The sequence below is a fragment of the Caloenas nicobarica genome, chromosome 7 (genome assembly GCF_036013445.1).
Source record: "Caloenas nicobarica isolate bCalNic1 chromosome 7, bCalNic1.hap1, whole genome shotgun sequence".
Classification (NCBI taxonomy): Eukaryota; Metazoa; Chordata; class Aves; order Columbiformes; family Columbidae; genus Caloenas; species Caloenas nicobarica.
Window position 1 is genome coordinate 3,671,292 of NC_088251.1, and position 226,697 is coordinate 3,897,988.

At 45.2% G+C, this 226,697-nt stretch overlaps 2 protein-coding genes across 5 annotated transcripts; one reads left to right on the forward strand and one right to left on the reverse strand.

Annotated features, from left to right (window-relative positions):
* Positions 1–10,861: 10,861 nt before the first annotated feature.
* CTBP2 (C-terminal binding protein 2) lies at positions 10,862–149,807 on the forward strand. Of its 3 annotated transcripts, none has more exons than XM_065638710.1 (10): positions 10,862–11,122; positions 88,633–88,793; positions 137,175–137,329; positions 138,648–138,792; positions 140,702–140,908; positions 142,517–142,731; positions 143,456–143,586; positions 144,311–144,438; positions 145,445–145,562; positions 148,359–149,807. In XM_065638710.1, the coding sequence occupies exons 2-10, from the start codon at positions 88,736–88,738 to the stop codon at positions 148,537–148,539; spliced, it is 1,338 nt and encodes a 445-aa protein (XP_065494782.1). In that variant the 5' UTR covers positions 10,862–11,122; positions 88,633–88,735; the 3' UTR covers positions 148,540–149,807. The 3 variants fall into 3 exon arrangements, with proteins under 3 accessions (XP_065494782.1, XP_065494783.1, XP_065494781.1); XM_065638711.1 differs by lacking the exon at positions 10,862–11,122 and adding an exon at positions 12,080–12,167; XM_065638709.1 differs by lacking the exons at positions 10,862–11,122; positions 88,633–88,793 and adding an exon at positions 103,843–105,532.
* A 1,778-nt stretch (positions 149,808–151,585) lies between these two features.
* On the reverse strand, positions 151,586–192,658 carry ZRANB1 (zinc finger RANBP2-type containing 1). 2 transcript variants are annotated; one of them, XM_065639313.1, is made up of 11 exons: positions 192,367–192,658; positions 179,783–179,879; positions 178,199–179,049; positions 167,974–168,161; positions 166,221–166,374; positions 163,701–163,772; positions 162,963–163,161; positions 159,375–159,495; positions 158,427–158,556; positions 155,424–155,653; positions 151,586–154,511 (listed from the first exon to the last, which is right to left on the reverse strand). In XM_065639313.1, the coding sequence occupies exons 3-11, from the start codon at positions 179,013–179,015 to the stop codon at positions 154,293–154,295; spliced, it is 2,130 nt and encodes a 709-aa protein (XP_065495385.1). In that variant the 5' UTR covers positions 179,016–179,049; positions 179,783–179,879; positions 192,367–192,658; the 3' UTR covers positions 151,586–154,292. The 2 variants fall into 2 exon arrangements, with proteins under 2 accessions (XP_065495385.1, XP_065495386.1); XM_065639314.1 differs by having other exon boundaries at positions 178,199–179,097.
* Between the last annotated feature and the right edge of the window lie 34,039 nt (positions 192,659–226,697).

A 226,697-nucleotide genomic window follows, 5' to 3' on the forward strand; every position in this document is an offset into this window, starting at 1 on the left:
CATAGAGGTTCCCCAGCCTGTCCTGCCCCAGCCAAACCCTCCCCAGCCTCCACCGTGGACCTTCCACCAAGCCCTCCAGCTCCAGTCCCGCGTCTCCTTTTATTTTATCTCTGTTTATCTTTTTATCGTTGCATTTTGCCTCTGTTTCCTCCCCCGGGGATGCTCCAGCAGCCCATAGTGTCACCGTCACGCCCGTACGCGTCCCCAGCCCGCGGAGCAGGAACTGGGGAAGAGCCGAAGCTGCAGAAGTTGCAGCGGGACGGAGGGAATTATCCATGTTCAAACTCCCAGGCTGCTCCTGCTTAAGCGTTGTGGAAAAAATCCCACTGGAAATGTAACAGCCAGAGCCAGCCAAGACCTTGGTAACAGCTGAGTGATTTTCATCAGACAAGTAGCTGTTTGCTGAAAAGTGTAATTTTGGGACAGCTGAAACTATTTGCAAATTCATCATGATTTCAGGAAATAGGCTCACGTAGAAGAAAAGGCCCATATGAAAAAGTTGCAGAGTTTTCCAGTTTGATATTTTCTAGATTAAGTGACTCTTTTTGTTTTGAAAATGAAATTTGATTTAGATGCTTATCTAAATTAAATGAAAACTTGCAGAGAATGAACACAAATGCCGGATTGCCTGACACAAACCCTTCTGGGTTGGCTCAGAGTAGTTCCTTTCCTTTTTGTACGTTCTGTTTATTTGTTCAAACAAAACCTAGGCTTTACCGAAACCATTTCCCAGGATTTTAGTTTAGTCCACAGGCTGAGCTATTCCCATGAGTTATTCTCTTACTTGATAATGCACAGAAATAAAGGGAGGACGAGTGAACTCCAGTAACGAGCAACTTTCTGCTTGGCTCAGTATCAATGTACTTCTCAGAGGCACAGAGAAACGTTTATATGGAAATATTTCATTGCATTTGTGCTTTTTAAAACTGCTGTTTGCTCTTGCTGCTGAGAGCCAATACAGCTCCAGGGCTGAAAAATGTCCCCCCCAGCTCCCCCCTCACGTCTTCCTCCATAAAACTGTGTCACCCTGTTTCCCCCAAAATAAGACAGGGTCTTATAATAATTTTTGCTCCAAAAGATGCGTTAGAGCTTATTTTTAGGGGATGTCTTATTTTTCCATGAACAACAATCTACATTTATTCTTGAACAAAAAAAATCAACATTTATTCAAATACAGTCATGTCATCGCATTCTGTCACATCCTGTCCTGCTGCATTCTATTGCCAATTAATTTTACTTTTTTACATGTATAGCTGCCTGGACACTATTTAAATTGACCTTTTTTATGAACTGTAACTAGGGCTTATTTTTGGAGTAGGGCTTATATTTCAAGCATCCTCAAAAATCCTGAAAAATCATGCTAGGCCTTATTTTCAGCATAGGGCTTATTTTTGGGGAAATGGGGTACCTACCAGTTTCCCGCAGAGCCACTAAACACCAAAGGCAGCTACGCTACTCGTACACACCTTTTTAAATTTAAAAGTTCTGTCGTACCTGTTTTCTCGTTTGCTGGGAAATGTCAGGATGGACGAGGAGGGATGGATGCGGGGCCAAAATCATCAGTGTTAGGTGCTGTGAAAAATCTGGCATCAAGGTGAGGTGTCTGATAGGACTGACGTTCATTTGCTGCCTTGACCAGGATCACTCCTGACTTATCTCCTATAGCTTTAGGTACCTGATTTTTAAATAAGATGGTTCATTACATGGATTAAAATGTCATTAGTGCTATTTAGCGCCCTTATTAAAACCTCTGAGATACAGAGGTACGGTGGCAGAAGCCATACAAGTACATGAGATGAAAAGAAGGATGTGTCCCAGACAAGGAGGCATCCCAAACCACGCCACAGTCTATATACACCTCAGGTACCTAAGACATATTATCTCAGCGCTATTAACTAAAAAAGTCACGAGCAGAAGGTTGGTTGCATCGTGTGCTTCCACAAAGATGCTGGAGCAAACAGGAGCATCCACCTGTTTCTGCCTTTTGGGAGATTTTTTCTTGACCGTAGATCCTGGGCATGGGGATTTCCTGGGGATTTAATGGTGAAGGTTGAAGGCATTTCTCTGACTGTCCTTTTCTGAAGTCTAATCAGGAAACAAGAACATACGAGACCAGATTTTCTGTGCCCTTGATCTTTCTCTTTAAAGGACTGGATTCCTACAGCTTATTTATTGCCAACAAAAACGTAAAAATTCTTACTTAGAAACTAAGGACCGGTCTTCACTGCGAAGGTCTGATGCTTTAATACCATTTCTGTTAAAGCAGCAAAAATCCTTGTGGGGACACAATTCAGTTGCTAGAAGAAATGCATACACCAGTGCAGATTGTTCCAGTTCGGAAAGCGAAATAAGCAAGACGGTACAGAGTGTGTTTACACCAGTATAATTATATCACAGTAGGACTTCCAGTGTTTAACTGTTTCAGTTAAAAACAACAAAAATCACGTCTCTAGCTGTCACTGCTATAACAGTAGAACTGTTGTCGGGTGGACTGTCCTTTGCTTCAACGCACATGATCTGGCAACGAGCAGCTTTTGGGAGGCCTGGCTGAGATTCGGCTACAGCGCTTTGTTTTCCCGTAAGCAATCCTTCCTTCAGGTTGAAGAAGAGGAACAGTGCGTGCAGATCACTCCCAATCAACCTCCGAGACGATGTCCCCTCTTTAAATCCCCCGTTGGAGACTGCGGCTGTCCCTGCCGGTGATCGTGTCCGTGTTTGGTCGCTCTGGGTTATTTAGATTACAGCGGCAGGTACAAGGCTCACACAGCTCCGGTCCCTTTGTGCTGTACCAGCACAATATAAACACCTGGCAACCCATGGGCGCTGCCTTATCTGCATTTACCTCTCTCGGGCTTGAGCTGACCCTGTGCTTAGTACATCTCTGGTGACCAGAGAGATTTAAGACACAATTGTGCTATCAATGAAATGCAACTTCTGCTTCCCAGGCACTTAAATCCTTGGAGGGCCTCATTCAGGGCTGCACTGCTTCAGTTTTATGCCAGTAACTTCATAATTAGCATAAAACCACAAAAAAGGTGTTCTGGTGAATAGGATGCTGGCCAGGGACTGCTGGAACGCAGCTTTGCCCTGACCTACCGAGGGACTTGGTGTGAGTCGCTTCATCTCTCTTTTCACCTGGTATTTCCTTTGAGTCTCCAGCCTGCAGGTGCTTTGGGACTGAGAAGATCTTCCCAAGGTCAAGGTCAGACCTGCTGTCTGTCCAGCTCTGGTCTGTCTCACCCCATCTCTTGTCTCTAACAGGGGTCACAGTGGATGCTGCAGGGTAAACTCTGAGAAACAGAACATACCCCTTCCAGCTTCCGCCAGTGGTACAGAATCATAGAATCATTTTGGTTGGAAAAGCCCCTCAAGATCATTGAGTCCAACCATTAACCCAACGCTGGCACTGCCCCATGTCCCTGACAATCTCATCCCCACATCTGTTCAACCCCTCCAGGGATGGTGACTCCACCACTGCCCCGGGCAGCCTGTTCCAGTACTTCGCAACCCTTTCCATGAAGAAATGTTTCCTAATATCCAATCTAAACCTCCCCTGGCGCAACTTGAGGCCGTTTCCTCTGGTCCTGATGCTTGTTCCTGGCGAGCAGAGCCCGACCCCCCCCGGCTCCAAGCTCCTTTCAGGCAGTTCAGAGATCAGAAGGTCTCCCCCCAGCTCCTGTTCTCCAGCTGAACCCCCAGCTCCCTCAGCCGCTCCCATCACCCTTGTGCTCCAGCCCCTTCCCCAGCTCCGTTCCCTTCTCTCAACTCGCTCCAGCACCTCAAGGCCTTTCTTGGCGTGAGGGGCCCAACACTGAACACTGAGGATTCTCCGAACCCAGAGCCTGTATCTAGATGGCCACGTGCCGTCACCACCGGTGGGCCTGTAGTCCATGAATTAATTTCAGCCCCATTTAACCCACAATATAATTTGGCTCCGCAGCGTTTTGGTGGCAGGATGTTGTGCAATTTAATTTCGTACCACAAGAAAAGACTCTCAGGTTTAAAATCCGATACCAAATGGTGATTTGGTACATTATCGTTTTATAAGTATTAGCGAATACTCATTCCCTATGCCCTTTCCCACACCCTTCAGGGTTTTACAGACACCTGTCATACCCCCTTTGGCCAATTCTTTTCTAGGGATTGAGTGCTGTGTATTCCCCAATAAGATAGAAAAGATAAAAAAAAAAAATGAAAGCACACTGAAAGTGCAGGCAATTGAAGCAAAACGGTTTTTGTGGAAGGTGAATGTTGAGGAAGCCCACGGCAGATAAGGGGGAGGCAGCGGGAAGGGCTCTCTGTGTCTTTATCTCAGAACTGTTTGTTTAGAAACACCTGGCACATACATCAAATTAGTGCATCCAAATGCCCTTCAAACTTTAAACCAGACGGATTGATTCAAGAACCTTTCATTAAACTTCCCTGGAAAGATTAAACATCAGCCACATGTTATATCAGGAGAACAATTCTGCTCACGTGGAGATGACATTAAGATGTTTTACAGAGGGCTATACAAATGCGTATGCACTCGGTGAGGCTTTTCTCCAGACCCGCTTAAGAAGATAAAATTAATAAAATGGGGAAAAAAATGTACCCCAATAGTTCTGCATAATGATTTCATACATATGCAGGGAAAAAAAAAAAACAATAGGACTCTCAAAAGGGAAATTTCTTGTGTGTTTGCATCTTTTTGGTGATGTTTGCAAAGGGAAATGGATTTGAGAATTTCCCATCAACGCTGAATTCAGTGTCTGTAGTAGGGCAGAAGTAATATGTATTGCCTCTTTCTAATCATCGATTCAATTCAGGAGTTCTCAGCATGTAGCTCCTTTTCTTTCTCAATAGGAATAAATTTGCCAAGAAGAGGTGACACCAAGAGATTATGAAAAATATCATCCCTAAATTTGTGCGACTTTGTGAAAATCAGTCAAAATCTATATTTAATTTAATGTGAACGAAGTATGATACCGAGACCACAGTTACATCACAAAACAACTGTTGCTATTACAATCAATGTACTATTGAATTAAATTGGTTTATGTGTTGTATTAGAGTATCCCATGTGTTTTGCTGGTCTTATAAGGCACTTGTTGCTGCGGTTGATGCCAGTGGAGGATTAATGTATTCCGATGATGTGGGTGGGTGTCCCATCCTCTCCAGCAGCCCCTCTGCCACCCCACACTTGCCTCCCCAACACAACCGGTATTTAAAAGAGAAATATTTAACAGATCCCGCAAAACGCAGCGTCATGGTTCTGAGAGTGAAAAACCCAGCGCTGTAACCTCTGCCGCACGCTGCACCGAAACAGTAATATATTAACACGAGGTCGTAGCCCGACAAAATGCTTTTAAGACGGCCTAAGCCATAAAACCAGCCCTGCGCTCCCTGCCCCGGCTGCTCCTTCCACTGGGAGCCTCTCCCTGCACCAGCACGTGGCCGGGGGCAGAACCAGGTTGGGGAACACATCCAGCTGAAAATAAGCCTTTTTTTTTTTTTTTTTTTTTCCCCCGCAGGATTAGCGTTCAGCTGGATCTGTTCCCTGATGCACTTCACCTTGCAGCTGCACAAGCGCTGGTGCCGGGGTCCCCGGCAGCCAAACGCTTCTCGAGGCACTTGCGGCAGCAGCTGAGCACAAGGCTCCAGAGCAGCGATTTTTATTTTAAAATACACTTAGTTTCCTTTCAAAATTATAAAGAACTGAGAGACTTGCCGCGTAGGCTGCAAATAACCCACACCTTTCCAGCCAGGAGCTCACAGAGCCCCATGACCCCGCGGTGGCACGTAACTGGGATGGACGTGCAAGTTCTCTGCCCACAGAGCTGGGGGCAGGCAGGACAAGCAGGACCGAGGAGGGTGATTTGGGGTCTCCCAGCCCACACACAACCACCCACATCAATTCAGGATCAGAGTTTGGGGTCCCAGCACCTTAAATTGCCGGAAAGGGCTGTCGGGCATTGGAACAGGCTGCCCAGGGCAGTGGTGGAGTCACCATCCCTGGAGGGGTTGAAAAGGCGTTTAGATGAGGTTCTCAGGGACATGGGTTAGTGCTAGAGTTGGGTTATGGTTGGACTCGATGATCCTGAGGGTCTCTTCCAACTGAAATGATTCTATGATTCCCTGATTCTAAATACCAAGGCAGCATCAGTATATGATAATAAATACTGGCTATCTTCTATAAGACACCTGCCCAAAATACCCCCATGTAAGCGGGGAAATAAAAATATGGAGTATTATTCCTGGTGACGTCTGAAATCAAAGCTGCCTTGATTTTTTTTCCTTTTTTTTTTCTATGCTGAGCAAGATTCCCCATGCTTTTAAACCAGAGAGAAAAAAGACAAAACCATTCACTCTTCTTTCTCTGGGTCCCCACGGAGAACTTGTGGCAGAAATGAGCCCTTTTCATTTATATTAAGCTAAATACTGTTGCATTATGAAACTTCAGGTCTGTAGTGCAAACCTTTTAAATGTGAAAAAAATAATGTTAGAGTAATTAAATGCTAAAAACTAAGTCTAAATAGGGGTGGGGAGGCGAGTTGCTGGCCTAATAAAGATCATATACTGCCTTTAGGAGCAATGTTTTTTCTCCTGGAGCAATCCTTCACATTGGATGACATCCTTAATGGTAAATTATACAAGAAGTGGTCTGAACCCCCCTCTTAATGAACTTACTTTTACAGGATTGATACCAAGTGCAAGATTTTTGACTTCCCACTAGAAGTATGATGCTGCTTTTATACCCACATCAGTCTGGTGTGAGATCAAAACTATACGAGAAACAACCTGTCTTGTCAATGTTTAGTTAGAGAACAGTTTACCAGATATGTTTTGGAACAAATTCATCCCTGGTTTGCGTCAATTACAGCGGTGAAATGAAGGATGCTTTTTCTCCCAGTGCATTTTAAATTTAAACTTGAGTACTAATATTAAAAGTGGAGTCTGCAGTAAAATAAACCAATTCATTTCTCTAGGCTCCAGATATACACACACAAAAATCTTTAAGGGAAATTCCTTAATGTGTTCATATTCCTGCTTATTGTACCTATATTACAGACGGTTAAACCAAATTCTAGGCTTAAGTTTCTAGATCAATAGAACTGGTAGAAAATGAATGTTTGCTGCCACCAATTTGTAAAAAAACATGAGCACCTTCTTAAACATAGATGATTATTTTAATGAATATCCACTATAAACTAGCCAGCCTATCTGTTCAAAACCAACTATGTTTTAAAAACTGGTAAAAAATTAATGGGATATTGACATCGGTGCTGAGTATGTGGCCTTACTCAAGATATAAATTTCATTTCTAATGATTGAACCTGCTCTGGCTGAGAAGGATCTGGGCAGGATTTGTGTCTGCCGGTTCCTACACAGCGCTGAGTAACCAAGTTGCACAAACACTCGGAGCAGGAAAATAGCTGGTCTATTCTAGTCAACACATACTCGCTCTAAATCTGCAGAGATGCACGCGCTGAAATTTATGCACCGAGAGTCACCCAGCTGAAGTCAATCTGACTCTCCCGCTGCACAGAATCCACGCGGGAGCATCGTCTTCGCAGGATACAAGGCCCACATTTGAGTCTGCAAATGAACCTCTTCGTGAAAACCAGATTGGAAATTTTATTTTATTTTATTTTATTTTTTTAGGTCCTTGCAAGGTCTCGAGGCGCAGCAGCGTAGCAGGAGGTGCCGTGCTCGGGCTGACGTGTCGGTGAAGCGCGGAGGGAAAGTGCGATTGTCGCTGGAGCCTCGCGTGACGTGTTCGGCTGCCGGGAAGCCAGCATGTGGGGCAGGAAACAATATCCGAACATCACCCTTTTCCTGAGGGCACCGCAAAGAGAAACCAAGGTACTCACAACAGAAAAATGTAATCCCTTACTAAAAATAATTATAAATTCATCAAACATAACTACTACAGACACAGAGGATACAGACTTTCTGTTATATTTTAGGAAGAACATCATTGCAGCGAGGGAGGGGAACCCTGCCCGTCGGGTAAAAGAGGTGCTGTGTAAACCTTGCACCCCAAACACCCACTTCCCATATTAGAAGGACTCATAAGAAGTGCATTTTTTTTATAGTTCATTTAATTTCACCAAGAAAAAAAATGATGCTGGGAGGGCTTGGTTTCTAAATAGTGCAGGTAATTTTTCAGTACAGCTACCGATAGTTTAAAACAAATGTAAGAGAGGGAGAGAAACAGCTTGGTTTTAGTTTGCTTTGCTTCACAAGCATCCCTCATAAACCAAGTTTTCAGGACTGTTCTTCAGGGATTATCTGCACAGCCACTCTCCATTAGTCCTTAAGGATGAGAGCCTTGGTCTTTTAAAAATATAGTTAGATGTGGGCAATCTGCCTTTTAGATGACAGCCTAGTGCCTGAAACATCTGTCCAGAAAGTGGAGAAAAAACAGAAATAATCCGGAGGAAAGAGGCCAGAGCAGAGCTCTGCCCCATGCCTGCCGGACAGCGGGACGATCCTTTTCTTTCGGTGCTTATGTCCTTCTCTTGCCCCAAAACTGCTGCTCCCCAGCTCTGAGAAGCCGAAATGCTCCACTCCAAGCACGTGCTGAATTTTGCACAAACCAGTGAGATACTGGAGGAGTCGAAGCTCCTTCAAGGTCGGGCAGCAGCTGAATGCAAGTTTTAAAAGCTGCAATTGGCAGTTAAAACCCTATCGTTTCAGGCCCCCCACTGAACCTACCATGTATCTTTTTTTCCCAGTAGCTAATTACAAAGGCTATTTCACACTTGATGAATGTTCGATTGCAATCCAAATAGTTTGCAGAAAAATCCACATGCCTGAGGATTGCCCCCTGCTAAACTCGAAGACGTTTGCTTCAGAGCTTGTTCATTTAACAACCTGTAATATAATTGCTCCGGTGATGAAATAATTATTTTTGTCTTTGCCCTCAACGTATGTCACTTACTTTGTTTATATATTAACTCAACATTTATTTATTAGAAGCAATTACTGTTTTCCATTCCGGCGTCCCCATACATTGCACACATAATGTTTAACAAAGCAAATCAGCTAAAACAGAGATGGCTTTAAAAAATCCCCACGGAAATGCCACGGGCAAGTCCTCGGCCAGTGCAAATGGCTGTTATTCACTGCAGCCCAAGTTCCACGTGCTAAGGAGCAGCCCATAATATTTTGACAGTTCACAGTGCCACTAACGATGGAAAGCCGAGAATTCCTGACAATACCGAGGCTGGTTTTCACAGTGAGGTTTCCTGCAGGCAGGCAGGGGTTTCTCTTCGGAGGGACTTCTGCCAAAGGGAATAGTGCAGAATAAGATGCGTCTTCCAGCTGAACGCTGCTACAATTTGCTAAAATCCACTCGGAGGTGCCTGGCTGGACACACAGAGCCTGGGTACCACGGGGGGGCCACGGCTGGGGCCATCTCAGCATCACACCATGGGGAACCCCTCAACTTCTGCGGGACAGGGGGAGCAGCTCCCGATAGCAGGTGCTCCAAAAACAAATGATGGACACGGTGTAAACATCCAGTGAGGGTCTAAAATGTGCCTGTAAGAATCAAGATCTTTAGGCTCTTCGCCATGTAATTTCACCCGCAAAAACTGAAGCTCGCTTATTAATTTTGATAGACAATTGATCTGGTTCAAGGGTTTTATTTGACTAGAAAAGGCATGCGCTTTTTCAGAGGCTGATTGAGGAGCGCGGGATATATATAATGCAGAAGGCTCGATGATTATACAACAAAAAGATGGGATCACCACCTGCCCACATTCTTGTGATAAGCAGATGAAGAACGTCTGTCAAAACATTAATTCCCAAATCTATGGGGGTAACGCGGAATACAAATACAAATAAATGCACGTTGGAGTGCGCTCTCGTTATCTCTCATTCAGCCGAACGCCCCGGCGTGATTATACGATAGTCACATCAAATTGGGCGCTCGGCGGGGATGGATGTGCCAGCCCCCTGGTTTTGAAGATGTCAGCGGTGGGGGCCCAACGCGCCTGGTGGCCTTTATTCCCCGGCCTCACCACATCCATTCCCATCCCTACGCGCGGCGAGCGGGGCTATGATATAATAATTGCCATGTCAAGCGGAGGGGCTGGTGGCGATACAAAGAGCCCGGGGGGCTCAGGCCGGACTTGGGGTCCGGATGCCGCTGGGTGCCCCGCTCCGGAGCACCCCCCCCCCCCCCGAGCCCGGCAGCGGCTCCCCGGGCCTGGCGCTGGAGCCCGGGGGGATGCGCGGAAGCTCCGCGGGCGCGCTGAGCGCGGGTGGCCGAACAAAGGCGGCAGCCGGCCCTGCCCGCCCCCCCCACCCCGCAGCTCCCCGGGCCGCCGCCGAGCGCAACAGGCGCCGCGCCCCGCGGAGCCCCTTCCGCGCCCCGCGGAGCCGCATCCCCGCGGGTGCGCTCGGTGCCCCTTCCTACCGCCCCCCCAACGCGGCGCCTCCTTCCCCCCCCTCCTCCCCCTTTCCTCGCTGCGTCTGTTTGTACTTTAGCTGATCCACTAATCCCCCGAGAGAGCCTATTTGTAGTGAAGAGTATCTATAGGGGGCGAGGCTGGTCCATGTGGGTTTGTGTCATTGGTTTGCAAGGAGAGACCCCGCCTATTGCCAAAAAAAAAAAAAAAAAAAAAAAAAAAAAGAAGAAGAAGGGGAAAAAAAAAAAAGGCAGTGAGAGCCTCTACCTCTCCCTCCGCTCACCCAGCGCGGCGAGGGGGAGCGTCCGCTCCGCCCAGCACCGCCCGGGCACTTTCTGGCTTAAAAAAAAAAAAAAAAAAAAGAGGAAAAAAAAAAAAAAAGGAGGAAAAAAAAATAGGAAAAAAAAAAAAGAGAGCCAGCGACCCTCCCCCCCAAAGTTGCAATTAGCATCCTCCCCGCTGCTGCTGCCCGGCGCGGCGGCTCCGCTGCCCCCGTCCGCTCCCGGCGGGCGGAGCAGGAGAGCGGGGCGGGGGGGGGAAAGGATTAAGTTGGGGTTTTTTTGTTGGTTTTTTTTTTTTAATTTTTTGTGCGGTGTGCGAACGGGTGGCGTTTTTAAGGTGGATCCCCGGCAGGCAGAGCCCGGTGGATGCGGGCAGGGATGCGGAGCTGAGGAGCGGAGCGGCGCTGCCGGGCCGAGCGGAGCCGCGGCGGCCGGGAGCAGGTAAGGGGCTGGCGGCGGCGACAAGCGGGCGCTGTCGCTTGAGCTGCGCGACACGAAGGACAAGGGAAAGGCGAGGACATCTTTGCTTTGGATAGCGATGGAGGATGAAAAGGAAGGCGCGGGGGGCGGGGGGGGGGGGGGGGAAGGCGATGCAAGTTGCGCGGGCGCGGAGAGCGGGGGTGAAGTGGGGAAATCTTTTGTTGTGCCGGGCTCCGCATTGTTTACTTAGTGCCGAGCGCCGCCGACAACATCTGCCGGTGGATTAACGGTAGGAAAGTTTGGGCAACGGGATCCCCGCCGCGCTGGTGCGGCCGCCAGCTCCGCGTCCCCCGGCAGCCGCGTCCGCGGCTGCCGGGGGACGCGGAGCAGTCGGCCGCAATCCGCTGGTTCGGGTTGTTTTTTTTTTTTAATTATTATTATTTTAAAAATAATTTGTAACATTTTAATTTTTAATTTTTTTAAATTTATTTTTTAAATTATTTTTACTTTTTTTTTTTTTTTTTTTTTTTGGCTGAATAACCAGGTTTCGCCCCGCAGTCCCCGTGCAACTCTCCGGCTCTCAGCCGCGGAGGTGCGCGGTTCCCGGTGTCCGCAGGGCAGGGCGGTGCTGGGGGGGCCGCGCCTCCCTCCTTCCTGCCCCACCCCGCCGGGCTCCCGCTGCGAAATTTTCCGAATATTTATATATTTTTAATGTATTTATTCCCCCCCCCCGCCCCGACTTGGGAATTCTAAACCTCGGCATCACTAGAAAGCAAAATCGGAGGAGCTGCGCGGGTACGCGGATTTACGCCGGCTGCTCTGAGGTTGCGCTTTTCACACCCCCCTGCAAAAAAAAAAAAAAACAACACCCCCCCCCACAACTTGCTAAGGGGAAAGAATAGGCTTTTGTCCTGCCGAGGGACGTGCCCCAAAGGTAAATCCTGGCTGGGGTTTAGTTTAGCGCTTGGTACTTTGCCGGGGAGGAGGAAAGTGGGAGATGGAGATCTCAAAGTAGGAGAAGTAATTTTCTTCGTTCAGCTGCACTTCTGAATTGCCTGCGATGAATGTACGTAGCTCTAATTGAAGTACTTTAATCATTCACACTTGATTAAGTATTACCGTGACCGGAGGAGAGGAATACACGGGGCTCCCTCGGACGGGAGGGATGGGATGACATTTTAATCCCGTGTTTTAAAAAACATTAGTGAAGCAGGAAAAACGATAGCCGGTTAGGTATAATAGACCGTTGTTTTCATACAGATGGTGCCTTACCGACGGGAATGAAATTGCAGTTACTGCAGATATTTTTTGGGGGGGAAAGGAAAAAAAGGCACGCACTTTTCAGTTTGTTTAAGCAGAGTGAAGAAAATAATGATAGACGAGACGCCTGGTGACAAAATGCTTTTGTTCCTGTTTCCATCAGTGCATAAGGGCGCCGACCTGCTTTAGCATTCTTTAAAGGTCTCTTTACCAAGGAAAATTGAAGACGGTCTCATTATAGGAGAGTGTGTTCAGAATACCATGAGATATTTATGAATTCAAAGGTGATTGTTGAATCGCAGACATTTCAATTACGCATCCTGTAGTAAAAAAAAAAAAAAAAAAGTGGCGATGTGTTCTGTAATCTGTTATTACCATAAAGCTGATTTGTGCTGGAGCTCCGGAGCTGGCCCAGGGAATGGGCTCAAATCTTAGACAAAGATTTGTATTCTTCGCCTTGCAAAACTTTCTGCTGCAGGGGCAGCCCGGAGTTCCCATAAAAGCGATTGTTTGGGAAACAACAGCTATCGTCAAGTATTCTTCTGGAAGATCTGGCGTTGCGAATGCAGGACGGTATTTTTAGAAAGGAGCTCTTTATTTTTGGCCGGGTTTGGGGAGCCCACCTGTTAGTCATTAGCGGGGACAGAGGTTGGCTTTCATCGTTAGCAAACCCGGGCGCATCTGGGTCTGCAGGCGGTTACTCACTTGGTCAGACACTTCCAGCCATGGACAAAGCATCGTTCCTTTTAAAAGTCATAACTAAGTATTTCTAAAAGTGAATAGAAGTGAAGATAGTTTAGTCAGAGTGCTGAAGCGCTCCTGTGGTTTGAAATGCAGATTGCAGGAGTGTTTGACTTTTCATTTTTCCCCTAGAATAGCAGACCAAGATGCCTCCTCGGACCACAGTCCTATTGCCAACTTTATAGCATACAAATCCTAGATGTTTTGTTCTTGCCGTCTGCTTCTTCTGGTTTTAAGGTAGTTTTGTCCCAGCCCAGCCCGTTGGGGATCCCCTCAATTTGCATCCCTGGAGCGCGATGCTCTGCAGAGCCGTAGCCCCATTTCCAACAGCTCCCTCTTATCCCTCTTTGCCCTTTTGAGGGCAAAGCTGCGCCCGTTTCCACTCCTCGTTCTCCTGCATAGAAAACGTTCGAAGGAATTTCCATATAGCAAAAACCGTAGCACACACTGTTGTCTGTAACACTGTCATTTCAGTGTGGACACTTGTCACTGGGGTCAGCTGATAATAATCCTCATATCAGGAAAAACATCAGCCTCAAAGTATGAGATCCTAGGCAGGAGTTGGACGTAGCGTCCCGAAACCTTTGGCTGGGAAAGTTGATTTATTTATCAGGCTGGCTGCAGTTCAAATAAAACTTCTTCGCTTCAGCTGACTCTTGTAAGAATGTGCACGTTCTACTTTAATGAAAAAAGCCCTGAATCTGGGTTTGCCCAACCTTTTGGAAAAGGTAGGTTAATTTTCGCTGCTCTTTTGACGGTGTTTATCAGCCGTGGGAATTGAAAGTGGCTTTGTCTTTAAGCAGAAGAAATGAAGAAGCTTCTCTGAACACAGCACTGGCAATTTGCAAGTGTTTTGTTAAAATCTGGTGGATGATGCTGTCTCATAAAATCTGATAGGTGTCATATTTACTCCGCACATCAGATCTAGCAAGTATTCCTTTCTCTGCTTTATATTCTACTTGTAGTAAGTTAAAGAAGTGGAGGGTGGAGCTGCTGGCAAGGAGCTTTTCAAACTGGGGTGATTGCACCTGCCCTAGAAATTTGGGATTTTTCAGAGTACAGGGACCCCTCAGCAACTTCCATTACCCCAAATCTGTTTGCAGCTCCCCCCAATAAAATCACCGCTTTTTGTACATTTGGTTATTCCAACAGAGAATAAGGAGATGACATATGGATCTTAGTAATTGCTATACTTGTTCTTCCACTCCATTAGGAATTACGGTTCTGTCCTAAGATGAGTAAAGCCCTGATATATCTTTTATTTCTTCTGCACAGCCTGCTTAACCCTTAAACTGAAAGTTACTGTTGCGCTGAAGATATTTAGATCCTGGGCTCTGACCGGGGAAGTGGCATCAGGGCTCAGAGGTGAATCAGGGGGGTCCTTGGGGTCCCCTCGTGCAGGGAACACTGAATGTTTGAGGGGACGTTTTGGAGGTCACCGGTGCTTTCGCTCTCGACTGAGATAACACAGACATTTTAGCCAGGAATTGGTGTTTTGTCTGCCCTGTATGAGATGCTGGAAGATGTCATTCCAAAACGTGGTTCGTCCCACCCAGGCACGCCTGGGCCTGCTCTTGTTCCTTCTCTCGTGTTCTTGTGGTTCATTTATTTGGTCCTTCTCCTTTGCCGGATAAAATAAAGATAAGTTTTAGGTGAAAGTATAAAATATGCCATGACCGTCTTTTGCCCCAGTGAGGGCATGGAAACCAAACCTTCTCGTAATGCCCCACGTCTTTTCCTTCTGCTCAGCCCCTTCGTGGTGGGGAGACCGCGATCTTTGGCATTTTACAGAGCACCAGCAAGGCACCAGGTAGCATCCTCTGGGAAGCCAGCCGGAGTTTTTGGTAACAGAGCACAGAAGAATCAGTTGTGATTTATTTAGTTCTACAATGACTGATGGTGCTTTATGAGTGTGCGCTCCCCTTTCTTGCACCCTGACCCTCGGTGATTTCTTAAGAACCGGGAATTGTTTTCACAGGAATAAACACCTGGAGTTTTAAAATTGTTTTTCATTTCTCCGCTCTGAGGTGGTAATGCTGGCGGGATGTCACGTTTGGGAAAAGTGATGGTGAGATTGCAAAGAGAATGTTGAAGAGTTCTTGTTCAGAACAGAGATACTGGGCTGTCGAGAAACAGAAATCCTGTTTTGTCATGTTTGTCTTCAAGGCAAGAGGGGCCCGAATCCAGATTTGCTCCAGTCTCGCCTCGATTTGACAGCCTACTTGAACTTTCTGTGTTCAGACTGTGAGAAAATCCCTGCTGCACGGGCTTTGGGGTTTGCTTTGCTTGGTTGGGTTTGTTATACGTGGTCTGGTGAGGGGAGCACGGTGGTGATGGGAGGGAAGATCTTGATGGTCCTTCTGGCAAAGTCAGTGGTGTTTTTTTTCTCCATAGTGATTTTTTTTTTAGTGCCTGGGTTATATTATTTGTAACTTCTATGGGATTATTTTTTTAAAAGCGCAGCTGGAATAGTGAGAGGGGGGAAAACGTGGGGTGGAACCAGAGTGACCTGATGAGGAGGTTTACTTCTGCGCACCTGCCGGGTCGGAGTTGGCTTTGGCCGCTCTGAGGGCTGTGCTTACGTGTCCTGCATGAAGAGAAGTGTGGCCTGGAGCAACACCGCTGTTTTCTCTCAAAATCAGAGCTGTGGAGTGATGTCCCTGCCTCTGTTCTGGGGGATGCTGGAGGCTCGTCCCCACTCTGCGGTTTTGCCAGGGGAGGACACCCCTGGGATACCGTCACCTCTCGGGGTGCCCCCACCCTACAGCTGACGGGAGCTGCGTGCACTTGCATTATGTGGTTATTTTGGATAATTCAGCTTTGTTTGTCAAATACATGGTCTTCTGGGCGGATCAAGGTAGGCATTTTGATAGGCATCCATAAAGTCCCATCTGTTCTGGGACTTTCCCGTAACATGCAAATAAAACCCAAGTTACTCAGATATATCAGTACTAGATTTTAATTATTAACGGCTTGCTCCTCCAACCTGATCTGGCAGTAATTTCATGTATGCTTTAAGCTTCCAAAAACCAGCAGTCCTGCTGAAAGTAGCTGCCCTGCTTCCTTCTGGGCTTCTGCCCACCCCTCCTGCCAGAAACAGGTTTTACATGGTTAAAACAACCTGCTTGCTTGTTGGATTTTGGGCTCTGCTTCCCCAGATCCTCTCCTTAATCCCCACCAGTAGCTGGAACAGCGGGACCTTAGGAAGGACCTTTGCCACCACGGTGGCCAAACCAAGGTTGACCAAATCACACCCAGGTGTAGAAATCAGGGTCCACTGTCTGTGAGGTTTTGCAGAGATGCTGGTAGGAACCTCGCTGAATTTATTTTTTCACGTGAGGACCACTGCGTTTGCTCCCGTGTACGTTCACTTGTGTAATGTTGTCAAACACTCAGCCACTATTTCCTTGCGGCAACACATACCAATTATTACTTAAATAGACCCCTGAAGCACAGCGCGGAGGGAGAATGTGTGGATTAGAGACATAATATTTACAACGAGCCAAGTCCTTAATGAGACCAGGAATAATGCAGATGGATTCGCTGTTGCTAAATATAACAGATATGAAATGGATGCTGACTATCATTTTATTATTATTTTTTTTTTAGCGACCCGTTCGCTTTGGAAACAGAGTGGCTTCTGTGCTGAGGAGATTGGCACGAGATTGTAAGAAACTCCAAAATCTGCTTGGCTTTTGGTTATTATTCTAATAACGATAACATGTGGCTCTGCAAGGTGTGAGTGACCCTGGCAGAAGGAGGAGATGGAAGTCCATTGGTTTCTGCACAGCTGACGTGCTGATGGAGCTGATAGCATCCTCGTTAGGGCAGAAATTAAACAAACCTGACAATTAATGACACGGCTGGTGCCTGCGCAGGCAGTGGGTGTTGTGCTGTGGGGTGTGATGAGCTTTGCAGGGCCTCAGCCCGACTTTATGAATATTCTGGGGAATATTTATGAATATTTAGGGGAAGCTGCCGGGACACGGTCTCTCCCTTCTCCATAAAAAAATTCCCTTTTGGCCCCATCTGTTCCTATCAGTGTGAGCACGAGGCAGCACTGTCATCTAGGGGTCCCCTGGCTTTTCTGCATCTTCCCTGTCCCAACATCCCAAATGTCCATGTGTACATCCACATACATACCTATTCGTACATCCACGTATGTACCAATGTGTACATCCACATACATACCTGGCCAAGGCTTCCCTAAGGTCTCCATGGCCTTCCCGTTCCTCTATGGGTGACGATTGGGGTGTGAGGAGCTCGTAGTTTATGCTCCAGATAAAGTTTTTAATTAAAACTTGGCCTTCTGGAGGCCCCTCTGAATAACTACATCTTGTCAGCTCTCGTCCTTGCTTCTATCAGCATACCCTTTAGTTTTACGATGATATATGTGTGTGGGGGGAATGTTCCTTATTTGTATTAGCTGGAGGGAAAACCCTGTGAATTCCCCTTTAAAAAGGCGCTAGGCCAAATATCCGAGATGGTTATGGTACCTGCAGAGCTGTCATAAAGTGTCGACTTCTTTATTATTTTTATGCGGAAAACCTGGTTCTTCATGAGAGGGGATGTTATAAGAAATCAGCAATTTAAGCAAAGTAATTAGGCTAAATACTAGACATTACACTTGAAAATTGAGAGGCTTGAGCTTTACTGTGATTAGTGGTGGATGAAATTAATTTAAATTCAATATATGGAAAAAAACCCTTTTCATCAGCTTTCGTCATCTTGAAGTTATCTGAAGTTTCACGATCCCGCAGCACAAGCTTGTGCAAGTTCTGTATTTGCCACTTGCGTAAGCGAGTAACCCTTTTCGTACAAAAATGGTAACAATGCGATGTTTGAGCCTAGAGTTAGGGTAACCAGAAGTTTAGTACTGGAATGCCTATCCTAACTTCACCTTTTACCCTTTGATAAGAACAACATTTCTCAGATGAAATACCTATTTTCTGTTCCTTGGAGGAAACCAGATATTTTAATACGATGTGATATTTTTCCTCCGTGGGAGCTGGGATGCCCATTTGTCTGGTAGCCCCGTAGCTGCGAGTGCAGCCGTGCCAGGACATCCAAAGTGGCGGCGCCTGTTCCTTTTTCATACAATTCTATATTATTCTGACATATTTTTCCCATCTGTAATGTTTGAAGAGCAGAAAGCGTGTATGTGTGTCTCTGTACCTGGACAACAAAAGTCGTGAGTATTAGAAAGAAGCAGCGTAGGCAGATTTGGGGAGACAAAGTGCAATTTTAGTTTTCTGTAGCTGAAAGTTTGACACGTTCTTTGAATTTATACTTTCCTGGAGGTGACCCAACTTCACTGATACTAGTTCCAGCCCTGCTTGGAGTATGAAATCTCACTCTAGTTTAGCTCCAGGCAGTGAGGTTGTGGCCAGTGATATTTTTTGTTTGTTTGTTTTGTGGTTGTTTCTGAAAGAATTTGAGTTGAATAATGTATCAGGAGGAAGAATCTGGCCAAACTTGCCTGCTTCACCTTCAGCCATCGCCCTCCCGGCCTCTTCTCGGGGCTGTTGGAGGTTCTGGATGCTGAATTGGGGTGCACACCCCTTAGGATACGGTAAACGTTGCACATCCGAGTGCCCGAGAGATGCGGCGAGTAGAAATCGGAGGAAAGAAGCAAAGGGATGCCCAGACAAGCTGTGACTGATGGTGGTGAGAACAACCAACGGTTTCTATAAAATGTTAGAAATGAAACTAGGTTACTAGGTAAAGTTAATAGAAAAGACAAAAATACTACACCTTTTTTTAGGGGGAAGGTAATGGTGTGTTTAGATGCTGTTATGATTGTGGTAGAAGTGGATTTTAAACAGCAACTGCTTTAGTCAGACTTCTGTACGTCAGTCCCAATGTCTCTCATTTGATGAGGAGACTGAGCCGTTAATGTGTATTTTTTATCAAGTCTTGAAATATTGGAGAATTCCCCACAAACTGCAGCAATACTGATGTTGTATTATTAGAGAAAAGCGGTAAACGGGCCAGGCTGAGTAACACGGACCTGTCAGCTTAGCGAGAGCCCTGAGCAAACGGTGCGAGGAGTCGGGACGTGTTCAACGAGGGAGGGCAGGACGGCGGTGCCTCGGTCTCCACCAGCACGAGTTTGGGGCAGAACATTCTCTACAACTAACTTTTCTGTTTTCCTTTAAAGAGCTCGTTGATGGGATTGATAAAGGTACCTGCGGGGGTTTTTTATTCACTTAAAATTCAGCAAGAAATGCAGCTTGGTGCAGCACCGCTGTTTTGGCTGAGAATGTGCAAAAAGAGTGGCTGAGACCCAGCAGAGTGTCAGCTCTCAAAATACAGTTGTAAAATCAGAAATAATTTCCAAACATCTATTTCTAGCAGCCTCTCTAAGCACCTTTTTTTTTTTTTCTTGGTGTCCTTCTGCTGCTTAACGTGTTTGTGAGCAACCTGTGATAAGGCAGAGCCACCGTTGCTAAAGCTGGAAATGTCACTTAAAGACTGGGAGAGTGGTAAATAATAAAAAGGAGTGACCACTGGCAAAAGCAATTTGTATTGCTTGAAGACAAGCAGGTAGTATTTCTCAGATGGCCAGCTGTAAATTTCTCTATCTCAGAGCAAACAAGGCAGGCGGTACCTCCGGGATGCTGTCTGGAGAAATCACGTCTTTGCGGAGGAGCGAGGAGTCACGAGCCAGCGCTGCTGATGTGATATTATGGCCAAAGGTCTCGTGTGCTCCTCGGCTGCTGCGCTGGCAGGTGGCTGCCGGGCTGGAGCGGGGACGTGGCACCCGCCGTGTGTCCCCATCGCCCAGCGAGGGGCTGCGGGGACACCGGAGGAGTCGGGAAGGGATGCAGGGGAAGGGCCTGGGAGCTCCAGCCGCTTGGCTTATCCAGGAGGGTGTTGGAAGGTAAGTTGATTAAGGCAATTAGCGTTGTCATGGGGAAAATAAATGGAATAATAAAGAGCTCTCGGGTCTAGCAGGCAGGGTTTTAACCAGAGCCCATAGCTGGGAGGTGAAGGTGGGGAAAGGCTGGAGCTCAGGTCCGTGGGTTTGGCACCGTCAATGGTGGAAGAGGAGGTGAAAGGAACGGTGAATGGTGGTTGGAGCATGAAGGGTGTTGGTCTCTTCTCCCAAGGAACACGCGACAGGACAAGAGGAGATGGCCTCAGGTTGTGCCAGGGGAGGTTTCAGTGGATATTAGGAAAAAAATCTTCCTAGAAAGGGTTGTCAGGCCTTGGAACAGGCTGCCCAGGGCAGTGGTGGAGTCCCCAGCCCTGGAGGGGTTTAAAAGGCGCTTAGATGAGGTTCTTAGGGACGTGGTTTAGCGCCAGAGTTGGGTTAGGGTTGGACTTGGTGATCCTCAGGGTCTCTTCCAACTGAAATGATTCTAAGAGGCTGCTGAAGGTGTTGGTGATTTCTTCACCTTTGGAAACGCTCAATTCAGGGATGTTTGTTCAAGCAGGGATTAATTTAGGGCAGTTAGTGTGCAGTGTGTCAGGCTGGAAAATCACAGTGGTCTCTTCTGACCTCAAAATCCACAAAAAAACATCTTTTAAATGAGAGCATCCAGGTATTTGCAGATCCCCAGCAGCAACGTTGCAGATTTTCTTCAAGAGGATGATCTGCAGAGAGGAGACCTGTATCTGAAGGTGGAGATTGCAGGACGTGACCTTTAGTGCTCAGGAAAGATCGCAGGTTCTTCATTTCTTACCATTTCCCTAAAAAATTCCTTGTGTCCATCACAGAGGTGAATTATCTCCAGTGTCAGCACCAGGTGCTCAGCACTAGGTAAGAGTTTAGCAGGGGCCGTGTCAGCCTGTTTTATGGCCAGTGCCTGGCCCAGCTGTGAATTAATTTAGGTGCAGGAAGGAAATGAGAGAAGATTACTTATTTTGGTAGTCATGTGCTTTATCTAATTGTGCAGAATTTATTGAAACCCCGAGTCATCTCTTGGGACATCAGAAATAACTTCTGAGCAGAAGAACACGAACAGGAGTGCAAACTGATCAAAACGGGTCAAACCCAGATTTAAAGATTAATTATACAGTGCTTGTGGTTGGCACAAAACCAATGCGTTTGTGTGCAAATTTATTTTTATTTTGAAGCGAGAGCGTACAGCTGAGCGTTTGCAGACTTGCTCCTCTTCCAGGTGAATTTTTGGATTGGTCCGTCCATCTCATCAATCATTTGTGGATGAGGTTTGTGGGATCGGCGGGCTCTGGTCCGTGTTGTGCTCAAGTATGCAGGAGCTGCCATGGCTGGAATGTAGTTTCAGATCCCCTTTGTGTGTGTGTGTATATATATTTTTAAAAAAGAAAAAAAAGAAAAAATACATATATCTACAGGTATAAATATCTGCTGGGTACACGCTGGCTTTGCAGGTCTAGAAGTCGAATATTTTAAAAGCCTCATTGCAAAGAAAACAGCACATGAACACATCAGGCAGTGCCTGGGGATGTTTAAAGGTTTCTTTGGCCACTCGAGGTCTCCGTGTGCTGGCCGAACTGGAGCAAAATAGGAATTTGTTGGTGCAGTCAAAAGCAGGATAGTAAGGCGGGCTCACATGGTAACACAGCCTGGGCTAATGCTGTGAATTAAGGACATTTAGATGTTTGGCTTTGTATGATTTAGGTTAGACAAACAAACAAACCGCATTAATCTCATTACTCACGCAAATGAAATAAACCTTTAAGGCACTTAAAACACGCCGATATTAGTGAGCCGTCAGACCAGCGAGACCCGTTTCCAGACAACGCCTCGACTGCTACACGTAAGGTTACTTGCATGTGTAAATGCTCGTGGAATGGGAAGTTACTCGAGGGTGACAGCGGGGCTGGCGTGGCTGGAAAGGAATTTAGTGGGAATTGTAGATGCACTGGGAATTGCATCAGTGGTTACTGGGCATCCATGTCTCTGCATCACTCCTTTATCCTTCCACTTTAAAAGATGCGACTACGGAGGTCCTTGTGGGGAATGTAATAAAAACCCCTCAAATTGTCATTAAAAGCAATGTATTGCGACGTACCGTGTCCTTACATCGCTCTGGTAGTGTAATGGATGTTGCAAACCTAAGCCCCGGAGAGGTTGGTGATTTTTTTTTTTTTTTTTTTTTGGTGTGTGTATCCTGCTCATCGCGCTTTCTTTAGAGGAGAACATTATTAACTTTGATGTGTTAGGCTATCCCAAGAATTTTCTGTTGTCTTCTAATTGCATTTGTTTGGGTATCGGTTAGGCGGAGAAATGACTGAATGACGTGTCGTGTTTATAAAATCAAGAGTACCTAGCTATTTTCATACAGATCTCTTAATAGAGATTAAACACAAAATAAAGCAGAATGCATCAACAGTGATATTCCCATAAGCAATATTGTAACTTGTATGCAGTGTAATTATATTTTGTACACTTGCCAATTAAGCAGTTACGCTTTAGAGAAAAATTACTTTCAAGAGAGGGATGAAAAGCACCGCAGTAAATCAAATAAAATATACATGTGTTAGAGGGTTTTGTGTATGTGGCTGAAATTTTAAATTTTTCTGCCGCGCTCAGGTTGCAGTACATGTAAGGGTGCTCTGCGTCCTGCAGCTTTTTTTTTGGGAGCAGAAAATAGCAGATGGGAGGAAAAAAGAAAGGCATTAGAAATATGTTGTTCCCTGGAATAGCTGTGTGGCCACTTGGAGCCGAGATGCTCGGGCAGCCCCGCTCTCCGTCCTGGCTCCTGCTCAGCTCCTGCCCCTCCGAGGACAAGGTGTGGGGACCAGCCAGGTGGACACCCCCAGGTTGGGTCTGGGCACCCCCGGATCAGGTCCAGGCTCCCCCAAATCGCGGGGCGGCCGCCCCAGAGCTCACAGCTGCCACTGCAGCCCCGGCTTACCTGGTATGTCGGGTCTTTCCCCCTTTTTTTGTTTTGCTCCTGTTCTCGGGACAGTCGTGTTTTCAGCCCACAAAACCTGCAGCAGCCCCACTGCACGGTGGCCGTGGGACCATGCCGAGCCTTATTTGTGATTAAAATCCCCCAATGAACCCTATCCTAACAATTCACGACTTTATTTTCTTCACCTCCATTGACAGCAGTGTCCCCTGCAGCGTGGGGCGTGGAAATGTCTGCATTTTGTTAACAAATGGATGTTCGCCTGTAACTTCAGTGACCATCCATGGGTATCGTGGATACCTTCAGCGGTTAGACCCACTTTGAGGAGTTGTGCGAACAATATTCAAGAAGTGATTTGACAACACCCTCAGACACCGGTGTGAATTTTGGGCTTGTCCGAGTTAGGGACAGGAGTTGGACTCAATGATCCTTGTGGGTTCATTCCAACTCAGGACGTCCTATGATTTTTACACCTAGGGGAAAACAGGTTTATTTTCCCCAAGCTGGAGGTGTTTGTACCTGCAGCGGTGGGATGGGCAGCCGGTTCCCAGCATTGTGTTGGGTGGATGATGCCAAGTTCATGTGCTGCAAGTCAAGACCTTAGCGCTGAAAATAACTTGCGTGGAAGCACAAGCAGAAACACCAGGTTTCCAGTGCGTGCCCAGGGTGGAAATTACAGGGAATTCTGTAAATCCATAAGAAGTTACACAAGGGCTGTTATTTGCTGAACAGGCATAGTGTCAGTTCAATATCTGGTTAATTCTCTTTCCTAATGTAAACTCCCTGCAAGGTGAGTGTTAGTTGAAGTTGCTGAGAGAAGCGACGTGAAATTTTTTTATTACACCATGAGGTTTTTATTTGAGGATTGCAAAACATTTTGTGGTGCATAGGTGGGTTAAATGAGCTGCCCAAGAGTGTGTTGCATGTGCGAAATACCAAAATGGGGAGAGAGGAGTTTTCAGTGTGATCCCCTTTTCTTTTAAGGGTTTAACCAGCCCAGAGCGTGGTCTCCTGTGATGTGCATCTTTTCCTCAAACCAGCTAATTTCTTTTTATAAAAGCTTTCCGATAGTCCTGATGTCCTTTCCTGAACTTGCCAATATAAAAATAGTCCCATAAGTCAGGTTAAGAAGGAATCCAGGCTAACCAGGTGTTTGCTTTTGAGGTGTGGCTGTGTTTGTGAGACACGGGGCTGGCAGGGACGGTGCTGCCGGAGCTGTGTGCGTGTGGGCTCCGTTCAACACATGGGCTTATGCACCTGCAGCCTCTGAAATAAGATGTTTATCATCTAAAGTGCTCATGTTTTAAATGTTAATGTCTGAGTGTGCCTGGCATGGTTTATTGTTTCAGTGTTACGAATCTGCGCGCTTTCAAAGACTTACAGAAGGTGTTTGCGCGTAAAAGCTTGTGATGAGAGTCTAGTTTGAAGATGACAAAATAAAAAGGTAAAATTAAAAAAAAACCCCTTGAAATAAGTGTGATGTAGAATAGAGTTACCGGCTGCCCTCTGTCTCTATTTTCCTGGACCCTGGCTTGTGGCATCACCTGCCCGTGTGGGTTGTGCCAACTTCTGCCTTTCCCAGCTGCCTTCTGGGGAGGATGAGGATGCTCTTGGAGAGAATGAGGATGAGGATGCTCTTGGAGAGAATGAGGATGAGGATGCTCTTGGAGAGGATCAGGATGAGGATGCTCCTGGGGAGGATCAGGATGAGGATGCTCCTGGGGAGGATCAGGATGCTCCTGGGGAGGATCAGGATGAGGATGCTCCTGGGGAGGATGAGGGTGCTCTTGGAGAGGATCAGGATGAGGATGCTCTTGGGAGGGGATGAGGATGCTCTTGGGGAGGATGAGGATGCCCTTGGTGCTGCTCACCTGCTGCAATTCCATACCCTGTCTCTGGTGCCAGTATTGAGTCTCTTACATTTTTGCTCCTGACACCGTCCCTTTGCTGTGCTGCACATTTTGAAGTGCCAAATGCAAATTGATGACTGCAGGGTTGTGGTGTTGTGTTTTGGGGTTTTTTTTCCCCTTCAAGTCCTGTGCATTTGGTTCTTCAGGAGCCTGGCAGCCGAGGAAAGTTTCTTTCTGTCGGCTTATTTTCATCCCGATGCTTCTGGCCCCGCTGCTGACACTGGCCGCTACTTTGCAACGCGGTGGTGTGGAGCGGTGTAACACAGCCAGTCCCTCTCTCTGCGTGGGTTCCTCTCTCCAAGGCATTCACTTGCTCGTCCTCGATGTGCCCGTGTCAATGGGTGTCCCCGAGCTCCGTCCCTGCGCGCAGCGAGCAGGTGGAGTTTGGGATTGATGAGGGATAATGATGGGACACAAGCAGCAAATCTCAGAGAGAGTAAAATAAAAGTTCGCCCCATATATCCTGGATGGGTGCATTTTGCAAAGTGTTTCTTGGCTTTGTCACAGAATAATTCCTGGCTTTATTCGCAGCTGCATTGCTTCCAGCAAGTCTGGGGGAATTGCCCTGGTATTGCAGTAATCTTTTACTGAGCTCATGCACTTCATTGCCTTGAAAACCGTACCGTGAATCTCACTAATATGAAGTGAGTCTAAATTGGATTTGGAATCATTTTTTCCCACCAACCTAGTGCTAGCATGTTTTCTGCTCAAGATGCAGGACTTTGGTCTAGTTGAAGAGTTCCTTTGTCATACCTTGAGTTTATCAATGCCTCATATGTAACTGTTCCTCTTCTCCCTCCCGCCGACCTGAGCCTCTCTGCTAATTTTAATTTGAGAAGAAATAAGCCAAGGTATGCTCTCAGTATAAGGAGATGATTATCACAATGGAATAATTACATTTCGGTACTTTATTTGATTTGTTAGCTGGAAGATTAGTCTGAAAGCACGGAAGAAAATGAATGCATTGTTGACTGCAGGAAGTTATTTATGAGTTTTTTACTTATGTTTAAAGGAATTCCCCCTGTGACTTAAGTAGCAGTGCGATTTATGGCCTTTCACATTGGATAGCTGAATAAATAAATAGAATAAACACAGGAAGAATAAAAAGAACTGGTACCAGGTTTTGTGGGTGTACAGTTTCTGTTGTGGAATGCAGGAAGCGATGGCTTTCAAAAACCCAACCAGACGGATCAACAGAAATAATGCACGCGTTGCATTGGAAAAAAACCATGATCCCAGTGTTTTGCATTAATTATGTTATGGCAGAAGAAATGCTTATGTACTCATACGCTCAGTGTGGCGTTTGTGTTATGTTTCTCTAATTTCTCCATTAATATCTTCATGTAATATTCCTTCCACGGCTGCTTCTCTTATTCCTGTTGCCACAAATCAAACCAATAGCACAATCTGGGAGGAAGAAGAGGTGCTGGTGCTATTTTGGGTGGTGGCACCGTGGCCGATGGAGATGGGTCTGCTGGGCATGGGCTGGGAAGCACTTGAGAAGTGGAGGAGTAACGTGGAGGTCAGGACGGGTTTGGACAGGACTGAGCCTTCCTGAGGGGACGTTGCAGCCCTCATTGGAAGGCTCGTGTGTGGAAACGTAACTGAGAAGCCAATCTGAGTGGAATTGTTTGTCTTCTGCTGCCATCGTGGAGGACGGGAGGTTGGCAAGGCCCTCCTGAGATGTGTCCCTCTGCCTGGGCTGCACACGATGGAGCAGTCGCTCAATACCCATCTTCCCAAAGCAGGCTCTTAGTGCTGAGCGTGCCTTATCGCTTGACGATTAAATCTTGCCACTCCATACTCGCTGTTGTCATGTCGTGTCCTGGGTCAGCAGAGTGCAGGAAAGTGGAAATAAAGGCAAACCTCCTGCTCGGGCTCTGGAAGACGTCGGTGACGAGTGCGCTGATTCTGTCAGAGGCGATCAGGGATGCTCCTGCGCCTTGGAGCGGCGACGGGGACCGGGCTCCGCTCGCTGCCGCTGCGGGGATGCTGATTTACATCGGCTGGTGACGTGGCCCAAAATTGGGTTTTAGAGTAGCTCGGACGTGGATCAGACTCGCTGTGCTTTCGGGAAGCCCGTCGGGCAGATTTCCTACATATTCAAGTGGGATGTCCTAATTTTGGCAGTGGCTGGGAAAAGGATGCCGGCCAGAAAGCAGCCCACTGACATCTCCCAGGGCTTCATTGCATGAGTACAACCTTCAGCGTTTGAAGGTGTTCTCCGCAGGGGAGAGGCCAGCTTGCAGGTACCGCACATCGAATGTTAGGTGATTGGTGCCCTCACTCTTTTTTTGGAAAGGCAGAAAGGGAAAGGAGCCCTGCCTGAAGTCCAGACCATTCCTTCTGTGGGCAAAACCTGTGAAAGGACCTTACAGAGGCTTGGAGAGTACCAGGCGCTGACTGAAGTTGATTTAAACATTAAGAAAGCTTAACTCTTGTGCTCCCCAGTGCTGCAGACCAAAGGAATTGGTGGGACTGAACTCCACAAATCAGTGGGGATGGAAATAACCCAAGCTGAAATGGTTCTATTTACATCTCAGGTGTTTGGTTGTTCTTGCATCTCTATTGCCACACATAAAAGTAACTGGATATGCAGAGAAGCAGGGGAAAAGCATGAATTCCTTGCTATCCCCACATCGCAGCAGAGTTTTGGTCAAGGAGCACTTTCCATATGCAAGGAATGGGCACAAAGCTATCCCTGCTAGCAGAAAGATTGTCTTTGTGGGAGCTGGAAGAATGATTTGGACCTTGGACAGGATAGAGAAGATGCTGTGCTGTCAGGGGCCGAGTGCCCTCACCTCGGGAGACGATGTTTGCCGTTTTGGTCAAGAGGTTATATGAAGAAATGAGCTTCCACGTGCGGTGTTGAGTTTATCCAGGTGGGGGATGTCTGGCAGGACCTCCTCCAGTGGCCCAGCTGGCCTGGGTTGTACGGATTATGTGATTTGGGGTGATTTGGGTACCTATGAGAGGTAGGAGGAGCTCAGGGGGGTGGAAAGGTGACTTCTTTTGTGTACTTGAGAAACCCTTCAAAAGTGATGTGGCTTGTGTTAAATTTTCGCTGGTTTTACAGAGATGACATTCATGAAACCCATCATCAGTGTTGTGTCAGCAGAAGGTGTTGGTAGATGCATAAAACATAGAGTAGCTGTTCACAGAAGGATTATTTATCGATATTTATTGTTCCAAAGGGGGACTTTGGGAACACCCAGAAGTCTTGGATGCCCTTTGCAATGGGTAGTGGAGGGAAGGGTTGGGGACTGGGGCAGTCGCTTGGTTGTCCCTCACAAGCTGAACCCACCAGAACCCACATTTTCCATGGTCCTGGGGATGAACACGATCACCTTGGAGAGACCATCGCTTGTCACAGGCAAGAGTGGGAGCTTGGGCGTTGAAGCCCAGTGCAAAGTTCCTCTTCGTCCTTAACTACATCAAATTCATTTATGGCATGATGACGGATGTCGGGCACGAATCCTCCAAGAAAATGCTGATTGTAGTCCTGGCTATTTTGGGACAAGCTTGCTTCAACGGTGTGATCAGCCCAGAGCGCTGCCGGTGGCTGCCTTGTGTCCCCGACGCCTGGCACCGATGTGCTTTCTGCAGTACTAACAGTCCCTTTAGTAATTTTCTAATTTTTAAATACTGAGTGTAAGCTTTAAGTAAGCCAGGCTTGGTGGTGATTGTGATTTATGTTACGATGGCCGTGCCGTAATTTGCTGTGTTATGCACCAGAAAGTTGAGAGCATTAGGATAAAGTCTTTCAATAACGTGCAACAAATTCTCATCATCAAGGAGTAACCGTTGTATGCATTGTGTTGAGTAATTACAGAGTACAAGGAAGATTTGATGGAGGAACTGTAGCTTAATCTCCTGCACTTCATTACATTTTCCCTGTGGTGGTAGCGAGAAATGGGAGGTATATTTTATTTTCCAATTTGAGTGTGCTTGCCCAGGATGGCCTTGTTCTTAATGTTGCTTCGCAGGGGAGGATTTACAGTGAGGATTTCCATTAATGCTAATGAGAGTTATGCCCATGCACCTGACTGGCCTGGTGACAGAGGAGGAGAAATAATAATTAAATTCTTTGTCTTCTAAAAAAAATAAAATGACCTTAAAATGTCCAGTGTGTCAGTGGGAAGTGACTGAGAGTGGGAGCTGCTGTTGTTGCTGCACTTGACCATTCACCGGTAGCTGAGAAGGTTTTAAAAGAAAAGGTTAAAAAGAATTAAGAGAATTAAAAAAAAGAAATCCAGGAATGCATTCTAATTGGGGAGAATAATGAATAATCTAAGGATAGATATTGTGATTATAAAACAAAACATACAGACTGCGAACATAAAGTTGTCTGAAATGAATTGCAGTAGGTTTTCTTTATGCTTGTGATTAATACACTCTTCCATTTAAAGCCATTAGGGATAGTGCTGCACTTGATTTAAAGTAAGTGCAGTTAATATTTTTGGTTATAAATTTCAGGCATGCCGGTAAGAAATCATCAAAAAGCACAATTCTTCGTGTAAAGCAACCACAAATTCCTATTAGTTCCCATACAAAACAAGAGGCAGGTTCTTCTGCAGCTGAATTTTGCGTGTTGGGGAATTACAGCGAATACGGCATTAATAGGAGCTGTTGTGACACATCTTCTGCAGGGGAGTCTATCGAAAGGGAGCGAGGAAAGGGCTATACTTAATCAGTATAAATGTCAGTAGCATGTTTTAATAAATTCTTGATTTTGCTTGGACTGTTTGCAATTGCATATTTAAAAGGGATCTGCCATCTCCTTTCGAAGGTATGTGACATTTAAAAGATCTGTAAAGAAGATTGGTTTGACAGCTTCAAATTACATTTGAAAGAGTTTTTTTCCTTTCAAAATAGAAAATGAATACTTCCTATTCTAAATGTCACTGCAAAGACGTAAACATGTTTAATCAAATTATATATTTAATTTATGTAAAATGTAATTTTTTATTCATGCAAGAGACTCACTTGTTACATTTTTACCATCTCCAAAGCTTCGCAAAGTTGGTGAATTGCTGAATCTCTTGAATAAATCACTGCTCAACCATTTTTCAGATTCTTCCAAAATAACTGTTGGCTTATTGTTGGATCTCCCCACTTCCAGGTACTTGTGTTTCATAGGATCATAGATTCATTTTGGTTGGAAGAGACTCTCAAGATCATCGAGTACAACCGTTACCCCAACACTGTCACTACCCCATGTCCCTGAGAACCTCATCTCTGGTCCGTTCAACCCCTCCAGGGATGGTGACTCCAGCACTGCCCTGGGCAGCCTGTTCCAATGCCCGACAGCCCTTTCCGGGAAGAAATGTTTGCTGATATCCAATCTAAACCTCCCCTGGCGCAACTTGAGGCCGTTTCCTCCCATCCTCTTGTTTCTCCTCGGGCCGCCGTGCTGCTTTCATGAGCAGAGGCGAGGAGTTGCCTGGGTCTTGTGGTGGTCAAGGGTGCAACTCCCGTGGAAGAGCCAGTGTGGTTTGGATGGTGGGGGGGATCTCTGGAGATGCCCTGGGATTGCGGAGCCACCGCTGCTCACCAGGCTGGTCACTTGTCCTCTGCAGCATCACGGAGGGTGAGGGCTGTTGACCATCAGCTTGTATCTTCTTGGGCAGTCATTTCATGGTGAACCAAAGCCACCGTGATGAAGCTGCTGTGCCAAAACCATTAAACCACTCCTAGGGGAGAGGCAAAGCTGTTGGATTTAGAATCATAGAATAATTTCAGTTGGAAGAGACCGTCAGGATCATTGAATTCAACCATAACCTAACTCTGGCACTAAGCCATGTCCCTAAGAACCTTGTCTAAATGCCTTTTAAACCCCTCCAGGGATGGTGACTCCACCACTGCCCTGGGCAGCCTGTTCTGATGCCCGACAACCCTTTTTGGGAAGAATTCTTTCCTAATATCTAATCTAAACCTCCCCTGGTGCAACTTGAGGCCGTTTCCTCTCATCCTGGTGCTTGTTCCTGGGGAGCAGAGCCCGACCTCCCCTGGCTCCAAGCTCCTTTCAGGCAGGTCAGAGATCAGAAGGTCTCCCCTCAGCTCCTGTTCTCCAGCTGAACCCCCAGCTCCCTCAGCCGCTCCCATCACCCTTGTGCTCCAGCCCCTTCCCCAGCTCCGTTCCCTTCTCTCAACTCGCTCCAGCACCTCAAGGGCTTTCTTATGATGAGGGGCCCAAAACTGAACACAGGATTCAAGGTGCGGCCTCGCCAGCGTCCAGCACCGGCCGCCCTCGAGGACGGGCTGCTTTTCAAGAAAGGAGATGGAGCAGTAACCCTGGGCGAGTCCTGAGAGCCCAAGCCGGCTTTAGGCAGGCGTGTGTCGTCAGGTGGTGTCACCCGGCTCAAGATAGATGGGTGTCTGGGGGCTTGGGTTTTCGTGCTAAGAGAGGAAGCAATGGAAGAGGAATCAACGGCAAAAAAGCAAAACCATGGAATTTAGCTGTTTCTGTTTCGATGCCTGCAAATTTCATGTATTTGCAAACTCATGCTCATCCCAGACAAGGTCAGAACTGTTAGGTCGTACCTGCCCAGGGAGGAATATTGTAGGGCACAACAGACCTTTGAGCACACCCTGTGTCTTGCGTCCGTGTTTGAGGATGACCAGGCAGGCCGTGGGTTATCCCTGGCAGGCAGGAGGGGTTTGTGCAGGATCTAAAAGCCAAGAAGCTGCAAAGAGTGTAGTCGTGTCACTGGAAGCCTCCTTTGAAGGCGGAAAGAGCAGGACGTGCAGCCACCTCTGCCGAGTCCTGGGCAGACAGTGGAGCATCAGTGGTACTGGGCTTGGGGAAACATCATGGTTTTGAAAACTCTCGTGATACCTTCATTTCCATTTTTTAATCTCATCAATTAGTAATTCTGGTTTAAGTGCTCGCTGATCAGGAAGAGGTTACGGCACCGGGAGTTAATCGCAATTAACCACCACTGCCAGGCAGATCCTGGTTGAGGGCAGACCCAAACTACTAGGGATATAAAGGCTTTGGATACACCAGAAGACATAGTTTGATCATTTATTTGGTCGATAGAGGTACCATTGGGCTTTCAGAGAAGGCAGGTGTGCACAGCAACGACAGCGTGAATGCTGGAGAGCAAAACTCAAAACCTGATGGTCTTCAGGTAAATCCATCCTCTAGCAGGAAAAAGTGTCAGAAGCATCTCCCCTAAGATAGGTCACATTCTCACAATCTTCTCAAACTTCTCTGTCCTCCTCATGTTCCCAGCGGGTGTATTTGTGTATATTTATTCATGTAGGAGATAGCCAAGCCAAAGCAACCTAAATGGGGATCTTGCATGCAAACACCCCATCCTGGAGCGGTCACTGCTCCGTGTAGACGTGGTGATGGTGGCAGCTCCACCATCAGGCCTCCCTTGAAGACTTTCTGGGGTAAACCCAACGATCTGGGAGAATTTGGGTCTTTCAGCCCTTTTTTGCTAACAGCAAAGAGGGGCTGAGGGAATGAAATAATATTGACGAAACTATAATTTAGGTAATCAGCCAGCTGTTGTGTCTATTGAAAAGGACAGGGGATATGTCTTCTGTGGTTTGCAGTTTCCTTAGAAGGGAAAATGTGTCTGACTCTCAGTCTGCAGGTAGCTAAAAACGTTGCATTTGGCAGATGGGGGGAGACATGCATTTTAGAGACCCCAGAGAGCTCCTGAATGTTCTCTGAGCCCTCGTCCCTTGGTGTACCCCCAGTGTTGGCCTGATATTAAAATAATACAGCAGTAACAGAGGGGTTTTGTTTTGCAGCTGCTAATGTAAAATTTCGTGCTCCTTCTCTGGGATTTGAAGGCACCTTTCTTCAGGCTGAGGGACACCGAGTTCCCATGCGGTGGGATCAAACTGTGGTCCAAAGGGTTTGTCCTCTATCTCCATCCTTGTATCGGGCTGGAACTGAAGCTCAGGCTGGGCAGAACATTCTGGGTCCGGGGTATATTTTGTGTTTATCTTATTTCTTTAAAAAAATTGAAAATATTCCCAGCAATATTTATAGTTCAAGCGCAGTAGACTGGTGTGGAGATTTTGGAAGACGGAGTAGTAAACAGTGGAGATTTTCAGTATATTCCTCCTTTATGTTTTAGGGGAAATGCGCAGTCTATAGTTTTTATTACCCATTTCAGTATGAAATATGTTGCAACATTAAGTTGTATATTTCAATTGAAATATATGGCAGGAATAAAATTGCAGATAAAAGGTAACTATTTGACATTCTGCATAGTTGTTGTCATGCTGTTAAAATAACACATTGACTGCTAACTTGATATGAGGCGAAGATGAAGAGGAAGCCGTGTCAGCGGGATTTGCTGAGGAACCCTGTAACACCGACATCGTGCTCGCTGTACCCTTCCCTCGGAACTGCGAATGCAGAGGTTGCCCTGAAATATTAACATCCTGAGAACTTCATTTTCTAAGTAAAATAATCTGCCCTGCCTCTTCCAAAGGAAAATATACTTGCAGTGCATTTCAGCAAAGCATAATGTTTGAAAATTTGTTTTCACTCTGCATGTGCTCTGCTGTAGAGAGTTTAAATCTAAAATTAGAAGAAAAGGGAGGCAAACTGCAGTTAGTTAGCTGAGCTAACAAGATTTCAGGAGGTTGCAGTTCTGCACTGCGCACTGGCCAAAGCCTTAATGTTGTAGGGTGTAGGATCGTCTCAGCTGAGTCAGCCAAAATGATTTGAAATGTGGCATTATGTGTTTTATCCATCAAACCTAATTGCTGTCTTTTAAGCTCTTGCTGACCCTCTACCTACCATGGTCTTTGTCCTCTGTCAGGAGTACATCCTACCATTGCCATACTCAGTGCAAAACAACCATGCATGTGCAGAAATAGGTATTTTTGCTAATGAGGAGTATTTTACACATCTGGTTATGTGGTTTAACCACACAGCTGAAGTCCAGTATGAGCAGTAGGTCCAGCTACTGACATGCAGGAATCTTGCAGGAAACCCGTAGAGTGTAAAACAGCTGAAGGCAAAGGTGTCTAAAACCAGAGCAAAGCCCATGCAGGTTTTATTGGTGGTTTGACATGTTATAGTTCTCGATGGTTCCTCCAGGCTCCGTGTCTGAACATCCCCATCCCTCTTCGAACGGAGGTGGAGGTTGTTCCCCGGAGACACGACTCTGGACCGTGGACACCTTTGCTGTGGAAGCCGTGTGGAGGTTGTGGAGCTGCAGGAATGAGCCATGAACATCTGGAACCAGCAGACCAGGAGAGCAGTTGGGGGCCCAGTTGTGTGTAAAGTTGTGTTTAACGCCAGACAGCGCTGGAAATGTGTGGTAGAGCAGAGTTGTGCAGGATGGGGAGCGTTGACTTGATGACCTAATGCATCCCTCTTTCCTCACCTTCTCCCCCAGCTGGGCTTATCATGTCTCATTGCCTGGACTCTAAAGGCTGGTGAGATATGGGAAAGAGGGAGATCTCAGTTTCCAGAGGTTTTGTGCTTGAAATGCAGTACTGGCTGGAGCTGCGCTTGTGGTTTCTCTAGTTAGCATGTGTGAACATATTGGAGCTCTAATGATGCTGTGTAAATGTTGAGCTTTCTGTTGTAGATGCTGGTCTTGTCTGGACCATGTTGTTGTGGTTGCAGATGTTCCTCCTCAGCTGGAGGCCAGCATGGCCACGTTGACACATGGAGTTTGTGATTGCTCCTCATCCATTCCAGTGCAGAGTCTGCTGTTGAAGGACAGTACCTGGGGCAAGCCTGGCTGATCTTGCAGCGAGACAGGTCAGGAAGCACCCACCAAACCCTTGCTGCTCACCCTACCATGAGAACAGCGAGTTTGTAGGTCACTACTGCTATTTCCAAGATGATTGTATATTTAAAATATTATTTAAGAACTAGTACTCGGGGAGTAACTGGGTAGACAGTGGTACGTTGCTCCAGCAGAAATGCTGTCTGCCTTTCGGCTGTGTTTCTGATGCTTCAGACTTTCATTTCTGGTGGTGGCAGGACATGACCCTTAGCTGCACCAGCATTCATTGCTTTGGCAACTTTTGATCAATCATCACAGAATGGAAGAGACCACAAGGATCATCTGGTCCAACCTTTCTTGGCACAAGCCCGGCCTAGACAAGCTGGCCCAGCACCTTGTCCGGCTGAATCTGAAAAATGTCCAATGTTGGGGAACCCACCGCTTCCCTGGGGTGATTATTCCAATGGTTGATTGTTCTCATTGTGAAAAAATTTCCTCTCGTGTCCAGTCAGAATCTCCCCAGGAGTAACTTGGACCTATCGCCCCTCATCTTTTCCATGGGACTCCTTGTAAAAGAGAGTGTCCATGTTCTTTGTAGCCACTCTTTAAATACTGGCACGTGGTGCTGAGGTCTCCTCTTTCCCTGCTGTGGTCTGTGCTGTGTGTTCTCCCCTCTTACTGCCCATTTCTGCCAGTTTTAGGAGTTGATGGGTCAAGTCCAGCATTGCTGCTCACAGGGTCATGGTGTTCCTGGCACGTCTCCGTGTTTTTGGAGTGGAGACTGAGGCTGTTGTGGTTGTAGCGGGAAAGCCAAGGGAGCCGTGATCCTACCTGTGCACCGAGGCGCTGCACGTCCTTGTTTCGGCAGCTGGAAATTCTTAGGTTATTTTTGAAATTCTTAGGTTATATTTGAATTCCTGCTTGTGTGTCAAGGTGTCGTCCCGAAGTGGCGAGCAGTGACCCATCTCTGCTCCTGGGGAAGTCACCGGGAGGCTAAACCCAGCCTGCTCAAAAAAATCCTGTCCGGAGAACCCCACCGAGGGCTGTAAATACGAGCTGTTGTTAAAAGATCCTGGAGATAACAGTCGTAGCAGTCCAACAGCAAAATGGAATAGCTTGATAATAAATGAGATTTTTAGTCAAATGGAAAAAAAAATGTTCATTTTTCCATTGTAACTGACAAACGTGGGGTTTTGCACAATGCGTTATTTCTTCACTTCCCATACATGCTTTTTCTTTGCTGCTTATGTGTGCAGCTTGAAACCAGCTAGTTTGCAATGTTCTAATCTCAGATTTTCCATAAACATTCCTGCCTGTACCAAGACCCCTGTGCACTGAGTTTATGAAAACAATCCCCTCTAGGCAAAAATTTTTCTAATTCCCTGAATATAAGGGGAGAAGTTTATAATGAAGTGCTGATAGGACCTTTAGTGTGATGCTCTGAGTGTGGCTATCTGCAAACATGGTAAGAATTAGCTCTTGAGCATTTTGCCAAATAAAAGGTTTTACATTGGTCTTAGTGTTTCTGTAACTTTCATGCGAAACGTGCAGTGTTTAGTTGAGACCAGGAGGAACTAAAACATTGTATGGCGGCTGGTCCTGGCATGAGAATAAAACCAGTCTTGGGCTTTGTCCCGTTGTGCCTGATGTTCTTTGGTGGACCCTCCTGCCTCAGTACCCACAGTGCCAGGGGAGGGAAGACACCAGCCACAGCATCTGGCCTTGCAGATGACTGAAAAATAACATCATGTCCTTGGGTACAACCGTTGCAGAAGCGCTGTTTTCCAGGCTGCTGGTCAGTTAAATAATAAAAAAAATCTGAACCGTGTCCTGGGTTGTCCTTATGAATCAGCTGTGGATTTATACCGAAGTCCTTGGTGGCTTCTAGATATTTTATTGTTCTGAAGTTTCCTCTTTCTCCTGGTATTTTTTTTTTTCCCACCAGCGTGTTAACAAGATTTACTGGCCCTTTGAAGTGTTTAATGTAACGCGGGCAGCGAGCAGCGTGTCTGGTCACCGGACTCTCCGGAGGCTGCTGGCATTCCCATCGGCTGTGATGTATGGTTGGGTACGGGAGGGAGCGGTGGGGTCTGGAAATAGTCTGAGTGCCCCAAACAGTTATGGGCTCACGTATAGGGGCCATACGTGTACGTTGGGAAAGCCTGAGCGTCCTGGCAAACCAGCGGGTGGTGAGAGCCGGGCTGCAGCCTGCGCGGTGCTGATGGCCGTGCTGCTCTTGGTCGAGATGTTGTTCTTGTTCCTTCTCTTAATGGGAGCCCTTGTGGCACTGGTATTTCAGAGACATGACCTTCCTTGCAAGTTCCCATGGACAGAAATCTTAAATTCACCTGAACGCAATCTTTACACTGTCTCCGCCCCACTAGACTTAACTTCAGGAGCCTTTGGCTGATTCTTGCTGGAACAGGACCATGGCTTGGTTGTCTCAGCATAGAATCATTTGGATCGTAGAATCATTTGGGTTGGAAGAGACCCTCAAGATCATCGAGTCCAACCATAACCTAAAACTAGCACTAACCCATGTACTTAAGAACCTTATCTGTATGTCTTTTAAACCCCTCCAGGGACAGTGACTCCACCACTGCCCTGGGCAGCCTGTTCCAATGCCCGACAGCCCTTTCTGGGAATATTGTTCCTAATATCCAATCTGAACCTTCCTTGGCGCAACTCGAGGCCATTTCCTCTTGTCCTATCACTTGCTGCTCACGAGAAGAGACATCTCCCCAGTCTGCTTTCAACAGCACTTGAAAAATGTTAATTGAAAACAGCATCCGTGTGCATCTTATCCCAGGCTCAGCCTCTGCGTTCCCTGGGATGCTCCAAATTGCTTTTCCTCTCTCTTGGGGCTTCTGGTTTTACGGGGCTGCTGGAGGGGGATGTGTTTGGAGAACCTGGCTGGTAATACAGCTCCATAATCACAGGCAAAGATTGAACCGGGACCTCTGGATCAGGTGTGAGTGCTAAAGTGATAAAAATGCTCTGTTTCCGTTGCTTCCAGGATTATTTTTTAGCTGTCATTTTTAGGGTTACCTGGTACTCCAGGAAAGGTAGTCTGATGCTTTTGGTTCCAAAACACCTATCCCTTGGCAAAGAGTGCCTCAGAATTACTTACTGCTCAGAAGAGAGCTCATTTGTCTAAGATTAATTCAAATACAGCTTTTAAAAGGTATTTCTCTCATGACAAATGTGGGGTTTTTAGCAGCAAGTGTTCATCTGTTCCACAGCGATGCTGCCTCCTCGATTTTCTTTTGCAGCGTCCCCGCCAGCTGCCGGGCTCGAGGTGCTGCCCTAAACCTCATACTCGGTTGGGAAAATCCTTGCGTCAAGTATTTGAAGTATCCATGGTAAAGGACCCCCTGGAAAAAAAGGTTTGCAGCAGGAGCTGGGCGAGATCTGCGGCGATGGCGTTGCAGCCGCTGTGATGCTGCGTGAGATACTGTGCCCTCGCATTATGTTTTAGGGGAAAAAAAAGTGTCGTAGCAAATTGACGCTTTCCCCTTGGTGTTTGGCTGGTTCCTTCGGAACGCGCTGATGGACCATGAGTAGTGCTGCGAAGGAAAGCAGGCTAGGAAAATAATAATACTACTAATAATTGCCATTATTATTATTATCATCATCATCATCATCATTATTATTACAGATGGAAAAAGGGCCAAAAGTGCAGGTTGGTATTTCGGGGGAAGAGGAATAGTTGGCAAGATTACCACAGATCCATCTGTTGAAAAAAAGACCCCTCGCTCACGGTGCCCAGCCCGGGGGGACCGTCCCTGCCAGTGTTCCCAGCTCGAGATGCTGGTCCTGTCCCTGCCCAGGTGGGTTTTCCCAGCCCCTCTGGACTCGTAGGGTGTTTCCACCTCTCGCAGAAATTCCGGAGGGCTGCAGGGAGGATGGATTTGGATGCCAGCTGGGAATTGGCACCGCGAATTCTCCTCTCCTCCTGATGTATGGGAGCGCTGCAAGATGCATCACCTCATTTCATATTGCATCTGCAGAGAAAGTGCGATTTTTATTGAGCATTAGGATTGAATTCTTAACTGACTAATCAATTTTAGTAGTAAGTTAAAGTGCCTGGTATTAATGGACAACGGCAACGATTAATCAGGGTTACAGGAGATTAGCAGTTGTCAGCATTTATGCTAATAGTACTGACATACTGGGGGCTTGCGGATCGCACTCGCCGCCTCCGGATTTTTCTAAACCTGTAGCACTCCAGCTTTGCACCTGTGGATTATTTTCTCCCTTCTTGGGCTCTTCTTTGGAATCACAGGCCAAACCTACATCAGTATACGGCTTTTTTGCACACTTGGTTTCGTGTCAAAAGAGATGGAAAAGGTTCGTTTGTTCGACTGTTTGACTGTTTAATGCGATCGGGTGTGCAACTAAACCAAGACAAATAGAGTGTCTTTAATGAAACTACTTAACAATCTATGGCAGCTCCAGAAATCGTAAGGCATTCAAAAAATACAATTCAAGGAGTTTGGGTGGATGTAAATAAGAAATGCATTTCAGGATTCACTTACCAAATTCAGTTTGCTTTCAGTATTTTATCATAGTAAGTGGTTTTTTTAAGCCAGCGAAGCAAAATTTTTGTTCAAAACCAACCAAAATAGAAGCAGGCCTTAAACCTTCATGGGTTTTGTGAACATTTTTCCTTCATCCATTTTATTGGGATATGTTTCAGTTTGAAGCTGGGATTTCCTAAAATCTTTTTTAGTCCGCAGTCTTCAATTAGCTAATTACTATAGATTATATGCATACTCTGGATACCTCATCAAGCTGTCTTATAGCTGGATCATATTGATTGTCCTTCAATTAATCACATCCCCTATTTTCATTTATCAAAACCAAAATACATGTAATTAACTCCAAAGTGATATAGCTCACCGTAAAGTGATTTTGCTACTGCTATGGAGATAGGTCGGTAGATTATACTAATAGGAAATGCAAGTTGAAATTAAATTAATGGTATCATGTCCATCACAGAAGAATAATTAAAAGACTAAAAGTGAACGACCATGGCGAGGAATCCTTTGTAACGGCAGATACAGATGTTTGTGTCTGTTTTCTTATTTGTATCTCGGGGACTTGCCATCCCTGAGCTTTGCAACAATTGCCATCAAGTTTCCCATGGAAAATGCAAGAGATGCCCCAAATTTGTCACCAGGTGGGGACCAAGAAGGTTCAGGGTGGGTAATTGCAGATTAGTTTTTTTATTCCGTCGGTGGGCCAGTTTCTGAAAAAAACCATACCAGATGACATTGTTTTGCTTTAAAAGCGACTTTATTAATTTGAATGTAATCTCTCCTTCCCCCAGTGCTCCTATTGAAATGGGCTCAATGTGCTTAATTCCATGACAGACTGAATTGTAATAAATAATATACAATATCCCTAAACCAGCTTGCTTCAATTGGCATGACATTTGTGAACAGCGAGTTTCGGAATTGCTCATCATGGCTGAGACTTTAAGCTGCAATTTTATTCATAAACACAACTGTGTGTAAACTTGGGGAGAGCAGAGTTTTTGTGTATATCATCATTTACGCTTCCAACTAAAATGGACTTACTCTGTAAGTGCAGGCTTTCTGTAACGCATTGGCAGTAATTATTGAAGGACTTGTGTTATTTCAAAAGAACTTTTTAAAGTTTTCTTTTTGTCCTCTTAAACCTTATGGGTAGGAATATGTTTCTGGAGCAGAGAAGTTACCCAGGTTATTCTAGGACTTGTCACTGATCCTTTGCTATCCCTCAGGACCTTACACTGAAAAGCGCTTGAGTTATCTTGGTTGTTCTGTGATTTGTTTGTTTGTTTTGCGGTTGGTTTTTTTTTCCTTTTGTTTTGATAGCCAGAATGAAAAGAAATAGATTTTTAAAAACCAAAGTCGGCTAGAATTTCCAAGATGCTTCATGGAAATAACGTCTATGATGATACAAATGAAAAATTATTATTTTCTTTGGGCTGGTTTGGTTAATCCTTGGAGATCAGGAGCCAGGGCTTTGTCAGGAGTGCTGCTTCACCACCTCTCCAGCTTTCCTGCCTCAGGCACTTTGTTATCAGACATTAATATCTGCAACAGGAGCCAATTATCTTGTAATTTTAACAAAGGCGTCAGAAAAGAGAAAGCGCTTGTTGGTTCCATGGTCGTAAATACATAGATCACAAGCAAAGAGCCTGTACTTTTATTATGCAAAATAATGACTGCGTAGCTGTTAATGGAATTTACTTTACACTATGACAATTTATACTTCTGCGTGTCTGTGGAGGAGCTTTCCCAGCAGGCTGTTTTGACAGCTCTCTGTAATAATACGGGAGAGTGATGCGTCTGACGAAGTCTCCGAGAAAAAAAATATCTGGTTTGCATTTCAGAACTTGTCATTCAATGCGCGAGTGGATAAAGAGAAGAAGGAGTGTGGAATAAAGAACTTGGACTTCTCAGACTTACAATGTAGTCAAAGGCCAAACGGCAGCTAATTTTGTGGCACTCAGGCAAACCACTTTATCTTAGTTTTTTAATTCCATGAAGTCCATCACTATCTGAAAGAAACGATGGGTTATATTAATAGTGTGAGTGTTTTAAAACTTTGGTTTTGATGAAAAGGTGTCTTTGCGTGGAAAACTAAATTAATATGCTCTGTTACAATTTTTAGATAAAATGCTGTTATTTATTTATTATAATTTTATTATTTCTAGCCAATAAAGGTTAGGCTGTGAAACTACCTTTACGTACAACAGTGTCTCGTGATATCATCCTGTCCGTCTTAAGAACATGATAACGAAGTAACTCTATGAATTTAAATATATGAAAATACTTGGATTTTTCAGTGGAGTAACATGTCAGAACGAATAATTCATTTTATATGTAAATTGTCATTATATAGGTGTGTGCAGCTCTTATACATAAAGTGTACCTAACAGGTACTGGTTTGTGTCTTAAAATAGAGCTTCGTTACACCACAGTATTATTTCTTTATAGTAGCAGAGATATTAATGGAAGGTCACATTAAAGCTATTTTGTGGTTGGTGGTAGAATCTGCTCCGATAAAAGAAGCGATCCACAGATGCGTATGAAATGAGGAGCGTTGGAAAAAATTGTCAATAATGCGTACGTATCAAAACAGTGAATGCAGCGTAATTGGGGTTCGGTGGAAGGGGGAGCGGTCACGGGAGGGATGAGAGGCTGGTGCTTCTCCACCGCCTTTGCAGAACCGCAGAGATCTGGTTGCCAACGTTTGGGACCAGAGGGAGAGCGATTCTCACCCTCCCACCGTTGCAAGGGGCTGCAGCAGGACGGTCCTTGGTCCCTCTCAGCGATGCGGTCACGGCCAAATGCCTGAAGAATCGTCCTCCCCTGGGATTTTGGGCTGCCCGGCGTGGAGGTGCGTGGAATCATGGAATGGTTTGGGTTGGTAGAAACCTTTAAAGGTCACCCAGTGCCAGCCCTGCCAAGGGACATCTGCACCAGCTCAGGTTGCTCAGAGCCCCGTCCAGCCTGGCCTGGGATGTCTCCAGGGATGCTTCATCCACCACCTCTCTGGCCAACCTGGGCCAGGCTCTCACCTCCCTCAGGGGCAACAATTTGTTCCTCCTGTCCAGCCTGAATCTCCCTCCTTTAGTTTAAAACCATCACCCTTTGTCCTATCACGACAGGCCCTGCTCAAAAGTCTGTCCCCATCTTTCTCAGGTTGCTCAGATCCCCAAGACCTTCTGGAGATGGTGGAGGAGCACGTGCAGCCCCCACCCCAGCTCTCCTCAGGGCTTCTCCCGGCTGTGAAAGGGCTTTCGGGGGGCACAGGCACCTTGTTACGCATTAATTAGTTTCATTAACTCCCCTTTGCATTGGCAAGAATGTGTTTACTGGGAGAGGAGGTGATTCCTGTGGCTCTGGGATCTCCAGGGCGGCGAGGGAGCTGCACTGGCCAGGGCCGCGGCCGAGTTTAGTGTCAAGTCGGGCTTTGTTGTTGTTTGTCTCTTCCTCAGCAAGCTTTTCTTCCCTGCTAATCCTCAGAAACAGCCCAAGAAATGACATTTATGCATATTTCATAATGTGATTTCTGTAGGCATACGGAGCAAACAAATCAATTTCTCAGCAGCACGCTGTTTAAAAGAAACAGCAACAACCTGTGGGATAAGTTGCAGAAGCTGTTAAAATTAATTATAAATGGCAGAAGATATAACATTTTAGGGGAAAAGTGCTAATGTGTGAAGAATAATAAACATTCAGTAGATGAAAAGGAACTCTCTGTCATCTGATTATTTAAACTTCATATATTTATAAATATCATAACACATTAAAACTCTGTACCGCTCGCTACCAACAGCACATTACCATTTTATTCTGGAATTGCAACAGCCTCATCTGCTGTCTCAAATATTAACTTTCACCTTCCTGGTCTCGGAGTTTTACTGCAGGTTTGTGGCTTCGTGACTGCAAACACACTATAATATTTTTCCAAAAAAACCCAGGAATCTATCGGTGGTGAATGTTGATGGGGTTTTACTGCTCTATGGGCTTAAGCTACTCCACAGTAGATATGGTCTTGCTGAAATGTCTTATTTTTGTTGGGAAGCTAGTGTAAATTTACCCAACTAACGTGTTATTTTTTTAGTGCTACAGGCTTCAGCAAGAGCAGGGTCGTTCCTGCCTGTGCATCTGTAGCCTCTTGAAGGTGCCACTGGACCACAGCGCTGTGATTTCTGTGCAATTAACACTCGGGTTTCTTAAAACCAGTCATCTCACCAGATCCGCGGAGTTTATGTCACTGCAATTTTTACATATATTGAGAAGTGCGATATCGTGGATGGGATCATACCTGGTAACCGGGAGCAATGGCACTGAAGTTAACCAGGGTGCCGTTTCGGTACGGTGACCGTACACTGGTACGGTGATGAGACCATGGTGTTCGCTTTTCTCAGGTTGCCTGTACGGTGAAGAAGTTAGGTCACTGGTTAGCGAAATACGCTCTAATTAGGAAAAAAAAAAAATGTTATTTTCATCCTGCTTTTACAGCTCTGGAGCCCTCAGTATGGGAAAGACATGGACCTGTTGGAGAAGGGTCAGAGGCGGCCACCAAGATGCTCAGAGGGCTGGAACAGCTCTGCTGGGAGGACAGGCTGAGAGAGTTTGGGGTGTTTGGCCTGGAGAAGAGAAGCTCCAGGGAGACCTTATTGTGGCCTTTCCATACTTAAAAGGGGCCAATAAAGATGGGGACAGACTTTTCAGCAGGGCCTGTTGCAATAGGACAAGGTGTGGTGGTTTTAAACTAAAAGAGGGGAGATTCAGGCTGCACATGAGGAAGAGATTTTTGACGCTGAGGGTGGTGAGAGCCTGGCCCAGGTTGGCCAGAGAGGTGGTGGATGAACCATCCCTGGAGACATCCCAGGCCAGGCTGGACGGGGCTCTGAGCAACCTGAGCTGGTGCAGATGTCCCTGCTCATGGCAGGGGGGGCACTGGATGGTCTTTAAGGTCCCTTCCGACCCAAACCATTCTGTGATTCTATGGGATTAATGGAAAATACTCAGAAATGAGCATGTTCCTGCTTGTGGTGTCTCATGGTCCTGGGCTTGGGAGTGTTTAAGTGAGAGGCAGCAAAGGGACTGTGCCGGCAACGAAGGATGAAGAGCATCTCTATGCCACGAAAGGGGCTCAGGGAGGGGGACGGCATACAGAAACCCCTGTCAGAGTGATATACTGAGCATCATTAAGCCAGAGGGTTTTGCTTAATTGTGTCTGGATTTTGCCCCTGGTGAGCTTGTCGGGGTTTTGCTGTTGGCTTGTGCAGCGCAGGGTTGGGTCTCCACCATGCCCGTGGTCCTTCCCGTGTTTTTAGCAGCCTCCCATTGCAGCTGTCTCGAAACCAACCATTTCCATTTCTTGCCCTTTTCCCGAAAGTGCTGACCCGATAACGCAGCGTCAAAACCACTCGGTCCGCGTCATCCCCGCGGCCCGTCCGATGCGATGCGACACTTTGTCCCCAACGCGTGTCACTCCGCGCTGGCACGGCCTCGCTCCTCGGCTGCTCGCGGGAGACCCCCTTGCTTTGCGGGGAGCCACCTCGGAGCCCCGTTCCCACCTCGGGGCGTCCCCTGTCCCCCCCGCACAGGGATGCCGCTCCGGGAGCTTGCGGGGAAGCATTTTTGGGAGTTGGGCTTTGCGGCCGTGACCGGGTCGGTGTCTTTGTCCCGGCGCAGGGGGGGAGCCGGGGTCGGGGAGCGAGGCCGTTTCGGCTGAAAGGCTGTTAGATTCAGGTCACTGAGTTCGGGCTGCTGCGTTTTCTGACAAAAGTCTGAAAAATGCAGATTTGTAGCAACCCTATGTTAATGAATTCAGACTGCTTGAATTTCGCACTGAATAATGACAGGAATTACCAGAGATAGTGACTTATGAGATGTGATTGAATATCATCCTTTTCTCGAGATTAAACTGATAAAATGATGTAATATCACATTATTTTTATTAGCATGCTTTTATACAAAAATCTCCGTGGAGCTGAAGATTTGGTTATAATAAAACAAAGGTACTAGAATGACAAAAATATTCAATAAATTTTTAAAATGTAGTATCACATTTTAAATGCAATTTTGTGCATATGGTGAGTGAATGCAATACCTCTTTACCCTCAGGCTGCCCACTTTCATACATTAAAAATATTCTATTTAAATGCAGATTTTGATTTGCTATCTGGCGTGGCGTTCAAGGAGAAGTGACAGGAGAAAAGGAAGGATGCGTGCATCTCTTAATTTGATTACATGTTTCTTTTGATGTGCAGAGGTAAAAGCAGTTGTTAGGTGTGATGCATGTATTAAAAAAAAAAAAAGTGCAAGGTTAATTCTCGAAAATCTGTAAAAGAAAAGGTAACCTCACCCTCAAAAGAGAGCGCAGTGAGGTCTGTATGGGTGCAGATACGTATATATGTGTATACACGTGCGTGGCCACGTGCGTGTTGCAGACCCCGTATCCCTCGTGCCGGACGCCCGGTTCCCACGTGAGCTTTTGGAATGAAAACCGTATTTGTTGGGGTTTTTTTTAATAACAACCTTAGAAGTGCTGGAGATTGACTGCAAGGGGCAAAAGTCATAGTAGCAAAACGCTTTGAACACCACAGAAGTGATTTTGTTATTGGACTGTGTAAAAACCAGGGAGGTTGCGCTTGGTGTTGGTACTCTTTGTCTTCATTTGTATGTCATAGGAGTGAAATCCTATTTTCAGAACTCAAGAATATTTGAATTTCAGTGCCCTGGAGCAAATAGGTTGAGCGGTATCAGAGATTATCAGATTTAATTCATTTATTTTAAATGTAAATTGATTTGAAGCCACTGGGAGCCGTTCAAGTCCGCGGTCACTGGCCTCCACGCTTGCTGTGTGTTATTTCTCCTGCCATCCACCTCTGTCCATCCCTTCTCCCCGTCTTTTATCAGACAGGTTTGTTCATCCCATCTCAGAGAGACCCGGGTTTTGGGGCTCTGCACGTCTCAGCATCATCTATAAGGTGTGGTGCCTTTTCTCCTGACAAGCACTTGAACGTCGTGGCCTAAATTTCTCTGTGTCCACCCATGTTTCTCTCCTCGGGTGTTTAATGCAATAAGGGGATGGTTTAATTGGGGTAGGTAATGGTGATTATTCCTGTGGTGCCACGAGGGTACCGGGCTGTGACGGGACTCAGTTTAAAAGCTGCTGGGCTCCCAGCCCTGCTGCCTCTGTGGGCTTCTCTGCTCCTCCGAATTTAGGGCAAAATACACATTTTCAAGGGCTGTGTGATTCACCACAAGCAGCTTATAGTTTCCTGTAAATATAAATTCAGGGCTGTGCCAAATAGTGCCAAATGTGTATTTTTAAGTTTATGTATAAAATTATTTGATCTCTGAGCGCATCGCATTTGCCAATTTTTCTCTCAGGCACACAGATATTAAAATCATATTATGCACAATATGCGGTAGTAAAATCGAAGTCGCAGTGGAAAGCAATATTATATTTTTTTCCCCTTTAATTTTCGTATCAAAGAATCCGTCCTTCTGAAGAAAGGGTTATTTGTCTAATATGCTGGAGAACAGTTCGCAAAATTAGATGGCAGTTATCCCCATAGAACGAGCTGCAAAGAGAAAGCAAGCCATGGAGACACTTGGGACTCTAAACCCGTCTTGGTTTCCAGCACAAGTGCAAACTCTTAATTTCTCGGTGGGTGTGAGTATGAGGGTGGTGGGTGGGATTTGCTGCGAGGCGGTTTGGGTGTGCAAGGGTGCGCAGGATGCTCTGACCTGCCCATCTGCTCCTCAAACCAGCGGGGCTGGAGATATTTAAAATACACCTTCCCTTTTCAGGAGAAGCGAATCCCAACATGTCGCTCTCCTTCTTTGGCATCAAAAACCAAAAGCTTTTCGAAGTGGCTGTAGCCTTAAAAGAAATGTTAAATGAGTAATGAAACAGCTGAGTTAAAACATCCAGGGAAGCATCGAGGATATTACCTGTCTCGTGAGCGCTTAACTCTGCACTCCTCAACTTCAGACTGATAAGTTTTGTTGGTTTTGGGGGTATTTTTTATTCCAGACGTGGCGGGGGCCGGGGGGGGAAGAAAATCAGTGGAATTGGTTTACATATTGCCTTAACTACTCACAATAGTGAAAAGCTCTCATCAAGTATGTATCAGATTATTTTATTATGCCAACATTAATATTGGAAGCACACACGTAATCTGGAGTCAGCAGGTTCATACACTACTATCTCATTAAATTTTCAGGCAAAAGCTGCAAAAATTAATTGGAGGCGTGTAATAGTTTAGAATGTGAGCTGGCTTATGGTAATATAAATTACATGAGGAGAAGACAGTTTTATATACTGAGAGAGGGAAAACCGGTTTACTTTAATGAGAAGAGATAGAAATGTGGAGCTATTTTTTCATTACAGATGCACTCTAAACTGTTTGGACTTAGTTGATGAATAGAGTTAATTCTCTGCTACAGTTCCAATAATTCATGTTGCACAGTTTAATGACTTCTAGATAAAAACAGGATTGAAATGTTAATTTCGATGAAGAAATTGGAGCACTCTCATACATCAAGCTTTTTTTCTATTAAACTACTAGTTAATTTCACTAAACAAGTCTCTTGGAGATATTTCATGCTACACAGATTTTTGTATTTCTCACCTGCTTTATTTTATTCCATTGGCCATGAGCATTGGCCACCACGTAGCACCGGTGAGACGCAGAAAAAAATCAGTTGTTCTCAACCTGCCATTATAATAATTAAAAGGTGATGTTGTTGGAGCTGCTGGGTGGTTGGTAACATCTGGCTGCTGTGCTTGGACCTCCTTCTTGATTGGTTTTGACTAGTGGTCCTCTGCACGCTGCCTAGAGGTTGGGTACCGACGAGTGTTGCTGCTTGGAGATGACAAAATCGGTTTTTCTATTCTTTGTTTTAGGAATTTGGCTGCTAAATTGCATTTGTTTCCATTGTTTGGATTCCGTTTTCACTGTCATGGATGTGTAGTCCTTGCAGCAGCCTTGCCTTGCCCTTGGGTTTGATGATGTACGACTTGCCGTTACCGGGTATCGCACGTGTGCTCGTCTACTCACCTTCCGTCAGTTTGGTATTTGCAGTTCTATATCTGTGTTTTTGTGATGTTCTGCAACATGGGGACCTCATCATACAACCTCAGTTGGTAGAAACCAGCTTGATCTTGCTTTTTATGTGGGATTGCAGGACTCGTCCTCCCGCTGGAAGTGCCTCTTGCCCATGCCTGACCTGCCGGTCCCCGTCCGGGCTGGGCTGCCGTCCCCTCTGCCCACGGCAGCTCCCACTGATGCTCGAGGGTTCCTGCATTCTTATTTCGGGGTTTCCTGCGTTTATATTTCTTGCTGCAGGCAGGTCTCACCCGCAGCGCTCAGCAGGGGCACCGCACGTCGCTGTGGCTCTGTTGGGTTGTGTTTGTTCCATCGCTCACTGCAGGTTTGCTGGGAGCCAAAGCACAGATGTGCCAACCCACAGACGTGGTCTGAAGCAGACGCAGAGATGAGGTTCTTAGGGACACGGGTCAGTGCCAGGGTTGGGTTAACGGTTGGACTCAAGGATCTTGAGGGTCTCTTCCAACCAAAATGATTCTCTGAAATCAAACATTTACTGTCTGTACGGTGAGGCGATGGTCAGACGCTCATTTTTACTTTTTATTTATTTGTGTGTAAAGCCGTTCTGCTTTTCTTTCTCTACATTTGGTGGATGTTGAAGGACTTTCCCCCTTAGGTTGGTAAGATGAGGGTGCAGGAGATGCTGTGGCTGTTGCAAGAGTCCCGGGCTCTGCTGGACTTGTTGCTTCAGGTGCTGTAGCAGCCTTCTTGGTAGGTTCCATAGGTGCACGTGTGTTACAGCAGATGACATCGTTTTGATGTTTCATCTGGGCTCTTTGCTGAACTGTCCCCCCTGGCTTCACTGGCACCCCAGGTACCATCAGGAGGACTCATGCCTGTGATGGAGACCTGGCCTGAGTGTGGCTGCTTTTGGGGACTCGTGTTCCCAGCAGGGCCGAGTGGGTCATTGCCACCAGCGGTCCTGTCCCCGCGTCCCCTGCTCCGTAGCTGCTGTTGCTATATAGCACCGTAAGCGTGCGGGGAGGTGGAGAGATGTTATCGCCGACCTGAGGAGCTCAGACTGCGCACCGTGACCACGCAGAGAGAGACGCAGACTGCCCAGCATGGGTGGCACTCACCTTGGTTGTCAGCACATGGTTCTTGAGAACAGGTTTTCACCTTTTATAATGAAATAAAGCTGGGGTTTGTGCACAGAAGATGAACTTTTAACCTTGCGCTCTGGACGGACAGTGTTACAGGGTTTTTGTCTGCATGGAGGTGCAGAAAACAAGAGGACAAGAGGAAATGGCCACAAGTTGTCCCAGGGGAGGTTTAGATTGGATATTAGGAAAAATTTCTTCCTGGAAAGGGCTGCCGGGCATTGGAACAGGCTGCCCAGGACAGTGGTGGAGTCACCATCCCTGGAGGGGTTTAAAGGGCGTTTAGACGAGGTCCTTAGGGACATGGTTTAGAGGTGGATTTGGCAGTGCTGGGTTGATGGTTGGATTCAATGACCTTAAAGGTCTTTTCCAGCCAAAATGATTCTGTGATCCACCTCTTGCGAAGAGGTGAGTTATCAAGGTGAGCTCGGATGGTGAGTTGGTGGCGGTGGGGACGTGACCATGGTAGCCACCTCCAAACCCCGGTGGGAAGTGGCTGGTGCCAACATTTTAACCGAAGGAGGAGGAGGACTTTTGGGACCTGGTGACATCAGCCAAGTGCCCATCCAGGTGGGAAGGAGCTGTGTCCCTCAGCTGGTTTCCCCCGCACCGTGCCCTGGGCTGCTTGTCCTCAAAGAGACTTTGATACATGGACCTTGTACCATATTGTGCGGCCCCAGTGTCCGACGCCGGCTTGAACAAAGTGTCGCGCGTGCGAGGTGTGCGGTGTGATTATTTTAGCCCATTTCGCTTCCTAGTGTGGAAAATCTGCTGAAAATAGGGCTTGCTAAAGTCATTGTACCATGTACAAAGGGGTTATTAAAATGCACTCTTGAAACAGAAAATAGGATTAGAAGAGAGACTTTGGCTTTGAGGCCTTCTCCAGCCCAAAGAAGGCCTCATGGCCAAGATGTCTCCTTTAATCTCATTTTCTGTTTTCTGGTAGGATTTTTATTAACTCTCCTCACCCCCCTGTCTCTCCCTGCCCACATGCTGGTGTGGCACCGCTCAGCTTCCCACAGCTGGGGGCTCGTAAGACAAAAGGACATTTTTCTCGTGTCATAATGGCAAGACCTTTTATTTGTAGCCCAAAACACCCCATGCAAAACCCCACGATCTGTTTCTATCAACTGACTTTGGGTTATTAGCAATACAGCTCCCATCTATCAGGATTCTTTGCTCCTGGTGAAGGCTGATTGTGCTTCTGTGTTCTTGGTACAAAAAACACCTGGAAATCCTAATTATTTAATGTGAGATGCTGCATTTTCTCTCTCTGAAGGTAATTCAGTAGTAGACATCTGTGCTGTGGGTACCTATATATCTATATACCTATACATATATATTAATTGGCAGTGCAAAAACTGCGTGATATACTAACACCTTCATGTTTTAAACATGTCCTGTAATTTAAATTTGACCTTTCCTGGATAATATTGAATTGTTATCTAGTTGCTTCACAGCTTTCTAACATTTCGGTTCCTAAATGGGGTTTTTAATTTAACATGTAAAAATCTGTGTCCCATATTAGGCAAAAAACCACCAAATCTTGCTGTAACTCTTAATTACAGTTAATTACTGTATTTCTTAATGAGGTTCTTAATTTCCAACTAGTTAACTTCAGTGAAACAAACCAAAAAGAAATAGTCCACAGAGAACCCATCTAAAAGCAGCACTCGTGCTGTTCTCTTATTTTTGTATTTTGAGGGAATCTCGAACACGTTGAATTTTATTTCTGTAACTGGGAAGTGCAGCAAACTTTGGCCATAATTGCAGCAGGAAAATTCTGGGGGGGAAAATACTGTGTTTGAAAGGATTTGCATCCAATTTGCAGATGGGAGGAAGGAGAGAGGTGCCCAGAACCAAAAGCGGGGAAACGTTTGCAGAGGGTGAACCTGCAGCATCCCCAGTAGGTTACTCACTGGTTGGAGTAATAAATATTTGAAGAACTTGCTGGTGACCGGATTTTTAAACGCGAAAACCTTTTGGATGTTTACAGTTGGAGCCTCAGAATCCTTCTCAGCTGGTAACATCACTCCGTACCCACTTGAGTACCAGCGGGGGGTTTGGGCTTCCTCTGAAGATGCAGCTTCAGAAATGTCACCTGCCCAGCGTCCCCATGTCACAGCATCCCTGCTCCTCCCAGTGCCCTGACTCTCATCATTTTGCTTTTTCGCCTCTCAAAACAAAAGAAAACATTAAAAAAAATTACCAGGATGTTTGCTTGAAACGCAATACCAAACGCGGGCGCGTTCTGCCTCAGAAAGGCTGATTCTCCCTCGGAGAAGGACACAAATGGTCAGCTTTAAACCTTATAACAAAAGGTTAATTTTTCTTCCTTGACGTCTTGCTGACTAAGTCAAACCCCGAACACGAGGTCGTTCACTGTTTCATACATTTCCAAAGGCGGCTTTATACCCCCGTGGTATCAGTTTTGTGTCTCTTGGCAACAGATCAGTTCTGGCACCCGAGGACGGGGCGCCTGGGCATTCTCGAACTGCCGGGAGACGCAAAGCACATACTGGGGCTATTTGATGCCTTGATGAAAATACATTAAAATACGTTCAGTGCGATAATAACGTGTTTTGAAAAATGAGCTTTTTTTTGTATTTTTTCCTGAGCCAGTCCTCCCCCTTCCCCATTCAGCAGGATAATTTTAACGCCTTGGCTCCCGCCGCCCTTTGTGGATGGACGCGTCGTGTCTGGCACTCCGCTTGCCCTCGCCCAGGGGTGATGCCTCCATCGCAGAGCTATTTTCTTTCCCTTTTCCCTCTGCACAGAAGGAGGAAACTGCTAGAACCACAAGATGAAAACATTAATATTATTTTTTTTTCTTCAGGGAAACAATCCACCTTCGAAAGAACTGGCAGTCCAGAATTTCACTGAGATGTTTTCTGAAGAAAAGAAAATATATGTATAAAATGAGATTATTCTTTGTATTATAGGGCTGATTATGATGTGTCTCTTAGATGATCTTGGCAAAGTCTTAAGTAGCCAGGAAAAGTGCTGAAACCACGTAGAATAATTTATAATGCGTAGCACAGCCAAAAATCTGTCATTCCATCAGCGAATTAAATAAGCCTCACCCTACCTAGCTTTGAAATCACCCTGTTTTGTTACCACAAATTACGTGTACAGTGGTGAGGAACGATGACAGGTTCTGCACAGGGATCTGCTGGGGATGGGGGGGATGAAGGTGCTGCTGGGGATTTCTGGAGTTTCTCTTGCCCGGCAGCCGCGGGCAGAGGAGTCGTGACAACCGGCGAGCAGGTTCCCACTTGTTTTTGGAACACGGGTGCTGCGCCCTCGGCTTCAGCAGCACCAGGCTGAGGTTCTGTGAAAGGGCAGAATGTGGAATTTCGAGGTTTTGAGCACAACGCGGATGCGCTTGAGGAAACTGGGGGGAAGAGCCGGTGAGCACGGCAGAGGTTTTGGGGGTTTGCACGTGCGTGGCTCTGCTTGGAGGGGCTTGGGCTGCTGTTGTCGTGGCCGCTCTGTAGAGCTCTTTGGGACACCTCTGATGGTCACTCCAGGGCTTCGTAACCACCCCTCGGCTTTATTCACAAAGGTACATTCCCATTTCTGCCGTGCTTGTGCCCCTAAAGACTTTTTTACCTGTTGTTGAGGAGGTGCCCATCAGGGTGTGCAAATACCGGTGAGAGACATCTGCCAGGTTCTGTGTTGGTCTTCAGCTAAATCCTGATTTCTTACAGACTCAGAACGAGCGATCTTTGCCTTGCTTCCTTTCATGTTAAATCACACCATGTTATGTTCGCAAATCTTGAGACTTGATTGTCGTCTTCCCATTTTATATAGGGCACGTGGGAAGATCTAAAAAAGCAACTTACTCCATGTGTAGTGGGGACTCGATAACACTTGCCAGCACGTACTCTTGTAGTTATTCCTCTCCCATTAAATTATATGCTCAGGACTGGTTTTAAATGTGTACATATCCGGCGTTAACTTCAAGGAGCCAGATTTTAAAAAATACATATACTTAAATGGTGATGGAACCATTAAAAAAAAAATCTATTTAAAATCAATTGTGTACAAGGAGAAGTCAACAAACAAAAGGGCAGAGACAAGCATATCAGCTTTAATTTAGTGCTGGATTCCCCTTGACAGGAGCCATTTAGATAGAGGGCAAAAAATTATCTCACTGAAAAAGGCAGTGATTGATCACATGTTGGTAAGTGAATCAAGTCTGCAAAAAACAGAGGCGATTAAGGGACAAAGAGGAATTATCATATTACAATGTTGCTGCCTGTCAAGCCTTCCTTGTGTTGTGCATTCATGTGTCACGTTGTGACATTCGATCAGCGCTTAACTCCCCGGGACAAAGGGATGGTCGTTAAAAATCTTTAAATGCTGCGAGGAATTGTGCCGGGAGTGTAAATCCGTGTTTTGACTGCTGACAGAGATCTTTATGCCCACAAGAATAGATACGTGGGACCTGGCTGACAACTTATTAAGTAGATCTCAACGCCAGGGTGTTTCCAGCTCTCGCTCGATTTTGTTGTTGCTTTGGTGGCCTGAACAGGACGGGTTGGGAGGTGCCGAGGAAAGTGGGATGGGGCTGCTCACGGGGGAGGTAAAATCAGCTGAAAATTGGTTAAATTTGTCTCCAGGAAAATGGAAGATGGCCCAGATGAAGACAGGAGGTGGGCTGGTAAAACCTGCTGTGAAAGTCAGGTTGGGGACTGAGGATGGGGTGGAAGAGGGTTTGTAGGAAGATGTGGGAAAAGGCGAAAACCCGCGAGCGGCAAAGCCGTGGGGAGAGGCTGCCTGCTCGGGTGGGCTTCTGGGGGTTAACGGAGCCGTTAATGGGGCTGGAGATAGAGGAAACGTGTGATTTCTACATCAGCGTTTTGCACAGGCTGGACCCCGTTGGTATCCAGGCCAGCTCAGCTCTTTGAGGCGGCGGTGCCGGAGCTGAGCTTGCGGGACGCGGGTGGTGGGCGCACACCCATCAGGGGTGACGGGTACGGCGACCAGAGGCTGGAGGGGGCAACCGTGGCCAACGGGACCCGCGTCCCTTTGTGTTTGTGCCTCCGGGCTTCACATCTCCCACGGCTCAGCATGAGGTGCTGGTGTCCTGTTCCTGGGGGGGCAGAAGCTCGTGGAGACCATGGCATGGTCATAAACCTTCTCTAGAAACCCAACAAAAAAGTGCCGTATCATCAAGATACTGTAGTATACTTAAGAAGTGTAACAAATCTTTAGTTTTTGTGGTTTGTAGCTGTGGGAGGTGGTCCCAGGGTAGTCCTTGTCCTTTCCCACCCAGGTGGCCTCTCTGGACACAGCAGGACGCTTGGGTGTCCCTCTGGTCGGCAGGGCAGGAGCTCCATCAGAGAAGCCCCTTTACTCTGCTGCTTTTCAGGGTCATGCTCACATCTCCTTTGCTTGTTTTTGCAGGCTCCAGTATACGTGACAAAGCAGAGTGTTGCCCACCTGGGTCTGCACAGCGTGTGTGGCTCCACGCGCTTTACCCACTTGGGTGTTTTTACAGCAAAAAAGCGCAGGGAATCATCAATTGCCTCATCTGAGTACAAACTCTTCTGACAAAAAGACAGTTAAAGACACCTACATGACAGGATTGTGATAAGACAAAAGCAGAAAAATCACATATCTGTATTTTTTTTTTAAATAGCGTGTCAACAGTAGAGCTCAGAGAACCAGCAGACGCAGCTTGTGACTGTGAAAGAGCCTCTGTTCAAGCAAGTGTTGTGGGGTGAAAAGGCTTGCTCTGGATTAGGAACGGAAAACAAGTAAAGCATCAGCTTTTTATCGTGGAAAATGTTGATGCTGGACTGCTCTGAGTATCTGCATCGTGACTGCATGTCTGAATATTTTCGTTAATAACCTGGAAAAGAAGCGGAGAGTGAGTTGGCGGCGGGGAGGCAGTGGGAGGCAGCCCCGCGAGGGAGGAGGCACAGCCAAAGTTAAGCAAAGGGGCAGATGAAAGTCATCCCTGCCGAACGCAGGGTCAGACACCCGGGAAGGAGCAGTTCGAGCTCCTCGTACACGTTGCCGCGCTTTAAATGAGCTGGAACTGCTGGGGAAAAAGACCCGAGGGTCGCTGTGGACAGCACGATGAAGACATCTGCTCAGCGGGCAGCCGCGGTCACGAGCGATCAAACAAGATGTTAGGCCGTAGGAAGAACGGGTGGGGAAATAGGGGAAAATATGATAATGCTCTTCTGCGGGTGTCCGTAGTGTCCTGATGTGGGGGTTGTGTAGGGGTCGGCCCCGCGGCTCCGTACACACGGAGCCCACAGGTTTTGAGATGGTCAGAGCTAATAGCGTCACTTGTGTGTGGCTGAGAAGATCGAGACTGTTTAGAAAAATCATGTGAGTAAGAGGATTCGTCAGAGAGGTTTTGTAAGCTAATACTTCACGTATTTAACCTTTCTCAAAATGTGAGAGCAGAAGAAAATCCGGTAAAACCAGGGGTGTGCCGTGGGCGCTCTGCAAGGGGACATTTCTGCCCCGGTGCTCGCTGAGTTGCTGGGACCCTCCTCCCTGCTCCTGCCATCGGGAGCATCCTCTGCTTATCTATCGAAAAGCATATTTTAGCCCGTTTGACACTTTTTGGCAGCGTGTACTGAAACCGCTTTTCATAGCGTGTAAGAAATACGGTCCATCACAGCGTGTTCTCTTCTGCTACCAAATCCTTGCTGAGAATTTGAAATGTTTTGAATTCACATTCAATTAACGTGACTTCTTCTGGAGCGCAGGGCTTCACTCGGAAGTGTTTTCACCAGCTTTATGGTTTCCCTTTGTCGTGCAGAAATGCTTCTTGCAGTCCAGTGTTGATGCAAGTGATGGGGAAGCCTCATGGAGGATCCCTGGTTGGGGCTGGGGTACGTGGTAGGAGCATCTAAGGCCATATGGGATGGTCAGCCTGCAGCTTTTTTGGCTGGGAGTGTATTGCACACACATTCCTCTTCCTCACGCTTTTTTGTTTGAACCCAAAAAGAGTTCTCGAACTGGGAGGGATGATCAATGCACAGATACTGAAAAGCACAGCTGGCTTTTTGAAATTTTAGTTACTTGGAAATATGGGCTGGCTGCCATGGAAGAGAGTGCTGTAGGAGTTTATCTGAATGCAAAATAGTGGAAAGTCAAATTTTACAGTCGTTTAATTTGTCCAGTGTTTTCAAATAAAGATACTAAATAGATATATTTAAAACAGTGGAAAAATATTTGACAGGGTCACTGCGAGTTCACTGTTAAAATGCTGAGACAGCACAATATTGTTTGAAGTGAAGATGGAAAGAAACACCTGCTCGGTTTAAAGCCCTGGTGATGCTGCCCCAAATCTGCGCCCGGCGACGGCAGCGAGCGGTCTTGCGTACCCGTGGCTGCATTTTGAATGAGCGCTTTAGAAGTTTTTCTGCTTTTTTGTTTGTTCTAGATAGTTGCAAAGATTTAAGAAGTGTAGCAGTGTGCCCCATAATGGAGTGGCTGGGACTCATTTTCTGGTGTTGCTCCAGTACATCAGTGGCGTGAATAGGAGATGTGGTCTGGGAGGTGTCGAAGAGAGGGCAGATGTTGATAATACTGGCTATGTAATTATATTTGAGCCTTAATCAGTAAAAGATTAATCAAAGTCATCCATATAAAACCTGTAGAAGCAGAGCCTTCCGGTGGTTTGGAAGGTGTCATTTGGGACTCTGGTGATGGAGCAAAGGTGAGAGTTACCCCGGGTAGGTCACGTCTCGTGGCCTGGCACGTGTCACCTCTTTGCTCATGTGAGTGCACATCTGGCCAGAAGACACAAAGAAGGGTGCCCATCCTGTTGGGTGCTAATTGCAGGTTAATTAACCATCCCCACAAAGCAGGATGCTGCTCTGGGCTTTGCGTGCGGTGGGTGAGATGGTGGAGGGCTCTTGGGGGACGAAGCCATCGCAAGGATTCAGAAATGTTTAAAAAAACCCCAACTTCTCCAAAGAGTCAGGAGCAGCTCCAGCCAAACCAGTTGCCCGGTGCCAGGAAACAGCTCGGGTGGTGGAGTCTCCTGCCGGCATCGCCGCTCTGCCAACAGCTGATCCCCGGCAAGAGCACGGGCACAGAACTGTGCCACTCGCGCAGCTCCTCCTCGAGCGCAGCCTAATTAATATTAACCCCGTATCGCTGCAGAATTCACACTATATTTTTCAGCGCTTACGCGCTAAGCGCACCGCTGTGCCAAGGATCGCACACCAGAAACGCGGAGCGCAGGAGTACGAGGCTTGGCCCGCGCTGCCGGCTTTGCTGGGAGGCAAACAAAACCCTGGCACCTCTGCAGATGACAGCCTGCTTTGTGTTCCGCTCCTTCAAAAGCTCGGCTGCTCCTTGGGAGCGGGCTGCGGAGGCGTGGGGACCCGCGCCGTGGCTCGTGGTACATGTGTAGAGCCAAGCCGCAGAGCCCCAGACTTCATTTTGGTGCCAAACCCGATGCTTTTGTGCCCGGGAGGTGGATGCGTGGCTTGCTTAGTAAAGCAGGTTAAAGCTTCGCTGGACTCTGGCACACCAGCGGCTCGGTCAGTTCAAAACAAACAGAATTCCAGTTTGCATTGAGCGGGCCCAGAATGAAATGCCTCGTTTTGTTTGTCCTCCTGGAGTTTTGGGCACGTTTTCCCCACAGAAGTTTCGTAGTTGGCTGGAGCTGCGTGTAAGTGATGTGAAAGAGCGCCAGAGGAGGAGCGGATAAACATTGTGATGTCAAGGCGTCTAGCGAGGAGAGGTTTGCATCTAGGCTGCCTTCAAATGAGGGGTTTTTGTGTATGCTTCATCTCTGTCCAGGATTTTTTCACATTTCCATCTTGTAATCCGTGGACCAATACAGCCAGGTTTATAGAGCTTTTGGAAAGGAATCCGTTCCAAAAATGGAAGTCGGGGGGCAGCTGAAGGCAGGTCTCTGCTGCCTGGGGCTGTGAATTTGGCTCACGTTTCCAGTGTTGAGGCTCACTCAGTTCTCAGAGGAAGGATTTGAAAAGGAGGAGGAAAAAAAACACAACGGAGGAATCGCTGTGGGTGATTCAGAGGGGGAGGCTGCTGTTCCATCACTCCTGTCGCTCCTCTCTCACGCCGCATCCTCACCCGTGGGCACAGCTCCTCCGTTTGCTCTTCTCATCATCAGTAAAGACGCTACAACGTTTTTTTTCCAAGAGTGGGAAGGCATGAAGTCATCCTTCGTGCTGCCTGGAGTTGCATTGCAATTCCTCAGAGGTCCCTGTTTTCCCGTGCTTGGTTACGTGTGCGTTTGTGGGGTGCTTTTGGCTGAAAGTGTGGTGTCTGTGTGTACCTTTTGCTGCAGTTATTTAAAAGATGCTTTCTAAGTGTCACTGCCTTTAGTCATACAAAGCAGATGTTGAAATGCAGGCTACAGGAATTTGGTGACCAGACAAATTTAGCCAGTGCCTTGGAGCCATCGTAAGGTCTGTAAGGGTGACAGCGTTGGAGGTGATGATCTTTGAAAACAGGCAGAAGAAAACAACCACAGACATGTTTACACTGAAGAAAAACCTACACCGTAGGCTTCCCGTGGGCAAAGGAGGCTTTAAAATGTCCCAGTTCTGGATGAGCTGTGGTGAGCATTTGTGTGGTCCAGAAGACATATGGAAAACTCTGTTTGATGAGCTCCAGTGCTTGAAGAAGTGGTTGGTGTTGATTGTAGCTCCCGTTGTTCATCTGGTTTTGTCCCTTGGGTACCTGTTGCTGTAGCGGGTGTTACTCGTAGGTGATGTGCAGATGGACTGCGTGCTCCTAGGAGTAAGTTCCTGTGCGTGAAGTGTGTCCCAGACCCCACAGCCTGTTTGCTCTTCCACATTTGTAGCCGCGGTGAGAAAGCTCCCACTAGCATTGCTCTGTCAAATGCTTTTTATTTAAGTCTCCCAAGTTTTCTAACCACTTTGCCCCTTTGTTCTCAAGTCAGTAGCTTTTATTATTAAATCCCTGGTGTATTGATAACTATTGGGGAAATTGCCCGAGGCTACTGAGCAGGAATCTGCCTTGATGACAGAGATGCTTCCAATTTTTAAGCAAAACAGCCTGTAAACCGTGCCATCAACTAACAAGTATGGGATCCCTGCTGTGTAATGTGTGGGATCCTGTAGTATTTTTATTTCCAGGGCGATACCCTCACGGTAGCATGTGGAGCTACAGCTGGGCCACCAAGGAGCATCCTGCTTTGGGAAGATGAACAGAGAATATGTTCCTCAGGATTGCCATGACTAATTAGCCTCAAGTTCTGGTATTAGGAGATGTTAATGAGCTGGAGCATATAAACTAAGCACAGGGAAAAAAACAAAAAACACCTTTTAATGGCTACGCCAGCAGTAGGAAGGTTCGTGCTGCTGCGGGGGGAGCGACTCGCAGCTCGGGACGGGTGACACGGGACGAGGGGTCACGGTGGCCACCTCGGCCACGGGGACCTTGCGGCACTGGCCAGCATGGCCTGAGTGGTAAAGCAGGGATGAGTCTCTGTAAGCCTGGTGACTGCAAGGAGATGTGCTCATTTTCTATAAAACAGTCTAACTGACACAAGGGCAGCCTCTTTTTTTGGATTGTTTGTTTGTTTGTTTTGGGCACACAGCCCTGGTGGTGACCAGTATACCCAGTACTGCAGGCAGCTTCGGTTAGCACTGCCTGCTTGTATTTGTGTGTTGTACTCCATTTACCTTTGTTTTTTCCTTCTTTTTTTTTTTTTTTTTTTTCTATAGTGAAGATAAAGATTTAAAAACAGAAGTAGGAGATTTAATTCATTTGTAATTCTGTATCAAAATACAGAGAGGCCGGAGAAGTTCATTGTTTCTACTTCATTTTGGCTCATTTCACACCATTCTTTAGAAGCATGTGAGGAAGTTGTACTTTCATTCTCTCTTCTTTCCAGGTACCTCCATCATGCACTGGTTTACCATAACAGCTATTGTATTCATTATTGCAAAAAAGCACCCTGTTTATAGGCAGGCAAAGTTAAGGCAAGTTAAGATTTTATTCTTCATACTGAAAAAGAAGTCTCTTTTTGTTGTCGTTGCTTTGAAACTGTGTAAAACAAACAGGGACAAAAAATAATAAACCACATTGCCAGACTCTGAAGTGAACTGCATCGAAGAGCGGAGTTGGAGAGGAGCCAGCACAGAACCCCTGATTGGGGAAGAAGGGACGTGAGGCTGGAGAAAAGCTCCGAGAGGAAGAAATAATTGAGGTGTGGTGGCAAATGAGAAATGTTTGATAAAAGGACGTCGTTTAGCTACCAGTGCAGGGCAAGCCATGAAGAAAAGATGCAGGTGTCAGGCGGGGAATCGGCAGAGCTGGGACGCTTCAACTGGGATGCTGTTCTGCCAGCCACCACGCCGATAAATTCAGGCTGAACTTAAAATAAATTTTGTATTCAACTGAAAAGTGAAGTTTCTCGAACTTCGTGGCCCAAAGGAGTCAGTGGGTGAGTTCCCTTCCAGCCTTGGATTCTGGGTTTTTGCCTTGTGGGACCGACACCTTCACAATATTTTAGCCGTAAACTCGGTGTCTTTATGCTGGAACTCTGGATTATCCTTTTGGACCCGGCAGGGCACATCTGTGTGTGCCGCAGCCACTCGCCTGTCGTTGTGCAGCAAGTAGCCAGGGATAGATTGTCCCTGTCATCGTCTGCCAGCGAGGGCGGCAGCTCCCGGCGCTCACTCATTTCTGCACATGGCCACTCCAGATAGGCTTGCGATCAAAGTTCCTGCCAAAGCCTGAGAGAGAATCACGCGTTTTTCCAGGATGGAGGACGAGCATCTGGGTACTTGGTTCTGACGGCAACAGGATTGCAGCCAGAGCATTCTGCTTGGCTCTCGTACGGGCAACGCGACGAGGTTCAGGTTGGAAGGTGCCTTTCCAAGCCTGACTTTGCGCTCTGGTCCCGCTGGAGATGGCAGGGAGGAGGCCACGCACGGGTGGTATCTTGCTATAGATGTCTCTTCTGGAGACCGAGGTGGTGGTGGAACTCATCAGCGTGTCCCCTGCCGGAGGGGAAGGTGGTGGGAAGTATGGGGTGTTTTGTGTTATAGCAGCTGCCGTTTGAAGGAGCAGCTCCCGAGCTGGCAGCCAGCGTGGAAGAAAAGAAATCAAGAAAAATCATCCCCATTTCAAGTTGTGGTATTTTGACTTAGTTAAGATATTTATCTAAGAAATCTAATGGGGAAATACAAAAATGTTAAGGTTTCGAATGTTCCAAAGAATAGGGAGAAAAGACAAAAGGCCTGGGAGGAAACACCATAGTATTCTCATTCTTTTAATGATATCTGGTGGGGTTTTTTAAGTGCTTGGGGATGAAGGACTTATTGTATCAGTCTGATTACAGAGTACTCACAGAGCCCGAGTGTAACCGTTACAGACAGTGCTCATTTTCTGACATCCCATATTCTTGAGCACTGGAAGCATAATACCAGCTATTCCCCATCCTATTTATTGCATCCAGCTTTTTAAGTAATGGGCCAAATAATGATTGCAGATGCTATAATTAACATTTTTTTGTTAATGATTTAGAGCTCTATTTGCAAAATAATTAGTTCTGCAGAACTCGGTGGTACAATGCAAGAGGAATGCTCTGCTGGCTTTTTTATAGCCACAAGTTAATTGGAACGGCAGAGCCCGAGAGTGCAGGGTGGTCCAAGGGCGAGTCCGGGGTCTCAGCCCCAGGATTATTGTGGCCTGATGGGTGTGAAAGGAGCTGAAACATCGGCCGTGGCCCCGCGGTGTGACACGTGTGGGCGCTCAGGAGAACCCGCGTGGTTCCCGGTGGCAGCACAAGTGGGTTGGAGCTGCCGCCTGGTCTAGTTGGGCTGTTCCCTTCAATTGTATTCCTTCCAGTTCTCTGCAGGTTCCTTGCAGCTTTTCTGTACGCTCACAGGAGACCCGTTCCAAGGATACCTGCGGTAATAACTGAACTCCCGGGGCTGGGGACCACAGGGAAACCATCCTGCTTTCTTATAGCGGCAAATGCGGAGATGGGCGCTCACAAACCCAAACACCTGACCCATCCTTACTGAGGGGCCGACACATCCTGAGAGCTTTTAAAAAACACTTGAAAGAGTCAGCTCATGCTATACAAAAAAAAAAATAGATGTTCCCTGAGCCTTTTCCCACACGACCAGGACAGTGGTTGGGTGCAAAGCGGGTGTGTTTTCCTGCAGCCGCGGCTCCTGGCCACACCAGGCGGGACTGGTGAGGTCCCTCGCTCTATTTTCCCTTTTGTCTGTTTGGATTTTCAGCTCCTGAGCAGAAAGGTCTTGATTCACGCTTGGCACAACATGGCTCTGATCTCAGCGGCAGATGCCAGATGCTGCCGGAATACAAAGAAATAATGAAAGTAACCCGAAATGTGTGAGTCAGCAGTAGGTGTGACAGGGGCGCCTCCTCTGCTTTGTCTGTCTTTCTCTGACTTTTCTTACCCCATCCACTCTGCCATCAGCTTTAGTCTCCGCTGCTCATTTCTCTTCCTATTTTCTTCCTCTGGCCGCTTTCCCTTTTGTCTTTCTTTTCTGCCTTTTGCCATCTTCTTACTGCCCACCCGTGTGACGTGGCCACATCGTGGGGGAGCGATGTCCCCTGCCAGCGCTCAGAAGAACTTGACTTTTCTGGTAACTAGAAGTTTATTTCCATTCCGCTTCGATTCCCTGGCACCCCTGGTACCATTAGGGCCGTCTCATCAGCGGACATTTCATTTATGGAAATTCGGCGTGTTCCTTCCTTCCCTCTCCAAACACAATGCCGTGTGCCAGTGTCGTTGCACAAGTGCTAAGTGCAGTCAGTACCTCTTTGAAAAATGCTGAATCACTTTAGTTCTTCGTTGCAAATTGCTAATTTTATTTTCTCCTAACACTGCATACAGTTTCTGTAGTACAGGAGGTCACTGGAGCTTTGTAAGTGCAGCCAAAAGTGTTTTAAATAGTCATTGTGCAGCGTAGTGATGCCATCAATCTCCCGTGCCATTATTATATCTAGAAAGTTGGATTTGATATCCATTTTCATATTTAAAGCAGAATTACTGGCAAGCCGCCACATCCTGTAAGGCATAGAGAGTGGTAACTTGTTCATAAAGGTTTATATGAGTGTAATGGTATTACCTATTGGTTGGGGATATTTTTCAACAAATCAAGAGCTGCTGGCAGCTAAATGGTTTCTGAAGAGGGTCTTTTCTCCTTAACTGGTCTTATTTTATTCTTTCATTTCCAAACCTGCCTGTAGTCTAGCTCTAATAATGATTAGATCTTTTTAATTGGAGTCTCGTAAGCTTCAGTTAGTACTAGCTTTGCCAGAAATACTTTGCTTTTTGGCTTATAGTTTTATATATATATATATATATGAAAAAAAAGGACAAAAACCACAGAAAATGATAGTGGAATGTAAGTCTGCGGCATATTGAATTAATTTCCTGTTCCACTTCTGCATCAGCTAACCAGACAAATAACCAATTTGTTAAAGGCTCTGCTACTTCCTTCAATCACATGCTCACAATACACTTTTTACATTTTATTTCCTGTTTGTTATTTTGTTTTGGTTTTTTTTCGTTTCGATTCCCCGTTTCGATCCCTTTGCCAATTTGTCCCCAAACTGAGGATTCCGCTGACGCCACCTCTTCACTGCTTGGCCCTGCCTAGTCAGTGGCTGCAGGAATTATGGCAGTTTCAGGCAAATTCCCAGTTTATTGGATTCTTTTGGAGCCTGGTACAGCACTGGGTGACCGAGCGTGATGTGGCTTTTTGCTCCATTCAGTGTGTTTTGTGGGTTTATATTTGTATTTAGGAAATTGATTCTGGACACACTGTCTTTCCAGAGAAATCGAGGCAACGGGGAGAAAAAAACCAGCCACCACTCTGCATTTCTGGGTAAACTGCCTTAGATGCCAAACGGTTCTTTGCGGATGCACAATCCTATAGGAAAATCTGTAACAAAAATAAAGATGTGTAATTTGAGACTTGTGGAGTAGAAGTTAAAGAGGGCTTTCAGTGTACTCTGACGGATAGGGGAGGAAGCACATCAATTCAATTGCCGTGTTGTGTAGAGCATAATAAATATTTTATTACCGCCGACTATCATTTAGTTACTAAACAGCGCGGGGCAGATTCTGCTCTCGGATGGTGTCTGCATATTTGCAACTCCGTGAATATCGTGTGAGTTCGTTTCTGTGGTCGAGGACAGTATTTGGGTCAGATACTGCAAAATCTACACACAAAATATTCAAGCCCCACGTAAGGAAACTCTTCAGGCTGGCACCGTAGCCATGTGTGTTAGGGCAGCACTTGTTAGGAATCTAATGCTATTTCTGATTTGACCGTAAAAATACTTTGGCCTAAGGCTGGAATTTGATAAATAAGAGGAATTAGACTATGTCATTGCTGATGAAACAGGATTATATGTATTTTGAAATACAGTGCAGCCTTGGCTATCCCAAGGAGAGGGGTGATGGTGAATGCTGTTCTGAAGGGTGAGCTGAACAGGCGCTGCTGGTTAAAGAATCTTTGGTCTTTTAAAAGATTCTTCAAGAATCGTAGGTATTTCTAGGTTTTGGGAGTTCCGGCGTGTGTTTGCTGTGCAACGTGCATACATTTCTGTGGGAAACAAAACTCAAATTCCGAACAAAAGGTCGGTGAGGATGGATGGTCGGGAACCAGCACTAGTGTGGATGGTGCAGCATTTGGCTGAAACAGTTTAACAGCGGATTTAGTGGGGGGAAGATAATAACTTGGGCAACTTTTTACCACTTGAATTTCTTTTTTTGCCTTCACTGGTTTCTTTCTTGCATTCACTGTGAAGCAAGGAAGCCAGTGGGAAACTGGGGAGGGAACATGAGTGAAAAGCAGCAGCAGAAATCTCATGATTTCCTGGTAATCGTGTGTGAACTTTCAGAGCAGATACCACAGTAACTTTTAGTTTCTGCTTTTCCTGCTGTCATCCAGTAATGGCTTTAAATTTGTCATGCTGGAGGGAGATGCCAATGTCAAACTGAGAATTAAGTAAATGGTTTTGATTGGAACTGAAAAGAAAAGTGTTCCCTGCTTTAAGCTAAGTTTTAATTTAACCTAATTACGCAATAATGTAATCGGCGCTCAGTTAATCCTGATAGGTAAAAATTCATAAGTAAGGCAAGAGGCATGTCCTCACCCAGACACGTGTTAAGTGCTTTGCAGGTTGGCAAAGAGATGTGAAATTCCTTGCTCGGCAGGTTTACGTTTGAGTGACTCTTCCTGTCCCTTCATGTGCTTTTCCCTCTGGGACTTTTTGGGGGCCGCGTTTAATACAGAACCACCAGGACACCCGTGAGTTATGGGATAATAATTCCATGTCAGACACTGTGAGAATGAAGCTTATTTTACAAGAATTCCCTTTGATGGAAGTAGGGCCCCTAATTCAAACTCGGGTGCGTTTTAAGAGACATATACGCGCACACAATAAAATCCAGGGAGAACAATTTGCATAGAAAAGCCAGGAAACAGCTGGGCTTATAGACAGCTGAGATTTTAGGGGTTGTTTTCTGAGGGAGTAGGGGTAGAGTCAAGCAAAAGAACTGTAAATCCGGGCTGCTTCTATGAATTTCACTTAATATTGTATATGTTGGAATAATTTTTAAAAACACAGCTGTGCACTGGCTCCTGAGACCAGGTAATTTTACCGAATGTTAATATTGAGGTTGTTGTTCTTTGTTATTATCAGCTAACAGTAATGGTAAGAGACACTTATTCGGCTGGGTCATACATGTATGTATTTGCTCTTACTTTAAATTCTTTCCCATAGATACAATTCAGCACAATCAATGCCAACAAAATTATTTTGAAAGCAGATTAGATTAAAAATCTCATCCCTTACTGAGCTTCCCATTGGCACAGGAGACGATCCTTAGAGAATTAAGATTTGTGTCAGTGACAGAAGAGCTCGCCTGAGATTGCTCAGCCGTTGCTGGCCATTTTCTCCTTAAATATTTGACAGAAGGGTCTGGCCAGGCTAAATTCTGTAGTATACTTCTGGAGGTTGATGACTAACACTAGAGCAGGAAAAAAATATCTGAGGAGCATTTTTCTGTAGGAGCATGTTTGTAAGTGTTTTTATTCCAGATCGTGTTGCTGGTGACTTGGGCCTTCCCTAGGAGGTCAGGACTGTTTGTGTCGGGACGGCGTATCTGAGCGTGGGCTCATTTCCAAACCCCGGCTGGCCGGGCTCTGCGTTGGGAGTATCTCAGATTTGGTTTTGTTGGTTTTACGTAGAGATGTGATGCCGTTCGGTGCTGCGGGTGGCGAGAGCTTGGCCCAGGTTGGCCAGAGAGGTGGTGGATGAACCATCCCTGGAGACATCCCAGGCCAGGCTGGACGGGGCTCTGAGCAACCTGAGCTGGTGCAGATGTCCCTGCCCATGGCAGGGGGGGCCCTGGGGGAGCTGGGAAGGTCCCTTCAACCCAAACCATTCTATGATTCTATTCTATGTTGGTGAAACTGTAATAAAGCTACTGGATTTGACTCATGTAATCTATTAGTGAGTCCCTTTTTCGCTGGATTTTGGTTAAACTTGCTGGTGCTCCTCCCACGCAGCAGCTCTCTGCAGTGATGGAGCCAGTTCTGGCCACGCACAGCAGGTGTCTGCAGGACTTGGACCTCAAAGTCTTCAAGGCAGGATCCTACCTTGTCTTTTTTCTGCTGCATGAAGGCAGGTTGATGCAGATTTGCAACTAATAAATGCGAAGTCGAGGCCTCCCCCTGCTCTACTTGTGACCAATCCATTTTTTTATAGTCAAGGGTAAGTCACAAAACTAGAAAACCGTTCGGCTGCCAGAACACCGTGGTTCCAGATGGTGTAGGATGGTAATTTTTTGAAGGTATATTAGGGTCATTTGGTATCCTTGCCACTTCATGTACCTATCGTAGCAAATAATTTAATGGAAAAATAAGCGGTGCTGTGCCTTTGGAAATAAAGTTTGGGAGCCTCCCATTGTTATTGCTTTTGTTGCTTTTATTTAAAACAGGAGTCGCTCTTTTTATAGATTTATTGCCCAGGCCTATCTAAAAGGGAAGAGGGACAGGACAATCAACAAGTGATTTATTTATTTAATGCATTTTAGATCAGTACACCCCCAAGAACAAAGCAGTGGTGCAAAATTACATTACACCGGTCACAAAACTTGGTCCGGTCCTGCTGCCAGCTGTTTATTTAGCACCTGGTGGGTGTAATTGAATGCAGTACCAGGGTTGGAAGCTGTGACTTACTCCTATAGCTCCCACATCCATACGCTGCCTCTCCTCTGTCCTTGTCCCCCCTCTCCCGTACCCACCGTTCGGTCCCTTTGGAGGAAAAGCCGCATGGAGAGGCACGGAGCTCCTTTCCAGATTGCAATCTCCTAAATTAAAGCAAGCGAAATCGATTCGAATATTACATCTCCCTACAAGGACCTCCTGCTAATTTCTGTGTTTTTTACAATTGCGTTTTCCTGGATTTGTTTAGGTTTTTTTTCATCTTTATCACTTCCCCGCTGCTGACTAAAGGAGCTACACAACAGGGGAAAGTGTGACTAACTCCCTGCCTGCATGGGGGAAAGAGTGAGACGCTTCTGCACACGCTGGTGAGCAATGCACAGAGTAAACAGAATGGAAAAGAGGAGAAAACCAGCTTTTTTTCCTACAATCTCTTTTTTTTTTAATAGCAATGTTAGTCATTTCCGCCACCAAGCATAGGTTAAAACAACTTCCATCCCAAGAGTTCTCGCAGAAGAAGCAGTATCAGCTTAAAATTGGTACTTCCGTCTGAAATTGTTTTTAACATCTCTTGTTGTAAGTTGTAAGAAAGACCAAAAAACATTTTTCCTCTTTTTTTTCCGTGTCTCCTTTGGTTTGAGAGCAAGTCACATAGATGCAATTTTTCTCTTTCATGTGTTCAGGTCCTGGGTCAGCCTGGCAGGTATTTCCCGTATCAGCTGGGATGGAAAACTTCTAATCAGTGGGAAAAAGGCGAGGGGATTCGCCCAGGTTTAGTAGGTCCTGAAACTGGTTTTAATTTTTCTTGAAATGGAGCAGATTCCAGATGACAGCGTCCCTTTAATGAAGCAATACAATGCCACGGGTTTCAAGCCTGCTGGAATCAGTGGAAAGATGCTGCGGACCGCAGAGGGCTCTGGAGCAGGTCCCGTCTCTTTTTGTGGTACAGAGATGATGATTCAACAACTTCAGAGCCTGGGGAGGCTGAATCAGAAGCACAACGAGTGACCTGCTTGTATATTAGGGCAGCGGCAGGGAAGAAATACAGGTTTGACCTCAGCCCTGGCTGACTCGGGTGCTAACGAACAGCCGCGTTTTCCCTTCATGAAGCCTTGTGGCACAGCGGCTTTCATATTTTTCTTCCAAGTATCCCAGCGTGGCTTTGAAGAGGAAAGGAAAATCTATTTTGCATGTAAACATGGTATTGAGATGCTTGTTTAATGTCTTTGTTTACTTTGAAAGTTAGTTCCATACTAATGAATTTATAAAACCTGCATTATCCATAAAACTATCACTGGTGCAAAATTCGGTAATAACTCAGGTAATGTATTTAAACCACTAGTGAGTTTGCTCTGTCCTTGAGTTGATAAATTGTATAGCTTCATTTGGTAGGAATCAGCAATTTTGTGTGGCAATTAATTTTAACGGCGATAGGGAGCGAAAGGACTAAATTTTTACCCTTGGTTTTCTGCTCATGTATGGGAATATCTTGATGTTTGACATTCATGTTGTGGACCTGGGAAGCAGCGTGTGTGCGGAGGGGATGTCTCTTTGCAGGCTCACAATCCAGCCTCGCGGGTTTCCCATCTTTTAAAATATACATCAGAATAACAGCAGATGGCAAAAACCTCCGTCCTCAGGGTCCAACTCACTTTACCCCCTCTCTTTTGCACGATCTTGCTGGTCGTCTTTGTTATTGTGTAAGTCACCACCATCAGTGATGATGCCAAAATCATGAACTTGAGGCCAGAGACGACGAGATAAGTTTTTCTGAAGTGATTCTGGTTGGTTGTTCTCCCCTTTCGGGGCTCTGACACCCAGCCTAGAAAAGTCCTGTTTGTACAGCCTGTAATTGTGTGGGATCTGATCTAGGAACCGAAAATGTCTTAATTCTAATCTTAGCTCCTGATACCAGATTTACATAGTGGTAGCAGGTCACATCACTTCGTAATTTATGTCAGTAACACTGACTGTGTCCGCAGCAGTAGCATAGTTCCCCTGAATCTAAAATTTGTCTTGTAGCAATTAAAAATGCCGAGGGCGGTAATTTGAAGGGGACTTATTTGTGATGCTGTTAAGTAACGTCCACATTTTGATTATTGCCGTTTGTGAAACTGGCTGAAGGGAACTGGTTTGGGTGTAGCCGAGCAGAACCCCATGGACATTGTTCGACCTGTGGGGTAAATGAGGGGTTTGTTTCCAGGCGTCCTCCTTGCCATCGCATCAATGGCACAGGGGTCTGTAAGGTAAGCCCAGGACCACGAAGGATGAGCGGGGAGGATGCACAGGGCTCCTGAGCTTGTATTTCAGGTGTTGGTCTCCCATCGATGACCTTGGAGCCATTGGTGGCTCCGTGAGCGTGTCTGTAGGTGGGTCTGTGTTTCCAACGTCATTTGTGTTACGACCGTGTCAGTTCCCAAAGTGGGCTGATGACCCCAAAGTGAAGTTCGTGGAAGTTATGAAGGAGGTCGTGAGCCTGACAGAAATTTCATTTTGTCCGATATTTATTCTGCTGTTCAGGGTTGCACGGAGTTACTGGTCTGTAAAATGAGGTCGCAGCTGGGAAGGAAAGTTTGGGAGCTGCTGCTTCAGAGCTTGGGTTGAAATTAATTATTTGTATACCTTGGAGGGTTGCATTGGTTTTTAAACAAGACAGCTGGGTTAGAAAAACAGTCCAAATTCATTGTGAAACACATTGTGTGATGGCCAGCTTTTGAACCTCGCACTCCCTTGGTGCGCTACCAACCAGAAATTTCAAATTGGCTGCCTAAAATTGCCTGTGTATTCACCCAGATATTTCATCGTGTTATTTCAAAAATCCCAGTGGTTCCAGATGCTCCAGGGCTGTGGAGGAGTTCATTGCAGCCACGTTTGGAAAAGCTGGTCTGGTGTAGCTGTGTAGTTTGCGTTATGCCCACAGATTTAGGCAGCAGAAATGGGGATACGGAAAGGAAGGCTGGCCTGGCTAAAACCAGCTTGAGAAGAAAAAGCCGAGCCAGCGTAGAATTAGATGTGAAAAATGTAATACCGGAGGTGTCAGCTTTGTGGCTTCAAAGGAAAATAGTCTCTTAATTTTTCTAAGATTAAAATGCCTATAAAATAATACCTTTAAAAAGCAAGAGTACTCCTCAAACACCGATTCAAAATGCCAACAATTCTCAGTTTGCAAAAAAAGAAAATTCAATGGCAAAATTACTGTGTTTTCATGCACAAAACCTGCGGGCTGTCTGGAAAACAAAAAACTGATAAAACAGCAGAGCCAGGTGCTTGTGTGTGCTTTTCAAGGGGAATTCTCGATAGGGCCTCCTTTCCTGAGGCCACCACCTCCTCACCACCCGTTGCCTCTTCTTTCTACCAGTAACCTCTCTGATCTCCCTTCCATCTTCTTTGCTCTTCTGATTCAGTATTGCACAGAGGATTATTTTTGAGGTGAATGTTTGAATATAGGTTACCTTCGTAAGAATGAGTCATCATGTACTCCTTTCAAGTCGCAAAGTGCTGACTCTGACCATTTTTTTGTTTTTCTACTTGTTGCTTCCGTCTTAAAAAAGTCCTGAAAAAAATTTTAAAGGTGTTCTGCTTAGGCTTGAATTGCTAATTAGTTTCCAAATCGCTGTGCTTTGAGGATATGTGGTCGGAGGAGCAGCCCGAGGGATGCTGCCTGTTACCAGTGCTCCTCCAGTTGCAAACTCGGCACTCGGTGGAGAAATTTATCTTCTCCTTTTTGTTATGGGTTGACTTGTGACTTTACTATTGCGTGTTCTGAGTTCCAAGGATGGGGGGGAAAAAAGCAGGAAAGGAAAGCGGGGTTTCGGTACGCTTCCTGCGCCACGGGGAGCCGTGCTCTGTGTTAGCTGCTGCTAAGGAGGTCTTTAAACCCACAGGTTTTTAAACCCAGAAAATGGTTGAGCACCGGGGAAAAGAGACGCCTTCTCTGTCTCCACAGCAGCCATTCCCTGGCAAAGTCTGTGCCATTTTGGAGCAGTCCGTGCCAATACTGTTTGGCGCCAAGGAAGGAGTACCCCCCAGCTCAGGGCTGACACAGGGATTTAGGGCAGCTCCTGGACCACCGGACCCGGCCCCCGTGCAGAGGAGAGGTGTGAAGAAGTGCTGAGGGCTCACAAGCAGCAGACGCTGCTCTCCAGCATCGCTGTTGGCTCCACGTTCCTGCAGCCATCACCCCGAAGGGCAGGACGCTGCTGTGCTGGTACGTGTTAGATGGCTAAAATAAAAAGCAGGCTGCATCAGAAAATTTGGATGGGCTCCTTCAGCCATTTGTTCACCTTGCTGGGAATGGTGGAGCAATGCAAGTTGTTGTTCAGCCTATTAGATGTAGTGGATGTGTGGATTTCCAGACAAGTCCCAGGTAGCTGCAGAGATGTGGATTTGCTTGTCCTGTTAGGCCATATATCTCTGTGTGTGTGTGTGCCGTGCTGCTGGCCAAACTTCAGTTAAAACCACTTCATCCCTTGCTCTCTTCAGTCTTTTTTTTTTGAAGGACGGTGTGATACTGCTATCGTTCTTTGACTTTCTAGCTGCATAATACACCCCAACGCTGGGAAATCTCTTTGCACTGGCTGGCACACTTTTTCACCTTTATCAAGGAAATTTCCACCATCCTGCATTCCAAGTGCATCTTCTTAAGAGCTTAAGAAAGACACCCAATTACTTTCTGTTTCAAAATGTAAGACGACTTGAATTATTAGGTAATTTGGAGCAAATCTATAAAACATTTTCTTCAGTCTACGAAGAGAGCACACGTGGTGGCCATCTCTGTACTTGGTTAGTTCTCTGTGCTTTGAAACGCTGAATCTTCCTTATTGCTCCCTCCTCCTCTCCTTCCCTCTCCCTGTCATTCCCCAGTTTCACAGCCTACTCCTACGAGCTTTGCATTTTTAGGGAACCAAAGAATTCACCCATCTCCCAGGTTCTTTGGGTGGCACCATGAGAGGACCATGGGTGCAGGTGTTTGATGTTCAGAAGTCATAGAGCTCCTGCATGTTTGCAGGAGGTCCACATTCATGACAATATTTTATAAACCCCAACCCGTGAGACCGTTCTTCCCTGCTAGCACGTAAGATGGTGTCTACGAGTGTTGGCAGACACGGCACCGGCTCAGCCGCAGGCTGCCCCAAAGCGGTGATTGTATTTGCCTGCTCCCTAGCAACTTTGTGTGCTGCTTCAATTACAAAGGACTCGGAAAAACACGCTCCATCTGGTTTTCCAACCCCAGATGCGACCACCCCAAAGAGTGATCTAATTCTTCTGTATTTAGACTTGAAAACTTCTCACCAGTTGGTGGTGCAGGAAATCAAATAAGAGTCCTTAGGAGCAATAAGATCCACATGCCGGCCTAATTGCACATGGAGTTAGACTGCTGCTCCTGCGCTAGTGCATTTGCAATGCTGCCGTCAAAGGCGTATTGTTAAGCTAGGGGAAAACCCACAAATCTTAATTTGAGTAATATTTTAATGTGGTCCAATAATTAGCTCTTCACGATAGGGGCCCCTTCACATCTGGTGTGGTGTGTTGTGTGAGGAGAAGGCAGGACTCGCGGGCAGCCTTGCTCTGTGGACCAAGGTTTGTGGAAAGGGATAATATCTCGACCTGATGTTCAGTATGGTTGCTTTAGTCTACATTAGATTATCTGAGAGTGGTGTTCTTGTTTTAATGTGGTTTTTTGGGTTTTGTTTTTTTTTTTTTAATCAGGTCAGGATGCACTGTGGGGAAGGAGAGGCCAAAATGGGGAGTTACTGAGCAATGGGAAAATGTCAAACAACATCAGTGGAAAGCTGGAGTGTAAAATTTCCTCCCTCCCCTGTTCTGCAGAAGGCGCCCTCCTGTAATTTCTTGTTTGTGAAATTTTTGTCGACATAGGGCTTGGGATCCAAGCTTTTATCATTTTAAGCTTGTCACTAGGCGTCGGTGGCTCGTTCTGCCTCGCCAACACCGCCCTTTCCTACACGTACAGAGCCAGCGGGGGAAGGTTCGAAACCAGTTTCCTACGCGCTTAAAAACTTCAGAGCGAGTTTTAGCAAGGGGGTACCAGCCTCAAATATTCCCCCCCGTTTATTTTAGCGAGCCCTGGTTCACAGAGGTGGTTGTTTTCTGTCAGGGTTTCCTGCGGGAGGAAGCCGGGCCGGGCCGGCCGCCATGGCGGAGCGCGGCGGGAAGCAGTGCCAGCCTGCTGCCCAGGGCAGCCGTGGGGGCGAGCCTGCCTGTCCACCACACAAATTTAAAAAAATACATAAAAAAGCACGACCCCTCGGGACCTGTGTTTTGCCAACAAGTCAAGCAGGCGCTATTTTAAGCTGCCATGTACCTAACGCTTCCTGTTTTTCAGAAGAAACTTCTTGTTTTTTTCGCTTTTATGTTGACGGATTTATTTTAACGGCTTGTTCCTGAGGCGATGTGAAGGATTTTTCTCCCCCCCGCATGCGGGATGGAGGCCCTGAGGAGGGAGGGAGCGGCGGGAGGCTCCCGGGGGCTGCCAGCCATGGCCCCTGAGGGGAAGGGACCCTCGGCCCCCTCCCAAAAATCACTCGGGGGGTTCCCGAGTGCCCCCCCGGGTCTCAATGGTGGGCAACCGGCAGGACGGCCACCGTGGGGCTTTCGTTGTCTGGTGAACGCTGCTAAGCTAAGCCATGTGTGGTTCTCTTTCGAGGAGCGGTGGCCTAAGCAATAAGGACAAAGTAAATAGCATTCATTTCCTGCTGACCTTTTAACACGAGCAGATGTTTTCTCTTACAAGTACCGTAGGCCACTTCAGTCCCTGACCTCATCAAGTGGGCCGCTGCCGTTTTCATACTCGGCAGTCTATAAAACTGCTTTTTTAACCTGTTTTGCTGAGACCCGCCTGCAGAAGCGGGTCTCCTGCCTTGGTCAGGACCCATGTGCCTTTAATGTTTCTGACTTTCTTTTCTCTGGATGGACCAACCGCTTCCTCTTCATTTTTGTCCTCCATGGAGGATGGCAGATGTTTCCTCTGATGGGCTCTATCAGGCAGCCCAGGGGAAATGAGTTTCCCTTTGTAATATTTTCCCTAGCAGTCCTCGCACAGGTTGGACTTGCCACACCATGGCTGGAGCAGTAAGTCCATTGCCCCTGTCCCTGCTTGCAGAGGTTGAGCAGAATGAAAGGGATCTTGGAGTCACCTCCAAGCTCAAACAGTAAAAGGTTGGCAGTGCCAGAGCTGAGGAAACCATCAGTGTGGTTTCCCTTAGCACTCCCTGTGTTGCTGGAGCCACCCTGGCATCTGCTGGTGCCACCTCCTCTACTGCCCACTGGGTCTTGGTCCTCCTGAATGGAGTCAAAGTGGTCTCAGCTGTCCCAGGCTGCTCTGCTTGGTTATCTCCTTGTTTTTTTGCCACATGGTCTTTCCTACCGCATCACTAGATCTGCTATTGCAAATGGTGCCAGGTGGGATCTGTGAAGGCATTGAAGCAGTTTGGGAAGGAAACGTGGTGGGAATAAGCCGTAACGCTTCCTCATTCCTGCTGTCTTCTAATTTGGTTTGTGCCAAGGGACATGCAAGTCTGAGCATGACTTGTGTGTCTGAGAATATCAGAGATGCCTGGTTCATCCAGGAGACAGCTGAAGGAAGTTTCTCTGCCGGCCATCGTGGCCAGAGCTTCTTTCTTCTGCCGGTCCTGCATGGAGACCCCAGGAGTAAACTCTGGAGTGAGTTAATGGAGGAGAGAAACACGGAGGCAGGCTGGTGTGCATGCCGTGGACTTGTCGAGACCTTGGCATGTTTCTGAAGAGCTTTTTGCCAAGTTGGCGTTGCAGTAGTGTCTCATCTGGTGGCATCAACAGGGCACAGTGTCCCCATGGCGGGGATGAGGAAAGCGCGACCGTGGTGCTCGAGGGCTCGTTGATTTGTTCTGTTGATTTGGGGCACAGCTCGTGTTCCTGGGCTAGTGGCCTTCTGTTCGGAGAGTAAATCCTTCACTCTTCTTCTGGTCTCAGGTGGGAGACATCGGAGGTATGAATGAAGAGCAGTATGATTTCAGTTATTGAGTTATGCCATCTGGAAAGGAATATATGTTAATATAAAGTTAGTGGAATTACCTTCATAAACTCTTAATACCATGCTGAATGTTGGTTGATAGAGATTCCCAGCTTGTCACTTGTTGGATTTTCAGCCTTTCCCTAAAGAGATTTTTTCTTTTGTATTTGTTCGTTCTTTCTACTCTCCATGTGTATTTAATGGAGTGTGTTCACAAGTTTTACTCCATGAGTTGTGACTTCTATCCAGAGCAGTGAGTCTGTGAAGGACAAATAAGGGGAAAAAAGCGCTCTTTTGGTGGGTCGGGTTACCCTCCTTTTCCCGCTCAATTAAAAAGAGAAGTATGCAAAATCTTAAAAATTCCTGAGTATTACCCAATCATTACCATTTTTATAGTTTCAAGTTTAGAGAAAATGACTCTCAGACATTTTTAGTAAAGGATCGCTCAAAATAGAGCGGAGCGTGATTCATGTTAACAAATAAAGGCACAAGAGAGGCAACAAAGAAGCCTTTAACCTGATACTCACTCTTCCCCATGAGGATATTGCAAAGAGGGAGGCTGAGATTTCTCGTGGCTGGTGGTGGGAGGAGCAGCGTGCAGGGAAGGAGCAGCGATGGATGTTGCTGGACGGTCACAGCTCTGCTTTGGGGACAGCTGAGACACGGTGGCAGCGGCGGACAGTCTGACCTACCCCAGGTCAGAGACTGAGGGTCCTACCCCAGGTCGTCTGCCAACCCCGTTCAGGACATCTCAGAAGTTACCTGCTGGCATATTCCTGGGCAGGTTGGTCGCACAAAATTATTACGTCCTGAACATCTCTCCGTCTGAGTGGTAGGAATCCTGCCCGTCTTTTATATTGATTTTTATTGGTCAGTGTAATTAGGCAATGCCTAATTCTTGCAGGCAACCGTGATGATCAACCCTTTGAGCCTGAAGTGGAAGAAAGCCGGTGGTTTGGTGCGTTTTGCAAACATGCCTGGCTTTTGCTCACTGGCACTTGGACCCGAGTGTGTGTCCAGCACCGTTCTGAGCTATTCTGAATTTTGAGGTCAGCATGGCAAGAGAGATGTCGCATCTGCGGCAGCGCGCTGCTCGTAGGGACTTTGAGCGAGGAGCCAGCTTCTTTGGCTCTACCTGAAAGCAAGGAGCGTTCACAAAGCAGGATTGTAACACAACCCTTGTGAGAAGAGTTGTTTAACAAGTAGCCAGATAATTTAGTTTGCCTTTTCCGCGGTGTTTTAGTCTGCCTTGTGCTGGCAGTCAGCCTTTCCCAGGTTTAACCTTGCGCAGAAGATTTTATCTTGCGAGTCTGCAGAGGCGGCTGCTGGTTGTGGAAAACATCACTGACTTACCAAGTGGATTACTGGGCAAAATCGATTTTACTTGGTACATTCATATGCTGAAAAGCAACATAATAGTATCTGCTTTGCTTCGACACCAGTGAGGGGGAAGTGCCCCAACATGTGTCAGAGACCCTACATGAGTCTGAGAGGCGACTGAGTGTTCTGGACCAAATTCATCACTGGCGTAATTTTGATGGCATCGTTTTGGCTGACTGAACAGGACCTGCAGAAGTGCCTTAGGTATACGTGCTGATGTATATTTTGTAGCTGTCTTTACTTAGGTGTTAAACATTCCCCGTGAGCAATGAGAGCAGAGACCTTCCCCCCGTTGCGGCTTCTTCGGTTGATCTATGGTGTTTTCCCTCGTTTTTGTCAAAGTGCCCTCTGTTCCAGAGATAATGCAATTGCTATGCAGTGCCGTGCAAATACTCTTCTGTATTTGTATCTCTTTTCTATTTAATTACACTGTATAAATGTCCTCAGTAAATTTGATAAGTTGGGTGAAGGATATTGATTTTCGAGTCTCTCTTGTGCAGGGCGCCTTGTAGTAGCGGCAGCCATTCACCAGGCCTATTTCCCGAGGAGGTTTTGAAGGTTCAGCGTTTAAGTAACTACAGGATAACAAAGGAATTTCTTTCTCTACGCTCACAGGTTTAAGGCCACAGAGAAAATATTAGTGTTGGGTGCTATTTTTTAAAGCTTTAGACTCATCCACAAAAGCAGTTGGGAAAAGAAATTGAAATGCAGAACAGACCCGTTGCCTTAATTTCTGCAAATACAGCTTGTGACCAGCTTTGGGAAGAAATGAGAGAGGGATGCTCCTGGGTCGGATGAGGTCCTGGGGAGGTAGTGTGGACCCTGGGGTCATGGCCAGGCTCCCCCCATCACCCCACGGCTCGTGGTGGGGCCGGAGGAGTGGGAGAGAGGCCAGCAGGTGTGCGGGGAGGCGGAAAGGAGGAGAGGGAATTTGCGGGGTTAAAACAGGAGGACCAACTGTCTATTTTTAACTGCAGTTTTGAATGTGAAGTGTCACCCATGTTAAAAAAAGCTCCTGGTAAGTGGTGGGGAAGATGCACGCGATAGTGGAAAGCCAGCTGCAGCTTTTTGAACTGTTCGCTGGTGTTTGCGAGGAGGCTGCGAACACTTGGTTAGTGTTAATGTTTTAATTTTCCTTTTCTCAGCCTGAGGTCTCCCTACACAAGGGACTTTCTTTAAACTGTGCTTAGCTCTCAGCGTCTTAAAATTATTTTTGTTCTTCAAGAGGAAAAGAAGGGAGAAATGTAGATATTTGTGCACTTTCCTATTGCACTCGCTTTCTTTGTGTTCTCTTGGAACATGAAATGTTTTCCCTTCTTTTTTTTTTAATGCTGAAAATTTGGCACTGATTTTTTTCTGGCTAATTTCCATGTGTTTCTCAGACAGGATTTTAGCCTTGATCTACAATGTAGGCCTGTGGCTGTTCTTGCTGAAAGTTTGGTCCCTCCAGAGCTTTCCTTATAAATCCTTATTTTCAGTAGCAAATTGCTTTCTGCACGTGTCACCTCTCGGAGCCGGCGGGTTTGGGTGGGTAGGGGGGCAGCATCCCCGCACCTCTTGGCCGTCCACCTGCAGCTCCCCGGGATTTGGGAACCCGGCGATCCGACTGTTTTCCTGCTCACTGCATTAAGGCAGGAGGCTGGAGCCATTGTGGGCTGTCGTGTCAGCGATCCGTGGGATAATGCATCCCCGAGTAGTGGCCGTTTCTGTCTATTGTGTCACCGATCTGCGCATTAAAGGGACCCCGAGTAGGTGTTGCTACAATAAACCATAACAGCTCTATAGGAGCCGTCACAGTTCATTGCATCAATAATCTGTGTATTAAGGCATCCCGAGCAGGCCTCGGCACACAATGGACTGTTATGGCTCCAGATGAGCCTGTATAAATTTAGGTCAATAACCTGAGTGTTGTTAAATCCCAAAATAGCCTTGCCACAGCAAGCTGGCAAGGCTTACGAGAAGGATGTGTAGATTATGCAAACCCATGGTGGTTGCAGAGGGTACTCTGACTTACTGCAAAAGGTTGGTGGTGGGGGAATTATTTCCTCTTATTTATTACTGTTATGTGAACCTCTCTCCGCTCACTTGACTCCCTCCTTCCCTCTCCTTTCACTTCTCTGGAAATTAAACTGCGTGAGCAATGCTGCAAGATGCGGAGGGAAGGACGGGGACGGAGGAGTCAGGAGGAGGCAGTGTTTTGCAAGTGAGCCGTCCCAGAGCCACCCCGCATCCCTCCGAGCCCTTTCCTGTGGGATTTCATGGGAACATTCACACATTTCCATCATGACTGTGCTTACGCCTGACCCCGTGGGGCTTGTTGTTGTCTGAGGTTTGCATGAGGGGAGCCCCAAAGGCAGGAGGGTCCCCTGGGGCTCCCCAGACCCTTGCTTACTCCAAAAGCCACCCTCCATCCTCATCCCTGACCCGCTTCTCGATCCAAACCCTCCTTGTTCCGCGGTCCCCCAACACCTGGCTGGGCTCTCCTTCTCCCTGCCCTTCTCAGCATCCAGCTCCTTCCTTCCTTTCTCATTTCCCTCAGACAAGGCCCTTTTGTAGGTAGGTGGTGGGGAGAGGAATTCCTCCAGCCTGGGACGGAGAGGCCGGTCTGCATTGTGGCTGTATGCCTGAATGGAGACGTAGCCTTGAACTCTTGAACTCTTTTTCTTTTTTTTTTTTTTTTTTTTTTTGTAGAGTAAAGCTGCTATGCGCTGAAAACAAACAGGACTCACTCTGATGGAAAGAGATTGTATAGTGGGAACAGATCTCGGACCACAACAAACAGGGTTTTCCACATTTCCATTCAGAGACTTTCCATTGGAGATTTTGTCAGCAGTCAGGCAGCAAAAAATGAATTAGTTGAGCTGTTAAAGGTATTACATGTGTTTCCCCCTTCAGAGACTTGTTACAACGTATTTTCTTTGGTGATAGTAATAAGTGTTACAAACAAAACAGAGTTTTCCCCTTTGGATATTCCTTTACACAGAGCATCAGCCACATTTTTTAAAAAAGTACGTTAACATAAATAGCTTCAGGCTATTTTATCTCATGTTGCTAAATAAGTCAATGCAGATGAGGACTTTTTATGTAAGAGTCGCTTGTAAATAGAAGCACTAAGATAAGGGCAAATTATAACTCCAAAGATTTCCCCGAGATTGAAGAGTGTCAGTGCTCCTTTTCACTATTCCCAGTCCAGACAGAGCTCCCAGGACAGGCTCTGGGAGATTTCACAGAAAAAAAACCTTGAGATATCTGTGCCGGAATGAGAAACCCAGGGAGTTTGTGCCATCCAGGCGAGTTGAGTGTGTTAGTGGGGGGCTGAGTCTCCTGGTCTGCTGGACCATGGTGCAGCATGAGGGGCTTCACCTCTGCTTTTTGGGTGAGCTCAGTCCATCCTGAGGGAACAGTGGAGTCTCCTGCCAGGCAGCGCTTACGGTTCCTCTCCTGGGGCGTGAAGGTGCAGGCTGGTGTGCGCCGCTGCGATTGTCCCTGGGATATGGGCACGTGTCCCCTGAGGAACTGGGCTGAGGCCACCGAGGTACCTGCCACGAGACGGAGCCATCGCCCTGCACTAGTGTTTGGTCACTGTGGGACAGCCCAAGGAGAGTGTCCTGTGTCACTGCTCATCACTGGAGCCACACAGGTCTTCGTGTAAGATTTAATTGTCTGACCCCAATTAGAGAGGAATTAAGAGATTACAAGCGAAGTGTAGTATTCTGGACTTGGAGACACTTCAGTGGTACGTCTTGTCAGTCTGTAGGTGGGCTGTGCTGGCAGTGACAAGGGTGCCGATGTGTTCTTGTCCCAAGTCAACCCACAAGTGTTTGCTTGTAAGGACGCACTCATCTAGTTGCTTCTGTTATTATTTCTTATATTTAGGAGCGATACAGAGCCAAGGACTTGCACGAGTCACAAAGACAGGTGGTCTTGGGTTTAGTGGTGGTCAGTGTGTTTATTTTGGGCACCCAAAGAAAAGCATTGATATCCAGGGTCTTTTTGGTAGTCTTGCTATTGCTGTGCTTGCTGTTTGGAACTTTTCTGTTAAGGAGGAATGTCAGGAGCAACTTGTGAGTATTGTGGCAGTATATACCATGTACTGATGTTCAATCAGCCACCGCACACTTTCGGCCAAGGACTCATGAGGGAAGTGAAGTTGGCGGATCGGTGGCACAGAGCCCGTGGGGACGGGAGAAACGTGAAGCTCTACAGGGGGTGCAGGGTGCGTGTGTGGGCAGGAGCCGGGTACGGAGGTTGGGAGGATGTGGCTCTCAGCCACATGAAGATTTTGGTACGCAGCTCGTACTCAGGAAGTTTGGCCACCCTGATTACAAACATACATACATTTGGAGATGTACAGCAAGATATCTGTCTCTTTCCTAATTTGATTTGTATTTAGATGGAGAGAGGAAAACCACCAAAGCGGGGAAGTGGGTGGCTTTGTGTGGTTTCCTAGCCAGCAGAAGCTGAAAACGGTTTAAAGTTCACATGTAGCAGTATAGTAGTAACTAGAAGGAGACATCTGAAGGTAAGTGTCCACATCCTACCTCTTGACAGCGAGGAAGCTGGATTTGCCTTTGTTCAGATTCGGAGCCGGATGAGCTCTCCCATCTAGTTCTGGAGACAGGCAGCGGTGCCATGGCACAATTTACAGTTTTTCTTAACTTAAAATGTAAACTGCTGTTTGCGAGAGTGAAGAGGATGAAGTTTGCTGCATCGGAGTTAGGGAGGGGGAAGAAGTGAACTGAACAAAACCAAACCTTGGAAGCAACAATAGCTGCGCACCTAAATGTTTATTTAACCAGGATTTTTTTCATAGCTATTTCATCTTATTTTCCTCTTGTCCTTGCTCTCGCTTGCTCATCTATATACAGCATATGGAAAGGTTGAAAAGTGGCAATTACCAAATGAGAGTAGACAGAAACTGTTCTGCAGCAGCTCCAGATGGGGTTAGTGATGCTGTTCACAAGCCGTGTGCCAGCACTTCACTCTGCAGTATAAAATGCCCTCTAATGGCCAAGTAACTGCATAACTCATCTAACAAACCAGCAAATAGTCATTTTTCTCAGGGTTTCTAATTTGGCTGTGCTGATTGTGGTACAGGAGCAAATAACAGCCAGAGTAGAGGAGAACTTTTGGTTATCCAGATGTGCAAACAGCGAAGGTCAGCCTCGCTCCAGTTTTAGTATTTGCAATTAGTGAAAATAAATAACGAGTAATTTAAAGAACTCTGGTAAAATGTAAACAAGATTTTATTTTTCAGTGTGATAGGGATCTTTGGAGACTGCAAGATGATTTATGTATCATTTCCTCTTGTTTTATTCGAAAAGTTAAGGGTAGTTTCCCAGCCAGTTATGTGCTGTAGTAATATCAGTGTGTGCGTTATCAGCATCAGATACTTAGAAAAACAGGGTAAGAGAGGCTGAAGAAGGCCCATGATTAATTAGCAGATGGATTAGGCGCTCTGGAAGCCAAGTAGATAGTTTGTGTGCAGCTCCTGGTTATTGTTTTGCCCAGCACCAAGCCCCTGAAGGCTGTCGGGGCAGAGTACGCACAGCATGGACCGGCTTCACTTCTGATGCCAGCAAGAGAGGTGACAGATTTTTTTCTTTAAAGTGATTTTCTTGCTGTCTGTTTGGGTTGCTTGTTTGTATTTTAGCTTTAGGAATGAAAGGAACACCCGTTCCGGTATTTCCTAGTTTTACTTGAAAACTCACCAAGGATCTCCAGAGTGTTTTTACCACCTGAGCAGGGAGCACATCTGGAGCTTCTTTTCTCACAGCCAAGAACTAGTCACTAATGTTGGAAAACAAAATTGGGGGGAAAAAAGTTGGCAAATGAAATAGGTATCTCACTCCCCTCTCTTCTGTACCACGGTTATTGTGGCAACCTGAATATCGTCATTTCAGTATGTCTTCATAACATCTTTCGGGCTACCGAGAACCCAATCGGGAGCACAGTTTGTAACCTGGAACCAAGATTCTTAAAGAACCTTTTTTAAAAAACAAAGATCCAAACAAAAAACTTCCTCATGCTTTATGCATCGTTAAGATGGAGAGGAAGAAAAATGCTGCAAACCCATCTGTCTCTTTTTCCTTTGAAGGGTATGTGTGTATATATATGTAATTGTGATTCTTCTTTTACTGAGTCAACAAGTAGCTTTGATGGAGCAGAATTGATGAGGGATATTCGCCGGGACTTCCAAGGGCTGAAGGAATGCAGGATCAGGCCCTCCGTGTCTTCTTTGAAGCCTTATTATTTTAGCACAGTCTGTATCTCGTTGCATAATGCTTTAAGATGTGGTCTGCATCGTTATGTAGCGTGTTTAATTTAGCAACAGATGTGCAGGCTCATATGCAGTTATGGTACATTTTGTTCACTCATATAATAGCAAGTTCCTCAAAATTGTTACCAGTTCTTCAGCACAAGACTCCTACAGGATGTTATTCTCCTTTTCTGCGCCGTGAAGAGCAGAAGAGCTTTTTCTTTGCCATCAGCAGGTGCTAACGTGGGAGTGCTGGCTCCCTGAGAAGCACATTTAACCTGCTGCGTTACTGCTTTCCCTGCCGGGCTGCAGCACCCGGTGATGGTGCTTTTCCCCTCCAGTTTTTGGGGAAAGGCACCAAGTAGGCAGTGGAGGGGCAAGACCCCAGTCGTTAAGTTTCTGGGCAAAAAATAAGTGAGTCACCCAGAGAAAAAACACTTATTGCCACCCGTGGCACCATCCAGTCATTCCCACGGAGAGGCCTTAATGCAAAACATCGCTGAACACTCTGCGGCAGCAAAATCGTACTAATAACTAGTAAAAGCATTAAGCCTAATTAACAATGGGTTTGTAGTCCTGCCCTCAGTGTTTCAAGAGTGCTGAGGGTCCGTGGGGGGGTGCAGGCTGTTGGGAGCCTGGCACTGAGGTTTGATTTACAGCCAAGGTAGTTCTTCCAGAAATAGGGAAAAAGCTTTTTTCTTTTTCTTTTTTCTCCCAGCATCCTATTTCCCATGCAATGGCCAAGAGGCATTTAATGGAGCAGGAGAAATCTGAACCCTGGACACACAGAAACTGTGTGATTCCTCTTTCCAAGTGTGAGCGTTTACATCCTTCAGGCATTAAAAAAAAAATTACCCTATTTTTTAGTTTGGCTAATGAAAATCTATGTTTGTTCTCACTACCCATATAAATGTTTAATCCATTTTTGGTTCCTGCCGGGCTATCGGCCTTAACGATGTCTTGACACTGTGAGTTCCCCGTGTTGTTTTGTTGTTGTTTAAAAGAAAACATCCAAAAAAAGGATCTCAGGAAGGATCGTGTTGTCTGTCCCTTCTCTTCCATGTGCTTCTCTCCCCCGCTGCGGTCCTGCCCTGGCTTTAGAGAGAGGAGAAGGCGCTGGGGGCTGAGCAGGGACATCCCACTTAAGGATGTGCCACCAGCATAGAGAGGAAGGATGACACCAAGTGTCCCTCCTGCATTGTACCGTCTCCGGTGTGCGCTGCCCTCCCCTGTCATTATCTCTGTGTGCCTCCTGCTTTCTTTTCTCCATGTTTCTTGTGCCGAATTCTGCTTCCCAGCCGCTCCTGCCCTCCCCACGGCAGCTGCCGACATCCAAAATGATCAGCTGTGGAAACGGGCGGCTGGTTGGGAGCGATTAACACCCCACGATGCCAACGCGGGGCTTGAACGGTTCACAGCTCTGAGGGGCTGTTCCGGCAGTGAAATCGCAATTCAAGTGCGATCGAGCTTTGGAAAACTGGACCTTAATGCAAAGGAGGCCGCAGGGATAGCTGCCCTTGGCATCGGTGGATATTAATGTCATGATTAAGGGCCACTCGGGCACCCTGGGCTGCTTCCAGCTGAGGGGACTGGTGTCCTGCAGTGATCAGGGTGCAAAAACTTCTCTGGGAACCCGTCTGGAAACGTGTGATGGTGTCATCAAAACGTCGGTACTGGATTTTCCCCTGTTTAAGGAGTTGTACGTGTGGAAACACAGTTTACATGTGAGGAGGGATGGAAATTCTCCTTTGCTGTTTGGAAATGGGAACTTTTGCAGTTTGTGGAGCTCAGAGTTTTCTGTAGTAGGGATTCTCCATTTTTTTGACGCCGTGTTTTGTAGAGGGTAGAAAATGCAGTCAGAAAGTGTAAGCAACAGGTTTCTGACTCTATTAAGGGTCAGGAGTGTGCACATGCTTTTTTTTTTAGATTGTTTAGAAAGATGTTTGTATTTGAAGTTAAAGAGGAGCCCCACTTAACCTAGAACTGTGTGTTCCCTGGCAGAAGTGCTGCGTTTGTACCACATGCTTGTTCACCCCTCGGAAGGCAAAAGTTGCGGGTTTATCGCATCCTCGCCGATGAGCCACAGGTTGGGCAGGACTCACGGCTGCGGTTTCATGACGTCTTTCATTTTGGAAAAAATCACCTTTTCTTTTCCATCCAAAGCAGGAAAACCAAGCCCTACCACAGCTTTCTCTGTTCTCATTTTCTGGCTCAGGGATTGTGGTATTTAACAAGCAGTATTAAGAAGCTTTTTAAATGTGTTACATCAGGATTGTTTTTTCCCTTAAACATTGTTTTTAAGTACATTCCTTCTTTAAATAAATAAATAACTACTGGGCTATCATCGCGTCCGAGGGTTTTCAAGAAAATTTACATTTTGCAAGACGCTGTTGGAGGCTAACGCGGCCATGCAATTACTGTATGTAAATCACTTCGCTTGTTTCCTAATCTTGCTGAAGATGAAGACGAATTTTTGTGCGTGTGTGCCTCTCTCTCAAATTTCCTCATACAATGAGGTTTGCTTGTGTTTTAATTGCCGACCATGATTTTTGTTCTGCCTAGCCTGATCGTATTTATTTTATTGCGGGGGACATTTAGCCTTGCGATTGTTTTGAGATTGGGTTGGATGGAGAAATCGTTGAGGATAGATTGAAGTTGGGCGCGCAACTAATTACGTCCTCCATCCCACAAAGGGAAGAACTGCTTTCTTAATTACAGCTTCATACGAAGGCTGGGGAATATCCGCCTGTTTCTGTGCCCTGCACATCTGCTTTTCTCCATTTTATCCGGCCCTGCCAAATCCTGCTCAGCAGCTCCTGCCATATTATTAATACGTCTTTCGAGTTGAGCTTCTATTGCTGGTTGATATCATCATGGACACCTGTCAAACAGAGACTGAATAGTTAACATCATTAGGAAGGAGTCCGTTCATGGGCTTCACATTAAGCTGTGCGGGATTCTGATAATATGAGCAGTAATTTACCTGATTGTTATTAGTTTCTTTTGTGGTAAGTTTTCCTCCAGGGAGTAATGCAGGGCATTGAGATGGCAGGAGAAGAGAACTTTAATGGAAGCATTTGTCCATCAGAAAATGCACTCTGTCAAAATTAAATACACTTTGCATATTGATTTTGTTGGGGAAAAAAGGGGGGAAAAGGTCGCAGCCCCAACATAATGAACAGTTTGAGCATTTTCAGACACTTATTTTCTCCCGATGTGACTTTTCTCTAACCTGGTGTTTCTGCCTGGGAGTGGAGTGGGATGTAATAGAGGTGAAAATTCATGTGTATACTTTTAGATGTTGATAATGGAAATGCTGTTAGCAGCTCTGCCTTTAGCTACACTAACAGCTTAATTTTTGTTGTAAGAAATATTTTGACTGTAGCAAGCTTCTGGAATTGAAGTTTTCTGCTTCTTTTACAATGTTGCATTAATTATTAATGTGAGTGGGAATCGTGCTCTTTAGCATCCCTATGTTTAAAAAAAAATCAATTAATTATTGCTATAAATCTCAGAGATTATGCTGCAGTCGCGCTGCTGGGAAATTGGCCATTAACTACCAGGAAATCGCCGATCTTCCCTTAGTCAGAATTCAGTTGTACCAACACAAGCCTTTTCCTTTTATAAATTAACTATCGACGTGATGCATAATTGATAACCATTTATAATAATAACAATAATCTCCATGAAATTGTCATCTCGGTATGCAGCGGCTTTGTTAGAGCCTTCACCCCTTGCCTATTGCGTTTGTTAACTGTGTTTTCTGGGAATTTATTGCTTCACTGGCGTGGTTTTAGGAGAGCCGTAAGCTCTTCTCGAGGAATAAAGTGCAAGGCAGAAACGCCTGAGCGGACTATGTGAAAATGAAGAAACTGGAGTGTTTCAAGAGGATGGGTTAAGTGTTGCTATCGCAGCTCTACAGAAGGGGAAGCAGAAGTCGAGGTCACAGACATTGCCTAAGGTCAACTTTTGGACAACAGCCTGGATTTTCCTGGTTCGCAGCGTCTTATTGTCCTGTGTCCTATATTCCGTGAACCTGCTCTGGTTTTAGTTCGTCGTGATATTTTTGTTTGCAAATAATGCAGTGTGAAAATTCACCTGCCGCGGAGGAGCTGTTTGGGGGCCGGTTTGAACAAGTGGTACCAAGTTTGTGGTTGTTGCTGGCTTTTCAGAATTTAGTTATATTTTTAACCCTTTCTCATACTTTTTAGGCAGAGTGGTTGAGACTTTGCGATGCGATACAAGTGGCCACTCAGGAGAGGATTTCTTGCCGTGCTTGAGCTCATGCCTGGCTCCCTCTTCCCTTTCTCTCCTTGCAATGTGGTGGCATTTTCCTTTGTTTCTGGAAATCACAGCTTTCCACTAATTCTGCTCTTTTGGCACCTTTAAGTAGCCTTAAAAAGGTGGTGGGTGGCCCAGGGGGCAGGAGCCTCTTGAGCAGAATGTGTCCCTGGAGGGTTTGTAGCTCCTATCAGGGTCGTCTGTCTTCACCTTAAAAGAGCGTATTGAATCACTGCTAATATAGCGTAGCGTGGTAAAAAACAGTGTAGTGTTGAATTGGTTTCATTCAGTTGTCAGCGTGAGGTCTTGTCTTGTTTGTCTTGATTCATAAATATGGTTGTGGAACTCGCTTTGATAAACTCATACCTGGATTTTGCAACGAAGTTGTTGGGTAAAAGTGCCACAACGACATGTTCAGGGTCTGCAGCCTGAGCTCAGGTCGGAGCGTTCAGGGATTAAACAAACCTTTGAGTCTCTGTAGGAACAAAAGCATCAAATATAGGAGGATCTATTTAGGGTCTTCCTCTGTGTCACCAAAATACAGAAAATCCTGCAGCCGTTGTCCCTTGGAAGAGCATTTCTTGTAAATCAGACATACACACGGCTTTATGGATTGATTTATTTCATCGGCATTTAAAGGTGTGCATGCCAGAAATGACAGCTCTGGCACTCAAAGTTTAATGTTAGCCCTTTGCATATGGAGGTAGGGAAAGGCTACGGTGACAGCTGGAATATGTATCAAGGTCTAGTTGCAAATTCAAGGTCCATTGATGACTTTTACGGGGCAAGGCTTAAAAAAGACACGAAAGTGGTTTGTGTATGTGTGCGCAGGGACTGGAAGAGCAAAAGCTACTTTCCCATTTTTATATACTGTCATATAATCTTTCAGTGCCTGTGAGCCTACAAAATAGCTTAATGGATTTTATCTGCTAAGAATAGATTTTTAAGACAGAAATAAAACTGGGAAGGCCATTCAGCGCTCCAGCAGTTCTTGTGTACAATGCTGGTTTTTCTGATCACAGGGAAGATAAAGGGGCTGTAAACTTGATTTGCAGTGTAAGATGTGTGACCGGTGGGACGCTGGGGCTAGAAGCACCAAACTTACAGGTGTCCTTCCAGAAACTGCTGTGCTGTTGGGGACGGGCAGGTCTCACCTGGTGTGCTGGAAATCCTAACGAATCCTTCCCTCTCTCTGCAGGATCCACAGCGGCGGTATGCACGCCGATTCCTGTGAATTTTCCTAAGGTCCTGGGGGACTGCTTTGCTTTTTGAATCAGAAGGTTACAAAAATATCGTCAAGAATGGCACTTGTGGATAAACACAAAGTCAAGCGGCAGCGACTGGACAGAATTTGTGAAGGTAAGAGTGTGCTCCAGTATTTCTGTAGAGGCTGATGGATGGTTACAGTAGAATATCTAATTTTTCTTTGTTTTTTACAGTGCTTAGACATAAAGAGATCCAGATCCAGCTCTGACTCTTTGGTGTACACTCTGATAATTCTCTCATGCAAAGCAACACTCATGAAAATTTTACCGTCAACAGCAAAATCAGAACAAAGTGTTATTTTAGGAAGAATATATTAAGTCATACCTCTTAAAAAATTCCAGCTCTTAAGGAAATAAATAGTGGTCTTCAGGGTCACAGTTTGCAGTACTGTTTGAAAGCCAACGAAGTGAAATAGGTTTTGCTCGTGGATGGAAGTGCAGAGCTCACAGAGGAGCTGCACTGCATCTGTTTGAGCAAAATGTGTGGGGCTTTGTGGAGTTTCTAGTGAGTGTAAAATGCTGATCAGCAGGACAGGGTGGTTTTTGCCTTCATTTTCATGTGTTATATATTGCTTTCTCTAGCATGCCAAAGTAAAACTCCTTTACTGTTGCTTTAATTTGGCATGAGTTACTTAGCTCTGTTAGTTTTGCTCTTTTAATTTTGGAGGGGAGAGGCAAAGCAGAGAAGATGAGAGTTAGGAAGGAGTATCCAGGGTACACTGCAGTGTGGAGCTGCATATTTCTCCTATTGAATGTCATAAACACTCAGGTGTGGTATGTTATCTCATCTTCAAATTTTACTTTGAACTTGACTTAAAAGAGTTGTATCAGCTGAGCCTGGATTTTCAAAAGCTGCCTTCCCGGTTTGATGTTTACTGTCAGATCTAGTTGCTGAGTGTACAAGAAATTCAAAAGGATCCTGCGACAAACCTGCAAACAGAGCTTTAGATGTGATTGAAGTTTAGATTATTTTCCTGTGATATATGAGCTTTTTTCTTCTTTCTCAGTCGAAAGATTTTCTTTTCTAATCTGTAAATGTGCAGAAGACATAACTTTTTCAAGTATCCTTTGTCATTTGCCGCTTGTTTTGTGATTTGATTGCACTGGTGGGGTTCAGCGTCGTAAAGCACCGTTGTGTTGTATTTATAAGCAACAGATTAGGACTGAGTATAAGCAGCATTGTAAAACTTACCTCGAAAATGCAAAAATCTTAGGATTTTCCAAAATACTAGACTTGTAGGACAGCGGTATACTATACTGGCATCTCCGATTGCTACTTTTTATTATTGGCTCCTAATCTTGGATTATAGCCTAGCAAAGCACTGAAGAGGGTCATTCCAGCTGCTGCGAAAACACGCTTTGAAAAACACAAGCATTTTGTTGTGTAAGGAATATGGAATAATCGGTGAAACATGGTGAGAAGTTAGGGAACAACTTCAGCAGACTGAGGAGTCTTTGCTGACAGAGTGGTGTTCAGTGAGAAGAATTTCCACCGCTCCATCAAGCCAAGTGCAATGAGGTCCAAAGAAGTTGCTTTTAAATGAGTTCCTGTTCTGTGGAAGCACTTGCGCAGCTTTTCTCTTTAAAAAGTGACCAGGATGCAAAGCTATATGAACCTGATGAAAAGCTAAATGTTTTGTAGTATGCAGGTGGGTTTCTGTGCTTTTTATGAAGTTGCATGTACTGGACCATCCCTTTTAAGAACACAAACCCTTGGAGAGTTTGCTAGGGATGGGCTTTATTCCACGCAGCAGGATGATGGCAGGTCTGGAGGTGAAATATCCTCGGGCTACATGTATGATCAGTATCTGTACTGCCAAATGATAATACTTAACACTTCAAGTCTTTATTGTACTGTACAAACTCCCACCGACAGATTCTTCTTCACATGGGCTTACGAAAAACATGACTGGTCACATGTTGAGGGAAATAGCTTACAAACTGCTGCGGTATTAAAAGAGTATATTAAGAAGCTGCAGCGTTTGTATTACTCTGTTAAACGTGCGCCTGGCTTGGAAAAATAATCGAAGCCATACAAGGGGGTGATATCTTTGAAAACGGCGGTTCATAGCGTTTATGGGCAGGTTTATGAGTCTTCCAGGAAGAGAAGCAGTTCAGTCTCATTGCGTTACTCAGCTTGAACGGTTCATCTGGTTTTTTTTAACATGCAGTTATGAAGTCTTTGTCTGACACTGTTACTTTTTCCTCTAAGCAGGCTGTTTTGAAGAGGTGAGCTCTTTGCACCAGGTAACAGATTTTGCTCTGTAGGAAAATAAGGGTGGGGTAAGGATGCAGGATTTAGGGGATAAAGAAACTTCTTTCTAAAGGCATTTAGAGCAGTCTGTTAAGAATTAAGCAAGTTTGTGATGCCCATCTGAATGAAGCTAAGTCAGAATGTGCCCGCAGTGATCTTGGCTTTACCCGTTTCTTTCTTTTCTGGTTGTCCCAGAGAGTTTGGGTGCTGATTCTGTAATTGGATCCATGTGGGTGGAAAGATGTACCCAGTGAATGGCTGGGGCTATTGAAAATAATATATATGCAGTGGTTTACATAATTCCTGTTTGTGGAATTGTGTCTAATTACGTAGCGGGTCAAAATATGCTTTAGCGGTGGAGCTGCTAGTGCTGTGATTAGTTAGACTTGTCCAGCACCCCCCTCGTTCAGATCCTGTTCCCATTAGCTTGTAATTTTGCCACATTTTAAATTCATTAGAGCTGAAATTTTCCATTCCATGATGAGTTTTTACCTTGGGGTGAATTTAAAAAAAAAATCCAGCAAAAATTGTGGAGCCATGTCTGAGTGGGCGATGGAGAGGGATGTTGGTTTTGCCGTGTTTGAAACAGCGCAGAGCCACGATCCTGCAGCCGCGGTACCGCCTGCCGCGTTCCGGATAAAAAGGGTCTGAATTTTGCAGCAGAGCTGCTGTGGTGTCGGGAGTGTGCCTGTTATTGTTCCCAAATTTGGGGCAATTTCTCAGCCTTTGGAAGAAATTAAGTGAGTGAAGCTAACACAGCTGGGGTCACGTCGTGTGCTCTGTCACGCTCCCCTGGGCACAGGGGTGGTGCGTGCGAGGCAGGGACCTCTTCCATCCTTCACAGCCACCTTGATTTTAAGTTGTTCTGGCCATCTCAAATTGCGTGATCCTACAGGTACGTGTGTTGTTTCTCCCTGTCCTGTAAGCCTAGCAGTTCCTTCCTGCTCTTTGGGGTCTGTCTTGGCTCTGCTCAGTGCTCCCACCAACCTCCTCCACCTCCCTCTGGGCAGCAAAAAGTGAGTGAAGCTCCAGGCTGAGCAGAACCCGAGGGAATGGCAGGAAGATGTGCCAGGGGAGGTTGGGCATGAGGAAAAGGTTCTTCACCCAGAGGTGCTGGACACTGGAACAGGCTCCCCAGGGAGGTGTCCCGGCCCCAGCCTGACAGTGTTCAAGAAGAGACTGGACAACGTCCTCAGACACACGGTGTGACCTGTGGGGTTGTCCTGTGTAGGGACAGGAGTTGGACTCCATGATCTTGCTAAGATGACAGAATGTAGGCAAGATGTGCAATATTGCTGTTTTTCTGGCTGTTTTTCTAAAGGGGAGGTTCAGCCGCAGAATCCGGCCGCAGACAGTCATGTCCCAGGCTGCGCAGTGCCCTGGTCACAGTGGCTTCTTGCAGTGATTTCAAACCATCAGCAGCAATATCCTTCAGGGCAGAAGCTCACTTGCCTTTCACTTAGGAAACAGCAACAGAGGCTAGGTGTAATTTTTTCTGTGCTACCTATGGTAGAACCAGGTGTTCCGCAGCGCCTTTGAGAAACCACGTGCTCAGAAGGCGGCAGCGCTCCAGCTGCGTGGCATCCCTCATTCCCACAAGGCTCTGGTACTTAAATAGGGCAGTCCCACGCAAGGAAATCACTCGAAGCATCACTTCTGCCCAGCCGGCTGCTTGCTCAGCTGTTCTTTATCCTATGCTTCTGTGAATATGGTTTAAAATATTATTACATAATACCGGGAGTGAGGAGCCCTCCACAGTTGCTGGCAGTGTTTTCAGGAGCAGCCTGGCTGGGAAGCCAGAGGAGAAGCTGCTATGACATTGCGCAAGGTCGCGTTATCTTTTTCTGGTGATGTAGTGGGGACACAGAAGTAGTGGTGGCACATCCAGGATCCGGGATGGCAGCGTCTTGCCTGTGTGTAAAACACGGGTTTCCCAACCCCACTGAATTCCTCTCTGATGACCCCATGTGCTGCCTCTGCTCCATACTATTGCAACTGTGCTACCCTGCTGCCTTCAACATCGCTGCCATGAAATTTTAATACCTGGCTTTATAGGTTAAAGTTTGCACTGACATTTATGAGTCAGTTAAGCTTTCAACACACGCTCTGAAAGTGGCAGCCCTGAGATGAACAAGAAGCAAAGAAAAAAAATAATTGCATGGCCAAGTGAGCCCAGACATTTTCTGATAAGAGTTTTTGCTTCTGGATTTGTCACTATGCAGTAGGAAATCATGTCTTTACATGTCAGTTGGTGCCACCGAATCTGTACTTTGCAAAATAGCAGAATTGTTTGCGGTGCCAAACAAGCCATTCATATTCTTTGTTTTCTTCCAGGTCCTTTGATATGTCTAATGGCCGATAAATGCCAGCACAGTCACATAATACTTTTCAGTGGTTAATGCATGAGTCTCTCGGCTTTTTGACTTATTGACTTATATTCTGAGTGGCACCCTAGTGTCCTCTTTGGATGAGGCTTCTCTGGTGCTACCCTTAATTCATATTTCCTTTCGGAATTCCTCGAGCATTTACATTCCAGTCACTACATTATCTGTGTGTGGCCTTGACCCTCCACATCCCCTCCTTTATCACAAGTGTGATGGGAGCGGCTGAGGGAGCTGGGGGTTCAGCTGGAGAACAGGAGCTGAGGGGAGACCTTCTGATCTCTGACCTGCCTGAAAGGAGCTTGGAGCCGGGGGGGGTCGGGCTCTGCTCCCCAGGAACAAGCGCCAGGACCAGAGGAAACGGCCTCAAGTTGCGCCAGGGGAGGTTTAGATTGGATATTAGGAAAAGATTCTTCCCGGAAAGGGTTGTCGGGCATTGGAACAGGCTGCCCAGGGCAGTGGTGGAGTCACCATCCCTGGAGGGGTTTAAAAGGCGTTTAGACGAGGTTCTTAGGGACATGGTTTAGTGCCAGAGTTAGGTTATGGTTGGACTCGAAGATCCTGAGGGTCTCTTCCAGCTGAATTTATTCTATAATCAGTGGATGTGGGGCACCTTGGTGGATATTGATGGCTCTCAGATAGGTCTGAGTCCTTTAACAATATCATTAGTCTTGAAAATCTTCAATAAACACCTTCTTGTGATACACCAGGTAGCTGGGATGGTGGTTTTCTCTCCATTGTCATGTTTCCCCATTGATTTTGTGGCCACACGAAGGAAAAGGAACAGGAGCGCTTGAGTGACGTACTTACATTTCAGGCTGAAGAGGAAAGTCAAGATGAACTCGGAAACGTCTCTGTTCCTCCAGCAGCCAGTTGGGTTGGTTGCTTGTTATCTGGTTGCTTGCGGTGGCATCTGCTGTTTGCTGGGTTTTGACCAACCTGCGTGAGGCTAGTTCAGTCATTTCAAGGGTGGACAGAAATTCTGAATTCCACGTTTCCACCTGTGATGGAGGTCAATGCAAACCGCATCCAGTAATATTTGAATAACTATACTGTGTAATGCTAGATATTCTGGTAAATACAAACCTGGATCTACAGCAGGGGTGCTTTTTACCTGCTGTTTATTTCAGTTTATCATCCACGAAAGTGGACTTAATATTCACGCTGTCAATTACAGCCTGTGGTGTGCATTCTTATTGTTAAAATCTTGTCATTAAAAAAAAGCAAAACAACTCTCAATAGAATTTCCCCTGAAGAATTGCAATGATTTTGGCTCTTCAGCAGCATTTGAACAGTGTGTCCTTGAGGTCTGGGCTCACACACCATTGACAGGAGAGTATGGAATAATCCTCATTCAACAACTACAGTGCATTTGCGTGAAAAAAAAGAGGAATCTTGCCCATAGAAGAAGATGGGAAAATGTACTTAAAAACTACAAGGCAGGCAAAATGAAAGTTGTACAAGCAACTTGAATTCTGGCGTTCTCTCGTTTTCCAGACCTTAGTGTTTTGTTGACATGGTATTGTGTAGGAAATAATCAGTGATAAGACATTGTGGTACATGTCACGCCAGAAAATGAATTGTTTCAATGCTCAGCATCTCTCTTCGGGACCATTGCATGTTTGAGGGTCTCAGGAGTGACTGGACAACTCCGGGAAGGGGCTACCTCCAATTCTTGCTCCTTTGTATAATGTAACTGTGGCCAAAATGAGCACGTTTGACATTTGGGTGGAGGAATTTTCTTCCATTCTTGCAAATTTGAATGCCAAGTAGCATCTGATAATACTTATTTTTACTGCTTAGAAATAGAATCCTATTATCTCAGGAAATTCTTATCACCACTAGTCATTTGATGAGAAACAATGAGTTAAAGATGATATCAAGTGTGGAAGAAACTGCATGTCCTGAGTAAAAGTGACTTATTTAGAATAAATATAGACCTTTATTTTTTTCCTAGTGGTTTTGAGTTTCTTTGTTCCATGCAGATAAAACACAGTACAAGGATTTCCCCCCCAGAATAAAGCTTTTAATATATTTTTAAGCTTCCACCTCAAAGCACATAAACTATGAGGCTTTTTAAGGAAGGGTTGCTTGCCACATTTTGCCTAGAGAAAAGCAGAATTAGCTTCTCAGATCCTCTGGTGTTGCACCCTGTGCTGGTTTGTGCTGCCTGAAGATCTGTCTGGCTACTCCTGATGTTTTCTTCTTCTGAGAGTCCATATGAAGTTCTTTAGGCTTTATGGAGGTTTCAAAAAATCGTTTCAAATTCACACAAAAGCTGGATTACACCTCATTTTACCAACATGGGCGGTGAAAAGTCTGCCATCCAGCAGTGCTCTTAATTACTCATTTGCTGATAGGGGCATAGCAAGTTTGGGAATTATTTGTCACGAATAGATTTTGTTAAAATGTTAAGATTTTTTAAAAATCAGCCGGAATCCTATGGATGAAGAAAAGTTCAAGCAACATCAGTGGGTTCACAGACATTATTCAAGCTTCTCGACCTTATTCCGTGATTTTCAGCCCTTTTGCTGTGCTGAATCAAGAACTCTCTATATTTGCAAGTGGACATTTTCTGCATTGGGATGGAGGAACTGTGCAGCTCCTATCTACAGCTATGCTGTTGTCTTCAGAGCATGGAGGCAGCTCTTCCAGTTCTGTGTAGAGGGGGTTTTTTTATATACATGTACTTGTGTGCAGTCTGTCATGGGGGGATATGCATGATGAGATGTAGGACTCGAGCCAGCTATGAAACCAGCCTGACAAAATCCCCCAAGCATCCATGAAAGGGTAAGACACATTTAGATAAGGTTACAGACAAGAAATTCATTAATTTGGTATGCAACTCTTTTTTGTAATAGATACGTGACTCAAGCTATTGCGAGAAGGAGAGCTTCCCTTTCCCCAAGATTCGAGTGCTATATGCACAGAAATAGGAAAAAATACTTTTGTGTCTCCTTGTGTTTAAGCCCACGTTTATGGTAACTTAATACGTCTAGCTCTTAATTCTGCCTTGTATTTTTCCATTTTCCCCAGCCCTAAGACAAGGTTCCATGTAACACGCTTTATAACTTCATGTCATTAATTAAGAAACAATTACAGCCGATGACTTCAATACTTAATTTTCATCCTTACCACATTTCCCATTTAAATTAACTGGTTTATGGATTAACATGTTGTCATCGTATCTGGGTTTTTCCTCCTTACTCTAAATCCTCCCCCGCATTTAAAGATTACTCAGAAAAATGATAATATCCCCAGAATATGCAACGAGAAGCCGCATTAAGGGGTTGTCGGAGCAGCGGCCTCGGGCCAACCCTGCCACGTATTCCTGAGCTCCGGAGAAGAAGCAGAAGCCACCTCCAGCATCTGGGGGGTGGAATTCGGCTGCTTTACGTCTTCCAAATATGTGATGTGATGGGAGATGATCAGTCCTTGGGGACAGATGAGAACAGGATGGATTTTCCTTCAGAATACCAGAAAAACCCTTGTATCTAACTCCAAAGTTAGAATCCTTCAAGGAGTGATGACGGTTGGATCTGGACCAGGTTTTTAGGTTTGATTCTGACTCTACTGAATATTTACTAGTAAATATTTTGACAGGAGTTGGACATCTGGCTATACTAAGAGATAGCTGCAGAGAAACAAGTTACACAACTTTTCTATTTTTTCGTATCCATAAACAGATGTAATGGATCCAAGTACCAAAACAGCGAAGGTTTTTGTTATGTCTTTTATATCTGAGAGCTTTCTTCAAAGAGCAAGTTTTCTACAGTTGGTTGTGCATTTGTGTTGCCTTAAAATTGAATGGCATCGATCATTTCTTACGGACACTTTTTATATAGTCCGTTAGCTTAACAGTATTAGTTTGGTTTGTCTTGTTTTAGATTGTCGTCTTAATACTACAAAAAAAAGCAACACTCTCTGCTGCCATCTAGCACCTCAAAACTTACTAATCAGCAACTTCAGTTCACAAAATAGCCTTTAGTTTGAGACTGACACTCATTTTTCGAGAGAAAATAGCATTGCTGCCTGTTAATGGTAACAAGTATTTGACTGAATCAGTAAATGAACCCAAACAAGGGATGCGAGGCTCGTGGCTTCGGTGTGGGGTTGTCCCCATCAGGGACCAGCCGTCCCCTGTGACCGTCCCCATGGGTGGTGAGGGACCACAGTAACATGTACCTGCAGATGTGGTACTTTGATTTGATTATTGCAATACAATATTACAAAACACCAATCTTTCAAAAAACCAATGCATAAATACTTTTTTTTTTTAGCTGAAGCAATATTTCCTCCTGTTTTGTTTTGGTTTCAGTTTTTATCTGCTTTGGGAAATAGATGTTTCAAGCTCTTGGCATCATCAGGGGAAGTAAGGCCGAGAGACACCCCGAGCCCCAGCCTGTTTATCTCCTCAAGACCGTGTTACAATCTAGTAATTAATTATTTTTCATGCAAAGCCCAGACATGCATGGCAGAGTTCAGAATTACAATATATATTCATTTAACAATGGATTTCTCTACTGCTTTCTGGGACAGATATAATTCCCATGCTTTTCATTACATGTGCTATTTAAATCTTGATCCTGAATTCTTATTAAAAATGAGGAGATTTGACCTCAAAGTCTAATACTCAGTTTTGGAGACAAGGTGCTTGATGTGATTTCTAGAGGATTATTTTTGAGAGTATTGGTAGATTAGATCTTTGCAAATAGTTGAGGGATGTACCTAATGAACCTTGTCTACTGCCGTTCAGCATCCAGACTGATTTCTATTTTGTAGTCCTTGCAAGTGTGTAGTTTTGTGGTGTAGGGATACATCTGATATTTTTGTTATCCCTTTGTTGATGCAGGAATGTGACAACGCTGCTTCTGCTCACTTTTATTGGAGCCTCCCCACACTTGAAGGCAAAATATTTTCTGATTAAAGTTTCAGGAGGTTGTAGGGCTCATCCCAATGGCTCAAAGCGTGTTTTACAGCTGGGCTTCTTGGTTTTAACTGCAAGCATATTTTAGATGATTGCCGTAATAGCTTCCTGCGTTTGTTACTTGCAATTTGGTTTTTCATCTTGGATGGAAAATCGCCGGGGATTTGCCATGGGAGCGGGATAACATGAGGTGGTAAGTTACCATGTGCTCATCAGGGTGTTTCTGTATGTACCTTATTCTGCGATAAATACAAGGTAATTGGCGGTAGGGTACCCTTCAGTGAAAAATGGGTGAAATACCTCCATCCAAAGAGTTCCTGGGATGTGGCAATGGCTTAAGTTGTGGCACGGGCTGGCCAGGAGGGTGGGAAGAAGCCCGTCTCCTACACCAAACTCCTGAGCAGAGCGAGGCACAGAAAAGCAGCAGAGAGACAAGCAGGCAGGTCTCCAGTGACCAGGGAAAAAAGTCACGGTAGTTTCATGACGTGAAATGCTTCTCAGCACAACGCCAGCTGGTGTGAGCAGAAGAGGCTTCGCATCCTCCCTCGTCATGTCGACCTGTGGGGTTTTGGGGGGATTCTTGGGCAGTCACTCAGAATGTCACTGCAATACTGTGCTGTCCGTTTTGAGAGTAAATATCTGTTTTATTTGGCGTGGGAGGTGGGCTCTTTTGCTGTGCCCCCACATTTATTTAGGTACAATATTCAGCTTTTATTTTCCATATGCGTTGAGGTACAAATGGATGTAAGCTTTTGGTTTTTGCTTTCAAGCCATCAAAATACAGAGCTACACAAGGCAATGATTGTTTAATAACCGGCTGATCTTAAGAGTGTTTTGTTGTAACGCACCAAGTTGGTATTTGAGTGTGTTTTGTTGAGGTTACAAAGCATCTATGCTTTTGGTTTGGAAATTGGTAAAAGCATGTGGCATGGCTTCAAGTGCTGAGTGCTTTCAGATGCTGTTCTGTTCCTTTGATTATTGAAAATTATTCCGGCACAATCCTGCTAATTTTCTCTTTGTACTCCTCTAATTTCAGGAGACTGTTAGAAAGTCCATCTAGGCAGAGTGCTTATTGCCACTGCGAGAGAGATTTTTGCAGAGCCAAATTTTAGCAAATGCAGTAATTTCCAAGGACTTGGAACATTTTCTTTCTGCTTTTCTTCTCTGCTTTTCTTTTTTTTCTTTTTAATTTGTGTGTGTGCACCACTCACGGTGCCTGCTATTCCTTTTGCCGTAGCATCCATTGTATATACCACAGTGCAGTTTAACACCGACTCATTTCTGTTCCCCTGGCATCCTGAAACTGACGGTAGGAGGACAATGTTCAGAAGAACTTCCTGAGCTTTGGGGGTCATTACTATATCCCTCTTGATATGGAAAGGGAATCTGCGAGGAAAAAAATAAGCAATTTAATCACTGACAGTGGCAGAGCGAAGTATAAAGGCTGGGTGTCCTGGTGCCTGCTCTCTCCATTAACATGAGATGTATTTGTTCTCTAGAGGATTTTTCACTTCAAGGGGTAGGATTCCTTTGCCTGTGAAAGAGAAATAGCCTTTCCAATACTGATGCACCTTGATGGTTCTTGCCAGAAATGACATTTGGCATATTCACTACATTGTTTCAGTTCTACTCTCTCCCAGAAGGAAATAATTTGGGAGGAAACATCAACATATTACTACATTAAAAATATTTTTTTTTCCAATAGAAACAAGATTCATATTTGTAATTGAAAAGTATTTCACAATAATAAAAAGTAAAACTAAAGCCAATCTGTACTATTTTGTTGCACAGAGTAATTTTTCCAGCAACTTGCTTTCAAAATTTGTAACGAAGAGTTTTACATCAGTGTGAATGAAATTTCACATCCAGCCTCTCCTGAGTCAGGGCTACAGACACCAAAAAATGTTGTTTACACAGTTGTGTTGCAGATTTAGCATCCTGACTTCTTAGCGTAGGTTTTATTTGTAAAACAGACTCTCCTCACGGGAAGAACACGGTACTTTCTAGCACTGTCTAAGGTACTTGTTTCATATCCACTGTGAGTTGTTTCCAGAACCAGATTTCACACCATCCATTTTTAAAAGTGGTGTTTAAACGATGGGCCCACCTTTCTTCTACTCTGTTGTTCCATTTTTTCAGAGCAGGCTTATTCTGTAGCCATTGTATCATAGCAAAATTTACCATGTATTAGATCAACACTAAGCTGAAACTCAGGGTATTAACTCAAAACTGTGCATTTTTCACGTGATCTGAAATACCAGAGCATTTAATCTCTTGATCAGCTTTTTTTTTTTTCCTTTTGTATGTGTTTTTTTACCTCCAAATACCTCTAGAATTAAAAGATAAAGGGACAAAGAAATTTCCGCCTGTCCTGCAGTCCTTGATCTCCCCCTCACGTTGGGAATTCTGGCACCTCCTGCTCTCAGTTATGAGCTCAGTTATGTCGGGTTGTGCCCCGGTGCCTCCACGTCCTCCCTTGGCCATCGCTGCCTGCGTCTGAGTTCCGAAATAGCTACGGAGTTACGGGAATTTGCACAGGTGCTGCTTTTATGAGTGCCAAAAAAAAAAAAAAAAAGCAAAAATAAGAGACCCTTACTGTCCATCCATGAATATTTCATGCGGGTCATTTCTTACTGATTGATTGATTGATTGATTCGCTGGGTGTAACATTTCCTTTGCTGCCGAGGTGGCACGGGAGCCTGCCCGGCTCCACGGCTCCTGGGCACATCTTCCCCGCTGGCCGTGGGGTTGGTGGTGGCTCTTGCTCCTCCAGAGAGGACATCTGCCCCTCGGCTGCAGGGTGCAGGTCCTACAGCCCCTGGTCCTGCACGTGTTCACCTCTGCTTGGCTTGGAGCACAGGAATAGTTAATTTGTTCCATTGAGATCAGCGCGTATGGGATGAATCATCCATATGCACGAGTGTTCCCAGCGGTAGGTTTGAAGGTCAAGTTTCCTTGAAGCGGGTGTGAGAAGTGCACGTCCTTCTGCCCCTGGGCTGCAGGGTTGGCCGGGCTGGTGCGGCGGCACGGGGGTGGTTTGGGGTGCCCAGGCGTGCGGCTGCTCCCACACAAGGGCTGGAGGGAGCTGGAGATGGGTCCTCTGGTCCTGCTGTCACCCGTGGGTGACAGGGCACGGCCACCAGTCTGTTGGGTTGGGCGACGTCTCTTTTGTGTGTCCGTCATACAACTCAAGGACTTCTTTAGGGTTTGTTTGTTTTTTCGGAGGTACTAAATGCTCAAAGCTCCCCTCTGACTTCCCTCGCAGATCAACATTTTTGAAATTTAATTTCCCTGTGGCGTGTTTTTTCCCATTGTCAACCAGGGCTTGCCATGGGGGCCGTGTTCATTAGTGATTTCTTTGAAGACAATGGTGGAAGATGCCCTTGATCTGCAGACCAGGATTTCATTATATTTTCATATACATTTTTGGTAGCTTTCTTCTGCCGCTTCAGAACAAACAAATGGCACAGATCTCACTGTATCCAGTTGGGAATACATTTTATTCTTTAGCAAAATGTTGTTGTAATAAAATGTTTTTGTTTGTTAAAATGTTCTCTGCTTTATTTATAAGCCACAAATGCGCCTTCTCATTTTGACTCTCACAAAAGAAGAAATTTTCCAATGTGCCTTAAGTTGGTTAGCTAATTCAATATGATGCCAATCAGATATTCTCTGAGAATTGCATAAATAATCTTTTGGGGCCCATGTTTTGCGTGTCTGTATAATATCCCACATCATCTTAAAGACTGTGGTTCTTGGGGATGGAACTGGAGAAGAGAATGTTTGAAGAGGATTTATAATATTTACTGCAATAAAGAAATTTAGGGATTACTGAAAGATCCTGTCAGTATTTGGGTCAGAAATACAGCCCAGAGGTATTAGTATGATAGGCAAGTATAAGCATTAGACTGTATTAGTGGTTTAGCTATCATAATAGCACAATGGTCTGTCATGTGATGGCGAGTGCACTAAACATTTATTGTGGATTAGCCAGAAAAAATGCGCAAGCTGTCTTGCAAACACACACGGGAAGGTGCCTGTTACTGCTTTTGTTGGGTCCCTCCTGGAAGGGGCACGTTGGCGGAGAAGAAATTTGTGATCGCAGAAAAGAAAGGCAAAATCATTTCCTTCCCAATTTTTTAATTAAGAAAGGAAAATGTTGCTTCACTAGCAGTGGTTAGAAAATAAGTAACGGCTGACCTATTCTTCTTTGTAAAGGAATATTTGAGCATGAGCAGCGCGTGATAATTTAGATACATGTTTTGGGGAGCCACTTTGATATCTCCTCTGAAAACTGTGACTCTATATGGAAATTTTTATTACATTCCCAAATAACGATTTTCTCTTGTATGATTCCATCTAAATCCTTCTGCCTACTCCAAGTGTGAATAAAAAAGCTTAATCCATATGAATATTGAAATACAGCTAGATACAAATTGAGTTTTGTCTGATATTTCTGAGTGTTTTCCCGTCTCATAAACACAGAGTTTTTCCAAAGGAAGCTGGAGATAATAGGCAAAAGTCTACTATTCCTTTTTGCTTTATAAGACCAGGCTTTAGATCCTTTGATCCTCCCCTCCTTTTCCATGACCTCTGCTAGGGTCTTAAAATTATACATTCCAGGTTACACCTCCACAATTTTCTGTCCTGGGATGATGAAAGGATTTGCGTATTATGGTAATAATGTAAAAAATCCTTTTGGAGCCTAGTTAGTAATTTGAAACTACAACAAAAAATGTAATTTCCAAAGCAAATTACAATATTCATAAAGTGCTAAACAGATACCTAACTAATTTCTAATTGCGCTTGTATTCTTCAGTATCTTGCACTGCCCTTTTTTGAGGCCTGCCTGCTTGCTCCCATTTAATTTGTCCTTTGCTGTGTGCAGTGGATTAGCATTTCATCAGGGTGGATTAAGATTGAGCTGACACTGAAGCTTTCTTTTTTATTTTTACATGCGCGCGTGTGGGGACGAGCGGCTACGTGCACGTTCCGTTATCTGGCTGCTGATTCCTGGTGGGCGCTGGTGTGGACAGGAGCCCTGAGCTAACGAGGAAGGAGAAAGCTGAAACGGATGAAACTTGTGTTAAAAAAACCAACATGCACAAAACAAAAAAAAGTCAGTCCCTGGGGAGAAATTGCATTGAGGTTGCTGGCTGGGTCGGCGCGGGAGATTTCATCGGGCTAAAATGATGTCACATGGAGCGAGGGCTTTAGTGGTTTTATTTAGCTCCTAATCCCCACACACGGCTCGGCCAGTTGTCCATGTGCGCGCCGTCCCCGGCGGCGGAGGATAAAGCATCTGGGCCGAGCGCGGCCGCACCGCGCGGGAAGGGTCTGTCCCTCCCCGACCTGCAGCCAGAGCGGGCGGCAGCCACCGCCCCACGCTTCGCCTGCTAAGGTTTCAAAGGATTAATAATTCAGGCAACGCTTTGAAAGGTAAAACCGCCGGTCGGTGGTTTCTGAAGTCCCAGGAGGGCTCAGGCAGAGCACGGTCTGGTTTGGATGCGCGCCGGTGAAGCGCTGACAAGGAAGGTGCCTCTTCTTCTCCGTTTCGGCGAGAGCAAGCGGCCTCGTGGCGATGCCCATCCCCAGCAAACACCCCAACATCGGCCGCTCGCAGAGCTGGGACGCTGCCGGCTGGTACGAAGGCAACTGGGAGAGTGAGAACACCTTCGAGTACCAAAGGCCACCGGGCCGGAGGAGCTCCCTGACCTACGGCGGCGAGGGCGGATGGTATGAGCCGCCGCGAGCGAACGATATCATCTTGCAGGGCGGCGCGGAGCTGAAGCAGGAGGCGTACCCGTACCAGGATGCCGCCTTCGCCCCCGGGTCCCTCCGGAAAGGCTCCGTCCCTGACTTCGCCTACTGCGACCGGCAGGCAGCCATGGCGGGCCGGGGCTCGCTGCCACCCCAGGATTACTACAGCGACCCATCCCTGTCAGCTCGGTCACCCAAGGACCCCCGCAGCTACCGCGACCACGTGGTGAACCGGCCACTGGCCGGCTACGGGGCACCGGGCAGCCGGCTGTCCTGGGACCAGGTCCCGGGGCGCCCGCCCGCCCCACCGGAGGCTGTCCGCCTCTACAGGGACCCCAAGATGGCCCTGGACGGGCAGCGGATGCGTAGCAGAGATGTCTCCCCGGCACGGTATGGCGCAGAGCCCCCCGGCCCACGGTACGCGGCGGAGCCGCCCACCTTCCCCGGCAGACAGGCCTATGGCGACGGGGCGGAGCGGCCTCCAGAGCCGGCGGGGGGCAGGCAAGCCGTCCCCACCTGCCTGGTGGTGGACCCCACCAGCGGCACTGGTGCCGGCTACGGGCCAGGCCGGGAGGGCGCCGGTGCCAAGGGCCCCTACGACAGCTACGAGGTGGCGGTGGCGACCCCTTCCCACCCGCTGGTGGCCCCTGCCTTCCCCGGGCCCGAGGGGAAGAGGAGCTTCGACCCCGAGTTCGTGGCGCTGCTGCGTGCCGAGGGCATCTCGGAGAGCACCTTCGCCGCCCTGCTGCAGCAGGGCTTCGACTCCCCGAACCTGCTGGCCATGATGGAGGAGAACGACATCAAGTCAGTGGCTCCGAACCTGGGGCAGGCCCGCGTGCTCTCCCGCATCGCCCACAACTACAAGGCAGAGATGCAGCTGCAGAGGCAGGAGCGGAGGAGCGGGGCGCTGCGCCCCAGGACCCGCTCCAACAGCTTCAGCCACCGCAGCGAGCTGCCGAGCGACTACGGAGCGCCCTTCGGCTCGGTGCCCGCCACGGACGGCCCCGCCGCCCCGCAGCCTCCTCTGCAGCCCGTCTCCCCGAGAGGGGGAGAGATGCACCGCCGGCCATCCAGTGCCCCAACCCAACACCTGCTGGAGACCACCACCTACCCTGCCTCCATGGGGGCTCCTCAGGGGCCGCACTTTCTCCCCAGTTCTGGATACAACACCCCCCTGCCTTGCAACACGCACCCGCGTCCAGCCTCCGCCTACTCTGCTCCAGCCGGCATGCCTATGACCGCAACCAACCCGCACCCCAGCCCCAAAACGGCCTACCCCACCACCTACACCGTCCCCATGGAGCTGATGAAGAGGGAGCGGACCACGGCAGCGTCGCCAGCGCCCAGCCCGCACGGCAGCCCGCAGCTCCTCCGCCGGCCGGGAGCGCCGGGAAACGGCGGCTTGGCACCCACCGGACCCGCTTTCCCTGCCCAGCCCTCCCCGTACCCAAAGCTCAGCAGGCGCACCGGGCCCCCCGTCATCGTCTCCACCATGGCATCGCCTGAACCAAGTAAATTCCGAAGGGGCTTAGCCCATACGGTAGTTTAGAACCACTCTGTTGTTACTTACTTAACCCTCCAGAAAACACAGTCAGATATATTGGGGTTTCATGCCTAAATATTAGACACTTTCCTATTTAGAAAAGGAGGGAAATGGGATTTCTTCACAGGGCTGTGCTGGCTATGCGGAGCTAAAGATGCTGGTTCTCTCTCTGTGCTTAAAATCCAAATGTTTTATTTGTTTAGCCAACTTCAGTTAAGAGCGAGTGGTATCTCAGATAGTGCTTCCAGGGTTAATCTTGCCGTTCCTGTTGTTTGTAGAGAACGGGCGATTAGATACTGTGCTGGCTGAGCAATTAGGACTACAGGGTTTGCTGCAGATTGACTTTTTACCGCTGTTATCAGGCACAAATGTGTTCCTCCGAGGAAACAGTTAGCATTGTTTTGACTCAATTCATCAGAGAGCTGATGGTGTTATTCGAGGATCGACTTACCTTTGGCCATTACCTTAGTCTTTTCTTTTTATTATTAATTTGCTGTTTTATCAGGCATACAAAATAAACCCCTTGATTTCCTTCTAGAGATGCCTGTAAGTGAAGCGATATAGCCGTTAAAGTAATAGGTCTGTGCTTAAAACTAAAAGCCTGTCATTAGGCAGCAGAACAATAAAAATGAATGGTGGCCCCTGCTCTTCCTCCCCCTGCTCCAAGTGCTCAGGCCCTTGGCTGCTGGGATGTGAAGGTGGATGAGCCGACCAGGTTCCTCTCCCCTGCTTTGGAGATGTACATTGATGATAACACTCAGCCTGACGAAAACTAGCCCCCGAAACCACACCAGCAAAGTGTGAGGAAATTTGGCAAATCCATTCCTTTGTGGCTCCACTTTTTTTGAAAAACGGGGAAAGAAATCCCTTGAAATGTTCTTCCCGGTGGTGACTCTGTGAGCGGGGAATTTTATCCCTGTGCAGTTCAGCTGAACTCCCATGCAAACAAGTCTCGAACAATGTGCTGTACCCGCGTACACGCACAAAGCTTTAATAAAAGGATACCATTTATAGGCACAGAGACGGTGCCAAACTGGTGATGCCATTCCACAGGAATCTAAATAAAGAATGATTTTGTGAGTGGAAATGATAAAGTTGTCAAAATGCAGACACTTGGCGCACCCCTTTCCCTGGCTCACCATAATTACACAGCTAGGAAGTAGATGCTGTTTCTTTTGTGCTTATGCATCCTTTATTTAGCTGTATGATGTATTGATTTCTAAAAAATGCTTAAATATCAAGTGACACGTTCTTGTTGACATGGATCAGGCGCAAAAGCAGCACATCCAGGCAGTAGTTTTAAATAAACGGTTTCCCAAAGCCTTAAAAAAAAAGTGATGAATTGGCATCATGCGGGGAGCGCAAATATGTTCATTTATTTGCGTTACGTCTGATTGAGCCGGTCGGTGCCATGAAAGCCCCGGTGCGAGGGACCGCTGGAGTACGAGCATTGGAACGCTCACCTCCGCCATGAGAAACGCACCCTTCGTTCCGTGTGTCTTGTGTAAAACTGCAAACCCTATTCTCTAAAAAATCTAGATATTATCCTTTCCCTTTAGAAGAATTACCGGTGCACAACAAGAGGAAGCCAGCAGTATTTCTGTGCTGCTGAGCTCTTTCTTGCTACTCGACCCTTTTATTTTTTTTTGCCTTCGACCAACTCATTTGCATGAGGATGACATTTGTTGCTCCAGTAATTTCATCTGATAATGGCCAGCTTGCAAAGCGGATCTGAAAACATATTCCTTAATTATGTGTTGCTAAGCAACGAGAGGGTTTGGCCATAATCACAGAAAGATTATCTTCTCATTGAAGTCCCTGAAAGGTTTAGCTGAAGTAGGACCTGTTAAATTGCCTTCATTTTTATTTATTTCCCCTTTTTATTTTCCAAATAGCCTGAGAGGTCTTCTTCCTGTTAAACTATATTTTAAAAGTAGAAGCCAAGGTAAGACACATGGCAAATGGAAGGATAGGGATTAAAAATGGAAGGTGTGGTGGTTTGTAGATGTTTGGGCTGTGTTGAGGAATTACTCTTTAAGGAACAACATTGCTAAGGAGTGTTCACACTTACACATGAGGTGATAAGCGAATGTTACAAATATGTTAAGATGTTTTTAAAACATTGAGCGGGTGACAGAAACTTGACTAAATCCAGGAAAATCGTATTTACCAGCAGGAAGAGACAGGATGTGTTTTTAGGAACGACGAGCCTTCTCCTGGCTGTAGCTGTGGGTACTTGAATTGCAAGGTGAAAGCAAGTTCAGTATTAAACTCTGCCTCTAAACGGCTGGAAATATTTTCTGTCGGTATAGCTTTATGTCTTCTCGGTCAGTGGAGGGTTATAAAATGTATATTATAGTCCAGTGATGTTTTGAAGCCTGTTATATCTATAGGGGTTTAAAATAGATCATTTTGGTTATTTTTGAAGTCTTGCTGGACTATGTGTTGTAGTCTTTCTACAGTGAGTTGTTTCTAGATACCTGATTTATGATTTTATGCTGAGCTTTGGCAGTCTGCACGGATTCTGCACAGCTCCTGTTTACTTTGGAGTCTGGGCAGAGGGCTCACAGGAGGAAGATGTCTCCTGCCCGGTGTTTCTGATGGTAGAAAGCATCTTGTGCAGGGATGTAGGCACGTACCGCGTGCTTATGGGTATGGATCGATAAGGGAAAATTGGCAACGAGGTTTATTACTGCATCTTCTTCGCATTTCATAACATAATTATGAAGAAGTTAGATAAATTGCCCATCCCAGGAACATCGCAACTATGGCTCTGGCAAAGCTGCCGCGCTCTGCGTCATCAAGACCTTGTGCGTGAAGCTGTCAGGACCGGCTTCCCCAAGGAGAAATGTCCTCGGAGACGGCCAGTCCCGCAGCGTTGTCATCCGTGGTGTCACAGGTAGTGAACGCACCAAGTCGTTTCAGCGGCAAACTGGAAAAATAAACCCTGCGAAGTCTGAGCAACAAAACTGCGTCGCTGGGGGTCTGCTGGCAGAGCCCACGTGTGGGCAACCTGCTGCTGAAGGGGGCGGAGATGCCAGGAAATAAATAGTGCGGGTCAGCAAAGCCGGTAAAGGTAAACCACGTCTAACTGTCACTGGTGAGATTACTGGAGCTCCACCTCCAAAATGTGCCGTCTTCAAATTATTACGTTTGCAGGTATTTTTAATAGATTACTCAATTTGTATTTCTTTTAATCCAGTTTTTCAGCCTTAAAGCAGCTGGCTGATAAGAAGTCTTGTATTTTTGCAGCCAGCCTAGTCTTGTTCCAAACGAGGAGTTGGTCCACATTTCTGTTTCCGATGTTGGGTTTTGGGAACTCCAGTAAGGAACAGTGATTCATTGCCAATATGTGTCTTGGATGGTTGTTCAAACTCTAGTTTACATATGATGGTAGGACAACAAATGATCGCGGAGAGGGAGATGTGTCCCACAGGGGTGAAGAACAGGGCCATGCTGTACGAGTCAGGTATGTGTCATGAGGAAGGAGGAGCACAATTACTTGGTTAAAGACCTGTCCAGAGTTCCTTGGTCTCTCCAGCATGAAGGGGACTCATCTTTTATCAGCTTAAAGCCCAGCTAGAAATATCTTTTACTGTGATCAGCTCAGCTCTGCTTATACTGTTTAATGCTTGATTGCGATTCTTTTTACTGATATTTTCTACCCTGTGATAGATAAAAATTGTGTTAACCACACACCAGTTCCAGGCTGAAACTCTTCATGTGGGCAACCCCAAAGAGGACAGGGCATAGTCAGGAGCAAGAGCCTTGATGGTTGTTCAAGGATGGTTAAAAGAGCCCATTGAGGTTGGTTAAAAGAGCAACATTTGCCCATTCTGTTAAGAGAATTGCACCGAAATTTTCATAGCTTTTTACGGGCAGGGAGAGTTTAGCAGTGATATTTCACACACAATATAAATTTCATTTCATACACAATATAAATAAATTTTGGATGTTGATTTATTCTTTGCCCAATGTACCATATAGCTGACAGTTTTAGAAATCAACTTCAGCTTTTTTTTACTATGTTTTCTGTACAGGCTGTAGCATGTAATCACAATGTATACACGAGGCAGCTCAATTAATAATCCAGACTGAAACGACACCAAAGGAGGCTCCGTGTACTGAATAAATCTGATTTAATTTGCACATTGACCTGACAGACCACAGCAAGCCCTTGGAGCCATTCCCAGCTAGTGTGTGACTCCAGGTAAAGTGAAGTCTGCGCTGCACTCACTGGCAAAACCGTGGACTAAGGATTTTAACTGGGATTGTAACTTCCAAACAAAAATACTTGATTGGAATAAGCAGGCGTGTCTTGCAAGCATCTGCCATCCTGGTGGTCACGGCATCGTTTGCAAGACATTAGCGTGCAAAATGGTAAGGGTGGTAGCTTGGAAGTGCTCCCGGTGACTTTGGGAAAGGCTCTCAAAGGCTCACAAGGACTCTCTGCACACTCAGCTGGGCAAATGAGTGCGTGGATGTGGATGTGTGCCGTGTGTGGATCTCAAAATTGATGTAATCAGAATTGCTGGCAGGAGGAGGGTAAATGGCTGAAGAACAGAGTGTGCGAGAGATGTGCCGAAAACTGCTTTCCTAAAATATTGACTGTCTTGGCCGGTATGCGCACACGATTCACTGATTGCAGAGAATACACTTTTCAAAAGACTTTTCTAAAGGTTGAAATACGCTTTTTATAATGGTTTTATCAAAAGCAATATAAAGTGTCAAACTCGTTCCTGTTGTAATTCATTGACTTTAGTGCCATGGCAATAAAAATGAATTTGTCCTGTCGGAGGAGAACATGTTCTCAGAAGCACAGGTGTTGTCATCTTCAATTTACACTCTCCTTTTACCCTCTGTCTGTAGTTCTCTATCATTGTTAGGACTTTCATATATCCAGATCATTCTCTGACTATATTTACTGACTTTTTTTTTAGCTTTCTCTTAAATAGTTTCCATAGCTACAAACTTAGTGTTCACAGAGGGGAAAAAATTTAAAGGTTTCTGATCATTATTGTATTAAACCTTTTATATTTCTTCTCCTTGTCTTTCTCATGCCGTTACGCTACAGACTAGTTTAATGAAAATGCTGCACAACTGAATTGTCTGTTACTTTTAAAAGGGAAGTAGGTGCTGAGCTGAATACTTAAAAAGCAGAAGACCAAAAAATCATTAAGCAACTGATTTAGAATAAATGTTGCAGACACAGGACATATATTAGTAAGGTTTATATATAGCAACTGGCAGATGAGCTTTTGACTTTTGTGCAAAAGCTAAACAAAACCTGACATGAACAGCATTCCACTGGCTTTTGGTAAAGAAAGCTAATATTTAATCTCTTCTGGCTGCTGTTTCTGGTGTTTTGTTAGAGATGAAATGTTACTTGGCGTGTGGGGGTCACATATGTTATTTTTCCGCAGCAATATTGGTTCCAGCTCTCCATTAGAGAGGTGCTGGGCAGCCGTGCCCTGCCTCGGTGCAACCTCAGGAAAGGTTTGGTGCAACCTTAGGAAGGGTTTGGCCAGGGCTGTGCTTTGGCAGCATGGTGGGACCCTCACCCTCCGCACTCGAGCAGCTTTTTTTAGAGAAACAGGAGGTTTCTGGGTGTCTCTGCCAGCACCCTGTCCGGGGGTTTTGCCTCCTGCACTCGCAATCCAATTAGCCGCTCTGGAGCAGGTGGAACGGATTAGTGCCCGGCTTTCCTTCCTCCGCCCTCTCCCCCAGTGCAAAGGGTGTTGAGGCCAATAATCTGCTTAAACCTGTGTCCCATGGCACCTCGTAACACGGCCCAAGCTCTGCCTGCCCAGGGCCACCCTGTGCCCCTTCCCCTCTGACACAGCATCCCTGTGAGGCTCCTGTGGTTCAGTTCCCCCCTGTGATGGCTCCAGCTCTCGAGTAGTTTGGAACACCTTGACCTAACCTCATTTACCAGGCATAAATTTCTTTTTTTTTTGCAGGTAGAGTGGCGAAGGGAAATGACCTCTCGCCACGTCTTACACATGGAAGCAGAGGCAGCCAAAGAGGGGCTGGGAGACGGGTGAGAGTACAGAACTCTTCCCCGGGTTCCCAAAAGCTTTGTAGTCCCCAGGAGGAGAGTGGTTTAGGCTCTGTAATCCGGCAGATAAGCAGGTTGTCACTGTAAGAAGGAAACCAGCAGGGCTTACCTGAAAGGTTGGAGCAGGTAGAGATCCTGATATGGACAGCCAAGGTGGCATTCTCATGTTTTATTTATAGATGCAGACACATACACACGTGAAAATGGGGAGAAAAACTTTCAAAAATATAACAGTGTATCAGTCATTATCCATTTGGATCGGTACTTCTGCAGAGTCTTCGTGGTTTGCCAGAAGTGACTTGTTTTGGTTATCAAGCAATTTATCATTCCATAGGCTGTCATACCGACTTGGCAAGTAAATAAGCAGACTGGACTTTGCTTAGACAGCAAACACGACAAGAAGTAATAATTTTGGTTATCCGTTCAATGAAAAAAGTGAGAAAAAGATCAAGACTGAGGTCCCGTTGAAACGTTTGGCATGTGTTTTCCAGATGTGAAGGTGGTATGTGCAGGTGGGTTCCTGCCTCCACACCGAGGAGCCGCATTGGGAGCGTAGGGTGGTGGGATGCAAGAACCTGATGATGTCCTCTTGACTCCTTTGCTCATCTTCTTAACCCTGACACGTTTCCTGACACTTGTTCTAACACTTTAAATCCCTGCGCAGTTTCAAGCCACCTCCTACACTCTACTTTGTAAATTATCAGCCTTTTCTTTTGGTGGTCCAGTTTCTTCCTGGAGTCTCTCACTGATACCCACAGAGTGAAAAAACCCAGGAAGGGAAACGTCACACACAGTGATTTGTTGTGTTCTCTGCCTTCTTCTGAATGCCTTATTATAAAGTTTTAAATGAATATTCAAAAAGTACAGTAGTTCATACAGGTGCCTATATTTTGCTTTGTCAATGAAAAGAATCTTGATCAATGTGTATCAAAGGTAACAGAGAGTATTCAGTGTGGACAGCGGAGTATCCGTATCTAGACCCTCCTTTTGGGACACTGAACTAATCACAAAAGCCCAAATACAGCTTTAGTGATCCTACCTGGCCAGCAGTTGCGATTCCTATTGATCTCGAGCTTTCCCTGTCTTTGAATTCTTGTTCGTGTTGAGTGGACCTGAGTAAGAGTGGAAGTCGTTCTCTTACCCACTGCAATGTTTGGCTTAAGAGTCTTAAATTTCCATTTCATTCTTGTTTGCAGCGGTTGTGGTTCTGTTTCATCCACAGTCAGGGCTAAAAGGTCCAGAAGGCGGAATTACTGTAATAACACCGATGATTGCACTGTAACGCAATGCCGAGCAACCTGTCATGCTCTGTATTAAAAATTTTCATATTTATTCGGCGGGGGAAGGTATTTTCTGTACTTGCTGTTCGTCCTAAAAGCCGGGGCTCCTGAGCAGCTGTGTGGCCAGAGGCCAAGCCCCGGTATTGTCTTGCTGGCGTGTGATAAGCAAGATACAGAGATAAGTCTTGTGGACAACCAGCCCCACGCTCAGGCTCATCAGCTCTTTTTCACTCCAGTTTTCCATTCTGAAGCTCGCATGAGAAAGGCCAACCAAATTAATATTTCTAATTTTTGGAGAATTTCTTTCTGGACAAGCAGCTTCCAAAGTAGGAAAGTGAGTGAAGTTGTGCTTCCGTCTGAAAAATGGTAGTTTTTTCATTGATTTCAGTAGGAAAAGAATTTTATCCTCCCCTGCAAAAGCAACCAGCTCCATATAACGTACCTTTATTGCATTTCTTAAAATTAGATCTATGAAACCAATGGTTTCTTTAAGCAAGAGAGGCTGTAAATTTAATGCATCGAATGCCTGTGCATTATTAAAAATAATAGGTTATATTCGTCAAATGGATAATGAGTACGTTTCTTTCTCTGCTTTTCACTATTTTAATGAGTACAGGAAATGTTTGCTGTTTATTTGCTTTCAGATTTTACCAGGGAGCTCTGGAGATAATTGTCAAATGTCCAAGCATGTATCAATATTTCATGAAGTGCCGTTTTTCCTCTGTACGTTCACGAGTTAGGTCATTAGCACTGGAACTATTATTAACAGCCTGAAGCAAGGCATAAAAAGGAATTCCACCCAACACTTGCAGGTTCACAGTTGAAAATTTCCAAAACCAAATTCAAATAGAGGGCTTATGGGTAAAAATAAATAGCGGTAATGTTGCTGTTTCAGATGTTGCATGTTAAATCTGTTATTTTCTGCGGTTTGTGGGCCTGACGTGGAGAACGCCGAGGCTTTGTTGGGGTATCTGGGAGGGGTTTGGCCCGGCGCTTGCTGCACATCGGGGTGTACCCTACCCAGATAGGGTATCCATCCACATCACGCTTTGGAAAATAAAATACTCCACCTTTCTCGCTACCAGCACATTAAATTCTGTTGCATTATTAAAGCTTAAATTGCTTTTAAATACAGTACTGATAAGCACTGATGTTGACTATTTAGTTTTTGGTCATTTTTGCGCGGTCAGCCTGACTTTGAGCTGCAATACTGGCTGTGTGTTAAGAACTATTGTTCTGCTTTGGACGTTTGCCATTTAAAAGTGATTTAGTTGTTGTGTATGGTTGAATGTTCCTATTTTCTTCATTTCTAATAGTTCAGTTTGATGTGAAGTTGTAATAATCCTGTTCTCTTTCTGATTAGGTGACTTAACCGCATTTTTGGTTTACTGAGCCTAAAACTGTGATGCATCAGGCTGGCCTCTGCTCCTGTTAATGAACAGATCAGCCAGTCTAGCTATCTCCAAGAAAAAAAAAAAACTCAGAAAATGATTCATAGATATGGACCCAGCGTGCTCCGCTGTAGAGAGGGCGCTGTGCAAAAATAATGGATAAACTTTTGTGGCTTTCTGACCATTATAAATGGCTGGGTTGCCATTTGTGCTTCACTAGGCACAACTGAGTAGCAGCTGTGCCAGGAGCAAAAATTGAGACTTTAAACTTGGTTGAACTGCACAAAGTCTGGAGCATTAGCATGAAAATCTGAAAGTATACAGAGAGCTGGAAGGGGTCTGCAAAGAGCATCCAGGTCTCCTGAAACAGAAAATTGCTTCAGAGTTAGAGATGTTTAAAGCAGAAAGGGAGAAAACCTGAGGCTTTCGCATGTCTGAGAATGAAGCAGGAGAGGACTTCTAGCTGGAAGTGGGTGGGGAGTCGTGGGAGGTTCCAGAACAGGCTGAGCCCCCTGGCAGCCCTGGAGAAAAGTGTCCCAGGCGAGGGGATGGGACACGATGTGACGGCAGCAGAACAGAGCGGGATTTGCAGGAGCTGCGGAGCACAGGAGGTTGCTTGGCTGCTCCACCATGGAAGCATCAATAGTGGACTGCGGCACAGACTGAAGCACAGGAGGTTCCATCTAAACATGAGGAGAAACTTCTTTGCTGTGAGGTGCCAGAGCCCGGAACAGGCTGCCCAGAGAGGTTGTGGAGTCTCCTTCTCTGGAGACATTCAAACCCGCCTGGACCGACCTGTGTGATCTGCTCTGGTGACCCTGCGTTAGCAGGTGGGTTGGACTGGATGATCTCCAGAGGTCCCTTCAACCCCAACCAGTTTGCGATTCTTCTCTGGAGGAGAGACGGGGTACGTTCTACAGCTGGCTGTTCTACGGAGGGATTTGAAGAATATCCTCAGATGTGGCAGAAGATGTCAGAAGCGACATATCTGTCTATATTTTGGGATAGTTTTAGGATAGTGACGCTTTGGGCTACAGTAAACCGAAGGAGGTCACTTGTGAAAGCAAATGGCAACGTGAATCGTGGTAGCAGTTGAGGAGAAAGAGAAATGGTGATTGTGCAATATTGACATGACAGGAGCGTGTGGAGATAATGAATTTGATCGTGGCTCAATGTTATAAAGTTCTAGACTGTAACCAGAGATATTTGTCAGAGGGAGGAGAGTGCTCAGGGTGAAAAACAAGTACTTTGCTAAGTAAAAGCACGTTGTAAAGAATTTTCAGCTGAGAGAGGTGTGTAAGAGAAATGCCGAGCAGATCCATTTGACTGTCTTGTTCTACAGTGGCACATGGAAAAGAGGGAGTCTGGGAAGCTGGTAGTAAATATGACCTTTGTAACTTGTGCTTAGTTCTGAAATTGAACTTTTCTGTCTTGGTAGTTGTTTCCTGGTAGATTATGAGCTTTGTCTTGGCAGATGCAAACGCAAGTCCTGTCCTACTGTGGCTTCTGTGCCTGGTACAGCGGTGGGACTGCTGGAGCAGAGGTTGGACACAACGCTTAACCACAAGCGTTATGTCGTCAGTAGTGCTGGCATCTTAGTGGTGGTGGCATTAGAGAGAAGAAGAGAAGAGGGGAGGGGAGGAGAAGGAGAGGAGAGGAGAGGAGAGGAGAGGAGAGGAGAGGAGAGGAGCTGGCTGTGTGGTACCCATCCACGTGCATTTGTATGAGGACAGGCTGATGCAAGGAGGAGGGTGGGATCAGCAGAGAGGGAGACAGGTCTTTTGCAGCCGTGAAAGAAGGCAAGCACATCGGTAGAGACATTTGGAAAGCAGATCTCACAGAAGAATCGGGAGAAACAACATTGGCTGCAACAAAGCTCGGCGCTCGCGAGGTTTTGCACAGCGCAGATTCACGTTACACAACCAGTTTACAGTCCGGGAAGTTGCAGAGTACTTAGAGCCAAAGGAGATGCTCCACCATTCTCCCAGGAGGACAATGAGCTGCTTTGGCTCCAGGAAGGAAGAGGCGCCAAATGCCAGTAAGGAAGAAGTGCTGCTTTAACTCCTTCTGAAAAGCCTCTCGCGCTCCTCCCAGAGCCCTCAGGCTGCAGAGCAGCAGCTGGCCTGGAGGAGATAAGCACTTTGCAGTGCAATTCCTGCCTTGCTTTTGGTGGTTCTGTGGTTCAGCCTTGGATTGCCTGCACCAGGTGCCAGGAGTGTGCGATTCCTCTCCGTGATGCTCCCTGGAAAGGGGAGAATCTGGCCACACTGTGCGTACCAGGACAATTTCCTGGGGAATCTCCGATTTCCTTTACTCCCACTCTGGGAAGTTATTAGGCATGCTGAGTTAATATGCTTCTTACCTATTTGTTTGTTTAATCCGTTCAGAAGGGCACGTGGCCAAAGCACCACAGTACTGAACAAGAAGTACGTACTGAGAAACGCCAGACAGCCCAGGCAGCAGCCGCCCTGCAAGCACCGCTGAGCGTAGGCAAGGCTGGAAACTGCCCCGCAGAGTCAACAGGAGCAGCTTTCCTTCAGTGCAAACACATCTGGAGAAGTGGCAGAGGAAGGGACGAGGTAGGAGAGCAGAAAAAAGGAGAAAATAACAGAATCGGCAACAGTAAGCCAACCAAAATACTGCAGCAGGACAGGCGGTGACCTAAAGGTAGCCAGTTTCTAGGAAAGTGTTCCATGCTTGGGAACAACACTGCCGGTAACATTCACAAAATGTTTGTGTTTCAAATGTATTCTACACTCCTTCTCTCAGGTTGGCATAGTTATGTGCTTTGTTTGCCTCTACCTTCTGCCCTTCATGGTGTTAGAAATACCCGGACTTGAGTCCATCCAAATACAGCAGTACTGTGTTCAGTAAGTGGGTTGTGAGCCCTTGGGATCTGAGTGATGATTTTCAATCAGAATTTGGCAAAATAGCAAGTTAAAATTGGTTTTTTATTTAAATTATTCCCAGATCCGAGATTTCAATTTATGTCATTTAAGATTAATTTTCTAGTACACAGAATGTGTTACCTGTGCTGTGCTGCTTTGTATCAAGCCACGTGGAGCTCCTGGGTGTCAGATGTAAGTTAATTTTGCAGGTCTCCTGGGGTGATGGCCATATTCCTGCTGCAGAGGTGCTCGGGGCAGAGACCCTCTGAGGACCTGCGCCTCTCTGTCCAGTCTGGGGTGATTCTTTTTCATCTCTTGCATGGATGAGCATCGCGAGTGCATCCTCTGAGACTGTCTTTTTGGAGCCACACTCTGAAAACTCAGCCTTCCCGCTGCCATTGCTCTCCTGTCACCTCTCTGCAGACCGCAGCTGTGTTCCTCAGCCTCCCTCACGTCAAACACCTGCATTTCATTTCATTCTGGTGGCTGGTTTGAAGCAGAAAGACACAAACACCCCGTGTTCAGTCACACAAGGTGGCAGCTCGCCACAGCAAGGAGCGTGCACAGCCCTGGGAGGGCACGGCTTCATGTTCAGTTACAGTGAGAGCATCTCAAGTGCACCCTTGGAAATGGTCCGTGACCCGTGTTTCTCCTTGGCCAGAGTCGTCTTCTTAGGAGAGGCATCAGGATGTTGGTTTTCTGCTGCAGCCAAGAAGCATTTTCTCCTTTGGCATTCCCGGTGTCCCCAGACACGTGAGCTGCCTCTTTCCCGGGAGCGCTGTTTTGGCACCGGCCGTTTGACTTTCCATAGCGAGATGCTTGATTGCCGCAGTGCGACAGGTATCAGCTTCTTTCTGATCGCGGGTGTCAGGTGCTGGTTGGATTGACAGACCCACGTGTGACCCACACAGGGAAAGATGCAGTTTCTCTCCCTGTGGTTTTCTTCACTCTTCTGTACATTTCACCATCCCTCTGCTGGGACGTACCCTGTGCACAGTCTGAAGTGTCTCTTCTGTATCGACAGGGATTCCTGGATGCTGTCGCACCTGGCTTGACTGATGCTCTGAGAAGATGCTTGTAGTCTCATGGACCACGTTGTGTGGTTGCAGCCCATGACATGAAATGCTAAGCTGCAGTCACAATGTTGGAGGGTAGACTGACAGCTCATCAAAACTAGACAGTAGTTCTGTATTTGACATCTTGAGGTCAAAAACTGTCAGCTCCTTGATTTTTTACGGTGTCTTAATCCGCCTGGGGAGTGTTTTGAGCCTTGTCAAAACGTATTAATTAAGGCCAAGTCATATTCACAAGCTCGTGCTGCTCTGATTCAGCTGCAGGACCACGCTTGATTTTCAGCCTAATAATTACAAATGGTTTTGGAGGATCGGGGGGGGCTGATAGAGCTGGTTTCTGTTTCCTCCAGAGCTCTGTGTGCTACAGTTTTTCCTTGCTCTTTGCCTTGGCAGCCTGCAGCATTGTTTTCCTCCTCCTTATGAACGCAGCCAACTTTCTAATTAAGGAAACCACTCTGCAGCCATTATGGCTGTTCATTTGGGTTCTTTGTCCGTACCCAACATTTCCAGCTCCCCAGAAGATCTGAAGTCACTCCTTACTGCAGCTGAAGGAAGACAGGAGCTTTGGCTTAGGGCGGTCTCTTCCTTTAACTCTGTTAAGAAGCAGGAGTGCTGCACCAAGCGCCGCCACGTGCAGCACATTCACTTCGTCAGAGCTTCAAATCCACCTCTGGCTACGATAAGTACCGCTGAGGTTATTTTTCTATCGGATTTTTGCACGAAAAAAATAGTTATGAGAAATAAATATCACTTTGTGCTGGGCTTTACTGCTTACTGGGCTTTGAGCCTGAAAGGGTTTAAAAGTCATCATGCTCTAAGGGAGAGTTGTAGCGAGAAAGAGGAGGTGGAGGGTTGTTCCAGCCAGCTGTGGCGATTTGGGAAAAGGCTTGTCCTGACCGATGGAAAGGAGATGGAGAAGCAGCCAGCACTGGCGCAGCTACACCCAGGGAGATTAAGACCAAATTAGAAACTCGGCTTGCAGGGGTTTATCATTTCCTTTATATTGTGACATTTATAAATGCAGTTTTTTAAAATCGTAGTTGGTGTCCTGTCTTGTATCTTTCATTAACAGGCATTGTCATTACTTCATGTTGGACTGATAACTGTATGAAGAGGATGGAGATGTAATCACACGCATTATTGTGCTGTGCAAAAGTACCTGGGTGTGCAGGGAAAGAATATGTGCACTCCTCAATGTCTGTGTGCCAGCTCTTCTCAGCCTCGAGTTGGGCCAGAGTCCGGAAGACAATGCCATGTTAATGCATCACAGTTCAGTGCTTTTGATATTTCACAGCAAAGCACAATAACTTTTAACTCATTTCATTTCTGAAGTACACAAAATTTGGAACATATGCACCGCATCAGGATTAATTGCCCTTGCCAGTCAACCCAGAGGAAACGCTCAGCTCAGGCCTGGTTGCTCACGCAGAGGGAACTCTTTGTGTCTGCTGGTCTACCTTTGCATCCCTAGCAACAGCAGGACATTTTGCTTTTTGAATTAATTGTAGGTTAAAAATAAACCACAAAGACCTAGCCATTCTGGGAATTACTGGAGAGAGTCCAATGGAGAGCTGCAAAGATGCTGAGGGGTCTGGAGCATCTTTGTTATGAGGAAAGACTGAGAGAGCTGGGTCTGTTCAGCCTGGAGAAGAGAAGCTGAGGGGGGATCTTATCAATGCTGATAAGTATCTCCAGAGTGGGTGTCAAGAGGATGGACCAGACTCTGTTCAGTGGTGCCCAAGGACAGCGTGAAGGGCAACACGCACAGACTGAAGCACAGGAGGTTCCATCTGAATATGAGGAGAAACTTGTTTGCTGTGAGGTGCCAGAGCCCTGAACAGGCTGCCCAGAGAGGTTGTGGAGTCTCCTTCTCTGAGACATTCCAACCTGCCTGGACACGACCCTGTGTGATCTGGTCTGGTGACCCTGCGTTAGCAGGGGGGTTGGACTGGATGATCTGCAGAGGTCCCTTCAACCCCAACCAGTCTGTGATTCACACCTGGTTGCAGTGGCAGTTTACAGCTCTTTGAGAAAAGCAGCATTTCTTGCGGTACTATTGGGGCATCCTTGCAGTACTACAACTGGGTGCATGGAGGGACGGTGATGGGTGCGTACAACACGGAGGAGGATTTGCCCAGCGCCTGCTCTGCACCATCAGCCCAGGGTGGACCGGGAAGCTGGGGCAGGAGAGCACACCCAGCAGATGCACACGTTGTGTAGGTATCGCACTGCATGGCCAACGGGGGGGAACGCATCCGCACCCCTGGAAAGGTGAACAGCCACGGAGCTGCCCGATTTGCACCCAGGAGTCCTGCACAATTTGGCTTCACTGTGGGGGGCTGTGGTGGCCCAGTGCGCAGGTGGGGTTGGGTTCTCCATCCCTTTAGATCTGCTTTCCATTCTAGATAGGTCCCATATGGAAGGGAGCTCGCTACTAGCCAAAATAAAGACACTCAGCAATCTGCCAAAGTCAGTTAAAGCATGCAGGCTGCTACAGGCAGAAAGAAATACGATTTGGGGTAGAGGATACAAAATACATTTGCAAGGCATCTGAGCCTGATGCTGAGACATTCTTTCTTTCAACGTCGTTGTTGCCAATAGCTGCCCTTGTGCTCAGACCAAAACTATTTTGGGTGGAACATTTGCTCCCTACTTTCTAGCAAGCCTGGTCGCAGGAATGAAGAATGGATTCTTTTCACTGGCCGCAGCTGGTTCGAATGATCCCCACACTGAACCCATTGACTCCAGGCGCTCCTTGTGTGAATCGCAAGGAAGCAGCAACTGGGTTTTTGTCTGTGTGCTTGACAGGGGCAGAAATAGCAAAGCCGTCTTAAGTTCTCAAGTTGGCTGAATGTTTGAATCCAGGCACAAGCCAAGGAGGACTCCTGCTGTGCGCTCTGCACCTAATCCTGGCAGCAAGCTCAGTCCAAAGTAAGGAGGCAAAAGAGGGTGCAATGTGTTTGTGTCTCAGGTGTCAGTGCAATGTCCTCTCCCATGCTGGAGAGCACAGCAGCATGGCTGCGTTTGGCACAGAAGATCCATCACGCTCATTTGATCAGAGCTTGACGAGGAGTCCTGCAATAATCATGACCCTTCCATTATATTACCAAAAAAAACAATCTTGAAACCCATCCATGTTGGCTAGACCTTGAACAAGGCAGTGAGAGGGATCTGCTCCAATGCAACTCTCTCAGCGTCTGCATCTTCTGAGGAGCAAAAAACCAGTTTGTTTTAGAAAACTCAGGAAATCTGTGACTTGAGATCTGTGTATCTTCTGGTAGGTGATATCTGTGTTGACCGCGACTTCTAAAAAGTTCCTGCAGATGAATCACCACCTTTTTTCCTCTGGAAGGAAGAGGGTATCAGGGAAACAAATGGGCACAGAATTGTCTGTGTGCAGAGGGAGGATGGTAGGTCAAGGAAGGTTGTGCTGAGAATCAGGGCAAAGTTTGGGAAAGCTCCTACTGAAAGTAATGCCACTCAAGGGAAAGAGGTTTTGGGATAATTACGAAGCGACCTCTGTATTCTTACACATTCTTAAGAAAGTCAGCTGGCCATGTGTTGTAGATACTTTTGCAGTATGGAGCTTTTCCTTGTACCATCAAAGGTATTAATTAAAGGAATAGATTACAATGAGTACTGTTATAGTTTACCTCTTGGGTATTTGTGGAGTGAACCACGAAAACACAGACATATTTGTGTGTGAAGTTTTAAAATGCTCGTTTAGCTGGGTTTCTTGATGAGTACGGTGTCTTACTTCACCCCTTTGCCCCATAATCCGTACCTCGAGGTGACAGCCAGCGGGGCAGCTGCATGTCAGTGGCAGCTAACGTGCTTTGGGGTCCCCCAGGACACAAGCGCTGCGTCAGATCCTTCTTGCTGCAGGAGCCTTCATTTGTAAGATCCCAGGGAGTTTTCTCAGCCCACTCAGTTCACTTAATGTGTTTTGTAATCTGTATGATGTAATCAAGTGTACAAATTTGTAGGCGGGGGTGTGATGCATCAGCATCCACCTTTGCCAAGTGCTTTCTCCTGCAAGGCAGGAAACTTTGTCAACTTTCTGAAACTTTGGTGCAGGACTCTCCCTTTCTCCTCCCTCCCCTACCTCCTTCCCAAGAAAGAAATGAAATCTGCTCGGTTCATTTTGCCATACCTGGCTCTTGTAGTAGGTTTGTGCACAATTTTAAAATTAAGAAAAAATCAATTACTTGAGAATAACCATAGGGTATAAAACTGCAGCTCTTAGGTTGATAGGTGATGGGTTTTATTGAACTGATCAAATAGAGAAAACCATTAGAGGAAAACGGCTTACTGCTGCGGTATCGTTCAGTGTGATTTAGAGTTCTATAACTGTAGGCAAATTTGAAATATTTTTCACTATGTTCAGTATACATGATTAGATAAACCCATAGCCTGTGCTTACCTACATCAGCGTTGTCTGTCTTCTCTGTGATAGCAAAGAGACATAAAAATGAAGACATTTTCAGCCCATTATAGTTTAACATGGTTTCAAGAGCAGTCAGTTTCTCGACAGTTTGGATTTTATTTGTCATTTAGTGCGCTGAGGGTGTCTGTAGGAGATGCCTCCCAGCAGCCGCGGGAGTTGCAGTGTTGCCGTCTTGTGGGTGCAGAAGAAAATCAGACGCCTTAACTCTGAGGATTATTGGCCAAAAAGTCAGCTCATGAAAAACAGAGGAGCTCCTTGGCAGAGCATGTTGTGCCCCAGACTTGGGTGAGGTTCTTCGTGCCCAAATGAGCGTGGTGAACTTGGGGGGGCTGCTGGGACAAGCTGGGGCGCAGCTCTCCGGCCCCCTCCCAAAGCGGTGGGAGGGTGGGAAGGTGACACCTGTGCTCAGAGACCTCGGTGGGGCCCGATGTGGTCAGGGAGAGGTGGGCGTTGAGCCGCCATAGCACAAGAATAGCTTCATCGTTCTTGGAATCGAAAAATAAGAATCCGCCAGTGTGTTATCTAGATTAATGGAGATGAAATGTGCTGTATAAATACATCAGAAGCGTGATTGTGCCGTTATCCCTTGGGCTACTCTGGCTCACAAGGAGAAAAGGTTGATTTGTATTTGTAGATGATTTTGCTTGCTCTGCCAATGTTCATTTTTGTTTTATTACGAAACCCAGCAAGCGTGTACTTCTTTACCTCAAAGATGTAGCAGATTAGCGAAGATTTTTCTAGATTATCATAGCTTAAATAGCTCTGTTTTAAGATAAGTTTGTCATCTATCATTACTTGTGAAGGTTTCTGGTTCTATTTTAAACACTAATGATAATTTAGGGAGGCTGTAAACTCTATTATTCAAGGAACTGTGAAATATTTGGACATGGAACATGTTTTCCATAAACCAGGAGGTGCTTGCGTGCGTCTGAGTGGGCTGAGTGCCCTCCGGCTTGTGCGGGAGAGCTGGGGATGGAGCAGCTACAAGGGTAGGATTCGTAAAATGATGGGAGTTTAACTTGACCTTGACTTGAGCCCACCCCGAGCATGCAGGAAAACCCCGTATGGGGTGAAGTTAGTGATGGTGTTCAGTAGACATTGCTTGGTCCACTCATAGATGTGAAGAGTGTGGCCTTGGATTATCACTCACCAGAGAATGGTTTTAGGGTTGGGGATGAGAAAAAATGTTAGGTTATTTTCTTGTTCCTCTAATGTGCGTTGCTCATCCAAGAAGAAGCCATCTGGAAACCTCTGGAGGGATTTGCTTCAGCCTCCGAAAGCCTTGGGAGTGCTGGGGAGGAGAGATGGCATGGCCAGAGGCTTTACTCAGAGCCTCCTTCCACTGTAGCAAAAGAAATCACATCTCTGGTGTTATTTTAGGTCTTTCTGAAGGGTTTTGGGTTGTTCTGGCCGGGCACAGGTGGAGGTGATGTCCCCGCAGGTGGTACCTGCAGCCCCCGGCCCCACGGCCCGTGTTTTGCAGCAAGGTGGGAATGCTAGCAGCCAGGAGCAGCCTGAGAAAGGGGGGAAATCGAGCATGCCGAAGTTAATCATTAAACTTTTTCTGTTACCTTTATTCAGCCAGGAAGACTGGAGCTGGGCAGGGTTCGCAGGGAGAGATAAGATCTTTTGTTAGACCAAGTTGTGTGGTTAGAAAAACACACGTGCTTTTGGGACCACATGATTTTCTTCAGATCTCCACAATTGCACATTGCATTAAAAGTAAAGTTAATTTCATTTTCAAAGGGTTTAACGGATATTTGAAAGAACTGAATTTAAAAGCAACTCACCAAAAAAAAAAATCTCATTTGGTTTAATTTGATTTAGACGTTTAAAGAATTAATACCCCTGAATTACAAAAGACTTTTCTGCCTTGAAGTTTACTAGAAACCCGACATCTGTATTCATGGAGTCAAAATTTCTACATGCAGTCTCAAAAGCATGTTCTTTTGCATGTCTGGTAAGTCTTTGTAGTGTATGGACACCCTCTTATTTCTTTCTGAAATAGTTACAATGCCCTTTTGCAACTACAAGGTGCTCTCAACATACAGCAGTTATTGGTGAGCAGCTAGTAAGGCTCTACAAAGGTGCAAACTCAGAAGGCTTAAAAAGGAAGAGTTTAAAATACAGAGAGTTCTCGGCCCTGGCCATCACTTTTTTCCCTCGGTCTAAAAGAACCCCATGATTAAATTATAGTATTCTAAGTTTTGGGAGTGTGTTACTAATCACTGTATTGTTATTAGTCAGTGTACTTTCTAGGTTATAGTAGATAAGATGATATTATTAATAACATTTCCAGTGAGGGATTTTGTACATTCACCCTGACCTCACGAAATCTTCAGCTTACAATCCAGTTTTGTGTTGAGATTTTCCCTTTTTCTTTTTGGAGTGCTTTTTTTAATTTTTTTTTTTTAATAGCTGCCTACATCATCCAGTACATCAAGTTAAAATTCCCTCAATCCAGCTTAGTTTTAGCTGTATTAATGCATGGCTCGAGGACACAAATAGCTAAAAAGGACTGTACTGTGTAGCATCTCTAAAATGTTTTTTCAGAGGAGTTGGATAAAGAGATTGAAGTTTCTTGGTGGGGGGGTTATTGTTCGGTTGGTTGTTTTTTTCCCAGCTGAGTGAGCAGCCTTGCAGGTGGCTCAGAAGGAGACGTTGGGGTGGGAGATGCTGCTGGGCCCCGTGTCACCCCATTCCTGTTGACCTCTCCAGTGGCCCGTGCTCTGGGAAGGTGGCTGCAAGCACTCTGTGGGATCCTTCTTCATCTTCCTGATGTGTCTGGGGAGACAGCTTTACAACAATATTGAAAATAATGAAAGATGTTAGTTAAGGAACATGGGACAAAACAGGAGTGAGTTTATTTGACTTGCTTTTCCTACAACGTTACATATAGAGCTATGTCTTCGTGATGCAGTCATGACCAGTAAATCCTGCCCAAAGCAGCACCAGTCTTTTTCAATATATAGTAAAAATAAACAAAACAAAACAGAAAACATTGGGGTTCTGTAAGACTCAGAAAGTATAACCCAAGGGTTGTTCCCCCAGCTCTGTTGTTGCCCATGGGCAGAGCTGCTGCGTTGGGGTGTCCGGGGGATGATGCTCCCAGATGAGCTGCTTTACTTGCCCTTCACAGCTGGAAGACCCCAAGGCGAACAGTCTCCCTCTGTAAGCTGTTCCTCCAAAGGATAAAATCAGTTATCGTGTACGGCTATCCTGTTCTGTGTGGTGCAATCATCTTTATCTCCCATGACACTGCGTCTTCTCGCCTGGCACATAACTGATAACGCGCCTCGAGGGGATATCGGCCCGATCCAAGAAAGCGTTTCTGTAAGGACAGCACGTGCTGAGGTACGTGCTGAGCTGAAGTGTGCGCTGGAGGGTTGTCCTCCATCGCGGTGGGTTTCCTGGTGACCTCAAGGATTTCCTTGGGTGAGAGCAGAAGAGCTTGGGGAAGGTCACCCTGCCTTGGGGGGACCTCTCGCCCAAGCTGGGGCACCCTCGGGGCTGCAGAAGTAGTGGATTGCAGATCCTGTTCGCCAACCTGCAGGGAGCAGGTGGGTTTTGGTGGTCACCGCCAAGCCCAAAGTTTTGTTTGCTGTGTTTTTATGGATCTGGGCTGCTTTAAATGTCAACAGGAATTCAACGTGTGCCCTTTTTTATTTTTCGGTGTAACCGTGATAAAATCCCACGATATACTTGTAAAGCGTTAGTTGTAAAAGTAAATCAACTTTAATAGCAAGTAGGTTGTAGTTAAGTGCTTTCAAATGTTAGTATTTGGGGTTTTTTTCTCACTTAGTTACGATCCTGCGTTGCAGGGAAGTGAGGGTGTTTATCTTAGGGAAGTGAGTGGGATTTGCAGGAATTCAGCACCTCCCAGGTCCTTCCAGGGTTATTCCCTCGCTCATGTATTTCCATTTAGCCATCCTTTCTGCACTAAGTAGAATTGGCCTCAAATTCCTCAAAGAACGATGGGAGAGCCCGGAGGGTTCCGGGTACAGACTGGGACGGGGAAAGAAGCAGAAAGAAAGTGAAGCAAGAAACTAGGATGACAAAAGCAGGAGCCCTGTATGGGCTGTGGACACGCTGCAGAAAGGCTGGGACCATGGCGGTGGCTGAGTTTCCCCTCCACACCGAGGTTTCCTTCATTTGATCTTTGCTATGGAAGAGGGGTGAGGATCGCAGGGCTGGGACACTGCCAGGAGCAGCAACGGGAAGGGAGAAAGTTACCAAAGGTTCAGCACCCTCTGCAGAAACATTTCACATTCACAGGTCGAACAGTGTCTGTTTTCAGTCTCCAAAAGGGATGACCTTGCACCAGGGTCACTGAACAGACGGTTCCAGCTGGGCTTGTGCGCTTGGCAAGTGCCCAGAAGTTATTTTAATAGGTCTTACAAGGGACGAGGCCTTGGCAAGACCTGTAGGTTCTGGAGTGAGCTCACCATCTTTTTTCCTTGGTAGCTAGCAAGCATCACTCGCGCTGTGGAATCGTGGTGTGGCTCACAGGGCTCAGCGACAACCCAAGGATAACCCACCTGCTTCTCTTTCTGCTGGTGCACATCTCCGCAAACGGCCACTCACTGCCTGTGGCTTGAAGATTTTGCACCTTTTATCGCTTTGAATGAAGACGCTGGAGACGTCCAGCTGGATTTAAAGCATTGGAACCATCTTGCGCCCCAGGCCAGGGTTTTGGGTGCTCCATGGGTGGTCACAGCTCCTGCCCCAGCTCACGGCCCATCTGTGCTGGTTGCAGGAGGAACCAAGGCAGCTGCAAGCCGCTTTTTGGCACTTTACCCTTGCCCTCGTGGAAAGAGTGTGGAAAGATCCTGGGCTGGATCCTTGGTGGGTTGTTCTCCCTTCTTATTGCAAGTGAATTACTGGAGATGCCAATAGGTACGGGTGGTTGTGGAGAGGAGGATTTATCTTCCCTAAGGCTGACCAGGTTCCCTCCATGGCAAAGCGATCCCATCTTGCCAGTGTGCACATCTGTGTAGTAGGAGCATCATCATACAGGGAACATTGTAAGCCAACAGTGAATGGCTCCCACTGTCCTCCCCAGCACAGAAATTCCTCTGGCACCATCTCGACCCTCCTCTGGGATCTACAGAAAACCTCCAGCAGATCTCAGAAATGCCAGCAGCAAAGCAGGGCAGTGTATCAAAGGCCTTATGTCTGTCTTACTTATAAGATTGATATCATGTTCTGTCCAGCATGATGGGAAGGACTAACGCCAGTGGCTAACACCAGCATAATTTAATTCCTACAAGTATCTCACAACGTGGCGGGGTTTTTTGTTTAGAAAATTTAGAAATTGCTCATAATTGATGCGCAAACACAAGTTTAGAAGGCACGTGGACAGCTAGTCTGGTCCAACCCCTCTTGCTTCCCGAAAACTGAATCCAAGTAATTGCTTTGATGGGTTACATTTTTTATTATTGTTATTATTTAAGAAAAATTTCCAGTCTAAACCATAGGGCTGTCGCTTGTCTGTCTGCGATAAAACCAAGTTTACGCTCTGCAGTGCTGGTACATTGTCAGCAGCCCTTCTCTGGTCTCATGGTGGTCTCAGGCAGCAACATTTCAGGCTGTCCCCGTGCCAGGGCTGTCGCTGCCAGTCAGCAGGTTCATCTTTAGCCTTTATTTTTATATTTCGCCTTCTAAAGATGCCTAATATCAGCGGCTCTCCCCTGCGCCTGGAGCAGCTCATTTGTTTTTTACTGCTGTAGTTTGTTTCCATTTGGATAAAAGGGAAAAAAGATAAATGGATAAAGAGGACAGAGAGGGACCCGTCGTCCCTCCCGTGTGACGCTGCCTGGCTGGGATGTGTGTCTGGGATGTGTGTCTTAGGGGTGAACGTCACGGGTATGAAATGTAAAAAATATATACTGCAGCTGAAGTGGCAGCACTGGAGAGAAAGTATTTCCTCAGGTTTCTGGATAATATCAAGAAAGCCATCCACTAAGCACTGCAAATACAATTTGTTTTCAGCACTGGGCTTGGTAACGGAGCACATTTGAGGGGAATTTATTGGGTTTTTTGCTACCTTCTCCATGCTGGTTTTAGTAGGAGCTGCAAAGCCCAGCCCTGGGCAGTGGGACGGTTTGAGAGTCCATGTCGTGTCTGAATCATAACCACGACACAAACCCTAATGGGGTTTTTCCCCGGTTTTTCCCATCCCTCTCTTAAAAAAAAAAAAAGACTACAAGAAACAGATCTCCTCTGAGCAAACATTTTTTCTTCCACGTGCTTCTTTTAGCTTTCTTGGTCACATCCTCACCCCCCTGTGGCCTCTCCCATCTGCTCTGCTGTCTCTCTCACATGCCCTGGCAGCTCCCACTGCCTCCTTGGGCTCGGCATCCCAGCCATCCATCCGTCCGGCCCCTGCTCCACACTCCAGCATCTCGGGCTTCCCAATGAGCCCTCAGGGCCAGCGCATCGTCGGGCCCCCCCATCTCCCATCGCCTTGCGTGGCCATGGGGAGTTTCACCCCAAGACCTTGCTTAGCTCCTCTTGAACCCGCTCCTGTTAACCCACGTGTGAGCTGGCACAGCAGGTCACACGTTGGTGTTCAGAGATACAGATTTCCCAGATTTACCCACCTGGCAGCCTGGGAATAACCGAGACACCAACAATTTGACATGGCAGGTGACAGCAGAGGCTACATATTACTATTACATTACTTTTTTGTTGTATTACGCCAGTTTGTATACTCACAGCTCTATCTGAAGTGCTCCTGGATGAAGTTTAGTTCCGTCCAGAGATTATTTCATGACAAGAAGAGTGCTCCAGAGTTTTGCAAAGCTTATGCTCATCTTTCCTGCCCCAAGAATGCATCCCTGTGACGTTGGCCATGGGTTACACGTACTGCAGTGCTTTAATGGGCGTGCACGAAGGAGGTGAAGACGTGTATCTGTTTCTAGTGTGTGTCTACAGGTATTCAACTAACAGTAAGAAAATACCATGTATATATACTCCCCATATTTTTATTAGAGCATTTCTTTGAGGTTGCTGTCTGCTTCTGTAGTTCAGCTGAGGACCATAATCATGGTGTTTGTATCACCTACCTGGTTTCCCCAAAAATAAGACAGGATCTTATATTAATTTTTGCTCCAAAGCTAATTACTTCTTACATGTATAACTGCCTGGACACTATTTAAATTTACTTTTAAAATTAACTGTAACTAGGGCTTATTTTTGGAGTAGGGCTTATATTTCGAGCATCCTCAAAAATCCTGAAAAGTCATGTTAGGGCTTACTTTTGGGGCAGGCCTTATTTTCGGGGAAAGAGGATAATAAGGATATTGTTTTATATGGGAATTTCCTATGATTTTTTTAAAAATACATTCTTAAAGGAAGCCCTGAAAAGTTATCTGAAAAGAGTGCTGATGGCAGGAGATGTGCTGGAGAAGTCAGGAGTTTGCATGGGCTCTTCCCAACGTCAGGTATGAGATTTTTCCCTTCCGTCAGGGGAGGACGGACCTTGCGGCCTCTTTGCCCATCTTTCTGGAGCTCAGGAGTTTCTCTGCAGAGTGATTTCCCTCGCTGGAGGGGACTGCCATGGACCTGTGGGCTTTCTCGGTGGACTGGAAGTCACCTCCGCTTTGCCGTCGTCCCCTTTCCCTGCGGCAGCCCTGGCTGTGAGTGTGGAGCCCATCGGCTCCAGCTGTGGTACAGATGTCGGTTCAAACACCCCAGATCTCCTCTGAATTAGAAGATTTCACAGTCTTTTTTCCAGTAGGATCTTGGCAGTCTTTGCTTTAAGAAAAACCCACCATGATTATTTATGAAAAAGAGATTTGATGTCGTTTTCTAAATTGGCTGTGTGGCTTCTGTCTGTACAGTACCAAGTGCCTCCAGAATATTTACAATTAGAAACAACAGTAAATACCTGCTTTCCCCTGACTGCGAGATAAAGACTGTGTCATATTTCATTTTTTCATATGCGTTTATTATGAGAAGCATTTATTAACAGGAAAAGTTAAGTGAAAGAAAGAGCATCACTTGTGACCATGCTGTGGTAGAGGAGGGAGGTCCACTCGGTCCTACAGCATCTGCAGTGTCCTTGTCCACATAGAAACTTTCCTTCAGCATTTGATGGCACCTTCCCAACTCGCTTACGCCTTTGTGCTTGCAAGTGATACGGCTACAGCTGGAAACCACCGGCCCAGGTGTGACCCACAGCTCCCCAGAGGTTTCTGCTCGGTGCAGCCCTGAAGCAGCATCGGCGCCACTTTACAGCCCACGGGAAGGGTGGCCCAGGGCCACCGGGGAGGGGGGACCCTGAGCCACCTCCAAAAGGCACTGCAGGACCCCAGCTTTCCGGCTTGTGAAGCAGGGTCCATAAATCTGTGGAAAATTTGAAGTGCTCAAGCAATGGCAATGTAAGTTCAAGAGAAAGATGTGCCCGAATCCCCTTGTCTTGTACCAGGAGACTGGATTTTAGGGAGGCTGTCAGGACTTTTCATGTTTATGTTGCAACTCGGTACCAGCTTTGGGAAATAAACCTTTGTTCTCCTTATTTCTGACCCCATCCTCTGATTCCAGGACTCTCGGGAGCATCCAGAAGCATCCCATCCCGTGGGGTCAGCAGGACCCTTCCCTGGCAGAGGGCTGTGTGCGCCCATGACTGCTGGGAGAGACGATGCTGTCTGAGCCAGCGGGATGGTGATGGAGAAACACCGGTCTGTGCAGGTTAAACTCATTGCTGAGAGATTTCACCACGTGCTGTGTATGGGAATGTAGCAGAAGATTTGGCGAGGAGGTTAGTTAAATGTAAATACGCTCAAGTGACTTGCACCTGTCTGCAGAAAGAGCACATATATCACACTAATTGTTTTACTGACCCTGTGTGCTTGATGAGTAGAACCTCTGTGTTAGATAACATAGGCCTGTGAGAAACTCTAGGCACCTTATCACTATGCCTGAGATTCTTGCTTTGTTGTGAGAAAGCTGCGCCTGCCTGAAGCCTTGAAATCCAGGCGAGCTCAGCAGGCCCAGTGATCTTCCAGCAGGGCTAAACTTACCAACGCCTGTGTCCCCGCTTGTGTCACCTCTGCCCGGGAGCTCAGGTGCAACTTCGGAGCTCCCCCAGTAGAGAGGTAACTAAAATAAAACTTGCTCTTTGCAATGCATTCGTGGCCTCTGGCTCTTCTTGCGATGTGCCTGCGTATGTGTACACAGCTGCATTTCTCCTGGGTAAAGCGTAGTAGCCAGGACCGATGGTGTACCATCAGTGCTCTGTTTTGGTTTTTGGCTTCTGTGGCTGAAAATCACTTTGACGGATCCAAGGTAGTTTGCACAAAGGCCACCTAGATCCCTCTGTTAACTAACTCGTACTGCTCTTTGTCCTGGGAATGGCAAATAGCAAGATGCAGCACTAACAGTATTAAATAGGGAGCAAGAAGATTTTTTTTTTTTCTTATTTCTTGGATGAGGGTTGTCTCTAGCTGTCGCTCCCCCTGGCAATGACGATGGCAACCGTGAAGAGAAATAAAGAACCGCTCCGAGCCGTGAGCTGCCCTTTGCTCAGGAAACAGGGCATTGCACAGGTATGACCTGTCCTCCCTCCCACAGGAGTGTGCGATGGGGATGACAATGATATGGGATGGCTTTTATTGATACATCTTTGGGACAAACCGGGCAGGCCCAGGGGATGGGCGTCTCCAAGAAGACGTGAATCCTGCCAGCAAGCGAGTGTCGTTTCTGATGCTGAAAACCAGTTGATTTACGCATCGAGAAAGAATTTGGCCCTTCGTTTCTGGGTGCTGGATGAGATCAGCACAGCCTCGCCTTCCCCCAGTGCTTTGTTTTCGTGGTACTGCTCCCAAAGGCTATCAGCTTGTTTGTGGAGCCTCCTTCAATATACTCCGCATGGAAAGGCATGTTTCCTTTTTAAGTTAAAAAAAACCCCACACACAGAGAAAAAAACCCAAACAAACATAAAACGCAGCGTGGCACAGATTAAATCCATTCGAGACAACTTGAACAAAAAAAAGAAACCGCCGTATGTGCAAGTCAATAGGAGGAGGGGAGTGGAAGGGGGAAAAAGCAACTGTGACATATACAAACCCTTTAGTGTGCATAGCATAAGATTTTTTGGCTGGCACTCACATGATTTTATTCAAGGGCTGGGAAAGAACTACGATTAGCTAAAAGCTTCGGCAAAGTCTGGAGGGAGCGCTCTGAAGAGTTGGGAGCCGCGCGGAGGTGACCGTAACTCCTCTCGCAATTTCAGACTATTCTTCCGTGGCTCGGGACAAAAGCCTTTTCTTTTCCCTCCGTGTTCAAAGAGACATTTGTCTTGAGATGTTGCAGCTGTGGGCCACGGGATTGCTTGTTTGAAGATACCCCCTCGTAGACGAAAGGAGAGGCAACGCGCTGCAAAGTGGTAGTATTTTATCGTGTGTGGGTCCCCCCCTTCTCCTCCCTCCCTCCTCCTCCACTGCCATGTGTGGTTTTTAATAAGAAGAAGAATGTGGAGGCAACATTTTCCAGGCAAGGGGAAATTTCCTGTTTCTTTTCTGTTTGTTTAATAAAGTGTGTAGTTGACTGTAAAACTGTAGCTACTTTGTTGTGAACGGGTAATTCAGGCGAGTGTCAGGATCGCTTCTTGATGCACTTTTATATGCTGCAAGTGAACGTGTTTAAAACCTTTTTTCTTTTTTTTTTTTTTTAATGCTGCGTTGCGTGGGCAACTGAGATTAATAAGAATTAGGCAAATGGCTTCTGCTTTTGTTTCTGTGAGATAGTACCAGCCGTCTTGCGGTCACACAAAGGCTGCCATTTAGCAGGGAGCACTCCCTAATTCTCTTGGCAGGGGTGCCATTGGGATCGGATACAAGTGGGTGGCAAAGGGGAGGAGCGGCAGGAGAGGACAAGCAGGCTTTGTGTATTAAAAATGAAACAAAAGCACTTTATACGTGGGGCTGTGTGCAACAAGCGGCGCTGCCTGTGAGCCGGGGTGGAGTTTGAGTTCTCACTGTGACTGCAAAACCTTTCTTTTTTTTTTCCGTTTAATTTTTTTTTTTTTTTTTCCATAAACCCTTCCTCCTCTCCCTCTTCCTTACCAAGCTCTCCCCGTGATGCTGGCGAGGGTCTGCGGGCAGCTGAAAATACCTAAAAAAACACAGATCGAGCAATACTTGCCACAACTTTACAGGAACGGCTGGAGCGTTATTGGCAAAAATCGGCTTCGGATGGTGGGGGAAGCCGCCGAATTTGTGAGACTGCTGGGTGGGAGATCTGATCCCACCCCGGCTTGCACAGCATCGCACCCCTCGCTGGAACGAGCCCGAGGGTTTTTGCAACCCCTGGCAGAGCGAAAGGGTTAATGGCTGCGATGTTTGATCAGAATTTGGGAGGGGAGTGTTTGGCTGTTTAATTACTTTCTGATCCATGGCATACCTCGTTCTTAATGAAGCAGTTGCACGCAGAACAAACATGCTGTATGAGCTCGGCTGAAAAGAAAAACAGTGCCACGAGTTGAGCTTGGTTTTGTCAGCCCAGATGTTTTGGTTTTAATGTGTTTGTGCAGGAGGTAGGAACAAGGATGGTGAAGAATAGTCGCAGGGTGGTGGAGAGGCAATGAGAGAGGCGGGAGAGGCAAATAATAGCGCAGTTTAAGTCACAAACCTGCCAATGGTTTTTATTGAAACATAATTTCCATACATTATGCACTTCATCTCGAATTGATTTGCTTCAAAACTTTCCTTGTCAAGCTGAAGTAAATTCCCTTATTGGAGTAGGAGAAATGAGAGACATTCCTCTGAATACCTCGCAGGTTCCAGGCAGCATTCAGCCTCGGCGACAATGCTTTTGTGTGCGGGCAAGGGGTGACGTGCCTAGGAAGCCTGTGTCATCATGCACAATTACATCCCTAATCCTGAGCAGAGACACAGATGCTGTTTTTAAAAAAAAAAAAAAAAAAAGCTGTGTTTCATTTGAGTTTCAAAGAATCTTATATAATGGCAGCAGAATAAAACTCATATTTTGGGGCTCGGATTATATGTCAAAGTTTCAGATAACCCGTGGTTTTTGTCTTCCATGGGCCATGCTCGCAGGAAGCCACCACCAGCCTCTGGTTGCCCACTGCCCTGCCCGAGGATGGTCCTGGCCCCGGTGGGCACCGAGCTCTAAGCTCAGCTTGCCCAGACAGAGCCGTGGTGGTCCCAGCCCTGGTGGCCACCGGCACCGTCCCCACGCCGCCTCATCCCTACATCAGATTCCTTTCGATTTGCAGTTGCAGTGTGCGAGGCTGGTGGTGATGCTCTAAGCCCTGGAGATCATACATGTTAGTAAGAGTTTAAGTCAGTGTTATAATTCACTCGCTCGTTAACCTGAGAAAATAATCTAGCTGTGGTATAGTGTCTCACATAAGGATTGTGTAAGCGCTCTGAGATTTGTATATGTTTTTATTCTTGCTTATCTGCTTATGGCAAGCTTCTTTCGGTGATCCAAATCGTCTCGGCACTCTACCCTGCCTACTGACACAGTTGCACTTCCATCTGGATGAAATGCGTGCAAACATCGTGTATTACTTCCAGTATGTGCTAATGGAGAGCTCGGTAGGGAAGATGGAGAGAAAGACCTGTTCCAAAAACCTTCACGTGTAATGCTGAAAATCTTCAGTCAGGTCTGCTGGGTTGGTTGCTTCTTCATTTCTTAAAGCAGATCCAATAAAACAGGAACGGAGAGCCATGAAATGCCCTCCATTAAACCTGCCTGTTTCCATGGGGTTAATTTTTCCCATGCAAAATGAATGTCACTACGTGGTATCCCGCGTTTCAGACGCAGCAGTGTAGTAGATCCCTCCCCGAGGCGATGCTCTTGGTGCCGGCACAGGCTTGGAGACTTCGCTTTGGCCCGTAGCACCCACGTCTGTCACATACGCATCAGCTGGTGGAAATCTCGCTAATACTTTACTCTACAGCAATCTGGACAAAAAGACGTATTGAATTTTCCCTTTTAAAAAAGGAAAAAAAAATATCAGTGCGTTGCTCTTCTCACTAGTTTCTTTCCCTCATCGTTTTTCTGGCACGTGGGGCTGCAGTGACACTATTCCCGGTGTTGACCCCAGGCCAGAGGGCTGGCAAAGGAGCCTACAGCTCTCAGCTTTTGTCCGACTTACTCACATAGCACCACAGACAGTAGCATTTGTTCTGTACTACTCCATGTGAGGTGTTTGAGCCCCCAGGATACTCCAAAACAACTCCAGAGTTCCCTCAGCCAAGCGCAATGCTTGTCCAGCTACGTGGTGATCGCTGAGATGTAGCGTGGCGGGGGAAACCCTCTGATCAGATTGAGTGAAGGCAACTATAGAATCATTTTGGTCGGAAAAGACCTTTAAGGTCATCAAGTCCAATTGTTAACCTAACACTGCCAAGTCCACTGCTAAACCGCGTCTGTAAGAACCTCACCTATGCATCTTTTAAACACCTCCAGGTTTAACACTGAGCGGTAAATGGAGGCATAGAAATTTCTAAGTGACTTGTCCAAAAATGAACCAGTTAATCCCCAGCAGAGCAATAAATAGGATATAAAAATCGGGCTTGTGCAGCCCTTGGTGGTGATCGTTCCTTTCCTTACCTCCGCCTAGAGAACATATCATTGTGAAATGAGAAAAAAGCAGCACAGCTGAACAATCCCTGAATACGTGTATTTTCAAGAGCGAGGTGTGCGTAAGCGTGAGACGAGCCGTGTCCTGCGCTGGCACGCGGGAACTCGCTGCCGCGGGTCCAGCCACACGTCTCAGAGCATCCTGCGGGATGCAGGGATAGACCAGGTTTGGTTTTACAAAGTAAACGGAGCTTCGCTCTTCCCACCTTGAAGCCTTTTGGTAGCGGGCAATATAACAGAATATAGGCCTGTATGCTGGAGGTCTTCGTTGTCTTGCTCTTTCTGTGATTTTTCCAGTAATCCTTTTTTTTTTTTTTTTTCAGTGGATTTCTTGCCTTTCTGAGGTGGGCAATATGGTAAAGTCATTCCTTAAAAAAACACAGACCAAGTGCCAGCGTATGTCTGTGGAACAAAATCCCAGCCCTCCTGCAGGCAGGGGAAAAAATTACTGCTGGCTTGGGTTTCGCTCCTAGGATGCTAAATCAAATGGTTGAAGATGCCGGCAGCACTGGTTTACGCGGTTTGTTTGAAACGAAGCCTGTGTCGGTGAGGATGTGCATAGCAGTGATCCATCCCTGTAACTTGACATGGGGTTGTCCATCCCTGTCTGGGGAGCAAGCCTCGCTGTCATTTCCCTCCAGCTGGCGCAAAACCAAAGCCGTGCTCCCAGAGAGCAATCCAGACCTTGTGCTAAAATTCACATTGCATTGCCGTCACCCCCCGAAATTCGTTCTGCAAACCGAAACCATGTGCTGCTGCCCCTTACCCGATGCACGAACCGCACAGAGGGACCAGTGCTGCCCAGGGGACCTTTCCACAGCTGTCGGTGTAAAATCCGCGCTCCTTCTCTTTGCAGGTATTCGCCCTCAGATCATGAATGGCCCCATGCACCCCCGGCCCCTGGTGGCACTGCTGGACGGGAGGGACTGCACGGTGGAGATGCCCATTTTGAAGGACCTGGCGACGGTTGCATTTTGTGACGCACAATCAACTCAGGAGATTCACGAGAAGGTAACATGGGCTGTGCCGGGCTGGGGAACCGTGAGCTCTGCCCTTCCTCTCCCAGTTCTTCTTGAGCAAAAAGTGTACAAAGCTACGTGTGGAGACCGTCAGCAGATAACATCACCAGACATTGCTGCAGATTAAAATTCAGCGAGGCTGGTTTAGAAGCCACATATTATTTTGGGAAAAAAAGAAAAAAAAAGTCACCTTATCTCCTACCATCAGGTTTTTTACATCAATATTATTATTAACGTTTCTCATTTTTTTGATGTCTGCTTGCTCGGTGCAGCAGTACCAACACTCTGCACCTCCCTGGGGTGCAGCACAGTTGCTCTGGTTTTGTAAAGACCGTCCCGTTCTGCAGCTGGTGGGTCTCTTGGGGCGCTGGCTGCACCTCCAGCAGCTCCTTTCTGCCCAGCGTGAGCGGGTGAGGTTCGGGCAGCGTGCAGGCAGATCCCTGCAGTGTGGACGGGTATTTCTGCTTGGAAGCTCAACTTCTTGTAAATACTTCTTTTAAAATTATTCTTTGTTCATGTTTAGATAACTCAAATGAGGTTTGAAGTGATGAGAAGCCACTTCCAGGATCTGGGAAAGAGAACTACAAAAACGTCAGTGCTGATAGTACCTCAGATATTAAATGTGGAGGAAAAAGGACAGAGTGTTTTTATGAGACATTTGCAGATGATAGACGAGCCAGTCTTGGAGAATTTGGCTAGATCCTGTGTTTCCAGAGCACTCAGGTAGCTTATGGTGAGAACTACTGGAGGTTTGAATCTTCTTTGGAGGGGATAAAGTGCAGCCTTATGTGACTGTGCAGCCTCACACAGATCTTTCTAGTTACTCCTGAAAACATACAGAAAAGGGTAATGTGAACAGTTTGACAAGTGTTTGAACTTGAAACATGCCAAAGAAGTTATGAGTGACACACAGTCATGTTCAAAACCAACAGATATTGCCGTAAAACCAAATTCCTTTTTTAAAAGCAGAATTACTGCTGGTTGGAAGCAGAGGGCTTAGCAGATAACCACCTGGGAAAGATCCAGATGAGCCACAGGCTCAGTTTTCTTCTGCCTTGTCTTCTCAGATGTAACATCATGATTTTCAGGTATCCATCCCATCCGTTCCCTAAGGGAATGGCTTTGATATCGGTGGGTCACACACCGGATGGTTTTGCTGATACGTGGAGTGTCAGCTTGCACCGTGCCTGGGTCAGACAGCAGGTCAGCACTAAAAAAGAATAATTTACTGTGTAATATTCCTGATTCAGGAGCTGCAGGCGTCCCCTCCAGGTGTCCTGGTGGCTCCTGACATCTCTTTTCTGTTCCAGGTATTAAATGAAGCTGTTGGGGCAATGATGTACCACACCATCACGCTGACTCGAGAAGATCTAGAGAAGTTCAAGGCCTTACGGGTCATTGTTCGAATAGGCAGTGGCTATGACAACATCGACATCAAAGCCGCGGGGGAGCTTGGTAGGTCTCAGCTCTGCACCCCAATTCCCTCCCGTGTCCTTCCAAGTCTTTAAAACCAGGACCAGTACCTGCTGCTTCCCACCGGAGCGTGCTGGCAAAGCCCTTGACAATCTGCACACCCCCAGCTGGGAGAGCTTCGTTGTATCTGTAATTTTAGCGGCCGAGTTACCACCGGTTTTGATCATCTGATCCCGAGATTCAGTCTATCACAGAGTCCTGCAGTAGTGTTTAGGATATCTTGTATTAAAGGTTATCTCTGGGGAAGTAAGGAATAACTGCTGTTTCATGTGAGCCATTTTACAAGGATAATTGCGATAAGAGAGTTTCAAATAGTCATTCCTAAAAAAGCAATTCTCAATATAGTGAATTATTCTTTTTTTGAGAGGAGAACAGTGTCTTCTCAATGTAATGGTTTCTTCAAGTTTTTAACTCTTATTGTTATTATCCATTAAAACAATGTTCTGAGGCTTCGAACATCAAGAAAGGAAAAATAAAACGAATAGAGTAATGGGATACCGCAGTATAATCCTTCTTTTTATACTTGGCAAATTGGGTGGCCAAATGATATGGTTTCAAGTAGCAGATGTAATGACTACCCACAAATGTAGCGTAAAGTTTAATTGGTATTGCTTTCCATAAGGTAGTTTTTAAACTGTGCAGTCAATAAATGACCAGCATCTAAACACAGCCTGTGTCTTGTGGGCTGGGCTGGTGGGACCCGTTTTGACCCACGAGAAGACACCCCCCAGAAGAAGGTGCTGGTGTTGAACCATCTGCCGTGGGTATTTAACTCCCTGTCCCGGGAGCTCCTGCTCCTGGGGACACAAAACTAAAGAACAGCGTGAGCATCGTGTCCCTGTCACCTGAAAGGCAGAGGTGGACACTTGTCAGGGTTGGCTGGTGGTGGGTTTTTTCCCCCTGTAGAGTCGGTCAGTTTTCTCCTGGTTTCTGTAGGTCTTTCAAACAGTCACAGGGTGAAAAACAGTTTCAAAAACAGAAAAATGGGTTCCTAGGAGCAGTGAGATTGGCAGGGGGACAGGAAGCAGATTTTTGATTTTGAGTGTAAACCGTGAAAAAGTAGGAGATACGGACAGAATAAGATATTCAGAAAATCCCCTTCCACTGTGAGGAAGTCCAGTAAAGCACTTACGTACCCATCCCTTTAAACTGTGTGTTTAAATCGCATTGAATCTGGTGAGATAAAAGTATAGATCTGCTGAACAGGAATTAAGCCCTTACATGCATTACTGAGCCAGAGCCTGGACAGGACAATGATCAGGGAGGCGTTTTCCGTTAATTTAACACCTGCAGCTCCAAGCAGAGACATGACAATTTAAAAGGAACTTTTTGTGGCAAAGAAACAAAAGGTCTGTTATCGAGACCCGTGCTGGGTTGGGAGAGCTGCTCCGGCACGGGGGTCTCGGTTGTTTGGGTTGCATGTTTTGGCACGTGGTGGTGGAAGGAGAAGCCGACCTGGTGCCACCATCCTGCTCGGGTGCACCAAGTTACTGGTCCCTAAATAATGTAATGGTTGAAGAGTCTTATTGCAGAAAAGGAATGACTTCTGCCAGCGTGATTTAATCTTGCTCTGAACAAGAATAAGACTTTATATTGTAAAACAAACCTTTGCTCCTGGAGTTACTCTGCGTGGCTGTCACCCTTGGAATCTGCACTTGTCCTCACTCCAGAGAGATGCCGAGGTGCAGGGAAACCCTGAGCGTTACCGGTTTCGGTGGCTTTTGCAAAGATTTCAGGCTGCTGTACACAAACCATGCATGTCCTTGGAAAAAGTTTACTCCAAATGCTTAAAACAAATGACGGGCTGGTTGGGAAATGTGAGGGTGAAGGGCCAGGAGCCCTGCTTTGCCAGGGCTGTTACCCCCCTGAGCCGCAGTTGTTACCTCTGCAGGGATCGCCGTCTGCAACATCCCCTCGGCCGCCGTGGAGGAGACGGCCGACTCCACCGTGTGCCACGTGCTCAACCTCTACCGGCGGAACACGTGGCTCTACCAGGCGCTGCGGGAAGGGACGCGGGTGCAGAGCGTGGAGCAGATCCGGGAGGTGGCCTCCGGCGCCGCGCGCATCCGCGGCGAGACGCTCGGCCTCATCGGCTTCGGTACGTTGGGCGAGGGCGCTGGGGTGCTGCCAGCCGAGCTTCAGCCTTTGAGGGAGGCTCAGCCCCAATTCTTTGCCCTGGGAACGACCTAAAATGAGTGTTTTCAAAGTCAGAACTACTACTGTGGGTTGGCATGAAGTAGGGAGAATATCTTGCAGTGGTTTTTTTGGGGAAGGAGCCCCTTGGCTGAGTCCTTGGAGGAGCACTGGTGAAACCCAGCAGTGCCCCAAGAGGCACCACACCTGGTAGCGCTGCTGTCCTCCCCCAAAATATCCCATCCCCAAGTCATGGCTGCATCAAACAAGCTCTTTGTGAGCCGTTCTGCCCTGCATAGTGGCAGGGCTGCGTAAAACAAAGTTTGCCTTCAGTTCCCCCACAGCAATAGAGAGTTTCAGCATCAGCACCTGCTGCTGGCCCTCTTGGACATCCCTTTTGCGAGCAAAGTCCGGCCATCGCACAAAGGTTCAGAAGGCGTGTTTGGGCAGCAGAATGTCATTCAGCACTTGGTGGCCGGACACACGCAGAGTGGCAGAAATGTGAGCAGAGGAGATTTGGCGAGGTGCCGGATTAGGGAGCAGTTCTGGCTGCCGCTGGGGGAGCCCTGGCCAGGAACCGGGTACAAACACCGCAGCGCTATTTCCACTTGCTCTCTGTACAGCTGCCATTTCCCTCACTTGCCTCATGCTGCTGTCCCGCGAAGCCCTGGGCTAATTAGTGCAAAAAGCTGGTGTATAAGCATGTTTAAATGGGGAAACCGAGGCAAGGTGGGGGAGGTTACAACAGGAGACTGGAGTTAGCCCAGGGCAAGGGTGGCAGCGTGTGACATCCGTGCAGGCACCCAGCTGACGCCAACCGTGCGTCGCTGCTGCACTGGGACAGTGTCAGGCGTGTGCCTGCACAGGGGGACATTGCTCCTCCCTGCCACTGCTAGCTGGAAAAATTAACAGATAAGTAAATAATTGAGGCTTGGCACACAGAGCCTACACAGCCCCGGTGGCGGGGACAGACAGGGTGACCAGTGACACCCCCCCCCAGCACACTGGCTGCGCTGGCCCTTTGCTTCCCAGCCACGACAGTTGTACTCGTCATGCCCAATTAACCAGGCGTTCATTGAGAGGCTGGGTAAAGACCTATCACAAACAAGTTGCCTAAAAAAGGCGGTGCTTTTTTTTCTTCCCTTTTTCGGCTTTTCTTGCTGGACGCAGTGCCGCAGAGTGTTATTTCTCTCTGTAATGTCCAGAGCTGCACGTTATTGGGGCTGAGCCGCACATTGTGCTGTCCCCACCAGACCTGCATGGCCACAGATGGTGCCACCTGCTCCAGTGACCATGAGCTGGCAGGTGCCAATGGCCTCATGCTTCATTTTATTTGTTTTTTAAACATTTTAACACGACATCTCACGTTTGCTAGGGCAAGCACAGCCCTCTCTGTGCAAGGCAGTGTGGGTTTGCCCTCCAGCCGATGTCCCTTTGGGAGCCGTCCTGGGAGCCCAGGAGGTCCCAGGGACCCTCACGGCAGGTTGGGGATCAGGCCATGGCGCAGCTCAGCCAGGTGAAAGTGGGAATCAGTTAAATCAGTTAAATTACCCCCTCTTTCCTTCGCACACAGGTCGCACTGCGCAGGCGGTCGCAGTCCGAGCCAAGGCGTTCGGCTTCAACGTGATATTTTATGACCCGTACCTGCAGGACGGGATCGAGAGGTCCCTGGGAGTCCAGCGGGTCTACACGCTCCAGGACCTGCTCTACCAGAGCGACTGTGTCTCCTTGCACTGTAACCTTAACGAACATAACCACCACCTTATCAACGACTTCACGATTAAGCAGGTAATTTGCCTCGCGTGCACAACCAAGGAGAGCGCTCTGCTCTTCAGTGGGCAAACTCTGAGCATCGTTGCTGCCCTCTGCGGTCACGGCCAAGCGAGACAGCGCCTTAGTGCCCATGCGCTCCCTCCAAAATAGCTGGTTGCACCCAACAGCCCATCCGCAGTGTTTACCGAGGGGTAGCGTGCTACCAGGTAAGCAACCCTTCTGTTCCCATGTAGCATGGAGGGGGTCGGTCTCTTCTCCCAAGTAGCAAGCGATAGGACAAGAGGAAACGGCCTCAAGTTGCACCAGGGGAGGTTGAGGTTGGATCTTGGGAACAATTTCTTCCCAGAAAGGGTTGTAAAGCACTGGAACAGGCTGCCCAGGGCAGTGGTGGAGTCACCACCCCTGGAGGAGTTTAAAAGATGGATAGATGAGGTTCTTAGGGACATGGCTTAGTGCTGGATTTACATTATGGTTGGACACGATGATCTGAAGAGTCTCTTCCAACCAAAGTGATTCTATGATTTTCCTTGCCAATACCAGCTAGAGTGGGGACTTCCCGTAGAAAACACACGTGCACCAGGGTGGGGATTGCTCAGGGACAAGAGCAAAGCCACTCAGCACAAAAAGTGGGCGCAGTCCTGGCCAGAGGCACCCGGCACACCCGCTGTGTGTCAGGGCAGGGGCAGGACGGGGTCCCTGCACCGAACTCACCCTTATCTCTCTCCCCGGCTGCCGGCAGATGAGGCAGGGAGCATTCCTGGTGAACACGGCACGCGGGGGGCTGGTGGACGAGAAGGCCTTAACTCAAGCCCTGAAGGAGGGACGGATACGAGGGGCTGCGCTTGACGTGCACGAGTCTGAACCGTTTAGGTAAAGGTCTGGCTTTTTCTTGGGTTGTGACGTGTCCGCGGGGTGCACGACAGCTTCTCCCACAGCGCCAGCGCTGGGGAGTGGTCCTGACTTGAGAAAAGACCTGGCATCTCGCAGCGTCCATCACGTTTCGGCTGGCACCAGGGTTACGGGTGTTGAAAGGGACACTGAGAGCCTAAAACAAGAAATCAGCCTGTGTTTAGCTAAAAAAAAAAAAAAAAAGAAGCACTTGGTAGTCCATGAGAACAAATTTACCGTGTGAGTGTTGGGCATTTTTGCCCACAGGCTGCTGCTGGCTGGGAAGGGGGTGATTGTAAGTGGGAGCACAGCTTTCTTACCACAGAGTGGGGTAGTACTAGTAGTTTGCCTGTGTTTTCAGAAATGATTCTTAAAAAACAGAAATTACGCTCCGACAGAGGGCAAGCCCCCATGTCCACCCCGTGCTGGGTGACCTGCAGCCTGACCCCGCATCCTCAGGCTGCTGCGAGACACCCCCAGGCAGTTATTCCTCTGGGAACATTATGAACAACCACCCAGCAGGTTGATTTTTCAGCCCTGTTGGCTCTTTCTTTGGTGCATTTTCAGTTCGTGCCCTGCACTGGAGTCGTGCCTCCTCCCCGCTGTATCCGTGGCCGTTTTGGGCTGGCAGGAGCCTTTTGCCATTCATAACTTATTTTATCCTCTTTTTAAACACTGATTAATCTTTTTTTTTCCCTGCTGCCAGTTTTGCTCAAGGCCCATTGAAAGATGCTCCTAATTTAATCTGTACTCCGCACACCGCTTGGTACAGCGAGCAGGCGTCACTAGAGATGAGAGAAGCTGCTGCTACTGAAATCCGGCGTGCGATCACAGGTACCCAGCACCACGGCGAAGCTGGGATTGACTCACGTGTGCGCCTGGAACGGGACCCAGGAGGGGCAGAGACAGGGCCTGACCTTGCTCATGTCTCAGCAGGACACTAGGAAAGGGTCTAACCCTGATTTCCTTCTGAGCAAAAGAGCCAAGGAACCGGATTTTACTTCTCTGTCATTTGGGCATGTTGGTGTTTGGGTGAGGGGCTTTTGCCATTTTAAGTTGGTTGTTTTATTTTGGTTTTTTTTAAAATCAACAAGGCACTGGCTCATTAATGGCAAAGACCAGTGTCTGTTACTGGGAAGAAAAGGACAGGCTGGACATGAGGAAGGAATTGTTGGCCCTGAGGGTGGTGAGAGCCTGGCGCAGGTTGGCCAGAGAGGTGGTGGATGAACCATCCCTGGAGACATCCCAGGCCAGGCCGGACGGGGCTCTGAGCAACCTGAGCTGGTGCAGATGTCCCTGCTCATGGCAGGGGGGGCACTGGGGGAGCTTGGAGGTCCCTTCAACACAGACTATTCTGTGATTCTATGACAGTGAAGCAATAATTGCTGCCCCTTTTCATGGTGCTAACCGAAAAGACGGTGCAGACCACAGCTGACTGCATGTCAGAACCAAATCCCAAAGCAGTGAAGGTGTCTGTGTCCAACTCTTGCTGTGACTGAGCTGAGTGGACACGATACTCCAGCGGAGTGGTTCTCTTGTCCTAAAAACTGCCTCTCTTATGAACACAGCTTTATGTCCGGGTAGCCTCTGAGATCAGCAGGCTCACGGCAACTGCTTTTCTGAAAGCAGAAAGTTGAGACTCAGGGTAGGAAACTGGTCTCCGACCCTGGACTTTGGGAGCCAAAACATCCTCCTGAAACAAGGGATACGGGATCTCTGCACCTCTCTTCCCTGCCTTTATACCAACAAATACAGTGAAACGGAAGAATTGTAGCTTATATTAGAGGGTGATAAAGCTAGGACTTGCCTGACATGTACTTACCTTTATTACCAACTCCAGGGCGCATCCCAGAAAGCCTAAGGAATTGCGTGAATAAGGAATTCTTTGTCACAACAGCTCCGTGGTCAGTAATAGATCAGCAAGCAATTCATCCAGAGCTCAATGGTGCCACGTACAGGTAAGCCAGAGAACGGGACTGTCACTGTCACCACCGCGGCGGCAGCGGGTTCCCCTGCAGAGGTTGGGTTTGGGATTCCAGCTGTGACCTGAGCACAAAAGCCCGAGCAACAGCTGCTACATCAGCTCAGCCGGTGACAGCAAAGTCCCCCTCCCTGGGGAGCAGCAGTCACGTCGCTGGGATTAGTAACACTGCTCGATTTAACCACGGGGATCATAAAGCCTCCCGTTTGTAAAGCTTTGTCCTGGTGGGCCAGCAGTCGCCTGTGTGACATCTCTGTAAGTGCCAGGACCCCCAGACCCATCCACAAGCTGGACACAACTCTAAACTGCAGAAGCAATTGCAGATCTGCTCTGCAGTTCTGTCCATGCACTGCGAGCCTGGCCCTGCTTGTGGGTTAAGGAGCCGGGGTAAGAACTGCAAATACAGGTCCAGAGTCAAGTGGCCTAATTTCCACCTAAATCCCTGAGATTAGCGTTACTTACTGCTCCACTTAGGACGGCTCACAGCATGCTGGTAGGAGATGCGAGGCATGAGGACTCAGCTGGAGCTGGGCAGCCTTCAGTGTATCACCATTGCTAAAAATACTCTGAGATACAACAAAAGAAAAACCCCACACAGGGCACATCAGGAGGACGAGGCCCCAGGCAACACATGTGCCACGGCCCTGCCCGCTGGCAGCTGCCCGCAGGTCTCAGGCAGCGATTGTTCCCTTTGACCAGCAGAATGTAGACTGAAACCTCCAAATTGGGGAATGCACCTCCCAGTCCTGCCCCGGCCGCTCCGCAGCGCGTGGGCGATGCCCGGCCGCTGGGATGAGCCTCGGCTTAACCTCCGCCTCTGCAGGTGCCACGTCCTTGTCACACGCTCCATGGGAGCTGTGGCCCCTGTAAGCCAGGCTCAGGTCACCACCCTTGTGGGCAGGTAAATCCTCCCGTTCTCTCCCGGTTTTCCGTCCACCTTTCCCGATGGCGATGGCAGCAGCAGGGAGGTGCTTCTGGCTCAGTCCCGCTGTCCCCACGCATCCAACATCCAGAGGGTTTGCGCCTCGTTGCCCCCACATCACATCTTCCCTGTAGACAGCGCAAGAAATTCTAATTTCTTGGCCTTTCTCAAACTCCGTGTTATTTCTTGGAGTGCATATAACTCACCCAGCTCTTAGAAAGACGGATAAGCTTGAACTCCGTTTTTCAGCTGCGCTCTCTGGCTGCCTGAGGAAGATGCAGCTCACCTTCCGTAGAGGGAAAACTTACATCCAGGTGTAGGTGGCCAAAGGCATTTGCATGCAGGGATGATGAAGGCAGCAAGCTCGCTTTTGGCTTTTCAGAGAGCATTCAAGATGATTCCTTACCCAGTTTTTCAAGAGAAAGTCTTTCTTAGGGTTCACCAACCCATTAGAAAGTACAGAACAAGACACAGTCCCCATATCATAGTGGAGGACGCTTACCCAAGAGCCGCGTCCAACCTCTACACCTCACCATGGTCATGCAGGAATGTTTGCAGCTGATACAGAATTACCCAGCAAAGACCAGTCTAGAGCTCCATAGGCAGAGCTGCAGGAAAAAAGGCCTGACCATGAAAAGGAACAGGGAAAGAAACAGAAGAGGAGATAGAAATCAGTGTCATGAAGGCAAAGGAGTGTCACAGGCACAGCTTCTAGTCTGACACGGTTCCTTTTGCCAAGGGCATTTGGTTTATTTTAAATGAAATTAAGTTGTACCCATCTAGTAATGGGATCCTAAGAGTCTGCCGCAACTTCCAGGCGTCAAGCACAGCTTTTTTTGGAAAAGCGCTCTCCAAGCGAGTGATTTCTCTTCAAACAGCTCTTAAAAAAGAGCTGAGGGGTTGAGTGTTGCTGACAAGAAACTTCAGTTTCAGGCGTAAAGGTTTCAGTTTTTTCAAATCTTCTGGCTCAGACGCAGGGGCGTTTACACGCAGCTTTCCCCATGGCCGGATTGGGGCCATGAATGGAACAGAAAAGCAACGTTTCTCTGATGAGGAGAACCTGGGTACAGGGCTGGAGTTTATTTATACCTGTTGTTTTCTCTTCCCTCAGCTGATTAGCAAAAATTATTTGCCTCCTCACAACATCAAGCACCAGGAAATTATTACTATAGGTCATGGTATCACATCTCTAGTATGCGCTTTTAGTATTAAAAGTGTTGAGTTCAGGCAAACAATGCAATAAAGGTTTAGAACAATCCAACTTCTTGTAAAACACCTTGATAATTAGTGGGAAATATTGACTCTGTCATCGTTTTTCCCATCTCTCGTCTAGCAGTGGAGTGTTCAAGGTTTTTACATGTGTGAAAAAGTACTGTATATAAATAAAACTTGTTTCCTCTCCTTTCAAAGTACAAACTCTGTTGGTTCAGGAGGTAGTCAGCACTCAAGAACTCTGTGACAGCTCAGGGGTTAAAAACAAATTAAAAAATCCCAAAAAACTCACATACACAGACAATTTTTACTTATAAATCACTACTTCGAGCTTGGGCGTTAAGCCTACATCAGTGCTCTTTGCAAATAATTGGGAATTTAAGAAGTCACCCCCATGACGTGAGAGCATCAGCATCCATTGCCAGGGCTGTCAGTGCTTCTGCACAACTGGAAGGATAAAGCAGAAAAGAGAAAAAGAAAAAAAAAAAAGTGGTTTTCACCCACAGCAGCATTGGTTTAACCTCGAGCTGTCCCTTGTAATTTAAAAAAGGAAAAACTAAGTTGGCTCCAGAAGAGAAGCGGAATCTCCTTGCTGGTGGTGTTTGGTGACGGGCCTGTTCCTCTCTCTGTCCCCGGCAGGTACCCGCCGGGGATGGTGAGCGTGGCCCCGGGGGGGATTCCGGCCGCCATGGAGGGCATCATTCCCGGAGGCATCCCCGTCACCCACAACCTCCCCACCGTGGCACATCCTTCCCAAGCTCCGTCTCCCAACCAGCCCACAAAACACGGGGACAACAGGGAACATCCCAACGAGCAATAGCAGATAATTTAAAAAAAAATAAAGTAAAAATAATTAAAAAAAAAAAAATCACTAAATAAACTTGGGACCAAGAGACATTGGAGAAGAAGTTATACATGAACTAAAAAAAAAAAAAAAGAAATTTGATACGAAATTTGTAACATTGATTTTGGACAGACGCATCATTGATGTTCCAGTGTTAAGGACAAAGCGATCGCGGTCAAGAGCGGGGAGAAGGCCTGAAGAGTCACCTGCTTACTGAAGCGCGGAAAACTAGGATGCGATACGTTAATGATCAACTTCTGTTATTGTGTGTTAAGTTCCCTTCATCTGTGCATCAGTCACATGAATAAAAATCGATCTTTTCTCCCTCCATTCTTTGGGAAGAGCAGGGCTTCCGCACCTGTTTTCAAACCATTGCATTAAACAATCCTTACAGAGTTAACAGAAATGTAAGAGGAAACCATTATGTGGCTTCAGCCCTTTCCTTACTCTTGTATCTGGTTACCTCTTCTAACGGGAGGCGTCAGTACTGGCTTAGAAGAAAAAAATAATAATAACGATCCTTTTTGCAGCGTCCCAGGGCCAGTGGCGTGTGACAGGAGTTGCCTTTCAGGAGGAAAAACCAAACTGCCCAATACACTGAATAAAGTAGCTGTGCATTCACTTACGCCCTGCAATGATGCAAGAAAAAAAATTTTTAAAAAAAAGAAAAAAAAAGGGAAAAAGGAAAAAAAAAAGAAAAAAAGGAAGAAAGTATTAAGTTTCACACACTATTTGTACTCAAATATATTTTCTCAGTTTTAAATCTGCAGCTATTTTATCAAGTGGAAAAAAAGTCTTGAGCTGGAAAGGGTTCAAGAATAATGTTGCATTTCCTTATGTCTCAGGAAACACTTTTTATGGTAACTTGTCAGACTGTCTATGAACAAAACCCACTTTTTTAGACATTGATAAAAGTCTTCTTTTCTTCACGTGATATTTTATACAAGAACACTTCAAAATGTGTTATTAGATGTGACTGATTTTAACAAATCCTATTAGATTTGTATCAACTAGTTACATGTTATATTCATAGTCTTTTGTGAATCATCGCCTTTTTTTGTTTTTAAAAAAGATGGCCTATTTTGAGCCTTTGTATGGGTACATTCCTGTTTCTGTGACAAAAAAAAAAAATCGTAAGCTGTCCCAAACAGAAAAAAACCAATGGCTATCAGAAGTATGTTTTGTTTTAGTGTGTTACTGTTAATTGTATTTGTTTCTTGTAAAGGTGGACATTTAGCGTTCAGTGCAGTTTTCAATAAAAAGTGATAAAATTTCTATAATTTCTGAAAGGTAAGAGCTCTCACTTTAAGTTGAAGACCTTGAGAAGGCACAGTTAAGGGACAGAAACGTAACTGTGAGCACAGCGTCCTCCAAACCCAAAACCAGGCTTTGAGAAACGCCGCGTGCAGGTCAGATTTAAAACTGCTGGGAAATGCCGATTTTCATTGCCAGACTTTCAGGTGGTGCTACCTGTGAGCTGTAAACTTACCGGTAATTTGTGACTATTTAAAATCAAGTGGGATATTAAAAAGATCGCCAGGGTTTCCATTAAGCTACAAAGGCAGCTACACCTCCAGCATTTTTTGTACGTACTCGAGACCCAGAGCGTTAAGAACCGGCTGGGAACAAAGTGGAAAATGTGCCCAGGAGGCGTGAGCAGCTTCAAGCGCGGCTGGAGAAAAGGCCGGTTCTTCCCTTTCCACTCTTTCACAGGAAAAAGAGCTCAGTCTGGAAAGGGACTAAAAAACTGAAACCGAAAGAGCGTCTAGGTTACAAAACTCTGTATTTTGTTTGATTTATATTAAACTGAAAACTAGTGACCAGCTTCAAACACGTTTAAGGGAGGCCAGCTTTTACAGCGTGACCGCGCTTGGTCAGTGACGGACACAGCACATCTGATGATCCGTGAGCACCGTGAGAAACCAGGATAAAACAGGTTAGTTACAGCAAAGGTATTTAGGAAATACCAAATTGGCGGTTTAGAGTTGTTTTAAAAAGTAAAGTAGCTCTGGTACTTGCATTTGGGGTTGAATAAGGTGTCGCAGGATCCTCGAGCATCGGCTGCCAGCAGTGGAGTCTGCACCGGGACAGCAAGAGGCTCAGCTCAAACCCCACAGAAAAGGGCAAACGCTGCGGTTTTCATCCAGCACCCAACCTCCCTCTTCACCCAAACTATGGACAGATGCAAAAGCAGACAGGCGGTTGCTACCGAAGCACTGCGAGCTCACCGAGAGCAGGAACAAGGAGACCCCGGGGTGACAAACCAAAGGACACGGGTTCAGCATTTCCCCTCCGCTCTTGGGCTTCGAGCGCCTGCGGTGCCGACACCAGCGACACGCAAAGAGGAGACGCGTGGAAGCAGAAAGGGACGAGCGCCATCGCAATTCCGATAACGCCGAAGCGCCAGGAAGTGGCACGTGGCGCTTCTCAAAGGGAAGATTATTTGGGCAAAGAAACGGGAGATGAACTGTTGGTGTCGGAGGTTCGCGCGGTGGCTTTGCTGACGGAGCCGCAGCGCGTGGTCACGCTCGGGGGAGTCTCTCTGGTGGTGATGGGTGTCGGAGTAGCTTAAAACAAGCAGCTTGAAGGCGACAGACACTAAATAAAACCTTAAAAAAAAAAGGGGGGGGGGCTAAGAGAAGTTACTGAACGAAAGGGGAAAAGAAATGGAAAAGCAGCAATTAAGTAAGGGGCTCTAAATGCACACAAATCGATTTGGTTAATGGAGCAAACACAATCTAGCCATAAGCCATGCAGCAGAACTTTGGAAGAATCCAGAATTTCTAAATTTTAATATATTAAAACCAAAAGAAATACAGGGATTTTTTGCTACGGAATTTATAAATAAAACCAGAAAAAAAAATAAAAACCCAACCAGATGTAAAGGAGGTAGCGATGAAAAGCCAAGTTCTGCGCTAGAAAAGCGTGTGCTACTGCAAGCAATAATATGAGGAAAATAACAGAGGAACCCAAGTTTATGTGTATATATACTTGGCTAAAAGAGCAGAACTTGCCAACAAGCTGCAAGGTAGCACATTTGCAAATTAATCTCCGTATTTGTAAACTTTCAAGTATGTAATTCAAGGAGAGAACCCATTAACATAGACTGAGTACTGCGCTCGCACAAAGCAAGGGGTTTGCATCTCTTTAATCTACAGGTACATGAGGTTTGGATTACTTTGATTTTTGGAAAAAAAAAAAAAGATACTTCACCAGTCCCGAGATGACCCGTGAAGCGTGTTAAACCTGAACATACCATTGTACAGCACATCAGAACAGAACAATAACGATCAAGGAAAGCTCTGAAGTACCAGGACTGTTCCTCTCAGGCCAGGAGGAGATAAATTCCGGCGAGCGCGGTGCATGCGGCTGAGAAACAGCCCAGACTGGCTGCAACGGTGAACTTGAACTTGCCATGGGAGGTGTTGGCGGGGCCAGGGTCGCTCGGGCCCCACAGCAGCTGCCCAGGAACAGCGAGGGGAGGCAGGGAAGGCATGCGCGGCTCAAGGCAGATTTCACATTGGTTTCATCTCCCCGTGTTAGGAGGAAGCTTAAACTTCCTCGAACGGAACGGGACTGCGGAAAGCAAAGGGTGGAGCGGGACGTGAAACTCGGCACGGCGTTTCGCGCACCCCTCGGAGTCGCCTGCTAAAGGTGGGAGCTCATCCTTTCGCCCACTCGAATGGTCTGCACAGGGAAGCGAGGCCTAGGTAAGCCGGGATCCGAGCTTACAGTGATCTGGGTAGTATGTATGCTGGCACACTTAGTCCTGACCTAGCAGGACTTCCAGAAGCATCCTGGGTTACACCACAAGGGAGAACACACAGTACAGACCAGCTCAGATCATGGAAACTCTCATCCCAGCTTAGTCGGTTCCCAACAGAAAAGCTGTGAGTCTCAGCTGGACAAGGTAAGGGAAAAAAACCCAAAATTTAGAAAGCAAATTTGAAATAGGCCCGTATGCTTGTGAAGAACCTCTTCAGGATCTGCGGTTTGCCTGTTCCAATCAGGTAACTCGTACGCACGTTGCGGATATTCATGCGTTCTTTTACCTGAACATTTGCGCATGCACCAATCAGAGACCTAATGGCCAAAAAAAACAAAGGTGGAGACATTTCATAATAAACCCCAATGGAATCTGTGATGGGAAAATCGCTAAGTTAATACAGTACTTCATTATTTCTATCCTTTTGGTGTCGTCACCAAGTTTCTGTAGGAGTTGTGCACGTTTCAACACCATCTAAGCAGCATTTGGAAGAAAAAGCAGCAAGTTCCTCAGGGTTTCCATAGCTCTGAACTACATAAAAATATGTGCTATGGGGCTTCGTTCCAAATTCTAATTAAAACCATTTCATCTACTTCAAAATTCCTTATTCAACCACCACACCATCAAAAGTGCTTTTCAAGACAACCTGAATTGCACTGTATATGTAAAAACTGGCATTAACCTTTAGTGTTTCAGTGAGATTTTTAGATAAACTTTATCCATTACAGGTTACATGGCTAAAGTTATCAAATATAATAAAATTTCTACTGGAGAATATACTCTGAACTTACAATCTTAGGAACTTACATAAGTTTAAGTATGGCCACATCAATCAACATGCAAGAAATTCCCAGGTTTACATACTGAGAAATATATAACACAGTGCCTTTAAAAACAACTTTAGCATAGATTCTTCTTTTTAATTAGAACTGCCAAATGTGTTCTCACTAGATTTCATGACCGAGGAGTAACCCTACAAAAAGGTGTTTTTTTCATTTGCAGCAATGTTTAAGTTGATGAAAGAAGAAATGGTAAAATGATACACAGTTTGTATCACAGCAAGACGAGAGTTCTGACAATATGAAATTCTCAATCACGGCTGAGCTCTCAGATTTCACACAATTTCGTTTAGTGTTTGCTCACAGGAATAAAATCCCTATATTTCAGGTCACTTCTCTGAATAAATATTCTTACGTATACTGAAAAGAATCTATTAACTACTAGAAGAAAAAAAATATGCAAAAAAAATCCCCAACTTTTGCAGGAAACAAGTCATTTCACTCGATGAAAAATTTAGCTTCTCTTCCAGTTTGTTCCACAGAGTTTAGCTTTTATTATATGGGCACAGCAGTAACTAAAAGAGTAGTAAAATAATGAATGGGTTTTTGCTTATGACTTGCTGTGGATATTTTGTGCAAACAAAAAAACCCTCACAATCTGACCTGGGCACTAGTGAGATTTCACATAAAAGGGCCTTTCACAGAAATGTGCCAGAGTAGCTAAAAGGTGATGGAGAATACCAAGTTCTACCATAAAAGAACCTCGGAGGGAAGAGATATCCAACATGTGCTTTCATAAGTGCCCTTATTTGAAAAATTTCTTTGCAATAATTAGGATGCTGGTATACTTTTCCTATTACACAACCTCTTACACAACCACATGCGGTACATTTATAGACAGATTTACAATCAGAAAGAAAAATGTTTGTTGGTGGTTTTGTTTTTTTCTGTCTTGATAATAAAATTAGCTGTTCTTTGTTTCTTTTTGTTTTTATACAAACTGTAGTCCAGCCCCTTTCGCTCTCTTCACGCAGCTTCTAGAACTCCCTCCATGCCGGTTAGAAAAAAAAATCCCTTACAGCACGTTTCTCCTAGAATCGGGTCGCTCCACAACGAACTGCTAGAGCACAAGGCGAACTCCGGCTCGGACGCTCCGCGCTGGTTCGTTCTCCATTTATCCGCCGTCACTCGTCGTCATCATCCTCGTCTTCCTCGCCGTCGGAAAGGGACGTGCAGGGGCGGATCTGCCGGTAGCGATCCAGCCACTTCTCCACCATCTGGGTGACCAGGGGGTGGTTGCGGCGGCGCGAGCTCTTCTGCATGGCCACCAGGACCCCCCCCTCGGTCACGCAGCAGTCCAGCCACTCCCGCAGCAGCTTCTCCTGCTGCTCCTCGTTGCCGATCTTTGGGGAGACAAAACGGAGGGAGAACGAGGTTTGAAACGTCACCAGCGACTTCAAATAATCCCCCCCCGGGATGCTCTGAAGCAGCCAGGCTGGGGGAGCCAGGAGTCTCCGAAAGCCCAACGGACGCACGTGCCGTTTTCAACCAACATTTGAAAGGCTCTCAAAATATTATCCACCTATTCTTCCCTTCTAAATTTTTCAGATGTGTATTTCCAATATAGCCTTGCTATACTTCAGTTATTGTGAGCAACTAACTACTTCTGTAGTCACAACATAAGGAAGGTAAGTCCTAAAAGAGCCTTCCGGCTTTACAAAGCAGTTTTTAGGAGTCCGTCATTCTTGACATTAAACATTTCCTCTTGTCAGACATTACAAATGCCATGGCTTTCTGAAAAAATATCCCAACTTAAAGGCCATACTTTTTCTCCTTTATCTATAGGATACCTGCTTTTTGCAATTATTTCAGGTTTTCTAGCCTTCCCTTCCCCATATACACACTTTACTGAAGTGCTTCCCTGTCTTTATCATAGTTATAAAAGAAGAAATGAGTTGAGATTCATTATAAAATGAGGTAGAGCATGCTGTAACTACTGGCCAATAGTTATGTTGCATGCTAAAAAAAAAAAGCATATTTCAGTCTTGTGTCAGCGTCAGAATCCTTATTTCTGGGTACTTTTCAAGGTACACTTGTATTAATGTGCACAGAAAAGTTACGTTCAATCTACAGAGCTATAAATAAGCATCAAATTTGTGGGAAAGTCTCTTTCAGAATCACCTGAAATGATGGGGAAGGAGCAGTATTAATTGAACAAAGCAGCATATTCCTTGTAATTATTTGAACTGCAAAACGAGGTGGGGGCTACAGAGGTTGCTGTGAAAAAGGCCACCAGATACACAAGTATTTCTTACCTCTTGAGCGGAGAGGAAGTGAATGTGCAATAATTTCCTCTCGCTATCCACCAGCGGTAGAAAAGTAACAGTAACATCATCATCAGTGTTCAGGTTAGCACCAGCGCCTCGATTGCCGTAACCATCGTTCTCCATGGCAACCAGAGCGGAGAAATGGCCCCTCGTGTAGCCCAGAGCGATCGGACTTTTCCAACAAAAACTCTGTTCCCATAACAAAGGCAAATACACACCTACGACAGAGTAAGACAGAGGGTAAGAGTCAGAACAACAACGTTCAATAACAAAGAATTTTGAAACAAACCTCTTATTTTGGCTAAACACAATAGCGGCAGCACATTAACAAGCACTGAAAATGTACTTGGTTGGGCCTGCGCTAATATAGGTCACACTTTTCAGTGCAGCTAATTATTATTAGGTTAACATGAGATTAGTCGAGTAACTCTGCAGCTGTACAAGTTTAGACATAAAAGCCATTACAAACACCACGTTACCATTCCCCTAAAATCTACAGTCTATAGTAGAGCGATGGACAAAAAACTAAGGTCAGAAATGCAGTCTTCCATGTTTGGTAACTCTTATTAAAAATAAAAAAAAACTATAGCAAAAAAAAAAAAAAATTCTGCATTACAGAAATAAAAGCTACAGTCAGATGTCTGTTTTGACCAGGAAAAAATTCCATCTGCTTACAAAACTTAAAAGAACTTACTGCACAAAACATTATTCAGCACTTAAGTATGTAGCCCATCCCAGAGACAATGAGACTTCTCATAAACATTGTATTCATAGATTAAATTAACCCACATCAATTATACATATATGGTCTCAAAAAAACCCACTCAAAAGCTGACACTATTTTGCTCAGATAAATTACTGATGTCACAGATTCTGAAAGAACCCGTGCTATTTTTTTTTCTCCCCACCATTTTTAGCAATAAAGACGGTCATTTGCTTGAGGTACGCAAAGTCTCAAAATAAAACCAGAACTCTTCTTCTAGGAAGACAAATAATTCTTGGTGTGTACTGCTGAAGACAACTTGGGCAGCAGCGTGCCTTACCTTGTGACGGTTTAAAAATAGCCGCCCGTAAACTGAAATGCACACGTAGCATAGCAACCTGGCCTGGTACAGCTGCTGCCAGCGCGGGGGAACAGATGCTGCAGCAAAACAAGGCGCTTCACTTCGCCAACATCCAGAGATGGATGCAACGCTAAATAGGAAATCCGAAGATTTGGGGGGCTAATTGGGGGTTTACAGCACCTTCCAAGGTGCTACAGACCGAACCATGATGTTAAGTAAGCATTAAAAAAACAAACTCGTTTTCCCATCTCTATTGTAACCCACAATCTTTTTTTCCTTTTTTTTTTGGTGGTGAATGTGACCTTAAAGACAAGCGGGTGCTATACAGCACGTCGGAGAAGCCCAAGGACTCCTCAAAGCTTCACCGATGGGGCCAGAACAGCAAATCTCGTACCATTTGGCAGCCCAAACTGCTCCCGGCCCGACAGCTGTTTGGTTTCAGCTCTGGTGCTGGCATTTAATTAACCACAGAAATGTAGCTGGACAAGGGCAGAAGTAGCTGCAGGTAATTTGACACAGGACTCCCAAGTTCACCTGTTCAGCGTTACGTGTTTCTATGTACGGACGGATGCAGCGAGCGAATCGCGAGTCGTAAATATTTGTCTGACTAAATTCCTGGAAACGCATGTCTAGCAAAAGGTTGTCCCAGACACCCGGTTACCTTCTGGTTCACAGAGCAACAAAACAATTTCAGCATATTTAGGCCATGTAACACTTGTCTGCCTCAATGCCCAGTCTATAAAATAAAAACATTTGACAAACTACTCATCCTTGGAGTTAAAAGCAACCCAAATCTGAAGTGTCAGATATTTATCACATGAGTAACCGTTCTTTCCCAGTCCATCATTTTATCATCTCCGATAAAAGATTCTTTAGAAATCCACAAACAAATTTCTAAGCAAAACTGGACTGAGTCAGCTGAACATCTTTGTATTTCTCTCAAGGATGGCTAGGCTGCTAGAATAGGAGGAGAAAGAACCTGATCTAGCTATGCAGAATTATAGTACTACTTGATAAACAGGACGGTAGCTACATCACACTTGCTGGAAAGTGTGAATTAGTGAAGCACAGATCCATGTTTAAAACTTCCTTTTAACTACGTCATGGAATTCACTTTTGCAGAAAGAAAGATTGACATTATCAGTCGACCAATATTTTGTAATCGTAACTAAGTTACCTAATCTTACACCTCACATAACTCTCGGTAGAGCGTTAGAACATAGAACTCCTTCCCTTTCAGCCTCCACACTGAACATTCAAGTTGCCACCTCTTTAATAAACCGAAAAAAACCAAGCTCAACTTTATCATTCTCCGCCCTACTTTAATTCCTCAACCCTTCTTTGTCTGCCCTTGCCTCTTGCTTTCGGGTGACTCCTTTTCACTGCTCTCAAGGGGCTGCTTCACAAATCGGCTGCTGTGGAGTGATGGGACACATCCCTTTGTCCCGAAACTCTGGTGACAAACTCAGCCAACGCCACCACGTCCCGCCTGCCTCGCCCCAGAAAACACTCAATAGAGTTTAGTTTCTGAAGTGAACACTTGCAGCCATTAGTACCACAAGCGAACAGAACTGCAAATTCCATTTATTAAACCTCCCGTGTCTTCCAGCACTACAAACCACACAACTTTTGGTGAGTTCTCACAACCAGAATATTTCATAGGCATTACAGACTAAAGGCATATTAAGCGGAGGGCGAAATATATTCTTACTGTGGCTACAGGCAGCGTGCTCGCTATACAATGAAAAACCGCAAGTTTTAACGGGATTGTTATGTTCTTTTTAATAGCTACCGAAAATTTACCTATGACATGATTCCATCCTCTTCCGGCTGGTAGTTTGATGCCACTCGCCTTTCAACTTCCTTTATGTTTATAATTTAAAGCTCCACCTTTTTGAAAACTATATTTGAAAAACTAAAGGCTTACCTTGAAAGCGGGTATATCCTAATGTTTCTCCTCGGAAACTCTTATAATATTTTACTCCATAAACTATAATTGGTCTTCTAAGAATATGTGCAAGTACAAAAATGTGTGTCTGCTCCAGACTCGCTCCAGGCTGAACCAAACACAAAGAAAGACAACACGTGAAACAGAACTTATCAATCTCTACTTCAAAATTTGAAATATAGTCTCCAAACTGAGATAGAAAAATGCTTTTAGGAGTGATCTAGCTTTGACAGGAAAAACAAAAGACTGGAAGAGTATTACAGATCAGTTGGAAATAAGCAAACACATTTCAGCTTGCACAACAACTTAATCTGTCAGTAATAATTCTTTGTCCTATCGCTCAGATTCGATCTAACATATTTCATTGCCCAGTTAGAAATGAAACTGTACATAATGTTTAGTCTAAAAATAATTCACTTATCTAAGGAAAGGCTGAGTTAAATACCTTTTGATGATAGGAGAAGAGCACATCTAAAACGAGTCACAAGAAAATAGCAGCAAATTCATGTTTACACTTTAAAAGAGGAGCTAAACTTATAGGAATGTAGATCTCATTTTGGAAGGGAGTTATAAAATATCAGCTTGCCAGTTTAAGCCGTGTGAGCTCAGAGATGTGTAGGTATGTTCTAGGAGGTAAGTGTTGCAGGACATTAAATAGACAATCGTCTGTTAATTTATTCTACACCAAAAGAGCCAGAGCTGTTTGCACTGCACTGCTTAATGGTAAGCTCAAAAATTAGAATTTTAAATGAACTTCTCCATCTTGGCAGGAAGAGCCTACCCCGTAATACTTTCAGATTGTTGGCTTAAGAGGATTATGTCCTTTATACGTGAAAATTCTTATTCCTGAGGAACACTTCAAGTTCTTGAAATTTCAGAGATTACAATATCCTTTCAAACAGCCACCTTACAAAGACGTTTTTTTACCTGGCTTGCAAGAGAGAGTATGAATGCCCAGTCTTCCTGCCACTGTTCCTCTCGCAGTGAGAAATGTAAACCAAAGCTTTGGGAATACCAGGATTCCCACTCTTTCCAACGCGTATAGAACCTAAAAGGTTACAGAAAGAGTGGTAAAGACAAAAATATTTACTCAACCACCATACACCTGCTAGCAGCATTTAACTCTTGTAATCCTTTATCCTCAGCCTGTAAAGACAGGGGGAAAAAAGAGAATGTAGGTCAGAAAAACTAGATTGTGTTTTGGTTTTAATCTTCAAGAAACTCAATTTGATAACCCTCATTTAAGAAATCTTGGGATCACAATGCCTACAGCAAACATGCTGTAATAGATAACACTTCCCAACAGGCTCCTGGCTAGTCTGATACTTCTTGTAATAGGTTTTTTGAAGCTTTACTTGGGATTTTTTAAGCGTCGATGTATGAGGAACATAACTAAGACATTCCATTTCCCATAAGAGGAGTTGCTCGTTCTTCTCACACGAACAGTACAGGTATTCTCTATAGTTGACCATATCATGAGCCAACTAATTCCACAGTCCTCGCGTATCAACTTCAAATAGGCCACGGTTAAGAGGCAGAATCTGTTTTATATCAGTTCTTGAAGCAAAAAGTACAGTAATTTCACAAACTATGGAATAGTTACAAAGCAGCATGGATAAGAATCAAACATAGAAAGGGGGATTTATCCCATTTAAACTTAAAGTTTTAAAGCCACAGGATTTCTATTTTTCTGTTGAAATTAAAATTAACATTTTTGTGCACTAGTACTAATGTTTTCTTTCTTAATCAAAGAAAATTACCTACATATTAAAAAGCAGATGCTGACTTTTTAACTCAGTCCAATCGCTGCACTATGGAAAAGCCACAACTTCACATGGGGAGCACCGGTTTAGTGAGGAGCACTAAGCCAACCTTAAACAATGGCCTTCACTGCCAATACAGAGAAACCATTCTAAACTGCAGCTTATTAAAAAAGTCATTGAAATGCACTCAAAATCTGAGAAAACAGACAGTGTGTGTGGAAGAAACCTTTCCTATGCTTTCAGTAACGATGTAATCATCCTAAAATCTTGGTATCTGTGACAGCTGTCACCAACCAGGCTGTTTTTTCCAAGCACAACTAAAACCTTTGCATGGCTTAAGAGACTGATTAGTGAGATATTTAGATAGGTCTGTGTGCTCACTCACTCATCTATAGGGAATCCTCTGGATCTAGCTACATTCCAGTTCCTATCCTAATACAGCAGCTGCTCCCATCTTTGTAGCTGATATTTTGCCCGTTTCCCCCCAGAAATGTCTAAGCGAACATCTTGTGCTAAATTAATTAATGCCAGGTTTCCTGAAAGAAGTTTAATCCGATTCTGCTAAAAAACAGAACACACCACACACACACCACCAAAACAAACCAAATCACTACTTGTAGGGGAAGTTGTTTTTCCTAAAGAAGTTTCTTCTTTTAGTCAGTCACAGACACAGGTACCTGTAGGTGCTCACAGGAGGTAAGTCTTGCAGACAGAAGACTCAAGATTTTGATCTCATTCAAAACAAACTTTTCAGTTTAGCACAAGAGAACGGAATGCATCCATTAACAATAATAAATCTGAAAGCCAACTTAGGGCATATGGCCATTCTCCATTAAAAGCTAAAGGTGGAATACAAAAAGGGACAAATCAGTAAACTAAGAAAGTGTAGTCATTTAAAAGGTGAGTGGAAAAGACTCCGCAGGCCAGAGCCTCCGGGGACTTCACTGTTGACCTTTTCCTGGGTCCCAGACACTAGACTGCCTCTAGTAAATAGATTCTTTGTTCAGCATCTAAACATACGTAGCAAAATGAGGCCAAATGAGTTACAGGAGTCTTCTGTGTCTGACTGTAAAAATACCAGTTTAAGTGTCTTTGTGAAGGTTTTGGAGAACAATTCTGCTGGACTGCGGTTTAAGCACACTTGTTCAGCGATGGCATTTCAGAGCCTATTCCTTCAGCAACTGTCATTAAAGCCAGTGACAACAATGTCACTTCCTCTCTGCTACACGTCTTGTCCCACACAATTAAAAGTATCTTGGCCAACACAGAATCTATACAGCAAGTATAGGATGCACAGGATGATCAGTTTACAGCAGAACTTAAAGACTTCTACTATTTTTTCCGATGACAAACGAGCAAATAAGATTATCCAGACTGAAGGTAGGCAACTGTATTCAAACAGCTATAACACATGGATCAGTTTAAAAAAAAATGCTTCCAATAAGGATAAAGATTAAGTAAATTCAGAGTAAAATGCAAATTCTGTCTAGAAAATGAACTGAAAAGCTTAACCAGATTTAATACACTATAAATAATGAGTGTTACGTTAGATACAACAGTAAGCCAACAGCAGTTCACACTAACATTTTGAAAGATCAGTTTAAACCTCAATAGTTTGCAGCATGTTTTTGGATACCACGCTTGTTTTTGTTACCATAAAGAACAAAACCTGATCTATCATAAATTTCTATTCTGGCCTCAGGGGAACTGTTTGCAATGCCAGGGACATTCCTGCATGGTCGAGATGCACACTCCATTATAAACAACTCTAAAGCAGCGACAGATCCATCTGGGGACGGGTTCTCGGGAGAATTGTTACAAAAGCACCACTAAATCCAGCTCTGGGTGTGAATTTGGGGAGTTTTCTCCAAACAGTGGACAGCTGGGGACAGTAATTACAAAAACGACTTAGAGACCCCCTAAAATGAACTTTTGTTGTTGACTTTCTGTCCAGCACATAGAGCAAGAGGACAGGCTCTTCCTCCAGCGCGCCTGCCGATAGCGTTTCTCTTGTCCTTGACTACAAGAACATAAGAAATCTAATCGCTCGTGTCTTAAATTATTAGTCTTTACTGATCTCTTCCTTTAGTCCCACGTCACGCTTCAGAGCTGGTGGACACTGGGGGTCCAATCGGAAGAGTTTTTCCTCTAGCAGAGGCAAACCACAGTATCGGACTAAAGAAGGCTGCCAGTGTAAAACAACAAAAGTTGTTTTACAGAATGATAAATTAATTCTATGGCCTAATGACAGCAACAGTTGAATGTCACTGTGCTTTACTGCAACTATTTTAGCAGACAGAACAGGAACAAAAAGAGCAATGTTGAATAAAGCTGTAACTAAGCAGATGGAATGAAAATACTGAAAAGTTTATACAGGAATAAAAGGCTATCTTCTTTTAACAACCTTCTGCAAAGCTTCCACCATGGCAGCGAGGCACGGCATGCGTGTGATTTACACTGCAAGTCAATTCCAGCCTTAACTGTGGTCGGCGCGCTCTTGACAAGCACATAACGTAAAATACTTTACTGTGTTTTAAACGCTATTTGCTGGATATCACCCACCGTCACCGAGGTCAGAACGTCCAAGTTTCCAGTGCTCACGTTTAAAATATGCCAGATCTAGATTACGACATGAATCACGCCATGATTCACCCACTGTAAATCGAGGAGTGGTGGTTGTGTTTCTTTTTAAGACCATACTGCTGTGCTACGTGGAAAGCCATCTTTAAAGCTGACGCAAAAAACAACTCACCAATGTGAGCAGTCGTGTAAACTGTCGTGAAGAGCTTTCCGCAGCACGGAGTCCTTGTCGTAAATGCCCCACGTGGCTTGCAGCACAGAATCGAGCAGGCAGTCCCCCGCCGTCCGGTTCCAAAGCGCGTACAACCTGCTGTCCAAGCGCGTACCCAGCTCCAGAGACCAGTTAATAATGGGAGATTCCTCTTCCAGCTCTGCAATGTGACAATAAGCTCTTTTAAAACCTGTTTTCACTTGAAGTCTCAGAGAATCTGAGGAGCACAGTAATGGCATAACGTCAACAATTTATCCATTTACCTGAATAAAACTTCCTTCATACTACAAAAATAGGTGAACTACAATGGCTAAAGGCATTCCTTGGACAAAATACTGTCGAGAAAAGAAAACAAACAAACAAACCCCACACACACCAAAACAAACCATAGACCACAATCATTTGTTTGAGGATTGTTACTGAAGTGGAAATATTTGTTCAGTTTTCTTTAAAGAGCTTGTGACTTAAAACTCTAAAGCTTTAAAACTCTTTAAAGTTCAAAGATACATTAAGAAAATAATTTCTACAAACTCTAATTTTTCTCTGCCTCTTAAATACAATGTGTTAAAATTAAAGTAATTCTAAGGGGGGAAATTAACTTGAAAGCATCAAATCTATAGTTAAAACAAAAAAGCAGCAAAGCCATGTATATATTCTCTAATGAAAAGGAGAGATTCTGGAGCTCCTGAAAGCATTTACCTTTCTGAACATCTCTATCAAGTACTTCATCAAATAGCTTTTCTTGGACTGTGGGCGGTAAGTCTTCGATATCTGGAAAAATAGAAAGCAAAACACAAAAGTTGCTTAACGTTACAGTAAAAGAAATTTTACCAGCCTGATGCCTGGGAGAACTTACGCACCAGGTTTTGCCCTGTCACCCCTAACGCCTCCTCTGAGAAGCTGCTGTTATTTTCAGATCTGTCATTTGTGAGCACAGAGCACACTGGAGCACACGTGCATCCCAGACTGACTGTCATACCTTTTACACAGAAAGGATCACCACTGCACCCGTAGGGCAAGAATGGATTTCTCTGAAGGAGAAAGTGGAGAACCACTTTGAGGTGGAAAAAAAATAAATAAATGGTATAGTAGGGTTGAAAATATTTAGGACAGCTTCAATCGTAAGCAGTAGTTTTCCACCCATCTGAGTGACTTCCCCAATGGACAGGAACAGTTTGCCAAGAGACACGTTCTTGTACAGAACACCCACCTTCTTCATTATTTCATGCAGACTTCAACAAAAGAGTTCAGAGAACCCCAACAGTTTGCAGGCCACAGTGTGCAGGTTAGAAAACAAGAAATGGGAAAACTGTTGAGCTATGAGACGGAAAATGCCAGTGCTGACAAGTGTTCCCAAAGCTGCACAGATAGGATCTGTAACTGTGCATCTACCATTGTTATTAAAAAATGGCATAAAGTTGTGTAATGGGCAAAACTCTTGTGACTCCTGTATGATGTCAAACAAAAAACACACCTTCTAAAACTCAAGTATTTGCTACACCTTAAAGATTTGCTCATGGCCTGCACTTCAATACAGAAGTAGTAAAGGGTTGCTAGGCAGAGCGGAAACGAGAGAAACTTCGTTAGCTCCAGCACAATTGTGAAACTTAAATAAGGGAGTAAATAAATACTTAAACAGAAACATCTAGTATTCCCTCAGGCTGTCTAGGAGATAATTACTGGGCTCTAACTGGTATTTTAAGGGCACTAAGATGGTTCTTAATTCCAGGGTCAGATCTGCCAGCCCTGCTCAGATGTCCAATGCCCCAGGGCTTCTAAAACTGAAGTCCACGTTTAGGTACACAAGTTGCTATTGAAGCACATCGTTGTTTGGTGCAGGCAGGGTGTTGTGGGGTGGGCTTTGTTGTTTGTTTTGTTTTCTGTTGTTTGGTTTGTTGGTTTTTTGTTTTGGTTTGGGAATTTTGTTTGTTTTTTGTTTGTTTTGGTTGGTTTGGTTTTGTTGCCCCTTTTTTTTTGGTATGGTTGTTCCTTTTAAACTACAACTGGGTTATGGCGACCAGCAATCAATTTAAAAGTTTTGTACTCCAATGTCTGTGCCTTGGCTCTTCAAGAGGATCCATTTATTTGAAAGACTGAGTAGAAACTCCATCATACAGGTAATATCTGAATAGGACTGTGTGATATATACCACTGTCCTTGGAAATGCTGTCTTGAGACCAACTGCTAACTGTTCACTACAGATGTTCAGGTGACTGCGATGGAAGTGGAAATACACTGTGATGATACACAGAAGCTTCTGAACATTCTTATTCCTTAATTATTTAACAGCTATTACACACGTCAAAAAAGATGCAGTGGCTTAAGATGTGTCTCCTGAAAATAGCGAACAAATTCCTCATTTCTGGCAAGAGCAACATTTCTCACGTGTGTTATAAAATCATTCTGCTGCCCTTCTCTCCCCTAAAAAGCCACGAAGTGTGTCCAGACACTTCGCGCACCCACACCGTCTGCCTCTTGTACGTGACCCACAGAGCAAGACTGAACACAGCACCTCCAACAAATAGTTGTAGACAAGTGGTAAATATTATCCAGACATTTTCAAGAGTAGGAGATGAGGTAACACTCAAAGTTCCAAATACTATTCTTACAATGCTACTGCTTTGTAAAATAGACAAATGATCTGCTGATTAGTACAGGTTCCATCTATTATACACATTTTTTTACCCCTGGTAGCATTTATAGTAAAGGAAACAACTATCAAAAATTAAGTCTTCTAATAGCTTTTGGTTAATAGACAAACATTCTCTTGATCACAGAGTTCTTCAGAAGTATTCAAAAAGCACTGCTGCTGTAACCAAGTACAAATGCAAAGAATAGCTCTGTGCCTTAATGGAAAGCACAGAAAGCTAACATGGCTATGTGAAAAGCCATATTAGAGCTCAGAAACGTCTGGGCTCCAATCTTAAAATTAAACACAGCCTTTCCTTAGAGAACACCACTTTTCTTCAACTTCCTCATGTCTAAAGAGGACAACAGATGTTCACAGAACAACGTATGGGCTGAAGTGTGCAAAACCTGAATAAGCAAATTCAACTACTAGATCTGACCTAAGCTGTTAAAACTTAAAAAGTAAAACCTAGGCACACACGCCACCACCATCAGAAAGTCAAGGTATCCATCCAAAACAAGCAATTCTCAACTAGGCGACAAAAAAAAAAAAAAACAACCTCCCATGAGTAAGAAGAATTTTGTAGCTACCTGCAGGTAACGTAAATGTTACAAGGTCAGTCAGAAAATAGCAAGCAAAGTCTCCCTTGCGTTGATGAAGAGATGCAGCAATTTCACGACGGATTTGTTCTGTGACCTCTGGACACACCATGGCAGGAATGCACTTCGCTGCATGCTGTGATACCTGTAACGTAAGTTACTGCACTCAGTATTATTTCCAGTTAAATGCAAAGACTTGAGTGATAAACACCAGCAGACTGTATTTTGTTAACAAGTAATGCAACAGAAATATAAAGATTAAATGTTTCTTGACTCTCAATGAATTAATGTTTCATTTGTCATGTAGTTGACAATAAAAGGCTGATTAAAAGCTTTTTTTTATTCAAAGAAGTGAATTAACAGGTGACCAATTCCAGCAGACAAAGGGAAAGAAGAAAAAAAGGGGAGAGCTAGATAACAATAGAAAATACACCTCAAATCTTATGCATGAGCCCAGTCTACATTTAACAAAGAACTTCATTACCACAGCACGAGGCTCCTACAAAGAATCTTCCCCAAAACTATTAAGCTAAGATACTTACATTTCTCCAGATTCTAATCATTACTAACAGTAGGAACTCATTCAGTGATACAGAGTAAGTGCCACAGGGACGACACTGGATATATTAATAAAAAAAGCTTTAGAGACACACATTTTCACTCATTAACATCCTAGCGAAGTATCACTGTGGCTCAAACACTACTAAGCATTTTCATAAACAGTATGTTGACCAAGTATTCTAGAAACTGAAACAAAACCACCAGAAAAGTCGGTAAGATAGTATTTCAGCAAATTAACTTGTTTTTAAAATGTGACTCCATCCACCCAGATAGCTATGTCAGCAGCGCAAAACTGCTGATATTAGACATATATAAATATATCCTCTTCTCAAGGTTTTAGCTACATTTGTCTTGCTTCGTCTACTCTGTTTAATTACTCAACCCTACACATTCCATCATCCTTATGTGCTTTTCAGGCATTTTCTCAGGAACACATGCTTTCAGAATTGCTTTAAGCATCAAAAGAGGGAAGGAGGCAGAATAAAAAAATGGCTCTGATCAGGTAAGGAACCAGAAGTTTGAGATGAAGAAAACAGACAAAAAACCACAAACCAAAACAAAACAGAATTATTTATGGTGTTAGTAAGAGAGCAAAGATGGAGGAGGGCAAAGATGACCAGAACTGAGGTCCATGGTACAAAAATATACGAGGAAATGGAATATGAGAGAGCAAGGAGACCACAGAGAGGAACCAACCAGTCTATAAAATGGGCAAAGAGTGGGAAAAAAACACAGCAATTTTGCAAAGCAAGAAATTTGCCTTTCTCTAGAAGAGAAGCTCCGAAGAAAACAAGACAAGACAGACCAGGTAGACTTATTCATTAACAAAAAAATCAGGGAAAAAAAAACCTGTGCTGTCATTGATCTCAGTGTTTTGCTTTCGGGGCATTTCCTCTCCCACACCCAAAGCGCAGGAAACCTCACAATAACTCACTTCCACCCCCAGGACGGCCAGAACGTGCGCCGAAACTGTTCATTAAGGAGAAAACTGAACCTCCTCGAGACCACCACATATATACAGTCTTAAAGTCACTTTGCTCCTAGAGGAGACACACCAAAGTGATTCATGTATTCTAACAGCATTAGCCTCTATATTCTGGCAAATAAAGTGACACTGGCTGCAAACAATGGCACCGTTACCCAGGGTGCCCAGTAAATCTGTGCAAGGCTCAGGGTAACTCACCTCCGTGAGCAGGATCGCCAGCATGTCTTGTCTCTGGAAGCGGATCGCCAGATGGACAAGCGTGTACCCGACGTCGAAAGCGGACGGGCGATTCAGCAGGCGTACCTCGTCGGCCGTGAGCTGGCGGGCAATGTCTCCTCCCGATGACTTGTAAGCTTCGACAGCAGCTAAATCACCTTCTACAACTCCTGAGGAAACAAAAACGACATACAATTCACTTTAGCTAGTGAATGAGTCACTCTGGAGAAAATCAGCTTATTTAATATAGTTTACCTCTATTTATTCTGACATGGACCTAACATACAAAGATCAACTGTGTACCAAGAAACTTGCAATTTTTTTTTTTTTTTTTAGAAAACAGAATACTACAAAATATTTACACTTACCTCTTGGACCATTTCCACCACCCAAACTAGTGGAAGATACAGCAGATCAAAAGCCCGTTACGAAGTGCTGCTGAGGACCCTTGATGAAATATCCAGCATAACATACTCACTGGTGTTTCATTTGATCAGCAGTACTGAGGGAAAGTCATTCACCCTTAGTACAGAAGGTATTTTGATAATTACATCTTACCTTGTAACTTATCTTAAAAACAAACTATTGGACCTAAGAATCACATCGATTAAAAGGTTTTTGGAATAGAAGTCTTTTATTTCCCACAGAAATACAGTTTAGAACAGTGTTGGAAGAGGGGGCAGAGAACAAAGTTTCTCCTCAGCTCATCATCTCTGCTACTAACTGAACTTATGCAGTTATTCAGGGTACCCTATTAAAACTGAATTAAAGAGAAACCATACACACATATTGCATCAGCTCCACGTTGCTTTACTTTCTAAAACACAATGGGGTGAGGGACACGACCCTAATGTCTTCTAGAGCCCCTGGGAACCTCTAACTTTTGTACCATGCTTCATATCAGGTCCATTCATGCTGAATGCATCCTTTAGCTGCATTTATCAGAATACACCATCAACAAGGTGTGGTGGTGGTATCTTCAAAAGCATCAGTTCCAATATAAGACTTCCTAAACACAGAAATTCTTTCAATTATAAAGATCCTGGTTTAGATATATGCTTCTTAAGAATACTGAGTCAAAGAAACAGGAAAGTCTTTTTAAAGCCATCTTTAATAGAGAAGTAAATAAGAACAGAAGAGTGAGAGCGCAGATGGAGGCTGAAGTCCATTCTTCACTCAATTTGCTTACCAAGACTCAAAAATAAATCGGAAGGGAAAGAGGTAAGTCTCAATGGCACTCACTCCTGCTCAGGATCAAAATGCAAACACCAAAAAAAAAAAGGGGGGGGAGGGGAGAGAAAAATAAAGCCAAACACACAACAACCAACCAACCCAGACACATCACGCCAAGCTGCACTGCCTGCTACCAGAGAAGCACGCTAGCAGCTGGGTTGCTGGTTAATCCAGGATTTGGGAAAGCATTCTTAGGTCGCCCAGAAAGTCTAACATTTTCAATACTGAGATTATAAAGCTTTCGGAAGAAGCACAGAAGGAAAAATGGATAATCAGCGCAAGACATTTCTCTATAAAGTTACCGGCTCTGCTCAGTAAGCCTCTACAGATACAAGTTTGATTATTCAACGAGTTAGATTATTCAATGGTGGTGTAAGGCAGAGAAGTTCCAGAATACAAATTAAACTGCAAATTTCAGTCATATAACATCTACCCATTCATCAAGGACTCAAAAATCCTGACAGGCCAGGGCAGAACGAAAACAATACAGAACAGCTTCTTAGTTTTCTGGTCCGCGTTTATATCCCGCTCCGGCATTAATCGTCCTGCTTAACTGTCTGCCCTTGTGTTCACCCCAGATGAGTTAAAGAATTAATTAGACGAGAGTTGTGCCTGTCCATTTCAGCTCTTGTTCCGTGAGAGTTAGAACTTTGCTGATGAAAAAATATTTTATTTTAAAGAATGGAGCTGCTACCGACAGAGAAAAGCCGCTTCAGTGAAACGAACACTGAAAATCCGTTGGTTGGAGTTTGAAGACGTTCTCCAAAACGCGCATCATGGGAAAGCAACACGGGATGTGCGACCCACACAAGTGTGCTCCTGTCGTGACTTTTCCATTACGGGTGGAACCAAAACATACTGAAGCAAAAGGTACATTTCTGTCAATATGTGCTGTATCCATAACAAGAACACCAAGCGTAGCATTTTATTTCCATGCAATCACATGTATGCCACTGACAAGGCAGTACCAAGGCTGGTTTTGATATGATTCCAAACAAATGCAGCAAACTGACTTGTTGTTCTCTTTTGTAGATATATATGTATACACAGACATCAGCGTCAGAGAGTTTCTCATGACTTGCCCCCTTAAAACAAACTGTACTACAGCTGTGGCACTACAGCAAACACCCAAGAATCCATAGGGAAAGAAGAATCTTGATTTGAGCAGGTTTTCTGCTACCTTATGACACACTTATTTTTTTATTATTTTTTTATTATCGTATTCATTTAGGAAAGACACCTTTTTAAAGACTAATAGCAACTTCATACCCTTTTATATTTTAACCACTTCTCTTGAGAAGGGAAAAAGTCCAGTTACCATATCTGCATCACCCAGTGATAAATGTACCAAAGACCACCCAAGACTGGTAGGTAGTCATCCTGACAATCCAAATATCCCAGACTGATTTCAAACAATCAAACATCCCCAAAATTATCTTTTAATGACAGATACATGCTACTACAGCCTTCGGTCAGCACCAGGTCAATTCACATTTGTTGTTTTTCTTTTAATCCCCCACTCTCGGCCGCTAAAGCAACTCTCTCCCATTGTGCTCTTAACCAAATCTCGGCAACAACTGAGGTCCAGGACTGATGCTGAGAGGTGGTTCTGTCAGGTTTCGCGATGCCTTCAAGTACCAACTACTACAAGCTACAATAAAGACCCAAATCAGTGACATGTGATAAGCAGCACCGCCAGTTCTGGCGGTTTATGCCGACGTCTTGCAATACTTGACATTCCTAAAAGTCCCCTGTCCGAGAATTAATTACTAAAATTGTTACATAAGCTGTCATTTTAAAAGCGCGTTTCTAAACCTCGCTGGTGAAGTTTAAGCTAAAGATCAACACATACATCAAAAACAGGCCAACTGTATATGTTTTCTAGGCCTTATTTTAAAAAAAGAACATTGTAAATGTGTTTTAGGTATAGGGTTGGCAAGACTATGCAGCAGGAATAAAGAACAGTGATGGTTTGCTAAAGACAAACTAGCACAGTTACAGCTCTTGGAGGGATGGTGATGAGACCATGTGCACACATCATCTCTGGTCATCCTCTGTTCCTTAATATAAACAGCCAAGTAATTATTTATGGGAGAAAGAGGAGGAATGAAGAAAAAAAAAAAAAACAAACACGCATCAGGAAACTCTTAGATAAAGCCCAGACAAACTCGCTTCTGGATGCACTAACTGCTTTGTAACTGAGTCTCAATAAACACGACACACAAAAATCAAACCATGCAGAGCTTATTCTGCTTTTTTTTTTTTTTTTTTTTTGCACAGAGCCCATTACAAATCTGTTTCCTTATCAGAAGCTCCCTCTTGCAAACGTGCTGCACGCTTCAACGTCTTGTACTAACCCATGTTGAAATGCTGTGACCCAAGTAACCAGAGCATCGCTACCTCACGGCCCATATTCTACAGTCATTACAAACCTCTTCGGCCTCTCTTAGCCACAGCAACATAAGCCCAAATTTATCTTTATCCATTCTACCAAATATCTACTTCATTTTAACCACTTCAGAAGAATAGGGGAAAATTCCTGCCAGCTTGTGAGGTGCCAGCCTGCGGGTGCCAGTCAGTACAATCCAAGGTTGCAGTGAACACTGTGCAAAAACGTAGTAATAACAGGCAGATTAACAGAAATCTGAACCAGAAAACAGAAATCTTGCCGAAAACTATGGGGTAACCTTGCCTACATGCAACATTCATAAGAACTGCGTGCAATTCCTAAATTCAGTATCATCACTCCAAAATGAGGTCTTAATATGCTTTCACGGACAATAGCAAGCACATTCCTACAATGGCTTTGATTTCTGTCGGGTGAATGAGAGCCTCCAATTCATTAAGTTTATTTAAATAAAGCTTAACAAAACACTACTTACAAGCCACATAACAGAAATATTTACTGATGCTCCAATTCACCACATTTCAGAACACACAAGTGCCTGATTACCTACACAAGCAGCCTTTGACTTGTGTTCTGATACGGCGCCACGCCAGTTGGGTTCGTCCCCACTGACACCCACAGCATTCCTCGGACTGTTGAAATGTCAGAAGGAAAAGCGACATTTGCCTGGAGATTGTTCACACAGCACCAAGCAGCAAGATCTCTTGCGAGGGCACAGCTCGCATTAGTTACAAGAGCTACACAAATGCAAACAGATCCTTATGACTCAATGGCTACTTCTGATCCACAACAAAAATAGCTTTTCTTTAAAGTGGACTCTGAAAACGTTAGTTTGGTATTGTGACGGAAGGCACCGGTCTGTGTGTGTTCCCCCCCAAGGAGTTTTGCTTTGCTTCATACACAAACACGTGCCTGTAGCCTGATGGCCTACATGACGGGACAGAATGGCACGTGCTGCACACCGGTGATGGGAAAAAGCAAGTGCAGGGGAGCGTTCTGCATTTCCAGGTTCAACTGTGTTCTCATTTGTAATTCAGGCATTTCCTCTTACCGGAATATTCTTTCACAGCACCAGGAGCCAAGGTTTTTTCTTCTTCTAGTAAAGCCCCAATTCTTATAAATAGCACAGATTGAGAATATGCAATCTCAGTATACGTGAGAAGATACATGATAGAGATTAAGAAGGTTATTTAAAAAGACGAAATTCAAAGAGCATTAATCATCCAATAACAACTATTTGTACCATCTCAATCCTGCTTTTTTCCTCACTACAACCATCTTCATTACTAGGCATCAGGTATTACCTTTGCTCATATTAAATAAACCCACAATTAACCTAGCTGCTAAAACCAAACTACTTTAGTTACGGTGCTATGAAATTTCTTCTTTAGCACATGTAAATATTTATAAGGTTTGGTGCAGTTAAGCTGGGAAAAAAAACCCCAACAAACAACAACAAAAAAAAACACACAAGAGTTTACAAACATATCTAGAAAAGTAAATCCTGTTTACCCTAATTGCACAGTCCCACAGACTTTGGAACAGTTCTGGAGCACACTGGCTGGCACAACTTGCAAATTAAATAGGTAAATTCCCTAAAGGGAGCCTGGACAGCAGAAAATCATTAATATTAAAGTTAACCATCAGTGCTTCCAAGGCAAATTTAAATAACTATTTTAAACCTGATAATTTATTCAACTATTTTCAATAGAAAATATCACTGAGCTTCAAAAAAGGAGTGAGAAGAGCTAAATACAAGCATTCCAGGAGTTAAGACTTTCTACCATGGAATAAGGCGTGCAGAGTTTTACCTCCTCTGAAAGATACACACAAATGGTAAAGTAGTTCTGATAGAATAAATGTATAGGACAGAGACAACAATACAATGAGGTATTTTTATCCAGGCGGAAGTTGTAAGCTTACACCACGGTTACCCGGCACAGCAGACGAGCGTGCCAAGTCACGCTTCCCAGTATGACAAAGGAGGATGGGCTGTACGGTCACACCAGGGACTCTTCTCCAGCCCATCCCAACAGACTATTTGCCATCTGTAGCCAAGACCAGCCTGGCAGGTAATCACTCACCAGTGACTAATTAATGCTACACTTCCCCAAACAGTTCAAGTCAGCCTAAAGTGACACCAACAAGGAACCATGCATGACCCTTCCCCGCCTCCAGCAGCTTGTTCCCACTCCCTTATTAAAGCACTAACAGCCCCATCAAGGCTTAACCGTACCATGGACGTGATGAGGAAACCAGTCTGGGTTTACTAAACCAGCAAAATAAACAAACAAAACCACCAGCGCTTCCCCCACAAAAATATCCCCCAATCAAGCTTATCAAGCTTCATTTTCAGCAGGGTCAGTTTCCGGACATGCTTCATTGTAGGCTGGCATGCAAACACACCAGAAGGAGGGCAGAAACAAGCAGCCAGAAGGACTACTTTGGGTACACCTTGGTACATCAACCCCTTCAGACATCCTTTACTGTCCACGAAGAGCCAAGTGCTCCGCAGGACGTGGATCAGGAGGTGGCCCCCATCCCCGCAGGACACGGATCGGGAGGTGACCCCCGTCTCTCCTGTCCAGTCTGGACACTGCCCAGCCGGCTTCATACCTAAATCTGGACAACGCGACTCTCCTTTCCCACAGGGTTTGTTTGGGAACATGTTGGGCACTACTTCAGAAAACTGGATGGAGAAAGGGATAAAGGAAAAACACCCTGAAAGAGAGATAAAGTAGTTGACAAAGGAAAAACTAAGCAGACACATATGAAGGAATACTAGGAATGAACTAACAGTCCTTTTAAGGATGTACTGCAAAACAAGATTCATTACAGATTGCGCCAAATATTTTGGATTTAAGAAACACACTCTTAGTTGTTTCTTTCACAGAGCTGAGAAGAACACGTGTCTACTTGGTTTTGGAGCCACCATCCCCAGCCCGGGAAGTCTGGCCCATGAGGGCAGTAGGCCCCTTACTGCCCCAAAACGAAAGAGCAGAGCACACTCTTGCAGCAGTTAACAAGCAGGGTTGGAGGAGAAAGGGAAAGGAGAAGAAACGCAGTTTACTTTTGATCTGTGCGCTACAGTTCAAGCTCGGGAGTTGAACACGCAACCCAAGAAGCCCCAGCGGTGCCCTGCAGCAAACACGCTCTGTTGGCACCACTGTAAAGCCCAGCCCTGAAATGCCAGGAGAGGAGAAGCTTCGGCAAGTACTGAGATGTAAGTCCCAAGCAAACTCTGAACACTAGAAAGGTTTTATAGTCATTACCATCTTCAGCCATTTGTATGACTTAAATCCACAGGCAGCTGTAACCAGCTCCACCAGCCCCACGGCAGCCCCGCTCTTCTTACACACCAGATTCCCTAAGCCCCACAGGCTACCAAACCGCCCTTAACCATGAGTTACGGAAACGACAAGAGAGCTTAATTTTAAATACACACTAGCCTCCCCCTTCCCCGCCCCACAACTGAGTCACCTTGGACTCCACATTAACCTCGTAGCAGGGCAGTACAGCAGAAAGCAGCAGTGTCCTTGCACAAGCCATTTGTAACTTCTCATAATTCAAACTGGCATTTGTCATGTTACTCAACAGCCATACTTCACTAGATTTTGATAAATTTTAACCAAATGAATCAGTTCTAAAACCTCATCCTTTTGAGAAAGGCCCATTTGACAGATATATCCATTGCTGCAAAACCCAAATCAGTAATAAAAATAACATTCAAGTACATTTACTTGCAGAGTTTGAAAGGGGAAATGCCACTAATCCTTCTGATTCTGAAAGAATACCCTCCATCAAGGAAACTATTCATGCAGAAATGCAAGAGATGCACTCATCGGATTTTGTACAGCCTAGATTTGCAAGGAATGGAAGCCTTGATGGCGTATTTATTTACTGAAGTGGGTAGAGCATTAATGAGTGTCTCCAACAAAACAAAAAAAAGCCACAAACACACACAGATGGATACTTTTCTAAATCCACACAAGATACACGTCTGTCTTCATGCTTCAGCTAAAAAGAACAAATGTGGGAAAAAAAGCAGCTTGATACACGCTTTAAATGAAACTTGACATTATTTTTACTAGATTTTAAATTTAATTTCATAGTAAGTTTGAGATGAGAAGGGGGAGTTCAACTGAACAGCTGTCCTGAAGTATCATTTTCCTTGGTACCTTCTGAAAGATAGTATCTTCCAAGAGAAAAGAAAATAACCAGTCTGCCAAGAATTCTTCCTACTCCTGCTCCTCTAATCTTTATTTTTAACTGCAGGGAAAGCTACACTTTGTACATCCAAAAACTTTAAATCAATACATCTCTGCCACGTAAGTCAGACTCCAAGCAAATGGATGCTCCACAACTGATTGAGCTTAAACTTGGAGGTGCGAAGCCTGAAGTTACAAATCCGAACAAGCCACCACTTGTCAGCCAAACTATGGTGACAGACTATATACCAACTATTACTCCATCCGTTTTCACAAACATTTAACACGAACTTGTCCTATTTTATAATTGTGTTTGTGACAAGTGTTCAACTCAGCTAACAGTAACTCACCAAGTCAGCATAACTCGGTTGATTTCAATGATAAGAACACAAGCTTAAGGCAAAATTGTTCAATTGGCAGTTAAACTGTTTTTAAGTATATCACGCTGAGGCACCAAAACAACCATCACAAACGTAGCTTTTTGTCTTTAAAACTACTGGTTAACCTGGTGTACCTTTCCAATATAGATAAACTCTGCAAAACATCTAGACACAACCATGAAAGAATCTATGAAGCTTTCATCGATCTTCCTAAGGTTACTCCTGCTACAAGAAGTATTTGGAAAAAATATTACATCTGCAATATGCAAAATTAAATTCTGAAATGAAGGATTGATAATTAACAGCTTTGCTTGCCCTTTTTTTTTTCCCTAAGTAAAAGTTAAGCTATAGATAGTAAGTGTTGAAGTTACAGAATGGAATCCATGAAATCTTTCAGCAAAACAGCAGTAAAAAAGCACAGAACTCCATTTGCATTTTGGCTTTCTCATCAACATCCCTTCAAACTATTTTCATTTTAAAAGCAGCAAATCATTATTGCCTTACAAAATTTCTGTGAACATAGTTCTGAGTTTCATGTACACCTGTATAGTCACAAGCAACGTTAAATACTTGCAAAACTCAGTCTGAAATATAAACACAACCATTTCAACACAGATTAAATCTGAAAGTGTGAAATATTTTAAACAACAATGGAATAGTCCTCCCCCAAAAAATCACTGTTCAAAAAGCAGAAGAAAAAAACCCCTAAGATTTAATACAATTCCTATGAGAATGCAAGATAGACCAGTACAAGGCACAGGAATGACCTCCAACAATTGATCCTGAGTATTCAATAACTTACAAAATACGAAATACCAGAATTTCAATTGCTTCATTTCAGAAGGAAAAAGCACTACACATCTGCTAGCATGTAAGGAGCTGAAGGCACCAAGAGATACTGAGGCATCTAACTATTTTCAAAAGAAAATGCGTTTGTGTCCAAGTATTCACACAACAAAAAAATAAACGGGAATATTTATTAGCTCAGAAAAGCCAAACCCATAATATCTGTAAGAACATTTATACTTGATCCAATATATTAAATAAAGCAGCTCCACAAATTAGTTTTTCAATTTTAACAACCATGAAGTGACTTCATGAAACATTATGGAACAGTACGAGATATACTACTAGTGCTAGAGTTTCAAATGAAGTGTTTTACTCTAAAAATAGTTGCGCATTTCAAGTGTTTAACCTGCTTGTGTTCTAGGGCACAAGGTACCTGCTTCTGGGAAGTTACAGCAAACGCATTTAACTCACAAGGTCAATAACTGAAGAAAACCCTGCTCTCACATCTCTGTCCTTTAACAGCATTGGGAGAATTATCCAAAATTTGAATTTTTTTGAAGCAGTTGACTACAAAAAATACTTTCAGAAGGCCTATAAACATTTACAACACAGTATCTGTATTAATACAACATTATTACTTTCAAGGTCAGTATTACACATGCAGTTTCTTGGAGCTACATATTTTGGTGTTATTTTTAACATCTGACAGAGCATCTTGTACTGTTGCAAGCTCTACACTGTTTACAAATACTCCCAAGCTGCAGCTGCTGATTCTACCAGCATATCTTGCCATAGCAAAAAGGAGTAATTTTAATTGGCCGGTAATGGCATTTTTTACAGTACTATATACATCACATTGTTCTGTAGAGCGGTCTTGTAATTTTTCCACTTTTTGAGGACTACATAGAACAACAGGATTTGGTTACAAGGATATCCATTCCTACAAAAGGTCAAAAAAGTCCAAGCATAGTTGGGAAACACGTCTAACCCTGTTCAGATTATGGATGAACTCTGCACCCTCTCTTAGCAGGTGCTATTTCAGGAACTTCTAGACTGGGTTTACTTTTTAGAATTAAAATGCAGAGATTTTAAAAAGCTGTTTCAAAATCAAACAACTTCATGTTTTAATTCTTCATTCTCCTAAAATACCTAACCACAGGCATAATAGTATAAGGTAGCAGCAGACTTACCAACGCAAGCATTTAGAAACAGCCAGTCAGTCTTTTTCATTCTATTTTTTATTTGCTTTAGTTTTTTGAAGTCAACTTCAAGCTCTTCCTTGCTGCCAACAGCTCCAGCCAGTTCGATTCTTTGGAAGTCCATTTTCACATCAGATTCGCGTTTGGTTGTAGGTGGAGATCTTCTTTGGCTATTACCACTACTACAGCTTCCCCTCCATCGAGCTCTGTCTTGCTCGTTTATGATTGACGAAGCCTCCTCCGTGTCCGCCAGTTCTATTGCTTCTATGTTGTTCGGTCTGGGGTGATCACACACAACACATTTCCTCGCCTTCGCCCAGTTTTCATATGTACAAACCGAACAAGTCCAGTGCTGAGCCCTCGTGTTTAGTTTATTTCTGTCATTATACTCCTCACACGGATCAACGGAAAAAGGGACCGGTCTTGAACCAGAACCTGAAGATTGAGGAGACTCTGTGGGACTCCTGGTCCTCCGCTGAGACAAGCACTGTGTGCACCTTATCGCTCTCGGCCAGTTCAAGTACGTGCACATGTGGCACGACCATTTATTTGCACTTTCCATACTGTAAGATGATTTAACCCTTGGTCTTGCGCTAGAATCCGGACATATCAAAGGACTACTCCCTCCTTCAGTGCTTGCAGGATCCCAGTCTCTACCAATATCACTCGAACCGCTTTTAAATGGATCTTCCGTGATAATTGTTCCACTAGGTCTCTGAGCACGACACATGGTGCATTTGATTGCAGATGGCCAATTTTCGTATGTACAATACTCACAAGCCCATTTAATTCCACGCTCTGTCATCATGCACTTCTTGAAATGAACTGCGTCAGGCAGAAAGCTAAGTAATCAGAATACATCATTAGTACACAATGGTTGCATAGGAGCTCTGTTTCAAAAAAAAAAAAAAAAGAAAAAGTAAATGAGATTTAACCCAGTTGATGTGTACTGCAAATATCAAAATCAGGCTGAGCAAACAGACAATCTTTTTTTCTTGATACTATCAGAACATTTAGGGGGAGGAAAACCACTATGAAAAGGACTTGAGTCAACTGCATTTTAAATGCAGAATTACGGATTTCCTAGTGCAGAAAGGAAGACTCAGTCCTGCATTTCTGGAATTTCTTAAATGTGAAAGAAGGCTTCCAAAACAAATTCAGAAAACAGATACACATGAAGCACTGAGAATACTGGAGAAAAGACCCGTACAGCCACAGAAACAAGTCACAAATATTAATTTATTGAAGTAGAAGTCACACAAAGTCTAGATCCTGTTAGGCCTATTGCAAGACCTCACAGGATTTGGAAGGAAGGAGTGTATCAGGCAGGCAGTTACACAACAAGTAAGCAGTTGTTTCAGAAAAGGAGGGTGTAGGAGTTTACATAAAATGCATACATTTGAAAATTTTTGTACATGTGCTTATCTAAAACTAGGCCTTGGTTGGACATCACTCATAACAGCAGTGTTACAAAGTCAAAATGCCACTTGAAGGCAAGCACAAACTGTGTGTGTTGACAAACTGACATAGTACTTTCATTCTGCAAATCCAGATTACAATCCAATTCCAACTCACTTTTTCTCTAGTGAAGAGGGGATTCTGTCTTCATGCTGGCTCAGACCTTTTCCTCAGATTGCAAATATGAAGGATGAGACTAAGCAGGTAACTATTCCTGTAAACAAAATGAAAACAGACTCATTATAGGTTCCCTACTGGACCTGAGTAACCAGAAGGTTAATTATTAAATGCCACACCTATTCTGATCCCAATACATTTGTTTAAACTCAGTCATGACCTGCTGAGACTAACATACAGACTGGTTAAAATAAACCGATAAAGAATTGGTTGCCACACACGCATCCAGTCTGCTGAAATAGAAGCATTAGATTCAACCAACATCAAATTCACAGCAAAACATCCATAAACACTCTTACTGGACTCTCAAACTTAGGATGGGGAAGGGAAAAAAAAAGCAGCTTTGATTCCCTCCAGTTTGTATAGGGGGCATAACAGCGGGAAAGGGTGAGGCAGGTAGATAAAGGACAAATAGAAAAATACACACAGTCTATTTCCTCCCTTACCACAGAATCATTACCCAACATGTAAGATTCAATTATGTGGCATTTTTAAGAATACAAAACTGTTTAAAATACAAATTTGTCATATCAATTGACTGACAAGTCTCATTCATCACATCACAACTCTCTTGGATCACAAAAACACCAGGAGTCTAGTAAAAAAAAAAAAAAAAAACAAACTCAAAAAAGAAGCTACAACAAAAACTCAAAAGAGAAGTTACACAACAGGATTCAATTCAAAACTAAACACATCGATCTAAAAATTAGTTTATACCTGTTCTCCAATTTGGCAATGTTTTATGAGTTAGTACATTCTCCATTGAAACACCTTCATGCACACCTTGCTCTACCAAAGCACAGCTAAACGTCCACTTAAATTTGTCACCCTTGTTGCTACTATTTCCCTCCCATGGGCTCCAGCACGCAGCAAAGGTTTTTTCCACCAGCTCAACTCCAATCTATTCACCAGATCAGGTGGCTGCATGAATGAGGGGCTATCGCATGGCCAGGACAGAGGAGAGGGCAGCACTATCCTTTTCAGCAGCAATCCATATTTATGCTTCGTGAAAGCAGATGAGCAATCAGGAACACATAAAGCTTTCTCCTAAAGCTTGGGTTCTAACATTACGTGTTTGAACAGCCTGCAGAGCACTTCACTCCCACCTATACGTTATAAAACTGTGTCAGACTAAGGAATGTGCTGAGAAGGCAATTAGACTTCCTACTGCTTCCCCGCCACCGTTCATAAAAGTCCATGTCCATGCATAACGGGAAAAAAAAAAGGAGCGAGATCATACCAGGGTCCCCGTACCTGCAACAAAATAAGTGAAAAATACGTACATGGGAATACAACGTCAACTTGATATTACTAAAAGCAACTTCATAAAGATGACTTTTCAGAAACTTGGAGGAAAAACAGTTTCTCTGCCCCATAAACAAACTAAAGCTTTGCCAAAACACCTGCTACACGAGCACACTATATACTAGATTTATCTATTTCATTTGGTCAAGGCTTTTTTCCCCTAATTTCCAAAATAAGTTTTTAATTACTTTAACATTCCTTAATAAGCTTATTCTCTCTATAAACAATACAGAGTTCTCTGAGATACTAACGCTCCCTAGTTCGGAACTTAAGGCAGTTGAACGTGGTTTTCAGAATCGAGAAGGAAGCAGCTCCCCGTCCATACACCTGTCAATGGCCACCAGCACAACAGCCAAGGGCAGTTTCACTTGGGCTACAATGGAAAACCAGAAAGTGTCTGTCCCAATACTTCAATGCCCAAAACAAGCTTCAGAATAATTTCTACCTGAGCAGAAGCCGGTCCGTTTTCAGTCAGTAATGCCCTCAATCAAAAGCGAGATCAGCAGACAATGTGTGATGAAGCTCAAGAGGGATCTGTAACTGGAAATGGTCTCTTACCTGCCTTAGTTTGAAAAGCCTTAAATGCAGCGGTTCCCATCGCAAACAAATCCCAGCCCACATCTGGGATGGGGCAAGAAAACAAAGCGTCATCTGTGCTACTGATATTAAGGTTGGGAAAGGAGATTGCTGCTTAAGTCAAAAAGCAGCTGGTTAGAAAAGTGATCTGAACAAATACCAAGATATTATTTATGAAACTAAATAGCAGAGCATACACTCTGCTACAGAAGAGCTTTATCATGAGATTAGGTTTTTAGCTGCAATTATTCTCTGCACTCTTTAAAAAGCTGGATGCTTTCAGACGTAATTCTTAGAGAGGCTGAGTATCTGCAGGCTCGAAAGCCTCTGAGATATGAGCTCACCACCTCCCAACACAAGGCCTCGGGTTATTATGAAGTAAAGAACATAAAGACTCAACGGAGGACTGCAAGTTCTCTTCTCGGACAGCTCTGCCAACACCCACTACGGCACAGCTAGGTGAGGAAATTTAGCACTTCCACATATTGCTTTTGTTAGTTTGGTTTTTTTACTTTTAGGTCTTTGTCTGACCCCCAAAGTGCACCCCACCCCAGAGGCACCGGAACCATCTGATTTACTGGTGATCCAGGTTCATTATCCAGCCACTGAGCAGTTTGAAGCTCGTTACATTCTTTCAGAATTACTTCTTTGCCACTCTGCCTTCAAGTTAACTTGTTATTTTAGATTCTTCAGGGAGGAGAAGCTGAATCATGTTGTACCTCCTCTCGGAGAGAAATAGCACAAGAGTGACTGCGAGGCGCAGGTGCAAGTCTTAATGTCCAAAAAGCAAGAGCAGACAAGAAATAAAAACCCACAAAACTCCAAGCGAGCTCCAGTTGATCAGTTTATACAGTGTGCTAAATACATTCCAGACAAACTAGTGGAGTAGCTCAGTACATTAAAGAGAATGTATTGAATTCTCATAAATCAAGTAACAAAGAAAAATAAAAACATTAGCAGAACTACCTTTTCACTAAAAGTCAGTGGGAAAAGGTCACCTAGAACAATCAGAATTTTTTCTTTTGCTTTGTTTCCACTTTTAAGAATATTCTTTTTAGGTGCATGGGAAAATACAAACTAGCACACAGAAATTGGGAAGAAACAAAGTCCTCAAATAATATTTCTATGACAGGATATATTATACTCCTCTCAATTTAATTATTCAATGTGTCCAGAAGTTATTTTTCCTTTGGCTCAAACCAGGAGCAATATGGAGCTCCATTTCATTAAATAACCGAGCCCTTCTCCGCAAACAGGCCAGATGCTGATTTAGACCGGTCTACACTACAGATTTTTTGGTTATGTCAGAAGCACATCTGTGCTGGCAGAAGCCTTACGTAATTATACAGATCAAACCAGCATTCTCACCTTGTTTTGCTCATGCATATGGATTTTCAAACAAAGCTAACTGCTTCTGCATTTACAGGGCAAAGGGAGCTTAGGTATCAACTTAAGCCTTCAGCAAACTTGCCAGGGTAAAGCGATCCAACCTCCTTCCCCTCACCTCTCTTAGGCTGCTCCAAACAGAAAGAGGACGGTGTATTTATCTTTATTTTAAAACACTGAAGCAACTTTTTGGAGGAACAAAATAAGCAGAAGCATCCTGTTCCAAAAGAGAGGTCTCTATAACCGAAAGCAGAATTTCTTAACTCAGCAGTTTGAGTGTAGAAGTAACACCTTTCACACATCCAGACACAAAAAGGAACAGGACCGCATGTCAAAGCGAGATCAAACAGCAGCACTTTCACCGACTGTATCCTTTATCTATTATGAAACATGGTGTATTTAAATATACGTCTACCGGGAAAGGGTCTCAAACTGACAGCTGTAATTGCTCACTAACAGCTGGAGCATGTTGCTGAAGTTTATATATACACACAGCGGACAAACAGCTTTTGAAAAAAAAAAAAATTGCCTGTGATCAACCCCACACAGTTTGACACATTTTCAGAAGCATTCTCTCTTACACATCACTGCGTCAAATCTCTTCCAATTACCAAAAAAATTAGCATACTTCTTAGAAAACTGAAGTTCATTTATACACAAATAAGCTAACTAAAGCTATAAAAGGAAAACCTGTTAAAATCACACATCTAGATTATCACCTTAAATGGTTGTGATAAAATACGCACCAGTCTGAATTCAGACAGCTGTAGCTGGTTTTGTTCTGCAAAACTGCAAAACATTTTTAAAAGACGCATAAGATGAACCTGAGTCAACTGTTCACAGTTGGAAAAAAAGCAATGGTTTGATTTCACTGTTTCCAAACAAATACATTTATAAACACTGCCACTCTCTAACCATGCAGTCTTTTTAGAGCTCACATAAGCTGTACCAAGGGACTCTTCAAACAAAAGGTTTTGCCAATTTTTAAATATAGCCAGTAGGAAGGTCTGGAGGATATCGGAGCTGTACACAAGCTCAAATCAAAAAGACCAATTTGTTTCTTTCAAACTTGTAAACTCTCTGAAAACCTCCTCAACGATTTCTTACATAAAAGATGTCATTACTTAACAGGCTCAAATTCACTTTTGTTTTCTGGGTCCAAGAATCCTCGTGAAGTATCACACTGTCAATACGCTTCAAGAAAAACAACTTACATTTTTAAGAAAAATCTCTTAAATTTATTGCAAGTATTAAGAATTGATTTTTATGTGAAATCTGCCTTGGCTAATTTTCTAAGGTGGAACTTCACTGACACTTTCTTCTCTTGACTTACTAAACTTACTTACTCCCCCTTCAACTCCTCATTGTTCTTGCATGACTGCTTTCTCAAGAATTCAGCATAAGCCTTGAGAGATCAGTATATTAAAAGCATAAAACGTGAACTGAAGCTTCTATAGTTTGACAGGAACTAATAATGAATTCCATTGTCGTCACTGCAAATTAGTTAAAAAAAAAAAGAACATTGACCTTGTCAATGGGACAAGCAACTCAGATCAGTGCTGAATCTGGAAGCTTCACAGTAAAGGCAATAACTATGTATTAAAATAAAGACTGGAAAGATTACTGCAAAGTCACAAATGTGGAAGCATTTTCTGTATTAGCCTGAATACACTGAAGCGAGGAATTTAACAAGCAAGCATAGTTTGCTTTGGTTGTTAGGACAGTTCTTTAAAAATAACAGGATACCATCCCAAACAGATCAGCAAAAAGAAGAAAGCAATCCATCATTTCAAGAAAAAACTACTCCCCAAACACACGAGTATCACCTCTGCTCTTCGGAGGACCAAGGCTGTTCTTTGCTCCCAAAAAACACAGATAAACAGGAAGAATGTCGTTGTCTTGACAGAGGCACCATGAGTTCAGAGTGGCACAAATCTCAGTTCTATTAAAGACCAAATCATTGCCGTGTAAATCACAACACAATCTACAAACTATTACATTAAGAGCGCATGAGAAAAGAAAAACTGAAAGTGTTGGAGTTATAACTGAGTAACTATTTACAAGCTAGTATGTTAAGCAAGTTAACATTTTGCTTCAGTTTTTATAGTCCAGGCTACCAACAAATACTCCGTACCGCACATTTCTAGGTATGAGCTCCTTCATTACACACAACTTGGCATCTACTTTTGTAAGTGGGCAATTAGTTAAAATCCAGAGAACTTGATCCTTCACAAAGAAACATGCTGTGAGAAATGCAGTTCTCCTAAGCAAACAAAAAGCCTGAGCAAGTAAGCAGTAACTTTTGAAAATATTTGGAAGTCTGTTCATTGGGTGAATTCTGACAGGCTTCATTCACGCACAATTAATAAAACATTGCTTTCCTTTTGATTTATGGATTTGTATCCCGTTTCAAAGCACCTTAAGTCTACTTTAATAGGTATTTATCGTGTTCAGAACAACTACAGTGACTTTGCTTCATCTTTCTTTTAAATATTCTATTCACGCTTCCAATCCAACTGCCTTCTTTTCAAATAAACCTTAAAGCATGACTATGCATATGCAAGAGAAATTACATGCAGTTTTCATGCAAGAGGATCCACAATTTTGCAAGTGTTCAATGCAGTACGAAGTCAAACACGTGGGAGGTCACAGACCTTAGGAGACATCTGAAATACATTAATTGACAAAGAACTTTATAGTTCAGTCTACATCCCAACCTAAACGGACTCTTCTGCAAAAGCTGAGAACTCGCCACAGAATTAACAGATATTTGACAATACTAAATTTTCACTCTTTTTGCTGTCTTTTATTTTGTTTTGATGTTTATCCCTTGAAGCATTTTTGGGCGCTTAACCACTACAGCTAATTCTGCTGTGTGACTTGCGAAGTACAAGTTTCCATTTTATTTGTTACTCATCTCAAGCGGGTCAAACTACCTACAGGTCTATTAAATGTGTGACTAAAAGCAAGGAAAACCTTAACTGCTGAAAACAATCTGTAAGAAAAAGCAGCAGCAGTTTGCAGTTCGGTCCTATTGCTTACTTCACAAGAGAGCTACATTTTGCAGGGTTTTTTGTTGTGTTTTAAACTCAATTAAAAGTGAGCAGCTATTTAGATGAGATGTTACTACACATTAGTATGGACTAAATACGACTGCTTACTTAGAAACCAATACCATTTGGGAAAATGAGACTAAGCAGATCAACAGTTACATAATACACAGCATCTCCCACACAACACTGATCAAAAACCAAGCAAAGTGACTCAAAATAATGAGCTATGATAGAGTATTTGCATAAATACAGCCAGTGACATTTAATGAATCTGATCACCACGAACAATCAGCAACAGATTAATACTGACTCAAGAAAAGATGTACAATACAGTAACAAATACATGTAATGAAACACAACAGGATCGTTTTAAGACATTTGCATTGGACAAAGTACAGAAGTTGAACAAGAGGATTCTTTATAAAAAGTGCGGTCAAATAGAGAAATGTACTTTATCTAGGTTTAGACTATATGCCTAATATATGAGACACGGCTTTGTTTAATCTCAGCCATCCTCACACAGATGAGGGAAACCAGATGTCATGCTCTGAATAAAAACACACTGTGGAGTCAGACATCAAAATTTAAAAACACTTAAACCTGTCCAACAGCCAACGAACAAGTTTTAACTCGTACGTTTGACACTCAGTTCTAATAAGTACCCCTGGACCTCCTCGATACTGGCTGACCATAAATCACATCACAGCTAGATGCAGAAATATTCACCATTTGGTGGAAAAAAACCCACCTGCCTCCAAATGAACCAAGGAAACACACGCTCAACGTTGATTATTGTGTAGTTTCCTCCTAATGAACAGCAAGCTGCTCTCAGATACAGATAAGGACCATCTTTGGTACAGGCATTTGCAATTGGGCTATATTTAAGACTAGCTCTAGTTCAAGTAAGCCATACAAGCTATGCTCATTTTTATCCAGCTCTTCTTAAGATGCTGGCTAGACAGCAAAGTATCAAAAAAAAAAAAAAGGAGGGAAAAAAAAAGAGAGAGAAGAAAAAACACTATTATCATCACAGCACGCATAAAAACCATTTCTGTGTATGTCACTGCTTAACATTTTGCAAAGAATTAGTATCAAATATCACAGGGAAAAAAATTCAAACTCCTTCTAGAGAAGGAGATATCAGTTGTTGGTGGCCGGTTTTTTGGATGTGCTTTATTGGTTTGGTTTTGGGGTCTTTGTTTGTTTGTTAACTTTATGATTAGTGATCTGTATTTTGCTCGTAATACATATCCAAAAACCCCAAGTGAATCACTGCAAGGTACTCCAAGGTAGCCAGAAAGTTTCAGAGTAACAACTCTAAAACAGTAAAACTTCCGGTTCTGCTCAATGCTAAACAACCTTCTCTAAATAAACCATTTAAAAGCCACAAGGTGACAATCATTTTTACCCCTCCCAAACTAAACAGTAGTGCAGAGGTCAAAAAAAAAAAAAGTAAGTAGTCCAGATGACCATCCCAACCCTTCAGCAAGATAAAAATCAGCTTCAACAAGCACACAGTAAGGCAAAACCTAAACTCATCTGACAGAAGGCATACATGACAATCGGGCATTGATAAGACACTTAGTACAAAGTACTCCTGGTTTGTCATGGCAGTGTGAGATAATAAAAAAAAAGAGTCTAGCAAGAAAACAAGTATATACTCAACACTTGTTGAAACTGCAGAAGAGCAAAGGCTCAGACCTGTAGGGTGAAGCTGTTTCAGTGAAATATTCAGATAGCAACTAAAATTTGCAGCCATCTACTGAATCCCCGCTCAGGTACCAGGAAGGTGAATGGGACAGAAGACTTCAAAGTCTCTTAGCCTGGAAGAAGTAAAGTCAACATTTACACAAAGCACTGACAGCCTTTACAACCACGAGAAATGGGATTCTCCCATAAACCAACAATTACCTTCAAAAAGCAAATTTCCAATGTTTTGCTAGCATTAACCCCATTTCTTAAATTTATGACAGTAATTTTTCTCCCTAGACAATCCACTAAGCACCAGGAGCCGCACGGTTTTCAAATGAACGGACCTACAAAAGTACGTGCAGCTTCAAAGCCCCTAAAAGATTCCTTGACCATAATAGTTCTAATCTAGTGAAAACAAAACAAAAAAGTTATTTTTCCAGAATCATGTAAACCACAGTTCTGATAATTTTCTTTAGCTCAGGAAAACTAACTCCTGAATATCTAGAAGACAGAACACCAACGTACTTACAAAAGTTTCTTAATGTCTGTAAACTCCCCAGTAACTCAGAATTTTTCAGTTTCACTAAAAACAGCTACTCAAGACTACAGGCTAAATCAAATTGAAGTCAAAGAATCACAAGGAGAAACATTCACACTTGTTTACAAAAATAATGGCAAACATAATGCAAATAAAACATCACCATGTATTGGCTTTTGGCACGGTGGGAGGAAGGAGAAAAATTTATTAAAAAATAAGAAAAAATACTGCAGCCTCCTTGCTCACAACTGACAGTTTCAGAAAGTAAAGTCCTATTTACACCTCCCAAAATAGACATGGGTCCACCCTTCCAGTCCCCCCCCGTCCCCTGGCCAGCAGGTTGCACACCTGGTATTCGTTTTGCACTCACCTCTCATTACTTCGAGTATTTTCAGCTCAATTCTAAACTCAACCCTAAAGACAGATGTAAATTCTGTGCCTTCTTCTGCACTTGTTTTAGAAGCGCTAACTTTAGTTAATGTAAAATCCACATGTGGATACCAGCAAAATTAGCAGCCGTTCTCAGCTAAAAAAAAAAAAAAATCCCACCTTACTACAAATAAAAAATGATGCAACAGTATCCTTGTTTTAAGAACAAGTAGAACACACTAAATCAGGATAAATTCAAATAACCAAAGGGAAAAATGCCAACTTAATTATATCTGCTGTACAGTAAAAGATGAAAAAAGGCTCCAAACTTGGCTGCTCCGTAGGCAAGATGCTCTGCGCATACCAGCAACCACCACTATCCCCAGTTTATCACCCTCCCGCATTCCTTGGAAACAAATCCACCATCCCTCCCGCTTTCTTGAACCGACGTCTCCAGATCAGCCCCCTCCTGAAGACAGATCCTTCTTCAAACATCACTGCACTCATTCCCTGCTCCAACCTCTCCACCCACTCAGTCTCCGCCACAACTAATTTGTTCATAAACAGGACAGCAGGACAGGAAAAAAGCTGTTCTGAAAAAAAACATCAGGTGGATTCAACTCCAGTTTGACTACAGAGCTTCTAAAAACCTGCCCGTGCCACAACAGAGGAAATACAAAATCATCTGTATTATGATAAACTAACACATTCTCACAATTGATGCTGAAGTCCTACAATTCTTCTTTTCAAGTATGTTAACTGTTAGGTACCAAAGACCTAATGGGCCTATTATTAAACTTGTATTTCAAGAAAGTTCCAAAAGAATTAACTGCATACGTATGAGAAACTGTGCTTCAGCAATTGATCATGCAAAAACGAACAGTCACAAAATCAATCAGATTCTGTGCAAGCTAAAGCAATGTCAGCTACGCAAGAAGTGCTATGAAAAAGAGAAAGTACCAGGAGAGCGTCTGAAGTCTTAATGTTCGAGATCTTAATTAGAAGACGGAAGTTTTAAGGTACACCAAAATCCATTCAACTGACATGATTAAGTTATAATTGTATTTTATTTACCCGATTTTACCAAGCTATGCTATTTGACAAGGAGAAAGCCCTTCATCAGGTGTGTTGAAAAAAATTCTCTTTTCAACTTTGCCTCATTTCCCTCTTCATATGTAGTACTACATAAAAAAAGAAAAAAAGAACTCTGTTACAGCTAAGCCAGCCATTTTCAGCTGCCAAACTAAAATTTAGTTCCATTTTAGAACCAGGAGACTGTGGAGCATAATTCATGCAGTTAAAATGAGGATTACTTGTTGACATAAATTTTGAGGAGCTCAAAATAACCCAGTCTTCAAATTTTGGGAGGAGGAAGGGGCAGGTTACTAACAGAACTGGCCCTAGCGGTTTAAACGTTTTGCTGCAATTCGTAGATGGTAGACCATGATAAAGAATGTATCGATCTGAAGTTCTGCACAATTTCAACCCGGTGCAAAACTGGTATGGCAAAGAGAAACTGGAAAGAGAAACATTAACATCTAAGTTAACACGATGTGAAGGGGCCAGTAAATCTCACATTAAAGTGCCTGAGAGTACATTTGATTGACTGTATTAAAAATAACCGCTCATACAATCAGCAAAGTATTTTCTACTTACACTTCTGACTTATTTACAGATCAATCTTGCAAAGAACACCAATGATGGCCGGGATTTCCCATCCCCAAGGAATTTACGTAGAGAATGACGTACAATCAGAATGGCCATACACAAGGCTACATAACACCAAAAATGTTTCCTTGACCAATTTTGCATTTTAACTAGCCTCCAATTTAAGGCATGCTTCTGTGATGAATCCTTTTGATGCTTTTATGCCACTCAGCATTCCAATTAAATTAGTATTTTTAATTACAGTTCTGAGAAAAATGCTAATGGGTGCAGGTCTGCAATAACAGAGTACGACCTCATTGGCCATCCCCATCTGCCTGTCCTTACTTAAGCAGCATAAGAAAAGGTAATAATTTATTTTTTCTTCAAGAGGATTATACCACATAATTAGAGCTTCACGACTCCCACAAAATGCAATGCATCCAAAAGCATTATTTTCTTTTAATGCTGTGACAGACTTAAATCAGAAGTGATCTTTTACATATGACATGCTAGACTGTGTGCTGAGACACCAATTCAACTCTGCCTTCAGAAGGATGCAAATAAGAGTTCCAGAACACCTCCTGCTGCTTACCTGTCCCCCCCTCTCTGAGTAACCACTGAAAAAAAGAAAGAAAAAAAATATATGGGCTTCACAAATCTGCATCAAAGACAAAATGTGAGATTAGCAGAAGAAAAGGTAAAACTCAGTGCGACAAATCTCTCCCGAACTACTGTAACAAGGTTCTGCTCACAGCAGAATGAGCTTTAACACCGTGTGTGTTGGAGAAAGGAGGAGGTTAAGGTATTACACAGAAGACATCTCACCTTTCAATTTTTGCATCAACAAAGGTATCAACGTGTTAAACTCACATATGCCAGCTCCACCGCTTATGACACAGTAGGTAGCCAGCGAGCAGACAGATCACGCACAGCACAAAGCCTGTCAAACAACACTTGTTTACTACCATCGACTCCCAAGAATTCTAGAAAAAAGTTGTCATTATTGGTGTATCACTGAAAGTCACCGCGGCAGCAAAAAGTTCTCAGCCAGCCCTGCTGCATCTGCCGGGCAGGAGACTCAGATTAATTTCACAGAATCAAGATTTTTCCCATAATTTCTCCTAAGAGAGTGGCGAGCGCTCTGGGGACGGAGCACTGGAAGGAGCCTGTTGTCACTGGGAAGGAAGGACCCACAGACACATCCCCGACCTCCGCAGAGAAGTTTACCTGATCCTGGCCTGCAGCTGCCGCAGTGTGGGACTAAGAAAGACTCAGAAAGGCAGATTAATAAGGTTTGCCTCGTTAAATGAACTTTTCCAATTTTTCTTTTTAAACTTCAGTTCACAAAAAACAAGCTCGATTTTGAAACAGCTCCCACAGCGTATTCTGTTTCTGATAAACTACCAGCAATATGTGATATTGTACTACGGGCAGTATCATGGGAGTTGTGCTGCCCAAAATACACCGGCACAAGGAGCTCCAATCAACGATTCCGCCACTGCATACAGATCACAACAGGCACATCCAAAATTATTTAAAAAAAAAAAAAAAAAAAAAAAAGGAGGGGGGGAAGAAGTAGGAGACAGCAGAGCATGATCTCACCCCAGCAGACCGAGGCACCGCAGGCCAGCGTTTGGAGCAGCAACCACGGCGCAAAATTCAGAGTTTCCTGCCTTTGTACCCGGACTCTTGTCGCTCTAACGCCGTTTTCTACAACCCGCACCCGGCGCTGCTGGGACGGAGGGACAGACGCCGCATCCCGCCGGGGCGAACGGCCCTTCCCCGCGGGACGGGGACCCCAGCGGGGCCCGGAGGAGCCCACTCCCCACAGGGCCCCTCGGCCCGGCCGCCCCCGGCCCCGCTCCGCCGGCTGCTCACCGGCCGGGCTCGCCTCCGCCGCCGGGCCGTTCCCCGCCACGCCGCCCCGTTCGCTGCCCGGGGAGGGGAACGGGGTTTACCTGGCCGCCGCCGGGAGCCGTCCCTCGGTGCTGGAAGCCGCCTGCGCCCCGCGCCGCCCCCCCACCCCCCGGCCCGCTGGCTGCGGCGTGCTCTCCCCGCTCAAGACATGGTCTCTCCCAGCGCGGCGGGCTGCCGCGGCGGCGGGCGCTCCCACTCGGCGCGGCGGGGGGGAACTGCGGGGGGACTCTCTCTCCCCGCTCCGCGGGCTCTTCTAATGGCGGCCGCTGGAGCGGCCCAAAGCAAAATAAACCCCCATACGGCCAGCAGCCCGCACGTCAGCCCGGCCTGCCGCCCTGCCCGCCGCCCATTGGCGGAGCCTGCGCTTTCGTCTCCGCCAATCGGAGCGCGCGTCTTTGGGAAGAACGGGTGATGTCATCCCTGGCTGTTGGGCGCTGGGGTTCGCCCCGCCCCCTGCTGGCCCCCCGCGGACACGCCCCCTGGCGGCCCCGCGTCTAAGCGCGGGCGGGCGTCCCGCGGCCCCTCAGAGCCGGTCCTGCCGGGGAACCCTCAGGGCAACCCGGCCGCTGCCCCGCGGCGTCTCCCTCACACACCGCCCGGCTGTGGTGCATCGACATGAAGTTTCCTATGGAAATAACCCCTCATTAAAAAAACAAACCAAACCAAACAAACAACAACCAAAAAAAAACCCCACAAAAACAAACAAAACCCCCACAAAAAAAAAAAAAAAAAAAAAAAAAGAAAAAAACACAAACCCTTGTGGTGGCATCTGCCCAGACAGCAGCCATCAGAAATACCACTAATGTGGCAACAGATCCTTCCAGTGTCCTGATGGGAAACATCTGTGTGATAAATAAAAAGAAAATGGCGATGGAGGGTCTCATGCCAGGCCATACAGCCCCCCAGCCTTTAGTAGATTGTCATTAATTCCTTCAGTTCTTCCATAGCAAAATACACCCTTAGGCACTGCTAATAAATAAACTGTCACGATTCCACAGAATCCCAGACTGGCTGGGGCTGAAGGGACCTCTGCAGATCATCCCGTCCAACCCCCCTGCTCACGCAGGGTCACCAGAGCAGATCACACAGGTCGGTCCAGGCGGGTTTGAATGTCTCAGAGAAGGAGACTCCACAACCTCTCTGGGCAGCCTGTTCAGGGCTCTGGCACCTCACAGCAAAGAAGTTTCTCCTCATGTTTAGATGGAACCTCCTCCACGTGCCGACTCCGGCCGTTCCTACAGTGAGCGTGTGGGGTTGGAGTTGGGACGTTCACCAGCCCAAAGGACTCTCCAGCCAAGTCACGGCCATGCAGTGCAAAGCCTGTTTGTTCCTGTTCTAGGGAGAAAGCCGGTAAAGGCTGCTTGGGTTCAATCCTCGTGCCTGCCATTGAACCATTTCTTTTGCTTTCTGCTCAAAAATTGCGAGTCTGCATCTTCCCTAAGCTGCTGTTGTAGGCTCGCTGACAGAAAATTTGCCCACATCCTTGCTCTTTCCCTCATGGATCTTACATCATTTGATACTTACTTTCCCCCCCCCCCCCCCCACCGCAGTCTCTACTTTTTATTTCGGGCTTTCTCGGCAGTTCTAGCACTTTTTATTTCCATGGTTTCATTCCCATGGAGGGGACTCTGTCAGCTAATGCATCGGGGTGGGTGTTGAATTGGGAAACTCGACCTCTTCCAACCAGCTGGGTCCATCCCTTCTCGCTCAACCAGCATAGAAGAAATGTTGGAGCAGAGCAGTGATGCCTTGCAACAGAGAAAATCCCTTTGTCCAGCAAACAGCTAGAACTGGAGTCAGGACGAGTAAAATGTAATTACTTACAGAGACTGAAATAGAAATTTGTCTTCATTTGCAATTAAATTAGTTCCCTATAAACATCTCTTGTGGGGGGGAGGCGGGCAGGTGTAATGTGATTTGTTTCTCCCAGACTAGTTATTTACTGAATTCTCTTTCTGACTCCACTGAACAAGTTGGGCCCTGTTGGGAAACAGACCAACAATTACATACATTTCGCTATAGAAAAGATGGAGACAACTGTATTTTCTTTCACACGCCCACAAACAAGATCCAGATGAACTTAGATGAGTCCTATAAAAGAAATATTCCTTCTCTTAAGGAATTGTGCCCCCTCTGTGCTTAGGAATAATTCCAAAAATGTATCCCTTGCTCTTGGCATCTAGGCAAGATGACAGAAGAGCCGTCACGTAAGCGAGCAGCAAGTGGGGTAAATCCTAGAGGCTGCCACAACTGCGCAACAATGGGAAATTTCCAGAAATAATTGTTACAGATTAGAATGCATAAAAAGATAGGAAAAGGAATATGTAACTTGAGGGAAAAATATCACTTCAGATTCCTCCAGAATATTTCCTAAACCTGTCAGAAAATCATTTGGTGATCATGGAAACACGTTTTAAACAAAACGCAGTGCACTGCAGCACATTAGGAGCATGTGATGTACTTTCACAACACGGAAAAGAGCTTTAATGATGCTAGGCTTGTATTATTTCACAGATTTGTTGCACAGGCAAGAAAAAGTATCAACAACTGAAAAAAAAAATTCTTTAAGAATTCTAGAGACAAGTGATTTTCATATCTCCATAGTCGTTATGCAGAACAGAAGCATTCCAAGTAATGAACCAGTACCTGTATAATATATGAAGGTGAATGCATGGGGTAAAATTGAACTTGAAAATAGATACCAGAGCTGTTAGTTGCAAAAGCAAATCCTGGCTGCCTCTCCAAATTAACAGACGTTTTTGATGTCGTCAACGTTATTCCTAAGGCCATGTCTTTGGCTTTATCCCAAAAAACTGCTGGCATGTCCCGCCAGGTTTACCTTGCAGGAGTTTGCCATTTGTTCTAGACTTAAACAATAAAATACAATAGGAGTGACCTTTCAGCGGTTTAGAGCATTGATATTTACACGTATATTTTCTCCAATAATAGCTTTCAGACTTCTAATGTGGAGAAAAATCAAAATCTACATGACTTGATAACCCAGTTCTCAATAGATTTGGCATTTGATCATCTTTTTCTTTTTAAAATGTCAGAATGATAATTCTATTTTTGTTAGAGGTAGCGAAAGTTGTGTGCAAGTACTCATTTCCTACATTCCACCCCAAATTTTAATTTTATTCCACCAGTTTAAGGACAAATTTTAACTCCCCAGTAAGGAATTTGTAACACAGTCATACTGGTTTGACAGCTTACTATGTTATTTTGGGAACTTGGTGGAGCTGAATTCACTCATGCCTTGGAGATTGTGTGCCTTCAATAACTGGGTGTGCAACTGCCCTCCGTAACTCAGAATAGTCCCATAGCAAAACTATGCACCTTCGTTCACATCTGAAAATATAACTTGCTCACATATGTCTTCCAGCTTTCTTTTTCCCTGCTTCTCAAACATCATAAATCCCTGTTCCTCGAATGCCCACTGTTTCTCCTCAGCCATCCCAGGGCTCTCCTGTCTCCTCCTTTTCCTTCCAGTTCCTCTAGAACAAGAGCAAGCTGCTCAGGAAAGAAGCGAGAGGAAATTTCCATGTCAGAACTGACAGATTTGATGAAATCTGAGCAGCTGGCACAATTTTGCAGGGATATCAGTGGAATCCAGGTAAGGAACCCCCCGGTTCCTCTGCCTCGATCAGCCCTGCACTGACACAGGAACTCTTGGTGCCAGTGCCTCCCATGTGCCAGCCAGGCAGATAGCTGGGAAGTTCCCTTCCTTTTCTGCAAAAAATTCATTAATTTAGGATTTTTTTCCCAGAGTAACCCAGAATTACAAGTTGCCGCTATCTCCTATTAAACAAGAGCACTTTGCACCACGCTGCCTTACAAGACACCCTGTTTCTTCTGGCCTGATGCTCACCGTTAGTAAAAGGTTTCTCCCCTCAACACTCCCTGACGTTTCTGTTCTGATTCACCCTGCTTATAACTGATGCCAAATGCTATAATTAGAAAGAGAGCATTGAAATAATTCACAGTAGCATATGTCTAGATGTTGCACACAATAGCTGGGAAGCAAAACTGCTTCAGGTAAGCAAAAAGGCAAAATATCAAATTATTTCACGCTGGCATGGAGTGTTTTTGTGCCGCGGCAGAATTGCCTCAGCCTGAGTACAGAGATTACATCTGGTTAGTGATGTATAAGTGCAGATCTTGCTCTTATGCAATTCTCTTTTCCCTGGTAACTACTCGCTCCCGTTAGGCAATTCATCCTCAGTTTCTCCAGGAGCAGAGACGTACGTGCTCACCAGATGGTTATTTCTCACCAGCTGAACTTTGAATATGCAGAATTCCCGACTCACACCGGCTCCTCGAATCCTGCTCTTGCCCTTGCTTTATTTGGTGTTTTCCAGCTTTTTATGATCAAGGAAGACTTGCGGCTGAATTGAAACACTTAGATAATGGGTGAGGAATTAGAAATGCACGAAAATCCGAAGGAAGCACAGTTTTTGAAGCTATTGAGAACAGGATATTTTAAATGGTTGACTGATTTGTTACCATTTTACCATCCTCTCTCTGAGCCACCTGCATCCTTCACACCCAGCAAATCTCACGCTTATGGCTCTTTTTTCCATTTTAGTTTGAAACTTAAAAATATTCAACCATAGCTAGATCACTGCCCTCCCTATCTAGATGAGGATGAAGCCAGAGATGGTGTAATGCCCCGACCCAATCCGTTCTGCCCCACCACAGGTGTCACCCTGAGCTTCAAATATTTGCAGCAGAGCTCCAGGCAGGGGAGGAGGGCAGGTCCTTCCTCATCATCACCACCCGCTCCCGGTCATGATGGGAGAGCTCCTGCCCTCGCACTTGCCCTGTTTTGGCCTCCCAGCTGCATCCACTGGGAAACGGCTTTGCTAATTCTACCCATTCCATTGGTTCGGTTTTATAGCACTTTCTCAAGTAGAACATCCTTCAGAAAATATCTTCAGAGTCACAAGTTTTCTTCTGACTTCCCCGGGGGCTTTGCACTAAGAAGGGGTGCTATGCACATGGATCAAGCCTTTCTCCTTTTGGTCTTTTTTACTATAAGAAAAGTTTTTCCCATATACCTTGAGCCACCAGGCACGTCGGCACAAGGGACAGGGAAAGAGCAACCGAAGAGGAAAAGGCACCGTGGTTCTCCATGGGGCCAACAACAGGCACTTCACATCTCTCCAGGTGGTCTATGCCCAGCAGAGGTGGTGTGTGGGAGTGGAATTGTTTTAGGGAAAAAACAGCCAGGAAGGATAGAGAATAAACAAACATAGCTAGGAAAAACTGTGCAGAAGTATGCAAAAGCAGGTACTGAGTTGTTATCTCCTCAATCACTTTGAAATGTATTTTGATAGCAAAAAGAAAAGAGGTTAAAAGTGAGGAGCACTTGTATTGTAAGCTTCAACATGCACCATATTTTTCTTGCTTTCTCTCTGCTTCCACAGGGAAAAGAAGAAGGAGGTGACGGTGTAAATCCATCGGGATGGGGCTTTCCAGCTGGAGGGTTTGAGCCACATCACGGGGGAATTTTAGAAACTCTGCTCAGTTGGGCAGATGCTGAGCAGGTGAAGGAGCCTGGGCTGGGTGGCCAACAGAAAAGCAACACAGATGGAGAAAAACGGGAAAGTGGGAGGCGATGGGGTGGCTGTGGTCCAGGTGGCTCCTTCGGCAGCGTTCTGGATACTCCAGGAGGCTTCAGGATCTGCCCGTCCCAGATGGTGAGCGCAGCGTGGCGGCTGCCGCTGCTCCGAGCACGCATCAGCAGGTTTGTCACAGCCAAAGAATGCAGGGGGAGGACAAAGAGAAGAGAAAAAGAGGGAGAGGATTCAGGAAAATGCGAAACAGTGTCTTAAAAACAAAGGGAAAGGAAAAATTAAACAGGAAAATGGAAAGAGCTCTTTGAATGCATTCTTAAAGAAAGTCGTGAGGGAGGACGATGACAAGTAACAATGCAACTATAAAAGGAAGCAGCAGCCTGGGTCCCTTTAGGGGAATGTAAGACATTTGTGAGGACTTGAGACAAAAATCCATGAGAAAAGCAGACTAAAATCCATAAACTAATTGCTGTACAGAAATGTCAGGCCAGAAGAGGCTGGATTCCTCTGTGCAAAGGCCAGCATCGCTCTTATCCTCAACAATGACACATTTAACCACTACCAAACACCGGGACCCCCACAAAATGCCCCTGCCAGCAGAAAAAGAATTGTGGGTTGAGCCTAACACTGACTCCTCAGATGCTGCTGAGGCTGGATAAAAATACCACATTATATTATACAAAAACTGGGTTTGATGCCTGGTTAGGTACCTCCCTCCTCCAAGTAGTGGCTGTTATGAGCCCCACCGATGGCATCACCCCTCCCCAAACATCATATAAAAGTCGTAGATGCCGATATTAGGATCCGTAGGTTTGGCTGTGAAGCTGAGAGGCAAGATGTCTTGTATTTTTCTGCTTTAGGGGAGCACATCACTTTTCCTACGTAGCAAAGCAGTATTATCAGGTGGCATTAACATGCCCCAAATCCAAGCTCAAGCAGCCATTAGTGGGTAGAGAAAGAGAAGGGGAATTTATTGTAAAAGAACACTGTCCAGGAGCATGCAAGGCAACAGAGAAGGGACGTTCTGTGTTCGGTTTACAGAACACAGTACATCATGCTGAGTATAATCAGTGCCAGCTAATCAGATTATTTGATGAGCCAGAGGGAGCAAAATCCATCTTTGAGTTGACGTAATCCACCGATGGACTGCTTAAGGATTCTGGATATGTTCACTGCATGTCTCAGAAGCCTTCCCCTTACCGATTTGTTGAGACTTATCTTTTGTGAGCAAATCTAGGAACAAACACATACAGTTCAAATAAAAACCAGAGAACAAAACAGGTGAGAGTGAGGCTCGACGGGAGCGTAGCTAATGGAGCGGTGCCAGTCGCCCCACTACTGGTTTAGTGAAGAGGTGAAATACTATCGGTGACACAGGAATAGTTTAATGCTATTAGTGGAGACCTTATAAGGATGGTAACTGATGAAGCTAACGAACACACGAGTCTGGAATTAAAATGTGGAAAGGATGCTTTTCTGGAAAGTCCTGAATTTTGGAAAAGAATAGATTTTTATTTTAGATCAAGCCTAGCCTGAGCTATAAATTCTTATTCCTTTAATACTGTCAGCTTATTTTAGAGATATTTTTTCTGCGAAAAACCTATACCTTCTCCCTGTGTTTCTCTTCACAAGCAGGCAGCTTCAACAACTGGATAAAAAGTAGCTTTCAATCTTATTCCTACTTTTAATCTTACAGAAAGCCATTTAGCAGGATGTCTCATAATGCTATACCTCATTTACAGATACAACAAGGGGAAAATAAATCAGAGAAACAGAAAATTAAATGATTTTCAAATGAGATTACTTTCCTGGAAGCACAGATCTTTGATTGCTATTATTCCTAACTTTAAAATAAAAGAATTTAGTAATTATACATTGAGCAACTATTGTTTACTTGTATTGGGCATCACAAAATCTGCTGCGCCTTCCCTTCTTGTATGTTATGCTAAAATGATGAGCAGAAACAGAACAAAATAATGGCACTAGAACATTGTCTAGGATCACTGTCTCCCTCCCACTGCACAAAGAAATGCTGAAGCAAAGCTAAGACATTTATCGAGCAGCAGGAGCTCATTAGCTTGTTGTCAGTACTCTCTCCCATTGATAGCTCTTACGTGGATACCTAGGAGGTAAGCAGCATTATAAATAGTCTTTTCGTAGCACACATTTGTGCTTTCATATAAAAAAATATGCTTGTTGTCTCCCAAATAGTCCTTGCCACCCTGAGAAATACAGATTTGGTGATTCAGGAGTGTGTTGCTTCAGTATTCCAACCACAAGTCTCAACTGCATGTGAGTTTGTCTTGCCTAAGCTCTTTGAAAAAAAGTTTAAGCTTCAACAGCCTCTGCTTCCTTAGGAAAGACAGCTCTGGAGCTGCTCATGTCCAGGGACAGGATTAAATTCACAGGGCTTTAATGAAAAAGGACGGTTTAGAATGTATATTGGAATTGTATACATCTGAAATTGCTTAAATATTACAGCAAGTTAGATCTTTCGTAGAGGTCAGAGTAAGGACTGAGTATTAGAGAATTCTGAAATATATTTAATGGAGGGGTAAACTCCTGTCTCAACTATGGATGTCATAAGCCGGCCAGATCCATGTATAATCATTTGTCTGTACATCTCATTACTGGCCAGGCAAAACAGAAGCAGAGGATGAGCCATTGACTTCAAGTTTGCCCAATGCAATTCAGGTTAATCAATAAAACCAATTTCACAAAATTATGCAAAATGTTGAGCTCCTACTGAAATAATTGATAATTGGTGAAGCTGCTCGATCTCGTGAAGGTCGTATTCCTCTGCTGGAGACTGAACCTTTCCAAACATTCCAATCCTTGACTGGGGGGATTCATGTGCTTCTCCTCTTGGACATTGCATGGCTCTTCTTGCCATGCCAGGGTTTTCAGGTAGCCCAGTTTCCCCAGGACTTCCCACCACAAATCTGCCAAGTCAACTGCTACAGTCAAGGGTCCTGGGCAAACACCCAAGGCCTGGTGAGAAAGTCCAGATTTGGACCTTTGCCCACAAGCCGTATCTGATCTGTATAGACAAATCACATTACATTGAGTATATTAGTAATATTTATCACACAACTGATGTATAGACAGAGTCCAGGCTACATATGTCAGAAGCAGGCTGTGCAGATGAATGGGGCTGATTACTTGCATCAAATTAGGAAGCTTATTTCTCAAATGGAGCAAAAATCTGTTTGGGTCAGTGCTTTCCTACCACTCTGTGGAAGAAACAGAAGTTCTGTCAGTTTGTTTTGGTGCTTTTTCTCTTATCTCGCCATCCTGGCTTTGAATTTCCCACTTTCTTGTTCCAAATATACTTCTTGCCCGGATGGCTTAGTCTTCAAGAGGTGTCACGTTGTTCTCAGGCACTCATGGAGACGTCAAGTGGAGCTGGTCTTCCCTCAGAGCACACATCTCCAAAGTTGAACCCTACTCGTTTCTTGGCTGTCTTCCTCTCGTGTCAGAGAATATTCCAAATAAGGTCTTGCTAGTGTCTTGCTCAGAATGAAAATAGCTTCATCTTATTTAAGTTTGATAACCCCTTGAGAAAAGTCCCTTGGACTTTGACTTCCCGTTAGAGCTGTCGACAGCCTTGGCATATGGTCCTGTTAGATCTTCTCAGTTAAACACTGCTGAATCACAGTTCTGTCAACTCTCAGTATTTTGATGTTTTTTCTTGGAATATTTGCTTTCGGTCCTAGACCTCCTGCCTCTAGAGTCAAGTGATTAAGTTAGACTCTGAGATATTATTTTCAAAGCAGATTTCTAACCCTCAGGACAGTGAAGAAAAACATAAAATATGGGCTAAACATAACCTCAGTGCAATGTGAAGGTTCAGAAACTGGAAGTCAAGACAAAAAAAGAACCACAAAAATTGGTCCCTAAAAGTCAATATTTTAAAGTACATTTCAAATGTTTTTGAGAATGACAAATTAGTTATTTTTTTCCCAGTGCTTTTGACTGCCAGTTCCACAATGCAGAAGACATTTCCTTTTGTGCCACTGCTGGACTAAAATCTCAGTTTAGTACAGAGGAATGAGTAGATTTGCTCTCACCAAGAAGTCACACAGGCTGAGGTCCTTATATCTAGTAGTAGTCACAGTCTTCCTATAACGTGCTAGGAAAAATAAGAGATATTATCATCTGTGTTCTGGGTTATATTTTGGGTAGATATGCTCTGTTTAGCTAATATTCTCACATAGCAGGATACGTATGTGTTCCTTTTCTTTCTGTACCATTGATCACTGCAATAGTCCATCCCAGAAATGACTGTGCCATAGCTCTGTCTACAATATTTTTTGTTGGGAGATAATGTGGCTAGAGATCACGAAGCCCCAGGTTTGCTGAGGCTGCATGAAATAAAAGAGATTCTAGATTAGAAACACAAGCCATTAATCTAGAACACCAAGAAAAACTTTGCCTTCTTATTCTTCCAGCCTAATACTGGAGGGGCCGTGACAAAAATCATGATTTAATCGATAATTATCATATAAGTTTATAACTAGAACTGATTAAAGGCTATTATTTCTTTTCTGCTTGAGTTTTCAACGTTCTAAAATACTTAATTCTACAAAATGAAAAATATTGAAAACTTGCCAGAAAAAGAACAATGTTATTTAAAACAACAAAAATAAATTATTACAGAATTTGTGGCTTCTGTAATTTATCCAGGAACCCTGGGACGCGCTCTCCAAAGCTCTGTGTGATGTCCTAAAGTCTCCAGGGAACCCAAGAGCCCAGCGTGACTGGTCCAGAGATGGACTCTAAAGTGATGGACACACCTTGTCATAACACGGGGCTTCCCCAGAGACACACTCCACGGTGTCCAGGCCACCTCCTGGTCCTCCTGCCAGACTGACGGCACTTGTTAGTGTAGCTCAAAAATATGATGAAACTCATTAACTCCTGCAAAACTGTTTGGTTCTGACAAACTGCCCTTTACCACAACATCTACATTTTTGGAAACTGTCTAGCAAGCAATATTTCCCACCTAAAAGGAAGTATTTTGCTTATCATCTAGCAGCCATCCCTCCAAAGGCCATTTATCTATGGGCTGTTCTGGGATATCCCATCTTTGAAATGCAAGGAGAAAAGCCACATTTGCAGCTCACCGCATTCGAAAATCTCAGTACGTTTCACTGCATTTAAACCAGGCTGAACAAGTTCCATCCTGGGCACACTGAGCCCTCGAGGGAATACGAACAGTCTCGTTCAGACTACTGTCACATCATGAAGACCTAATTTAGTCCTGATGTTTTGAGATACACACACAAGCTGTTTTTCACAAGGTCACCACCAGCAGAGGCAAGAAATTTTTCACTATTAGCCTGAAGACCTTGAGTTTTGAAAACGCTCTTGCCTTTCATCATCATCCGCATGCTATTTTTTTCCATTTTACTTACATTAAACGGCCAGTAGAAGAGGTGGTAATTTATGCAGCACTCCAGACGCCTATCTCAGGGATTACATGTAATGCAACCACCTTCATTTTAAATGCTATTTTAAAATAAATGGTCTCAAAAACACTGGATAGTTTTAAAACTTAAAGACAACAGAGGCTGCCTGGTATGGATGGAAAACTGAGCTGCATTTAGTGGCAAATTAAAGCATTCAGCCACAATAACGATGTCTAAGAGGAGATAAAGAAAAAAACAATAAAAGAATGTTAAATTAAATTTTGTTAAATTTGTTTGTTTGTTAAATGTTGATATTCTTAGGCACATTCTCTCCATCTTATATAGAACATTTTTAAAAGGCGAGTCCCGATCCTGCGTTATTGTCCTCAAGAGTTAGTACCAAATACACAGGAAAACGATTTAGGTCTGCCAGACACTAATTACCATTCCTCGTGGTACCCATTTCCTTGGGTGCTCTGTTTTTCTCCATCACCGTGACAACACTTCCCACCCCGGAGGAAATATTTAGCTCCCATCTTCCTGTAGAACAGCAATTTCCCCATTTTCATAATTCAAGCCTTCCTCAGCCAGCAGCTGCTTGAATTGTTGAGTATTTATTTTGTTGTTTTGTGTTTGGTGGGGTTTTTTTTGTTTTTCTGTGGGGTTTTTTTTTGAAGTCCTGATCAAATTAGTTTGAAGGAAAGATACCTACAGCGTCTCAAAGAACAGCTGTTCTTTACAAATCGACCCCAGGAAATATTTTGTCTGTTTACACTATGAATTGGCAGAACATAGGCTTCTGTATCCTGAAATATTCTATCATGTCCCATTAAACAAATAGGGAACTGAGTCTCCATTCCTAGCCACAGATCACAAATGTAAGTGGGAGGAAAGTAAACATCCAGTTTAGCTTTCACCTCACTGCTCTTGCCAAGACCCGTATCGCATTGTCTGGTTCTAGTTCATCTGAAGTTTCTCAACAATATCCTTAGGAAAACAAGTGAGTAAATTGTGGGTTTTTTCTTTTACTGAGCATCTCAGTTTCTCTGCAGTGCTCACATCCTTCTTGGCTAAACTGATACACACTAGATGAATAAAGATATCTATAAAAAATGAATTGTTTTCTAACCTTTGCTTGGCCAGGGGCCAAAGAAAACTGTGTGATGTTTAATGTTACATTTGCACAGTGCAGCATGAAAAAGAAATGTACGGTGCAACTCTGAGGAGCTTGGACAGCCACTCCTCGGTCTGTTTTTCAGTGCTAAGTTACATGGAAACCCTCCCCTTACATTAAAAAAAAAAATTTTTTTTTTTTTTTTTGGCTTAGTGACATAGATGGTTGTGGGGTTTGGGTTCAGAGGCTTTTTTTCCTATAAGATTTCTAGTGGTAGCAAAGGTTCCTGAGTGCTGTCAGTGTGGTAATAAACAGTAATAATAGACTCTAAGCTGTCGTAAGAGGATATGACCCAGCCTTGTTTGGGCAGTGGAGAATCCAGCCACGTCCGATGACTGTCATCTGAGATGATCTCAGAGGGAAGGGAATCTGCCCACAACAAATAGCTTGTTGCCCACCCGCAAATACGATTTACCTCCCCACGGTGATGTTTCCGGCTTCTCCCCCCGCATCGCCCCTTCTGCTCTGCTCTCACCGTGCACAAGGGTTTGCGTGATCCTTGCTGGGACAACCTCAGCTCTCTCCTATTCCACACCAAGTGGTCAGAACTGAATGAATTTTATTTTGTCCTAAATGTGATGTAAGCTCTGTGTTCTCACTGTACCACGGCTTGTGGGTGGGGGGAAGAATTTTAACCCCTGCAACAATTTAACCCCCCACCCTGTGGGCTGCAACAGGCTTTGTCCAAGCAATGGACCTTCTGGAAGAGTTTGCATTCTGAGGGAGCAGTGGTGCCCTAGGACCAGGCTGAGTTATTTCCCCGAGTAGCAGAGCAAGCGGCTTCCCCGTTTCTGTTTAGAAGTCACACTAATTACAGAGCTATTGTCTCCTTCATTTGAGCAGACAGCTTTAATCCCAATGCTGTTAAAATCTCAGCATTTCCAGCTTTCCTTGGGAACAGTGAGCAAAGAATGGCTATTCACGGAGCAAGCTCGCACTCATGCTGCTCTTCTGTGGTGACGTTGGGCAAGTGACAAACACTGCATGGTCACTGCAAACTCATATTTTGCTGGCCTCCTTACCTAGGAGCCAGGCCAGAGCAGCCTGGAGAACAGGATCTGTGCTCCTGCTTCCTACTGTGACAAAGAAGGTGCCACAGGAGGCCACAAGGAAAGTGAGTCATTCCTGTGATCATTAATTAATTAGTGCCCTGCTGCTCCTCCAGGCAGGCCAAACAGATTATACATGAGCAAAATTGACATAAACAAGTAGAAAAATCTGCTCATGAAGGACCTTGGGAAGGCATTCAGTCCCCAACCTGCCGGAGCCCCGGACAGCAATCCAGTCTGCTCCCTTTTCAGGATGCTCTTAGGTGCTGGGATCTATTAGGGTACTCCCTAATGAACGTGGGGTTCCCAGATTACAAGATGCTCAGAAGTGACTCTCCCTGGTGAGACAAATGCTTCTGTCTCCAACCTAGATGGGTGAAGCTTCAGGGTATGACTGAAACCCAGGCAGGGCCACCACTTCCCAGCGAGTACTCTGTGGTTCCTGGCAAAAGGCAGACACCTCCACCGCCGACACTGAGGTGAGGAGATAACGGCAATCACACAATCACAGCCTGGTTGGGGTTGAAGGGACCTCTGGAGATCATCCCGTCCAACCCACCTGCTAACGCAGGGTCACCAGAGCAGATCACACAGGTCGGTCCAGGCGGGTTGGAATGTCTCAGAGAAGGAGACTCCACAACCTCTCTGGGCAGCCTGGTCAGGGCTCTGGCACCTCACAGCAAAGAAGTTTCTCCTCATGTTTAGATGGAACCTCCTGTGCTTCAGTCTGTGCCCATTGCCCCTCATCCTGTCGTTGGGCACCACTGAACAGAGTCTGGTCCCACCACTGCAATGCCGTCTCCAGGTTTCTGAGGTGCCTACCTCCACCACCTGTGCCAGCAGAGAACTGGGTGAAATGGGTGGACGGGATCACTGCCACCACGGTCAGGAGCCTTCAGGTTTGCTGAGACCATCCCGAATGGGGCAGACGGGACGTCTTGCTCTGTCTCACCTCCTGCGCTCAGAGAACGTTGTATTTTTAAAACAATTCCAGACATACACAGGTGCACTTGGTAAGAAAGCCACTAGTAAAAGCCAAATCTTGTCTGGATTTGTGCACGGCCTTATTTCTTAATTCCTTGCCTGGCACAGCAAAAGCAGCTGCCTGCCAGAATACAGCCTCCCGGGCATCCCCTCTGCACCCCATCCCCTCTGCACCCCATCCCCTCTGCACCCCAGAGGAAAAAGCTCACCCGATAAGGCAATATTACTACCAAAAAAAGAGATCTTCCACTCTCTACCTGCACAGAGAAAACCATTCTGGGGAGGTGGGCTCAGCAGGAGGGGCCCTGCCGCCTGCCTGCCCTCACAGCTTTGTGTCCCGCTCCCCAGGAGCAGAAGACAGCAAATGTGAAGGATGCTCCCAAGAGCGTGGGCTGCCTGCCAAAGAGCACTGCCAGGTGCTTGCTCTTAAAATTGCTGAATATATTATATTAAACAAAGGTCAATATCAGATACATGGTCTCTGTCTCTGTCTTAAGAGCATGAGCTTGTCCAGAGCATGCAGCATCCCATCGCGGCTGCACCAAGGCATGGACATCGATGCACAGATACATCTCATAGAATCATAGAATCATAGAATCATTTTGGTTGGAAGAGACCCTTAAGATCATTGAGTCCAACCATAACCTAAATCTAGCTCTAACCCATGTCTCTAAGAGCCTCATCTCCACATCTTTTAAACCCCTCCAGGGATGGTGACTCCAGCACTGCCCTGGGCAGCCTGTTCCAATGCCCGACAGCCCTTTCCGGGAAGAAATGTTTCCCAATATCCAATCTGAACCTCCCCTGGTGCAACTTGAGGCCATTTCCTCTTGTCCTATCACTTACTACTCTGAAGAAGAGTAGCTCTGCTGCAGGCAGAGCTCGCTGTGCCATGTCGATGACACTCTGCCTTACCCCAACCAAAGGACAGGAGGTGTTGGGAGAGCGCAGATAGCTACTGCTCTTAATCTGACCCTCTGCAAAGGAGCTTTTTGCTGAAGTACAAAAACACCCTCAGCAGGGAAATGATGGTAGGATGTCCCCCTGCCCTTTGTCTGCACAAAGCTGCCTGATGAATGAGAAGACCTCAAACCTCAGAAACTCAAACTCACTTCACCGAGCCTGTGGGAGGGCAAGTCATTTTGAGACTGATGGATAAAGCCACAACAGAGGAACCGAACCTTGTTGTTAGTCCCCATAAAGGCGAAGGTCTGTCATCCTTCCAAGTGCTGTAGGCTCATGCCCAAACTCTAATTGCTTTATTGTTGTTGAGCTACAATGGTCTCTGATAAAATCTCCAGCTATACGGTGCATTTCCCTGGCACGGACCCAGAGCAGCAGGTGCACCTCGATCTCTGCAGCCTCAGCACCCGGGGCGCAGCCACCAAGTCCCTGTTTGGCAGTGGCCACGTAGCACTGAATATGGCAAAATTTATTCATTAACAACTTTTTCTGGACCTCTGAGTTAAAGATGATGGACTGTGCTCGGTAAGTAAAGTGTATGAGGTCTCATGGCTACAATAGTTTATTAATTTGCCTTGTTAATCTAATTCCCTAGACTCTTGTGGGAAGGATTAAATGAATCATATGTAGACCAGAAAAGTCAGCGCCAGGGGAAGAAACGTGGAGGCCTGGTACGGAAAAGCCAAATTTAATTTAAAAATATTGGATAAGTGTGGTGACTAGAAGCTAAAATAATAAATATTTGTTACTAGAAGGAAAAACCCCCTCTCTTCTATGTATAGGTAAAGAACCCGATGGAAACACCACGTAAGACTATAAATAAGCACAGTTTATAAATATGTCTGCTCTGCTCGAAGCTGGGGAGCACGGCTGAGGGGATTTCTGTGATATGCCTATATTTGTGGATGGGTGCCTCTGTGCTTCTGTTTTCTTAAGTCTAGATACGGCTTTGCAAGGAAAGACCCAGAATTACAAAGTATGAAAAGCAAAATGCTAAAACAAAGCTCCTGGTAGGTCACCACAACCCCTGGTAGGTCAGACGTGAGATAATCTTCCCTTGTTTACCCCATCAGTGATGTGCGTGGTCAAGGCCACAATTAATACTTTGATATTTTCTGTATATCATGCCGGGGAAAAGATTCACTTTCAGATTTTCAGTCATAAAAATTTTCCCAAGTCACATACTTAAGCAGAAATTCTCAGAAATAGGCTGGAAGCTGTCTTCTGGTGAAGAGCTTAAAGGCAGGTTCCCAAGTCCTATTTACCGGATTTTTAAAGGCAGTTGGAACACTTGACTTAAGCGATGGGTTTCAGGGTTTAACCCTTAACCATGCAGAGGCACTGGGGAGACCTGGAGCAGAGCAGGCGTTTCGGGATTCTTCCAACCAGGGCTTAACCTTTGCCTTGCGTAAACGGGCACTTCCAAAAACCTCATGCCAAACATGCAGAGAACAAGATTATTGGGTCAGCCTCCCTGTTTTCTTCCATGAAATAGCATCTCTTTTAGCAGTTTTTATGTTTAGCCGTTTTGCATGACTGAATTTCCATTCCCCAGTGTCCCAGCTTGGAACTGCCACCAGTTTGATACTTTAAAAGAACTCCTCTCCTCTGGTCTTCAGAGATTTCGGATCATAGCTCATCAGATAACATCCATCCCTGGTCCAAACTGCAGCTCTGTAGTTTTTTCTCCCTTTGCTCTAGTATAAACCATTCGAACAACCCTATGAAATACACCAGGTCCTGTACTGTCTTCACAGGAGACAACACAAGACAAGGGTCAAGATCTGGTTCCATCTCTACAGGATTTAATAATCCTTTCATCATTATCACACTTCGAAAGCCATTATCTGTTTAGTTCATCTCATTTTTCAGAAAGTTTTCAACCCAGCTGACAATTTCTGCCTTATCTAAATTGAACATCACTGTAATTTCTCACTCAGATGTCTTAGAGGGTATTGATCATGGACCATCTCAACTTCTGCTGCAAGATACTTAATACCTAAAAATAATTCAAGGGGACCTTTCTGGGGTAGATCCTTCTTTCACTGGGAAACCTATGGACGGGACGAAGCCTAGGGTGACAAATGAGCCTAGGGTGGCAAAGGGAACTGGTAAATTGAAAACAGGTTTTCCAAGCATCAAGTGGCTCAGGCTACCAACATGGTCCTGCAGGAACAGAGTGGGGAGGATGGAGGACGATACCTGGACAAGTCCCTGCACAAAATTTGGGCCTGGCTAGAAGATATTTTATCTATCAGACACCAGCCAATTTCCCAAGAAAGCATGATCCAGCCCCACCAACCCCTAACCAGGCGTCTGCAGTGATGGGCGACTGCATGTTCCTCTTAGAGAGTTATTGGGGTTTGTGCACGAAAAGGATCGATGATGCACATTTGAAAGGTAAACAGCCTGAGGTTTGGCTTACAGACAGCACAAGTGGTGGTCACACGAATGCCATTGCTCGTACTTTGGAGGCTGCTGCTCAGGCTGGATCCATCCCTGGGTGTCCAGCAGCAGATGGACAGTGTCTGTCCGCTTCTTCGAGGCCGTGGTACAGCCCTTCACCCATCACTGATTTTCACAAAAGCACTGGGAACTGCACGTGTGGTTTGAACATCTCCATCAGCATCCTTCTGCTTTGCTCTCCCTCAGCTATCCCGCTTTCTCTCCCTACAAATAAAACACAGCTATTTCCTGCAACATTTGTAAGGCTTTTGCTTTGCAGAGATCAACTTTTTCCCTGCATGAAGCCAGCTGCATTTTAAGAGGTTGGCTATGGCATGCAGGGGTGCATTTATTTCCACGCAGAACCGATGGGATCTGCCATCGCCCACCTTATGCTCAGTGTTTCTCTGCAGCTGTGGTGAGCTGCAGTTTGAAACATTGCATCTGCTTGACACTCCTGTACTTCTGCAAAGGATTTTAATATTTTCTTCGATGTTTCCCTGCTGAAGCAGCAGCAGGCTGGGTTTCTGATCAGCCCAGCGAAGGGCGGGCAAAGTGCAATGGACATTCAGGCAGCTGCCCACGGCAGGTGGAAGATTTATCCCAGGTGGAGGGAACAAGTGCAGGGTCCCAGAGATGCTGTGGGACATCCATCAGACACCTGGGGACATTTCCTACCACTGTGGTCCCCGAGCAGGAGCGCTTGGCGGGGTAGGTTGTGGGCATCAGCTGCCAAATTTTAATCCCTCCCATGGCAGCAACTCAGTGATGAGTTTTGGGGCAATTTATTTCTCTCTCTGCTCTTACCTGCATAAAGCAGATATATGGTTTACTATCACAGATCCCAAACGGAGAAGTTTCATAGCTTCAGCAGAAGAATAAGCCTTAGTTTTGTCTCTGCCAAACACACAGCGGTGGTCAGAAATGTCATTTAACTCGCACGTCCCATTGCGCATGGGGAGCTGTGCGTCCCGCTGCATCCACGCCTCCCTCGCCCAGCCTCCCGCTCTCTCCCGCTGCACTAATCAGACCTTTTCCAAAGACATTTACTAGCTCTTTCCCTGTTTAAAATCCTAAAATAATTGTCGGTGGCTATTTAAAGCCGGCGCACCACGGGTACAAACAAAACCCTTCTGGGTCAGCCCAGCCTGGCTGTTTATAAACAGGACACAAAACAGAACAGTCACATTGCCCAGATAAGCCCAGAGACTCTTGCTTGTCAAGAACATCCCCGGAGGTTTGTGTGGCCAAGCACACAGGTCATGCAAACGCACTTTATTAACCTGCCTAGCTCATAGCTACAACAGGCACTGCAGATTTGGGGAATGCTCCGTGTCCCTAGAGACATTTGCAGCTTAATTGATGAAAATACCTCTTCGAACACACCAGGGCAACAGCCCAAAGGAAGAGGATCTCTATGTCTGTTGGGGTTTGTGGGATATTGCGGTGCTGCTGCAGATGTGCGGCATGCAAGAAAACACAGGGCTGCTGCTCGCTGCAGCGGATCAGCGGTGCTGGGCTTTGCATCTGGATACGGAACGTGAAAACACGGGCATAGAAAACAAGCAAACCATCTAAGTGAGCCACAGAGGCATCCCAGCTGTAACTCTGGCCGATGGTTTACTCCAGAGTTTAACAAACCATAAAACAGATTGCAAAAACTTTTTGCACATTGAAAGGGGAATTAGAAATACAGAGAGTTTCTTGCCACAAATACAATGCAGCACACAAATGTCAGCAGAAAAATCTTCAAAGTGGCGGTAAGGTCATTCCTATAAATAAATAATCCTGGCCCTGAGGAGCCCTATGGAGCTTCCTGGGAAATATGCATCCTGGTGAATTGGATCTACCCTGAAAGAGGAGCAGGTAATGACTGCTCCTTTCAATGCCGCAGCATTAAATGGGAGCAACAATAGCTCCTCCATTTTTTAATCTCTCTGATGAATAATGCAGTGCATTCAATAGAACGATGGGCAACCTGTTCCGACAAACTGATATTGAATATCAGCAGCACTTGTGCTCCCAGGGCTGTTCATACAGAGTGTAAAAGCAGAGATGGATCCACTCAACATGACTTGTATTTGCGCACTTGGGTGCCCGCCTGGCATCTAATGCCCACATGCAACTGCGTGGCTTGACCCAAATATCAAACCTGACATAGGCGACCATGCAAATACCCACTGTACAGCAATAAGTTGAAAAAAATGCAATAAATCATTTCCACCCAACTGTACGGCACAAAATGCAGGCATGAGCTGATCAAACAGGCAAACCTACTGCATTGCTTAAGGACCAACAAAGAGGCAGCTGCTTTGGTAGGTCCGTGTCTGAGAATTTCTATGAAAACAAAAATAATCAGCTGGCAGACTGGGGACCACGCAGGAGGTGATGGCCAAGCCACAAAGGCACGTGACAGGGGGGACATGGGACCAGTAGCCCAGGGCTGCATGGTCTGGGTTTGGCTGCTGTGCCACTGTGGAGTAAAAGTTATCCGTGGGTGAACAGAAAAAGTAATATGTAGAGAATCATCTGATTACGTGTTTTAATATTTATGCTTTGCAGAGCTTACTATAAACTATATTGCAAGCAGAAATGTAAATGCTGAAGAGAGAAAGCATTAGGGCTAATGCAAGCGTTGTGGGTTGTGCAGGGTTTGCGTGTCTTGTGATCGACTTCCATGGCCATTACACCGAAACTACTTGCTGTTCTTCCGGAAAATAATTGGATTTGAAAAGAATAAACCATAATTATTTTTTAAAGCACTATTACTTCATCCTCATCCAAAAGCCTCTGCTGACCTTCAATAGCACAGACCAGATCCACACAACACCTTTTAACCTCAACTCACTTTAAAATATTAACCCTTATGCACAGCATAGCATTTTTATTCCCTTGCTGGGGCTGGGGAAAGCACGGCCGGGAGCTGCAATGAATAGGAGGTGATGCACTAAACCCCCTCATCTCCAACCCAGTGGTACCTCTCGCCCATGCTGAGCAGAGAAAGCGGCATGGGGGCAATGATGTGCTGGGCAGAGCAGGGGTTGGGACAGGAGTGAGCTCCATCCTCAGCTCCTGGAGAAAAATCCAGGAGACTGACCAAACCCATCACAAGGGAAAAAGACCCTTACTGTAATTTTTGCCTTGTTTGAGAAAAAAAAAAAAGCGCGTTATGATAGTCCCATGGCAAAATTATCTGTGCCATTTTTTCAGCTACCATAAAAAAATAGCTACACTGGGATGCAAATCAACCTCTGATTTGAATTGTTTTGCTTTGGAAAAGAGAAGGGATGGGGAAGGTTTCCAAATGAGAGGCAACTGCATTAAAAGATGGAACATGTTATTTGTGATTATTTTTCATAAAGGATGAGAATGGCTGACTGACCTGAAAATACATCAGGAAAGGTTCACTTTGAGCTGAAAAGACTTTTCTCTCAAAAATGGTTTAAATAGAAAATTTTTGATCAATAGCCAGTTCAGATTTCATAATGAACTCAACTGAAAATGGGTGGTAGATGTGTTCACATCCTACAGTAGCGTTAGATGGGTGGAACAACCTCCTCCTTAACTTCCCACATCTTACCAAACACTGTGCAAACAAGAGATGTTGCCAGTAGCAACGACGAGCATTTCACCTGTTTGAAGGTCTCTCTCTCCTTTGCTTTAGCTGCTTCTGGGCCCTGCTCCTGCTGCATGCATTGTATCACCAATGGCTCTGCACTTCGTGGTCTGTCTTTTCCATCAGATGTGCAAACGGAGCCCGTGGGGCTGGTTCAGACCGTTACAAGACGCCTGGGCGCTGCATTTCATGCCACGCTCATTTGGCAGCTCAGTAAAGCCAAGTTGGGGTGGGATGGGATAATTCAGTTGGAAGGGACCTACAATGATCTTCTAGTCCACCTACAATGGGATCATAGAACAGTTTGGGTTGAAGGGCCCTTCAAAGCTGATCCAGCGCCCCCCCTGCCATGAGCAGGGACATCTGCACCAGCTCAGGTTGCTCAGAGCCCCGTCCAGCCTGGCCTGGGATGTCTCCAGGGATGGTTCATCCACCACCTCTCTGGCCAACCTGGCCCAGGCTCTCACCACCCTCACTGTAAAACATTTCTTCCTCATGAATGAGACAGTCCATTAAAAACAGGGAGCTCCAAGAAGAGACGGAGTGAAGCTGCCCAAGGTCTTGGTAGGTCATCCATCCTTCTAGTTATGAAATCAGGAAATGCCGGGTCACATTCTGAGAACAAATGTGCATTTATCTTTTGTCAAACGTAAGCCAAGCGACACAGAGACCTTACCTTCTCCCAGCAGCCAACCTTCAGTCTTTGAGTCTTCAAATAGATCCCATTCGCTGGTGTTCAAAATACTTATCTACTCACCTCAGTCGTTTTCACTGAGTGAAACGTTTTCTGAAGATTTTATTCAAACGCAGAAAACAAAACGAAAACTGCTGCCGGGATTTCTAGTGAATAAATGATGTTAATAATTGTAAACATTCCTTTTAAATTAAGGTGTTCTATATTTAAAAAAAAAATAAAAACAAAACAAACAAAGAAAAAGAACAACATCACCCTTCATCCATTTTTACCAGTGAATCTTTTCCACAAACACGCTCTGCGCTCCTCCAGCCTCCCCCCAAGGGAAGCCAGCCAAAGCCTTGCAGCAGACAGCAGTTGTCAAGACAGTCTCTGATTTAAATAGGGGCGAGGTCATTTAATGCTTTACAGATGGTAAACAGCACATTACGTTTCACCGGGAGATGGGCTGGCAGATGCTGCCGCTGGGCTGGCTGCCACATCACGCCGCGGCACCGCTCGGCTCCGTGCACCTGCCGAAAAGTTACGCTCAACTTCATTCTATTTAGTACTTCTTGGGTTATCTCACCTTTCCCTGAAAAACTTTTTTTTTTTTTTTTCTTGGTTGTTATTCAGAATCCATTTCTGAAATGACAACTCTGAACAACTTGAGTCAGTGCCTTTTGTAAGTGTAACTAAAAAAGGAGGAGATGAGATATCTGCAGAGAAGTTTGATGGAGCAAAAAGAGCATCAGCACAATAGCAGGTGTCAGTCTGTGAAAGTATTTCTGGAAAAGGGAAAAGCACAGAGCATTCGTATTAGAGACGTTTTGATTATAATCCCCCCCCACAATGACTATGCAGTTACAGCAAAGAATTATTCAAAGGTATTAAAAATGATAACTGAAAAAAAAAAGATAAAAAGAAAATGTAAGGCAGACCAGCACCTTCTGTCAGATGAGGTGCCAGGCCACCAATTATTCTCTTACATAAGATAATTACGTTTTATTACGCTATATCTAATGAGCCTACAAATGTGGCCGGAGTTTTCCATCCATCCATCCATCCATCCATCCATCCACTCTTGGATGTTCACTTTAAAGCATTTATATGCTTTTTCCCAGATGACATACCACGGTTCTCTGTCTTTGGGCTCCTCTTTCAGAAAATAAATCCCCTTTTTCACTTGGCAGTACTCTGCCAAAACGCACTTCTCTCCGATTGCTGCTGTCAGTGTGTCACAGAAAACCTTCCCTTTCTTTTTGCACGGGATTTTTTTAAAGACGGTACTTTAAAGTCCAAAAAAAAAAAAAAAGGCACAATTATGAAGAGAAGTCAGCAGAATGAAGGCAGGGTTACATGTGCAGACAATACCCTCAAAGATCTGCTCGGTCCATCCCTCCTCGGACAGTCAGTGATGGTGATGGGGACTTCGGGAGCGGCTGCTCTGGTCAGCTGGCAGCACCCCCTTCCTTCCTCCGGCTCTAACCCTGCGTTGCACAGCCAGGCTTTGGATGCTCATTCTGTTTCAAACATGACGGACATCTGTCATGACAGCAACCGAGGTCCAGGAACACAGCCCGTGCTGGCTCTGGCACAGCCCAGAGCTCTGCCATGAGGAACCATTTGCCTTGCCGTGCCCAACGCTGTAGCTCTGCTCTCCTCGCCCACAGCTGGGCTTTCTTCTCCCTCGCTATCCACTGTCTGAAGACAGAATCACAGCCTGGTTGGGGTTGAAGGGACCTCTGGAGATCCCCCAGTCCAACCCACCTGCTCACGCAGGGTCACCAGAGCAGATCACACAGGTCGGTCCAGGCGGGTTGGAATGTCTCAGAGAAGGAGACTCCACAACCTCTCTGAGCAGCCTGGTCAGGGCTCTGGCACCTCACAGCAAAGAAGTTTCTCCTCATGTTCAGCTGGAACCTCCTGTGCTTCAGTCTGTGCCCGTTACCCCTCACCCTGTCCTTGGGCACCACTGAACAGAGTCTGGTCCATCCTCTGACACGCACCCTGGAGATGTTTATCAGCATTGATGAGATCCCCTCTCAGCTTCTCTTCTCCAGCTGAACAGCCCCAGCTCTCTCAGTGTCTCTTCATCAGAAAGATGCTCCAGACCCCTCAGCATCTTTGTAGCCCACTGCTGGACTCCCTGCAGTATTTCCTTGTCCTTCTTAAACTGGAGAGCCCAGAACTGGACACAGAACTCCTGTAGAGGTGTTGGGGGGGTCCTGTGTGATCTGCTCTGGTGACCCTGCTGCAAAGGAGAGAAATTCACTGATTTTGAGGAGGTCCGTTTGGAGGTTGAGGCTGAAATGGATCGTGTTACTGGCTCCAACAAAGGAATTTCCCCTGTGCCATCGATCTGCGTTAGCAGGTGGGTTGGACTGAAGGATCTCCAGAGGTCTCTTCCAACCCCAACCATTCTGTGATTCCGTGACAGAGGTGTAAGGCTAAATTGTTCAACACTAGAAAAGCCTCGAAGCCTCTTATGTTAAATATCACGTCTCCCTGAGAGCGCAAGCAGTGCTCCCTCCTTTCCTCAACTCATGGGACCAGCAAAGTTGTTGATAGGGGTTTTTTTTTGTGCAGAAAATTGGCTGAGAACAGCTGATGGTGGCCTCCGCCAGCCCCGTGGCGAGAGAAGGCTCCAAAAGCCTCGTTCACCAGGGAGCCATCCCACCATGTCCCCTTGGGCATCTCTCTGGCACTCCCCAGGGTTAGGAAGCGATTAGCTAAAACCGAAGTCAGAGACACACCGCGTACAAGGATGCTGGATTCTCAGGCCTGCCTGGCCCAGGGCAGAGGAGCAGGGCTCCCAGGTCAAAGAGAAAAACACCCTGGCACCCAGCTCATCCTCGGGGAGCAGCAGGGCTGAGGAGCGAAGGTTGCTCTGGGGAGATCTGGGGGACTTCGTTACTCAGAGCAGCGTCTGGCTCCTGCACCAATAGCAGGCATCCCCCTACCCCCCACTTCTCTGCAAGTGTGACATAAAAAAATGCAAAAAAAAAAAAAAAAATCAACTTTTTAGCAGATACAAGTCAGATTGTGCAAGGCTAGAAAAGATTGCATGAGCGACAGTTTTCAGAAGCCCTTCTTGCTGCCACTAAAGTCTCAGGCTGTGTGCCAGGTATTTTGTTTCACAAACGAGGTGCTTCTGCACCGGCATCCTCCTGAGCTCCTGCTTGGTCCGCCTCAGTGGGGGATAAACCTGTGTCTTTATACCCCTGAAGGATCAACTATCAGTTGAACATAGGGTTGCATATATGTACAAACCAGCATAGTCGTCATGCTGTTAAAGCTGCCTGGTAGAGGTGCACCTGGTAGCAACAAAAACATCATTTTGCAAGCAGGAGTCCCTCTCCGAGTTACACACATGTTTCTTTCCATCTGGAAATGCTACTGGGTTTTGCTACCTGAAATATCAAATTAAATCATGGAGGTATTTTAAATGAAAAGGGAATGAAGAGTCAGGGTTTTGCAGGCAGTTCAGCAAACTAGGTTGCAAAACCCTGAGATTTGCTCCTTTCTAAAAGGGAATCAAGGTGTTGGCAAGTCCCAAAAGACTCATTTTCTCAAACATGTAAGGAATAAAGCCTAAGAGGAAATAAAAATAAACAGATAGGCTTGAATTTAACTCAGCATTAACAGAGCTTTAGAAAGGATTTGGTTAAGCCTGAAAAAACACATTTAGTTTGATGCAGCAGCTTGTTTGGTTTTTCCTTCAGAGTGCCAGTAACAGATCTCTCTGTTCACGGCATCAACAGGCTGGTCCAGAGGCCGCGGGCAGGGCAAGAACCAGCGGCTCAGGAAAAGCATCCTGAAAGAAGTTGCACTCAGTCATTGCACGAGTGTGGTCACTCTGGCTTCATTTGCAGTTTGCATTTGCATTGACTTAAATTAAAGCACCTTCACAGTGCTGCTGCTCTGCCTCTTCACAGCCAGTGTATTCTACTGGGGATAAAATCTTCCCCATTTCCACAGCCTCACGTTACAGCCATGAGAAGTCCTCAGCCTTACTGCCACAATCCCATCACATCTTGCATTAGTGTGGAAAACGAAAGCCCAGTGTTTATTACACACATCACAGCAGAGAGCGAGGGCCTGCCCAGTTCAACATCCCGTAAAGACACATTTTAAATTCTTCAAAGCAAGGACCAGTCAAACAAAACAGGGGTGAAGGGACCAGAGAGACAAAGTCTCACGCACACAGGGCAGGACAGGGGTGGAGGGAGGAGGGAGCTGGGGCTCTTCAGCTTGGAGGAGACGGAGGGGTGACTCATTCATGGGGATCAATATGGAAAGGGGGAGTGTCACAGGATGGAGCCAGGCTCTTCTGGGTGACAACCAGTGATAGGACAAGGGGCAATGGGTGCAAACTGGAACACAGGAGGTTCCACTTAAATATGAGAAGAAACTTCTTCCCGGTGAGGGTGCCAGAGCCTGGCCCAGGCTGCCCAGGGAGGTTGTGGAGTCTCCTTCTCTGCAGACATTCCAACCCGCCTGGACACCTTCCTGTGTAACCTCATCTGGGTGTTCCTGCTCCGGCGGGGGGATTGGGCTGGATGAGCTTTCGAGGTCCCTTCCAGCCCCTGACATTCTGGGATTCTGTGAGCTTGCCCAGCAGATGCATTCAGCATCCCATCTCCCTATCTCCATGGTGCCCTCACATCAAGCCCAACCACAAAAAGGAAAAATAAAATCAAAAGAGTTGCACTTAATGACAAAGACATGAACAATAGGATAGAGAAAATAACATTGCAGCCAAGTAGAAAAGCCACGTGCTGTGAAATCGTGTTTACAAGGGACTCGATACCAACCCGCTTCTCTTGATGAGGAGGGACTTCTCAAATGTGATTCCCAAGAGCAAAGGATGAAACAACACTGCGGTTGGGTTTCTAGGACAAGTAGATGAAGGGAAACACTTGACTTTCCATGCAATGTTGGGTATTACAAACACGGATTTCCACTGATAGAACCTGTAACCTGTACCAGCCTAAGCCGAAGATCAGAGTGATCCTACTGTTCTGCCTCCTCTGCTCTGGCTACTCTGGTGTTACAAAGGAACTTACTCCACGATTTGGTCTGGCATGAGGGGCTCCTGGTGTCTGGAAATCATCAATTCAGAGGGAGCGAGCCCACCGAAAGCCTGGGGTTTAATTCAACACCAGCTGTTTTTCAAATGACGCTTCTCAAAACACTGAAGGCCAAGGCTGTTTTTTAAACCTTGCCAAATCAATTGCCTTCCTTGGGCATGTCAGCACAGAAGTAATGACCGAGATAAGGCCCATCCCCTGTCCCCATCGATTGTACAACGCACCTACACACACCATAGAAATGATCTCTCGCTGCTCAACATTTTTTTTAGCGCTTCACCCGCTATGAATTGCAAGTGCTTTGACAAATGAACTGAGAGGTTCCCCGGCTCCTCCACCGCACGGGTAAGTAGCTCAGTACGAACTACTGAAATTACAGAGCGATTTTTCACAGCAGCGCTCACTGAATCACTGCTGAAGCGTCTATGCCTTTTCCTGCGCCGCAGCACAGAATCCGCTCATTTATTTTTGCAGAATTACCAGCTCTTCCAGCACCAAGGCATGGGTAGGTTTGTGGAGATTAGCTCAACAGGCATAATTTGAATTCGGGTATAAAAGCTTGATTTAAGGATTTTAGTCAAAAATAATCACCTCAGCATGATGCAAGCAAACATCACCCAAGTAACCTGTGGGAGAGGCATTGAAAATGGAAATAGCAGTGCTGGACTTCATGCATCCATCACAACGTGCCTGTTTTTATTTCCTAGGGAAGCACGTGGCTGTTGGTCTCACTGGACTAAGATCCCTTAAATGTACCAAAGCCAACAACAAATCTGGATTTGGAAAATTAGCAACTACACATAAATGGCAGCGGAAGAGCCACCCCGCTCCTCAGCCACCTCTGCTGAGCAGCCAAGGGATTGCCCAGGAGTTGGTGACAAACCTGCTGCTAAAATAACAGCCTGAACCCCACCAAAGTGCCTGGATGTGGTGTTTGTAAGGATGACAAGCACATGTTGCTGCACTGTCTTATTGCAACTGTTTTCTTCTTCTATACTGTGTCCTCTAGTAAAATAACTACCCGTGGTTTCCCTGGGCTCCTTGCATTCCCCGACCATCCTCGCCAGCTGGGATATTACATTTCTCATGCTTTCTGAGAGTGTACGAGGTCCATCACAGATGCAACATGCAACTATTTCCAATAGTAGAGGAAAATGAGCGACCTGCAGAGTGGCGCTTACCGAAACAAAGGCCCAAGGAGTCTAGTGTTATGAAGAAACACCAGGAAATTTTCTTAAATTCAGGCAATAATTCAAGTTCTTACCTGAAGGTGGTTTAGCTGGGAGACATGGGCACGTTAATCACAACCCAGCCACGTAGGGGTCAGCAAACAACCACCACCACCTCCCTCACTACAGCAATAACGTGGCTTCTCCACCACGGGCAGATGCCAAAACTTCCTCTGACGGCTTGTACGGTGTTGGGAACCCTTGGGCAGAAGGACAATATCGGCAACGATGCCCTTAGCGCGTTAGGAAGTACAATGCAAGAGACAGACTTGAGGAGAGAATGTGGGAGGACTCGCCCAGTGTTCAATTAATGGCTTGGGAATCAAGACTCCCACCCTCAGCTCCACGGCTGATGCAAAACGTTCTCATCCAAAGTTCAGCTTTCTGTTCTTTCTGCTGTTCAGCCTGTATTAAATTTAACATCACTACGTTAAGAGTTATTATTAGCAAGTGACAGCTAGTTTAATATACTCAAAGTCAGCAAAGCATTAATCTTCCTGCACACCAAAGCCTTGTTTTATTTTGCCAGCGTGACAGCCAGTGAATGAATGGTCCAGACCTGCAAGGGCTCAGAGAAACTAATGGGTAAGAGGTTTGATTCCCAGATGTAATCTGGTCCAAAATAAAAATTTATCAATTCTGGTCAAAACTGGGGAGTCACAGTCCTGCTCATACTCCCCTTTCTAGATGTTCAACCAGCACTGATGGGTTCCCATCTTACATGCCCTCTGCTTTGAGGTCTCTCATATCGTTCCTAGATGGTTCTTTACATTTCTGTGACACAGATGCCAAAACCAGTGCGCTGGCTGCCCAGTCCCCAGGCGCTCCAGCAGCTCGTACCTGCTTTCCAGAAGCCAAGTGCTAACACGTGTTTGATTAACCAGAGAGTCCTTCAGGGACACAGAAGAGGTGAACGATGTGGTACAATTATTTTGTAAAGACTTTTTCATAAGGAAGACACTTATAACCAAACCCAAACAAGGATCGCAGCAAAACTTCAACAGCATTAAGCAAATCAGCATGTACAATTTATCCCCTCTCCATCTTCACAACTCCTGGGAACTTTTGGGGTCCAACTGCTGCTCTAAGCAAACCAGGATCCTTTTTCCTCTACACCAGCATAGTCTCACCTTCTCTCTTTGGCAGCTTTTTCAAACTGATAATGAAGAAAAAAACCAAAAAAAATTTCCTAATCTAGCCTTCCAACCTGCTCTTGAGACATCTCCCTGGTAGGTGAGGAAAGATCTCAAAATTATCCACTGCTTGCTCAATCCACAGCAGACTTAGGGAAATACATTTGGGCTGGAAGCTTTCTGTCCAAAGAGAGTCAATTTGATCAAAGTTGAAAAACTTTATATTCTGTGTAGGAATCTTGCCTTTCAGTGGAGCGACTATATAGCATCCAAGGGCCATGACAAGCACACGTGCAGGTTCACAGTAATGCTGGTTGCTCACAAAGTGATATTTCAAGATTCCAGGACACAGATGACAGTAATAACAAAATAAAAGTCCCCAAAAACCCAAACCCAACTATAGGTAGCACCAAACATCAGTTATCCTCACATCTGACTGATTTATGAAGCAATTGCTTTAGAGATAAATGCACATTTTCTCCAAGCAAGTGTTTGTGCTTCACATTGAGTATGAGGTGTCCAGACAACCTCACAGTCACATACCACAAGTCGGAGGAGTAAATTTGAATTTCTTTACAGGCTTAAGACAAACACCAGCTGAATAGAAAGTGGTGCCTTCAGTGCTGCCTTTGAACCAGGAACTTTTGCTAGAAAGCTACAGCCACAGTATTTGAGAGATATAATTCTATTTAATGAACTTTTCTGTGAGTCTGGAATAAGGATTTATTATTTAAGAAGGCTACATTTCTGGCTAAAATCAGCTATTCTTTATTGGTACTACAGACCACCAAAGAACTCTGCTTACAGCTTCAGGATGGCAGCTATAGCAGCCTCTCGCTCTTGAAAATGTGTTAGAAATCACAAGCTGGCACAAAAGATTTGCTGGAACAAGCCCCAGAGAGAAAACAGGCCTTCTGAAGGGAAAACCCTTAGTAGCACTATTTTCTCTCCTCTGGAAAATACCATTTGCCCAAAGAAAAATGCTGAGAAGGAAAATTTAAAAAAAAGAGCTTATAATGGAAGAATCTTAAAATACCTGTATGTTTATTCTATTATTGACTTGTCTCTTGAGGATTTTCAGATTTTTCCTTCCTAACACCTTCTCCAGTAAAGCCAGAGGAAATAAATATATGTTCGACAAATCCACACGAGGGAAAAGACCAACTATTCCCTTTGGTAACACATGAATACCAAGAGCCCTGGTGCTGGCAGAGCCACCCAGCCCGTCTTGTGCACCACGGGGCCTCAGGAGAACCGGAGATAATGAACCCCAAACCCCACGGTGACCTGCGAGATTTAATCCTCACCCACATGGGCCTGGTATTAGGTGCCAAGGGATGCTGATGCAATTGAGATTACAGTCCCCTCTTCCATGAAGTTGTTCAGCTGACCTGCTTGAACATCCGCCTTCATTTGCAGGACTTGCCCTGGGAAGTTGAACCTGCAAGTCTCTCAAAGTAAGTAGGTTGAGCTGCTAAAACACACTTTACTGAGATGGAGGAGCTGGAGCTCTTGCAAAGGGAGCTCTCCCGAGCCTCTGCCCTGTCTTGCAAGCCTGGGGAGTGCAGGACTTTTTGTCTTTGGCAACAGAACTGGAGCAGCAGGCTTACCCCACCGACTGCACAAACATTGATCTGCCTTGAGGGTCCTCTGCTCTCCAAGGGGACTGGCAAGTGCCCCTGGTCATTCCAGAAAGGCAACCTGTGTTCAGAGGGATTAAGAGACTCTGGATGTCATTAAGGTAAAATTCCCATCAGATGGAGAGAGTCCAGCGCAGCCACGAAGATGCTGCAGGGAGTGGAGCATCTCCCGTGTGAGGAAAGGCTGAGGAGCTGGGGCTCTGAGCTGGAGAAGAGGAGACTGAGGGGTGACTCGTTCATGGGGATCAATATGGAAAGGGGGAGTTAAACAAGGATGGAGCCAGGCTCTTCTGGGTGACGACCAGTGATAGGACAAGGGGCAATGGGTACAAACTGGAACACGGGAGGTTCCACTTAAATATGAGAAGAAACTTCTTCCCAGTGAGGGTGCCAGGGCCTGGCCCAGGCTGCCCAGGGAGGTTGTGGATTCTCCTTCTCTGCAGACATTCCAACCCGCCTGGACACCTTCCTGTGCAACCTCATCTGGGTGTTCCTGCTCCGGCAGGGGGATTGGGCTGGATGAGCTTTCGAGGTCCCTTCCAGTCCCTGACATTCTGTGATTCATGGGACAGTGTAGAAGCTTAGCTTTAAGAAAAAAGCCCAGAAAGCTTCTTCATCTGAAACCAACCGTACAAGGAGGAAAGCCGTGAAAGATCTTGCAAATTTAGCAAGGCAATTTTATACCCCGCTGCTATGACATGCTGGATGTGTGAAGATTAGCAGCTGCTCCCAGCATGACGGTGCAAGGACCATCCTTCAGTTGTTTGAGATCTAGGTGGGAGACAGATCTTTGTCCAAGGTCTATGAAAAAGCACAGTCATCTTAAAGCACTGGCCTAAACTGGGGGACCTTAGACACGATCTACACACTAAACCAGGCTGGGCACAGGTACCAGCGGCTAGTTTATCATAGGAAAGGGAGTCAAACCAAAGTGGCCAAGTCTCTGGGACTGATCTATCGTTTCCTCCAGACTCTCTCCTGCCATTCTCAGCTCAGTGAAATCTGAGCATCACAGCCTGGTTTCCTCATCAGTCAAAATAACACAGAGATTTTCACCCTCTGCCCCCCATGAACAGTAACCAAGCGCTCCCCAAATTTTGTTCGAAGCTGGTTAAGTACAAGCGACAGCCCTCTCCACTTCCAGCAGCAAGAATGACACAAGCCGTTCCCAGTGAGAATCACAGGTGTTTTTGTTCACACCAAGGGAATTTGTCCTTTTTTCTCCTGGTAGTAACTTCAGCTCAGACGCTGCTACACAATAGAAGGTTATTTACAGGTGAGCAAGCGTGAAAAGTAAGAAAACACAGGAGACAAGTTTGGAGAAACACTCTGACACTTTGTTAGATGAGGTGCGAAATGTGAAGCAGGTGAGAACTTCGCAGGAGTCCCACGAAGGTGACAGACGCAAATTTGAGCAATGGGATGGCAGGGTCACTATCTTTTCTAACTGCAGGCTGGCACAGGTGTCTGAGTATTTAGCAGCTTGGTAATGCAAGCCGGCAATTAAGCTTCTGTTTTCTTCCTAATCTGTAAGAGTGAGCAATATAAAGGCACAGGTACATGCAAATGCATACACAAGTCCATATGACAGAGAAATGTGTATGTGAAACCATAATTGTATACACCAAGAGAATGCCAGGGGATGATTCTACTCAGAGGACGCCAGGGAGATCAACACCTTTCACACTGATTTACAGACTGCTCGTAGGAAGCCGTGGAAGAACCAAGAAAAGCGAGTCTATTATCAAAAGGCTTAAAATAAACCTCGCAAGTGTCTGCAGCACTGAAAAAAGCAAAGTTACAGACTGAGAAATCAAAAAGAGACACAAGCACTGGCCAGGCACGAAGGCATCCCCGTTCCCCTAAGACGACCCATAGAAACAGTGAGGAAAACACCAAGTGGCCCAGCAGACGTATTCATTTGCCAAATTAAAATTCCACGACTGTGCACACTCTACAGCCAGAGGATTTCTCTCCCACTGTAATTACAAGCAGGGGTGGTGGATATGACAGAAGATGCTGCCGTCAGTTTGATCTGAAGTAATATTGATTTCTTTAAATGCTCTCTTCCACTATAATCACAGGGTTTAAGTCTAAATAAAAGGAGCTAAACAACAGAATAAAAAATGTACTGATCTGATACTAGTTACCTTAAAGTATGGTCCAAAGCACCTTTCCACTTAACCGGAAACCTTATCAGCCTTTGCTTTTTTACTTTGCTGCTACATGAAGCAGTAAGGGCTTCCCTTTGAATTTTATTATAACTCAGGACACGTCGGAGCCAGTGAAACGTCCCTGAGCAGTCAGGAGATGCCAATCAAGAACTCTAAACCTGCACAGCCATGAATATGCCAAAATTAAAGATGCTCACACTTCTTTCTGCCAACATGCGCCATTCCATAAGCAAATAGAAGACTTGGAGACTCTCATGGTGTCAGTCCTAGCTAATTCCAGAAATATTTAGTGATTTTTTTTTTTTTTTTGTAAGCATGTGTGACAGTTCTAACTTTTAAAGACTTTCCATATGGTAAATTCCTGTTCTTCTAGCTACAAACAGCTGGGGTGGGGGGAGAATCAAAATAAGTTTGGAAATAAAGGAAACAGCAATTCTAGGTTTCTCGCAACGACAAACGAGAAAATATTTCATTGTACCAGAGAAACAACAGGATTTTGAAATAAAAGGCACAGAGGCCAGTTTTTAAGCAGCTTTTCTGCAATGCTGCCTACCTGTTAAGAGAGCAGACACATCTACAGGCTGTGCTGCTGGGTTCTGTGCTCCTGAGAATCTCCAGAAGAAACTCTTCAGCAGCCCGACGTGGACACCTGGTACTTCACAGGTACAAAGCTCCGCTTTTCTTTACGATTAAAGCTGCTCCCTGTTGCCTTCAGACGGATCGCAACCCAACACTGTTATGTTTAATAGGGCTGTAATGAAAACTGCAAAGTCCAGTCGTGTATTTTTATCAGAATATTATCTGAATTTAAAAAAATAAAATAAAAACACATCCTTTGTTCTTACGAGTAAGCAGTGTCAGTAAATTAATGCACCTGCAGGCAGGCACTGGCTAGAGTGCACAATTGCATACTTGTTCCACCTCCAAATCACCTACATGTTGTATGTAAGACCAAGGAGAATTTAAGACATTTTTTGTTGTGAAAAGATTCCAGAACTCAAGGATCTTTTTATCAACATGATCGTAAGAACGCGTAGCAGGTGTGCGACACACAATATAGTGCTGCCCTCTCCCCCTTCCCTCAAATCCCCCTCTTAGTCCTACAAACAGACCAGCTTTAACAAATTATCACTTTGAGCTGCGCTTCTGTATTCCCGGGAGTTATTCCACCGCCATGGAACCTGACAAATATTAAAATATAAGTTACAGGAT

Bases quoted from the DNA above. Each gene is read 5' to 3' on its own strand.
- CTBP2 (XM_065638709.1), top strand. From the start codon at position 103,843: ATGCCCATCCCCAGCAAACACCCCAACATCGGCCGCTCGCAGAGCTGG. The intron at 105,533-137,174 runs GTAAATTCCGAA...TTCTCTTTGCAG, and splicing joins CATGGCATCGCCTGAACCAA to GTATTCGCCCTCAGATCATG. The intron at 143,587-144,310 runs GTAAAGGTCTGG...CCCTGCTGCCAG, and splicing joins CACGAGTCTGAACCGTTTAG to TTTTGCTCAAGGCCCATTGA.
- ZRANB1 (XM_065639313.1), bottom strand. From the start codon at position 179,015: ATGATGACAGAGCGTGGAATTAAATGGGCTTGTGAGTATTGTACATAC. The intron at 166,375-167,973 runs GTGAGTTACCCT...CTTACGTTACAG, and splicing joins TGGCGATCCTGCTCACGGAG to GTATCACAGCATGCAGCGAA. The intron at 155,654-158,426 runs GTAAGCCTTTAG...ACTCTGTCGTAG, and splicing joins AGGATATACCCGCTTTCAAG to GTGTGTATTTGCCTTTGTTA.